Source organism: Monodelphis domestica, chromosome 1, assembly GCF_027887165.1.
Source record: "Monodelphis domestica isolate mMonDom1 chromosome 1, mMonDom1.pri, whole genome shotgun sequence".
NCBI classification, from domain to species: Eukaryota; Metazoa; Chordata; class Mammalia; order Didelphimorphia; family Didelphidae; genus Monodelphis; species Monodelphis domestica.
Genome location: NC_077227.1, coordinates 168355823 through 168644180, shown reverse-complemented (window position 1 = coordinate 168644180; position 288358 = coordinate 168355823). Strand labels below are relative to the sequence as shown.

The window sequence follows — 288358 nt, the reverse complement described above, 5'->3', positions numbered from 1 at the left end:
GAAAAAAGTCTCTGGTAGGCCACCCTGCCTGTCCAAGTAATATCTCTCAGGTGCTACTGAGAAAGGACTTTTTTGATTGATAAGCGTCTTATCCTTGTGCTCAAGATATTTTCATCCTTTAAGGGTAAACTTGAGTTTTGGAAGCAATTTGGAAGCTGGAGTATACTTGCTAATATTGGAATTTATTCAATATCATCAGGATGTAAATTTAACTTAAAATATGAATTTTTAATTCATTGTTGTAAGTAAATTCAGAGCTTTGTTAAGGCAATACAGCATAGTGGAAAGAGCACTGGACTTGAAGTCAGAAGACCTGCTTCAATGTTATTAACTGTATGACTGTAGGAAAGTAATTTATCTTCTTGAATCCTCAATTTTCTGATTCATAAAAAAGGAGATTATAATACATGGACTATTTGCTTTCAGAGATATCATAATGAAAGTACTCTGATAACCTTAAAGTATTATCTAAATATGAGCTATTAGGACTTCAGTTTGATCAGTGTCTCCATTTATTTTTTTAAAACTATTAAGTTTGAAAGTATATTTTTTAAAAGAGTGACTAAAATTTCAGTGTTCTTTGATCCAGAGATCTTGTGTGTTAGAATTTATTCCAAAGAAGTCAAAGACAGAAAGGTCTTACATATGATAATATATTCAGTGACACTTTTCATGATAGCAAGAAACTAGAGGGAAAAGTTGGTGCCCAAAGATTGGGCATTGACTAAATAAATTATAGCACATGGCTGTAATGGACTTACATTACTATGAGAAATGGCATTGTGAAAAATTCAAAGAAGTATTGGAAGATATAACCGTGAGCAATCAAGTAAGCAGAACCAAAAAAACAATGTATATGAGAGCAACAATGTAAATGGAAGGAACAATAAAAGAAAATTATACATAGTATTATGATAGCAAGGTTTAGGGTTAGAGAATAATTGAGAAAATGCATCACCCTCCTTTCCTTGCAGAGGTGGAGTACTAAAGATGTGGAATATTGAATATTCTCTCAGGTGAAAATAACGTTGACTTTATTCCTTCTCTTTCTTTTTAAATCTTTCTATAGGGAGTAGCTCACTAGGTAGAAGAATCAGAAAGGGAGATATTCAGAAACAAATGTGCTAGGGGCAGTTAGGTGGTACAGTAGATAAAGTGCCAGACCTGGAATCATGAGGTCCTGGGTTCAAATCTAGCCTTAGACTAGCTGTGTAATACTGGGCAAGTCAATTAACCCAAATTGCCTATCCCTTACCCTTCTATCTTAGAGTTTTACTAAAACAGAAAGAAAAGGGTTTTTTTTTTTAAAGAAAAAGAAATGCATTTGATATAAAAAAAAAAGAATTAAGTAGGAGAACTAAATGTAAAAAGCAATAGACAATAAACTCTTAAGGCAGAATTTTTTTTAATCAGGCAAAACTCCTGTGAGGGACAAATCCAATGGAGATCGGAAAATATTTTGTCACTTGTCCATTAGCCCTCCCCCATTCAATATAGTTTCTTTTCTTTAAATAAGCTAACTCATCACCAATCACCACAGGTGACAGAAGTTCTCCAGATCTCCTCATGTGTCTGACATGTTTTATTATGAGCTGGGGAAAGCTTATTTTTAGCATATTTCCTGTTTTAAGTGGAATCATCCCAAAATGTACATTCTTTGTGGTCAGATCACATAAGAATGAAACATTTGCTCACTCTAATTGATTGTTGCTTGTTTCTATGGCAACTGGGTGTGGAAAGGACCTGGAAATAAAAAGGGCCTTCCTTGCCTGTGCCATTAAAAGGGCCCCTAAGGAATTGAATAAAAGGAATTTTATATTTATTGACTTATTCAGCTATTTAGATCTGATAGAACATCGCTTGCAATAACTGCACCTGGGATCAATTTGGCTGGGGAGGCAGTAGGAGAAGAGCAGCAGAAGCATCCCCCAAAAAACCCCAATTACAGGCACAATCACAATGGAAGGACCAATAACTCATCCTCCAGAGAGTCCAGTCCATAGTCTTTTAGAAGTTGAGGAAAGAGCAGTTGGATGGCTCAGTGGATAGAGAGCCAGGCCTGGAAAAAGGAGGTACTGGATTCAAATTTCAATTCAAACACTTCCTAGCTGTGTGACCCTGGGCAAGTCACTTAACCCCAATTGCCTTGCAGCCCTTCTGCCTTGGGACCAATCAATATTGGTTCCAAAGCAAAATGTAAAGGTTTAAAAAAAAGTTGGGGGAAATGCAAGCCCCCAGGAACAGAGTGTCATAATGCTTTGATATTGGAGGTAATAGCTTGGGGGCAAAGCATGGGGACAATAGACAGAATTATGAGGTTCAAGGTTCCAGTTGTTGCCATTGGGGAACAAACGTGTTCATCTGGTGCTAGTTACTGCTCCACATCCAGACCATAAATTTGGTGGCTGAATGCTTTACTACCCACATATTTCAATGTGTAGAACTACTTTGAATTAAATTATTTGATATAGGAAAAGAGCTACTCTTGGTTCAAAATTCTGGTGGCTAACTTTGCATGGATTTTTGTAGTGGGATTTTAGAACTAGTCAGGACTTTAGACAATTTTGAGTTCCAAAATCCCTCTCTCTGGTATTCCCTCACTGAGATGCACTTTGATATAAGTTAAACATGTTTGATCATGCAAAACAATTTCCATATTAGTCCTGTTGTAGCAGAAGCCATATTAAAAAAAAAACCTGCAGAGAAAATACAGCGAAAAATGGTATGCTTTGATCTGCATTCATATATCATCAGTTCTTTCTCTGAAGGTAGACAGCATTTTTCATCATGACTCCTTTGGATCTTGGTCTTGGATCATTATGTTGCTGAAAATAGCTAAGTCATTCACAGTTGATCATCAGGTAATATTGCTTTTACTGTGTACAATGTTCAAGAATTTACATTCTAAAGAAGACAATATGCATATATATGTTATATAAAAACATCTAAGTGGCATAGCATAGTGGCCCTGGACAAGTCATTGAACTTGTTTGCCCAAGTTTTTCTCAACTATAAAATGGAGATAATAACAGAACATACCTCAAAGGGTTTTTGTGGGGATCAAATTAAATAATATTTGTAGTGCTTAATATAGTGCCCAGTGTGTAGTACTAGCTATATAAATGTTTATTCCCTCCCTTGACCCCCATATACAATTGTGTGCTTTAAATGTTGAACTAGCTGAAAATAACGTAAACATGACACTTTTTAAAATCTTAAGCTTTTAAAATTTTGATCTGCATTAACATTTTCTCCATCACTTTCTAGACTGAAAAAAAAAAATCAATAAATCAAGCCTTGATTTGTAGCACTCACTGATTCCTGAGGTATAAATGCTCACATTTAAAAAAATTTAACAGTTGTCTTTCTAACAAGCTCTCTTGAATGGACTCTAGCACATTCCTGGTAATGTTTAAAATAGATACATTGTGGGGACAGGTAGGTGGCTCAGTGAATTGAAAGTCAGGCCTAGAGATGGAAGGTCCTAGGTTCAAATCTGACCTCAGATACTTCTAACTGTGTCACCCTGGGCAAGTCACTTAATCTCCATTGTCTAACCCTTACATGTCTTTTGCCTTGGAGCTAATACACAGTGTTGATTCTAAGACTGAAGGTAAGGATTTCTTTTTTTTTTTTTTTAATTAGATGTGTAGCAACTTGACAATGGAGGCTCTAGGAGCTGTGGGAATAGAGAAAAAAACACTATGTCAAATACATAAGAATATGAGTCATTCCCCAATAGATACATGGTCAAAAGATATGAAGAGACAATTTTTGGATAAAGGAATCAGTTACATATAACTAAAAGAAAAAAATACTCTAAATCATTATTGATTAGAACAATGCAAATTAAAACTAAGATATCTAAGATATCTCACATCTATCAGATTAGCTAAAATGATGAAAGGGAAAAATAGAGAATGTTTGCGGGGATGTGAAAAAATGGGAGCATTAATAAGCCATTGGTAGAACTGTGAGCTGATACAATCATTTTGGAAAGCAATCTGGAATTATGTTCAAAGAGTCATAAAAATGCGTATGTGTTTTGGCCCAATAATATTACTATTAGGTTTATTCCCTAAAGTGATCAGGGAAAAATGAAAAGAGTCTATGTATTCCAGAATATTTTTAGCAACTCTCTTTGTAGTGGCAAAGAACTGAAAACTAAGGGAATGTCCACCAGTTGGGGAACGACTAAACAAGTTGTGACATTTAATTGTTATAGAATACTACTGCACCAAAAGAAATGATGAAGAAATTAATTTTGGAAAAATATAAAAAGACCTATATGAAATTATGAAGAGGGTAATGTACAGAACCCAGAGAACATTTTATATAGCAACAGAAATTTTATTTAAAGAGTGGATTGTATATGTCCATTACCAGAGAAACAACTGATAAATAAAAGTAAGACATAGTTTTATATATACATCCACCTTTTTGTCAAATGATGCCTTCTCTAATGGTGGGAGATGGTAGGGAGGGAGAGATTTGATTGGGTTTTTTAATGTAACAAATAAATTTCTTTTAGAAAGTGGGAAGGAGAAAAATATTTAACATAGAAGCTGCAACTTGAGATGAGTCTTCCAAGAAACTAAGAAGCAGAGGTTATGTAAAAAAAGACATTAATAAAAATGTTTTACTAAAATAAGTAATGCATAGATGTATCTTTTAATCCCCAAATGACTTTGATTAAGGACTGGAAGAAATAGAAAACATATTTTTACTTTTTTCAATTCATTAAATTCCACACATAAATAAGATGATATTAGAAAACTATCAGTGTGTCTGTCAATAAGCATTTATTATGCAGCTTACTATGTGATAGACACTGTAAAAGTCACTCAAAAATACATGTGGTTCTAGGATATCTTTTCTTTGGGAGTTCACTTATGGATGGTTTAAGTTCTTTTTTTTCTATCAAAGGGTTATTTAAAGATTCTATTTCCATTTCTACTAATCTGGGCAATTTACACTTTTATAAATATTCATTCATTTCATTTAGATTATTTTCTGGCATGTAGTTTGGCAAAATAGTTCCTAATAATTGCTTTTATTCCTTGTTCATTTTACTTTTTCCATTTTTTATACTAGAATTTGTTTTTCTTTTAAAAAAAATTAAATTAGCTAATGACATCCATTTTATTATTTTTTTTCTTTCAAAAAACCAACTTTTAGTTTCATTTATTCACTGTTCATTTTTTTTTTACTTTAAATGTTGTTAATCTTTCCTTTCATTTTTAGGATTTGTTTTGGCACTTAAGTGAGGATTTTTAATTTGTTGATTTTCTGGTTTTTAAATTGCATGCTCAATTCATTCATTGATCTGCTATTTTTCTCTTTTATGATGAAAAGGTTTAGAGGTTGAAAATTCCCCTGGTACTAATATAGCAATATCCCACAAATTTTGGTATATTGTCTCATTGTTGTCATTATCTTTAATGAGATTATTGATTGTTTCTGCAATGTATTCTTTGACCTACCCATTCTTTAGAATTCAGTTATTTAGTTTCTAAGTGATATTTAATCTTTGATTCAAGGACTCTTTTATTGAATATAATTTTATTATATTATAGTTGGTAAAATATATATTTAATGTTTCTGCTCTTTTGAATTTTGTTTGTAAGATTTTTATGCCCCAATACTTGGTCAATTTTTGTGAATGTATTTTGTAGAGCTTAAAAGTACCCCTTTCTATTGCATTCAATAGAGGCCTAGTATCTTTAACTTTTCTAAAATGCTATTTAAATCCTTATTTGCTTTCTCATTTAGTGTTTGGTCTAGTTTATCTGAATCTGGGAAGGGTGAATTGAGATTTCCCACTATTATAGTTTTAATCTTTTTTTTCTTCCTATACCTATTTAATATTTCCTTTAATAGTTTTGATGCTATGCCACTTGGAGCATACATATTTAATATTAATATTAATTTGCTGTCTATCATAAATGTAGTCTCCTTACTCATCTCTTTTTAGTATTTTTGTTTTTCCTTTATCTGAGATTATATTTGTTACCCTCTGTCTTTTTCACTTCAGCTAAAACATAACATATTCTACTCTAGTCCCTTATTTTAATTCTGTGTATATCTTTCCGTTTCAAGTGTGTTTCTTGTGAACAACATATTACTGGATTCTGATTTCTAATCCATTCTGCTATCTTCTTCAGTTTTGGGGATGAGTTCATACCATTCACATTTACAGTTGTGATTGCTAACTATGTATTTTCCCCCACTCTATTCTCTTATTCTTATATTTTCCCCCACCCCCACTATTTCTTGAATATTCTATTTTGTTTCTCATTAATGTCTTCCTTAATCTATTTTCCCTTCAATAACCTCCTTTTCCCTTAATTTCTTTTGCTTCCTATTTGTCTGCTGACAAAATGTGAATATGCATTTTCTTCTCTCCTTTAACCAAGTCAGTTGAAATTGAGGTTCAAGGGTCATCTAATCCTGATTCTTACTATCTTCTTTTTGTTTTTAAATATTCCTCTTTGTGAACATCATTTATGATATATATGTATGTACATATATATCATCTTCCAGTTTAAGAATTTTATTTTGTTTTGTCTCTCATGATTTTTCACTCATTTGCCTTTTTATGTTTTTCTTGACTTGTACTTGTTTATTTCAAATTATCACATCTTTTCTAGCTTTACTCCTTTCTCCATTCCTCTAGAGTTCTCATTTGGTTTTTAAAATAATTTTAGTTCCTTCTATAAACTCTTGCTTTAACCCCTTAGGGTTAGGTTTTTTTAAATTTACTCATTCATCTAGCTTACTTCTTGACTTTGGGCATTATGGTAGTTCTGGGCTCTGTACACTTTGTGGGGAGGGTGTCTGGCCTGAGGTTCTGTCCTTTTATGTCCTACTGCTTTCACAGATCTTTCTTGGAGTCTGCAAGTTTTAAATGGTTACAAGGAGATATGACCAGAGAAGAGATCTATTCACTGCCTTCCTGGGCAGGGTTCTGCAAGTTTCTGACCCAGTTTGGATCAAAAAGCAGTCTTGACTCAGCTGCTATTGTCTTGATAGGAATCTCTCCAAGTTCAAAGGGATGGAACTGCCAGGTCTTTTTTAGTCTAGGATACTTTGACCTACTCATGAGATCAGAGACATATAGCTACCTGGAACTTGTTCCATACTCCCAGGACATAGCTAGAGCCAACACTCACGACCACTCATTTTCAATCTGGATTCGTGACTTAGAACTGAGTGATGGGCAATAGACATGCAATATGGCACTTATTTGTATACCCAGTGCTTGCTCAAAGATCTCTTTCTGCCATAGCACTTTCTTCTTTTGTGCCTAGTCTCTGCCCTCTCTTAGTCTCTAGATGTTGGAATTCTCTCTGCCACTTACTGTGCCCTCTTGGCCAGATCTCTCCCCAGTGTCCATATACTTCTCTGTCTGCCTCCCTACACTACCCAGGATCAGAAAAATGATACACTGTAACTTCCTGGCTTTTCTGATCAGAATTCAGTCTGATGCATTCTCTAGATATTTGTGGATATGAGAGAAGAGTACGCTAAACTCTAATGTTTCCTCTTCTGTGCCAGGTACTGAGATACAAAGAGAAGGAAAAGAAAATATTTGCCCTCAACAAGCTCACAATCTAACAGAAGATGCAACAAAGAAAAACCATATACAAACAAGCTATTTATAAGATAAATAGAAAATAATTTACCAAGGGAAAACTAGAATTGAGAAGAGTTAGGAAGGGCTTCTATAGAGGGTGGGATTTTAGTTTAGAGTTGAAGAAAGTTGAAGGAAGTTGAAAGAAGTCTCCTGCCTTCATGAAGCAACCTGGAGTGGTAGATAAAAAGCTGGGCCTTGGAGCCAGAAAGGACCTTATTTCAGGTTCTGCTTCTGGGCCATCCTGAGTAGAGAAGTCGCTTACTTTTTCAATGTCCCCAAGACTGAGTTGTAGACAAGGTGCTGACCTGCATTGGTAGAAGTTCCTTACCTGGAAGTTCCATACCAATTAAATTATAGATTTTTTTTCCTTTTCTTCCCTGCCAAATATGTTTGTTGGTCCACTCATAAAGTTTTACTGATGTTGTTTATCAAAAGTTTTATGTTGCTCCTTTCCATACTTCCTTACATCACTTTGCACTTTTACTTTGCCTGTATCACCTCCAGACTTATATCCTGTTTATTTTTGTACAGATCTGATTTTCCCCATCGTACTATAATCTCTAAGACAGAGACTAAAACAAAGAAGAAAATCACACTTTATATGCCTTGTACTTAATAAAGAACCTAGTACACATTGTTGTTGTTCAATTTTTTTCAGTTATGTACAATTCTCTGTGACCCTATTTGGGGTTTTCTTGGCAAAAATACTGGAGTGGTTTAACATTTCCTTCTTCAGCTCATTTTCCAGATGAGGAAACTGAGGCAAACAGCAATGACTTGCCTAAGGTCACACAGTGTCTGAGGCCAGATTTGAACTCAGGGAGTCTGCCTGATTCCAGCTTGGCACTCTATCCACTGTGCTACCTTGCTGCCCTATTTAGCCCACAGGAAATGCTTAACAAATAATTATAAAATTAAGTTTGATTTCACAATGACATTGAGTTAATAAGATCTAGAACTCTGATCTCCTCACTTCCACATCCATGCTCTTTCTACCATAATATACTATTTCTTCACCTCTCTCCTATTCTTTTACACAGTTATTTCCCCCTTGCATTGGTAGGTAACTTCTGCTTGTCAGAGAAGAAATCTAAAAGATTTAAACCTAAACCTAAACTTAAACCTAAAAATATTTCAACCTAAAACCATCCATGTAAAATTCCAGGTCAGAAAGGGTGGTTTGACTGATTTCTAGAACCTCTGAAAAATCTCAGTGATAATGACAATGCTAATTGAAGATCCTACCTACAGTCAATGACAAAACAATTTGCCTTTCTTTCAATTTGTCTCAGGTTTGGTAGTAGAGACTCCTTGTAAAGTAGGCAACATCTCTCGCTGATCGCCTTTCCCCTTTGGCCACAATATACCCTATTCTCAATGTTCTTCTTGCTATCCTAATGGACAACCACAGGAAGGAGTACTCAACCAGGTTTTTGTTTCTGACATTTTTATTGACTAGAGACATATGATGCACTAACAATTCTAGCTCAAAATCCCCCTATCTGTTCCTCCCTATGCCCCTTTATTCTATTTCTTTCTCAAGTCACTTAACCCTCATCCTATTGACCTCACTTTCCTCATATGTCAAATGAGCTGGAGAAGGAAATGGCAAATTATTCCAGAGTCTTTGCCCAAAGAAACTCCAAATGGGATCACAAAGAGTCAGATATTACCTCTTTCTACTCCTGCTTTGGGAAGCCAGCCAGGAAGAATGACAAGAACAGTCAGAACATCTGGGTTTGAATCCTGACCATGCCACCTTACTAGATATTTCTTCTTGGTCAAATCACTTAACCTCTCTTTCCTCAACTATAAAGTGGAGGGCAAGAGTGAAAACACACTATTTGCCTCACTAGACTATTGAGAGGATCTAAAGAAATACTAAATTTAAAGCACTTTGAGACTATACAAAAGCACACACACACACACACACACACACACACGTGATGTATACATAGATGTGTGCATTATTACTTTCTTTTTCTAGTTTCTCATTTTTTCTCTTCCCCTCTTTTTCTCCCATGGGAGAAGAGAGAAATGGATAAAAATGAAATGTGTGGCACTGGCCACATCTATTTTTCCAGGGGGAACTTCAGGGCCATCCCCTTTAGTGTTAGTTTCACTCATGTCAGAAATTGTACCTTTGAACCAATTAGACTAGATAGCCCCCTAGTGGTTGGTTATTTCTTTTTCAAAGTGAATAGATCCCTAATGTTGAAGAGCATCACGTTATCTTCCATAAGGCTCTTTATGTCCTGACCTTCTAGTCCCCCTGCCCACCACCCTGCCCTGGGAAGGCTGATTTATCTTGAATTCTATCCCTCTCTGGTTTGCTTTCTACACTATCCAAGCTGATAGCTAGCTAATCTGGTGTACAAAATGTGTTCAAATCCTTTCAAAGTCTTCTTCAAAGTAATTTCCTACAAATGATGACTTTCTGGCCTTTATTTTCTAACCTAGATGGGATGACTAATTGTGTGAATTTGATAGGTCACAGGATATCTCAAAAACAGCTTTTTCCAGGAGCTGTGTTCAGCCATGGGGACCATGATATGCTCCTCAAGTAGTTCTCTCTGCTTTGTTTATGCTTGGGACTGACTTTACTTTTTTAGCCATAGAATCTGAGGAGCCAGCTCACTCTGAAATTGCTTTGTAAAGCAGCACTTTGCAGTTCTCCCAATTATGAAGCCCTTTATGTTATCAGAGGGCTCAGAGGCTGCTGCTCCTACCATATGGGTAGGAACTGGATTTCCCCTACCAGCAGGTATTAGACATTCTGAAGGTATTTGCCTTTTAAAAAAGTCAAACCAGTAATTTCATTGGTATAGGGTAAGTAGGTGGCATAGTGGATAGAGTACTGGGCCAGGAATCAGAAAGACTCCTCTTCTATAAACAATGAACTCTAATAATAATACCACTACTAGGTCTGTATCCCAGAGTTTGTTTGTTTTTTTTTTTAATGGGGAAGGATCTATTTGTACAAAAATATTTATAGCTGCTCTTTTTGTGTTGGCAAAGAATTGGAAATTGAGGGGATATTCATCAATTGGGGAATGGCTGAATAAATTGTGGCATATGGTGGTGATGAAATACTATTATTCTGTAAGGAATGATGAACAGGATGACTCCAGAAAGAACCGGAAAGACCAACATGAACTGATGCAAAGTGAGAAAAGCAGAACCAGGACAACATCATACAAAGTAACAGCAATATTGTGGAATGATCAGATCTTATAGACTTAGCTACTCTCAACAATATAATGATCCAGGATTCTGAGGGAGCAGGAGTGCAGATGAAAACACTTCTTCACTAGTTTATTTGGGTATATGTTTTGGTTTTATAATAGTCACAAAAATTAACAATATGGAAATATATTTTGCATGATAATACATGTATAACCCAGATTTAATTTCTTGCCAGTTCTGGGAAGGAGAGAAGGAAGGAAGAAGACAATTTGGATCATATAACTTTGGAAAACTTATGTAGAAATTTGTTATTGCATGTAATTGGTTAAAAAGAAAGAAAGAAAAGAAAATTTTAAAAAGAAAAAGAAGGCTCCTCTTCCTAAATTCAAATCTGACCTCAGATACTAGCTATGTGACTCTGGGCAAGTCATTTAACTCTGTTTGCCTCAGTTCCCTCATCTGTCAAATGATCTGGAAAAGGAAATGGCAAACCACTCCAGTATTTTTGCCAAGAAAACCTCAGATGGGGTCAGAGTCAGACATGACTGAAACAACTGAACAACAACAACTTCTTTTTATTGAATTTTATTTTTTTGAATTACGTGTAGAAACAATTTTTGACATTTTGAAATTCTGATCCTTTCCTTCCCTTCCTCCCTGAGGCAGTAGTCTGATATAGATTTTATCAGTGCTTTCATGCAGTACATATGTCCATATTTCCCACGTCATGACTGAAGACACATAACATATTTAATTTAAAAAAACTGATGAAGAAATAAAGTAAAGGATGAAGTGCTTTGATCTGGAATCAAATTCCAGCAGATCGTTCTTTGGATGTGGATAGTGAACAGCAACAATTTCAATGGTAAGGAGCTGGTGGGGAATTCCCTCAGGGGACATTTAAAGGTTAAGTTGTCCAAGTTGTGGTCTTACATAGCCCAAGATCACAAGCTAATAGATGTCAGAAATAATACTTGAACTCAGGTCTTCCTAACTCCAAAGCCAATTCTATTCATTAAGTCAGATTGCCTTCTCACACATATTTGCTATATCACAGATTTGCTAAAGATTACCAGGGATATCAAAAATTGCCAGAAAACACGATTAGTAAAATGACAATTGACTCTTTAATATTAGTGTTCAAAACACAATTTAGTTTTCACCACACCCATACTTCCATATCATTGTCCAGGGTACTACCCTCTTCCCAGTCACCTTGGTTTTCAGTCTAGTGTCCTAACAACTCTTCACTTTCATTCATCTGACATCTGCTATCAGTTGTCAAATCTTGTTTCTTCCTTCACCTCATCTACCCTGGATGCTCCCTTCTCCCTTTTACAAGTTCAAGACCCCATCACTTTTCCCCTAGGCTACAGCAATAGCCTTCCAAGTGCCCACCCTGCTTTCAGTCTCTCCCTACTCCAAACCATCCTCAACTCAGCTTCCCATCTGATTCTTCTAAATTGTAGAGCTGATCAGACAGACCATTTTCACTCAGGGAACACTAGTTGCCCCTTATTACCTCCAAGAAAAAATAAAAATTCCTCTGTGGACATTTAAAGCTCTCAGTCAAGAGATAGGCTCTTTCCTATCTCATCGGATCTCTTACTCTTTACTCTCCTCTACACACTGCATTATGCACTTGCCGTTCCTAGAACATGAGGCTCCATCGTCCACCTCTCTATCCATACTCCCTATCTCTAGTATGTACCTAGTCATTTGTATGGTGTCTGCCTGATTAGAACATAAGCTCCTTGAGGGTATCCAGAGTGTTTTTCCCTTCCTTTGTAGAGCCAGTGCTTGGCTTGGGCATGTTGTAATGCTTAATGAATGTTTGTTGACATATTAGGTGCCAAAGGACAAATCTAGTAGCTATGAACTCTCCTGGCTCTCTTTATTTAGTTTCTTGGATTTCTGTCTTCTCTCCTCAACTAGACTATCATAAACTCCTTGGGGCCAAGACCTGTGTCTGTTCCTCTGTGCAGCCTCCATAGCTCTAGCTCAGCATTTTCTTTACAACTCAGCAAGTGTTTGCTGAAAAGGAAAACACAAATGAAAGAATCATATAGAGCTGCCCTCTAGCAGGGCCAAGCCAGCTTTCCTTCATCTGTTTAATGGGATGATAGCAGCGGGGCTAACTGGTCGTCCCCACTTTGGCTTTTCAGGATTGTCGAATAGTCCCTGAATAAACAATAGAGAAATCAAATCAATCTGATGTCTTGGGGCTCTTTCCTAAGGGCTACTAAATGGTCTGAGTTTGGTCAGAAGACAGAAGTCCACCAGGTGGCACCATTGGACAACACCCATGTGTTTGATTGACTCGACATTCTTACTGAACAGACTTCCAGATAGTCACTGGTAAAGCACATTCTTAACAAATCCTATGGTTGTGGCCAACTTTAATAAAATGAGGGCATTTCCATGTCCTGGCCAAGGGCCTGAACTAACACACTGATTAGCCAACATGGCTAAAGCCAGTTCTGTTTGAATCCAAGTCCTGTAGACTATTCCTTTGTGAACGTCTATCCACTTGGTATGGATCTAGTTAATGAAGACACTCTTTTGAAATGGTATTTAGGTAGAATAACTGTTCCTTCTTTTTCTAAAAATAATGATTATTAAGTTCTTTTCTCCAAACTATGACTGTGAAGTCGACTGACTTTGGAATAATGAAGTCCCCTTACCCACTCGGTACTTTCCCAAGCTGGAAATCCTGGCTGGCACACTAGCAACAACTTCAAAGAGCCTTGGAGGGCAGCAGAGCTCAAAAACATAACATAATGGCGGTGGGAAAATACTTGGGAGAGAATTTTGCCATGATTTCCTTGGGGTTGTTAGCATCTTTACAAATAGCAAATAGGAAGCAGTGAAGTGGAAGTATTCTGGGTCGACTGCTGGCTTTCTACCTGTCTCACAAGATTGTTTTAAGCAAAGTGCTTTACAAATTTTAATGTGGGCTAGGGGGCACAGTGGATAGAATGTTTAGCTTATAGTCCTGAAGACCTACGTTTAAGTATTGCCTTAAACATTTATTAGCTGCATGAGACTGGGCAAATCACTAAATTTCTCCCAGACTCAATTTCCTCATTTGTAAAATTGGAATAATACCTATCTAAGAGGAACTAATGAAATAATGTAACAGATGTCCCAAAAAGCTTAGTGCAGTTTTAAGTTTTAAAAGCTTATAGGATATATAAATTATATAAATTACTGTATAAGGGCAGTTGGGTAGCTCAGTGGATTGAGAATCAAACCTAGGGAGGGGAGGTCCTGGGTTCAAATTTGGCCTCAGACACTTCCCAGCTGTGTGACCCTGGGCAAGTCACTTAACCTCCATTGCCTAGCCCTTACCACTCTTCTGCCTTGGAACCAATATACAGTGTTGATTCTAAGGCAAAGGTAAGGGTTTTAAATAAATTACTATATATAAATTACTTTGTAAATCTTAATTTGCTATAGGAATAATGACCATTGTTAAGTGAATATCATTATTATTATTAATTGTTGGAGGAAAAAGTAGAGCATGATGTTGAATGTTATTAATTACTGTTTCAAAGAATGCTTTCTGCCCTTTTGCTAACCTGCACCATCTAACATTGCCACATTAAGCAAGCTAAAACCTACTTTTTTAGACTTATCTCATTAGAGTTCTCTCTTCCATAAAGTCAATCAAAACCTGACCACACCCTCTCAACCTAGGGCAAGCCTGGAGTATGTTGGGCTTTGAGTCTTTGTTCCTTCTGATGATTTAAATATCCTTCTTCGGTTCACCCATGAAAGAAAGAATAACTCCTTTTGCCTCTAGGTACAGTTTGGGCCAAAGTATCACTTTTACACTGCTTTAGAATCTTCTCTTGTGCTTTTCAGGAGTATTTGCTTTATAGCAAAACAGAATATCATATAAACAAAGAAACCAATATATAGTGTTTAAAGGTATCATAACAACTATATATTTATCTATTTATTGGAACTATGGACTTAATGAAGTTTAAATAGAAGCCCTTTTGATGGAGTTCAGCTATTTTCTCCACTAAAGTCTTACTCAAATATTTCACTGTGCCATGTATGGCAGAGGCCCTACGTTCTCAAGGACAGCATAACTTAAGCATCAGAGACAGGTCCTTTTGAGATTAAAAAGCTTGAGTTAAGAGCAGTGACAAACTGTCTTTGGAGGAACAGTCTTGCTAAGTTCTAAGGACTCATTTCCAGAATGTCAACCCACTGTGGAGGATTATTGGGGTTTGGTTTGTTTGTTTAGTTTTGGGCCACTGCAACTCAGAAACTCAGCCTTGCCTTGTGTATTGGTGGAAGTAGTGCCAACCACAAGTACACACACAAACAGACACTCCTCTCTTTAGCTTTCTCTGTCTCTGTCTCTTTCTGTCTCTGTCTCTGTCTGTCTGTCTGTCTCTCTCTCTGTGCTGAAAGGACATGTAAGTGAAGCATGGACCAACAGCTAAGTACAATAGTGGATAGAGCTACAGGTCTGGAGTTGGGAGGACCTGGATTCAAATTTGACCTCAGGTATTTCCTAGCTCTGAGTCATTTAGCCCCCAAACTGATGGGAACCAATCTTAGTATCAATTCTAAGACAGAAGATAACAGTTTTAGTTGGGAAAGAAAGAAAGAAAGAAAGAAAGAAAGAAAGAAAGAAAGAAAGAAAGAAAGAAAGAAAGAAAGAAAGAAAGAAAGAAAAGAAAGAAAGAAAGAAAGAAAAAAGAAAGAAAGAAAGAAAGAAAGAAAGAAAGAAAGAAAGAAAGAAAGAAGAAAGAAAGAAAGAAAGAAAGAAGAAAGAAGGAAAGAAGGAAAGAAGGAAAGAAGGAAAGAAGGAAAGAAGAAAGAAAGAAAGAAGAAAGAAAGAAAGAAAGAAAGAAAGAAAGAAGAAAGAAAGAAAGAAAGAAAGAAAGAAAGAAAGAAAGAAAGAAAGAAAGAAAGAAAGAAAGAAAGAAAGAAGAAAGAAAGAAGAAGGAAAGAAGGAAGAAGGAAGGAAGGAAGGAAGGAAGAAGGAAAGGAAGGAAGGAAGGAAGGAAGGAAGGAAAGGAAGGAAGAAGGAAGAAGAAAGAGGAAGGAAGGAAGGAAGGAAGGAAGGAAGGAAGGAAGGAAGGAAGGAAGGAAGGAAGGAAGGAAAGAAACAAAGAAACAAAGAAACAAAGAAACAAAGAAAGAAACAAGCAAACAAACGAACAAATGAACAAAGGAAGGAAGGAAGGAAGGAAGGAAGGAAGGAAGGAAGGAAGGAAGGAAGGAAGGAAGGAAGGAAGAAGAAAGAAAGGAGGAAGGAAAGAAGGAAAAAAGGAAGGAAAAAAGGAAGGAAGGAAAGATAGTGTGGGTTTTAAATTAATAATCAAAAACTAAATATTATATTTTATAAAGTTTTATTAATAATAAGTAAGGTACAGGAACTGCCTGACTTCAGCCTTGTCACAGGTTCAAAAGAGGACAAGGGAGGAATTACAGCCTCTTAAATACAATCATGCACAACGTGGGGTCACAGGAAAATGGAATTTTGGGAAATTCTAAGGGACTTCTGGGGAATGAAGTCCAAAGGCTCAAAATCTCCATTTATCCAACAGACAGGCATGGGAGTCAGGGAGAACTGATGTGACCCCTGCCTCAAACATTGGGCAAGCCATTTAAGTTTTCCCACTCCCAGTTTACTAATAGAGATGCTAATAATACCAAATGAGATATTAGCTAAAAGGTGCTTGAAACCCTCAAAGTCTACGTTGATGTCAATGTATTATTATTAAACAATTGCACAATGAGCTTCATATTTTAACTCTGTGAAGAATATGTGCCAAGTCATAAAATAACCCAGATTAATAGAGAGATCTAGACAAGAGGGAAGAAGTAAAGAACTTTTCAATGATAAATCCCTTTTCCCAGAACAATTTGGAACCTGGCATTTGAAAGTCATTATTTAAACAAAAATAAGATCAAAGACTGAGTTTGCAGTTTTTATGAAAGTGAATATAGTATGAAGATGACTGAATACAGTCTTGGAGGACCTCTCATTTTCCCTATGGCATTTGCTAATATCAAGCCAAAGGTGGTCACATATGCAATTGGGAAAAAGACAAAAGTATGGACAACCTGCCTGGCCCTTGAGTCATAGCAGGATCACAAGTCAAGGTTTAGGGACCAGGGAACCTTCATGGGTCAGGAGCTGGAAATCAGGCAAGACCAAACAGATGGCAGTGGTGACCTCTAGGAGCCCTTTGACTTCTTAATTATGCTCCTCCTGACCAATCATCAGATCTCGGGGGCATGGTCAAGGCAGGAAACCCCCGTGGGTTAGAACAAGTGCCACAGCTGGTCCAGGGGACAGGAGGTGGAGACCAGGGCAGCAAATTAATCTGCACCTGGTCCCAGCAACTGCAGGGACAGAATATGGGTTAAGGGCCAGGCAGAGCCTGGACACATGGTTGGATTCACTCAAACAATGACGAGGGTGTTTGGAAAATAATTGCTAAGTAAATGGTGCTAACCAATTATTTTTTCAAATAACTGGCTGGATCCAACTCTTTCTCTCCTCCCATCAGTTTTCATGTGTGTATACAACCTCACTTAGGGCTAGATTCTCATGTAACTCAAGGGAAAATTTCTGGTCCAGAATTTATGCCTATAGGTACATTATATAGACCAGGCATATTATTTTAGAATTCTATTTGGGAGCCCCACTTTCCCCCAGGCAGCTTTGAAAATGGGGACCGCAGTCCTTACTTGCACTCCAGCAAAATCTCATTACTTTGAAATGCAAAGAACCAAAAGAGAAATTCCCCAGTCTCTCCCTTCCCCCTCACCACTGGACTTTGAATTCACCAAGTTCAGCTAATTCCTGTATTTTTATTAAAGAATAATAAGGCATCTAGCTGGTTGGGGAATAGAAGCAGCTTGGAAATACACACAGTTTTAAATTAACCAACACAGAATTAATTAGATTTTACTGTAATTCGGTATGATTTTAATTAACTTGAACTTTGCATTTCCACTCAAACTTGTTTGCCCTCCTCAAAAAAGGTGCCTGACTTTTAGACAACATTCAAGGGACTCCAGAATGTCTGAGCTTGGCCACAGCAACAGCAGCCAGCAACTGAGCCCTTCCTTAATGAAAATGTTTGGGAGAGAAGAGTTCTCCTTCTACATAATGATTACATTTCCCCGACACGAAGGGGCACTGTCTCTAAAATCAGAAGTCATTGTTGTTCAGTCATTTCAGTTGTGTCTGACTCTTCATTCATGGCCCCATTTGGGGTTTTCTTGGCAAAGGTATTGGAGTGGTTTGCCATTTCCTTCTCCAACTCATTTCACAGATGAGAAAACTGGGGCAAACAAGGTTAAGGGACTTGCCCAGGGTCACACAGCTAGTGTCTGAGGCCAGATTTGAACTGAATTTGAAGAGTAGTTCATACCTAACACTATCCACTGCACCACCTACCTGCCAGCTCTAGGTTCATGATTCTACAGCTATCTTTCTTGTAAGGAGGCAAGACCAGTGCTAAGTCTGATCTGGTGGTGTTCTATCTCCCCCAGAAAGAGTGGAGTTGTTGCCTTCCATCTCGTTCACCACTCTTGGTTGACATATCTCAGCTGTCTTCTCCCTCTGCTCCTTCTTCCATTGGTGAGTTCTTCCAAAACCTCCATTTTGAGGAAAAGTCCAAATCAACTCCCTTGAGGGCAAGGACTGGTTGTTTGTTTGTCTTTTAAAAACCTTATCTTCTGTTTTAGTATCAATTCTAAGAACTGAAGAGGGACAAGGGCTAGGCAATCAGGGTTAAGTGACTTGACCAGGGTCACACAGCTAGGAAGTCTAAGGCCAGATTTGAACCCAGTTCCTCCAGTCTCCAGGCCTGGCACTCAATCCACTGTGCTACCTAGTTGCTCCCTGTTTTTGTGTTTGTTTGTTTGCTTGCTGGTATTCATATCTAGCTAAGTGCCTGGCACTGCACAATTGATTAATAAATATGTATTGACTTGAGTTTTTTGACCTTGGTAAGAAGTCTTTCCTGATCCCCCCTTAATCCTAGTGCCTTTCCTTAAAGATGATCTCCAATTTGTCCTGTCGGTTACTAGCTACTTGAGAGGAGTGGATGCCTTTTTGCCTTTTTTCCCTTTTTTCTGGAATCCCAAGGACTTAGCCCAGGCCTGGAACGTAGTTGTTGCTTAATGAATGCTCAAGCAGCCCATACAGAAGGAAGGGCTAGGGTAGGGTATTTCTGGTAAATTACAGTGATGAAACCACCCCGAAGTATAGAATCTCAGAGTTGGAAGCAGCCTCAAAGACTTCCCAGTCTAAGCTACACCTGAAGTCAAACCTTCTCTAAAACATCCCTCAAAGGTAGTTGTTTCCACCCAAAGGAAATCTATTCTGCTTCTCAGCAGCTCCTCCCATTTGGGGATTTCTTTAGTTGTCAGAAAGTTTTTTCCTAAAACAAAGTGAAAATTGACTTTTTGACACATAGGATCATAGATTTAGCCTTGAAAAACTACTTAGAGGCCATTGAGTCAAATTCCCTCAATTTATGGATAATGAAACTGAGGCACAGAGAAGATACACAAGTCGACCAGTTAATAAATGTCTGTGGGTAGAAATTGTACCCTAGTGTTCCTGTCTATAAATCCAAGGCCTTAGCCACTCTATCCATTGCTTCCTCTACACTATTGCTCCCAGTTATATCTTCCAGTTCAGTTGTTTCACTTGTGTCCAACTCTGTGACCTCCGTGAAAATTTTCTATAGCAGAGATATGAGAATGATTTGTCATTTCCTTCCCCAGTTCATTTTATAGATGAGGAAACTGGGGCAAGCAGGATCAAATGACTTGTCCAGAGACACCCAACTAGTAAATGTCTGAGACTGGATTAGAACTCAGATCTTTCTGACTCCAGTCCTGGAGCTCTATCCACTGTGATTCACTAGTTTCTGTTCATAGGCAAGTGATCTTTTTTAGCAAGACAGTTTCAGACCCATGAAAGCAGTGATCCTGTTCCTCCTAAGTCTTCTTCCCTCCCAGCTAAACAACTACAGTTCCTTTAAGAGATCCTTTTTATGGGGGGCAGCTGGGTGGCTCAGTGGATTGAGAGCCACATCTAGTGACAGGAGGTCCTAGGTTCAAATCTGGCCTCAGACACTTCCCAGCTGTGTGACCCTGGGCAAGTCACTTAACCCCCATTGCCTAGCTCTTATCACTCTTCTGACTTGGAACCAAAACATAACTGATTCTAAGGTAAGGCTTTAAAACAGCAAAAAGAAAGAAAAGAAAAGATACCATCTCCATTCTTCATCAGGGTCTTCCTCCATCAGTGAAAACCACAGGTTTGGCCAAAGCAAGCAACAAAACAGAAATGCTTGATCCAGTTCAAGAAGAGCATTGATTTTTTTTCTTCTCTGTCAGCGGTGAATAAATGTACCTAGTAGGTCTTTCATGATCCCTTCCGCTCTGTTTAAGCCTGGCAGATTCTGGGCTTATTGGTTGTGTCTCTCTTCAGTTTCTGTCAAATCCTCAGTTCATACTGTTTAGTCTTTTCTCTTTTTCAGTCATTCTGAACTAACCTTTTCTAATACCTTCCACCCTCAGCATTTTCAATCAGGCCCTATAGCCTTCCCTGAGAATAGACTGAAACAACCCTCCCTCCCCGAAGTACTGCAAATATCAGACTTATTAGGTCCATTCAAAGATAGCTCTCTCCCTGCTTCCTCATTTTCAGATGCATTGAAGCAAGGATTTCCACTCAGGAAAAAATTACTCTGTAGCGTATTGCTGCTTCTACTCTCCAAATGAGTTCTATCCAAGTCAACTCACTATACAGTCTCTTCTGAAAGAAGAAAATAAAAAGCAACCTTGATGTGGCTTTAAAAGAAGAAAAGTGCCTCATTTACACGAGCCCAGAGACAGTGGGAAGCTTTATTCTACTGGAGCTTGCAAAATTAAAATAAAGAGGAGCCTGGTTTTCTTCTGCTCCCTAATAGCCAACTGCTTGTGTCCCAAAACTCTGCCTGCATCCATAGACCCACCCAAAACATCGAATCAACTTTATTTTAATTTGGAGAGTTAGTCTGAATTTACCTCTTCTCAAAGCTCAGCCAGACTCAGCTGTAAGAGTCCAAATTTCCAGGCTAACGTGAGAGTGTCCAAGTTCTATATCTGAGATGAGAAAGCAGAATTCAGCCAGCCAGTCAGTTAATAAACATTTATTAAGTGTGTGGGGATACAAAGACAGGTAAAAGATAGCCCTTGCTCTCAAGAATTTCAAATGTAATGGGAGAAACATGCAAACAACTATGTGTGACCCCAGTTCCTAAGCCCATTGGTTACTTAAACCTTACTCTCATCAGAACTGGTTCAGAGAGAGAATAACAGTCAGATTCTTTGGGGTATACAATTCTATCTTACCCTATACTTTTTTTAATATTTAAAAAAATTGTTTCCATGGTTACATGATTTATGTTGTCTCCCTCCTCTCTTCCCAGCCCCTTCCTGGAAAGTTGATAAGCAATTCCACTGGGTTACCCATGTATTATCACTCAACCTATTTCCATATTATTCATTTCTGTAATAATTTTTTTATATTTTACTTTTTTTTATCTTACCCTCTAGAGAAGTAGAAGGGAAATAAGAAAGGTGGTGGTGGGGAGGGGAGTAACTTAAGGAAGGGGGAATTTGGGAGGAGTGATTAGTATGGGACTCTCTTCATTGGTGAAGATCAGTGCCCTACTCCTGCATGTATAATTGTTAGGAAGTTTTTCCCAACACAAAGACTAAATTAACTTCTTTGTAACTTCTACTCATAGTTCCTAATTTTGACTCGAGGCTAAAAAGACCCTCTCTTCTATGTGATATCCCTTTAAATAGCTGGAGCTGATTAGCATACTCTCTTAAATCCCCCTAGGCTACATAGCTCATTTTCTTCAACTTGTACTCATATGGCAACATTTCAAGGATCTTCATCATCCTCTCTGACTTTCTCTGAATGCCCTCCAGTTTATCAATGTCCAGACTCCCATAAATCTTATTCCAGAGACCCATCAAAGAGCACAAATGGCCACAGTGATAAAAGAGAGACTAGGAAAAGGTGACTTCACTGAGATGGTTGTCCTGACACAAACTCATTACAAAAAAAAAAAAAGTCAGATGAACCTAAATGTCTCATCTACCATAGCAACAGAAGGCAATGTTATCTCTAATCAACATCCTCCTCAGCTCAGGAAATAAGTAATATCTTCCTTCTTTTCCTCTGAGGGAAAGTTTTGTTGTCAGTGGGGTTTGGGGTGGGGAAAAGAAGAATGGAAGATATAAGAGTTTTCAAATCCCAAAAGTATATTAATAAAATTAAAAAAATTTTTAATAATAACAATAACAACAAAAACAAATTGTTTTGGTGCTTGGAATCAGGAGACTTGGGTTCTGGTTCTCACATTGCTACTAATTAATTCTGTGATTTTGGACAAGTGACCACTTCTCTGACCCTCAGTGTCCTCATGTATGAAATAGATTAGATGATCTCTTCAAGCTCTAACATTCTATGCCTCTGAATTTATGACAGCAGGGGCAATTAGGTAGCACAATGGATAAAGCATCAGGCCTGGAGATGGGAGGACCTGAGGTTTAGATATTTTCTAGCTGTGTGGACAAGTCACTTAACCTTAATTGCCTAGCCCTTGCAGCTCCTTTGCCTTAGATTATTATTATTATCATCATCATTATTGATTCTGAGATACTTAATATCAATTCTAAGAGAAAAGGTAAAGGGTTCAGGAAAAAACAAGCAAACAAAAAAAGCAAAACTTAGAACCACATTGGTACCGTGGAGAGAGTCCTGGGCTTTTCATATGGAGAATCTCAAAACACTAGCTATATGACCCTGGGCAAGTCCTTTAATCTCTGCCTCAATTTCCTTATCTATGAATTGGGGAGAATTCACCTACTTCCTAGGGTTATTGTGAGGATCAAAAGAGATATCTGTAAAGTCCTTTGTGAACCTTAAAGCATTACCTAAATGCTAGATGTTCTTCTATGAGAATAGGAAAGATTGAATTGTTTTGGGGGGTAAACCTAAGGAACAAACACATTTTTATCCTCTGAACCAAGAATTATTACCCATTTCCCACCTTCCCTCTGCACGTTCCCTTCATCACACTATTCTGACCATTTAAATGATTTTTGCAATTTGCTTTGTAAACTTCATTTGGTTTCATTCTGAATCTCCAGGACCTAGCACAGTGCCTTGTGCTCAGACAGCACTTAATAAATACTTGTTACATTAGGTTGAATTGTCAAGTTAAACATCAATCATGATTCCCCAGGGCTGGACCCATGCAAAGAACGGCTGACTGTCAGATACCCATGAGCTTGTTATAAAGTAACACCAGGGTTAGCTCAGATTGTTCTCATGAAAATGTTTTAGAGATGAGAAACTAGGCATATAGGTCAATTGTTACTGTCATCCTGTTTAGTCTTTTTTTTTTTTTTGGTAATAATATCAACCATTTTCTCTCTGTCCTCTTAGATTCTTCACCTCTTTGCAAGTCCTTGAAAGCTGGTCCCTGAAAGACTCAAATTACATCGCCTCCAGAACAGATTCCTTCCCTGCGTATTTTTAAAAAACTCTTACCTCCTGTCTTAGAATGGGTACCAAGTGTTGGTTTCAAGGCAAAAGAGCACTAAGGGCTAGGCGATCAGGATTAAGTAATTTGCCAAGGGTCACACAGATAGGAAGTGTCTGAGGTCACATTTGAACCCAAAACTGCCCATCTATAGATCTGGCTCTCTAACCACTGAACAACCTAGCTTCCTCTTTCCATGTGTATTTGATGAAGTTCAACTTCTTTTTCTGACTTCATATTTCCTTAATTGTCATTTCTACATCCTCATCTAGTAAAGTAGGAATTATTGGATTACAGCATAAAGGATCCTAGATTTGGACCTGAAAGAAAACTTGGAGGCCATTAAGTCCACCCTCTCATTTATAGATGAGAAAACTAAAGTGCAGATTAATAGAAGGATCTAGCCAGTAAGTGTTTGCGATAGGATTTGAACCCAGGTCTTTCTCTCTAGGTCTAGTGCCCTATCCACTATACCAGGCCATGGAAGCATAAGAATTTAAATGTGGTGGTTTCATTATCATTGGTGAGGATGAGAATGGATCATTATAGAACTACCAGCAAATCTATTCCATTTTAGCTTTTTTTTTTGTCCTTTTAATATCCTCCATAAATGCCATTGGCATAATCTGGCTTAGCTGGGTCTCATACTAAGCTTTTTGCAGTCTCATTTCCCCGCTCTCCTGCTTTTTATTATTTTACAAGGTGATAGCATTTTTAATCTTCCTCATTCTCCCAAAGTCTTCAAAACTGAGATATTACTTAATCGAACTTAAGTGGTTACAGAGAAGATCAAAGCAGGCTTTGAACTGAATTGAATGCAATAAGCATCTGTTAAGTGTCTCCTGTATACAAGTACTATATTAGATTCTAGAGATGCAAAGCCTTAAAAAAAAAAAAAAGAGAATCTCTGCCTTCAAGGAGTTTATAACCTTCTGGAGGGAACATAATAATAGCCAACTCTTAGATCACATTTTTAGGTTTGTAAAATGCTTTACCTATATTTATTTACCTATATGATGCTCTTTAACAATCATATGAAGTTTGGAAATAACCAAATAAAAATTTAAAAAATTTAAAAAAAAAACTATTATCCTTATTTTACAGATGAGGAAACTGAGAAGTTAAGTGTCTTCCCAGGGCCACACAAATAGTATGTATTTGAGGCAGGATTTGAACCCAGATCTTCCTCAGTCAAAACCCAATACTTTGTCCACTATGCTACTGTCTAGGTATATGAGACAAACATATACAGATAAGCAGGATAATAATGATAATAGCCAACATTTATGTAGTGCTCACTATGGATCAGACACTGTGCTAAGTGTTTTACAATTATTATCTCATTTGATCTTCACAACCAACTCTGGAAGGTAAGTGCTATTGTGACCGTTATTTTAAAAAGGAGGAAACTGAGGCAAACAGACATTAAATGACTTGCCCATGACCACACAACCAATACACGCTTGAGGCAGGGTTTAAATTCAGATCTTCCTGACTCCAGATCTAGCATTTCGTGCACTATGGTATCACCTAGCTATCTCAGCATATTACACATATCTAGGGAAATATAATCCACATGTGTGCCTTAACTTCAGACAACTGGGAAAACACTGGTAAGATAGCCAACCTAGACTGAAGTCTTATGGGTTAAAAGTGATTTTTTTAGGAGGAAAGTCTTAGGACCAACCACACCTCTGTCAGACAGAGGCATAGGTGGCAAAAAGGGATTAAAAGAGATCAGACCACCAGCCAAAAGGCAAACATCATTAAAAAAAAGAAATAAAGTAAGCAAATGAAGGGGGGGGGGGAGGCAAACATCACTATGTGTAATATGGTGGGAAAAATAGTCCCACGTTGACTTCTGTAGCTTCCAATTATAGGTGCCATTAGTAGTCATCTTTGAAAACAGAAAACAAGGCAATGTCATGCTTATTTATTTAGAAACCTATCTGGCCCTATTTTGGAGAATGGTTCATGGGTTTCCTGGTTCTACGTCTGCTGTCCATCTCATTCCCAAGCAGGCTACTCCTTGAATTCATCTGTAAGTCACAGTGAAGTTCTAGGATGTACTAATAACTCGAAGATCAAGAAGATGAGAAAAGCCAACGTTTTCCCCAAGACCTTGGGGAAATTTGACAGAAAATAGATAAAGAACAATGATTTGGCATAAGCAACCCTAGCCTGCAACCTATAAAGCAGCCCTAATCAGTCCTAATCTCCATGAGCCCTTCTGGGCCAGAAATGATTGTAGGCTAGTCCTGAATCATTACAGTCCCTATAAAACAGAGAAGAAATGAATGAATGAATGAATGAATGAATGAATGAATGAATGAATGAATGAATGAATAGAAAAAATGTATTCAGTGCTTATTATGACAAAGCACTGAGGTGTGCACTTGGAATACAAATAGGAAAGCAGAGACAATCCTCACTTTTGAAGATCTCATATTCTAATGGCAGAAACAATTACATATAAGGGAGTTTAGCCGTGTGCAAAGGAAATTTACCTTCCCCCCTTTCTGGGATTGAAAATACCTAGCATGAGCCTGAACTTGACCCAGAGGCAAGGACTGTGTGAAGGAAATCATTAAGTGAGTTAGGTCATGAGGATAGAATGGCAGTCAGAAAAAGACAGCAATAGAATCAAGAGATCATTAGACAGGGGCCAGGGCCAATGGCTCCTGCACTAGGCAAAATAGAAAGTCACAATTGGATCCCAGGGTTTGATGTGTAAGAGTTAGTGGGGTGGAGAAAAAATGTTTGATAAACTGAGGCAAGAGCAAATTTCTCCCTCTTTTCTTCCATGTTTGTTACTGGATGGCCTTCCCTATGAGCATGGCTAGAGAACCCTACTGGTGTCCACAAAATAGCAAGCTAAATGGAACAAAAAGGAAAGCAACCTATAAATCTCTCTCCTTTGTTCGCATCTTTCCCCCCTACTACTTTTTGATTAATAAATTTATTAATTTACAGCCAATCTCATAATTTTCCCTCTTATAGCAGCAAATCTGATGGGAAGGTCCAACGGACTTCAGGGTATCACGGTAAAGCCAATGCAATGTCTTTTCTTTAATGCCATGTCATTTCCACTGATAAAATCATATCCATTTTTTATGTTGAACCAGTTGATAGTGTTAAGGACCCTGGTAACAAGAACTTTCTTTTCCATTTCTTTAGAAGCTGGAGTTTTTGAAAAGGTGGAGATTGTGGCATCTGAAGAAGTAAAGGACAGGATTTCTCTCCAAAGGGATTGTTTCAAGGGATGATAGCTTTGGGGGGAATCAACTGGAAGTAGGATCAATGAACTGGGTGGGCATGTCTTTCCTGGGGCTCTTGAGATTATCTTTTGAGACTATCAATTGGTGGCAATTGTTCATTGGTTTTAGTGGTGGTGAGGAAAGTGGACCCTTCAGTGATGGTTACAAGATCTAGGCTGGATTCAGCTGGCATTCTTTGGGACACTCAGTTGCCAGGGTTCTTGGGTTTAGGGTCCTACATAACTTTCTTCAAAGTCTGTGGGGAAATGGTAGATAAGGTGGTTTTGATGGTTTGATTAAAAAATAATAATGATAGCTAATCTATGTGGGTGTATCACTTACTATGTGCCAAGCTCTGTGATCAGTACTTTATAATTATTTACTTGCTCCTCAAAACAACCCTGGGAGGCAGGTGCTATTATTAAATCCATTTTATAGATGAGGAGACTGAGTACACAGAGGTTAAGTGACTTGCTTGAGGTCACACAGCTAGTTAATGTCTGAGGCCAGATTTGAACTCTAGTTTTCCTGATTCCAAGTCTGTCACTCTATCTATTGTACCACCTATTTGCCTCTTGGCACATGCTATTTTATGTCTCTCCCTCAGGTGACTTGCTACTTCCTCTAGCCTGGGCTGCCTGTCCCAGAAGACCCTGAGTGTTGTTTTGATTCTGTATCCTCATGGTTAGGTTTCAAGCAAATAATCTTCCAGAGGGGGAGGACTATAAATTCCACAAGGACAGAAATCAGTCTTCATCTCAAACCTATATTCCCCAGTGCCCAGCACTGTTCTCTGCCCAAGACCAGCACTTAATAAATAATGTCAGACTGCGGAATGAATGCTCCAGAGGTGACCAAGGAATTAATGAGTATATTTTTCCATCTTGAATTTCCTGCAATTATCCTGATAGGTAACTGTACAAATTTCCTTTCAGAAATATTGTATTTCCTGTGGAAACAGAGTGAGGGTAAATATATCTGTGATATTGCTTGTCAACTCACAAGGAAATGGGTTAGTAGGCTGATTTAATGCAACTCAGAAAGGAAGGACAAAAGCTTGTATAATGAATTGTTCCAATGATTGGGATGATAAATTATTACAGTTATTATTTACATATAGAGAAGTCCACTGGGGATCCTAGCTTCCTTCCATTTGAATTAATCTTTAGGGAGAAAGTAAGCGACTCTTTAAATTTAATCCAAGAGCCTTGGGAAGGCTACCTATAGAGTATAAAACCTTAGCATTATTTATGGCAAAAGGAAAATTTGAATGGACGATATATGCTGGTAATATTATATAAATGTCAGGCATCATCATTATTATGAAATATCTCTACTATCTTCAAGGCACTGTGCTAGTCTCTGTGTATAAAAAGACAAAAAACAAAGTTCAACAAGCTTCTGATTTCTCCTGGATAAAGTATCTTATTCAGCTAAAAAAAAAAAGACATTTTTTTACAAATCCTGATATTCACATAGCTAATATATATTGGAAAGTCTTGTATTTGGAGACAACAGACCTGGGTTCAAATCCTGACTCTGAAATTCTAAAAAAAAAAAATGCTGGACCAGTAAATAGAAGAATGCAGCCTGAAAGAAAGAAATAAGAACAGAAAAAAGTCAAAGGAGCATGGGAAGATTCCCATGAACTGATGCAGAGAGCAGAGGGAAACAAGTGAAATCTAGAACATAGTGACTTTAACAATGTATATTAAAATATCATAGAATGGAAGCTGATCTCAGATCTCGACTGGAATTTTTGGAGAATAGATACCTTTCTTAAGCAAAGAGGTGGGGAAAATCTGAGAAGAAGCTGGAAGTAGTGGGTTGGAGGCTGGCGATGCTCTGTGCTTGGATTGCCCCTAGGGCAGTGATGGTGAACCTTTTAGAAGACCAAGTGCCGAAACTGCAACCCTCACACTACATGTGAGCCCCTGTCTCTGCCTTAACCCACACAGGGAAGGGGGGGGGGGAGCAGTCCTATTGGGCTGCTGGGCAGAGGGGTAGGTGAAGTTAGAAATGTCCTCAGGCATTCAAAGAGAGGGGGAGGGGAGCAGCCTGACCTGGTGGCTTTCTGATAATGAACTCTGGTGAACTTGGTGCTGGGGCAAGGACAACAGCACATATGCCCACAAAGAGGGCTCTAAGTGCCATGTCTGTCATGTGTGCTCTAGGTTCATCACCATGGCCCTATGGCATGCATCTCCTCCATACCTCCCTGATCACATGATGCTTCAGGGACTTCACAGGGCCAGTTTCAGTCATCCTCCTGGAGGAAGCCTCCAGATGCAGTGGATGTCATCATTCTATCCCTTTCAGTCTGAGTGTCAGCCTTCCCATTTACTCTTCCACCATCCAATACACCTGATGAGAATGTTCTAGGCAGAAGGCACATGAATCCCTCTCCCCAATGATCAAAAAGAAATGATCAAGAGGGTACTGATTTTGCTACTCAAATGTGAAAAATTGGAAACAAAAGCCATATTTCATACAACTTACTCACAATTAACTGTCCATAACATTTTTCTACACAATCTGAAGATGATTTCAATACAGGTGACTTTAACACTGAAGAGCCTCAATATGTCCACATTTCATCAATAAGAGACTATAAAAGGTTTGTAGGGGAAAATGTGAAGAAACTTAGAAGGCTCAAAAGGGGCTTTTAGCTGCTAAATAAGAATGGGCCAGACAAGCAAAAAAAATTGCTTTGGAGGTGTATCAAAAGTCTTTTTTTTTCAACCAGGGAAAATCATAAGAGAGAAATCTATTGTTGATTTAAAAAAAAGTTTTTAAAGCTATAAGAATTCTTGAACCTGAGTTTTTTATTCTCTTATTTCAACATTTTACACAAAGGTTCAGTGTAAAAACTAATGTACATTTGAATGAATGTTATAGGTCACTACAATTGCAAGCCAAATGTCTTTACTTTGTGGTCTATATCTCAGTTTTAAAACAGGATTTTTAGTGCATCTTCTTTCTATGACTATTGAATGTTATACTGTACATACTCTTATATGTCACATATAGACATCTTAGCGATATTGCAGGTTCTATTACTGACCACCACAATAGAATCACATGCTTTTTTTTTTGTTTCCCAGTGCATTTAAATGCTATACTTACACTATACTCTAGTCTATTAAGTGTGCATTCATATTATATCTTTTAAAAATGTACATACCTTAATTAAAAATCCTTTATTGCTAAAAAAAACCTAACCATCACTTGAACCTTCAGCAAGTTGTAATCTTTTTGCTGGTGGAGAGTCTTGCTTTGATGTCAGTGGCTGCTGAAGGATGGGGATGACTGACAATTTCTTAAAAGAAGACCACAATGAAATTTGTTGTGCATCAGTTGAATCTTCCTTTCATCTGAATACGAGAAGCCATTGTAAGATTATTAATTGGCCTGATTTCAATATTTGTTGTGTCTCAGAAAAAAGGGAGGCTTAAGTGTAAAAGTCAGTGGAGGAGTCAGAACACACATAATATTCACTGATCAAATTTGCTATTTTATGGGGTGAAATTTATGGCACCTCAAAACAATTACAATAGTAACAGAAGATCCTTAATCATAGCTCACTACAAAAGATATAATAATACTATGAGAATTACCAAAATGTGGCACACAGACATGCTGTTGGGAAAATGGCGCTGATATATTTGCTCAATGCAAGTTTGTCACAAGCCTTCAATTTATTAAAAAAAATAAAAAGTGTCTGCAAAGAACATTAAAACAAAGTGCAATAAAATAAAGTATGCTTATATGTTAAAAAAAAAAAAGACCAGTGATTTCCAATTGCATGTGTAGAGATAAAGAACTTGTTTCTTGCCAAATGGCAATATTTTGGACCTCACCTGAGCTCTCTCTAGAGACTCTCCGATGACTGACTAGTCATTCAAAATGTGTAATGAATTGAACTGGCTTAGGTTCTTCTAGGTGCAATTAGTGTATGATCAGAAATAAAATGGTGTTCTTAGGAAAGATAATTGTAGGTTTTAAGAAATGTGTAAGGAGATCAAATTTGATAAATGTGTCTTGCAGGCAGAAATTGTTCTCTCCCCTCACCCAAACCCATTCCCTATGAAATCAATGGTATCTCTATATTGGGGCTTCTTATAGACCGAATAAATATGTGCAATCATGAAGTCCCTTCCTCTTATGTTTAGTTGTGCCTCGTGCTAAATTTTCAGAGGGATTTAATTTGTGGCTAAAATTTGTGTTGGTAAAAATTTATTTCTTCATTGATAAGGTTCTGTGAATATTTCAAAACTCTGTGCCTCCATTACAATTAAGACTTGATTTTATGCATTTGTTTATTTCTTCAGTGTTTATGGTTGCTTACTTGTAATGCTTCTGAAGGTAATTGGGTAAGCAAACTTTGCTATACTTGTTACTGCATTAATAAATTAATCACTTGTAAAAGAAACGAATACAAAAGAATTGTTGGACTAAGGTCTGAGTGTCATCTACACTGTTAGATGCAATTTAGCTTATGGTTTATTTTGTTTACTTGCTTTTCTTTGTTAACAAAGAAGGGATCAATTCTTGTGGGTCTTGAGAAACTTTAGACAAATTTAATCTTGAGAAACTTTAGATTGGTAAGTGACTATGATATACTGTACAGTGGAGAAATAGATATGAAGTCAGAGGATTTGTGTTCTAATCCTTCATTTATAATTTATAACCTGTGTGACTTTCAGTAAGTTGCTTAATTTCTCTGGGCCTCAGTTTTCTCATCTGAAAGAAACTTTTTATTTGATTGCTGAGATACAAGTAAGTATGCATACAGAATTCACAGAGGAAATTTTACTTTCTCTTTGGTAGCTTTTAAAAGAGAAAGATGGAAAACAACTGTAAACATATTTGTGGGGAGAGACAGCCTTGAGCTTGCCATAACTCACTATCCAGACTATCATGGCCCTAAAAGTATAGCCCTATTTATTCCATTTTTCTCTTCTCTTTCTTCTTTTCTGATCTTAAGTAAATGGATATTGGAGATGGTGTTGAAGAATGAATCAAACTTTCTTTGTCTATCAATCAGCAACTTTTAAGTTAATCAATCAAAAAACTTAAGTACCTCTACTTAGTACCTTACCAGTCACTAAGTATAAGAGTTTACAAGTCACTTGCCAGAGTGGGTGACAACTCCAAAGGCAATCCCCCTTGGGCAGTGCTAGGCAAATTGAAAGACTGTGATTGGTTCCCTTAAAGTGGGGGATGTAAAATGGAGATTTGAACCCTAGACTTCAATCCCCAGAAGTCCTTGGTATTTCCCAGAGTTCCCTATAATCTCACCTGAGTCTCCACCTGGGCAAGATCACAATGAGTATATAAAACTGGCTCTCTGCCTAACACAAGGGCTCTACTCGGCCATTGCAAGATGTAGTAAGTAAACTCTGAATGGGCTAATTAGCCGTAGGCACGTGGTTTTCTTATTAGTATTTCTTTATTTCTTAATTTCTAATAATCTTTAATAAACCTCAAATACATAATACTTTTATTACTAGAAACTAAAATTTAATTTTTACAGGGAGCAACAGGAAGTGACATCGAGAAAACTGCTTTAAAAAAGGCCAGCTCAAGGATGCAGTGGTGCTCTCTGCTTTGGTGAGCCAGCCTGGAGGAGGAGACTCTCCTGGAGGAGGATTCTTCTGGGCAGGAGCTTTCTGTGCTAGAGGCCTGCTGGGTGAGGGACTGGAACCAAAGGAAGAGGCTTGCTTTGGTGGAACCCTTGCTGAAGATACCACCTGGAGATGGGCACTTGAGGGAGCCCTTGCCAAATGGTGAGCTGAACTTCTTCAGACAGAACTTATAGGGTATCTAGCCAGGCAATACTTTCTACTTCCTTCCTACATTTCTCTCTTTAACTATATCTTTATTAAACTAAATTGTTAAGAGTAGCTAACAGACTTGTGACTTAAGAGTTAATTTTTTAAAAATCAGTGACCACAAGATTACTTTAGAATTCTCATATTTAGCATAAAACCTAAATTTAAATTCTTACAGTGGAATGGACTAGATCACAATCTTGGGAGGTTTAAAAAACTGGGAAGTATCATCAGAAGTATTAGACTCCACAGCAGAGTCTGCCAGGAGCCTCAGCAGCCAAATGAGTAGCCCATGTGAATTTTCCAAAGACTGAAACTCTATGGGCCAGGTCCTTGTAACATGAAAAATGAGGGTTTTTTTACAGATGGTCTTTAAGGCTTCCTCTACCTCTATATCTATTATTTATTTCTATGGCCTCCCTCCTCTTTTTAAAGAATGAAGCACAGGCCAAGTAAGGTGATCTGAAAAATTTTCTCAGTCAGGTAGAGATTTACTTATGTGCTAAGTGACTTTATAGATCTACTTCAGTGAAAACCAGATACCACTGATTTGGTTCCTTATACTATAAACATTGGGGAGAATAATGCAATTTGATTACTATTTTATAGAGTCTGATGAAAGAGTCAAGTAACACCAGGAAAGATGTGAAAGAGACATTAAAATGAAGAGTGATCAGACTTTTGGTAGGGCTACAGGTTCAACCTGCTTCCCAAACTGGATGGTATAATTAGATTCTGTGGATTATGGGAGACTGTGCTCTAGAACTAAAATTGATGCATAGCTTATGCCAGGAATTGATTCATTGTGAGATCAGGTGGGAATTACCATGATCATATCGACTACTGATTTATGTAAAGGCTTTTGGCAAATAGCCTTGAATGAAGAAGCCAAGCCAAAAAAAGCATTTGGAACACCAGATGGAGAAAATGAGTTTAATATACTGTATTAGTCCAAATCTAAGCTGTACTTTTCTTCTTTTAAATTGGGCTTATAGAGGGAGTAGAGCTGCAATGGTGGGAAAAAGGCAGGGACCCACTTGATCTTCCCCAAATTCCCTTCCAAGAAACTTTAATATAATGTCTCAAAACAAATTCTGAAGCAGCAGAAAGGACAGAATGAAACAATTTTCCTACCCAAGGTAACTTAGAAGGGTTGACAGGAAAGGTCTGTCCCATCAGTAGGGGAATGGAACACAAACCAGTGACCTTGGACTGATGCCACATTGGCAAGCCAGCACAAGCCTTGGGAGAAGCTGAATTAGCAGCAACAGTTCTCAGAGCTCTCAGCCAAGAGACAGTGAAGGAGTAAAATGGCTGGTAAGAAGGAGATTATAAGGGTCCCTTTGGTGGCTCTAGGTGCAGGACTCTTTTGTATTGCCCTTACATAAATCCAGGTCATAGTCCCAGGGCCAGGAGGAGCACTAGGATACCAATGGTTGCAGTGGCAAGAAATTAGAGGACGCTGGTCACAGTTCCAGGGTAGAAAAGAATACAAATGGCTACTCAAAGACAAGAGCACAAACCAGAAGAGCAGGAACCATACCTCTTCTTAGATCATATCACCTTGAAATAACTGAGAACTTAGAGATCCCCAGAATCTCTATGAAAGCAGTTGCACAAAAATCCTGAAGTTTGGGATAGTGCTCCTCTTCACCATAGGAACAGAGTCTAACTTTAATAGCTTTTTAAGTTAAAAGTAAAGAAAAATACAGAACAAATGATCAAACAACTGAAAAAAGAAATTCAACATAGAAAGTTATTTTGGTGCCAAGAGAAGATCAAAATACAATCTCAAAAGAAGACAACAAAGTCAATGCTGTTGCATACAAAGCAACTGTCTTTATGGTGGTAAAGAACTGGAAATGGAAGCAATGACCACCAGGTGGGGAATGGCTAAACAAGTTGTGTCATATGATCATTATAGATTGTTACTATGCCAAAAGAAATAATGAATAGGTTGATTTTTGAAAAATATGGAAAGACCTACATGGAATTACGAAAAGTGAAAAGTGCACAACCAGAAGAACATTATATACACAATAGAAATATTGTGTGAGGAATGACTCTTCTATATCCACCTCCAGAGAAAGAAATGATAAATTGAAATAAGTAAGGCATGGTTTTATACATACCTATATCTTTTTGCCAAACAATGCCCTCTCTAATAGGGGAAGAGAAGGGTGAGAGTAAGGTAACTGGGTATTATAATGTAACAAACAAATAAGTTTCAAGTAATCATTTATTTTTATTTTTCATATATAACATAATATGTAACAACTATAATAAAATAATATGATTTGTTATAAATGTGTAATAAATTATAATAAACATTTTTATCCAAGAGAAACAAATTCTCACATTAGTTATGTCCAAAAATCTATGTCTTTTTTTCCCCATCCCTACCACCCCCCTCTCCAAGAAGGCAGGTAATATGATTATAGGTCGTACATATAATATATAACACATAGTTCCATGTTCATCATGTCGTAAAGCAAGAAACATATTGTGTACACTGGAGAAAAATTCATGGAAGAAATAATGTCAAGAGTAGCATATTTCAATCTGCATTCAGATTTAGTCTGTTCTTTCAATGGCAGTGGATATTCTTTTTCATTGTGAATCTCTTGGAGTTGTCCTGGATCCTTGCTTTGCTGATACTAAAGTTCACTGGAGAAAAAAATTCTTTTAAAATTAGAATTGGGCAAATGGAAACTAATGACTCCATGAAACATCAAGAAACAATAAAATGAAGTCAAAAGAATGAAAAAATAGAAGAAAATGTTAAATATCTCATTGGAAAAATAATGGATCTGAAAAAAAAAGATCCAGGAGTGAAAATTTAAGAATCATTGGATTATCTGAAAGCTATGATAAAATTACCCTATCTAATTCTAGAACCAGAGGATAAAATAGAAATTGCAAGAATCCTCTGATCACTTCCAGAAAGAAATCTCAGAATGAAAACCCATAGGAAACATTATAGCCAAATTCCAAAGCCAGAAAGAAAAAAATTCAAATATCATGGAGCCATGGTGAGGATAATACAAGTTTTAGAAGCTTCTACATTAAAGAATCAAAGAGCCTGGAATATTATATTCCAGAGAACAAAAAAAGTAGGATCGGGGACAGCTGGGTGGCTCAGTGGATTGACAGCCAGGCCCAGAGACAATAGGTCCTGTGTTCAAATCTGACCTCATACACTTCCTAGCTGTGTTACCCTGGGCAAGTCACTTAACCCCCATTGCCTAGCCCTTACAACTCTTCTACCCTGGAACCAATACACAGTATTGCTTCTAAGACAGAAGGTAAGAGTTAAAAAAAAAAAAAAGAAGATGGTAGGATTGCAACCAAGAATCACCTACCCAGAAAAACTGAGTAAAGCAAGAAACATATTGTGTATGAAGGAAGAAGAAACATGAAGAAACATGGTGTATGAAGGAAATTATTGAGGGGACATTGATCACTAGACTACAATCACAACTAGTGCACCCTGCAGTCAGCCAGGAAAAACCAGCAATTGAGGTAGAGGACAATGAGGCAGATGTCCTGGCTCACTATGTATGACGTGTGAAAGTTAGTGGGCAAAGAGAAAGTTTTATAAACTGAGGCCAGATACGATTTCAGCCTCTCTGATTTTAGTGTTGCTGCTGGCTTGGGGGCCCACTTGGCTGCTGCAGAACAGCTAGTTAAATGGAGGGGCTAGATTATGGAAAATTTTTCCTTAAAAGTAATCTACCTCCACTGTCTCTCTTTCATCCTTTGCCTCTTCTCCTTTTTGGTTGGTAAAGATTACAAATCTATAGCCAGTCTCTTAATTTTAATCATAACAAGGACAAAAAAGTGAATATTCAATGGAACAGAGGACTTTCAAACATTCCTAATGAAAAGAGCAGAGCTCAATAGCAAATTTGACCCTCAAATATAAGACTGAAGAGAAACATAGAAAGATAAAGTTTTCTTCCACAAAAGTACTAAAATGGGAAGATGTTTTATATGATGGCACATGTAAAATCTATATCAGATTACTTATGTCTCTATGAGGAGAACAGAGGAGGGAGAGGGAGAAAATTTGGTACTCAAAAAGAATTTTTAAGAATATTAAAAATAATTTTTACATATAATTAGGAGAAAATAAAATATAAAATTATTTTAAAATAACTTTTGCAAAAAAAGTGGGCTTAAATAAAACTAAGAGGAGTCTATAATTGATTGCTAATATAATTGATGCTAATTTTTCAATGTTTATCTGTATGTATTTTTTCTTTCAAAGGTATTTCATTTGAAATAATTAAAAATGATTATACAAAAATATTCATAGCCATATTCTTTGTGGTAGTAAAAAAATGGAAAATGAGGGGGTGTCCCTTGATTGGGGAATGGCTGAATAAATTGTAGTATATGATGGTGATGGAATACTACTGTACTATAAGGAATGATGAACTGCTGGATTTCTATGTGAACTGGAAAGACCTCCATGAACTGATGCAGAGTGAAATGAGCAAAACCAGGAGAGCACTGTACAAAGAAACTGAAACACTTTGGAACGATCAAATGAAATCAACTTTGCTACTAGTAGCAATTCAGTGATCCAGGACAATCCCACAAGACTTATGAGAAAGAATGCTATTCACATCAAGAGAAAGAATTGTGGGAGTTAGAAACACCGAAGAAAAGCATATGATTTATCACTTGCTTATATGGGTATGGTATTGGGGGTTTTGGTTCTAAAAGATCACTATTACAAAAATGAATAATATGGAAATAGGTATCAAGTGATAATACATGTATAACTCAGTGGAATTGCTTGTCAGCTCCAGGAGTAGGGAGGGAAGAGGAGAGGGAGAGAACATGAATCATGTAATCTTTTTAAAATATTTAAAAATAAATGAATAAATTACAGAAATAAAGATGAGGAAATTAAGCCTCAAAAAAAGTATGTCATTTGAGGGATAAATAAAAGAGAAACACTAGGGGGGAAATTTCAGATCTAGTGAAAGAACAAGTGCTGAATATACTGGACTGACTCTAGGATAATTTTTTTTTTTTAATTAATGACCATCAATAGCTCTTCCAGGTTCTCAGAACCAGAGTATTCAGACAAGGATAGTGGTATCAATCAATCAATGAACATTTACTAAAGAGCTGCTGAGAAGTAGCATGTTGTAATAGAGAGACAATCTCAAAACCAGCAAGACCTACCTTTAACTCCTACCGCTGGCTCATACTGTGTAATCCTGGGCAAATCACTTAACCCTTCAGTACTTTAGGTAACTCCCAAAGAGTATAAATTACAGAGAAGGTGCTAACCACAAATAAGAGAGTTTCCTGAATCAATCAAATCACACTCTTTTCCTATGTCTTATTAAGCATCTACTATGTACTAGACACTGGTAGGCACTGGTGTCATAAATACAAAGAACAAAATAATTTCCATTACTGTTGAGACTGCAAATTCACCTTTAATTCATTCATTCATTCTGGAAGCATTTATTAAGTGTCCACTGTACAATGTATTAGGCACTTTGTCAGGTCAGGGTATACAGAGATAAAAACAGTCCCTGCCCTCAAGAACTTTATATACTTTCATGATGGGAGCATTATGATGGGGAAAACAATATATATGTAAATAAGAAAATATAAAATCTAAACAACATGGGGGGCAGCTGAGCTCAGTGGATTGAGAGTCAGGTCCAGAGAAGGGAGGTCCTAGGTTCAAATCTGGCCTCAGACACTTTCCAGCTGTGTGACCCTGGACAAGTCACTTGACCCCCATTGCTACTCTTCTGCCTTGAAACCAATACACAGTATTGATTCCAAGATGGAAGGTAAGGGTTTAAAAAAAAATCTAAACAACATGGTGGTGGTGCTGATGGTAGTGATGAGGACCATAACATTGAGACCAGGAAAGGTTTCTTATAGGTGGTAGTGCTTGAGCTACTCCCTGGGGATTTTAATAGATAAAAGTGAAGATGGAATGTCTTCTAAGCATAGGGGACTGACCATGCAAAGGAATGGACATTGGAGACAGTTTATCCTGTATAGGAAGCCAAGTCATCAAGTTTGACTGCAATGTAGAGTATGTGAATGGGAGTAATGTATAATAAACCTGTAAAAGTAGGTTGGAACCATATGGTGAAGGGCTTTTTCCAAAGGTTGGTTAATAAGTTATTAAACAGGCTAGCAGAGTTTGCTGTAGCCTACAAAAATTACATCACTGTATTTAGCCAGAGTTTTCTTGAACATATGGAACAGCTCACATTGGTGCTAAGTGTAATTCATAAAACAGGACTTGTGGCGAAACTTAGCGAATGCTCATTTGGACTTCTACAGGCTAAGTATTGAGGGTAATAAATGGGAAATGGACACATGATCTCCTTGCAAGGATGATAAAATAGATCTTATTTTATTTAGGGCAGTATAAGTTTATTTAAAGTTTTTAACTTTACTTAAAGTATTTACTTTTTTGGAAGTTAACAATAGCCAAGAAACAAGCCAGGCCATTTGGGAAACTAGTGCTCTCTTGTTCCTCATTTTAGGACTATAGCAGGTCTATTGTCTGTCTCAACACAGAAAGCAAAAACCAATAAAGTTATCTGAACTCTGGCATCAAGAAGCTTTTGAAATAACCTTTGCCTTTTGTTTCTACAAGTTCTGAAAGCCCCTGTCTTTTCAGACCTTCTAGAACAGCAATGAATGTATCTGATACTATACTAAGTGAAATTTGGTTACAAGGCTGTGAGAATATAAAACATCTTGTAAATACCTCAGTATAGAATTATTGCCAAGGAAAAGAAATGTGTCTTCTATCCAGAAGGAATGTCTGGCAATTGTTCTGGCTTTGGATAAGATCAGGGGATAGTTGCTGGCCAGGAATTTACCTTGTGGATTGATTAAGTCCCAATTTGGATAAAGATTATTCAAATCACCAACAGCATTTTGTAGACATGCTTCTGGAAGCTTCAAGTCTTTCAAATGAATGTTCAATTTGATCTTAAATAAGAGGTTCTCCTAGAGTAGACACTTTCTAAAGGAGAAAATAGAAACTTAAAGCACTTTAAGAAACATTAATTAAATATGAGCTGTGCTTTAAAATTCCCATAAAGAGAAGAGCTAAGTGAGGACAGAGAATAGGAAGAGATCACTATAACTATGTACCTATTCAAATTTTCATAAAAGGGATGGGGAAAGTATTGGTTTTAAAGTCAGAAGACCGTGTTTTTGCAAATTGAGTACTTACCAACTGTGGAATGGCTAAATAAATTGTACTATGTGACAGTAACAGCATATTCTAATGATTATAGGGGGCAGCTAAAAGGCTCAGTGGATTGAGAGCCAGGCCTAGAGATGGAAGGTCCTGGGTTCAAGTTTGCCCTCAGAAACTTCCTAGTTATGTGACCCTGGACAAGTCACTTAACCCATATTGTCTAGCCCTTACTGCTCTTCTGCCTTAGAACCAATATACAGAATTGATTCTAAGACAGAAGGTAAGGTTTTCTTTTCTTTTCTTAAATAATGATTATAGAGAATTTAGAAAAATATAGGAAGACTTATATGAACTGATGCAAAGTAACATAGGAACTAAGAAAACTCTGTGTGGGTATACATATATATGAAGACTGAGAATTTAGTTAATGTATAACAATGTAAATAAAAAGAACAATAAAATGAAATTCAGTGTTGTGTAATTAGAATGGCCAATCAGCCCCAGAGAAGAGACAAGGAAATATGCTTCCTTCTTAATATGTTTTACATATAATTTATATGTGTATATGTTGTCTCCTCCTCTAGAACATAACCTTCTTGAGAGCAGAGTCAATAAGTGCTTTTCTAATTCAATGTGCAGCCCATAAGGATGTTTGGTTTAGTGGCTAGATTTCTGTTCAAGTTTGACATGATCTAGTCCATACTCATTAAATTGTACTCAGTTGAATCAGAAGATCGAAGAGAGGGGGGCAGAGTCAAGATGGCAGCTTAGTAAGCAGCAAAAGTTCAGACCCCGTGGAAGACCCTTCCTTACCGATACAGACTGAATGCTCCTAGGGCACCGAAATCCAAGCTAAACAACAGGACAGAAGCGGGGAACCCTCCTTCTGGATTCAAATCAAAAGGTATGCCCCCCAAAAGCTGGAATCCGAGAATACTCAGGGCTAAGGGGAAGGCAGAGGGTAGGTCCCAGGACCCCTCCCCCACAACCCAGAGCGCTGAGCCCGCGGCATCAGCGGGAACCTCTGAGCGGGCAAAGGTGCTGGTTTGGAGGGTCTACCTTGTGAGCAGCGGGGCGCCAGGCTCGGAGCATCCAGCTTGGACAGCGGGGAGGAAGCCAGGGAGAGATGGGGCCATGGCTGGGTCCCTCCATTGGGCTCCAGCCTCACCTTTGCCTTGGGGCACAACCAGATCAATCCAGTTGAACCTAATTCAATCAGAACTCCTCAGAGTTTAGGGAGGCGGGCACTTGTGGACAGCGGAGAAGCAGCTGGAGAGAACTGGAGAGAGCCTGAGTGGCCCAGCCTTCCCGGAGTCTTCAGAGCCTCAGAACTTCATACCACATACAGCCCAACCCACTTGAACTCAATCCAATCAAAAGCCTCCAGAGGACAGGGAAGCTAACATTCCTCCCCTAGAGACTGTGCCAAGAGATCTGACAAAGCTTCAAGAGGGGAGACTGACAGCCCCAAAACCAAAACAAAATGAGAGGAGCAAGAGCACAGCCAAATACAGGGAGCAAAAAAGGTGTAAACTCGAGCAAACAACAGAAAAAGAAGAAAGAAATTACAATAGACAGCTTCTGCACAGGTAATGAGCAAAGAGCGAATGAAACAGAGGGGGAGGGATCAGCAAAGGAAAAATCAGAAATCCCAGTGAATTGGATACAGGCTTTGGAAGAACTCAAAATGCAATTCAAAACACAATTAAGAGAGGCTGAAGACAATTGGGAAAAGAACTTAAAAACTAAGATAAGTCATCTAGAAACAGAAAATAGTGTCTTGAAAGCCAAAATCAACCAGCTGGAAAATGAGGCAAAGGAGATGAAAGATGAGGCAAAGCAGATGAAAGATGAGGTGAAGAAGATGAAAGATGACCTCCAAAGAAAATCCGACCAAAAGGAAAAGGACAACCAAAAAACTAAGGATGAAATCCAGTCTTTAAGAACCAGAATACAACAACTAGAATCGAGTGACTTCACAAGGCAGCAGGACTCTATAAAACAAAACCAAAAGAATGAAAAAATTGAGGAAACTATGAAGCATCTCATTCACAAAACAGAGGATTTAGAAAATCGTTCAAGGAGAGACAATTTAAGAATTATTGGCCTACCAGAAGACCATGACAAAAGAAAAAGCCTGGACATTATATTACAGGAAATTATTAAAGAAAACTGCCCCAAAATCCTAGAACAAGAGGGAAAAGTGGAGATTGATAGAATCCACAGATCACCTCCTGTACTTAATCCCCAACTGACAACACCCAGGAATGTTATAGCCAAATTCAAGAACTATCAGACCAAAGAAAAGATATTACAAGCTGCCAAGAAGAAGTCATTCAGATACCAAGGAACCACAGTGAGGATAACTCAGGATCTGGCTGCATCCACACTGAAAAAAAGAAAGGCATGGAATACGATATTCCAGAAAGCAAGGGAACTAGGTCTACAACCAAGAATCAACTACCCAACAAAACTGACTATATTCTTTTTTTTTTTTTAACCCTTACCTTCCGTCTTGGAGTCAATACTGTGTATTGGCTCCAAGGCAGAAGAGTGGTAAGGGCTAGGCAATGGGGGTCAAGTGACTTGCCCAGGGTCACCCAGCTAGGAAGTGGCTGAGGCCAGATTTGAACCTAGGACCTCCTGTCTCTAGGGCTGGTTCTCAATCCACTGAGCTACCCAGCTGCCCCCAAAACTGACTATATTCTTACAGGGGAAAGTATGTTCATTCAACAAAATAGAAGAATTCCAAGAATTCGTAAAGAAAAGACCAGACCTGAACAGAAAATTTGATGTCCAAGCACAGAACTCAAGAGAATCATCAAAAGGTAATTAAAAAAGAGGGGGAAAAAGAAAAACAAAAAAAAAATTTTTAAGAGACTCAATAAGTTAAAATGATATGTATCCCTATAAGAAAAAAGGTCATTGGTAACTCTTAAAAACTGTTGTTATTACCTGGGCAGCAAAAAGAAGTATACTTAGAGGGAACAGCAACAAACTGTATAGGATGAAAGGACAAGACATAAATAGGTATATAGATATATGCATGCAAAAATATATACGCACAAGTATGCATATATATATATATATAACTAGAGCTTAAATATAGGTTAATATTAAAAGAAATGGGAAAAGAAACAAATGGGGGTAAATTTATATGTCATAAAGAAGCTCATGGTGGGAGGGGGGAGAACATCAATACACTGGAAGGGTAAAGAGGTCGGAGATAGGAAATACTCAACTTTTACATGATTTGAAAGTGACTCAAAGAGGGAAAAACAATCCAATCCATTGGGGGGCAGAGAATAGATTTGCACCCTATAGGGGAGTAGAAGGGTAACAAACGGTCTGGTGGTGAGGGAAGCAGTACAAGAGAGGGAGGGTGTGTGGGGGGTTAATTTTAGAATGACTATAGGGAAAATAAGGGGGGGATAAATAGGGAGGGGGTAGAAAGGGAAGTAAAATAAGGGTGGAAACAAGGGGGACTGTTCAAAAGCAAACATTGGTGTAGAAGGAAATAGTGAAAGAAGAAAAGGCAGGAAAAGGAGCAAAAATCAAAATGCTGGGAAGTACACAGCTAGTAATCATAACTCTGAATGTGAATGGAATGAACTCACCCATAAAACGCAAGCGAATAGCAGAGTGGATTAGAGTCCAAAACCCTAATGACTTGAACATGAAGGAAACTATAAGAAAATTAGATGAGCACAGAATGGTATACATGTCAGACCTTTGGGAAGGGAAAGATTTTAAAACCAAGCAAGACTTAGAAAGAGTCACAAAATGTAAAATAAGTAATTTTGACTACATCAAATTATAAAGTTTTTGTACAAACAAAACCAATGTAACTAAAATCAGAAGGGTAGAATTGGGAAACAATCTTCATAAAAACCTCTGACAAAGGTTTAATTACTCAAATTTACAAAGAGCTAAATCAATTGTACAAAAAAATCAAGCCATTCTCCAATTGATAAATGGGCAAGGGACATGAACAGGCAGTTAGCCAAAGAAATCAAAACTATTAATAAGCACATGAAAAAGTGTTCTACATCTCTTATAATCAGAGAGATGCAAATCAAAACAACTCTGAGGTATCACCTCACACCTAGCAGATTGGCTAACATAACAACTATGGAAAGTAAGGAATGCTGGAGGGGATGTGGCAAAGTGGGGACACTAATTCATTGCTGGTGGAGTTGTGAATTGATCCAACCATTCTGGAGGGCAATTTGGAACTATGCCTAAAGGGCGATAAAATACTGTCTGCCCTTTGATCCAGCCATAGCACTGCTGGGCTTGTACCCCAAAGAGATAAGGAAAAAGACTTGTACAAAAATATTCATAGCTGCGCTTTGTGGTGGCCAAAAATTGGAAAATGAGGGGATGCCCTTCAATTGGGGAATGGCTGAACAAATTGTGGCATATGTTGGTGATGGAATACTATTGTGCTAAAAGGAATAATAAAGTGGAGGAATTCCATAGAGACTGGAACAACCTCCAGGAAGTGAAAAAGGAGCAGAACCAGGAAAACATTGTACACAGAGACTGATACATTGTGGTACAATCAAAGGTAATGGACTTCTCCATTAGTGGCAATGCAATGTCCCTGAACAATCTGCAGGGATCTAAAAAATACTATCCACAAGCAGAGGATAAACTATGGGAGTAAAAACACCTATGAAAAGCAACTGCTTGAATACAGGGGGCGAGGGGATATGACTGAGGAGAGACTCTGAATGAACACTCTAATGCAAATACCAACAACATGGAAATGGGTTTGAATCAAGAACACATGTGATACCCAATGGAATTGCGCGTGGGCTATGGGAGAGGTGGTGGGAGGGGGGAGGGAAGAAAAGAAAATGATCTTTGTTTCCAATGAATAGTGTTTGGAAATGACCAAATAAAAATTAAAAAAATTAAAAAAAAAAAGAAGATTGAGGCTAATTTAAGAACATAGGAATAATAGTTGACATGATTAGGACTTGAACTCAGGTTTGATATAAGGACATTTGAGGAGAAAAATTGTAAAGTCGTTCCCTCACCCTTGAGTGGAAAAAAATCAATTTTACAATTATAAGGGGAGAGGTCTGGTTAGGTAGCAGTATTTCTGATAAATGTCTGGAAATTTTGATGGACCTAGAGCTTCATAAGCATCAATAATATGATATGGAATACTAGAAATTTAGTGCAAATTTAGGCTTCTTTAAGAGGGTCTGAACATTCAGGGCTAGAGAAGCGACAATTTCATAACTATGCCCTTATAGAGGGCAGTTAACTGGAGTATTGGATCCTTTCTTGCTGCCATCTTTTAAAAAGAGTACTTATTAGCTGAAGAACATTCAGAGAAGGGCCACTAGCACAGATAAAGTACTTTTAATTGATGTCATATGAGCACTGGTGGAAGGAACTGGAAATATTTAACCTGGAGGAAAAAAAATAGCAGACTTAATGGAGATAATTAAGCAGCTGTGGCTCAGAGAAGTCACTGTGACTTACTGGTTAAGAGTACAGTGTCTGAAATCAGGAAGACCTAAATTCAAAACCAGTCTCTCACTCTTCCTAACTGTGTGACCCTGAGCAAGTCATTTAATTTCTAATTGCCTGACAAAAGGATTCACTGGATAAGAAATTGGAACACCACTTAAGTATCCTTCCCAAGAAAACTCCATGGATAGCTGCTGTCCAGAGTCAGACATGACTGAGCAGCAAAAGGAGACCATTTAGCTTTCATAAGGAAGGACTAGGATTGTTCTGCTTGGTCCCAGAGGACAGAGATATAAGCAAAGGATAGACATTTGAAAGGAGCTTTGTGGCTTGATGTGATGAAAGAATAATTAAGCTATCCAAAAGTAGAAAGGATTGTCTCTGGAAAGTAGTGAGTCCCCCTTCATCTGCAGTTTCCTTTCTTTTCCTTTTCTTTCTTTTCCTTTCCTCCTTTTCCTTTCCTCTCCTCTCCTCTCCTCTCCTCTTCTTTTTAAATTCTTACCTTCTGTCTTAGTATCAATTCTAACATAGAAAAGCAACAAGGACTAGGCAATCAAGGTTAAGTGACTGGCCCTGGCACTCTATCCATTGTGCTATCTAACTGTTCCTATCTGCACTGTTCAAGTAGAGGTTGAGGAGCATTTGTCAGATATGGTGTGAGAGAAAATTATTATAGGGGATGGCTTCCAAGGAAGCTTCCAAATCTAAGAATCTGTGATATGTTCAGTTCTAGTACGGCACTTTTTCCATTCTATCACAACACACTTTGTCTCATTCATATTTAGCACTTGGTCAAATATTTATTTATTTTTTAAGAAAATAATTGCATTCTCACAGGAAAAAAACCACAATCTTGTACAAGAGTACTAGAGATAAAAAACAATGCCCTACGTTCAGTGACTAATCAATGGGGCCTAAGATAACCAAGATACTACTGCCACCTGCTGGGAGTTGTTGGCATTCCAGTCATCAAGTGGCAGAACATCATCATAAGATTCCTAGGGGCACATCTTTCCAATTCAACATTTTTCATTTATAGCAAACATTACACCTGCTTATGCATTTTATCCAATAATTCTTCCGTTTTACCCTTGAGCTGCTTCCTAACTATCTGTTCCCAATATCTACTTATTACTTGTCACTGGTGAAATGTTGACTTGAGGCTTATCTTTTGTTTGGAGATTTGAATTTATTAAGTTTCTTCATTCTACAACCAGTCTATCCATTTGCCACATTTGGAGAGAAGGAAGATTATTTCAGAACTTAAAGCACTGACATTTCTTCCCATAATTTCCTTTTTTATAAAAATAACATACGGCTTATTGTCAAATGAAAGTTAGGGGCAAATAATGAAATGGTATTACTCTGACAAGGTGAAACCTAGCAACGAGTTTACAGTTTATATCCTGGAAGGCTACATGACTTCCCTTAATTTCTCTGGGCCTTAGTTTCCTGTGAAATAGGGGAGATGAACTAGATTCCTTTTAACTTGAACACCCCATGTCTCTGCCATCCCCTTGGAGAAGATTCAATGGCTTGATAAAAAGTTAATTTAATATAATCAATGGTAATAAATCAGAACTTATTGCTGGATACCCAACTAAGCATTAAAAATGTGAATTTCCCTGAGGGAAAAAAGTGTACAATAAATAAATTAATAATAATTTGAAATAAATTGTTTGTTTGGCATTGGGTATTTGGAGTATTGTTTATTATTGTTTATTTCATTTGAGTCCAACTCTGTGTGACCCAATGTGGGATTTTCTTGGCAAGATACCGGAATGGTTTGCCATTTCCTTCTCAAGCTCATTTTACATATGAGAAAACTGAGGCAAAGAGGGTTAAGCGACTTGCCCAGGGTCACACAGCTAGTAAGTGTCTGAGGCACAGTGGATAGAGTGCCAGGCCTGGAGTCAGGAAGACTCACCTTGCTGAATTCATCTGGCCTCAGACACTTACTAGCTGTGTGACCCTGGGCAAGTCGCTTAACCCTCTTTGCCTCAGTTTCCTCATATGTAAAATGAGCTTGAGAAAGAAATGGCAAACCATTCTGGTATCTTGCTAAGAAAATCCCATTTAGGATCATGGACAGGACTGAAAAAATGACTAAAATTTACTAATTAAGAACTGAATGTGTCCAAGGTGTTGTTGTTTTTTTTTTAGAATCTAAACTCAAAACACTTTATTCTGAGCTATTTCTAGACTTGTTTGGCTTGGATCCAGAGTGCAAAACTGGAATAAAGTAAAACTTGTAAAGAGGCACACTTGGGCTCCATTTAAGGGACACAATTAGTGTTATCTAAAGGCGGAATGGGCTGCCTAAGAAGGTAGTGGTTTCCCCCTTACTAGAGCCCTTCAAATAGAGTTCTGGAGGGTATGACACAGAGGACAGATTTCTTTAGCTGTAGGGTTAGCAAGATGACCTCTAAGGTCCCTTCCAACTCTGAGATCCTGTGATCATCAGGGCTAATCACAAACTAATAGAACACAGAGAACCCTGCAAATGTAATAGGATTATACGTTTTACTGTCACTTTAAACTGCTGTGGAGTAGGAATGTTAGCTAGCACAGTGGATAGAGACTTTGACTCAAAAGGACCTGGGTTCAAATATGATCCAGACACTTTCTAGCTGTGTGACCCTGGGCAAGTCACTTAACCCCAATTGCCTAGCCCTTACTGCTCTCCTGTCTTAGAACTGATACTAAGACAGAAGGTAGGGGTTGTGTTTTTTTTTTCTTTAATGCAAAAGGTAAAGTGTATAGATTGTTTAATCCATAATAATTTACTATGGACATAGGGACAGTGAATAAATCTGTCATTTCATTGGTAGAGGGTACAGTTGAAAGAAGAAATTCCACCTACCAATGAAGCACTTTCTCTGTAATGTATTGCCTCAGAATAATGAGTTTCATTTTGAGGTTCAAGAACTCACTTCTTGGGGTTAGCAATGTTAGTCCATGGGATTTGAGCTAAAAATTCTGATGGCATATCCATTACAAGAAATCTTGAAATGATCATGGACCATCACAAATGGTCGGTAGAAACAAATTTTATATATAGCCTCTCATTGTAGGATTAAAAGACTGTTTGAAAATTTATCCTCTACTTATGTTATTATATTTCTGTTTGGTGGATTTTCAAATGAAATGGTCGGTAACACAGGCCTGTCACTCAGTAGAATTTCTAGGTTGATGTAGCTGTTAAACCAGTGGTAGGAAAGAAAAAAGTCACGTAGGAAGAGATTCTCATAGTTTCATTTATGAATGAACATTGTTAAAAATAAAGCAATACTTACGTGTACATATCCTTGAACTTAAAGCACATTTATCATTTAATACTGTCCTTGTCATTAGCTAGTAGATAGATATATATTTTATGATAGCTAGTTATTCACTCTTCATCAATTGGTTAAGCAGCTGAAAATAAAAAATAAATTGCCAACTCTCAGAAAGATTATATACAATTCTTCTCCCATTTTCTACTTGAATAAGCATTTTTACTTTATTCTTGCTTTAAATCAAAATGTAGAAATTAACTCCCTATATAACCAGATTTGACCCTGTTTTTCTGTTGAACCAATACTTGTGAACTTATTCAAATAAAAAAAAAATCCAATGTCAAAATTGAGTTTCTTGATTATTATGTTGTATTAAACATCTTCCAAGTTGTAAGTTATTTTAATAAAGATGGTATTTTATATTTTATTCAACAACATTTGTAAAATAAAGACATTTAATATGAAGTCTAATAGAAAATAGTAAGTATATAAAATTTAATATGAAGTCGTATTGGATACTTCTTTTAATTTCTACAGGATATCCCTCATAAAATATTTCTAATTATTCCTAATTATTATAATTCTATATTTTATTATAATTCTATATTGTGGTATATTATGATAATTATTAAGTTTATAGGTAGAATAAAATATATTTTATCATTGTATTTGAAACAAAGCACTATGAGGAGAACTAGTGCCTTGGACAGTTACTTAGAGTACTTAAAGGTTAATTAAAACTTGTCTTACATCTGATATTTTGTTAACCTGAATGCTTGTAAGGTAGTTGAGGGTCTTTTCCCTTTTGTTATGGAGATATAGACACAAACAAAAACCTGAAATTCCAAGTGGAAATCCTGATGGGGAGTAAAAGAGATACATTCTGGCATTCTTAAGGAAAACTTTGTTATGTATGTTGGAGGGGAGAGATGGATGAGACACAAGAAATATATTATTAGCCTAAGTGCTTGCCCAATATGAATCCTTTTCCTTTTGTTGTGGTGGTCTAGAAACAACATTATTTCAGTCCCCTGAGAAAATCTTGGGTGAGGGAGTGGCTTAAGTTTTGTTTGTTTGTTTTTTTAAACCCCAACCTTCCACCTTAAAATCAATACTGTGTAGGCAGAAGAGTGATAAGGGTTAGACAATGGGGGTTAAAGTGACTTGCCCAGGGTCACATAGCTAGGCAGTGTCTGAGATCCAATTTGAACCCAGGACCTCCTGTCCCTAGGCCTGGCTCTCAATCTTTGAGCCACCTAATTGGCCTCTTGGAAATGGCTGAAGTTTTGATGTTCTCATGGGAGTTCTGAGAGATAAGAGAAAGTCTCAAGTCTGAACCCAATCTGCATAAACTTAGACCTGCACTTCTAATATACAGGTTAAATACAACAAATGCCTATATTTATTTCCCTCTGCCATGCTAGTGTACTGCCTGACAGTTTTTGAGAAACCTGAGAACAGTTTAATAAACTGAGGAAGAATACAGTAAACAATTAGGAAAGTAGCATACAATCACAAAATTGTAAAAATAAGCAACTTGCTCTTGGGGTGGGGTTTAATGATGAAGCAGGTGACCCTCTTTCTCAGGGCAAAGTGGTAGACTCAAGATGTAGAATGAGATACATATTTTTGGACCTGGGCTAATGTGGAAATTTGTTTTGTTTGACTGTATTTGTTATAAGGATTTTGTTTTTATTTTTCCTCTTCCTGTGGGGAGGAAGGGAAAAAGAATAAAGGCTTGTTATGGAAACATTAATAAAAATGGGAAATGTTAGTGGAAAATATTAATAAAAAGACAAAAAGAAACTAACAGAGTATCCATTCATTCCAATTTTTAGTATTTTCAAATATAGCACACACTAAGAATTTTCTTTCTATAAACAATTTTTAAAATGCCACATACCTATTTGGTACATTTGGTATATTTCCATTGTAACAAATTTAGAAACAAGGTAGTAATTTGTACCTCCTTCTCAAGTCCACTTTTCAAACATAAGGCATTCATAAGTCTGTTTCCTGAACCCCCCCAAAAAAAAGGACAAGACTTTCTTTGGACATCTACATCATTAAGATAAGATGGCATGAAATCACAACAATTTTCTTATCAGAGAATTTTCTAGCCAATTTCAAGTTGCAAAATCACCTTATTGCTTTTTAATATCCTAAATGTTCTCATACTTAACTGTTTTGATCATACTGTATATCAGTCATTTACCTCTTGAAGTGTTGTGGAGCCTTGTGTCCATTAAAATAATTGCTGTCAAGCTAAAATTGGCTGTGTGCTGAGGATAATTCAGAGTCTGTGTTGTTTTTGCACGGATACATGTTAGTCTTTTTATATCTCTAAGCACAAAGCAGTAAGACACTTAAGAATGAAATGTACTATATGAATGGAAATGTTTTTCTCACCTCCCAGGATGCTTTTTCATTTCCATTCTGGACTCACTGAGCTTCACATCCTTGATTTCTCATTCTTACACCCCCCCCCAAATCTGTTGTAAATCTTGTCATTTCTCCTCCTCAACATCTTTTTTTTTTAACCAACCCCTCTTTCTATTCAGTCATCCCCTTAATTTGGATCCTTTAGCTCTCCCTGCACTATTGCAAAAGTCACCAAATTGGTCATCCTTCTTTAAGTCCCTACTACTCCAATCTCTCCTCCAGTAAGTTAAAGTGATTTTCCTTAAGTATCTGACCACACCACTCTCTTACTAATTAAACTCTATAGCTCCCTATTGCCTATAGAAGCACATAAAAACTTTCAAAGCCTTTTAATTATGTGACACTGAATAAGTTATTTAACTTCTGCTTCAGTTTCCTCAATTGTAAATGGGAATAATAATAGCACCTACTTTGCAGGGCTATTATAAGGATCAGGTGAGATATTTTTGAAGCACTTAGCACAGTGCTTCATAGAATAAGTGCTAAGTATAAGAATACTTGTTCTCTTCTTCCTTTCCCTTTCTTTACCCCAGGGAAAGAAAGAAAGAAAGAAAGAAAGAAAGAGAGAGAGAGAGAGAGAGAGAGAGAGAGAGAGAGAGAGAGAGAGAGAGAGAGAGAGAGAGAGAGAGAGAGAGAGAGAGAGAGAGAGGGAGGGAGGGAGGGAGGGAGGAAGGAAGGAAGGAAGGAAGGAAGGAAGGAAGGAAGGAAGGAAGGAAGGAAGGAAGGAAGGAAGGAAGGAAGGAAGGAAGGAGAAGGAAGGAAAAGAAAGAAAGACAGATAGAAAGAAAGAAAGAAAGAAAGAAAGAAAGAAAGAAAGAAAGAAAGAAAGAAAGAAAGAAAGAAAGAAAGGAAGGAAGGAAGGAAGGAAGGAAGGAAGGAAGGAAGGAAGGAAGGAAGGAAGGAAGGAAGGAAGGAAGGAAGGAAAGAAAGAAAGAAAGAAAGAAAGAAAGAAAGAAAGAAAGAAAGAAAGAAAGAAAGAAAGAAAGAAAGAAAGGAAGGAAGGAAGGAAGGAAGGAAGGAAGGAAGGAAGGAAGGAAGGAAGGAAGGAAGGAAGGAAGGAAGGAAGGAAGGAAGGAAGGAAGAAAGAAAGGAAGGAAGAAAGGAAGAAAGAAAGAAAGAAAGAAAGGAGGAAAGGAGGAAAGAAAGAAAGGAGGAAAGGAGGAAAGGAGGAAAGAAAGAAGGAAAGGAAGGAAGGAAGGAAGGAAGGAAGGAAGGAAGGAAGGAAGGAAGGAAGGAAGGAAGGAAGGAAGGAAAAGAAAGAAAGAAAGAAAGAAAGAAAGAAAGAAAGAAAGAAAGAAAGAAAGAAAGAAAGAAAGAAAGAAAGAAAGAAAGAAAGAAAAAAGAAAAGAAAGAAAGAAAAGAAAAGGAAGGAAGGAAGGAAGTATCTCAATGACTTTGGAGGTCCAGAGGACTTTCCACTTTTCTTACGATATCCTAGTAGTATCCCAAGATCAACTGAAAGCAGTATCTACATTGAGAACCAAGTATAGACTGGATTCAGATTTAAGGCTCTATCAAGAAAAAAAAAACAGAAAGTTCTATCATTGTTAAGGGAACTATATTGAATATTCTAACAAAAGCCATCCCTGAATCTATGAATTATCTCTTTTCTACACATGCTTTCTAAGTGTGAGCCCACTTTTCCCTGTACCTAGAGTCTTTTCAGATTCAGATTCAGAGACTTATTATCTGGGAAAGCTACTTAATCACCTTCTGCTTCAGTTTCCTCATCTGTGAAATAGAGAAAATAGCATTTACTTACCAGGGTTGTTGTGAGAATAAAATGAAATAATAGTTGTACTTTGTAAATCTTGAATGCTATTTATTATGATGAATGTTTTGTGTCAACTGATTTACTGTACCACCTTAGAAAATATACCTTTCTAAAAGTTAAAGATATATGAATAAGTTATATCACCTGATGATTATGATGAGGATCATAAAACATCCTCTTGAGCTACACAGAGCAAAGGAAATTTAGTCCTCCAACCTTTGAGTACCCCTAGCACCTGTAGTAGTCATTCCTGGAAACCTGACCTATTATTGTGAATACAATTTGAAACATTTGTTCCAGTGTGTAAGCTACAATTGCAAACAGAAATTCACTAGAAACACATTCACTAGAAAAGTTTTAATTGATTAAGAATCAAGTTCTAACATCCTGTTTATATTCTAGGGCAATGATGGTAAATCTTTTAGAGATAGAGTGCCAGGTCCCCCTCCCTCCAGACCAAATGCCATGCCCACCCCCTTACCCCACAAAGGGGAGAGATGATGTGCTCTTATTGGGCTGCTAGGCAGAGGGGTGGGTGAAGTGAGGAAAGTCATCATTGAGTGCAAAGGGGGAGAGGGGAGTGATCCAAGTGTTCCCCTCCCCTGCAGCTCTGCTACATGTGAGCCATCCACCTTACCTCCTTTGTGTTCCCATTGGGCTGCTGGGCAGAGGGGTAGGGATGTGAAAAAATGTCATCTGGTGTGATGGAGACAGGGAGGGGAACAGTTGCATCCCAGTCTCTCTGCCTTTCTAGTATTGAACTTGATGGATGGGGGTGAGGGGAGGGTAGAGAGCACTCTGCAGACCATCTTTGGCAACTGTGCCATAGTTTCACCATCACTGTTCTAGGGAATCATGAACCACTAAGCTAGTTGACTAAGGGATGATGGATCCATACTCTCATATCTGGTGTCATTGAAGTGCTTAATGACTTATGACCTGTGTAACTAGAATTCATTCCCCTCCCCACCCCCCAGTGCATCCTACCTCACTGTGTGACTAGATGTCACATGAATACTCCAAACAGCGGTCCCAGGTGAAGAGCCCTAGGAGCATGACTCAGAACTGAAGGTTACAAGTCTGGGTCTAGAGAGAGGATAAAGTATGGGACACACCCAGGGGCTCTATTCCCTTGGAGGTGGTGAGGAAAGACCATGACTGAGAGAGACAGCCATGTGAAGAAACATGTGATCAAAGTTAGGTTAGATTAGGCTTAAATCTATATATCTGCTTTCTCTATTTCAAGTGATTATTAATAAACTCTATGGAAAATAAGAACCTGGGGTTATTGATTTAAATCTAACAAACCAATCACCATTTATTGTCTACTATGTTCCAGGATCTTTGCTATGGGCTGGGGATATAAAAAGCAAGAAATAAAACTATCTCTGCCCTCAAAGAGTTTATATTCTACTGGGGGAAAAATACTATCCTCACAAATATATATATATATATATGATATAAACAAAATAAATACATGATGATGGGGGAATGGAAAACACTAATAATTGGGAGGTTTGGGAAAGGTCTTTTGAAGGAAGTGATGATTGAACTTAAAATAACTAAAGTAATTCATTTGTTACATTATAGTAAATAAAATCAATTCAATAGGAATAAGATATCTTCAAGACAGAGTAGACTTTCTTTTTTTAATTTTATTAATGAAGAACTTAATAGTTCATAGTAATGGACTAGTTAGTCTAAATAATCACCTATTTTTACTCATAGACTAACTTATGGATAAAGGCATTCCCTAAAAATCCTTGTAAAAGGAGGCCTGTTTTTTTCCCCCTTTTTACAGGTGAGGCAACTGAGTCTCAGTGAGGTTGAATGACTCAACCAAGGTTACACAGCTAGTAAGTGGAAGAACTGGGGTTTAAACCCATGTCTGCAAATTCTTAATCTAGAACTTTTCTTTCTATACAATGTAGAGAAATATGTATACCCAAGACGAATATATTCTTCAAAGAGATTTCCCTTGGAAATGCATTTGAAACACAATTAGATAACAATAGAAACACAAGATCTAAAAACATTTGATGTGGATTTTTTACCCTTCAGATCTAAACTAGTGCTCAGCAGCTCTGAATCACTGCAGAAACTGATGAGATAGCTGAGGGGGGAAATTATGAAAGTCAAAGTATTATTCATTTGGGGGACTGCTATATAAACATGAATTCAGTGTTGAGTCATGTCAAAGATTTTGTGCATAATTTAGAATCTAATCTAAATTTTCTTTATGTCTGGTCACATGGCTAATATTACTAATAACAAATTTGAAAATTTTTATTATTTTGTGCAATTGTTTTAAACAGAGCCAGGTCTATTTGAAGGCAAACATTTAACAGAAGCATTATTATTAAGTTAGCAGCAGTTTTGATGCTTTTGTAATGGCCTGGAAGATCATGGTCAGTGGGGGCACTCTCTTCACTAATAACAACAACAACATAATAATAATCTAACAATTACTTAGTGCTTTATACATTTCTAAGTGTCTTATATATGTGTAATAGCTAAAAAGGGCAGTTGCCAAATTGTAATAATTACAATTAAATTAAAATTAAATTATCAGTCTGTTAGTATATTTATTACAGCAAAGTAGATGGTAAAGAGAGGGAAATGTAGGAAAGAGGTAGGGAGCAGTTTAGCTAAATACTCTAATTGCTGATCTAATGAAATCCAGCTCACCCCTCTGACAGGGGTCCAATCTCCAGCTAGGAGAACAGGAGAGTCCCTTCAGCAAGAGTGTCCAGAGTAAGAGTCTCCTCAGCAAAAGTCTTCAGTCAGTGCCCAAGTTTGAATCCAAGTCCCTCCAGAATCCAAATGGGAATTCCAAAATCCTTTCAGCAAGAGCTACCAACACCAGAGTCTGAATCCCATAGAGCGAGTGTTAATCAAAATCCAAAATGACCCCCTAGTTCTCCCCCAAGTCACATCTCAGGAACCAATCATAGTTCCTTAATTTGTCTGGCACTGGCAGTGCTTATGGGATCAATTTCCTGTCTCCGTTGGTTTCAACTTCCTTTCTCTGAGGGTATGTCCATACTTGCAATCAATGCTAAAAGATCTACACATTTCTGACTGATTATATTAAAGGTTGCTGATTGATTAAATTAAAAGGGAGAAGAATTCCAAGTCCCTGATTGATTTAAACTAAAACAAAGGGAAGCAAAATCCCTTCCTCACATGTGTTATCTCATTTGAAACTCTTAATAACTCTGAATTAATTTGTTAAATGAATAGATTATATTCATTTCATTTATGTATTCCATTTGAACCTCATGACAACATTATCTCTTTTTTTTACGGATGAGGAAACTAAGGCTTGGAGAGATTAAATGGCATCCACTTTTGCATGGTGAGTGTCAGAAATGACTGAACACAGGTCTTCCTAACTCTAAGTCATTATTCTATCTGCTATACCATATTACTTAATCAACTTAGTAGTGATTCTTTGAGTGTGGTCATGACCAAAAACACTTATCACCCTGTGGCTAACCAGTTAACAGGTCTCTTCTACTCCAGCAAAACTGGTTCTTGAACAACATTTAAAGAGTCTATCATCTCACAACTCTTTTCCCTAGCTCAGTACCAGGATCTAGTGCTATAGCCATACCCCTGAGACACTATGGTGAAGGTCAAAGTCAACAGATTTGACAGTATTGGGTACCTGGTACATAGGGCTAAATTCATCTCAGGCAGAGTGAACATTGTGACCATCAGTGAATAGCCCTTCCATTGACTCCAAGTAAATGGTTTATATGTTCCAAAGTGATTTCACCCATTGTAAGTTCAAGGGCACTGTCAAGGCAGAGAATGGAAAGCTGATGGTATAGAACTTAAATTAATGTTTTATACTAAATATGAGAGTTATAAAGTAATATTGTGGTCACTAATTTTAAAATATAGTTTAAGTCAAAATGACTTTTAGCAGCTTTTATTTACAAAGAGGTAGAAAGTGAAAGTGTAAAATGTAGATAAAGAGATTCCTAACAAACCTACTAGCTCTTCTCCACCCCCCCCCCCCCCAGGGACTTCCCTAAATCCCTATCTCCATGTGGATTTCCCGGTAATCCTCAGCCAGAAGTCCCAGTGGTGTCTTCAGTCAGAGTTCTACCAACACAGCCCCCAAAGCCAAGGCAGGAATCTCAGCCACTCACCCAGCAAGGCTACACAGGATCCATGGGAAAATTATCTTCCAAAGCCAAAGCAGGAGTCTCAGCCAATCTCTTTAAATGCCAGGAAAGGAATGGTGCTCCAGATGTTGTTCTCTTTTTTTATGCTCCTTTTTCCACATCACTTCCTGTCACTTCTCCTCTTCACAGAAACCAATTGCAGTCTTTCAAATTGCCTAGCACTGCCCAAGGTGGGAGGCAGTGGCCTTTGGGGTGAACTTACTCTAGTAAGTGACTTGTGAACTCTCATACTTAATGGTAAGTAGGGGTACTTCAAATTCTTGATTTGATTAGCAAAAAATAGACCAGGGAAGAGTTAATTTTATCTTCACAATGGTCAATAGAAAACCATTACTATCTTCAGAGAACATGATCATACCAGCATTAAGTGGGTAAATACTAGAGCCAGTACATAATAGAATCACCCTGGAAAAGGCCAGCAATGGCCTCATTTCTCAAATATATAGGGAACTGAACCAAATTTATAAAACTGAGAGCCTCTCCCCAATTGATAAATAGTCAAATGATTGTGAACATTAAGTTTTTAGAAAATGAAATCAAAGTAATCAATAGACATATAAGAAAATGCTCTAAATCACTAATAATTAGAAAAAATGCAAATTAAAACAACTCTGAAGTATCACTTTATATCCATTTTATTGGTTAACATGGCACAAAAGGAAAATCATAAATACTAGAGGGGATGTGAGAAAATGGGGACACCAATTAACTAATGATAGAGTTATGAACTGGTCCAACCATTCTGAAGAACAATTTGGAACTACATATCAAATATATTTATCAATTAAACTATGCATACTCTTTGACCCAGCAATACCATCACTAGGTTTGCATCCTGAAGAGATCAAAGAAAAGGAAATGGACCTATTTGTACAAAAATACATGAAAGAGCTCTTTTTATGGTGGCAAAGAATCAGAAATTGAAGGGATGCCAATCAACTGGGAAATGACTGAATAAGTTGTAGTATATGATTGTGATAGTGTAGTATTGTGCTGTAAGAAATGATGAGCAGGAGAGATTCAGAAAAACCTGGGAAGACTTGAATGAACTGATGGAAAGAGAAGCAAATAGAACTGGAAGTATATTGTACACAATAACAGCAATATTGTAATGATGATGAACTGTGAAAGACTTTGGTGCTCTGATCAATACAGTGATCCAAGACATTTCCAAAGGACTCATGATAAAAAAAAAAAAAGCTTTACATAGCCAGAGAGAACTCATGAACCTTGAGTGTATATTGAAGCATAGTTTTTTCCCCCTTTCTTTATTTTTCTTGCCTTTTTTTGGCCACCTGGCCAATACACAAATATGTTTTGCATGACTTCATGTGTATGATGAGTATCATATTTTTTATCTTTTCAACTGGTGGGGGTGGGGGTTGAGGGAAAGAGAGAATTTGGAACTCAAAAGTTATTAAATGCTAAAATTAACTACATAGTATTTTTCTATGATATGGGAAGAAATTATACAAAAGATAGGTAAAAAGCCAAGAGAAGAGGGGGTACTTAGCAGTGATAAATAATGAAGAAGTTCAGAGGAGTGTATGTATGTGGGAAATAAAAGAGATTACTGGCCAGGGTCTCTTCCTTAATTGGAGGTTCTGGGAGGAACTCTCTACCTTCTAATCAGAGGGAGGGGCCCTAGGGTCAAAGGGTACTGATAAAATATGATTTCAAGGCTAAAGAAATCCTTACAGTAAATTAAAACAACATTGAAGTACCATCTCACACCTAGCAGACTGACCAATACAGTAACAAAGGAAAGTGATAAATATTGGAGGGGATGTGGCAAAATTGTGACACTAATACACCGTTAGTAGAGTTGTGAATTGGTTCAACTATTCTGGAGGGCAATTTGGAATAATGCCTAAAGGGCTTTAAAAGAATGCCTACCCTTTGATACAGCTATACCACTACTGGGTTTGTACTCCAAAGAGATAATAAAGAAAAAGACCTGTACAAGAATATTCATAGCTGTGCTCTTTGTGGTGGCAAAAAAAATTGGAAAATGAAAGGTTGTCCCTAGATTGAGGAATGGCTGAACAAATTGTGGTATCTGATGGTGATGGAATTCTATTGTGTTATGAGGAATGATGAACTGGAGGATTTCTATGTGAACTGGAAAAACCTCCAGAAATTGATTCAGAGTGAAAGGAGCAGAACCAGGAGAATACTGTACACAGACACCGATACATTGTGGTACAATTGAATGTAACAGACTTTTCTACTAGTAGCAATGCAATGACCCAGGTGTAACATTTAAAATTATTTTCTCTACTAAAAGTATTATATTTTTATGAGGTTTATTAAAGATTATTAGAATTAAGAAATAAAGAAAATACAAAATAATAAAAGCACATGCCTAGGCCCAGAGCCCATTCACAACCACTTTACATCTTGCCTGCTAGGTAGAGAGAAGCCTATGCTTGGAAGCTGAAGCAGGGCAAGCGAGTAGGCGGTACAGTTAGTTTAAATACCTATTTTGTTTAAATACCCATTTTGTTCTTGGCCCACATGAGTATCTCAGGTGGGATTTTGGGGAATTCTGGGAACTACCAAGGACTTCTGGGAATTGAAGTCCAGGGTTCAAATCTCCCTTTTTACACAGGACAATTCAGAAGAACTTATGAGAAAAAAACGCTATCCACATCCAGAGAAAGAATTGTGGAAGCAGAAATGCAGAAGAAAAACATATGATCAATCACATGGTTCAATGGGGATATGACTGGGTTTTGATGTTAAAAGATCACCCTACTGCAAATATGAATAATATGGAAATAGGTTTTGAACAATGATACATGTATAACCCAGAGTGTCAGCTCCAGTAGGGGGGAAAATATTCTAAATAAAATTTTAAAAAATTAAATTAAAAAAAAAAAACATTTCATCAGATGAATCTAAATTAGGCATTTAGGCCAGAACTAAACTACATAAATGTAATCGAGACCTGAAGCTTGCTTTCTGGAAGTTTCAAGGTGAAATAAAAAAAGATTTTTACTTGTATTAAAAAAAAATCCTGCAATACGGTAAGATTCCTGGACTGTGAAGGAGAAGTTCAGAGGAGTATAACCAGATGTCTGTCCTCCTATATGTTAATTGCAAATGGTCTACTCAATATAGTAGAAGCTTTCCTTGCTTTCTCCTGACATTGTGAGGATGCTAGTAACATATTTGGTCTTTCCATTAGTTATTTTTTGTTCTTACCATATGTCTTGTCTATCTTCTTTTTCAATTATACATTTCTTTGAGAATATCTTTTGCTCTAATTCTTCCTAGTTCATTTGTTGTATGTTGCAACTTCTTCCTCTTCCTTGTCCTACCTCTTCCTTGTCCCCCTGAACAATATTAATCCTCTATTTTAGGGGAAACAATGCTGTTCTATGCCTTTTAATCACATGATGCTGATAGAATATTGGTATTAAAAAGATGAACTTTTGTTTCTGAGAGAAGTTTGGGGTTTTAATGGAGGTTTACAACTTCTGAAAGCAATTTAGTCTACTTTCCTCTTGCTGTTTAATTCTGGGCCTGAGGCATCCCGGTTTTTTTTTTTTTGGTTGTTGTTGTTTGTTTGTTTTTGTCTTTTTATTTGTTTTTTTACTCTGTTTCAGATATACATGTTGGTGGACAAATTCTATGGATTGTGCACCAAACTAACATGCCATAATCTGTGCAATAGGCATTTTTCATGGACTTGGACGAAGTGAAATCAAATCCTTTTGATCAATTATGAAAATCTTCTAAGAGAGTTCAAATGTTTCCAGGCTTGATGAAACCCTCAACATGTCATTGTTGAGAGACCATTCATGAGGACTTCTATTTGAATTCTTCCCTTCATTTCCTCCTTAGGAGTAGCAAAGAGAAGAACATTGTATACAGTAACAACAATAATGTATGATGATCATATGTGACATAAATGACTTAACCATTATCAACAAGGCAAGGATCTAACACAACTCCAAGGGATTCATGTTAAAAAAGGAAACTTGTCATATAAGGAACAGATGAAATCTGAATGCAAATTGATACATAATATTGTTCACTTTATTTCCTTCTAGCATAAACAATGTGTGACTTTATTTCCTCCATGGATTTTCCTCTAGCATAATGTGTGTCTTATTTCACATGATGAAAATGGAAATATGTAATATGTGATAACATATGTACAACGTATATTATTTTCCTGCCTTCTTGGGGAGAAGAGAAGAGTGGGAAACAGAGCACATGGACTGCAAAATGTCAGAAAATGAATATTAAAAATTATATTGGCATGTTCTGGAAAATATTTAATTTTATTGTTTAAAAAGTGGTAAGGAAACTTGATAAATGCAGATAAATGATTATGTTATTATATATTACATATTACTATTATATTAAAGTACATTATTATTTGCAAAGTACTCAGGACAAGACAGAAAAGTAAGAGAGTTCTCAGTCTCAAGGAACTCACATTCGAATGTGGGAAGCAACATATGAAAAATTTTAGCTGCAGGTCAAATGGAAAAGTTCTTTAGAGTCTTTAGAGTGTAGTGGCAAAGCAGATGGGTAATGCTTCTTCTTCTTTAATGTAATTTCCACTGATAAACTCCTCTCATTTTCTGATGTTGAACCACTGATGGTGCCGAAGACGACTGGTGACAAGAACTTTCTTTTCTGGTTCATTAATGGATGTGGCTATAGCAACATGCAGGAGCAGTTTCCAGGCTAAATCTCCACATGGATTGGTTGCTTCCCATTATGATGGTTTTGAAGATTGGGCTAGAAGCAGGACCAGTAATCAGAAGCAATGGAAGGAGTACTATCACTCTGTGTCTATCTGCCTGTTGGTAGCAATTGGTCAGCAGTTGTTGCTGGTGGTGATGAAGAAGGTGGACACCTTCTCCACCTTCTTGCAAAGATTTCTCTGATTTCTCTCCTCAGCGATGGCTGTGGGGAAGACAGATAGACCAATATTTGTTGATGTTTCATTGGTTGCTTCTTTTCAACATTAATAAGTTCCAAAATGATTTTTAAGCCTTTGAAGTTGTCTCTGAAATCTTTTAAGAATTATCTTAGTTTTGCCAATGAAGATATTTGGGTAAGTCACTTTCTTTGTCTCTAAGTTTTCCCTTCTCCATCTACAAAATGAAGCTGATTGATCTCTCAGGATTAATACATAGGTCATAGAAATCATTCAATTCAAGTTATATGAAGTTAATTAAATTCAACAAACATTTATTAAATGCTTGAGACAGGCTAATTAAAATGGATTCCTTTCCTAAAGGCTTGAGGGGAAACATATAGACATAGACTGCCAGAATTACTGATGAATGTATGGATAAAGCCATTAATAATAAAATTTTACTAACTTGGGAATTTTGATTATCTGTCCCTTTAGTTTAAAAATAATAGAGCGTGCACTCCTTCTATGTGTATATTTACTTATTTATAATGGGACTATACAAATATAGGGCAGTGAGGTAGGGCAGTGGATAGAGGTCTAGATCTAGAATCAGGAAAACTTGAGTTCAAATCCAGCCTCAAAAATTAACTAGCTGTGTGACCCTGGGCAAGTCACTTAACCCTGTTTGCTTCAATTTCCTCATTTTAAAAATTAGCTGGAAAGAAAATGGCAAACATCAGTATCTTCACAAAAAAAAAACAACAACAACAAAAAACAAACCCAAGTAGGGCCATGACAAGTTGAACAAATATGAAAAAAATGACTGAACAACAGAATTGCACTATATATAGTATGTATTTTATATTGTCACACACATAAAGAAATTTTAAAAAGTAAGCTTAAAGATGAAATATATAGTGTTTTTAAAAATACTAAAAATTTTACTTACTATACTACTATTAGCTCTCACTAAAACATTATTAAGGTTTTTTTAGGGAGAACAAAGTGAATTAATATGCTCCATTATTTATGGAAATTTTGTTTAACATTTTGTGATAGAACCTTTAGTGGCCTGATTCTAAATTTCTAACTTTTTTCCAAGATTCTAGGATTTTAGTGTATTTTGATTCTTAGCTTTAATGACTTCACAGCTGAAAATGATACCTTACAAAGAACCAAATCAAAATGGAAGAAGTAAATTGTCCATACAATATCATGATACTCTTTTTTTCAGTCATTTATCCCTCTTATACAAAGGTTTTTGTTGGAATTCAACTAGTCAATATTCATCTCTCCAAGATATCAAAATTAGCTGTTCTTCAAAGCAATTTCCAAGGTGGGATTTTTTTAAATTTTTAAATATAACTTTTATTTTTAATAGAAATAGGTTCTTGTCTATAAAATGAGGCAGTTTGGGCTAGATTTTTCTCTCTAGCCCTTTTCATTCCTAAAGCTATGATCCTATGAAGTATGTTGCAAATGGTCTTTAAAGCTATACATTCTGCATTTATATCCCATGGGGGCCTGATAACTTCTGAGTCTATCTCTGAGAGTCTAGAAGACACAAGGTATCTGTCATCTTTGCATAGTCCTTTGTTCATCATCAAATCTACATTGCAGATAGTCTGTGAAGTCAGTGCCTATAGCAACAGTGATGGCTAACCTATGACACGTGTGCCAAAAATGGCATGCAGAGCACTCTCGGTGGGCATGCCTGTAGTTGCCCATCAGAGTTCATTACTAGAAAGCCAGAGAGACTGGGGCAGGGCTGTTCTCTCCACCCCTACACCCCCGCCTCTCCATGTGCCTGAAGACATTCCTCACTTCACCCACCCCTCTGTCCAGTAGCCCAATGGGTGAACTTCCTCCTTCTCCTGTTTGGGGTAAAGTGCTGAGGGGGAGGGGGTCACATGCTGTGTAAGGGTGCAGTGCAGATGGCAGCCTATTGAGTCTGTGGGGAAGGTGATTCCTGTGGTGGGGTTGGAGAGAAGCTAGGTTTGAGGGGAGCATAGTTCCCAGCATGGCACATAACTGGAGGGGAGCAGAGCTGAAGAGAAGCAGAGTGATAGAGCCACTCTCCTCTTCCTCTCCACATGTACCTCTCATCACCCACCCCTCTGCCCAGCAGTCCAATGGGAATGCTTTCTCCCTCCCCTGTCCAGGGTAAGGGGAGGGGAACGAGGTGAGGGCAGGGCCTGGCATTCCATCTCTAAAAGGTTTGCCATCACTGCTATAAAACATAAGATTCTTGAAAGCAGAAATTTGTTTTGTTTTGTTTTGTTTTGTTTTTATATATTTAGTACCCAAGACAGTGCCTAGAATACTATAGTTTCTGGGCTAATTTTCCCAACCCACATTTTTACCATCAGACCTTGTCCTAAGGAAAAAAAACAAACTACTGGACCAAACTCTGGGAGTTTGAGATATTGTATATCTGGTAATAACTCATAAGCTACTGTGTTCTCCATAATATCTACTCAAGGAGGGAACATCTTTGTTTGTTTGTATCATGTAACCTTTTGGGTCAAACTCAGAAACAGGAGTCACTAAATGTCAAATAAAGATCCCTACAGGCCACATATTAACATTATTTGTGATCTATCACATTATCTTTTACTTTTTAAATGGTATTTCTCAATTATTTCTAAACTATATTCTGATCCTTGAGTATTCTGGGCTGCACTGGATATTTGATATTATATCACTGACTGTGATATAATCAATTAAGAAACTGATCTCTCATCAATATCAATTACCCAACATACTTACATATGCATCTTTGCTGCTCTCATTCTTAATGTAAGAAATTCTTTTGCTGGACTACACAAATATATTTGTAACAACATACAGAGTGCAGCAAAACAAATTCCTGAATTGCCTAGATCTCTTATTAAGCATGAGAGTTTTTTCTACATATTCTAGTTAATTCAACTAAGACATCATAGGAATTTAAAGTTAAATATCTCTCTCTAAATAGAAAGATGCTAAGCTTTATTTTTGAAGTAAAGATAACATGGGAAAATTGTGGTAAAAAAATTCTTCAGAGAATATGTCAATGATCCATGGTTTCATCAACATTAGGAACTCCTATAAAATGGTAACTCGAGTCATACATCAAAGAAGGGTCAGAGGCTGGATTTGAAGCTGAATTACACTAGAACTTATACCAAACCTTGCATTCTAGGTACTATACCAAGTTAAATCTATTCAACAAATATACCGGTCAGCAAATATTATTATAGGGAAACAAACAAACATCTAATGGAGTGCCTGAGTTGTTGCTTTCTGATTAGAAGAAGAGATGAAGCCCAATACAACATAATTCTGCTATGGACTCACCTTCTGACTTGATGAATGACTTCATCTCTTTGTGGCCTAGATTCCTAATCTATAAAACAAAAGTAATATTTACTTATTTTACAAGGATGTTGTTAAGCTTAATTAATACTTTAAAAAACATAAACGGCTCTTGGAAAATAAGTACCATTGTTAATGGGAGTTAATATTGTTAGCAATAAAGTTTCTGTGAGTAGTCTATATTGCCTACTACCAGTAGAGACAACATCTAAATCTAATGAACCTGAATATCATATGACCTAACATAATACATTATGATCATATTCTTACATGATTCTTATATATCATATATATATATATATAAATCTTATAGATTTTTTAAAATCTGCAAGCACTTATCAAGGATTTACTGTTCTAGAGGACAGAACAATAAGGGTCCAGTTCTTAGAGCGTGTTTCCTAATATAAACTCACATAGAGACTTGGTGAGCCTGCTTCTAGAAGTTCAAACCAAGGAGCAATACTTTACATTTCCACTTAAGAATACATAAATATTCTGTTTCCTATCTATTTTTCAGTTCTGTTTCATTTTTTTTTTTAATTTGGGGAGGAGAGAATTAGAGACCGTGAAAGGAGTACCAAAACAAAACAAGACAAAGAAAGTCATTTATACTTTTTTAATGTATAGAAAAGAACAGAAAGTCAAAAGGAAATACTGACAAGGATAGTTCAATTTATTACAGACATAAAGAAAAGCAAGCTGTATCTAATCGAATAGATTTGCAGACTCATATACAATCCTCTTTTCTTGTCTGTTTGTATGTGGAAATGCTTCTTTTACTTGGTGATTAAGTTAGGAATTAAAAAAAAAAATGTCCTCCTCTTCCACAAAAGCAAATAGTAGGACTGAGGTTAAGTGACTGGTTCTGAAAACATTCAAATTTGAAACACTAACTTAAGGTGCTCTTCTTTTAATACAATCTGTAACCCCCCCTCCCCGCCTTTTTGCATTGGCAAGACTAGTGGTCTGAGAAATGAGGAAATAATTGAAAGATTCATTTCTCATCATCTTTATTTAGCCCTCACTCAATAGACATTGATAATTTCAGAGGAATCTTCTCCTAATGAATATTCCTTTAGTTAAGCATTTGTTTTCCCAGAATTCTTAGTTACTTCTTCTCAAACTACTGTATAATTATGTGGAACATTAATATCACCCATTACAGATGCCAAGTAACCTACCATCACTTTCATTAAGATGGTTGTCAAAACATCCTTCACAAATCAATTCCCATTTTACAGGTGAAGAAACTGAGACTTCAAGAGTCACACAGAAAGTCAGTAGTAGAATCAGAAATATAATTTAATATATACTCCCTAATTAAGTGAATCACCATCCTTTCTATTTTTGCTTCTAAAACCCTTTATCTTTGGTCTTAGAATAGATACTAAGTATTGGTTCCAAAGCAGAAGAGTGGCAAGTACTAGGCAATGGGGGTTAAGTGACTTGCTCAGGGTCACAAACTAGGAAATATATGAGGTCAAATTTGAACCCAAGACCTTTTTGTCTCCAGGTCTGGCTCTCAATCCACTGAGCCACCCAGCTGCTGCCACCCTTCTTGTAAACTTAATCAACACCTTTGGTTTCTTCATTTTACCTCTTTTTTAATTTGATTACTTCATAAGCCAAGATCTGACTATGCCTGAAATGGTCCACTAATGAGGAATCTTTTATATTAAAGAAATATTTGGCCTTATTTCTGAATATTAAAGAATGGAATGAAGGGAGAAGATGATTCTGAGGGGGAAAGCTTTGAATACAAGAATAAGGTGGAGATAAGGACTCTTTTTTTTTTTTCTATTAAAAGTCACTGACTCCTTAGAAGAAGAAAAAAGAGAATTTCAAACAAGTAAAAAAAAAAGCAAGTTAACCTAGATTTCCCCTTTATTGTAATAGAAACTTTCAAGTCTCCCACTTTCATAATTTAAACAATTAATATGAAACTTTAACTAAAATAAATACTTAAAAATATGGTTCCAAATTATGATCAATTAGTGGAGGAGGAGAAGAATAAATAGGAAAGATCATAGGAGCAAGAGACAAAAGTGGTAGAAAGAAAGGGGAATAAACAGAACGGGTATTAGAAGAAAACAGGAGGAAAATCAGGCTCAGATAAAGAGGGGGAAAGACAGTTAAAGGGAGAAAGGGAAGAGAGAAAATGGGGATAAGAGGGAGACAGGCAAAAAAAGGAAGGCTAAATAAATACATTTTAAAAAATCTACATGAAATAAAAAAGTTATTTTTAAAAGGAGTAGGGCTTAGAGGAAAAGAGATATAGGAGGAAAGGCAGAAAAGAAATTGAAGGAAAAGTTTATTGTATTGCTGTTATTGTAGAAAAAAGAAGACTTGGCTGGGAGAAAGATCTGGATTCTAGTCCTAATTTTAGTATTTACCCACTCTGAGACATTGAAAGTCTCTAGGACTAGGTTATCTTTAAAAATTACTTTCAGTAACCAGAATATATATTGCTCAATTGGCAGAGAAAATAAGAGATAAGCCTCAAACGGGCTTTGGGAAATGAACACAATGATGAACTGCTAGTAAAACTGCTAAGTATTCCACCTATTCCATTCACATTGTAATAAGTCTTTTAAAAAAAGTATCTAAATTGTCTGTACTTTGGCTTCCTGATTCCTCTGAATGTATACTCCAGGGAGGTAAAAGACAGAAATGAAGATCCAATATATGCCAAAATATTCATAATAGTATTCTATATCATAGTAAAGAACCAGAAAGAAAGTGGGTACTCATTAACTGAGGCATGACTAAAAAACAACTGTGTTATATGAATATAATAGAAGATAATATGAAAAATAATGATAAGGATTTTCAGAAAATATGTGAAGATTTCTATTAACAGATATAGATTGAGATAAGTAGAACCAAGAGAAGAATATATATAATTAAAACAACAAAGAGAACAGGATGATCATTAAAAAAAAAACCCAACCTGAAAAGATTTATAAGAAGTGAAACAAAGTGATATGAGCAGAACTATGAGATAGTTATACGTACTAACAGCAAAAATGTATGATGATAAATTATGAATAACAACTATTTTGAGTAATGCCAGGATACAAGACAATTCCAAGAGACTCAGAATGAAGAAGGCTATCCATCATCATAGAAGAAAATGAAAGAGTCTGGATGCAAATTGAAGCATACTATTATTAATCATTTTATCTCCTTAATGAGTTTTTTTCTTGAATGAGAGATGTCTTCTTTTACAACATGAAAAACATGGAAATATGTATTACATGATAGCACATGGATAACTTGTATCATATTACCTGCTATCTATGGGGGGAGGGAGTAAAGGAGAATACATAGATTACAAAATGCCAGAAAATTATTATTTAAAACTGTATCAACATGTAAAAATAACATAAAAAAATAAATACAAAGAAAAAATAACTAAAAGACAGACGTAACTAAAAAACCAATGAAGGTCTCAGGAATTAGATAATAAAACATATGTCCCCCCTTATGGAAAAGAAGACTACTAAAAGAATATTTTAGACATTATCATTAATTGTTATTGTATCAGATGGTTTCCCTAACATTTCTTTTTTAAAAATATTTCTTTATATTTTATTTTATCTAACTTGTATTTCTTAAGAATAAGGGAGTGTTCAAAGGTTAGTAGAAGAAAACAAGTATAATGTAGAGAAAAAAGGTAGCAATAATATATATGTTTAAGATATAGGCTGAACCTAACTTCTAACTATCCATTTGTATACTGGACCTATTTATTTGGAATTTCCATTGATATTTGAAAATTGAGATATAGAAATGAGAGGTCTTGAGTTCAAACCTAACCTCAGACACTTCATAGCTGTGTGACCTTAGGCAAGTCACTTACCTCCATTGCCTATCCCTTACCACTTTTCTGCCTTAGAACCAACACACAATATTGATTCTAAGAGATAAGGTATGGGTTTTAAAAAAAGAAAGAAAGGAAAGAAAATTGAGTAGGACAGTGTGATATGGTACAGTGGTTCTCAAAATGTAGTCCAGGCCTTCCCCCCTCCCCCAGGAACCTGAGACCCAAGGGATCCAATGAGGTCAAAATTAGTTTAATGATAATACTAAGATTTTAAATTTTTAATAAAGTGAATATTGATAGACATAACCTACACAAACAAAAGTTTTTAGAGGGAAGACTTCAATAATTTTTTAGTATAAAGGAGTTAAAGTGTAAAGTTTGAGAACTTCTGGAATAGTCTATAACATACTAGACCTAGAATTATAAAGATCTGGATTTTAATTCTGTCTTTGATATTTATTAGCTGTAGATCACCTAACTTTAATGAAGCTCAGGCAGTTCTTTAACACTACTTGCCTTTTAAATGTAAAATTTTGTTATTTTATTAAAAACTGTAAAGGATAATTTTAGTGTTTTGACTTGAAAATCTAAATTAATTTGGTTGCCAGGGAAAATCCCAAATAATAAAATACCCAAGTCAGCTGGAAATTATGGTGATTTTAATTAATATAGAGAGAAAGAATCAAGGAGAAGAGAGAGAGAGAGAGAGAGAGGAAAGAGTTAATTTAAACTGCTCCGGCTCAGGCTGAGCCAGGCAGTAAGTTAAAGGCCTTGGCCAAAGTGGCCTACCTGAGCCCAAGGGAAAGGGAGTCAGTCTTATCACTCACCAGGAGACCTCTCAAGGAAGCTGTCTGAGGGATATCCTCCAGGCTCAGTTCCTCCTCTGAACTGCCTGAACTGACCTTTCTAGCCTTCTTTTAAAGAAATTTCTCTTATGTCACCTCCCCTAAATTTTCACATCTACCTATCACAGTAGACGTTTTTCTCCAAGACTATCCACTCTTTAGTTCTCTACCTTCTCTGGTTAGATTATATCTTCTGAGGTACTTCACACTTCTTTGTTAAGCTTACCTTTTGTGAATTACTTGACCTTTTTGTGATTAATTTAACCTTTATAAGTACTTAACACCTTTTTGTATTAGATCTAAAAATAGACTTAGCTTAAAGTTCTAGCTTCACTATAAGGTATGAGTTAAGTACCTTCATTGGTCATTCAGGAATTTACACCTTTATCTTCCCCTAAAGTATGTATAATTAGGGTGGAGTAATTTTAAAATTCACAAAGCTCAATGTTTAACATTAATATAAACATCTAAACTCCTTTAGTAACTATTTATGTGAATTTCAATGAATAAGGCATAATTTTTAGTCTCTACTTTTAAGGTTTCATTGGGGTTTCTAAGATAAATCTTCCATTGTTGTCAATGACACCAATCAGTTCCCTAATTCCTCAGACTCATAAATTTGGACCTTTAAAAACACACAGACACCCACAGAAAAAAAAAAACAACAACCCAACCCTCTTTTTCCTCTTGCATCTTCCATATCCAATTCATCACCAAGAGTTAATAATTCCTCTGCCATGTCTCTTTCTGTTTCCTAGTTCAGGACCTCATTTTGTCTCTCCATTCTATTACCACGATAATCTTCTGGATGGTTTCCTGGCTTCCAATAGACTCTCCCTGTTCCAGGACAGAAAATAATGAAGCTGCCAAAAATAGTTTCTCTTTCTTTCTTTCTTTCTTTCTTTCTTTCTTTCTTTCTTTCTTTCTTTCTTTCTTTCTTTCTTTCTTTCTTTCTTTCTTTCTTTCTTTCTTTCTTTCTTTCTTTCTTTCTTTCTTTCTTTCTTTCTTTCTTTCTTTCTTTCTTTCTTTCTTTCTTTCTTTCTTTCTTTCTTTCTTTCTTTCTTTCTTTCTTTCTTTCTTTCTTTCTTTCTTTCTTTCTTTCTTTCTTCTTCTTCTTCTTTCTTTCTTTCTTTCTTTCTTTCTTTCTTTCTTTCTCTTCTTTCTTTCTTTCTTTCTTTCTTCCTTCCTTCCTTCCTTCCTTTCTTTCTTCCTTCCTTCCTTCTTCTCTTCTCTCTTTCTCTCTTTCTCTTCTTTCTCTCTTTCTTTCTCTCTCTTTCTTTCTCCTCTCTCTTTCTTCTTTCTTTCTTTCTTTCTTTCTTTCTTTCTTTCTTTCTTTCTTTCTTTCTTCTTTCTTTCTTTCTTTCTTTCTTTCTTTCTTTCTTTCTTTCTTTCTTTCTTTCTTTCTTTCTTTCTCTCTTTCTCTCTTTCTCTCTTTCTTTCTCTCTTTCTCTCTTTCTTCCTTTCTTTCTTCCTATATGACAATTCTTCTTAGACCAAAGATTTACTCTTGGTCTATTGGGTAAAATATAAATTCCTTAGCCCAAAATTCAAAGTTCTACATCGACTTAACTTGTCCTACTCTAAGATTTCCAACTTCATCTTCCATTATTCCCTCAAACTGCCATTCCTTCCCCACTACAAACAAATCAATTTCTTTACTCCCTACTCTTTTTCCATATTCTTGCTTGAAAACATGGACTGTCTTTTATCTTTCTCTGATCCTTAGAACATATGCTATGTAGGTTGTACATAGTAGATTATTTAAAAATGTTTATGATTGACTGATCTACTGCTAGACTTGAGTCAGAGGACTTAGATGAAATCCTCCTTCCCCTTTCTACTGTATAATCTTGAGCAGTTTATTTACTTGATCTGGAAGAGACCTTAACAACCTTAACAACAAATGAATACAATGAGGGAGTGTTCAAAATACACATGGTCCTCAAGATCTCCTCCAACTCTTTCTCTATGGTATTATTAAACTGGTTGACCAGTGGTTAGAGCACTGAGCCTGCAGTCAGGAACACCTGAGATTAAATCCAACCTCAGATACTTATTACCTGAGTGACTCAAGGCAAGTCACTTGTTATTGCTGTTTGCCCTTCATTTTTAAAGAGGACCAATGATATCACAGGGTGATGTCTTGATCTGGATTTAAGTGAGGCAGAGGTACACAAAATCATGTCTCACTCTCCTTCAGAGTCATTAAAGTCCAGTGGCAAGACAAAAGGCAGGACAACTGTGATGACCTGGGATGCAATGGCATCTTTGATGTCTGACCAAGCTCTGGGCACTCCAGTACTGTGCCTACTTCAGCTGCCTTCATAGCCATTGGAATGAATTGTTCTGATCTGCTCAATCCACTAGGAGAAGTCTTCTCATGCTTAGGCTAAACACTCCCTGAACTCATCAATGGGTTTGTTACCCTCAACTTGGTCTGGCCTATCTGCAGGAATGTTTACTAGGGTGTGACCACTGGGTATATTATAGCTTCTTGGAGCCATAGGTGAGAGTTGAGTGCCAGGAGGACACCAAAGGTGGGTGAACACCCCTGAAAGGGACATGCCAAGCCTCATACCTGAGGCACTAGTTCTCCTTGAACACCCACATATATACCCTAGTCACTTAACCATTATTTGCCTCAGTTTATTCAATTACAAAGTGGGAATAATAAAATCACCTACCCCATAGGGTTGTTGTGAAGATGGAATGAGATATTGATAAAAAAGCACTTAGCATAGTACCTGACACACAGTAGGTGCTATGTAAATGCTTATTTTCTTCCTCCCTTTTATAATTTAAGTTTTTTCAATTTTTGCTTCCTTTAGTTACCTACAGGAAAAAAAGTTACAAAAACTTCCAAGAAGAGAAGAAATTGAGAACACAAACAATTTACTACTTGGTCAATACAGACCTGGTTCACTCAAAACTAAATGTTAATCCTTTCTTCATTGTGACTACAAGCTGTTCTCAGTGATAACATAGTTTTCGCTGCTTTACCCTTACTTTACCACTGATGAGCTAAGTAAACTTAGTTGAATTACTTAACCTACTCCTCTTGAATGTGCAATTAAATCAGATTGGATTTTTTTCCCTAATTATTTCAGGGTCTACTCCAGCGAGTTTAGTATTTGGCTGGAAATACATGGTAAAATATTGGGTTTGGTAGTAGTGGTGATTTAGGAAAGTGGTAGGGCTGTATATTCCTTACTTGTTTTTCATCTGAAAGATGTTTGGCCCTAAGGGGCAGAACTAGGATCAATGGGTAGAAGTTTCAAAGCTGCAGATTTATGATTGGTATAAGAAAAAAACACCTTACAATTAAAGCAATATCAAAACTTCTGAAGGTGGTGATATCCCACAGAACTTTCACAGGGGGTTCTTTCAACAAAGGCTAGGGGGATTTTCATTCAGGTGAGGTTTGGACTAGATGGGCTGAGGTGTCTTTAAGCCAAAAATGACCTTGAAAGTCCTTAACTTTGGGATTCTGCAACCTTCTAAATATGTGCATGGGTTAATTATGTCAAGAACTCTTCCCTTACATCAAATTTTTAAAAAGAAGCTTTGTACAATCTTGGCTTTGTCATTTTATTTTCTGGGGATTCTTTTAGGGAAGAATCAATGATTATTACTATGCTCCTTTAACATTATATTTGTCCTTTTAACATAATACTCTCCTCATCTCTTTCATTAATTCCCATCACTAGGTCACTAGATGTCCCTGATTTGATCAATAGACAATTATACCTCAAAGCACAAAATAAAATAATGCAATTACACCCAAAGTAGAAATTACACAGTGGTATAAATAAAATCTACTCATTAATTTGTCTTCATAGTCTGTGATCCTATGACTTCCACATCTCTTTTTTCATTTCTGACCTCTTCCTTTGACTCATCCCATAATTCTAACACTTTCCTGGATATTTGGAATTTTCTTGGCACATCCTGGAGTGGATAAAGAAATTGAGGCAAATAAGATTAAGTGACTTGTTTAAGGTCACCCAGCTAGTAAGTGTCTGAGGGCAGATGAAGTCAGGAATATGAGTCTTCCTGACTCTAGGCCTAGCACTTTATTCATTGCACCACCTAGCAGCTCTAGATCTATAAATCATAATTTCTTTTGGTCAGTTTCCACATCTGTAAATTGAGGAGGGGAGAAGATATCTCATTTTTCTAAGTTCTATGACCTATTTGTAAGGTTCCTTTTGCTTTGTGCTTTTATCTTGTTTGAGATGAAAAGATGATTTAGACACAAGAAAAAAAGGATGAGGATAAAGGGAATACTTCTGGATTTCAATGTGTAAAGAATATATGGAATCCTCTAGGGTTTAAAGCACCTTGATGAATTGTTTGCTTTTTAAAAAATGAGACTAGAGCATGTTCATAAGTGATCTGGGAGAGGAAGTACACATTGGGAATATAAACATTCAACTTTTCTAGGTAGTAAAATTTCAGACCATTGGGACATGGTGAAGGAAGATGTCTTGAAACTTGAGTGAACTGAAAAGTATCATTGTGGGGACAACAGACTCAGGGTAAACTAGTTAAAAATTCCACTTGAAGTCTGGGCAGACAGAATTTTCTGTTAGGAGGCCAGAGATTCTGGACTCTTGCTTCCTAGATCATATCCAAAAAAAGATTAACACACCCAAGTAGATCATTATCTAAGTGATGGGAAACTTGCCTTTCCATTCCTTAATCTTTTAGGAGGGCAATAACATTTTGAGAACAAGGATAATCAGTTAAGCCTTTTTTTGTTTGAATAAAATACAATAGAAATTTAGGATGGGTTCTAATCATATACCTACCATTATTTTTCTACTATCTTTAGAAACTTTATTAATGTACGAGTACATTAAATCAGTTCACTTAAATTCTTTGTGCCTCGGTTTCCTCATCAATAAAATGAGAATATTAATATTATATATTAATACATACATATTATATAATAATAATAATAATAATCTCATAAGATTGTGTTGAAGATCAAATGAATTAACAGAATTAGAATACTTCACAAACCTTAAAATGCTAAAATACCACCACTATCACCTCCACCACCATTACTATTACTAAACGCTATGCAGTTGTATTGCCCATGCCAGGAAGTCACTACCTCCTCATACCACTTCTTAGTATCCCTAATTTCTTTCAAAGTTCAGCTCTGCCCTAACACCCTTTTCTGATCTACCCTCACCAAAACCATTATGTATTTATTTTGGGAAAAGTCACTTAACTAACATTTTGTACATGCTTATATGTGTACCTGTTGCTTCCCTGAGGTTGTTCCTCCTTGAGGTCAAGGACTGCATCATTTTGTTTTTATATCCTTTAGTAAGTAGGTAGCACAGAGTCTAGGACATAACAGGTGTTTAGTAAATATTCTTTATTTGATCCTACCTGCTTGAAAATTCAGCGACAGAGATGCTTATAGACCAGTCCGTCAACTTGATTATCAATTTTATAAAGGCAGGGACAAAATTCCCAATCTTAGGATTCTTTTTACCTACCACAAAACCATGTGCATTTCAAAAGTTTGGTATCATTGATTCTATTTGATGGGGGGGGGGGGAGGTTTCAGTCTTTAAATTTGTGATTGGGGAGAGAAAATGTATTCAAAAGGGCGGAAATTTAAAACATTACCTCAATTACTGGAGAATAGCATAATACAAATTAAATATTAAATTCAGAAGATCCGTGAGGTGTCTTTAATAAGAATCAGAGCTCTTGACAGTCGGAAGGGACCTAAGCTTCCCTCTAGTCTGGCCCACACACGAAAGCAATGTCCAACGTAACCTACCTCACAAGTAGTCATTTGGGAATGCTTCCTAGAATTGGTGACTTTTGAACCAGGTCTTTAGGATGATTAGAGGGGATTGGCAGAGGGAAGGTGGGAAAGCCATTCCACAATAGGGAAGAGCTACAGGAATTTGGTGTGAGGGGGAGGAGTGCTTAGCGGTCAAGAGAACTAGTGTTTAGGGCCAGGACTGGGTGGTGTGTGAAAAGGTGGGAGGGATATAGTGGGAGGAGATAAGTGTGTGCTGGGGAGCAGGGGAGAGAAGGGCTCCTGGCAAAGACCCAGGGACCCTTTGTAGAGGGGTAGGGGACACTCCAACTTCCCAGCCAGGATGAAAACGTCAACACGTGTCTAGACTGCCGGCCCCCAGTGCTGCAGTGGGGCACTGTGGGGTAGGGGCCGCTAGTCACAAGCCGGCTCACTCCGCCCCGCCCCACGAGCACCTCCTCCTTCGGAGGGGGCGGGGCCCCTCCTTGCCCTGCCCACCTTACCCCTACGGTGCTGGGCTCTTGCTCTGGATCCCGGCTGGCTTGTTGCAGGAGCAGGAGCAGGAGCAGGAACAGGAGCCGGAGTAAAGCAGGGGTAGGGGCAGGAGCAGGAGCCGGAGCAGGAGCAGGAGTAGGAGTCCAGCCGATCCGAAGCCTTGAGGCAGTCTGAGGCCAGAGCCCGGGAGGTGAGTGAAGTTGCTGCTGGGGCTACAGTAGCTGGCTGGTCTGGACTTGTGTTTTGGGTTCGAGGGAGAACTCGTGGCTGGGAGTGGAGCTGCTGCGCTCGTTGTGGGGAAGGGTTTCACTCCGCTGCCAGGTGAGCTTCTCCCTACCCCCTCCTACCCTCAGCCTGGAGCTCCTGGAACCCAGAGAGTCAAGAGGGGGCAGAGTAAGGTTGGCGCGGGTTCCTGGGACCGCGCCCTTACCTCCCCTTCTGACTCGGGCTCCTGTTTGGGGCTGAGGGTCCCACCTCAGCTTCCTGGGCGGGACATGACCGAACCGGGCTGGACTTGGGGCTAGAGGGTGACCCGTCTCCGACTCATTCTCCGTAAGGGCGCAACTGCTGCTGAGCGTGCCCTCTTCCCTTCCTGAGGAGGGTGGGGAAGGGTCTCCAGGTCCCTGAAAGTACACGCATGCGGTTGGGACCTCATTTCCTAGTTTCCAAACCTCCTGACAGGGAAGATGTCCTCAGTCCCTTTCCCTCAACCTTGATTCTTCCCATTCGTGATTGTTCTGGGTCAGGAGGTGTATTGAGGGAAGGAACTTCAATCCTGGTGGTGCCCCATCTTTCTCTTTCCCCTCTGGCCTTTCTGGTCCTGATTCATGAGTTAGTGTTCTGTCCAAGCCAGGATTTGAAAACAAGAATTTTAAATCCTCTGCTTCCCTACTGTCTGATGGGAGGACTCCTACCCCATTTTTGCGCTGTCCCTGACTTTACTAGGAAATTTTCCAGATTACATCGTGCACTGTGACTAGAGTTAGAGTTGAATTTAAAAAAATTTTAAGCAATCACATAAAAACTTTTACAACCAAATAAGTGTTCTCCTTCAAAGTAGTCCCCTTAGGAGGTATATGGCTTATTCCATCTACTCTGCCATTGTTCAAAACTTTTGGAGCTCCTCTTTTGAAACTGTCTTCAGAAGCAGTTTCTGAGCCACACAAGAAAATCAGTCATATTACTTTATTAGCCACACCTCATAAACTGTGGTTTTGGCTAATGTCATGACTTTCCCATAAAAATTGTCTCCTTGCAGAAAGGGCCTCTTGGTTAGTGGGACAAGGTTGAAAACTGTTGATGGCATCCTTCCCTTAGGTACCTTTTTCCCCCTACATCTGTGTAGCAAATATCCCTGTACTTTTCTGTAAGGACAGGTGGGAGAGATGGAATTAGAACGTTGTGCCCTCAATAGAAAAAATGTTATAATATATGTGATTATCCCATTTCTTAGAAAGCAGGGTAACGTGAAGTTGACATTCAATTGAAAGGTTTTCAGATTAAAGGGAAGGAATGAGACCATTTTAGATATCCGTCAGATCTTTGGGATTCCCTATGTGGATTCTAGGGTCTTATACTTATCCTCCAAAGTGAGAACTAATGAGATCCTTAAGGTTTTGGAGAATAATCTTGTGTCACCGACCTGCATGAATGTGCTTAACTTATTCTGGGTGGGCTAATGTTCTCTTTTGTACTGAATATAATACATTTTTTCTTTTTCCTTTTTAAAATAAATGATACCACTGGTTTATGCTTGTTATTGAAATAATACTTCACAAAGATCATGAATGTTAACTAGAGACCAAGGATAAAATTTGATGGCTCAAGCCTATATAACTGACTTATAGATATCTAGGAGGCCTATGGAAAAATTAGATATTTATAAGTCAATTTAACAAAAGTAGTGTCTTTACAAACATCATTTTTGGTGTCTTTGCTTCTAGCATCAGCTTATTTGGGTCTAGGTTAATTTTCTGTTTTCTTTTCCTGTTCAGTTGTTTACTATGGACTGATCTCTATCTAACTGGGGGGGGAAGATATTTTTTTAAACCTACACATAGAACTGTATTATTTGCATTTTTGTTTGCAATTGGGTGACATTTTATTCAAGAGAATGCCCTCTAGAAACAAATGCTCATGCTTCCTTCTAGTTAGTTTGCCAAATTTGTAACAGTGGCAGGATGAAATTAATTTTCTTTTAAAATTATGTTAGTTGTGGTATTCTTGGTTTCTTTTCCCCCTCCCTCTCACTGCCTTCCTTTACTACTCTTACCACCACCCCCCCCCCCACATAGTCTGCCTTATTGCTAGAAATGGGTCTTTGTGGGAGCTCATTTAATTGTTTTGGTTATATGGAAATTATAGTAGCATAATATGACCTTAGACCAAAATACTTAACCTTTAGGGAACAAGACAACCTGCAAAGTGTGGGCACCCCTCCCCATACAACAGAAGCAAATCATTTAGCCTATTGGTTAAAAACCCAAAATATAATTCTCCATTTGAAGTTTAAGAAAGGTTTACTTGAAAATACTCTATACCTAGGAATTAGAGGATGTTAGAGTGGGAAGATTTTTGAGAGATGACTTAGTTTGTAAAATGAGGATGATAATATTTCATCATTCACTTTGAAGTATTTATAGTGGTATCTGTATATGTACAAGTAGTTCAGGAGTTCTTAACTTTTTTATAACTAGTATTTATGGAGCACTTTAAGGTTTTTTGCAAAGCTGTTTACAAATATAATTTTATTTGATCTTCACAGTCCTGGGAATTAGATGCTATTATTATCCCTATTTTGCAAATTAGGGAATTGAGGCAGACATAGGTAAAATGACTCAGGCAGTTGGCATCTGAAGTTAGATTTTAAATCAAATCTTGATCCAATGTTCTAGTTATTTCACCCTCTAACTGCTTTTATTTAGTGTTTCAAGCCCCTTGGGAATTTTGGGAAACTGTGGATCTCTTTTCAGAATAATGTTTTTATTTTATATTTTTTTAAAACCTAACTTTCTTAGAACACCTAGAAAACAGAAGGGGAGGGTTAGGCAAATGGGGTTTAAGTGACTTGTTCAGGGTGACACAGCTAGGAAATATCTGAGGTCAGATTTGAATTTAGGTCCTCAGGCATCCAGGCCTAGCATTGTGCCACTGAGCTGCCCCTGAAAATAATGTTTTTAAATGCAGAAAATAAAATATGGGAGTATTACAGAGAAAACTATATTAAAATAGTTAACAAATTTAGGTGGCATAGGGCAGGTAGGTAGGACGGACTTTGGACCCAGAGTCAGGAAGGCCTGGGTTTAAATCCAGCCTCAGATACTTACTAGCTATATGACCCTAGGCAAGTCACTTACCCTGTTGCCTCAGTTTCCTCATCTGCAAAATGAACTAAATAAGGAAATGGCCAACCACTCCAGTATCTTTGCTAAGAAACCCCAAATGGGGTCATGAAGAGTCTGATATGACTGAAATAATTGAACAACAACAAATTCAAAAATCTCCCAAATTCACAGATTAAAAACAAGTGATCCTGTTCAATTTTGTAGATGTGGAACTTGAAGTACAAAGAAGGAAAGTGACTTTCTTAGGTCACAGAGGAAGGAAATGACTTGCCCAATATCACAGAAATAGTAGCACCAGATTTGAACCTCTTTTGACTCCAAATCCAGCATTCTCCTTACTATATCATCGTACCTATCCTAGTATGAGCATTACAACCTAAAGGTGACAATTATACCGTGGACTTTACAAAACATTTTGGCAAAAGGGCATTTGAAAATAATATGTAAGTTTGATTTCCACTAACGTCTTATTCTGATGCTTCATTGTGGTATGGAAATTTGAGGCTTCATTCTTGAAGGCTATGCCAACAGAGGAAGATCTCTGGCAAGTTATACCAACATGGAAAGACTTCAAGGACAAGCAAATGATGGACAGCATGTTTCTTGTCCTAGATCTAGCCTTGCTAAGGTCACATGCATCACCAGGATGGAGAAGGGTGGTGAATTTTTTGGCCACAGCAGCTTTTAAAAAACATTTGTTTGTAGCTCAGTGGATTGAGAGCCAGGCCTAGAGAGGGGAGGTCCTGGGTTCAAATCTCACCGCAGACACTTTTCAGTTGTGTGACCCTGGGCAAGTCACTTGACCCCCATTGCCTAGCCCTTACCACTCTTCTGCCTTGGAGCCAATATACAGTATTGATTCTAAGACAGAAGGTCAGGGTGTAAAAAAAAAAAGGCATAATGTGATGGGAGAGGCTAAAGAATATGTCAGAAGAGGGGACAGCTGGTTGGTTCAGTGGATAAGGAGCCAGGTCTAGAGATGGGAGGTCCTGGGTTCAAATCTGGCCTCAGACACTTCTTAGCTTCGTGGCCCTGGGCAAGTCACTTAACCCCCATTGCCTAGCCCTTACCACTCTTCTGCCTTGGAACCAATACACAGTATTGATTCCAAGAAGGAAGGTAAAGGTTTTAAAACAAAACAAACAAACAAAAAAAACCCATTTGTTTGGTCTATTGAGATTACTTCTGGTGAATACAAGAACCCCCACAGATGAAGGTAGAGTTCCCTGAAAGATTGAAATTAAGTTCTGAATCTGTGATAACTGACAGAACTGTATAAACATTGGTTTTATAGCACTAATGTGATTAGAATGAAGAGGTGAATGGGAAGGAAATAATCTAGATTTAGGACTGGAAGGGACCTCATGCCACCTTAGTTTAATCCCCTTATTTTCTTGATGAGGAAACAGAAGGGATGTGACTTGTCCAGGGTCACAGAGGTAATATGTAGCAAAGTTTGAATTCAGGCTGGAAATCCTGTATCCTTTTTTGTTTCCACAAGTAGACCAGTCAGACAGTTGACAAGAATTTAGTAAGTGTTTGCTACCTGGGGGCAGCTAGTTGATTTAGTGGATAGAGATCCAGGCCTAGAGATGGGAAGTCCTGGGTTCAACTGTGGCCTCAGATACTTCCTGGCTGTGTGAACCCTTGGCAAGCCTCTTAACCCTAACTGCCTAGCCCTTATGGCACTTCTGCCTTGGAATCAATATATAATATTAATTCTAAGATGGAAGGTAAGGGTTTGGGGGTTGGGGGGGGAAGACTTTGCTACGTGCCTTACATTGTACTAAACACTGAGGATACAAATTAAAAAAACATGGTCCCTGCCAGGTTCCTTCTCTTGAGGAAACTATCCTGTCAGATGATGTAGGATTTTTAGAAAATGACTCTTAGTTCTCGAAGGAATAGATCTACCTTCCCGTGGAAGAACAGAGTTAGATTTTTTAATTTTCAGTTTTACTTTTTCTCTCATTTTCCTTGTCTGGTCCTAATGCTAATGATCTGTAGAATGGCCCAAAAGTTGACAGCAGGTTAAGGATTGTAATATGAACTGATAGTTTATGTAGATTTTAAAAGTACTCACATAAATCATCTCATTTGATTCTCATTGGAGACCTGGGGAACTGGTAATAGAAAGATTATTCTCTCCATTTTACAGGTAAGGTAAGGTAAGAAAAAGAAAGGAAAAGAGTCACTAGCAAATTAGATTTTCAGAGAATTTATTTGAAGCATTCCGTAAAGTTCTATTGGCATCTGACAATGGTGTTATCCAGGCAATTGTCTATGTAATGAAACTCCTGGAAAGTAATAGTAAAAAACGAGAGGCTTGTTGCCAGTAGTAGCATCAGAGCCCAAAGTATGAATGGAAAATTGACTAAATCTACAGTTTGATTTAAGTAGTGCCTAAACTTTTCACTTCCCCTGTAATTCCCCCTCCACCTCATCCCTTCCCACCCTACCCCACCCCACCAGCCTCCCACTTCTCATTTCTGAAGTTTGAAATTCCTTTTGAGACAAAGCTTTGTTTTCAGCCTTGAGGTAGGAATATAATATAAATATCCCAGGAGAGATAACTCATTGTTTTAAGTTCTTTTGAGTTGTAATGGATTGATGTCATATCTACCCTCCATCCCCCGAAGAGATTTTGATAGTATTAATGGGAGAGAGAATGGCTGCTGGTAGGAGGGGAAAGGGCAAAGGAAGGAGCAGTTAGCCCACTGAGGACAAACTGTTGCTCCAATTCACCAAAAAAAAAATTATTAAGCATCTGTTCTGTGTAAGACAGTGTACAAAGGTAATAATAATTGGAGTTGATCAAATAACCTATGAGGTGCTGGACACTATGGATACAAAGACAAAAAGGAAACAGACCCTGCCCTCCAGGAGCTTTGATAGTTTTAAGCTTATCTAGCTTTAAACTGTGCTAAGACTTTTGGGACACTCCATCTACATATGTACGTGCATATACACACACACACAGTTGTTATACTCTACCCACAGACATCTATATACATGCATATATAATATACTAACACACAAACACATACACATCTACCTGTAGATACTTGCTGGCTATGTGATCCCAAGCAAGTCACTTAACTCTGTTTGCCTCAGTTTCCTCACCCAACTTAGTTGGGGAAGGAAATGGCAAATTACTTGGGTCTCTTCACCAAGAAAATCCCAAAGGGGTCATGAAGAGTCAAACATGACTGAAAACAACTGAACAACAACAAAAAATATAAAATATGAATACAAAATCACTTTAGGGGGAAAGCAATTGTAGTTGTAGAAGGTAGGTTTGAACCTAACTTTGAAGGAAACTGGGTCTATAATACTTTGGTAGTTTGCTAAGATTCACTTATAAATTACTTGACTATTAAATATTGCAAAAGCCTGTCTTTAGTGCACTGAAACTTAGAAGAATGTTTCATACTGGCTCACCATTACAAGGAAGCTAGATGTGGAGTACAGAATGTCACACGAAGGAAGTATCCAACAGACTTTGGAGCATAAGATTGAGTCTGTATTTTACTAGTCCTGGATGGTTATATACCACATTACCCAATATTCCCTGCTTAGAATGAAAATAAGTCTTCTCTGTCAGTCAACTAGCATTGTTTGAAATGGGGAGGTGATAGAGGTGAGGTGTCATCTTGAAACTGACGAAACACCAGAGTGTTCAGTGGCGAAGGGAGCCAGTAGTAGCATTGGAGCACATTCTTGAGAAAAGTTTTTTGTGTGTATAATTGGTGGTAGTAGTGGTGTGGTTACTCTTCCCCCTGGTTGGATAGAAAGAAAATAGAGATTCTTGAACTTTTTTGTATTATGGTCTCCTTTGATAATTTGACAAAAGAAAGCCTGTGGATCCCTTCTCAGTATACTGTTTTTTTAAGAGCATAAAATAATAGACAGCATTACAAAGAAAACTCAGTTGTATTGAAATAGTTATAAAAGTATTTTGGAAAATGAGTTCATGGGTCAAGAACTCCTCTAATAGATGAACCACTAAGAAAGCTGAATATAGTACTGCTCGGGGTCTGGGGATGGGTAAAATGTCCTCACCAAATTTCTTTGAGACATGGAGCTATGATTATAACTATTCCATGAAGGAAGTTCTCCAATTTATGTTTGTTATTCTGGTCACAGGCAACATAGGGTTCCTATTTATGTGGTATTTGTGGCAAATATCTTTCCTATACGGTAATTACCTCAATGGCAGCTAGGTGCTTCAGTGGATAAAGCACTAGGCTTGGATTCAGGAAGACCTGAGTTCAGATCTTCCTCAGAAACTTACTAGGCATGTCACTTAACCTTTGTAGACCTTAATCCACTGGAGAAGGAAGTGGCAAACCACTCTGGTATCTGTGCCAAGAAAACCTCATGGACAGTATTGGCATGCCATGGTCCATGGGGTCACAAAGAACTGAACATGACTGAACCACAGTTACCTCAAGCTTTTAAGAATGGCAGCTAATAAAGTTAGAATCCCATGTTCATTTTAGCTGTGTGAATTAATGGAAGATAAATTTGGAACTTCAAACTGGGTTTTAGGCAAGCATTTGCTACTTCACTGGAACATAAATTTAATATTTGACCCTAAGGAACTTTGATTTAGGAGATTTTCAGGGACTTAGGGACATGGTAGTCATGGAGTTACTAGTGTTTGGGATTAGAGCACAGTACATTTGCTATGAACTTGTACCATGTCTGCCAACACAGCTGGCAACCTTCCTGTTTACAGGGAGGAGTTTATTCTTTGTGGGCCAATAAGGGATTTCTGCTTGCTTTGTGAAGAATGAATAATGTAGTTAGTTTTCAACTAAAACTCCAAAGTGGGGTTTCTTAATCCAAAGTCTATGAACTTTTTTTTTTACCATTTTGATAACTTTTAAAATAATTGGTTTCCTATGTCATTCCATGTATTTCATTTTATGCATTTACTAAAAACATTTCAAAGCGTCCAAATGCTTAACTAAATTGCCTAAGAGGTCCATGGCACAAAAAAGGTTAAGGGTTCCTGTTCTATTTTTAAGTGTTTAATTAATTTTTTTAAAATTAAAATTATTTTTTATCAATATGTTCTTTTTTTACCTTTCATACATTTACAGAATAGTCCCACTTTGTGGGAGGTCTCTTAAAACAGGAAAAGTTAAGTAAAACTATTAATATAGTGATCTCATATAAAAATGCAGCATTTCTTATCTGTAGCACTATCCCTGACCTTTCTATTAAGAATAAAAACACAAAACTTAACAAAACCCTGTTTTTTTCCTTTCCCTCAACAGGGGAAAAAGAAAAAAAAATTTCTTGTAGCAACTATGCAGAGTCAAGCAAAATAAAAGTCTCAGTGATTGTATATAGATATAGATAGATAGATAGCTACACATATGGCTCTTTCTCTTTCCCTCTGCTGCACACATTCTGCATGAATAGCATGTTTCATGATGAGTTCTGAAATCCTGGATGATCATTATGTTGACAATAATTCTTAGAGCTTTCAAAATCACTTCTCTTTACAGTTATTGTATAAACGTTTCCTGGTTCTGCTTATTTCATTGTTCATCAGTTTATAAAAGTCTTTCCATTCTTTGTGAAGTCATCTATTTCCTTATCTCTAGAGTACCGTAGTATTCCATCATATCCATATACTTCAATTTGTTCAGCCATTCCTTAGTTATTGGACCTCTTCTTAGTTTATTGTCAGCTTCACTAGACTGCCATGAAAGGGGTTCATGAAACAAAAAAGGTAAAGAACCTTTGTTCTAAAGGAACTTTATTTGGCTCCATATTTTCTCCCCACCCTTTAAAACCTCAGGACCAAAAAAAAAAAAAAGCCATCTAGAATTGGTCTAGAAAGATGTTCCAGAATACTTTTTTCTTTCCTATTAGGTGACTAGGACTTTTTGGTTTTATTTCTGTTTCTCTTGGTACCCTTGTTCATGTATATTGTTTCTTCTGGATCAGGTCTTCAGTTTTCCATTGTAGATTTATTAGTTAATAGGAAGAAAAAAGCTTTCTTGCATTTCAAAATTATAAGGAAATGATAGTAGATAGTATCAACTATGAAGAAAGACTGCATGGGCCAGTGGATAGTGACCTTGGAGTTAGGAAGAGTCCTGGATTCAAATGCATCCTCTGACACATACTAGCTTGTGTGACTCTTGGCAAGTCACTTATCCTCTCATGCCCCAGGTATAAGTTAAAGATTTCCTGGTCTGACTTCATGGAGGGCATTTCCAGCTTTTGTGAAATCACAACTCTCACTCCCTATACAATTAATTGGTTAATTGTCCCCATCTTCTGTGTATACTTTCCTCCTTTGACTTCCCAGACTTCCTACTTGCCTTTTTACATCTCTGACTTCTAATTCTATGTGATCTTTTTCTTGCCTTACTTTGCCTTTTTTATTTCCCCTTAATATTTCCCAAGATTTTGTTCTTGTTCTCTTTTCTTTACATTACCTTCCTTGGCAATCTCATTCCTCAATATTTTTATGCAGATGATTTCCAAATTTTTATTTACAAAGTTTCTACCCAATATTTCATATTTCCCATGGAATATTTCCATCTAGATGGACTTAACATGTCCAAATTGAATTCTTTCCTCAAGAATCTGTGCCCCTTCTGACTTTCTGATTTGTCAATGACACTACTATCATGTTTAAAATCAATTGAATGTGAGTTCCTTTGTGATAGGGTCTTTGTCATTAAAAAAAATCTTTATAGCCTTCAGGATGCCTCTCATAAAATTGGCGCTTAATACATTTTGAATTGAAGTTTTGTTTTTCTGTCTTCCTAATCTACCCTCCTGGCCTCTCCCCCTGTAGGAAGATGGAAGGGACTCCAGTTCAACTCCCTCATTTTACAGATGAAGAAACTTGCCAACCAGGGACTTCATTAACTTGCCCAAGGGCAAACAAGTGGCACAATCTGGTTTTGTCTCATTCTTCCTAGGGCATATATTTATTAGGTGCCTCCTAAGTGTTAGGAGGAGATGGACATTTTATGTTACTCTTCCCCCAGATCCTCTATAATGTTCTGTTGTTGAACTTCTACAGTTTCTCTAGCATGCCTTCCCCTACCCTCCCTTGTTACTTATCCTCTAAAATGTTTATAAAACTGTCATTTAACCTTGAGTTTTTCTAACCTTTCTTCCTTTCCCATCCCTTTCCTTCTTTTCCCTTCCACTCCTGCTGCTGCCATCTTTATTCAAACCCAAATTGCCACCTAATACACCACTGTCTTTGCCCCTTGCTCTCTCCCTTTGACCTCCACTTTTTCTCTCCCACATATGACCTTCATAATGCAGTTAGGTGAATCTTCCTTATTTATAGATCTGATTGTCTCTTTCTTAAAGTCTCAAAAACTTTCATTAGCTACCTGTCATTTGTAAAATAAAGCTTAGACTCCTTTTTCTAGCATTGGAGGCTCTCTTACAAACTGGCAAAGCCCTATCTTACCTCAAACCACCACTCCCCTCCACATATACTAAGGCCTTTTCATTGTTCAATTGTGTCCTACTCTTCATGGTCCCATTTGAGATTTTCTTGGCAAATATACTGGAGTGGGTTGTCATTTCCTTTTTCAACTCATTTTACAGAAGGAGAAACTGAACAAAAGAGTTACAGGACTTGCCCAAGGTCACATGGCTAGTAGGTATCTGAGGCTGGATTTGAACTCAGGTCTTCCTTATGACAGGCCTGGCACTGTGCCACCTAGCTGCCCTATGATTTAGTTGAACTAGACTGTTTACTATGCCCTATACATGTTCCATATTGCCCTGCTTCTGATATTTTGCTCATACTGTTTCTTGTCCTGGAATACCCAAACCCCTTCCTCCTTTCCATCTCTGCCTGTTGAGATCTTACTCATCCTTTAATGCCAAGCTCAGGAGTTCTGTCCTTGAAGCATCTGATCTTGTGGTCAATAATGACTTTTACCTCCAGGTCATCTGTATTGCTTTCTCTTGGGCATTTATTTTATATTTTAGTTGTGTCTTTATCTTTTATCCAGGTCTCGTAATTTCCCACTAAACTGAATTCTGGGAGGGCAGGGACTATATCTTTTTCACTTGTTGGTTCTAGCCTTGTGCTACTGGTACATTCTGCTGTCAAGTTGAAGCGTATGTATTCCTATATGGGACATTCAGGCAAACTTCACTTGCTCAAGGAGCAATTAACTTGCCTTTACAAATAATGACAAGTCACGTTAATATAATGCTTTGTGGTTTCCCCAGCACTTTTCTCACGGTGGTCTTGTGGTGAAGCTTGTACAAATATTATTATCCCTATTTTATAGATGAGGAAACTGAGGCTTACAGAGGTTAAGCATGAAATAGGTCAGAGACCCAGGATTGTTACAGTTTGGCTGTGTTCGAGCCAAGACTCCCAAGCTGGGGCTTTGGACTCCAAGATTAGTGTTTCTTTCTACCTCATCATTTTCCCCCTTTTGTCCCTTGGCCAAACTGGCTTAGGTGGAGGTGCTGACAACCAGGGCCTGCTGAACTCAGGACTGACAACACAATCTGAGTTTAATAAACCAGTCTGAGGGTTAGGGGAAGGGAAGAAGTGGCCATGTCAGGGTATATCTGGGAGTTTTTTCTTCCTCCCAACCAGTAGAAAGCTTTTAAAAGCTGTTGAGCAGAGCAATGAAGTAATCCTACCTATATACATGGAATACTCATCTGATAGGAGCATCCAGGCTAGAATTGGGGAGGAAAAAAAATTGATGGTTAGGAGACTAGTTTAGGAAGCAATGTGATACTAGTAGATAGAATGCTTCACATTTGGAGTCAGGAAGATCTCAGTTTGCACCTTATAGTCACTTACTATCTCTGTGATCCTGGGCAAACCACATATTAAGTTATCCCTTGGTTACTTTGTCTATAAATGGAAAAGATTAGACTTTAAATGCTTATGAAATGCTTTTTTAAAAATGATCCTTCAGTTTGTCCTAGAAAGTGTAAAACACCTTCTACTTTATGGTATTTTCTAAGATCTTCCTTCATAATAGATTAATTGTCATGCATCTTGGAGCTTTGAACCTCCCATAGCATTTTGTTCTGTACCTTCTCTGGTATACTTTCATTCAAATGTATTCCATTCCAAAGGCATTTATTAAGCACCTGCTTGAAGTGCAAAGTAGGACTGGGGAATAGAAGAGTGAGTTAAAAAAAGGACAGAGGTTCAAATCCTAGCTCTTGCATTTATTATTTTCACGACTGTGAACTAGTCACTTACATCATTTTTCTTATCTGTACATTGAGGGATTATTTCTGAGGACCCTTCCAGCTCTAAGTTCATGATCCTATGAATTTTGTTTATTATAGTTACCTGTGTCCATTAAGTCTTACCCTGAGTATATTTATAAGTATTCTCCTTAAGGACAGGGATTGATTATCATCTAAAATTTGAATGTTCCCCAGTGCATAATATTCAATAGGCACTTCAAAAGTATTTAGTGAATGGATACCTGAATGACACAACATGAGTTTGAACCCAAGATCTGCTACTTGCTTGGGATCTCTTGATCGTAGGCAAGTCTCTGGTCTTTAAGCTTCCATATCTATAAAATGTAAATGGCCCCCAAATCATTAAAGGAAGAATCTCTGACCCCCAAATCTGTGTCCCACAAAGTAGTAAAGGAAGAATCAAATGAAAATGTTTTAAACAGAGAGAAACTGTTATACTCTTACCCAGATATCTAGGATTCCATCTTAATAATGTGGATTTCAAATCAGTTTCCTCAGGAGGAGATCTGTTGGTAGCCTAGTCTGGGGAAAAGGGGTGGAGAAAAACCATCCACAGTGAAGGAATGGGGGGGGGGGAATGTGTTACACTTAAACAAATATGGTCAATTCCTGGAGAAATGCATGTTAGTCATCTTTTATTTATTTTCCTTTTCAGGTGGCTAGGGAAAGCTTTTAAGATCAGCCATCTCCTGTTTTGAGTCTGTGCATAATGTATTTATTGTTCAGAGTTATCTGTATACACAAACTTGCAAATGGCTTCATAACTGAAGGAGTCTCCTTATTTTTCTGGATGTTATAATGTGCCATTGTTATCAGAGGAGTAACCAGAAGGCTTTTTTTTTTTGTTTTATATTCACTCACGTGCAGAGTTCAGGTGCACAGCACTCTTCTTCTCCTCCCCCCCCCCACCCCCCTTGGGGATGAACTGATCCACAGGATAAATTTTAACATTAGATTGCTTGCCTTGTATTAAATTGAGCTGTTTAGTATTACTAATTTCCTTATAAACACTTCATTCTCTTTAGGGGCAGATTGCTTGTTGATTGAGTGGGTTAGATACAGATTTTAGTTGTATAGAAATTTTTAAATTTTAAAAACTCAAAATTTTAGACCGTCAGTTGAATATCAATGCTAAGACAGAAGAGTGGCAAGAACTAGGCAATAGTGGTTAAGTGACATGTGGAGTGACACATACCTGGGAAGTGTTTGAGACAACATTTGAAAGGAGGTCCTCCCAGGCTTGGAGCTCTATGCAAGGAATTGAATGTGGGAAAGTCTTGTGGAAAATGTTAAAAATAGGGTTATAGGGCAGGATAGTACCTAATTTATCTGGTATCATTAAGACTCGAACTGTTCCATAATAAGAGAATTTTCCAGATAATGGAAATCTTACCTTTTAAAATGCCAATTAAAAAAAAATAAACAGTTTTTGAAGAAACTTTCAAAAATGAATAACCCAGATCTCTGCTTACTTAGAGTAGGTTCTTCCTTGTCATGTTAGATAAAGTACAAATTCCTCAGGCTAGCATTGATAAGAAGGCTCCCCCAGGCTAGCAGCATCTTACCTCTTCAGCTTTATTCAGCTTATTTCTCATACTCTGCTTTTGTTCATCTTGGCTCTCTTCCTTCTTTGTGACCCTAAGCAAGGGCAAGTCACTTCTCTCTCTGGGTCTCAGTTTTATTTTTGGCAATTAAAGGCAGTGTTAGATGTTTTCCAGCTCCAACATTCTGTGATCCATAGAACTCTCCTAGTTGTACCTTTGGGTCACATACACTTTCTCCTTTTCTCCATGAACCTCTTTTATCTTCAAAACCCAGTTTAGAAGCCTCTTCCTCCATGAAGACTTCTCCAAAACTGAAAGTCATCTTTCCTTTGTTTTCCTATAACATTTTATTTGTATTTTTCTTACTTTTTTCCCCCATTCTTCCTTATATCTTCCTACTCTTTGATATAACATGAATACTCTCAGTATCCAAGCCTATAATTGTCAGTAGCCTGGTGGATAGAATACTGGACTTACCTTCAGGAAGACCTGAGTTCAAGTGTAACCTCTTCCTTAATAAGCTAAGTAACTTAATTCAGATTTAATGGGAGTAATGATAGCATCTGCCTTCCAGAGTTGTGAGTTAATTTTTTTTGTAAAAATTTTTGCAAGCCTTAAAGCACTATATAAAAATTACTATATTGTTTTAAATTCTTCTCCCTTCTCCGATTCACTTTTAGCATGTAAGATTCTTGAGGGCAGGGCCCATATTGTTTTTTTTCTTTTTTCTGGATTCCCAGATTGTAGAACAATGAATGCATTGCACAGAGCAAGAACTTAATTTATTAACTCTTAAAATTTAATAAATAATAATACTTGGAGTACCTACCCCAAAATTGTCTGTTCTAGATGAAATTTTAGGATCATAGATTTGGAGCTAAGAAAGATGTCAGTGATTACCCCTCTAATCACTTGTCATTTTTTAAAAAAAATATATGAGGAAGTCGAGGTTTAAGGGATTTAAGTGACTTTCTCAAGGTCACATAGGTGGTGTCTGACATGGGATTTGAACCCAAACTCTCTGACTACAGAGCCAGTGTTTTTCTTTAGCTGCTTCTTCTGGGATGTGATAAATGTCATTAAAGTGCTTTGTAACCATAAAATACTCTATAAAGCCAATTATTATTATGACTAGACTTAGTTATTGTTCTGAACTCTGCTTGTGATGCCCTCAGGAGTTTTTGAGGTGTGTGTGGGTTTTTGGCCTCACCATTAAATTACTCTAAATGATTGTTTTAGTGAATAGATAAGATCTGTTTATAATTTGCAAGGTCATTTACATACAAATAAGTAAGGTGTAAAAATCATTAGAACTTATTAACCTCTTTTGGACTTGAACTTACCCCATTTCACTGTCGTTTGCACTATTAGACTAAGAAAAATGGTTGTTTAGCAAATGCTTTTCTTTGCAGATAGTGAAAACTTGTTTCCTTCATGGACTAATGATCACAAATTCCAAGATCCTGACCTCCTATTGAGTGAGATTTCATTGTGGTTTGGTTTTGTGGATTTGGCACTTTCAGCTTTGTACCACTCTGCCCAATAAAAGATGCTAAAATGCTAATTCACCAAAATACAATTGAATGGAGCCTTCAACCAGAATTTATCTGCCTTTTGCTTTTAAAGAGACAAATGAGAAAGCAAATTCACATCAGCAATTCATTAATTATTTTTAAAAAATGCATTCACTTTCTGGAATGGTCCTGCCATACCTGGCATTCTTGATGATTTTAGTACATTGTGAAACAGCTAGTTTTTTTAATTGAAAAATTTTATGAAACAGTTAGTTTTAAAGGAAAGAGTAAGTTGATTAATTTGCCCTACTTACTCTTTTAAGAAATTGCAGTAACATGGGTAGAAGGCTAAGCCTGGAGTTGGGAGAATCTGGGTTCAAACATTTCTTAGCTATGTGACCCTGGGTAAGTCATTTAATCCCAATTGCCTAACCTTTAATACTCTTCTGTCAGACAGAAAGTAAGAGTTTAAAATAGGGGTATTCTGAAAGTCTTAGTCCAGTTTGAAGGTAATCTTGACACTGTATTTCAGAAATGTTTTCATTGAGGGTTGGACCTTATTGATCAGCAGGCATTTAACATTTTATTTGGAAAGTGTCTCTTAAGTACAAATAAATGCACTATTCCAGTTTGTTTCTTCAGTGTCCATTATTGTCTGTCTTTCCTTGCCCTCCCCTGCTTATTTTGGCCTCTGCAGCTTCTATCATTGTTTCATTTCCTTCCTTCTGCTCTCTTTTCCCATGTTCTACTTGACCTTTATGGCCCATCTGAAGTTTTCATTCCTGTCAGAGGTGGTTGCTTTCAGTTGTCCGTACCATCACACCTTAAAGTTTATCTTATAAAATCCTACACTTCACCACTCAACATGACATTTGCATAGAATGCTGCTATGGGTATGGTATGAGTCCCTAGTTGTTTTTGTATGCAGTATTTCTAGTTTATAAGCTCCTCAAAAGCAAAGGCTGCATCTTATTGAATTTTTCATAAGCAATATTGCATATTAGGAAGAATGCCAGAAGTGAGTTCAAGTCTTGACTCAGATGCTTACCAGAAATGTAACCATGGGCAAATTATTTAAGTTAGTTGACAGACATTTATTAAGCACCTATTCTAAGTGCCAGGCACTGTGCCTAATAAGTGCTGGGGATACAAAGAAAGTGAAAGACTATCCCTGCTCTTACAGAGCTTTCCCCAAATGAGAATGATTTGAATGTTAAGTACCCTCAAGGTAGACACAAAACACAACAATAGAACTTAAAAAATAGAGGAAATGGTGTTTGATTTATTTGTATTAGGTCTCCCTCACAGGGCAAAGTGCTCTGTAGCTTTTAAAGTGCTGGATAGGGTGTTCCAAAATTCTTAGTTCACTAAGACTTTTTGACATATGCTGTATAAATGTGAATTTATTTTTAATATTGTGTCAGGTATACCACAGAAGTCTAATTATTCGAGTGCTATGAAATCACTTTGTAAATTTAGAAACACTATCCAAGTAAAAGTTTTTCTTATTCTTTTGAAAGCTGAATATTGAATTAATATAGCTGGTGGATAGAGTGTTGGACTTAGGAGCCAGGAAGATTGAGGTTCAAATTTCTCTCATGCACCTAAAATACTAGCTGTGTGACCATGGGGAAGTTATTTAACTTTTCCAAGCCCCAGTTTCTTCATATGTAAAATGAGGGAGCCATATTGTAAAGCACTAAATACATGGAAAGTGGTATGAGAATCATGGAATCTTAGAGCTGGAAGACATCTCAGTGGTCATCCAGCCCAACCCCTACTTAAACCTGAATCCTCTACACAGCCTCCCTGGGCAGTGGTTTGGCACTACTTGAGACTTCTAGTGACAAGAAACTCACTATAATACCAAGACAGCCCATCCCATATTGAAATAGGGCTAGTGGCTTAGGTGGTTCCTTCTTTAATTGAAATGAAATCTATCTCTCTACAACTTCCACCTAGTACCAGATCTGCTGTCTAGGGTCAGGGAGAATAAGTCAAATCTTTCAAATATTTAAGAAAACAGTTTTCATTCCTTTTCCTAATTGCTTCAAGTATTCTTTTCTTTAGTCTAAATATTCTTAATTCCTTTGAGGGGTTCTTAACATGGGGTTTATGAACTTTTTTTTTAACCTTAACCTTTCATCTTAGAATTAATACAGTGTGTTGATTCCAAGGTAGAAGAGTGGACAGGGCTAGGCAATGGGGGTTAAGTGACTTGCCAAAGGTCACATAGCTGGGAAGTGTCTGAGGTCAAATTTAAATCCTGAACCTTCTGTCTCTAGATCTTGCTCTTAATCCTCTGAGCTGCCGAGCTGCCCCCAAGTCCATGGACTTTTATAATTAATATTTTGATAACTATTTAAATATAATTGGTTCCCTTTAGAATCTTTTGTATTTTGTCTTTTTAAAACATTATTCTAAGGAGTTGCTTAGCTTCTCAGATTTCCAAAGGGGTCCATGACTTTAGCTTTAACTAGACTTTATAAGTCATGATTGGGAGTCTCCTAACCATCTTGGTTATTTAACCTCTGTTGACTATGACTGAATTATCGTGTCCCTTCTAAAATCCAGTGCCCAGAACTAGCCACAGTTCTGTTATTTCTAGGCTTTTGACCACTGGAGCTTCTGCTTTTGTCAGGCCCTTTTTGACACCCCTTCAACCCCCCAAGTCAGCTCTTGTTTGTAAGCAGTGCAATTTATTTTTCTTCACGGATTTCAGGACTTTTTTTGATGTGTTTTTTCTCCACCTTCTCATTCAGTATTTCTAATGACCCTTGAAATGAACATTGAAATTAACTTTGCATGCCAGGGTTATTGGGGCTGGTTTGGGAATACATCTTATTAGGTATTTGGTCACTGCTGAAGAATTCTCAGCAGGAACACCAACAGTGGCCTTAAGTTGTACTTTTAATTTTCTGGTGACAGAATGGCTGGCTTAAAAAACAAGTCACTAGAAAATACCCACCAGGCTCTGTTTATATCTCAGTTTAAAAGCTTCCCTCAGTTAAGCCATTAAAAATACCTGTTATAGAGGTTTCAGGGGACGCTTTGGCATTGAATGGAGATGCCACCTTCTAAATGACGATCTGTGGAATGAATGATCCTTAACCTGTTCCTTTAATTATTCCCTTTGCTTTATATTTTCATTTGGAGGCCTCTGCCAACAATTGTAGCTTTTCATTGACTTCAGACTGCTTTGTTCTCCAGAGGGAATTTTGTTGGAGAGAGGAAAAAGGAGGTTATAGGGCCTTGATGCTAATAGGAAGTAATTGGAATGAGCTTCAGGTGGTACTTATCTGGGTTCAAAGTTAAAGTGAAGCTTCTTGATATTTTGGGCAGTTCATCTCCAAACCAAATCAAGATGATGGTAGGTAATCAAAGGTAGGTTAGGATCTCTCAGCACTTAAACATAATTGATGATGGACAGGCAGCATAATTTCTGGACAAACCTAAAATTACCTTTGGGGAAGATAAAAATGCATAAAAGAAGGAGTGGATAGAATTTATTCTAGCAGGCTTTTAAAAGATTTCATAGAAGCTAGTATTTAAAAAAATTGAATCACTGGAATTCTATGAAATTAGGCATAGCAATGTAATATATTCTATAAAATTCAGTGTCATCAATATTCATTAAATATATGCTTCAAGCTAGTGATAAACAACCCTTGCTCTCAAGGAGTTCACATTCTATTTAGGGTAGGGGTAGGATCAAGAATGGAAAGAGGAATGGATTGGTAGTCAGGACCTGGAATTAAATTCTGCTTCTGCTACCTACTACCTGAGAGTCCTTGGGCATCCTGGTATAGTGAAAAGAGCATTGTCTCTGAATTTAGAGGATCTGTATTAAAATCCCATCTTTGATGTGGACTGTACAATCTTGAACAAATCCTATAGCTTCCCTCAGCTTTTCTTATCTGTAAAATGAGGGGTTAGATTAGATGGCCTCTATAGTCTTTTCCAGCTGTGTTATTGCTGTTGTTTCATCTTTTCAAATATGTCGACTTTTCATGACTCCATTTGGCAAAGATTTTGGAGTGGTTTGCTATTTTCCTTTCCAGTTCATTTTACAGATGAGGAAATGGAGGCAGAGTTAAGTGACCTGCTCATGGTCACACAATTGGTAAGTGTCTGAGGCTGGATTTGAACTCAGGAATATGGTCTTCCTGATTTCAAGCCCAGTGCTTTATCCATTGTAACATTTAGCTGTTATGTCCTAGATCATACCCAAAATTAGATTAATGCATCAAAGTAGATCATCATCAAAGTGTTGGCTAACTTTACCTTTTAGTTCCTTACTCTGGGGTCTATCATATATCAACCATTATTTTCCTGTTTTGTCCTTAAAGGTAGATGAGAACAATTTGTTCCGGTTGACATGAAGGCAGCAGAAGTAGGTTCTGTAGAGTGCTTAGAACTTGATTAGACATCAGGAAGTCAAGGTCATCCACTTCATCCTGAGCCATCACCAGTAGTCTTGACTTTTGTCTTGCAGTTGGATTTCAGTGCATTGGAAGAGAGAGTGAGACAGATGACTTAGTGCAGCTCTGCTTTACTTAAGTCCAATTTATGCACAAGTCAAAAGACATCCCTAGTGGTGATGTCATTTTGGTCCTCTTCCAGTACAAAGGACAACAATCCACCAAACAACTTGAGTCTTTGGTTGAATATCCACTTCTAGGATGAGAGTTTCTAAAGAAGAGAGAGGTGGGGGAGAGAAAAAGGAAGTCTAAGTCCTTGATCTGTTAGTCCAGTTAGCTGTAGAAGCAGGTCAACCTCTTGAAGAGTCCTCTGGGATTTAGGCCAATTTGGGATTGAATCACATGTACTTTGCCCTGCAGTTTACACAGGCTTTGGGGATGTAGGGTAAGGTTCTCTGATGTCCCCCCCCCCCAGGTTACTAATGACTTTTTCTCCCAATCTCAACTTCATCATCCTTATTTAACATTTTTTTGGGTTCCTCTAATATATTTTCTGGGCATTGTTTTATGTGATATATATTTTGAACTCATAAATTGAGTGCTGAAAGAGACCTCAGAAGTCATTTAGTTCAACCCTCTCACATCACAGTTAAGGAAACTGAGGCTCCAGAGTCTGAGGCCTGTTGGATTTGGTGGAACAGGGATTTTAGCCCTGTATGTGTGTCATAGCTCCCCACTAGACAGTAGTAGAACTCTGAGAACACAAGCAGTTCCTTCTTTGAGCTTTCTATCTTTGCTAGTTTCTAGCAATGGTGTTGAAATATTTGTAGAACTGAAGGTTGTTCGGAATCTTGGGGTCTAATAATAGATCAGTCACCCAACATTTTACTGTGCAGAAATCAATGGTTTTTTTTATGCCATACAGGTCAAGTTTTGTAAGTGTCTATTGATATAATTTTTTAATCATATATTCTGCCATTTTGATTGTCATAGAGATGATTTGACTACATCAAGAGGCTGTATTCTAACTCTCACTTGGATCTCAGGGAAGCACCATTTTATAATGACTGTTATTTCATGCTGAAATGACATTCACTGGATTGTTGGGCTTTTCTCTTATGGGGTATAATTGATAGATTGTCACCAGGTGCCAAGATTTGGCATGAAGACTCTGACTAGAGGAACCGTAGTCAGATAGTCTTTCCGTCTGGCACAGTGACAAATCTCTGTTATGGCAAGAGAGTCACAGGTATAGCAGGCATTCAAGGATCACACTGGTGCCCAGAGACCAAAAGAAACTAATAAATGTAGCCTGGAGAATGCATACTGTAGTGCTTCTAAGGGGACATCTTAGAAGCTCTGGACAAAGGGCTGTACCTGTCTTCATGGGCATTGAATTACGCTTCTATTATTACAGTGTTTACTTTTACAAAGGAACCTGGTGAACCTTGTTCTATAATGTGTCTGCCAAGGAAAAAATCAAAACCTCCTGATTAAAAATACTAGCTAGCCTTTACTTTTCTACCATAACATCTTTTTATGTAGGCCCTGTTAAAGGTGAAATAGGAGTTGGTATAGTGGCAAGAGCATGGGATTTAGTCAGAGTATCCAGGGCTCATTGCCCTCATCTATAAAATGAGGGAATTGTATTAGATGTGAGGTGTCAAGCCCTTAATCTACGAGTTATGGGTAGCCCACACCAATCCTGAGTTTGTCCTGAACCAAATTAAAATGTAGTTCTTTTCTCATGTTAATGTGTTCATATATTTGTTTGCAAAAAGAAATACGTGCTTTTTGAAGTCAGTATGTAACCTACAAAGATCTTTGTGTATCATTTAGTGATTCCAGTTTCTATTTGATCTTGACTTTACTTGATGACCTTTAAAGTCCTTTAAGAATTCAGAGGGGTTTGAGTCTTCCTCCTTGGAGGTCTTCTTCTGGATGCCCATTTATTCTATGTGTTTCAGTGGGAAATCCATTTTGTATGAATTAGAAAGATGACCATTGAGGCTCCTTCCAACTCCCAACTTATAAGATTCTGTTCTGATCCTTCTAGCCCTAAATCTATGATCCCACAGTCTCAGCTGGGAAAGAAAGCAAAATCCCATGTGCTAGCTTTCCAAACCTTCCTTCAAGGCTCCATTCCCTGCTACCTTTTTCACTAAGTTAATTATGGGCTTCATCCAGACCCTCATTTACAACTCCCACTCCACAGGTAATTCCTATGTCATTGTCTAGGTCTTTTTTTTTTCCCTCAATATATTCATTGTGATAATCCATCAGACTAGAAGAGCTTCAAATTTAAGGGCGACACAAGATTTTTGTGTTTTAAAGACCAATAAGGTTGGAGAAGTTCATTATTAGAAGGTTGACCAATCCAGGGTATCTGTACATGTGCACACGTGATATAATGAGAAAAGACTACTTTTGAGGTTGTGGCCTGAGCTCTACTTCTGTTCTGAAGAACTTTAACCCAGTCCAGAAACCATACCCTGAAGGACTTAGTCCAAGATCCTATCAGTAATGCTACTACTACTGGAAAAGGTGTGTCAAACTCCTCTATGGCTGCACTCATCCCTATAACTTCCCACACCAAAATACCCCTCTCTGGCCAGCACTATGCTCTATTTATCTCCTCCTTTAGTGGACTCACTCTTTTTGCTAGCCTCAGGCACTGTCTTCACTTTTATGTCCTTAGTTGTTAGCCAACAGTTAACATATGTGAATACTTAATGCCTTTGCATTCATTCCTTCAAGTCACTAAGTACTCAAGTCCTCAGTTTCCTCATCTGTAAAATAAGTGAATTGAACTAGAATGTTTTTTTCCACATTTTTACAAAATCCTCTGCATCTACTTGGAATTATACTTTTACGTGTGTACATATATTCCTTCTCTATCCCCAACAGACTGTAAATTCTTAAAAGTACCAAAATTACCCTTTTTCTCTTTTGTATTCACAGCACCCAGCACTTAACATGTTTATTTCATTGAATTGGAGTAGAACAGAGCTTTTCTGGGTGGCAGGTTACAGAACTGATTAGATCTTTGGGAGCCCAAGGGAAGAGATGTCTAGCACTCCCACTCAAGTAAGCTTGGATGATAGAAGGAGTGGCTTAGAGAAAGCTTTCATTCCTGTGGTGGGGGAGGTTATAGAAAGGAAAAACATTCCAGGGCTCAGAATGAGGCCATTTCAAGAAAAATAGCCCTGGTACAGAAATGAAAGGGTGGGTAGTTGGTTATTGATTAGGAGGAATCTAAAGAGAAAAAGTAAGTCTTAGTTGATGGATAAACACTAACTAAAGCCCAAATTTTCTTGCTAATAGAATGAGCTCTGGCTCATTTAAGGATCTGAAACTAAAACAAATGAAAAGTGAGATATGGGGAAAGGGAAAGACAGATATACTTAGGTGATCTTTAAAAAGACTGGCCCTGATAAATAGAAATCATAATCTTTTGGGAGTGATAGGATTGACATTTATGTAGCCCTTTAATGTTTCCAAAGTGATTTCTGTATGCAGCCTTATAAGGCATTTTGTACAAGCAATATCCGTATTTTATAAATAAGGAAAGTGACACATATGATTGTCATAGGATCATACATTGAGAACTGGAAGGGACTGTTAAAGGTCTCTGACTACTACCTTTCCCCCCTTGTTTTATTCTTGTTATTTTAATATTTTATCATTGCTTTTTAGCTTTTATACTACTGTCGCTTATCCTGTTGTTCTCCCTCATCCTCAGCCCTTTCTTATAACAAAGAGAAAGCATTACTCATAATCTATAACCTCTCTGATGAGAGAAGGCAAGGGTAATACATAAAAGGAATAATAAATGTTGGACCAAAGGGAACCTCAGAGCTAATCTAGTTCAGCCCCCTCATTTTATAGCAGAGGAAACTGAAGCCTAGAAAAAAAGTAACTTGCCCACCAGTCATAGAGTTAGGTAATAAAGAATTGTGTCATGTTTCAAACACAGCTCCCCAGGCTCCAAATCTAACATTCTTTCTCTTACACTACTCTGTCTTTAAAAGAAAAGTTTAGTCACTTGCCCAGAATCACACAATTGGGAAGTGGCAAAACTAGTATTAAAATTCTATATTTAAATATATGTGGGTTTTCTGACTTCAAGATTGATGCTCTTTCTGCTATATTCCAGGACTTCCTCCTTAACCAGCCTGGAAAAGTACTTTCCAATGAAGAGTTAGCTTGTGGACATTATGTCTATTTCTCTTTAGATTGTTGGGTGTAAAAAATGTGTTTTAAAATAATTAAATGACTTTCCTACTTCAGAGACACATAAAAGAAAATGGTTTTCTTTATAGCATATCACTTCACAATAGGATAAGCACAAATTTCTGCAGGAGAAGGCTTTCCATTTTCTGTCAGCAGCTATGCTTAATTTCAACTCCATGGAACATCATTCCTCACCCAAGATAAGCTGAAAATCACTGAAATCTCAGCACCGTGCTGATTGACTCAGTTTTTGATACTCAGCACCTTCTCAACTTCTTTGATTGCCTCTCAACTCTGATTGTAGCCATAAACTCATTCCATAACCTTCCCTTGATAGAGGACTCAGATCTGATGACATCTTTTCTACTGTTTGGAATAGCATGGCCCCAACTGCTTCCCTCTTGTCCTCTTTTCAGCTTCCTTTTTATGTTGTCTTCTCCATCAGATTGTAAGCTTCTTGAGAGCAGTGACTGTTTTTTCCTTTTCCCTTTCCTTTCCATCTTAGCAAAGGACCTAGTACATTGTAGTCCCTTAATAAATCTCAAATGAATTAAATTGAGCAGGAAAATACCTAATTCAGAAACTCTTAATCTGGGTCCTGTGAACTTGTTTAAAAAAAAATTGTGGGTGGCAGCTAGGTGGCTCAGTGGGTTGAGAGCCAGGCCTAGAAATGGGAGGTCTTGGGTTCAAATTTGACCACAGACACTTCTTAGCTGTGTGACCCTGGGGCAAGCCATTTACCTTTTTTTTTTTTAACATTGCCTAGCCCTTATCATGCTTCTGCTTTGGAACCAATTCACAGTATTGATTCCAAGATGAAAGGTAAGGAAGGGTTTAAAAAGTTTTTTTTTTTTTACAACTGCATTTCAGTACAATTAATTTCTTTGTCATCTTAGGAATATTTAAAAACATTCTGAGAAAGGGATCCACAGGCCTCACTAGACTATCAAAGATATCTAAGACACACACAAAAAGCTAAGCACCCCATACCAACTCTATGGAGATGGAAAAAGAAACTTTGAGTGTGGAGGTTAGTTTGACTTGATAAAAACAAAAGAATGTGGGCATCTGTTCAAACACATTTTGTAGGGCTGCTTGGTAAAGCTTTCCAATTTATCCATTCAAAAAATGAGAAATTGTTAGGAATTATTATTCCCTATTATCTTAATATACTTTAGATTATAAATATTATTTCCCTTGTTGTATTCTAACTTTAATAAATCTAGGATACAGTGCCCAGCACTTTGGAAATATATGCTAGATACCTGTTTCACTTAAACAATGACATCATTGAGTTGGGATAAGATCATTTCCTTTGGAGCAAAATGAAAAGCTTTCAGTATTTACAATGGGAATGGGAGGAAAAAGTTGTAAAACATCCTAAAATGCCCAGTGTGACGTAGGTTGGATAGATCCCATGTTTGGATACAAGTCAGTTCTAAGCAAACCACTCCTTGTCTGTGCTATGGAAAGGAACTGAATGGTTTTTCCTGTAGTTTCATCTGGAAAGTATGAAAGTCTTTCTCCCACTGTGTGTTGCATTGCCTTAAGAAGAAGAAGAAGTTAATTCTAACTGGAGAGAATACTGGAATGCATGGGAAGAGCACCAGATTAAAAGGCTGGACAGACCTGGGTTCTAGGCCAGGCTCTGCTACAGTGACATCTTAGCCAAATCATTTAATGACTCCAGGGTTCAGTTTTTTTCCATAGGCAGTTGATGATTGGATTAGATGTGCAGTTATCAAACATTTTTGGTCTTAAAATACCTTTCAATTCTTGAATTATTGAGGATGTCCCAAATAACTTTTGTTTATGTGGGTTATATCTAGTAATGTTAACTGTATTGGGCATTAAAACATATTAATATTAAAAAAATAGTTTTGACTTTGAGGACCACCTGAAGAGAAAGGTTCCAGGTACTCCTCGTAGTCCCCAGACCTTACTTGGAGAGCTGCTAGATTATAGGAGCTCTAAGGGTCTTCCTGTGCTAAAATTTCAGGCTTTTAAGTGACTTGACTCATCATCAAAGAGCATAAATGGAAAATCTGAGGCTGAAATTCAGGATTAATAGTCCTTTTCATTGCATAAGTTTAAGCATAATTATTTTGTCTTTATATAGGTTTAATTATAAAAGAATTTAAATAAAATCTGATTAAAATGAAATTTAAAATTCTAGTTTAATATATAGACATGTTTGTGGTATACATGTGGATATTACACACACACATATGTAGAGAACAGTATAGTAAGTCCTTTTTATTCTTATTGCATGTATACTTGGGAGTCATGGTGACGGGGGGACTGGCTATTTGTTTTTATTCTGTATATGATCCAATTTGGAGTTTTCTTGGCAAAAATACTAGAGTAGTTTGCCATTTTCTTCTCCAGCTCATTTTACAAATGAGGACACTAAAAAAATGGGGTTCACACAGCTAGTAAGTCTTAGGTTGGATTTGAACTCAGGTTTTCCTAACACCAACCTCAATGTTCTATCCCTAGGCCACCCAGTTACCTGAGGTGACTGTCTCCTTAGGCACAAAGCACTGAGCTATGCTTAAAGAGGAGGGATGAAAAAGCATTTATAAAATTCAGTCTTGTGCATGGGACAAGCTTTATCCACATTGATGGTTTTCTGTTTTATAGTCCTTACCTCAGAAGGGCACCTACCAGTCCTTGATTTCTGGGAACAGCATGGTTGGTTGGACAGAATACTGGACTTGGAATCAGGAAGCCCTAAATTGGCATCTCACCTCTCACACCTATTAGTTGTATGGCTATAGGCAAGTCACATAATCTTCTGAGTCTGTTTCCTTGTTTGCAAAATGGCAATAATAATACCTGTACTACCTACCTGACAGGGTTGTGTTAAGGCTCAAATGATTTACATCAGGTCCTTTCCAGACTTTAAAAGTGTCATATAAATAAGTCATTATTATCTACTGAGGCTTTACCTTAGCTACTGAAAGGCATACTAGAGAAATTGTCCATTATTTCCAATTAACTCAATGCTTTTACTATTACTTCCAGAAGTCAAATCAGCAAGCATGTAAGTACCTACAGTGTGCCAGGTAGTGTACTAAATGATGGGGATATAAAAACAAAAAAACAAAAACAAAACCCAGAAAAATAGCCCCTGTTTTTGTGAATTTCACAGTATAAGAAGACAACTTGTCAACAGTTATCTCTATTAAAATCCCAATCCCACTCAACACACACACACACACACACGTACAAAGTGGATTAAGGAGTCCTAGAAACAACTTTTTGCAGAAGGTGAGGCTTTAACTATGACTTGAAGGAAGCCAGGGAAGCTAGGAGGGAGAGACTTCTTTCCAGGCACTGGGGACAGCCAGTGAAAATGCCTGAGTCAAGCAATGGAGTGTCATGTTCAAGGAACAATAAGAAGGCCAGTGTCACTGGATTCCAGCAGACATGGAAGAGGCAAGGTGGAAGAAGACTGGAAAGTTAGGAAGGGGCCAGGTTACACAGGGATTTTAAAGCCAAACAGAGGATTTTGTGATAACAGTTTTAAGTCTAGAAATGTCTAAAGGGAATTTGGAGGGATCATATCATCTGTAAAGAATCTGCACAAATTGTAACCTAGGGACCATGAACAACTTCTTGTCAACCTCCTCTTCCCAAAGTTACACTGTCAAAACCACCTGTGAGGGCCACCCATATAATATGTTGGAACCTGAGTCTTACCAGGATTATGCACACAATTAAGCTTATTGATTTTAATGATGGGGGAGGTGGAATGTCCAGAGAAGAGACACTTGTTTTTTAGAAAAATTTGCCTCAGGCAGAATTTAGCTTTTAGGATAAAAGATCTCCACCTGGGTATTATAGGGTAGTAACTGGAAAAAATGGTTTTATTGTTTGTCCTGAAAACTACCTGCCAACTTAATCCAACAATTGACTGATTATCCTCTAAGGTTAAACTCTTCTGAAATATACTTGTGTTTGTTACTTCATTGACTCACCTTGAGAATAGCTCCCATTTATATGGTTCTTTAAGATTTAAAGGTGCTTTCTTTATAAATCATCCCCATGAAATGAGTTGAGCAAAATTCTTGAACCCAATTTACATGTAGGGAAACTGAGTCTCTGGGAGCTTAAGTGACTTACTTATGATTTCTTAAGTCTTTCACTTTCTTCCTTTCTTGGGTAGAGCAGAAAACCAGATTGTCCTGAACTTCTGTGCACTGTCTCAACTCCTTTCTCCTTTTCACTGCCTATATGTAGGTCTTTGTACCACTGTTCATAGACTAATTTAGGCTACTCTCTTATGGAGTGTCTTCTCTACTTTCCTAGGCCACTAGTGAATGCTCCAAATGAGTGAGGATTCAGCCAAATGATACCTAATTCCCTTCCAGTTTTAACATGGTGATTCTTTATTTTTTAAAACTATAGGACATTTACTTACTTTTTCCCGATCATTCTTTTGCTGATGGTTCTCTCGCTTATTAATTATCTCCTTGTCTCCTTTTCCCACTGGCAAATGAGTGAGTCAGAGCCTCCTACTGGGCCTGTACTCTTGCCTCTCTGCATAGCAAGCAGATCCTGGTATTTCCATTACTGTCCCTGAATAGTTTGTCCACCCAAACATGACAGGGTCTGCTGGTCTTCCCAGTGCTGTTCATGCATTAATTCTCCTCTCAGTGATTTACTTTACTACAGAGTTGTTCATTCCTTCATTGTTACCCATCTATATATAAAATGGCAATATGGGTATTTCTCTTTACCAACCCTTCAGGGTTACAGAAGCATAGAATCATAGAATTTGAGAATTGGGGAAAGACCCTCAGCGTTGCCTACTCTATCTCATACCCAAAAAGAATCTCCAGTATAACAAGTGGCCTCTTGTAGGGAAAGTGATTTATAAATCTCAAATTACTAAAAATATCATTTACTTACTCAGTTAATTTCAAGCATTTAATAAGCGACACTAGCTGTCAGGCACTGTACAAGATGCTGTGGATACAGAAACAAAAATGAAGAAAAGTTTCTGTTCTCATGAAATTTATATTCTATTGAAAGGGAAGGGGGCGGGCATGATATATACACTCATAAAGAAAAACAAAATACATGCAAAGTGATTTTGCCTGGGGAGAGTTTGAAGAAAATACTAACAAGTGGGAGGGGGGATGAGGAAAATCCTTATAAGTCATCCCATATAACACAGAATGTATATTAGATAGAGAATATAGTAGCTTGAATTTACATAATGCATAAAATGAGAATGGTCTGTATATAGATTTTATGTATATATAAAATCAATATGTGTATACATATATATAGTAAAAGATAAACTAAATAGAATTTCATTTATTTAATTAATTAATTTAGAATATTTTCCCTTGATTACAGGCTTCATATTCTTTCTCCTCCTCCCTTCCCCGTCCCAGAGATGAAGAGCAATTCCACTGGGGTTTACATGTATCACTATTAGATAAACTAAATCTTAAAGGAGCTTAGTGATTCTGAGAGTTGAAGGTAGGGGGAATTATATTCCAGATCTGGTGGAGAGTAGGGCAGCTTCCAGGCAGTGATGGAGGGGATGAATGGGTTGTTGGGGAACAGTAAGTAGAGCAAACACACACTTGATTGAAGCATGGGCTTTGTTTGGGCAGTGTACCGCAGTGTCCTGAAGCTTAGGTCTTTCCTTTAGGCACCCCCATGGTATCATTTGGAATTTCTCATTATCTGAGCAGGATTTTCAGGACTTCCAGCTACCCAGATAGAGAGATTTAAAAAGCAAATAAGTAAACTATATAGTAGATGGACACTTTCCTGGCCTTTTCTGGAGCTGGAGGTGATGGTTGAGATGCCAATCAGCAGCCAGTCAGCAAATCACCAGCCTTCATTTGAAGACTGTTTTTTTATTCCACAGCTGCCTGCCAGGAGAGCTTGGTGAGTGGAGAATTATCTCTAAATGGTTATTAAGCCAGCATTGGTTTGTGGTAATTCTTGCCAGGCCCTCCTTTATTGGTGGCAGCCCTAGAAGTTGCCTTGGCTAGAAGAGCCTGCCCTTGGCTCTGCACTTGCTTAATCTAAGGTGAAACACCACTCCAAGGTTTCCTTAATGTCTTTGGGGCAGGGCTGTGTAAGTAGTATGGTTAATGCAAGCACTTCTCCTAAAAATGAGTTTAAAACCAGCCCCACCTCTCTTCACAGTGAAGACACTTTCAAGGACATTCAATTATATTCATTACCTGAGTAGTAAAGTAACTTTTTCACTTTAGCTACCTGAGGGCTCATTTTGAAACAGGTTCATGACATACAACACAGATTAAAAATGAGCTGCCCCATACAAACTGGCAGGGGGAAAAAAGAATGAAAAAAAACCTGCTCTCTTGTGGGAAAAGTGGATGCCATGGTAAACCCTGGTGGTTTGGAAGTGTGAGTCTCTCCTGAAAATAGTTACAGAAACATGGAGACTTTGAAAAGCAACATCTGGTGAGATGAAGGCAAGCTGGCAGATGGTCAATCTAAATAAGATGAAGGTAATGTAGTGAAGGAAGAAATATACTGAGAAAAGGACAATTTTCATCCCCTCATCTGAGGAGCCATGCTTCTTTCACCTTTTCTGGAGAAATTTGTAAGCTCCTGGACCTGTTCTTTGCTTTTGCAGTTTCTCCAGGGGCCTGCTGGGACAAGGTCAGGGTCATTTTTCTCAAGGGACATAGCAATTTCCTCTTTCAAGACCAGAACTCCTTATTGTTCCCAGCCTTTGAAATCTTCTAGTGGAACTCTTATAAAGGAACTTGTTGGAATCCACTGGAAATAAAGCATGGTGCATAGCCAAGCAAGTGTACTTATAGATGCCTTTACATTGTCTTTGCATAGGTTTTCTGTTCTTGGAATGTTCTCCTTCCTATGCCTACCTCTTGGGATCTGCTAGCTCTCTTCAAGGCTTAGTTCAGTTGCCACCTCCTACTTAAGGTCTTTGATTCATCCCCTCTCCTGTTTGTTAATGTCCTTCTCATTATTTTGTATATATTTTATATTACTTATCTGTGTACATATGGTTTCCCCTAGAAGGAGGTAAGTCCTTGAAGGCTGGAACTTCATCTTTTTGTCAACCTGGACCAGCACCCTTCACATAAGACTTAAAACTCCCAGAATCTATGCCCTCAGCTCCTGGGAATGTTTATCCTCTCATCTTTGGAGTGAAGGTCCAAAGGCCCAACCCAGTTCATTGGTGATTGAATGAGTGCAAAATAGCCCAGTTAGACTGCTATATCTATTAGCCAAGCCCCGGATATCAGTTCATGCTTCAAGCCCAACCAGTCCAACCTTGTATGTAGAACATCTTACCATGTGCTTGCTATTTGTTTTTCCACTCCCTGGCTTACTCTGGGCACTTATCAAATCAATTGTACCATTGCTTCATGACCATGTTAACTAATTGTCTTATGTACCAATTTACCATCCCTGTGACTCTCCAAACCAAGACATTCCCCAGCATAGTAAGCTCCTTGAGAGTAGGATTGCCTCACTTTTTGAATTTCTATCCCCAGCGCTTATCACAATGTTGCATTTGGTAAGTACTAAATAGAGACTTTTTCATTCATTCAAGGCTTAGCATATTGCCTTGTTCATAGTAAGTGCCTAAGAAATGTTTTTTGACATGAATTGAAAGCAGAAGTGAGTGCAGAAAGCGCACGAACACTTGCATTCACGCTCTGTGATCTGACTTGACCACTCATCTACTTCCAAGAGCAAATTTAAAGTGTTGATTTTAGGCCCTTAGGAATGGCCCCCTCTCACTGTGTTTTCTTAAGGCCCTTAAGGTACCAATACTCTCATTCTTGCTAAGGTTTCTTAAATAAACTTCAGGGAACTGGAAGCAGGAATATTTTCCAGGAAAGTAGCATTTCACTGCCTCTCCCTTCCTCTTGATGAGTCTGGAAAATCCTAACTTGTTTACCCTTCAGGCCCCAACACAAATCACATTCCCCACTTCTCACCCCACTAAGGGGTAAAAAAATCAGAGAAACTTCTTAATGGACTTATGGGCATTGTAAGTTAAAAAAATTTTTTTTAAAGTATGTGAACATGGATGGCTCAAAGCAAAGGGTGCAGTTTTAATAAATCAAATTAACCCTATAATAAATAATCTGTGGCCAAGTTACTGTGGAAAACCACCATAATGATCTTTTAAAGGTGCTTATTGAAAATGCCAAAGCTCTTTTTATCAGGACCATTGTGAAAAGTTTTACAAAGAGGAAGACTTTTTGAAGCAAAATCTTGGGGAGCAGTTAGCTCCTTTCAGTTGCTTTGTAGTGGAGACCCTCATGAAACTGGGGGTAGGGGGTGGTAGTATACTTAGGCTAATTAGGGAGGGAAGGGGTTAGAAATACAAAGACAAAAGAAAAACATGTCCCTTCCAGTAGATTATATCCTATCAGGGGAAACTGTGTATACCTATCTAGTAAGGAAATGAAAAATAAATATCAAGTGGAAACAACAAGGTGATATTAGAAGTGGGAGGTCAGGAAGAATCAAAAAAATATCTCACAAAAGAGATAGTTTTTTAAACTTAGCTTTAAAGATGAGGTAAAGATGAGGAAAGAGTTCATCAAGTACGAATCAAAGTCTATGCAAAAGTAGGATAGAATTTGTTCTATGTAAGTAATAGCAAAATAAGCCAGTATGGCTGGAATGCAGACCTGGTGTCAGAAGGTCTGGGTTAAGGTTCAGATATGACTATTTGTTTGATATCTGAATATTATTCCCATTTTAGATGTAGGAAAATTGTATGATATTTTGCTATTTCTTTTGTGGCCTTTTAAGCTCCTTTCTTTTGAAAGGAGATCAAAGGTTGGGGCTCTAGTGAGTACAGTGGGTAGGATGAGGTGAGAGAGGTGGCTAAAGACCTGAAAAAACCCAGAGAAGAAAGTTAGCCAAGATGAACCCACTTTGTTCATTTCCCCATGACTTTCCTTCATTTTCCCCTGATGAAATGAATTCTTGCCTCACTGTACTAAAAAAGACAGTTGAGACATTAGGAGGAGTACTCTGTGAAACCTTTCTTCAAGGATAGATACTAGAGAAAATCCATTATGAAAGTTTCTCCCCTCCAGTCAATGTTGAGGAAGTTTTTTTTTGTTGTTGTTGAAAAGAACATTTACTATTCATATGGGCTACCTCTGGAAATAATGATTTTTAAGCACTGTCAGTCTTCAAGCTAAAGCTGGATAACCCATTCCCTGGTGGTATCTGAGAGCAGATTTGTTTTGAGATGTGGGTTACATGAGATGACTTCTAAGAGCTCTTCTAACAATAAAATTTTGTTATTATTAGAACTTATTTTTATAGTGATTACAGTTTTCCAGGGAATTAATAACAATATTTCTTTTAAGATATAGAAGAAAGATGGAAGATACAGAGGCATCAAGGTCTTGTCTAGAGTGGGAACATAGAGAACTGGTCACTAGTCATTTTATCTCTATGAACCTCAGTTTCCTCATATGTAGAAAGACCATAATAATACCTCTTCTGCCTTCCTGCCAGGGATGTTATGAGGAAGGTGCTTTTAAAGATCCAAGTAAATTTGGGCTATTATTGTTATTACCACTGGCTGAATCACTTGGTGGAGTGGCCTTAGGCAAACAGCACAACCTACCTAGACCTTAGTTTCCTCATTTACAAAGTATGTTTAATGATGCATGTTAAAGGCACCAGATGATGATGATCAAGGTCAGATGAAAGGTACTATGTAAATCCAACTTATCATTAATTTGTTTGCTCAATTATTTACCAGAGTTATATTCTGAATTGGTGATGGGATGGGAACAGAATCTGAAATCCTTCCCTTCTTAAGTCAGAATCTTCCCTAATTAATTATAGCCTTATTTAGAGGTCATTTTGAGGTTGCTTGTCCCTGGTCATATTTTACTTTAGTTTCTAGTTATTTGATGGGGACAGAGTACTTAGTGGAGTAGTTAACTTAATGTGAATAATAAGTGTTGCCACTTGAGCCTTCTTCTGGAATGCAGGGTAAAATAGTTTTCTTTGTAAAAGAAAGGTTTTCCTGAGATTGCCTTAGGACTTTGAAAGCCAAATTTTAACTTTGTAAAAATGCGGCCTATGACCCAAGAGCTCATCTGAAAATAAGAATAATTATAACTTGATATAAATTGTCAAGGTGTGAGAAGATAGATTTTTAGACTTATAGTGGTGGGAAGAAAAAGACATTGGATAGGATTTTAAGTGCCAGAACATGGCAGAAAAATATTTATTGTTTCAACTTTCAGCTTCAAAGGAGGTGGGGATGAGGGTAGTAAGTAACCTGGCAAAAAATTCCAAGATCTACCTCAAGTCCCATTGAGAATAGAATCATTAGAAAGGAAAGCCTAATTCAAATATTCATTTTGTATAAACAACTAATGGTGATGCATGCTCTTGAACCTGCTTCTTCTGGAGGACAGAAGATAGGATCCTTTTAGAGCTGGAAAGGATCTTTGAAGTCTTTAGTTCCAACTCCTTTGTTTTGCAGATGAAGAAATTGAGAGTGAGTCACTTTGTGTAGGGCATATAGCTAGCTATTAAGTATCTGAGGCAGGATTCAAATCCAGATATTTCCAATTCTGAATTCAATATTCTGTCCACCACATCACATTGCCACTCTGTCATAGAGTTTTGGTTTTTCTTGCATTTTGATACCATCAAGGAAATCTGTGTACCCACAAATTTATAAGCTGGGATAATTATAGAAATATCTTTGATAGATGCCTAACTTTGTAAGGAGTTCAACAAAAGATTTCATCAAATTTAATTTAATCTTATTTCCCCACTGAGGACTTGCTATTTCACTCTCTGGAATTAACAGAATGCATTAAATAAGAATTTCCCCCCAAAAATGTTGGGTTACTTTAGATTTACAGTGTGTAACTCTCAGGGATATTCTTCTCAGTGAAATAGATGAACTTTGTCAGGACACATTCTTTAATTCCACAGCTAAGAGGAGCAGTGCTCTTGAAGTAATTCTTTTATCTTTTGCCATATTTCAATTTCAGCACTGGAAGGACTAGAATCTACATCAATTGGCACACAGGCATTTTTTAAAAACTGCAAGGCAAAAGAAAATAGATGTAGTATGACAAAAATGTTTATTTCAAAGTAGGACAATAGCATCCGCTTATAATTATATTTATAGTGCTCTGTATTAATAGAAAAATTGTAGTAAATTATAATATAATTTTTGAAAAAAAAATATTGTCAATTAACCTGCTTAGTGCTTTTAGTGTTGAACAAAAATAAAATAAAAATAAAAAAGAGAAACAACCAGTACCCCAATTCATTTAAAACAAATTAATGACACATTTTGTTTCAACACAAAGCATTTAATAAATACTTTTACTAAATAAATTCACAAAATAAAGGTAGTCTCTCAGTTGTTAACAAAAAGAAGGTAAATGTTCTTTACCTCAATTGAATGATGCTCATAGAGGCTATTTATTGTGTTTCACTGGAGCTTGTCTCTAATTGACTTTATTCAGATTTTAGTCAATTTATCAGATTTCTATTTTGGCTTTCCTTTCTTCACTTTACATTCCTTCATGTTGTGAGGTAGTTTGGTGTGGTAGAGAGAACTGCCTTTAGATTCAGGGAGTCCTGCCTGGGTTCAGGTTAGGACTGGCCATGTGATCCTAGGCAAGTCACTCTGTCTTCTAGTCAACTCTTTTAAGACTATAAGTTGTTCCTCCCCCTTTCACTTTCCCTCCATGAATTTGTCTCAGATGTAGGAATTTTTAGTTGAAGCTCTGACTATTAAGGCCTTCCTTACAAGATGACTGAGTTCTGGTCTGGCCTCCTACCCAAATATCTACACTGGAAACAAACTTATCTCAGGATAATATAACAGGAAATTAGGGAATTCTTAGTCTTAATCCTCTTCCATTAAGAGATAGGACAAGGATATGAAGTGATTCAGTCATGCCACATAGCTGTCAGCTAACCTGACTTGCAGCTTGTGATGCCTCACTGAAAATATTGTGTAGTCTTGATTCAGGGCACATGCCTTATATACATGCACTGAGTTTGATCTAACAGCTGTAGAGTAAGCAAGCAGTTAATAAGAGAATTTTGCCATAGTCAGTTCTCAGTCATGTGAGTAAAATTAGAATAATGATGCCTTGTTACCCAGTAAAGTTAATAAAGTTACTAGGTAGTGTTTTTTAAACTCAATGTTCTGCTTTAAATACAACTGACTATAGATATTTGTTAAAAATACCCGTGGAGGGCTAATTATGAGTCCTCAGTAGGACTTGGAATAGAATCTGGCAAAATTGCTTTGAGGATAGTTTTTTATAAATGCCATTATGAAACTGGCACACTCGCACAGCCTTCTGGGCTGTTCCATGTTAATCTAGATGTATTAAAATAATGAAACTCTCCATACTTCTTAGGTAAAGAGAATAATACATAAAATAAGATTTGTGTCCCAAGACACTGTTCCTACAAACTAGACAGACTGAAAAGATAGTGGTAGGCACTCTTATTTTCCCTTGTATATTTCTTCCTCTCACAGAATGATTCAACCTGCTTATGCATGAGTGTGATACCTTTAGATAATGATGTGGTATAATATAGTGTATAAGTGGAAGTGATTGTTAATGGGTACAAGATTCTTTTCTACCTGTTCCAGAAAGGATCAAATATTTGTTGACTGAAATTACAATAGATCCAAAGGGAATTCAAGTGTTCAGAGAGTTAGTATAGTAAGAGAGAGTATATTTATAGAAAGAGATTCAGTTAATTAGACCCTGGGGAATAGAAGTGACATAATTCAAAGGACCTATATATACAATGATATTTTCATCATCATTGTCAGTGATGACAAACCTTTTAAAGAGGGAGTGCTTCCCGAGTGCTCCCCACCCACCTAGTGTCTTGCCCTACCCCAAGAGACCTCATGCTATTCCCCATCCCCTCACTTAGTGTAGGGTACATCCTGCCCCATCTTACCCCACACAGGGGAGAGAAAGAGTTCCCACTGGGCTGCTGGGTGGGTGATATAAAAACACATCAGTCAGGCATGGTGGAGAGGGGGAAGGGAGCAGCTCCCACCTGAGTTCTCTGCTTTTCTAGTAACAAACTAGGGTGGGTGGTGGGTGGGTTAGGGGAGTAGAATGGTGGCCTGTGTGCCTACAGAGAGCTTTGTGTGCTATCTTTGACACCCATGCCATAGGTTCACTATAACTGATCTATACAAACCTCATTTGTTTATTTGATAGTGTAAGATTAAAACTAAATATCCAAATATTCCAAGTATTATTTTTATAAGATTTATTAATTATAACTTGAAGTCAAGGGAAATAAAGAGAGAAAGAACGTTTTTCCAGCTGTGTTAGCAGGAAAAAAAAAGACTGCATGGTTACAGAAGCTTTTAACAACCAAACATAAGGACTTACGTGAGGATGCAGAGGAAAGGAATTCTGGGGTACAAAATTCCAACTACACAATAGGGACTTGAAAGATTAAGAGAGATTAAATGAGTTGCTAAAGGTCAAATAGGCAGATCTGGGACTTGAACATGGGTCTTCCTACTTCAAGTCTACTACTTTTTCCATTACACCAGCTGCTTCTCTATCCATATTCCCTTGTGATTCCCTAGTTCTCTCTCCCCTTCCTCCATCCTCACCCAAACCACACACCTATTTCAATTTTCAAGCATTTGTTTCTACTTTTTTTTTTATGGGGAAGCTATCTGCAGGTCATAAATTATCACCTCTTAGATCATATTTGACACTTCTCTCTATTTGTACTGCTTTCTGAGCATGGGTTACAGTAGCTGTGAAGTTAAGCTAGTCATGCATGGAGCCCTGAAAGATATTTTTCACTCTGCCCCTGGTGACTTTTTAGTGAAGGACTTTTTTTCCCTTCCTCTGGTTTCTGACAAGAGAGATTCATCAAGTGAAGGAAACCAGAATTTCTTTCTAGTCTGGCTGCCCCACAAGCTCTAGTTGCCTTCTTAGGTAGAGTACTACTACCAGTGGCCCAGATGCCATCTGCATTGGCCACATCTATTAAATGTATGACTGCTTGGGTGGCTTTTATAAGGGTGTTAGAAATCGGGAAAATATTTCTTCCTGTGTCTCTTTAAGCCATCATCAGGAATGCTTCACACTGTGAATGGAATTAGAAAAAGCTCATGGGTACAGCATAGTAGTGAGAGACAGTATATATTTTGGCAGATGCAGAACTTGCCTTTAGCTCCTTTCTGTTGTGACCAGTGGCTAGTAATTTCTCCATCCCCTGAGGTATCTGTCACCCTAGGACTTGGAGGTACAGGTGATTTGCTGATCTCATCAGTAGCAGGAGTTTATCTACCTGGGACTTCCCTCCATACTATTAAAATCTCGTTGGACAGGACAAAAAAAAATAGTAACTTATGGACTTAGAAAGTGTTCTTTTGGGTAGCCTTTGTCACTCTTAGTCACCTCCTTGATAATTTCTTCTCTTTAGATTTTCATGACAATATTCTCCTTCAGTTGCTTATCTGATCACTCTTCTTTCTTGCCTTAGCTGGATCTTTATCTACATTTTGTAGATTAATGAGTGTGCCCTTAGGTTCTGTTCTTGGCTTCCACTCTCTATACAGCTTTACTTGGTGATCTTATCAGTTCTCTTGCTCTCAATAATCATTTTCTTTTTTTTTCTTTCTTTTTTTTTTTAATTTTATAGTATTTTATTTGATCATTTCCATGCATTTTTCATTAAAGACAAAGATCATTTTCTTTTCCTCCCTCCCACCCCCCGTGGCCGACGTGTGATTCCACTGGTATCATATGTGTTCTTGACTTGAACCCATTGCCATGTTGTTAGTATTTGCATCAGAGTGTTCGCTCCGAGTCTTTCCTCTGTCATGTCCCCTCAGCCATTGTAGTCAGGCAGTTGCTTTTCCTCGGTGTTTCTATTCCCTCAGTTTGTCCTCTGCTTTTGGATAGTGTTTTTTTCTCCTTGATCCCTGCAGATTGTGCAGGAACATTACAATCATTTTCTCTATGCAGAGGATTCTCATTTTTTACTTGTCTAGCCCTAAACTCTCTCTTGACCTTCAACCTTGCATCTCCAACTGCCTTTTAGACATCTCAAACTGGTTGTCTTGTAGACATCTTAAACCTCAATTTGTCCAGAACTGAACTTTTTATCCTTCCCTTGACACTTTCCCTCCTCTTATTTTTCCTGTTGAGTGAAGAAGGTTGTGTTTTCTACTTTCCTCCTTAGTCCCCAAGGATAAAATCTAGGTGTCATCCTAAACTCTTCCCTCACCTTCCATAGCCAATCTCTAGTTACATTCTGTTGTTTTCTCCTTTGGAGTATCTCTTTTATATAACTTCTTCACTTCTCTGACTTTTCTATCACCCTGATATAGGCCCTATTACCTCCCACCTTGACTATAGAAATAGCTTCCTGTTTGGTCTGCCTGCCTCAAGTGTCTTCCCACTCCAGGCCATTGTCCACTCAGCTGTCAAACTGATCTTCCTAAAATGTAGATCTGCCCATGTACTCCCCTCTTCCCCATTCAGTGAACTCCAGTGGCTCCCTATCACCTCCAGGATCAGATATAAAGTTTTCGGTTTGGCATTCAAAGTCCATCATAACCTGCCCCCTTTCTACCTTTTCAGTCTTTTTGCACTTTACTCCTCTCCATGTACTTTTTGATCCAGAGACAATGGCATTATTGATGTTCCTTTCAACACTTCCTATTTCTCCACTCCCAACATTTTCATTGGATGTTCCCATGCCTAGAATATGCTTTCTCCTTATTTCTATACCCCACTTTCTCTGACTTCTTTCAGGACTCACCTCAGGTCTCACTTTCTATGAGAAGTCTTTCCTAGTCTTTAATCTTTTTTTTTTTTTAATAATTACTTCTGTCTTAGTATCAATTCTGAGTCACAAAAGTATCAAGGGCTAGAAATCAAGCTTAAGTGACTTGCCCAGGATCACATAACTATGAAGTGTCTGAGAGGTCACATTTGAACCCAGGTCCTCCCAAGTCCCAACCTGGTGTTCTATCTACTGTACTATCTAGCTGTTCCTCAAGTCCTTAATCTTCATGACCTCTCTAAGAGTGTGCCCAATTTATCCTATCTATATCTTGTTTTTTTGTATTTGTTTGTATATTGTCTGCTATATTAGACTGTGAGCTCCTTGAGAGGAAGGTCTAGTATTTTTGTTTATTTTATTTTTTGCCTTTCTTGGTATTCTCAGCAGTTAGCACAGTGCCTGATATACATAGCAGATACTTAATAAATGCTAGTTGATTGACCATCTCATTTTTATGTTTACAGTAACCCTGGTTGGTATGTATTTATTATCATTTAATAGAAGAAAAACTGGGATTTAGAGAGATCAATGATCCATCCTAAGATAATTAGCATGTGGTTGAGTCAGGATTTGAATTTAGTTCTCTCCTGAATTCAAGTCTGGGGCTTTATCCCTATTGCAGGCTAATCCTTGGTTGGGTTGGCCTATTATATAGCACAGTTCTTTTCTTTGACCTGTCTTCTCCCTTCTCACATGAGATGGTGTCCTTGGGGTATTATATACACACAGAAAAAGCAAGATGAAACAGTTGGTGAGGGTACAGTAGTGTCCTCTTATATACTAGTTCCCAAAATTTCAGTTTCCCCTGCTTGTAAGCAGTGGTTTTATTCTGGCCACATTTGGGGCTAGGAGGCAACTCCATATAGCTTGTTTACTATGGGAGTTTTGAATCTGTGAGGCATGACCTTTTGCCTGGGCTTGTCCAGGACATGCCTAATGAGAACACATTGGGCCAAAACTGCCTTGATGGAAAACAGGAATGACTTAGAAATTTGCATCCTTACTTTTCAGACTATTAAGAGTAGATAGGGACTTCAGAGATTCTTTTTTTTTTTTAGTTGGAATCTCCTGACTTAGAGCAAACATGATCTTTTTCTTTTTTTTTCCTCGCCCCCCAACCCCCATCCAAACAAATTGTCTTGGAAGGAGTGGTGGGAAAGTTTTGAAGTTTCTCACTTTACTATTCCTTGGGCTGTTTTTCTCTCAAGGTGCCAAGATAAGTGCTTTTCATTTCTCTAGGCAGTTTATTGAATATCACTCTCCTTGCTATGCATATCTGTTCACATAATACATGGAAGTCAGTTGTTATTGCTGTGGATAAAGCAACCTGGGAGTATGAGGGAAGTCTATGGAACTTAACCTTATAGAAGACTGGTTTTATTTTCTTTTAACCAGTTAACTATTAGGAAGGGATTTCCTTTCATTGTCTTTCTCTGGTTTCTTCCTTTTCCTCTTTTTAGTTTTTTTTCCTTTTTTACTATTTGAGGATTTTTCATGATCAAGAGTTTTGTCACCTGACCTGATAGGAATGACTATCTCCTATCTTACCCTCATTTAAAAGAGATTAAGTAAGATAAATTTAATCAAACACCCGATTAGAAGGAAGGAACCTACACATATTTCAGAACTGTCACTGACTATTACAATTTAGCCCAGCAAACATGTTAAATGCACACTGACTGTAAGAAATGGGGTTAGGTGTTGGAAATTTCAAGAAAAAAAATGATAGAGCCCCTTCCCTCAAAGTGTTTATATTCTTTAGAGGGGGAAGTGGTTTACAACACATATGTATAAATTTAAGGTAATTTATAGAAAGAGAATGAAGCCTAATAACAGAAAGAAGGGGATAGAGTATGGAAGGAGTCAATATCTGAACTGATATTTGCATCAGTATAAGGATTCCATGGGGGCAGCTAGATGCCACAGTGGATAGAATGCTATGACTGGAGTCACTAGCCATGTGGCCATGCAAAGTCACTTAATTCTATGTGCATCAATTAACTCATCTGGTATCTTTGCCAAAAAAAAAAAAAACCCAAAATGGAGTCACAAAGAGTTGGACACAACTGAAAAAAGATTCTGTGAGGCCTGGGGAGGGAGTGTCTTTAAGAAATGGAGGGAATGGCCTGAAGTCTAGAGATATTTGTCTGTCTAAATACCAGGGAGCTAGTATGTTTTATACTCTATAACTATTACATAGTTATTTGCATATTGTATATCCTTTTTGATTGTGAGTTCCTTGAGGGCAAGAACTATCCTTTGCCACTTTTTGAATCTCTAGCACTTAGCCCAGTCCCTGGCACATAGTAGGAACCTAATAAATTTATATAATATATTTATATTATATTTGTATAATAAATTTAATAATTCACTGATTGTTGGAGGTAGATGGAGGCCGTAGTGAGTTCTCTTAGGGCAGTGTTGGCGAATCTATTGCATGTGTGCTGGAGGGGGTTGCTCCCTTCCCCCTCTCTGTGCTTGAGGATATTTCTCACATCACCTGCCCCTCTGCCCAGCAGCCCAAGCCCAGCACTTCCTCCTTCCCCTGTCCTAAGGTAAGGTGTGGGGCCCATGTGCTACATGAGGGTTGCAATTTGGGCACTCAGTCTCTAAAAGGTTCACCATCACTGTCTTAGGGTTTTTGGACTCACACTCAGGACCAGCTACTCAGCCCCATCCTTAGATAGAAGATGGTTTGAGTCATATGCAGAAGGTCCTTCCATTTACTCAGTTTGAATACCTTGGGAATTCTCCTGTACTGTTGGATCTCTGACGGATGTAAATTTGCCTTGATGTAGGCATAGGACTAGAAAGGACTCTTAAAAGGTGGGAAAAGTGCAGGAAATAAAAGAATGCAAAAGTATAAGTTCTTACTGTGTGCTAGATATTGTAGCAAGTGCTGGCAGAAGAAATACAAAAAATGAAACAGTCTCTATTCTTGGGATCTTATATCCTAATAAGGAGAGACAATATATTAGAGGGTGGTGACAATGGAAGGGAGTTTTGGTCTGAGGCATCTGAAAAAGGGTGAGTATATATGAAAGATAGTCACTTGACAAACCTTTTCCAGAAACAATGGTAGTATTACCTTAATTTCTGTGCCTAGAGCAAAAGGTGGAAATTGGGCAAGGGCTTATAGGACAGGGAAAATTCGAAAATGGTGGACGGCTGGATACAAACAAGTGAAGCATGGTCTAGGATCAAAGTAAGCAAATTTCTGCTTTACTCAGTCATCAAACAGGATGACTCAGTACTAGGATGTGAGTTTAACTTCCTTAGGAATTGGTAGCACAGATTCAAGAGGTCTGGTATAGAGAACAGTGGTCCAGATAAGGAAAAGGACAACTATGGCAGGACAAATGGCAAGAAGGAAGATAAAATAATTTGGGCTTCTTTGAAATTACCATGAGGACCCTATAAGAGAACTTAGAAATAGTCTTGTTTCAATAATTTCACCTCTATTTGCCATTCTTTTTATGTGGTGATTTGTTAGCTTCACAACCACACTGAAATTCCCTGTAATTATACAAATTCAATATAGGATCAGTGTCAGGAGGTTAATGTTTCACCTGGCAGGAAATGAGGGTAGATTCTGTATTCAGTATCTATGGAAAGTAATTATAGAACTGTTACAGTGTTAAGTGGACAATTACAATAGAAAAAGGGATGGGGAGTAAGAACCCAATTTCAATAATAGGTACCAGTAAAGAAAAACAAATTGGAAATGCTGTAGTGCTATACCTTCTTATGTTTAGACTAGAGGAAATGATTGTATCAGAAGAGCAGAAAAAGGGATTGTGGGGTGGGAAAAAGTGGAAATAGTGTTAGATATTTCAATATTACCATTAAGAATTAAGGAGTTATGATCTAAAGCTGTGTTGGCAAACCTATGGCACGTGTGCAGGGGTCTGGGGTATGCTCCCTTCCCCCTTTCCATGCACTCCTGAGGACATTTCTCATATCCTCTGCCCCTCTGCTCAGCAGCCCAATGGGAATGCTACATCCCTCCAGTCTAGGGTAAGGCAGTGGTGCTCACATACAGTGTGAGGGTTGTATTTTGGGCACTTGGTCTCTAAAAAGTTTGCCCTCACTGATCTAGAGTAGATCCAAAGAAGTATCTGAGCATCAATCAGCTTCCTTATCTGGACAGAAAGAAGTATGGTAAGGTATAAAAGTGGAGGATGTGAGGCTTGTTACCTGAGTGGCCTTGGGTAAATGACTTAACTTTCCTGAGTCTCACTTTCTTCATTTGTAAACTAGGTAGGTTGGTCCTTAGTCTGTCTTAATAGGCCTGTCGGCTCAAAATCTCAAATATATTTATGAATATATGTATGTGTATATATGTATGTATGTATGTATGTATGTATGTATATTATTCCCAGGCAACTTTCTCATAGCCCACTGAAAGAGGGAATATCATCACAGGTTGTGGCAATTAGAAATCAAGGGGCTGTGGTGAAGAAGGGTAAAAGAACACACTTTTTCTTTGCTTTTCATTACATATTTCTACCTTTTTTTTTTAAAAGGACACTTCCCAGTTAGCCTTTCATATCATTTGAGCCAAAGTTGGTGTTTTATTTAAATTCAGTTCCTTTCTCTTTAGCTGCTCTTAGCAAGCTTTTAGAAGTCTAGGATTGCTGTAGTTGAAAATATAGTCAGAAAGATGTTTTGGAGGAGAAAGAAAGAGAGAGGGAGAGAGGGGAGGAATCTATCTATCTATCTATCTATCTATCTATCTATCTATCTATCTATCTATCTATCTATCTATCTATCTATCTATCTATCTATCCATCTATCTATCCATCTATCTATCTATCCATCTATCTATCTCTAACCTTTTTTTTTTTTTTGTTTGGGGAAGACCAGCCAAAGCTTTAATGATTGAAGACTAGAAGCTGATTGTCTTCCTAAGATTATATTTTGCTTTTAGTTCATGTCAAGTTGTATAGTAACCATCTGTGCCATGTAGTGCCAGCCTCTCCACAAAAGCTTAGGAAATTTAGTCCCAATGAAAATGTCTGTCTTGCTTTTCTTTATATGTAGAGTAAGTTCTATCCGACACATAAGGTGGTGATAATACAATAATGTTTTTGCTTCCCTGGGAATTTTGGGGTGGGGAGATAGCATGTTGTTTGTTGCATCTAATATGTTTTGGCAACTTTGAGTATTATAATTGATTAAGGTGGTGAGGTAGAAGAAAAGAAAGAAGTGTGGGAGAATCTGGCTCTGTCTTGTGGCTGATGTAGCAAATTTGTTATTCCCCACATAAAAATGGGGACCAGTTCTCATGGCCTTCAGTTAGGGTCTGTGAAACATTACAATCAAAATATTCCCAAGAGCTGGAGGGTAATTAATTGCATTTCTATTCTTTTCCTTCTTGCTATTAATTTTGGTACTGGACTAAATTTACAAATTCATTTTTATTGGTCCTAAGGCTGTCTTTAATGTTTGTTTGGGCACAACAAAACAGGTAAGATGTACTCAAGCTGTACTTTTATTCACTATTTCTTTTATGGGGGTATCAGATGGATCAGCAGGCAAGAATAAGATCTTTTCCTCTTTCCCTATTAAAGCTACCTAGGAAGGGAGTGCAGCAAGGGATCTGGGAGATCTCTAAAGATACTATGAATATTTATTTAAGATACCATATTTCCCTTTAGAAAATGCCAAAGATACTTTTGAGTTAACTAGTTTCTTTTTAAAATGTAAATACTCAGACTTTGCTACTAGTAGCAATACAATGATCCAAGACAATTCTGAGGACTTATGAAAAAGAATGCTATCCACCACAGAGAAAGAATTGTTGGAGTGGAAATGCAGATGGAAATATATGATTTATCACTTGTTTATTTTTGCATATATTTTGGTTCTATAAGATTATTTGCTTACAAAAATGAATAATATGGAAATATGTTTTGCATGACAATACATGTATAACCCAGTTTGAATTGCTTGTCAGCATCAGGAGAGGGGAGGAAAGAAGGGAGGGAGACAATATGGATCATATGACTTTGGAAAATGTTTGTGGAAATTTGTTAATAAAATAAAAATGTAACAAAGTAAAAAAAGTACATATTAAAAAATGTAAATATTCCTTGGGCAGGTTAAGTCTTTTGGCCATTAACACCTTCTGGGAATCATTAGCTATTAAGATTATAGTACTTGGGAATGAAATTGGATTGGGTCTCAAATCTCAAGCTATCTCAAGTCTGTTCAACACTTAGTATAGAGACCATAATTATTGTGGTGGATCAGGTTGGGTAAGGGACAATCTAGTGATATAGGAGCATCTACATAGCTGTGCTGATTTTGACACAAAGTATAATTGTAGCAGAATGGCAAGTAATTAGAAACATCTGAGCACATTTTATTAAAATCAGATTCAATAGGATTATAATTAAACTTCATCCTCCTTCCCTTATGTCATCCATAATTATGTAGATGGTACCAACACTCTAGGTTCCTAAACTTCAGGCTGATTTTTAACTCCCCCTTTCTCCTCCTGCTTCATCCCAGAATTCCTGAGTTAACTCCTAAGCTTAACTCAGCTTCACCTTTTGAAACTGTAAATTTTGCATCACTTTTTGTCTTTGGAGAAAAGAAGCTCCTTGAGGGAATCCCCATGATTAGCACAAAAGGAAAAGCTGAATAAGTGTTTCTTCACTTGAATTTAACCTGCAGCTGGCTGAGAATTCCTTAGTACTCATTGTTTTATTATTGGTACTTGGAACTTTCTGAAGCAGCAGCTGTGTAGCAGAAAGCAAAGATAAATATTGTAGATTACAACAACCACTTAAAGTACCAGGTAATCTGATCTGATATAGATTGATAAAACATGCCTACCTAATCAGTGGATGAGATTAGTGGGAAATGGGTTAGGGAATGGTTATTAAAAAAAAAAAAGCTTCATTGATGTTTTTTATAAAAAAAAACAAAACACAAAACACTTTACTGCCAATTTAGAACTTTGTTTTGTACAAAGAAATAGTTAATTAAGAAAAATAAAACATCATATTATGTGCCTCTGAGTGGCTCATAGTATGCACTTAATAAATAAAAAAAGTACCTGAGGGGTAACGAGGTGGTTCAGTGAATAAAGATCCAGGGCCGGAGACCAGAGGTCTTGGGTTCATGGCCTCAGACACTTTCTACCTGTGATTCTAAGATGGAAGGCAAAGGTTTAAAATAAAAAAGAATTGATACTAAGTAATGGTTCCAAAGCACAAGAGCATTAAGGGCAAGGCAATAAGGGTTAAGTGACTTGCTTAGAGTCACACAACTAGAAAGTATCAGAGGTCAGATTTGAACCTAGAACCTTCTGTCTCTAGGCCTGGTTCTCAATCCACTGAGCCACCCAACTGCCCCTCTTGGTATCATTTTTGAGACAGAAGTTAAGGATTTTAAAAAAAAAATGCTAGCTGACTTTATATATTTCATTTTATGCCAGTCTTTCTACTTTTTATGCCACCTTTCTACTAAGTGGAGAGTACATTTTTCAGTCCTTTAGAATCAAGATGAGTCTTTTCAATGATCCAAGTTTGAATATCTTTTAGTGTTGTTTTCCATTAAATTATTATGGACATTGTGTATATTCTTTTGGTGATGTTTATTGGGTTCTGCCTCAAGTCATATAATTTTGAATTCTTTTCTATAGGGAAAAGAATTTCTCATCTAGAGAAACAAAGAAATAATTTTAGAGTTCTTTTTTATACAGATGATTTATGATAGAGTGGAAACAAATACTTAATTTTTACATCTACAAAATAAGGGTTATAAAATGAAGTCCACCAGCAAGATGGATGGTCAAAGACATAGTGAGGGAGCTTTTGGCTATAGTTAGATTAGAGAGCTATGGAAGTATAAGAGTCCTATGTTTCTGTGAAATTTCTAAATTTCTCCAAATTCCTCAGATATACCACTTGATACATTTTTTGGGTAAATAGACATTTGCTTTTTTCCAGAGTTTTGTTTTGCTTTTTTTTTTGTCACCCTAAAGATGCTATGTAGTTATTTTTTTGGCTTCAAAGAAGTGGGAAGGGAAATTCAGAGTGTCCATCACTTGGGAAATGGTTAAACAGATTCTTATATGTATGAAATGGAATGGTTTTGTGCCATAAGATGACAAAAGGACAATTTCAAAAAATCAACAATGTAAACATATTCATTTTTGAAAGACTTTGACTCTGATCAATGGACTCTGATCAATGAAATAATCATCTATGATTTGAGAGGACCAGTGTTGAAAAATGCTATCTACCTCCTGACAGAGAGGTCATGGTTTAAATATGCAGAATTAGACACAGTTTTTGCACATGGTCAATATGAGAATTCTTTTGCTTGTCTATTTGTTACAAAGGTTTCCCCCCTTTTCCCCCCTCCCAGTTGGGGATGATAGGGATGAGAGGGGAAAATGACTGATCATTGAAAGAAATTTAATCAAGAAAAAGGAACAATAATAGCTTGGGGAATCTAGAAACACTTAGGTGATCTAAAAGATAGGGCTAAGGAAAGAGGCATGGAAGCTGGAGATGGCATATCTTATACAGGGAACAGTAAGTAGGCCAGTTTGTCTGAAGTGGAGTTTGTGAAGGATGAATAATATGTAATCAGTTTGGAAAGATAGACTGGAGCCAGATTATATAGGACTTTAAATACCAGAGGAGTTTATATTTTACCCTAAAGACAAAATAAAGAACTACTGAATATTTTCAAGTAGGAGAATGACACCATTAGAAGTGTTTGAGGTAAGGAGGATCTGAATTAGTGTGATTCTTAATGGAGAGAATTCTTGGGTAAGAGAGATGCTTTGGAGGAGGAATTGATCAAATTGGCCTGTTGTTTTGATAATGGCCATTGCAGGGTGGTGGTGGTGGGTATATCAGAAGGGAGAAGAGCTATGGATGATTCCTACCTTTCCTTCACTGATAGAAAGAATGGGGTACCCTCAAAACCAGGAGTAAGTATATCCCCTACAATGGTAAGTCATGATGCTGATAACTAAAATTTATATGATGCTTAACAGTTTGCAAAAAGTGTCACATAAATTATCTTATTTGGACATTTTGACAACCCTGTAGGGCAGGTGATATTAATACCTTTCCCAGTTAAGAGAGGAAATTTTAGGATCAGAAGTTGCAGCTCATTATAAAACTAGTTTCAGTTTTAATCTGAACCCAGATCTTCATGAGGCCAAGACCATGTATTATATGCAGTCTTCTATGTATTATATGCAGTCTTCATTCATTTAAGAAGTATTTAATGAATACCTGATAAATATAGGTAAGTGTGTTTGAAGTACATTTTATGTTATTTAAAGGAAAAATGTGACTCTTTTAATTTTTGAAAAGGTACAAAAAAAGTTAAAATAAACTTTTCCCTTTAAGTTGGCCTGGGAATCCCATTTACCAATTATAATCTATCCACCGAATCCTAGTTCAATTGGCTCATATATGAAAGTGAGTTATATACCTTCCCTCCCCTCCCCCCCAAACCCCTTTTGTTTCATATTATAATCAATCTTGTGTATTGGTTCCAAGATAAAAGAGCAATTAGGGTTAGGCAATGGGAGTTAGGTGATTTGCCCAGGTAGGAAGTAGCTGAGTTCATATCTCCCATAACACAACCTTCTGTAAGTTGAGGATCATCAGAACTGGTGGACCTTTGGACCTTTCCCCCTCTACTACTTTACAATTCTTTGGGCTGGTTCTGTATGATGGATTCCAAGACTGGTAGGTGGAGTAGTGGATAGAGTACTGGGTCTAGAGTCAGGAAGATCTGAATTCAAATCTAGTCTCAAATATTGACTAGATATGAAATTCTGGACAAGTCACTTAACCACCACCAGCCTCAGTTTCCTTGAATGTAAAATGAGGATTATAAGAGCAACTACCCCACAGGGTTGTTTTGAGATTCAAATGAGATATTTATAAATTTTTTTTAGCATAGTACTTGTCACATAGTAAACACTATTTAAATACTTACTCCCTTTCCTATCTCTGAAGTCTAACACTGGTTCTTTTTTGTTTAAATCTCTGGTTCATTTCAGTTCCACATGGATTTATTAAGCAAATTAAACAAGATACAATATCTGCCTTCAAATGGCTCACAGTCTATGAGAGGGAAAAGACACACAACATATGTCACAATAGATTGTATAGAATAGGAGATACCCAAAGGATTTAAGGAGAGATCTTTTCTAGCTTGGTATCATCAGGGAAGACCTTTGCTGAAAGTTAAAGAAAGACATTTTCCAAAATGGAACTTTTAAATTTAACTTTTGAAATCATGCTTTTGCAAAAATTCTTTTTTGTTGTTGTTATATAGCCTAGGGAATGAGAGCCTGGGCATTATTGAAATTCCAAGCTAGGGTGTGTCAAAAGCCAAAGACTCAATTCTGTTCCTTTTCAGAAAGTCTTTTCTTCTCCTGGTCCCATTTTGTCATTTTAGCCAGTCTCAGGCCTTGCAAATGGGAAATGTAGGACATAATAGGGATTTTTTGCTTTTTGTACCCCAAAAATATGGCTCAGAGGAAGATATTTTCTTTTTTCAGAATATGGCATAGTTACAAGACCAAAATAGTGATAGACTTCTATTAACAAGTATTTGTTGAGGACATGTGTAATTAGCATTGTGGTAGAAAGGTTGCAGAATTTCTAGGCTTATTCCCTGCCCTCAAACTGGGTAGAGACAATGACCCAAAACTAAGCACTAATCCTCTGGTCAGGTAGGTGGCATTATGGACTGAGTGTTGGGCTTGGAGTCAAGACACCCTGAATTTAAATTCTGCTTTATCTATGATTTCTAGGCACACTAAGCCCCAGATTCTTCATCTCTACTATTAAGAGTACCTGCTTCCCAGGGTATTGTGAGAATTGATTTACTAAAGAATAGTTAAGCAACAAATTTGTGTGGTACTGAGTCGGGTGCAACAGAGATTCTGGCCTAGGGAGGGGAAGAGCAGTGTGTTCAGTCCAGGTGTTCTTGGCAAAGATACTGGAGTGGTTTTCCATTTCCTCCTCCAGCTCATTTTATAGATGAAGAAATTGAGGCAAACAGGATTAAGTGACCTGCCCAGGCTCACATAGCTAGTATAAGTGTGAGGCTGGATTTGAACTTAGAAAAATGAGACTTTCTGACTCCAGATCTGGTATTCTATTCAGCATAGACTGGAAGAATTGGGTAGGGCTTCTTGGAGGAGGAGGAGGTGGTAAGATCTGAATGGGACCTTGAATGGAAAGATAGGATTTAGACTTGTAGAGGAGAGGGAGAAAAAGCATTCCAGAAGACTTTTCCTTTGGTGAAAACAAAGGTTTAAGATAAAGCCAGGCTGGGAGCAGTGCCTGGATATCTGAGCTTCTCCAGTGGTTTAGAAGCCAACAAAAGCACCTTGCAAAAGTTTCCTCCCTTGAGGCTGCCTTGTATGGTAGTGCTGATGCCAGATACGAATTACATTGTGATCAAGTAAAAGTGTGTGTGCCTCCTTCTTCCAGTTCTAATATTATGTACCTCTCTTTCAGCATTGAAGGTGATTAAAAATCAGAGAACGGGGCACTGCTTTTGCAAGGGAACACTCAGAATTGATTGCAGTGTGTCAAGGGGGCAGATTTAGACAAATTAAAAGGATTGAAAGTCCATGGTTATTTTGCTGTTTTTGTTTAAATTGGTCATCATTCCTTTCTCTTGGCATTATTGTCCTGGAGGAGAGCCATATCAGTTGATCAAATAAATGAGAAAATAATATATAGAAAGTGTTTTGCAATCTTTAAGAATTATATAAATGTTATCTATTATTATTACAGAAATTTTCTTTATACTGGTTATTAAAAATTTCTCCACCCCTGCCTGTTTGTTCAACTGTTTATGAAGTCCCTACTCTGTGTGCAAGCTACCATATTAGGCTGCTTTTGCATTCTTAGAGAGCTCTCAGGGTTAACTAGCTTAATGAGTTATTTTGAAAGAGTATATTAGTGGTTAATGCTGTTTTAATTAAATACTTTTTTTAATTCACTGCCTTATAAATATTTCAGTAAAATTTTACTACCTACATTTGTTTTTTCTGACCACGAATGTACCTATAAAATTTTTCTGTCTTTTATCTTTACCACAGAGATAAAGACTCTCAAACTCCCTATCATCCTTCATTTTCCCCTTTCCTATCTATGACATAACTGTAGATACAGCAACTCTCAGGCATACATTTTCTTTTTCCCACACTCTCTGACACATTCCTCACTATCACTTAATTCTACATATTCCAGTATCTAATAAATAGTCTCACAGTCACAATAGTTTCCTTCCACCCATTTCTCTTTCCCTCAAATATGTTCTTTTGAATTCTCAATATGGTCAAGGCCAGGTGGCATTCAGAATCAGAGTGGACTCTAGGTAAAACTTTGAAGATAATCTGTTACACATGATGTCTGTGACTTTTGGCACATTATTTAGTCTTTCTGTTTCTTTTACAATTTTTCTCATCTGTCAGGTAAAAAGTTTCCTTCTAGCTCTAAACTAGTGCCTTGAACATAGTCAGCAATTAATAAATGTTTGAATGATAGCAGAACCAAAATGCTAGCAGTTCCTGTGATTTCCTAGCTTCTTAGGATGAGTCACTAGTACCAACTGTTTTCACTGCCTTTTAAAATTTATTAGGCTTCTTATAACCCTATAGAATCTTTTAGTTTCCTCCCCTTTAGACCTTGCCTCTACAACTGTATATTTGTGTTGTATACTTCCCATTCTCATCAAATGAGAGTCATTATTTATATTAAGGTATGAGTGATTATTGGCTTAAAGTAGTATACCTTTCAAGGTTATTTGCATTTTAATCTAGATTAAAGCTTTTTCTTAAAAGAAAATTATTTTATTCTAGCTTACATGTCCAAACAGTTTTAAATATTCATTTTCTAACATTTTGCTATCAACATTTCCCCTTCCCTCCTACCACTCCCCACTCATCAAGATGGCAGTTAATGTAAGTTGTACATGTGTTATTGTAATAATGAAAATAAATGTATTATGTAATAATTAAAATGCTACATGTAATATTTGGAAATTGATTTTGTTAAATAATATTAGTAAAAATGTGGTCATTGTTTATACAATTAACTCTTAAATCACTAGGATGATAGTAGCTTTTAATAACTTAATTTAATATAAATATAGTATAAGAAAGAAATAAGGAAGAAAGGAAGTAGAACATTTATTTCCTAGCCTACCACTATTAAAGTTTGATCTATAGAATTTCAGCTCTCTCCCTGACGAGGTTCTGATTTCCACATGGAAGTCTGGTAGTCTCTTCAGAGCAAAAGTTTTACCAGTCCACAAGGGTGTCTTCCACTTGAGCCACCAATGCTGAATGGAGTAGAAAAATCAATCCCAGAAAATTCATGCCAATGCTCCTTGCTCTCCTCTATGGTCTCATCTTTTATAGCTCTTTTCTCCACCTTCCTTCCTGTCTCTATGAGCTGGTCTATCATGTCTCAGGAACCCATCAAAATGTCTCTGCCCTGGACCTGTAAACCCTTAGTTCTGGGTCATGTTCCTAGGGTTCTTAACCTGTGACCTCTGTTTGGAACATTCTAGCCATGAGATGAGTCAAATGAGAAAAAAGTTCACAACCCTGAGATTCTGTTTGGCGATGAGCATGTTGAAATCTCCCCAATTAAGGGTTTCAGGAGATTAACACGCCTAGTCTTCCCAATGAATCATTTCAGATAACTAGCTTAGATCTTCTGGCTAGAGGTGCATACAATATTACACTGTCTAAGAAGAAATTACAATAATTTGGGGATAAGAGGAAAATAAAAGAGCAAAACCAGTGATTGGCAAGAACATTGACAAAAAGCCATTAGGGGGCAATCCCCTTTGGCTTTGGAGTTTACATTCAGAGTAAATGTGTTCAACCCCTTCAGTTTGATTCACTACATCCCAAAGTTCATTCTGGATCTTTTGATACAGTGTGTGGTTTCTGCAGGCTTCTTTATGATGCCTTCTTCAAAAAGTTCACTTTCTTGTTTTGGGGAGTTAGTGAGCTTTTTTTCCTGAAATTTCTTTAAAAAAAAGTTTAAAAAATCTTCGATTCTATGAAAATTATACATTATCATACCATGCCCATTTCCACCTTCATTATGTTGTGAAAGAAGACACATCACTTAAACTACAGACAAATTCAAGGAGGAAATAAAGTGAAGAAGGGTATGCTTCAATCTGTATTCAGTTTCTGTCAGTTCTTTCTATGGCAGTGAATATAGATTAAAGCTTTAAGTAAAAGTGATGGGAGTGCTAATGTGAAATATATACATTCAGAAATCAGGTAGAAGATTTTGATGTACCTTGATTGTTCCAAGGTTCTCTGCCTCCAGTTTAGGTCTGCCTTCCTGTGAGTGTACCATAGAGGAAGACAGATCTTCAGGGGTCTTTCTGCCACTTCTAACAGGATAGTAACAGGGTAAAGGGACACAAATTAAGCTCTCTTTAGGAGAGGGTGCAAAAGAGTGAGTTATGTCTCTGGTCTCAGAAGAGGGAATGTAGGAAATAAGCAGAAATCTAAAGGGTTTTTAATATTTATAAGAAAATAAATGAACTAAGTATAATTTGTTTGGCTCGCTTAAAAGTTTTCATCATGGTTATTAATATTTTAAAGCATGTTTTATTTAGATGATGAGAGATAGTATGGCAGAGTAGATGAAGAATTGTCTTTGAACCAGGAGGATTTGGTTTCAGCCCCTATCCCTGAGAAATATATGATGCTGAGCAAGCTAACTTATAAGTGCTTGAGGCAAATTTGCTAAGTCTATAGTAAGTTGCAGAGATGATAACATTCTGCATCACTGGAAGAGAGATTCCTTACTTGGAAGTTCCCTGTACCAACTAATCACAGGTCTAGCCCCTATCCTTTATTTATAATGTGACAGATTCATTCAAGGAATTCTGTTACAAGTAAAGAGACAAGCTGCTGAATTTTAAGGAATGGAGCAATTTTTGTTTATGCCAAACTTTTTTCTCATGAAAAACAGACAAAATCTTGAATAGAAGGTAGCAATACCATTGTAAAACAAAGGAGGTTCTTATGCTTTCTGAATTTCTTGTCTTCCACTATATCACATTTTCTTCTGTTTTTTTTTTTCAATCTTCTGGTTTTATTTTATTGTTTCTTGATGTCTCATGGAGTCAGTTTTTATTTGCCCAATTCTAATTTTTATGAAGTTATTTTCTTTAGTGAATTTTTTTACAACTTTCTCCATTTGTCCAATTATACTTCTTGGGAAATTCATCTCCTGAGTGTACTTTTTGTCTTTTTTCACCATTTGGCCTATTCTGATTTTTGAGGTGTTTTTTCCTTTTTTTTTTATACCTCCTTACCAAGCTGTTAATTTTTTTCCATGATTTTCTTTAATTATCCTCATTTCTTTTCCCAGTTTTACCTCTACCTATCTTATTTGATTTTTAAAATTCTTTTGAGCTCTTTCAAGCTCTATGAATTGAAACCAATTCATATTTTTCTTTGAGACTTTGCATGTATCTGTCTTATTTACTTTGTCCTCTTCTGAGTTTGTTTTGATCTTCCCTATCTCCATACGAACTTTTTATGGTCAGTTTCTTTTAATGTTAGGTCACTTTTTCCCAGCATATTTCTTGACTTTTAACTTTATGTTAAAATTGAGCTCTGTTTCTGGAGTGGAGGAAGTCACTGTCTTAAGCTATAGATTTTTTGTGCTGCTATTTTCAGAGCTAAGTCTGCAGAGTTTTCAGTTCTTTTATGTGGTTGGTCTAAGGAAAGGTGTGGTAACTATTTTCCTGGTCTATGCTTTGGACTCCGTGTGACCATAAGCACTCATTTCCACCCTGGTCAGTGGTCCCCCCTCCTGCTCATGCTCTTTCTTATCCTGGGACTTTGACACAGAATTGTGTATGGGCAATGCAATAGAATCTTGGTCCCAGGTTAGCAAAGGGTCTTCTGACCATTTTCCCGAGCCCATTTGGCCTGTGTGCAGAGAGTTCCAGAAGCCAACTTTACAGCATTTCAGTCACTGCCAAAGCCTGCTGCTGACCTGATGGGTGAGACCTGCACTGGATTGTACTCTACTCTTACCCCATTTAAACACACTTTTCTTATCAACTTTCTAAGTTGGCTTGGGAAGGAAAATTGTTTTATCTCTTCTTTTTGTTGGTTTTGCCTCTCCATAATTCTTTTTGAGGCACTATTTTCATATTATTTGTAAGCTCAAGTAAATCTATCTTTATTCTGCCATCTTGACTCTTTGTCCTCCATCATGTCAAACAGATTATCCCTCTACTTAGGAGGATAGAAACATATCTATTCTCTTCTAGAGCTGTGTTGGTGAACCTGTGGTTGCATGCTAGAGGGTTATTTACCCCTCCCCCTCTCCACTGTGCCTTTTTCACTTCATTTGCCCCTTTGCCCAGCAGTCCAGTGAGAGCACTTCCTCCCCTGTCTGGGGTAAGGGGGTAGCTCACTTGTATTGTGAGGGTGCAGTTTGGGCACTTGATATCTGAAAGGTTTGCCATCACTGCTGTAGAGGAAGAAGTGCAGGGAAAAAGTCCATAAGGGAAGGAATTTAATTTTTCTCCTATGATAATCCATTGTAGAGGCTAGAATTTCATTGTGTTCTTACATATACATGCTAGTACTTTAATAATTTTAGCCTTAAAAATAGAATTATTGTGATCTGTTAGTGCAATGATCTGACAGATTCTACCTGCTGCGTAAATTTTTGAAATTATTTTGGAGACTAAAAATGATATAGGATCATCTTGTTTTCCAATAAAATCTGATTATTTCCTTTTGAGAGAAAAATAATAAATATTCAGCTCATTAACTTTCCAAATTTAGGAAAGAAGGCATAAAATTAGATTTGATAAGCAGTAGTAGCATAAATAGTATAGTTTCATATTATGATTTTTTAAGGACAAAAGTGAGAGGATAGAGACAAACACATAAAATGAAAGTGAAACAGAGTGGGGGGGCACATAAATGGAAGATGGGTACATATAGTGAGTTTCTTATGTTAACATATTTGTTGGAAGGAAATGACCCATGACTCATTCTATAACTGTATTTAAAATTTTTTCATTGGGTTTCCAACACCCCCACCTCCATGTTGTAGACTAGCCTTTTCTGCTTTTAATTTCAACCTCCAAAATTTAACTAAATAATTCTGAAGCTATTTCTATACTAAACAAATGACAGATTCTAGGAAATTTCTTAGGAAACTTTGAAACTTCAGTTAATTTAGTTAGCTTTGCCTGCCAGTTCCTTGAATGTTCAGAAGTTTCATTTAACCCAATTTGATGGACAGAATACTAAACCAGAGAAAACTTGTTCAAATACTGACTATAATATTTATTTTATTTTTGAAATGACCTCTTCATTTGATTTTTCCAAAATGATTTCACTTATTTATTTTAATGGATTTAGCATTTATTTCTATTGTGACTTTGGACAAGTGGATTAACCTTTCTGAACTTTAGTTTTATCATTTATAATAGGAACTAATTGGACAAAACCAGGAGTTTTTAACCTTTTGTCTAATACCCATTCTCAGATAATGCTTTTAAATTCCTAGACTATCTAGGACTACAAAAGAAGCAAATGATATTGAAATACATATATAACAATGTTTTAAAAGAATTACTGGATCCTAGGTTAAGACCTGAATGAGATGCTTTCTAAAGTTCCTTCTAATCCTAAATCCTATTAATGGCATTTTCAAGTGCTGTTTCATTTCATTCTTTCATTTATTTAATTTTTCTTGGTCTTTCAGGGTGGGAGGAGGACAACTTTACAAATGAAATTAAAGTTCTGTGTATACCTGTGAGTGTGAAGACCTTTTATAGGTGTCAATAATGCAACAACTTACCATCTCCACTCTCCTTAAAAAAGAGAAAGAAAGGGAAGATTTCTTTAAGTTTAATCAGGTTTCCCTTGCCATTTCAAGTCTCTTGACTTTATAACGGATTGCCATATCATCCAACTTCAGGAGGGGAAATTATTTTCTGGCTTGCAACTCATTTTTCCATACTTGTTGCCAGGCTCAGTGAAAGTTAAACAGAGACCTAAACCTGATTGGGTTTGATCTCTCCTGTTGAGGGTTCTGTACATCCTAGTTTTAGGTACGAGAGTTCTGGACTTGAATTTACTTAAAAGTTATGGTCCTGTTTTAAGTACTTACTCAGTATATGATCATTAACAAGTAACTTAAGCTTGTTTCCCATTTGTAAAATGGGGATAATGATACTTGGTACTACCAATCTCACAAACTGGTTGGGAGAGAAATGCTTTTATAAATCTTGAAAGGTCTATGTCCCTGTTATTGTTATTGGTATTCTCTTAAAATAACTTTTTGGGCATAGTTGGGTGGCTTAGTGGATTGAGAGAAAGGCCCAGAGATGGAGGGTTCTAGGTTCAAATATGACTTCAGACACTCCCTAACTGCGTGACCCTGCACTACAGAATATTGATTCTAAGATAGAAGGTAAAGGTTTAAAAAAATAAATTGAAAAACTCTTAATGGAGTTTGCCCCCTTTACCCATTTTACATTGGTCTTATACCTATTTCCATAGCATTTCTTTTCTGAAAGGGTTTAAATCAGTGAGGTTGTTTTAAACCCACATGATGCTTCTTGGACTTTGGGATGGCAGGTGAGTATCCTTATAATTCTTCAAAGTGCTCTTGAGGAATTAGACTAGTTCAGAAATGAAGAGGGTGCCAGGAAAATGTGAATAATCTGTATACTCAGTTGTTAGTATGTAACACCCTCCAGAAAGGGTATGTTTCTGTCTGGCGCATGTTAACGGTTCTTCCAACAGAGTTGTTTTTGTCCGCATTCATTAGCACATTTGCTGATCTCGCTAAGTAAAGCAATTACTGTATTTTAACCATCTTTTCCAATAGGAAACACAGTGTTTATTGGCCAGATGTCGATGTGACACTCTGGCAAATTATCAGCTTTTACTGCATAATTAGGTAAGGCACCATTTGGGCGCTATCTCTGAGCGAAGGTGTAGACATGGAACGTGATGTGTTAAGGTTTTAACTTGGGTTACTCTCTGAAATTAGAGAATAGCTTTCAACAGATTTTATTAATGAATATGCTGTTTATAGTTATATCATGAAGAATAGTCTGAATTGGGATTAAGCAAGACTTAGTAAAAATCATACTTTCCTGGGTGCTACATGGTGGCTGGAGGTTCTCACTGGCTCTTCCTAAGGAACAGGTAGTAGTATATTGTTCCTTTTTTCAAAAAGCATTAGTAAATCGCTGCTGTTATCTCTGTTGTAAAATTCAGAAAGTTCCTCTCACAGGCTCTCTCTATTAATTTAACATTATTCCCAATGGCAAATTCTATATTCTATCTGAAATAGCTGTTCCCTGAAGTGGTTATTCCATCTCCTACTTGTTTGCATTTGCATAGGTATCCTTCATTCCTGGAATGCATGGCTTGTTCACATTCATCTCTTAGGAACCTGAGCTTTCTTCAAGATCCTGTTTAGGCATCCCTTCCTATGCCAGTGTCTTCCTCCTTTCCCTTGCCACCTCCCCACCCCCACTGTTAGTAGTTTCTTCTTTTTCAGATTGTCTTATTATCAGCTTTTTTTGTGTGTACCACATCTTTCAGAATATGAATTCCTTACAGGCAAGACTATTTCATTTTTGTTTTTGCAATAGACCCTTAAAAATTGTTCAGGAGGGGCAGCTAGGTGGACACTTCCTAGTTGTGGAACCCTGGAAAATCACTTAACCCCCATTGCCTAGCCCTTACCACTCTTCAGCCTTAGAACCAATACAGGACAGATTTTAAAATGGAAGGTAAGGGTTATTTAAAAAACAAAGGTTCATTGTAGCATTACCAGCTCTTACAAAGCCGGAAAACCACTAAATTTGGTCTTAGTGATAGGCTAAATTTTTTGTTGCTTAAGATCTGCATAAATAAGATGACACATTTTTATGGTCATATGAGCTCCTGAAGTCAAGCTTCTCTGTACCAGTGGTATTAGTGTTCTTATGACTGAAGTCAAGAACCTTTTGAAGTATTGAAGGTGATTTTGCTACCTTCCTAAGAACTATGACTCTTGGATAACATTGACTAGAGTTGGTCTTTCATTCAAGATACTGGGCAATAAATGAAATTCAAGAATAAAATTTCTTATAGACTGTTATGACTGTAATAAATATAAATACACAAACAACTCTTATAGCAGTTTTAGTATGATAATTACATAAGGGCCCTACAGAGTTATATCAGAAATACCCAGAGAATGGACAGATCACTGACCACTAACTGGTTGATCACAAAATATTTCAGAGAAAATAGGTGACAGCTATGGAAGGGAAGGACTTAAAAAACCAGGAAAGCAGCCCTAGGTTTCTCTTCTGTAAAATGAGGACAATAGCAACACCCACCTCACAGGGATGTTGTGAAGAGCAAATGAGATAATATATGTAAAACACATTGCAAATAAACCTTTATACTCTGCATAAATATTATCTATAGCAAGGTAAGGGATATAGTTTGAGGATTATACATTATTTCTTTTGGGTTATTTCTCTCTTCTCACCCTACCACCTACATTTTGAGAGACAATTTAAGAAAAAAAAAATCCCCCTCTAGAAATAGCTTAGTGAAAGTCAGAATAATGTACAGTGTTATATAGAGTAGAGAAAATGCAAGACTAGATAAAGAAATAAGTAGTTTACTTTGACTAGGACATAAATCCTATGAAGGGTTGTGATATGATTAATGACTAGAAGTTTGAAGCAAGTTGTTGAGGACCTTGTTTTCCAGACTAAGTAAGTAATTTGTATTTTATTTAGAAAGTAATGGGGAAGCACTGAAAAATTTTCAACAGACTATTCTGATATGATGTTTAGTATTGCAGTGGTCCAAAAGATACAGTGAAGTAGGAAAGAGATTAGAGACAAGAAGAGTGGGTAGGAGGCTCTTATAATAGTCTTACAGTAGAATATTGATGGTTTCAACCAGAGTGTTGAGGAAAAAGAAGTTAGAGGTAGATGGTGATGGTTGAGATTTCTTTTTCTTTAGTTGTTTCAGTCATATCTGACTTTTTGTGACCCCATTTGAAGTTTTCTTGGCGTAGATACTGAAAAGATTTGCTATTTCCTTGTCCAGTTCATTTTACAAATGAGGAAACTGAGGCAAATAGTTAAGTGATTTGCCCAGGACCACAAAGCTAGTAAGGGGTCTGAGGACAGATTTGAACTCAGGAAAATGAGTCTTCCTGATTCCCAACCCACTTACCTTATTGCTTGATGTTGATGGTCTGAACCAGGAAGTTAGCAGAAAGTAGAAGTTAGAGGATAGATGATGTTTGACATTTCATAGAAAGAATCAAATTGATTGATAAGATCTGGCAACTGATTAGATGTTAAGGAGGAGAATTCAAAAATAACTGAATTATGAACCTGGGGAAAAGGTCAGAAGTGCCATCTGTAGAAACCAAGAAGTTAGCAGAAAAGACATGGAGGGAAGGAAAAGAGATGAGTTTGGTTTTGGATGTGGGAAATTTAAAGTATCATTGGAATATTTAGTGGAGGTATCAAGTTGTCAAATGGCAAAACGGCTTTTGCAGATGCTCTTGGTGGTTGCCAGAGGGAGACAAAAGGAGATTAGTGAGGAGTGGGTAGAGTGGTTTTGACTCCTTTGGTTGTGGTCATATTCAAGAGAGTGATTCTTACTAATGATGATTCACACTCTGGAAAGATAGATGCAGTGATCCATAGCATCATCATTCATTCAAAAGGGAATATTAATGAAGGCTCAGAAATTTTCCATGGGAGTGGTTAGGGAACTTTTGTGTTTCTTTTTCAGTCCTGGAAAATGTCTTTGATATAAAATGCATTTTATTTTTAATGGGTGAAGTCTTGTCTCATTTAAAGACTAACTTTTTCCCCTATCCCCCCTCTTTTTTTTTTTAATAGCTCAAACACAAACATCATGGAACTATATTTTGGAGAATATAAGCATGTACAGCAGGAGTATGGAGTACATCTTAGGCTTGAAAGTGAAGAGACCAAAAAATCAAGACTTTCTCAAAATGCCAAGACAGGATCATATGGTGTCAGTATTAGGGTACAAGGAATCGATGGCCACCCATACATTGTACTGAATAATACAGAGAGATGTTTGGCAGGTATTCCTTTTGCAGAGAATGGGCCATCATTTACATCTCCAGGAATCAATGACCTAGGTCTACATTCCAACATGGATCCCAGGCTGGAAGAGAAAGCCAGTGAAGAAATACAGTTCCCAGAAAACCCATATGTACAGCCCAGTGCTTTTAGAAGTCTAAAGCCAGCTAGTCTATATGAAGGTAAAAATGGACTTCTTGAGCACAAAGATAGTTCACTAAAATCTTCTAGTATGTTGAACTTTCAGAGACACCCTGAACTTTTGCAGCCTTATAATCCTGAAAAGAATGAACTGAATTTAGAGACTCACAAATCTCCCGAGTGCAACTGGACCAAAATGCTTACAGATGAAACTAAAAATGATAAGCGTTCTCGAACTTGCTTTTCTAAACCTGCTTCTTCTCAGCCAGCTAGCATGCCTTCAGGAGATATGTCAAAATGCAATGTGACAGCCATTCGTTTGTGCAGCTCAATTGTGATAGATGATCCCAAGAAACAGGCATCAGTGTGTCTAAATGTTCAAAGCTGTGCCAATGAAGGACTGACAACTGGATCTTCTACTCCCAGTGAAAAACCCCTTACTACCATCCACCCTGATACTCATCAGGAAAGCAAAAAAATCCGGCCAGATGTTCTCCCCTTTCGCCGACAAGATTCTGCTGGACCAGTATTGGATGGTTATAGGTCACGAAGGTCTTCATCATCCTCAGTAACCCCCACTTCAGCCAACTCTTTGTACAAATTTTTACTGGATGACCAAGATTATGCCATCCATGCTGACAATGTGAATCGTCATGAAAATAGAAGATATATCCCTTTTATGCCAGGGACAGGCAGGGATATTGACACAGGATCCATTCCAGGTGTAGATCAATTAATTGAAAAATTTGATCAGAAAGTTGGCTCCCAGAGGAGGGGGAGATCTGGGAAAAGGAACAGAATTCATCCAGATGATCGCAAGAGGTCTAGAAGTGTAGATAGTGCCTTTCCCTTTGGTCTCCAGGGAGATTCTGAATACTTAGATGAGTTTAGTCGAAACTTGGGCAAATCAAGTGAACATCTCTTAAGACCATCTCAAGTTTGGCAGCAGAAGCCCCTATCTCGAGAACGCCGTCTGCTTTCTGGTGGGAAACATACCATGGTAGGACAGACCTCTGGGAAACTGCAGGAACAAGGTCAGGATTCTCTCGATGGACAGCCTAGGCTTTCTCAGTTAAATAATGCAAACAAAGTTCATGAAAATAAAGTTAGCAAAGACAGTGGAATGATGGGCCCGACTATACTCTCAGCACAGAATAAAAAGGAGGAGATGAAAACAGCAACTGCAACAGTGGTGTTACAGAATCAGGCTGCATCCATTTTGCCTGATGCAGGGACAAAGAAAATTTCCATCAAGACACTCTCTTCTGCTACAAATACTCAGGTAATTCCATGTGATAAATGTTTTTTTAAAAAGTGGTTTCAAGGACAGTGCAGGACAGGGACTGAGTCAGAGGACTTTGATTCACTTCTTACACTATCTGTTTGACTTCTGACAAGTCACTGAAACTTTGGGCTTTTGTTTCCTCATTGTAAAATCTGGGGGTTAGACTAGATGGCTTCCTACATCTCTTCTAACTCTACTCTTTTGTTCTTATGATTCTTTATGGGAAAGAGGAGTCAGTAAAGCATATGTGAAAGTAAACACATTTTGACTTTATTTGAAAAAAAAAAAACCCAAAACATTAAGGGCAGTTAGGTAGCTAAGTGAGTAGAGAACCAGCCCTGGAAACAAGAGATCCTGAGTTTAAAATTGGCCCCAGATACTTGCTAGCTGTATGCCTTTGGACAAGTCACTTAATCCCAGTTCCCTATCCTTTGGTGCTCTTCTGCCTTGGTACTGATACACAATTCTAAGACATAAGGTATGGGTTTTAAATTAAAAAAAAAATAACCTATGTTTGAGAGCTTTAAGATTTCACATAGTCAGGACCAACAGTACTCAATATAAATATGAATGATTAAAGTATGTAATCGTTAATAGATTAGGGATAAATAAAATCTAAATTTTGTTTCAAAATCATGTAATTTTGTTGATGTTCATGGACACAACTTGTGACCCTCCTTTGAGGTGGTATTTCCCTTGGCTGAAAACTTCATTATCCTGCAGCTTAACATGATGATGAATTTCTCTGAATTTAACTAGTCTCACAGATGACAAACAATACAGATCATAACCAGACCTGAACCCAAAGCTTTAATGGCTTGATCAGGACTGCCAGAGTTCATCCTCTTCTCTCATAATCTTTGAGAACCCAGGGTTACCTCCATGTTCTTGGGAAACTAATGGAGGATAGACAAATAGTATCTCTAGAAAAAAATAAAATATACCTTATTAATTCCCCTTATAATACAGTAGTCCAAATCATAATAGGTATCTTATGTCAGTCATTAAATACACATCAGTGATGTTTTAGGATTTTATGTATGGGGTATATATGGGCTGACCAATTGGAGTGGTTTAATGAGCATGTGTGTATATCTACACATACATATACATATAGACACAAATATGTGTAATGGCTATCTTTTCTCTTTCCCATTTTTGTGGCAATGTAGAGTAATCAAAATTTTTCTTTTTAGAAGTACACACAGATATTTAATTCTTAATGGGGAGAGTTTAGGGCAGAAGTGGTGTGTGCGGGTATACTTTTCTCTTTCCACCACTTGTATTTGACTTCTCATCTCCCCAGTTTCCACAGAACTCAGCCAAATCTTATCCAGGAGATGCATGTGTACCACTCAGGTTGTTCAGATTGTAGAAATCTGTTTAATATGGTAAGAAAATAAGTATTTATTTAAGCAAGAAGAAGGGGTTATAAACTAACAATTATGCTCGAAGATGTGCATGTAAGTGCTTAGTTCTTGAAAAAGTTTTCAAAAGTTTCTTTGAAACTTCAGGAAGGGAAGCCATCAATTATGTTACTTTTGTGGCTTCTTTGACCAGAGAGTTCCCCAGTGCTCAGAGTATTCATTGACATTTAGGTTTTTTTTTTTTAAAAGATCCCCAAAGTCCATTTTTATCCCAGAACATAGTTATACTGCTATTTCTGTTTTGTGCCAATAATGTTTATGTTTCCTTGGCAAAAACAAACAAACAAACAAAACCTCCCCCAAACCAAAAAGCCCCCAAAGTAACCCACTATCACCTACCCAAATCCAAGTTCTCAAATTTCATCGTGAATTTACCTTTTGTTCAGGCACTCACCTCTTAGATTGCTCTCATATTTAAGACTAATAAAGTAAATGCTATGGCTCAGGATTGTATACTGGAAAGTTCTAGAAGCTGGCATTTTTCAGAACGAAGTATAGATCTTTAATCTAATAATCAATACCATGAGGTCTGACTTTTGATCAGAGGGATAAATCCTAAAGGAGAGAAAGTAAAAATTTTCCTCTGTAACTTTTCTAAGATTTTGGAAGATTTTAATTAGCACATAATAACAATAACAATACTGATAGCATTTATATAGCACTTTGACATTTGGAAAGCACTTTACAAAGTTCTCATTTCATTTTTACAACAACATTGTGAAGAAAGTGCCAGTGATATCCTAATTTCTGAGACAAAGGGTAATTTTAAATTACTTGCCCAGGATTGTTAGCTAATACGTGTCTGAGACTGACTTTGAATTCTAGTCTTTCTGACTCTCATTCCTCATACTCTCTACATTATGTCATCTGGTTACCTCCATGAAATGCAAGAACTTATATGTGATTCCAAAAAACTGTGGAGCAATTGGAAAATACTTGTTAAGGGAATTTAGAGAGGCAGAGGGAAAATATGTACTTCTGAAGTTGCTTTTGAGAAACTTGGAGTTATAGCATATTAAGAGCAGAAAGGAACAAGGGACATTAGAGGTCATCTAATCCAAACCTTTCATTTTACAGATGAGGAAAGTTCATTAATGTAGTAAATGTAAAGGGCAGATATTTTTTTCTACTCAGAGGGCATCTTTGGTTTCTATAGGTTAAAGATAGAGCTAAGGGTACTGTTTTAAGGGTAAACTTGAAACTTTCAGATACTGTGAGACAATGACAGGTAGACAAATTAAAAGTCTTGAAAAGTTGCTAATTATTTGTTCTACCTTGTTCCCCTCTTACTTTTGGTGTTATGCTTGCTTTTTCCTCTTTCTAGGATTAGAGTTTGATCTCATTTGGAGTTTCAGAAGTCACTTTGATTTGTACTTTTATCAGTATCAATGGGTTTATGTTTAGTCTTTAAGGAATTTGATGATCTCTATATGTAATTTCCCTCTCACATGTCTTCCCCCACATTCATCCACAAAGAGAAACAGTTAAGCCAAACTGACAATGTCATCACATTTCTTAGGATCATTTGAGTTGAAAGGAACCTTAGATGCCAGGAAGCCCAATCTATCACTTTATAGATGAAGAAACAGCCTGAGAAAGATTAAATGACTTGCCTGAGGTCACAAAGCTAGTATCAGAAATAGAAGTTGAACTCTTTTGCTGACAATGACATAGTTGTCTAGAAAATACCCTAGAATATGACATTTCATGAAGCAGTTTGTACCTGTAGGTCCATACTACCTAGGGGAGGATTTTATCACCAGAGGACCATTTTGTAGAGAAAACAGTATTGGATTTGGAATCAGGAGACCTGTGTTTGAGTCTCAGATCAACCATTTATTCTGACTGACTTAGGAAAGTTACTTAACTTCTCAGATTTGGTTTTGTCATATGTAAAATATGGATAGTACTAACCATTTCCACTAGATTGTAGTGAGGAAATGTTTTAGTCAGCTGTAAAGCAATATATAAATAAAGGTTATTGTTTTAAATAAAATATTAATAAAACTAGTATTAGCACTAATTATAATGAAATTTCAATTCATTAAAAAATACAATGAAACTGTATAGAAAATTTCACTTGACACCGATGGTGATAAACATATGGTATTTTCCTTCATGGAGCTTACAATCTGGCAATGAAGTCTAATTGGGGACACCTAGGGGGCTCGGTGGATTGAAAGTCAACACCTGGAAATGGGAAAAGGAATATTAGAGTAGTTCATCTATCAAGACTAACTAAGTATGGTTTTTCCTACTCATAAGCTCTTGTATTACACCTAACAGTGGATTATCTTACCATACATGGATAATAATGGGACAGAATTTTTCAAAATAATTGGACTTTTTTTTTTTAAACTCTTACCTTCCATCTTAGAATCAATCTTGTATATTGGTTCCAAGGCAGAAGAGCAATAAGGATTAGGCAATAAGAGTTAAGTGACTCACCCAGGGTCACATAGCTAGGAAATGTCTTGATTTTATTTTTTAATTAATTAATTAAAAATATTTTTCAATGTTTATATGATTCATGCTCTTTCCCTCCCTTCCTCCCTCTTCCCTCTCAGAGCCAATGAGCAATTCCACTGGGTTATACATATACCATTGTTAGGCAATGGCTTGAGGTCAAATTTGAACCCAGGACCTTTGATCTCTAGTCCTGCCTCTCAATTCACTGAGCCATCTATCTGCCTCCTCCATTGACTGACTTAAGCAGTGCAAGATTTGGTGAAAACATTTGTTTTCATTCAAGTTGTTTTGTATTTTGAGACATTTTCATATTGTTGTCCTCATTTAGACTTTTCTTTGCCAAACTCTTTTTGGGGATCAGAATCTAATACTCCATTAAGATTTTGGAAATTGAGTGTTTTAGTGAGTCTTAGAATCTGAAGAGGAATATGGAGCAAGGTAGCCAGAGTTTTGGTAGGCAACCGGGAGTATGTGAGTGGGGATAGTAATGGTCACAATTAGGATCCTACATGAAATGTTTTTAAAAATTGCAAATATGTTTTGAAGCACCCATCAAGTATGCATCTTCTTCCTGCAGACTTACCTGTGATCATATAATGATCAATGTTCTGTTTTAGGCCACACCTGACCTATTGAAAGGCCAGCAAGAGCTTGCTCAACAAACAAATGAGGAGACAGCCAAGCAGATCCTTTACAATTACCTCAAAGAAGGGTTGGTGACTTCATTTATTTGAATGCCATGAGCCATGTAATTTTTGATGTGTATTGTTTATTTGCTGTCAGAATGCTTTGGGATATTTGTGCCCTTCAGCCATGTAGATGCCATATGGTGACTGTTTTATAAAAGGAATATAATTAAAAGGCTGAAATTTTTATAACGGTATTTAAAATTTCAAGAGAAGACATTTTTTCTTCCTAAAATGAAATTTTTTCAGTAAAAAAAAGCATAAGACTATTATTTCAAATGCAAATGTTTTATTTGAAAACTTGTCAACTAGTCTGTATAAAATCAAAATTAGTGACATAATTTTCTGAATGTTTTTTGACTCAAAAAATTAATATTGGGTGACAGGTTTCAGGCCCTCATTAAACAGCAACTTCAGGTGTATAATTCTAGGCCAGACATTTGTTAATTCTTTCCTTCTCTCATTCTTTATCAAGTTTGGTAAAGTTATTCTTGATAACAGGATCTAGAGTTTAAAGGGTCCTTAGAGAGCATCTAGTGCAATTCTGTCATTCTACAAATTTGAAAAAAGTTTGTTTTTATTTCTCCATCTCTTAGCCTAGCACAATGCCTGGTATCTAGTAGGTGCCTAATAAATGCTTATTGATTGATTGAAGGCTCGAGGCTATAAGCAACTTGGCCTAAAGAATGGTCCTCTAAATTGTCATTCACAAAATTAAGATTCAAATCCAGGTTCTTCCTCTTCTACTGTTGCCTCTTAGTGCCATATAATTGTTCTCCAAAACACTGAATCAATCAAGAGAAAACTTGTGTGAATGGACTTTCCTGTTGGGGAGAATGTATGAACTATTTGAACTAAAGACCAAAATACCAAGTTTTCATTAAAGATTATTCTCCAACTGTGAGTGCAGCTCCTGCTTAATTAAAAATGGGGACCCTGAGAGTGATTTCCCAAACTAAGCTGTAGCAGACATAACAAATTAAAAACAAACACCATGACAATTCTGACTCCCAAAAAGCCATACCTGTATCAATAAACTTATCAGAATCTATAGCTTCTTGTAGTACTTTACAAAAGACTGATTTATAGCTACACTACACGGGATTTTCTTACATTTTCTTTTAAGTGTAGTTCTAATGCTTTTAGAGCAAAACTCAGTGAATAAGAATGCTGGATTTGGAGTCAGGAAGGACATGGGTTCAGATCCCCTTTGTCATTTATAGACTTTACAACCTAAGGCAAGCCACATAGTCCCTATCTGTCTTAGGTAACTTCCTATCGCATCTACTGTGCCACTGAAAAGTTGAGATCAGTTTCATTGGGTATGGAGCCCTGGGAATTCTCACCAGTACTTCCCTTATCTCCTCAGTCATGGATTTAACTCCATCTGAAATGAATCAGAAGTATCTCACAAGGTTTATTTATGCTCTTTTTTTTTTTCCTGTAGGAGCACCGATAATGATGATGCTACTAAGAGAAAAGTGAACCTGGTCTTTGAGAAGATTCAGACTTTAAAGTCTCGAGCAGCTGGAAGTGCACAAGGAAACAATCGAGTAAATTGGGATTTTACATTAAATATAGAATATTAGTTGGAGAGATGAAAAAGCATACTTATATCTAGGCTATCGTTTTATTTATTGGTGTAAGAAAAATAAGGTGCTGTAGAGATTATTTAGCCAGTCCTTCAGCCTATCTATCAATTTCCTCTCACTCCAGACCTAATAAATTGTTGCTTGGCTTTTCCTTGAACATTTGAAGGAACAAAGAAATCACAACCTTGTTAATAAGTCCATTCAATTACTGAATAGTTCTCTTAGAAGAATCTTCTTTATATTGAAATGAAAGCTAAATTACTATAATTTTTACCCATTGGTTTAAATCTATATAGCCATAAGAATTTAATCCCTCTTCCATCTAAGAGCCTGTGTGAGGAAAGTTCTCTCCCCACCCCTCACCTCTGTTCTGGGTAACACAGCCAACAGGCATCTGCGTGAGTTTATGTGATTCTGTGTGAGTTTGTGTCACTTGACCCACACTCCATGACATAGGTGACTCAAACTCATGCAGACTCACGTAGATTCTCATAGACACCTGCCAGCTATGTTACCCAGAAGTGGGGGAAGAACTTTCCTCACACAAGCCCTTCATGTATTTTAAGATTATTATTCTTAGTCCTCTCATCTACAGGCTAAAGAACCTCTTTTCCTTCAACAGTTTCTCATTTGTCATGAATTTGAAGCCCTTCACCTCTGAATTTACCCTGGATGCACCCAAATTTGTTAATAGACCTCAGGATTTGTTAATATTTCTCTTTTAATATATGTTGTCCCAAGCTGGTTATTCTTGTAGCCTGACTACATAATACTGGCTGCCATCTCACACTATTGATTATTGATCATCATTAGACCCTATCATCTCTGCAAGCTGTTGTCTTATATCTCTCCTCCTTTTTTAGTTAAGTTCCTTGAAAAAGCTATTTATATTTATTGCCTCCTCCATCTCTTCTCTCAAGATCTTGTCTCTTCTGACCTCACTGTACAACTGGAACTGCTCTTTGCATATATACCAAATGACCTCATAAATGTCAAATCTAATGAATGGCCTTTTATTAATCCTCATCCTTCTTGACTTCTTTAGCATCTGACACTGATCACTGTCTCTATATGGATACTCTTTCTTCTGAGTTTTCATGACCCTGTTCTCTCTTTCTGTGACCATTTTTTCTCAGTGATCAATCATATTATTCTAGACTTTCTTTCTCCCCAGACTTGGTGACCTCATCATCTTAAATGATTTAGGTAATCATCTCTTCACTAATTTCTATATCCTGTCCTAGGCAATTTCCAGTCCTGTCTCTCTAACTACTTATTGTATATTTTAAACTGGATATCTTATAGGCATTTTCAACTCAATATATTCAAAATAGAACTCATTATCTTTCCCTGTTTGTCCTCTCCAAAGTATATCCTCTTCCAAACTTCTTATTATCTTTGAAGGCACCACCATCTGCCCATCTCCCTAAATAAAAACCTTGGTATCTTCCTAGACTACTCACTTTCCCATACTCCACGTATCCAAACAGTAACCAAATCTTACTGTTTCTATGTATACAACCATCTCCTATCAGTCATCTCTCCACTCACCAAGCCACTACCCCAGTTTAGGCTCTTAGAAACTTTTACTTGCAATAATAGCCTCCTTATTATGCCTCCCTGATGCTAATCTCTCCTCCTTCCTTCTTATCCATTCTCTAAATTGCCAAGTTCATTTTTTTCTAAACTACAAATCTGACTACATGATATTTTATGCAGTAAACTCTAGTGGTTTTTGATTATTCCATAGATAGATAGATCTATTTATCTATATCTCTTCAACCACGTTACTAATAAACTTACTCTTTGGGAGCTCTTAAATTTTCCTAAATAGTGAGTGATGGTTTAAGATACAAGCCAACAATGATAACATTACAAAGCTTACTGAATACAGAAGAAACTCATGAATGAACTCATAAGCAATTGTCCCTCATTATAACATGGTTCACTTATTAGGGCTTCACTGTATCATGATTAAAAAAAATCTATATCTATATCTAATTCTGTATCTCAGAGTTATTACTTATCACAGCACACTATTGGCTGATGGAATGAAAGGTGACCAACCACAGTACTGTTTTCTGTATCCTGGGAGCTGATTGGCTCAGTAACTGTAGCTTAGTCTGGAAAAAGTTTATAGGAGAGGGAGAGGGGTTTATAAAACCTTAATATATATATATATATATATATATATATATATATATATATATAAGTAATAAAATAAATATAGTGCCTCTACTTCACGGATTTTCATCTCTTGTGAAGATCTTTGGAACACAACTCCCATGATAGGTGAGGGATCACTGTCATTTAGCCTTAGGAACTCTTAGAGATCCTCAAGTTCATGCCAGGTTTTTAGGGTCAAGAGATTCTATGAGTAAAAAATTGGTTAAGAAATGGAAATTGATTGAATTAAACTGTCATGATGTTTCAAGAAAGGGAGTGGAAACTTGGAGAAACAGGTCATATTCTATATTTGAGTCAGTCTGAAATGGTAGAAGGAGCTTTGGTTTCAGAATTAGAACATTTAGGTTCAAATCTCACTGCCCCATGCTTATCGACTCCAGGTGAATTTAAGTAAATCATCCTCTCTCAGCTTCCTCATGAAATGAGAGTTGGGTCAGGTAGCCTCTGAAAACCCTTCTATCTTCATAGCTCTGAGCCCATATACTCCAAGAAATTACTCAGAATATTTCATTTTGCTGTAGTTTGAAGTTTGCAAGTTATTTTGATATAAGAGAATTTAATTTGTGTTCTTTGTCCCTATGGAAGTGGGTCAAAAGAGAAAAGAAAATTTTAGAGATTGGAGCTGAGGTTGAGTTCTTCCATCTCTGCTAAATGAACATAAAACCTTGAGAGGAGCAGGTGAGGAGACCCAGCCCCAGACAGCCCTTAGGCAGGACTTCCTACCTTTTTTTCTCTACCACTTAATATTTTTGTGGAGCTTCCGTGTGTTTCCCTTAGGAAAGTAGTCCAGCCATTCAACCCCTACTGCCCCCAACCTCTCCAGCCAGAATTTTTATGATCTAGATTCTTTCTTTCCTGACTCAGAGTCCCCCTACAAATATTTGAGAGAAATTTTTTACTCCCTCATTTATTCAAGGTGGGTTTGGGCATTTCTTTTGGTGTTTCCCAAACAAAGTTTACTTTAAAAATCTAAAGATCTTTAGCAGCATTGCACTTCAGTATCACCTTCCTGCTTAGAGCTCATGTATACATTTCCAGGTCTTAGTTTCCCCCCTAGAATTAGCACAAACAGGAACATATCTAAAACCCAACTACATTTAGATTACTCAGGCTGCTGCCAGACTGTTAGTCTCAATAATCATGTGATTTGGGGAGGGCAGGAAGGGGGCCAACTTTTGTTTGTTTGTTTACACTGGCATGAGATACCAAAGCTGAAAAAAGCTGTAGGGCATGTGTCCTCAGGTCACTGAATAATTATGGAGATAATGCTGGGAGAGGGTCAGGGGGGTAGTCAGTTTTGGCTATCATTGCTGGGAAGGAAAAGAAATTGACTAGGGAGAGAGGGTGAATGGGCATTTGTCCTGAGAGGTGGGAGTAGCTGTTTTAGCAATCCTCGTGAACTTGGCACCTTCCCTGCGCTGCTTTTGTAGTTACAATCCCTCATAGGGAGAGTAGGGATAAATGAAGTTGCCCTTAAAATTACACAGCTTCTGGAGAGGCTAGGCTTTCTCTTTTTTCTTTTCTTTTGCAAATTATTGTTATGGTGCTTAATTGATGTTACAGAAGGGTGCAGAATATTTAGAAGTCATCTCTTGGGTGGGGTGTGTCTGAATTTGAACAGGTCAGGTCAGAAGAAAAGAGAGAACTGGCAGGTAGGTGAACAATATAATCTATTCTGAGGGTTCTTTTCTCACCCTGTCAAACAACTCCAAACCAAATGAAACTAACCTTGCCCTCCCATGCCAATTTGTTCAGGTTGAGGAAGACTAAACAAAACACTCATTTCTTTTCAGTAGAAAGATACTGTGATGAAGGAGTTTGACTGGAAAAGACAGCGAATGAAATTTTACTGTTTCCAGGACCAGAACACCTTATGCCAGGATTATTGCTATGATGTCCTAAATGACTTTTTCTACCTTAATCTCTTTACTTTATAATCCAATCTGCCAGGTCCTAGGATATGGATCTAGAGCTAAAAGAGGATTCAGAGACCATTCCTTTTATAGATGAGGAAACTGAAGGAATATGATTTATTTACTTAAGGTCACATAAGTAGTAAGTGTCAGAGGCAGAATTTGAACCTAGATCCTCTGACTTCAGATTTGGTGCTCTTCTCTGGAGTACCACTCTGCCTCATTCTAAAATATTATTTTCATCAAATCATCCACCCCACCAAAACATTTCTCCCAGGAGCAGCTAGGTGACTCAGTGGATTAAAAGCCAGACCTAAATATAGAAGGTCCTGGGTTCAAATTTGGCTTCATATACTTCCTATAATATGACCCTGAGCAAGTCACTTAACCCCCATTGCCTAGCCCTTACCCTCTTTCTGTCTTGGAACCAATACCAAGTATTGATATTGATTCTAAGATGGAAGGTAAAGGGGAGGAGACAGAGAGAGAGACAGAGACAGAGAGAGAAGGAGAGAGGAGAGGAGAGTGAGGGGGGAAGGAAGGAAAGAAAGAAAGAAAAGAAAGGCTGCAAGAGGCCAAACCTTGAGTTGATATTGGTTTTGACCTTAGGATGTTTGGTGGGAGACATGATGGTTCTCCATATCAGCCTCAAAAGTTTAGGAAGGTGGTTGCCAACATGGAACCTAGAAGTCCTCAGACTTGTAGTGATCCCCAGTTTATATAGTTTGGAGTTGAAAGCCTCAGGTTTGACCCTGTTCCTGTGAGAATCCACCCCGAGGGGAATCTCAGGTTTAACAATCCACTTCAGATGGGGACTAAGTAAACCCAAACTGAAGCTAGTGACTCTTTGCTGCTGTAGGCAGGGAGTCGGTCTCAAAAGCTGACGGTCCTCAGTTAGATTCTCAGAAGGAGGGTGTGATGATATACTGGGAAAGGCTTCTGGAGACTATAAGAGCCACACCTGAGGCTTTTACCTCCAAAGTAAATAAACTGGGGATCACTTAATCTTTCTAGGCCACAAGTTTGGGGACTTCTAGATTCCACATTGATGGTGTGCATCCAGGTAGCTCGGTACATAGAAAGCCAAACCTGGAGTTGGGTTCAAATATAGCTTCAGATGCTTTCTAACTGTGTGACTGGAAAAGTCACTTAACCCCCATTCTTACTACTCTTCTGACTTAGAAACAATACATAGTATTGATTCTCAGACAGAAGATAAAATTTCTTTAAAAAAAAAAAACTCCTCTCTTTGTCTATAGAGTTAAATCCAAATGGTTTTCAACTTTAGTCAAGACCATTCGTTATCTGTAATTTGTAGTCTAATCCTCCTTATCTATTCATCCTTCTTCAGCAACATTCCTGGTCTCCTGTCTGGTTAGTCTCATCTCAGAGGTGACCCAAATCTTTTAGATTTTCTCCTTCATTCCTCCTCCAGCCAGGAGATAAGACTGGCCTTTGTGTCTTTACTTAGGCTTTTTTATATTGCTCCCTTCCCAATACATAGAAACCCATCCCCATCTCCTTTCTACTTATTAAAGTCTAGCCTATACTTCAAAACTCAACTCCATCGTCATCGTCAGATGAAACTTTTCTTATTCTGCCTTAATCTACATGATTTCTTCCTTTTCTGTACTCTTGTAGCATTTGCCCTTGGCTCTGATGTGTTTTTCTTTTCTCTCCAATGAGGTTGTGAGTTTCCTGAAAGCAAATTTCCTGAATGCTTTAGATTTCTTTGAATCTACAGAAATGCAGGGTGCTATGCACATAGTAGATACCCTTAGATTGTTTAAATTGAAATCAGGAGTTATAGTGAAGAGCCAGGCTTGAGGGGGAGGAAGGAGGAGAGATAGGGGGAATTCTGTGCTGAAGAAAGCACTACTAGTTTATCTCTTGCACAGTATGCACAGAGAAGGAGAAAATATCTAGGGACTCTGTGATACCATGAATAAAGAGTTGTGATCTATCATGGGACAAACCTGGGTCCAAGTTCCACTGGTAGCAGATATTGCCTCTGGGACACTTGCAAGGTCACTTAATGTCTTATTTCCTGAGGCAACTCTGTAGGACTACAAATTGATCAGAGCTGAGATCAGAGGAAGTTCCTTATAGCAGGTAAATCACAGACCTGATTCCCAGACCTAGAAACACACAGTTAAAGTCTTGTCTGGAGCCCATGTTCCTGAATCCTAGAGACTGAAGGGAATTAGAGATAACCTCCCAATTGAAAGAAGGAAGGAACTGTTTCTTACTTATAATGTCTTTGTATTCTCAGAACCTTGCACACTATTAAATGCTTAATAAATATATGACTAAAAAAGAATTGGTGCCCATTTAGAGTTTGGTGCCCATTCCCAGCCTTCAGACATACTTGGAACCTGGGATTACTCTTGGATGGGGGAGGGAACTGAGCCCACCTTTCAAAATAATATACCTTTAGACATACTTGGAACCTGGGATTACTCTTGGATGGGGGAGGGAACTGAGCCCACCTTTCAAAATAACATACATTCAGAAAAGAGCAATGTTTCCCTGTTTGTGACTTATTAGTGAGAGAAGCATAAACTTTCTTCCTTAGTTTGGATTATTAAAACAAGTGGTTCAAATTTTCCTGAGATTATTAAGAACCCTGTTTTGATATCAATTTTCACATTCCCAGACCCTACCCTATGAAGTAGCTCATTCCAAGTGAAACACAGAAAACCCATTGGCATACCATTCAGAAAACTTGAGAAAACAGTGGACTAACTTTGGCTTGCAATTACTACCGTGTCCTTTGCTTCCATGGTTCTTCCTAGTCCACCTACCCCAACACACACACACACACACACACACACACACACACACACACACACACACACACACACACACCCCTACCTCTTCCCACCTCCAATTCATATGAGTAGCTTGCTAACCATTTTGAGGTGATACCCAATTACTTTGAGTGATACCACGATACTATTTTTAAGAGATAAAAAAATGGAGAGAACCCTTGTAATTCAGAATTGGACTGGCTGATGAAATTTTCTATGGGTCTTATGTTGAGTCTTGTTTTTCTACTGTTTAGGTGATCTAGCTTCATAGAGGGAAAAGAATCCTCTGAGAAGAAAGAACACTTTCCAAGATGAACTTGTGCTGTGCTCTTCCAGAGCAGTGGTTTAATTTCTTTATGTTGGGGGTGGGTCACAAGACTTGAGAAGGGGCAAGAGCAGGGACTAGGATAGAAGATGAAAAAGTACCCTGGATGTGAAATTGACATCTCTATGTAATTGTAGGTTTCTGATTCATCCGCTGAAGTCAGAGAGCTTCTGGAACAGAGAAACAAGCTGAACAGGGAGGTTTCAGAACTTCAGAAACAGCTCAACCTAGAAATTAAGGTTTGACCTTTTTTTGAATGTTTATCTTGAAGATGTGTGTAATGTATACTGAAGGGTGTATTACTTAACCTTTTAATTTGGAAGCAGATTGGACTTGGAGTTAGGAAGACCCAGTTTTGAATCTTCCCTGAGAAACTTACTAGCTCTGTGAACATGAGCAAATTTCATGTTTTTGAAGTTTCCTTAGCTGTAAAATGAGATGGAATGGTAGAGAATAGACCTAAGAGGTCAGAGCAGTTTAGTGGTTGAAGGCTCTCCTTCTCTGAGTTGTAAGTCATGCCCTTTGGCATACTAGCTGTGTGATCATTGGCAAATCACTTAATCTCTTATAGTTTCTCCCATATTATTATCCAGGACTGTCAGTTGAGAACAAGTTACACAGATAAAGTTACAGGTTCCCTCAACCTCCCCAACATGGTTAATTTCAAATTAATCTTTCAACCTATTTCAAGGGGCAACTAGGCAGCTCAGTGGATTAAAGCCAGGCCCAGAGAAGAGAGGTCCTGGGTTCAAATTTGACCCCAGACACTTTCTAGTTGTGTGACCCTGGGCAAGTCATTTAACCTCCATTGCCTAGCCCTTACCACTCTTTTGCCTTAGAACCAATAAATAGTATTGATTCTAAGATGGAAGATAAGACTTTTTATAGAAACAACAACATATTTCAAATATGTTGTTTGACTTAAAATTATAGTTACTGCATAGTTTTTTTTTTTCACAGCCAATTCAAAGGAGTTTTTAGATTGTTGACATTTCAGGGTTTATAAAGTTATATTTTTTCCTTTCATTGTCTTGGATAAAGAATAATACTTTAAGCCCTTTGAGATGCCAAGATGAAGGAAGGGTTGAATTGGTAAAAAAAAAAGTATATTAACTTGTATCTGACCACAATTTATGAGATATTGACTTTTATTTGTGAAGAAATGGTATTTACAACTTGATATGGAAGTATGGAAGTAAAAATTAAAGATCCAAGACTGGAATTATACATAAAAGACAAAATAAGCTAATAGTATAGGAGACATTTTACTTTAGTTAAGAAGGACAAAAAATTGTGAATCTAATTGTGCAGTGGGTAGAGTCAGGAAGACCTCAGTTCAAATCTCATTTCTGTCATATTCTGATTATGAGACCTTTGGTGAGTCTTGTAATAAATATATCAGTGTCCCAATTAATGGTAAGATTGTAAGTTAGAGAACACATGCCAGTCTGCATTCATAGAATGGGTTTCCTTTCTTTGGTGTTTTCCAGATCAATTAAATCCCAGGGCCATTCTAAAAATATATAAGTGAAAAATTGAATAACAAGAGAGTGAAGGTTAATGGGAAATTCAATTTTTTTTAATTTTTTTATCCCAAACTCAATTGTAGTAAGAATGATTCACCCATTTTGCTTTGCTTTTCAACTATTTAGTAGTAGTATTTATGGCTTTGAAACTAGGAAGATCTGGATTCAAGTCTAGCCTTAGATACACTATGTGATCCTGAGTAGGTCATTTAACTTTTTAGTGCTCTTGGTAATTCTCGTAAGATTATAAATTGTGAATGAGATATCACTCAGTATCAGTAGTAATTTCCTCACTTATGAAGTTTCCTACACCAATGAAATCACAGTTCCAGTTCTAATTGCCTATTTATTCTTTTGTATTCCTTTTTTAGTTATAGACATGCTTCAGTTATTGTAGTAAATGAAATTATATAATTGGGAAGGAACTATGTAGAGAAAAGTGGCTAATGTGTTGGTTCTTGAAGCAAGGTTTTAGTTAGATGACACAGATGTGCAAAGAATTACATGCCAGCTTATACTTCAAAAATTAATTTTCGTTTTATATTAGAATCAGCAAAACATCAAAGAAGAGCGAGACCGAATGAGATCCAACCTTGAGGAGCTTCAAAGCCAACATGAAGAGAAGGAGAAGGAGACCTTGACCCTTCAGAAACGCCTGGATGATAGTGAAATGGAACTCCGGAAAAATCTAGAGGAGTAAGCTCTCTAACTTGCCACCTCACTTGAGTTTTTCTGGAGATATATGGGCAAAACTGTATTTTTCATTTAGCTTTATTATCTGTATGTGTTTCTAAGCCTTTTTTTTTTAACTTTTCTTATGCAATGATGAGTCTAGACATGGGAGGCTGGAAAGCTGAGAGGAAGTTATATTTGCTTTAATTGTTCTCACACCTTGAAGCAGACCTTATCCATCTGGTTTTGGTTCAGATCATATCCATTTAATATCCAATTGTATAATACCCTTATCCCTGAGAAATATTCAAAGACTGACATTACAGAATCTATGAAAACTAAAAGATGTTAGCTTTTGCATTTTTGGAAAAAAAAAGTATGCTGTTTTGGACACTGTACAAAGTAGCATATGTTTAATTCTAAATCTCTAAAAGGAAGATCTTTCCTAAGATGGGTGTATCACTAATTAGTTTTTACTCTTTATAGTGAAGACTAAAAAAAGTGCTATATTATTTATCAATTCAACCATGATTTTACTATTGTGACAATATATTAATATCTTGCATTTTTAGAATGTATTCAAATGAAAAGTTTCAGAGAATGAAGTGGTACAAATTGAGGAGTTATTGAGAATCCTAAGGATTAGAATCATTATCATTTATATTAATTTTTTCATTATCAATGAAATATATGACCTGGCCTTTTGGTTAACATTACTCAATATGTGTACCAAGAGGCAGTGGAATATAGTAAGAAGGGCCAGAAGATCTTGGGGTTTATGTTAGCTCTTCTGTCTTTTATCTATGTGACTATAGGAAATGTTGAATAACCTCTCATCCTCTATTTCCTTATCAGTCAGGAGGTTGTGTTAGAGAATTTTCAAAATTCCTTCCTGCTCAATATACTTTGATCATATAAATTTTAGTAGATATAGTTTTTACCTTCACAAAGAGTTAGTTACAAAAGAAGGCTTACTTGAGAAAAAGATGAAAAGGAGGCCTTCTATAAATGTTGAAGATATTAAAAATGAGGAAAAGGGAGAAAGAGAATTGTAGAATGCAGTCAGATATCCAGGAGGGAAGATCCTATCAGAAAAATGGGCATTAAAGGTCATTAATTCTCTTCTACTACTTTCTCATTCCCATTCTTGAATTTAAAAGTCAGAATTAAGGTGAAGTTGTCATTTCTTCTTTGGTTAAAAAAAATTTTAAGAGCTATCCTTTGCTTGACTATTTCTTTCTTGATAGAGTAGACTGCTATTATCCAGAAATCAATCGATAAGGGTTGTTGACTTTACAAGAAATATGAAGTGTTCTTACTTAGTGAAGCAAGGGAGAACATAGAGTTGCTTTGTTTCATTAAAAGTGTTTTATGTTGTATGAACAAGGCTCTGGCAGTAAACAAAAGCATTTTGGTGAAACTCTCACAATGTTTTTATTTCCCTGATAAGATTGTTTCAGGTGAAGATGGAACGGGAGCAGCACCAGACAGAAATCAGAGATCTCCAAGACCAGCTCTCAGAAATGCATGATGAATTGGATAATGCAAAACACTCAGATGATGGGGAGAAGGGAGCCCTAATTGAGGTGAGGAATACAGTTACCTCAAGGACTCTGCTTCAAAGGTATCTTTTTTTGTGGGTAGGGAAGGAAAGATCTTCAGGTGGCAGGACTGTGCCTTGCCTGGCATTCCATATTCTAAATGAGAATAGATTCTCAGTGAGAAGAAATTCATGACTCTGAATCTAGGTCAGTACCTGAGTTCAGTTAGTACTTTAACTTCCTAGGCTGATTTATTCCTTCCTACTTCTCCCTAATTATTTAACATTTACATTTAGCAGTTAATTGGTAAATGTGTTGAGCATTTATTATCTGCCACCACTATTAGGTATTATGGGTGATGGAAGATGGAGTTAGGGATAAGACCAGGTATAAGAAAACTTGCTGGCCCAGTAGATAAAGAGCCAGGACTGGAGATGGGATATCCTGGGTTCAAATGTGACCTCAGTTACTTACTAGCTATATGACTCTGGGCAAGTAACTTGGCCCCAGTTGCCAAGCCCTTACCATTCTTCTGCCTTGAAACCATACTTAGTATCTATTCTAAAACAGAAGTTAAAAAAAAAAAGGTAAGGAAAGGTTGCTGAAAGTCAGATCTAAGCAACTTGAAGTCCAAGAGAATTGTGTTGGTCAGAAATGTCAGATTTAGTATCATGCAATCCAAAGAATGAGGATTGAATCAGATGAAAATGTAAAACAAAATAAATAAAATACAACATAGATAATGTTAATTTGTGATTTTCTAAATCAGTATACAGCCTGCAGGGATCTTTTTCTGTTTTAGTTTGACACCACTGGCCTAGAGGTTTAAGAATTTAATGCTAGTGTGCCTCTGAGTTGGGACATGAACCCAAAGTTTCTTGACTTTGAGGCCACTTTCCATTCATTGCACTATGCCTGGCTTATGAAGTGCATTAAATTAATACAATGCTTTAAGGATCAGAAATTTTGTTGGTATGAATGCTGTTTCCATTAACACAGATTGTGTCCCTTCTAAAATTTATGTAGTCCTTGAGAATTCTGTGGCTGGAAAATTCAACCCTGTGCAGAAAATCTGGTGATTATTCTACTTAAATAGTTTGATTAGCCTTTGGATCATATAAGGTTTTGTTACCAGCACTTTTCTTGGATTTTATTCTTACTGTGTAAATCTGAGCCTCATGACTATAGAAATAATTTGTTTCTTATTAGATACTATATCTGCAGTTAGGAAAGTCTATAAGAGGTATCAAACCAGATTTGTTTAGGAATGCTGATGTGAGAGAGGTAGGGAGAGACAGGCTGATTTTTCTATAGGAATTAAGTCTTAAACAACTAAATAGAAGCCATTATGATAACATTCTACTCATTTGGAGGCTAGATTTCCAATAATCTCATCTGTTTGCAATGGAACTGAGAACAAGAAAATAAGCCAAAGATGGCCTCTGAACCCTACTTAGGACAGTATCTAGTAATCATATCCTGGATTTGGTTGGAGGTCCTCAGATTGTCACTGGTGTTTTATTCTTAGATCACTGCAGATTAGAAAGTGGACCAGCAAATTTACAAGATATAGTTTAGAGTCTGATGGTAAAGCAAGAAGCAGAAAAGTAGAATTATAGGAAAATACAATGATTGTTTGATGATAACAACCTTGAGTTATAATTTAAGATCTAGATAGGTATAAAGTATTTTGGAAATATTTTCATGCCAAAAGGTTATATAGTATGAAAACTACAAAATTGTTTTGTATATATATATATACATATATATATACACACAGTTGATATCTATAATCATATATATGTTTGTGAATATACACCAGGTGCCTCTACTTCTTGTCCTTTCACTTCTAAACTCCCTGGGAACCTAGCTTCTGACTTCATCACTCACCTGAAACTGTACTCTCCAATATCAATTGCCAAATATAATGACCTTTTTTTCATTCCTTTCCTTCCTGATCTCTTGTTGTTGTTGTTGTTGTTGTTTTACTAACCCTTAATTCTAAGGCAGAAAAGCAGTCAGGGCTAGGCAATGGGAATTAAGACTTGCTCAGGCTCACACAGCCAGGAAGTATCTGAGTTCACACATGAGCACTGACAAATTTTGATAATTTCAGATGATCTAGATTGCATTTGCAACTTTAAGAGGCCAATCCTTGTTATAGTTGTTTAGAACTTCCATGCTTATGTATAACCCAGTGGAAGTGCTTGTTATCTCTGTGAGGGGAGGAGGAAGAGGAGAAGGAGAGAACATGAATCATATGAACATGGAAAAAATACTTAAAAATAAATAAATTTAATTTAAAAATAAAGAAATAAAGAACTTCCATGCTTAGCTTTAAATTCATAGTTTTTTAAAAAATGGACTTTCCAATAGATTCATTTTTTTATCAACTCTTCCAACTTCTTAATCATCTGTGGACAAGAGACAAAAACATAGTAAAATCTGAGCTGTGCAGGACTTTGGAATGATACACCAATATAGATGTGATAGTTAGTCTTTATGTGTAGGGAACTTTTTTTTTTTAATCCTTACCCTTTTGTCTTAGAATCAATCCTGTGTATTCCAAGGCAGAAGAGCAGTAAGGGCTAGGCAATAGGGGTTAAGTGACTTACATGGGCGTCATGCAGCTAAGAAGTGTCTGAGGTCAAATTTGAACCCAGGACCTCTCATCTCTGGGTCCGGTTCTCATTCCACTGAGCCACCTACCTACTCCCAACTTTTTAAATTTTTAAATTGAATTTCATGCAAGTCTTTCTAAAATGTTATTATACAGTTCCTTGATCTCTTATTTAGAATATAATTAATTAATAACCTTCTGGATGACTCAAGGTCATCAATTTGCACATTACTTATAGAATCTTATGATAATGGGTGTGAGACAGAGGTTCAAAGAAAGGCTCATTTCAGTTGCATCTCTGAAACTTGATTTAAAAAAAAAAACTCTTGATATTAGCTTGCTTTCTGGGTTATTTACCCATTTTCCCTAAAGATGGACTTAGGCAAATACTTCCTGGGAAATATCAAATAGCTTACATTTCTGGAAGGTTAATAAGACTGAAATAGATTTTTTTCTTAAGTAGGTTTTTCCCCCCATTATCCAGAAATCATTTTTTATTGCTTTTGTCATTATCTTTTGACTTTTTAGCACCATTGAAAACATCGTGTTTAATTTATGTTTTGTCAGTGGGTTGTTATACTTTTAATTTTTTTTCCCCTTATCACCTCTGACATTTGGCCTAGAAGAAAGAAATATTGCATCTGAGCTTGGTGTTGGTTTTATCCATTTGGATGTAATTTTTCTACCTGTGATTTAGGCTCATCTTGATTTTTTCTCTTATTTTTGGATGCCCAGGAAATATTTCTTCACCCACAAGAAAAAAGACTCTCTCCAGAGAGGTCTTGTGATCTTTAAAGAGGAGGAGGCCCTAGAAGTTTTATGTATATTCCATTCATTTTGTGCCTTGGTGTAATTGGCAATAAAGACATGTTTCTGGAGCTGATGTTTTGAAAATTCATTGTGCTTCACTTTCCCTATTTTGGTAAACTTCAGTAATGAGTACTGATGCTGTAATCTGATTGGACTTCTGTCACACAGACCCCTTTAAACAATAATACCTGCTTTAGATAATAATATTTTGATATAGAACAGACTTCGAGTTGGCAGGCTTAACAAAAGCCAAGGCAGAACAAACCACAGACACATCCTGGGAAAGATAAATTGGGGGAAAGGGATTGATATTTTGGCAAAACAAAACAATTGAGAAACATGTGATTTTAAGAAATGGGTCAGAATCTGAAGACTCAAGTAGGAGGCACTAGAAATCCCTTATCTCCAGAGAATCCAGAAGAAGGTCTGGTAATCAGTAGGAACCAAGCAAGTAACAGTAATTTAGAAGGAAGGTTTAGAGATAATCAATGCAGTCACCAAGTAGGGACCAGCATTAACTCATTTGACAAACTGCAGGAGCATCTGGAAAGAGAGATTGTTTTATAAGATTTCTTGAAAGAGCTAGTGTCATGGTTACCTGGAAAAATGAATTAGAATTTTTTTATGAACTTATCAACACCTTCCAATTAGCTGACTTTAATGTATTCTCAAAGGTACAATGTAGTGCCATAGTTACAGTGTACTCTATTTGTATCATAGGATTTTAGAGGTGATATTGGGACCTTAGAAATCATTTAGTACAATACTCTTTTACAAATGAAAATATTAAAGCCAAAGAATTAAATGACTTGTCCACAGTCATACAGATAGCAAATCACACTTAAGAATCCTTACAAACCTCATAACTTTGCCCTCTCAGCTTTGTGGGAAAATGTCCCAGAGAGTATGAGGAATATTTTAGAGTAAAGTACATCTGATATGATAAGAGCATGTTCTTCATTTCATTAGTGCTATAAATTATTTCAAATTAGTGTAAATTTTCCAGATGAGTGACTTTTTTCCTTCTTAAAATTTATTATTATTTAGAAAGACTACATAACCTTTTTGAGAAGCCTAGCACAATTCTCTGAAATATCCACTAACCTGTCATCTTGCATTTTATTTTGAATTAACTTCCTAAGCAATGGTGGTCGCCAATATTATAATTTTCAATTTGAAAACTTTGAAAAGTTTCCACTTTTGCTCTCTTCCTACCCTTTTCTTTGCTTTTTTAAAAATTTTTTAGGAACTATTACAAACAAAGCGGGATCTACAAGATATTTTAATAGCCAAAGAGGAGCAAGAAGACCTGCTAAGAAAGAGGGAACGAGAACTCACTGCCTTGAAGGGAGCATTAAAAGAAGAAGTGTCTAGCCACGATCAGGAGATGGATAAACTCAAGGAGCAATATGATGCAGAACTCCAGGCTCTTCGAGAGAGTGTAGAAGAAGCCACCAAGGTCAGTAAACTGAATATCGTTCTCCCATGTTATTGCAATAGATCTTAAAATAGGGTACTTGTCATTTTAGTATTTAAACATACAAAAAAACTCAAACCCCAACAGTTTGCTTTGTCTTCATCTGTCAGTATGAAAAAAGTTTTTATATTTTAGGCATTGAAATCAAGCATGCTTATGAGCAGAGGATAAAGGTAGTCTTTCTAGTTATCTACTTAAAAAGTCATGAGGGCTCTAGAGACATGTCCTGAGCCTGGGGTCAAACATGGTCACAGACCCTTCCTAGATCTATGACCTTAGAGAAGTCACGTACCCCCATTTTCTATCCCTTGCTGCTCTTCTGCCTTGGAACCAATATACAATATTAGATGTAAGGTAAGGTGGATGTAAGATTTAAGCCAAGATGAAAGGTAAGGTTTTTTCAGAAGTCATGGGGGTTTGGGAATAAAAGACATATACTCATAATGATCCTTAAAAGCTCTTTAAATGATTACAAATGATTATTTTTATTACTTTATATGTATAAAATTATATAATAATTATTTTTACTAAAACTTTCACTTTTTGAAAATTTCCTTAGCATTCTTCCTTGGGTAGGAGTAAAGCATTTTATTCTTCATGTTATTAGGTGATTAGAAGGTTAGGCAGGGTAAGTCATTTCACTGACAGAGTCTGAATCTAGCAATCTCTGGCCCCTGCCGTATAGCATCTCTATCTTGATTTAGTGCCTTTATTTGATAAACCTCATATTCTTTTTGTCATCCACTTCCAGGGCAATTAGTTGCCTTGATTAATCTACATTGTACCATTTTCAGATCAACATAAAAAAAAATTAAATCTTGGCTTCTCAAAACAGATTCTGACATGTTGGAGTTCTTTCATGGTGTCTGTTGAAAGAAGAGAGAAGTGAAAAGATAGGTGTTTTGAACATTCATATAATAGTTGAATAGAGTGTGATGAGTTTGAAGAAAACCTATTTCTTTGTTTAAATCAGCCTGGTTATACTGATATGCTCTGCAGTTTATCAGCTTAAACACAGAAAGAAATGAACATCATAGAATTTTGGAGTCAGAAAGGATTTTAAAAATCTGCCAGTCCATCTCTCTCACTTTATAGGCAAAGAAAGTGAGTTCCAGAAGGGTAATCAGTTGCAGCTTACCATGTTATTGTTGCTGCTGAGTTCATTTTCAGTTGTGTCTGACTCTTCATGACCCCTTTTGGGATTTTCTTGGCAAAGATACCAGAGTAGTTTACCATTTCTTTATCTAGCTCATTTTACAGATGAAGAAACCAAGGCAAACAGGATTAAGTGACTTGCCCTGGGCCACATGGCTAGTAAGTGTCTGAGGCTGGATTTAAACTCAGGAAGATAAGCTTTCCTGAATTCAGGTCTGGTATTCCTATTTACTGTGCCACCTAGCTCTCCTGTATTTTTTATTTATGCCTTTTCCCCATATTATAGTGAGCAATTTTTTCCTTGTAGAGTGAATAAAATAATGTATTGTACTTACTCAATTTTGTATTTATTATTTCCAACATTTGAATTAAAATATTTTAATTAACAGGGTATCTACTGGGATGGTCCTAGGTTAAGTAGTTAACGGCGGGGCTATGGCTAGAAACCCAGGCCATTGTTTTCTGTGCCACATCATTGTCCTCTCTATGATATCACACTTTCTTCCCAATTCATGGTGCAGTGAAAAGGGTTCTAGATCACTGTGTAAGTATAAGCTTTACTTTGTTGGACCCCAGTTTCTTCACTGCAAAAGAAATGGGTTTGACTAGATGACTTTGATGACCTCTTCCAGGCTCACATTTCTAAAGTGCTTTACATTCTAACAAAGGGCTATCACATATACTTCTTTAAAGTCTTCTTTCAGTGCCTCCTCTTGGTAGAGAGATGCTGGGTTTCTGAAGGGTCTGCCAGGGAAGCAAAAACTCTGCTTTGACCAATCTGGAAAAACTTGGAATGTGGACTGGTGATAGATTATGGGTAGGCAGTCTGAGGACCAGATACTGAATCTCATTGTAAAAGGCTTATCATCAAAAGGGTAGCCACCAAGTGACCTTGGCCATTCATTAAATGGCTAAAGTGTGAAGGGGTTATGATATGTGTGGTGCTTTAAGACATATATGTAGCCCACCTATGACAGTTCACTCTTTATGGTAGAGATAAATTGAATTTGCATGATCTTTTTTCAGCAGTAGTCAAAGCACCAAAGGAACCACTCATGATCCAAGGAAAACTCACTTCCCTTAGGGCATGAGCATTATTTATAATAGTAGACCTTTCTGGCAGATTGCTGCGGCTCCCAAAATTCATGAACTCTCCCAAAACCATACTCAAGAAATCCAAAATCACACCAAGAGAAGTCTTTGGTTTCTACTTCCTCTCAGAGGATAGTTGCTGGAGAGCATACTGTGAAGTCAAAGACTTTGGGCATATTAACTCCACAAACTCTACTCTACTGTTGGTCTGTGCTACCAACATCTCCATAGCCTTCTGGTATTATTACTTCCTTTCATTTATTGGAACACCCTATTGTTAGACAGTGATATCTTGGAGAACGTGCAGATTCTGAGATCACTGAAAAAAAGAAATGTCCAAGGAGAAGGTGAAGGAGACAGAGCTGATAGGAGGTCTTGACAGATTTTTATCTTTGTAAAGGGAGGATGCTGATGCTTCTTTCCTCTCAGTGGTCAACTTTTTACACACTTGCTTACTTCTTGCCACAGGAAAGACCCCCAGCTTTTCAGTGTCCTCCAATATAGTGAGCCTCAAAGTATTTTTTTCTCATGGTATAGTATTTTTCTTTTTTTTCTAAGGACTCAAGGCACATGGAGAGTCAGGAGATTCAGGCATGTGCATGTATTTAGAAGTTTTAAGTTCTTTTGACTCTGAAACTGGGTATGCATTAAACTTCATATTTCCACAGAAACTCTGATCTGCACTTGTACTTCATGACAGAGCTATTTGCAAACCTTGTCTTTCTTTTATTGCCCACAAAGTAAAAAAAACAACACACTATGGTGATCATTCAAAATACAGGCATTTTCAATGATGCACACTCATGGATTTCTAAAGACAGCTGCCTCCCAACTAAAAGTCCAAATGTTCACTGCTGTTATGATTTTAAAGATTCATAATTTCCTTTAATCATAAGTGCATTTGCCAAATTGATCAGATTTTGAGCCAAAATGTGCCACAAATCTTGGAAAATATTATCAGAAAATAAAGAATAAGTATATGTTGTTAAAAAAACAGTTTTAAGTTCTGTATAATTTCTGAGAGACTTACAGGTATTTGAGTCACAATAAGTGAATCCTTTGATATTTACTATTAGGATGAAAACTTCTCAGGCTGTATTAGTAATAATAAAAACTTATTTGTAGCAAAATTAGTAAAGTACAATTTATATATGTTAGTTCAATGGATAGAACACCTGAATCTGGAATCAGAAAGTTCTGAGTTCAAATCTAGCTTCAGACATTAGCTGTGTCATCCTGAGAAAGTCACTTACCTTGACTTGCTTCAATTTCCCTAGCTATAAAATGCAGATGATTATACTAGGTGCTATTATTTTTGTCAGAACATGCACTTCTCTGAGTTGTGAGAATCAAATAAAATTGTATTTATGAAGTGCTTAGCACAGTCCCTGGCACCTAGTAGGTACTTAATGTTTGTTTTCCTCATTCTTTTTTCTACAAGGTGCTTTTCTAACACACACACACACACGTGCCACAGGATAGAGCAACTATAATTATTCCCATTTTACAGATAAGGAAACCAAGGATTAGTGAAGATAAGTGATTTGTCAATAGCTAAATAGATAAATTGAGTATAGGTGTTCTGACTCCATTATACTTCTTTTTGCTAAAATGATACTATTTCAAGAAAACTAATAATGGTTTATAGCTATATAACACTAACCAGAGTCAAGATAAATGTCTTAAGAGAAAGCAGCATAGCCTAATGCTCTCTACCATATCCCTCCATAAGGACCTATAAAATACACCACATTGAATTTGGACTGGGAAATACATGAAAGTCATAGTAAGTCATTTTTTCTAGCTCAAGACAGCTTAGAGAGACAGAGATATCTTTGTACACTGGGGATGGGATCCAGCCAAGAATAGTGAACTGGAGAGTATTTCATTGCCCAGGAACTGAAAGATGGGCAAAACAAGGTACAAAAATAAGGGACAGGGCAGAAAGATCTCAGGAGATACCTGAACTAGCTCAGGGTACAGGAAAAGGTGCCATCTGGCAGCTCTTTTGTCTACTGCCCAGTTCCAAGTAACAGATCTAGCATGGAGAAATGCAGTTGTGAGCATTATATAGGCTGTAGCTATATACTGATCAAGGAACAAGTTGCAGAAGCAAATCATCTGAGTTCTGATCCCAGGAGTAGAGTGGGAACTCTGATCTTGCCTCCTTTTCAACATGATAGCCTGCAATAGAATACAATAGAATAACCAGGGCAAGCATCCCAGACCAAAGGGAGCCTGTAGTTCAATGTAGTTCAATGACTGAAATTGAACCTTCTAAAATTAGCCTTCTAGAAGGCTAATAGTGGCTAAGTCCAGTAGCAATTGACTGAAATTCCCAACAAGAGATAAGATGTCAGATCCAAGCTTGAGTCAGCAACGTGCTGAACTCATTGGGAGGTTAGTAAGCAGAACTTGTCTCCAGATCATATTGCTTTGAGAGAACCAGAATCTTTTTCAGGTTCCCAGCCTGAGCTGTGAAGAGCAGCAGAGGAATATAAAAGAATTTGGAATCTCAGGTCAGACATCTCCCCCTAAGAAGAACCCAGAGCCCATTACTGCTGTAAACTCTGAAATCAAGAATAAGGCTAGAACTTTGATCCAGTCATAGCACTGCTGGGTTTGTACCCCAGAGATAATAAGGAAAAATACATGTACAAGAATATTCATAACCGCCCAGTTTGTGGTGGCAAAAAATTGGAAAATGAGGGGATGCTCTTCGAATGAGGAATGGCTAAATAGATTGTGGTACCTGTTGGTGATGGAATACTATTGTGCTCAAAGGAATAATGAACTGGAGAATTCCATGCAAACTGGAACAACCTCTAGGAATTGATGCAGAGTGAGAGGAGCATAACCAAGAAAACAATGTAGACAGAGACTGATACACTGTGGTACAATTGAATGTAATAGACTTCTCTACTAGCAGCAATGCAATGATCCAGAAGTATTTGGAGGGATCTATGAGAAAGAACACTATCCACATTCAGAGGAAAAACTGTGAGAAGAGAAACACAGAAGAAAAACAAGTATTTGATCACATGGGTTGGTGGGGCTATGACTGAGAAAGTGAACTCTGAAAGATCACCCTAGTGCAAATACTAATAATAAGGAAATGGGTCTTGATCGATGGCACATGTTAAACCAGTGGAGTTGTATGTCATATAAATGGGAGGGGGATGGGGAGAGGGGAGGGAAGGAACATGAGTCTTGTAACCATGGAAAATTATTCTAAATCATCTAATTAAATAAAATTAAAAAAAAAGAATAAGGCTAGAAGAATGGGCAAACAACAACAAAAAAGAATCTTGTCCTAAAGAGTTATTACAGTAACAGGAAAACTCAATGACAAACTCAAAAGAAAATAGTAAAACATATTTAAAGCCTCAAAGCCCAAAAAAGAATTTCTAGAAGAATCAAGAATTTAGAAAAGAAGCTAGAAACCAATTGAGAATGAAAGGAAAAAATGGGGAAAGAAGTGAGAGCTAAGGAAGAAGAATGTGTAAAGAAGATTAACAACTTAGAAAACAAGATACAAAACTTTACCAAAGAAATAACTCCTTGAAAATTAGAATTGTACAAAATGAAAACTATAAAACATAATTATAAGACTGGGGAAAAAAAGAAGAAAATATGAAGGACCTCTTGGAAAAACAAGTAGCATGGAAAATATCAAGGAGAGTTATATAAGAATCATTTAGGGGGCAACAAGGTGGCTCAGTAGATAGAAAACTAAACTTGGAGAGTTCAGAGAACCTGGGTTCAAATTTGACCTCAAATACTTCCTAGCTGTGTGACCCTGGCTAAGTCACTTAACCCCAGTTGCCTAACCCTTACCACTCTTCTGCCTTAGAATTGCTACTTAATATTGATTCTAAGACAGAAATAAGGGTTTTATATTGTGTAAATATGTGTGTATGAATCATTAAACTACATGAAATCTATGAACAAAATACAGATAAACACATAATTTCAAGAAACCGTAAAAAGGTCTGTATCCAGAATCAGAGGACAAAGCAGAAATGGAAAAAAACTCCATGCTACTTCCTGAGAGAAACTCCAGAAACAAAATCTCCTTGGAATATATAGCCCTAATTCAGAGCTTCCAGGGTGAGAAAAAAATAATACAAGTAGCAGCCCCAAAGGGGAAAAAAATTTAACATTATCCAATGTTGTATAATATCTATCTTTTCTAATAGGTCTAGAAATTACTGTGTCCATACTGGCTCAGATCACAGAATACCATCCTTGAATACAGATCACAAAACAATATCATTTTACTTTTGTATGATTCCCCAAATGTACTCCATGGAATTTTGTATCCTGAGACCTTTTGTAGGAATCTTTGAGGTCAAAATTGTTTTAACAATAATACTAAGATATTTAAATTTTGTACAGGGTAAATATTGATCGATATGACTCACATAAAAGCTCTTTGGTAGGTCCTCAAGAATTTTTAAGAAAGTAAAGTGGCTCTGAGACCAAAGAGTTTTAGAACCTTTGGGTACTGACTTACAGTTTTCAGAGTGTTTTCGATTACATTTTTTCCTTTGATCATCACCCACAACGTTGAGGTAGGTAAGACAAATGTTTTATTCTCATTTTAAAGATGAAGAATAGGTTACATGGTTTTTAAATGGCAGGAGCAGATCTTCTAATTCCCACTTTTGTACTCTTTTTGACACACTATTCCTGTCTGTCCCCTAAGATCTTATGATCCTTTCACAGCCACCTTCATCTCCATGTGAGCCTGTTATCCAGCACATGCCCTGTTAACATTAAACTTTTAGATTCAAAGGCTGTAGGTAATAAATGTAAATGAAAGAAGGAAATGCAGTATTAGATATATTGTCTTGTCTGTTTTTCCCTGATGGATCAATACTGCTTTCCCATCATATATGGATAAAAAGGTCAATAACAATTAAAACCAGCTATTGCACTAAGATGAAATTAGACAGAACATCAGAACTACGTCCCCCAAAGCAATGAAAATTAATTCAGTTTCACTTTTCTCCATCAAATTAAATCAAATATAAAAAAGGCTAAGACAGGCAAATCAAGGAATGGCTATTTATAATTGTCCCCAAATTATAACAACCCAGTTATATAGCTGATTCCCAGGCTTTTTATTATTGTTCCAAACAAAGTGAGTTTTCATTTCATGTCGTTTGCAATTACCATTCCATAATTGAAAAACAGTAAATTACCATGAAGCTTTTTGGGAAGAAGGGCTTACTGCATCCGAGTTGTCACTATAATTATGGTAGAATGATCAATCCACAGAATCACACAGTGCTCCTTGTACGTAAGTGGGCCCTGAAAAAATATTTGTCAAATTGGATCATGGGATCATAGCTTTAGAGTTGGAAGAGAACTTCAAGGTCATCTGGTCAAACTCACTTATTTTACAGTGAAGAAACTGAGGCAAAAAGCCTTGCCAATGGTTACATAGTGAATAAGGAATAGAGCTTAGCCCTTCAAATCTAGCACTCATTTGCTGAATATAGAATTAGGAAAAGACAGTGTGATATAATGGAGAGCAAACTGGACTGTGTTCTAATCCTGCCTTTGATATTTACTTCTTAACCTAGAAATCACCATCTTAACTGTAATTTTTGGATTCAAACTTTATGAATAAAGAATATAAGATTGAGCCAATAAAACACATCATATAAAATCTCTAACTTTTCTACATTTCCCCTGTTGAACTAATATAACTTAGGAAACATAAATGAAGGTAATAAACATAATTGACATAATGAAAGACTATTCGTTATTATTTTTTACTTAGTTTGCAGTGTTCTTATGGTATAGTTAAACTTGAATCTGTCGTTCATTTGTTTCAGTCACAGTCAACTCTTTGTGACCCCATTTGCGGTTTTCTTGGCAAAGATCCTAGAGTGGTCTGCCATTTCCTTCTCCAGCTCATTTTACAGATGAAGAAACTGAGGCAAAAAGGATTACTTGCCTAGGATTACACAATTAAGAAATGTCTTGGACCAGATTTGAACTTGAAAAGATGAATCTTCCTGACTACAAACCTGGAACTCTATCCACCATGCCACCTATTTTTATATTTATAATTCTGTTTTGGTGCATGAGTTGTTCCATCTTACACATAGTTTCTAGAATTAACTTCTTGGACCTGCTTTGCTTTGTCATTCCACTGTTTAGAAGTACTTGGTGGCCACCTATTCTAGGATTAGACACAAAATCTCCAATCTTGAATTTAAAGTCCTCCACAATCTACTTGTAGTCTCTTTTTTCTAGCTTGTTTCATATTATTCCTTTGATCCATTTGTAGTTTAAGACTAAGCCTAGATGTCAAAATCCCCATTTAATAGTTGGTTTAGTCAGTTATTTTTACAGTCATATCCAACTCTGTACCTCTATTTGGACTTCTCTTGGCAGAAATCCTGGAGTGGTTTGCCATTTCCTTCTCCTGCTCATTTTACAGATGAGGAAACTGAGGCTAAGTGACTTGCCCAGGGTCACATAGCTAGTAAGTTTCTGAGGCCAGATGTGAACCCTGAAAGATGAGGCTTTCTGACTCCATGTTTGATATTTTGTCCACTACAACACCTAGTTGTCACTTTAAACAGTTGGACATGGTTCAAATCCTGGTTCTGTTACTTCTTCTGTGAACTTGGGTGAATCAGTTATATCCTCTGAACCTCAGTTTCCTCCTAGAGGTCTTCTGGAGTTTTAGAGGTCTTTTGGTAAAATGAAGAAGTTTGGATCAGAAGATCTGTAAGATTCCTCCCTGTAGATCTAAAATCAGTGATCCTCTAATTATCTAAAAGGCAAAGACAATGATTTATTTTGTGTTTTTACTCTCTTATCTTTAAAAAAAAACAAAAACTATTCCGTATTGATCATTTTGGCATCATACTTATTTCATGTTCCCCCAATGAATTCTCACTTGTGACAAAGAAAAATCAATTCAGCAAAAATTTCTAAATATCGTTAATGACTGAATCTAACTGGGTATATACTGTTGAAGTACTAGTTCTGCCTCTTCCTTGGTTTTTTGTTTTTTGTTTTTTTTGACTCTGGGGCAGTTTGGAGATCATTACCATTATACCTTGATTTACTTGGATATTTTAAGTTTTTTTTTTTTCCCCTATGCTTTTACATAGCATCTTATCTGGTTAATTTGAAGCTTGCTTTGTGTTCCACTTTCTGCCTAAAGGGGTCAACAAACAGAGCCAAGTTTTTCCACAAAGCAGAAATCTCCTTAATGATCTTGGCAAATCATTAGAAGAAACCCATCAGGCATAGATTATAGGATCATAGAGAGTGTGACACTGAGGGAGGATGATTTGGGTGGTGATGTTGAAATGCATTTTATTTACACATGTTAAGGATTCAGTTGCTTTCACTATTAAAACTGTAGAGATTTTAGACTCTTAAATATCTTATTGCCCTTCCTTGCCCTGGTTTTTGCTCTTTAAACATTTTCACATCTGGAAAGGCTTCAGGTTTCTTCTCTCTCAAGAGACTGATATAGCCTGCAGCTGACAACTGGCCTGGACCACAAGGGATAGTTAAAGGAGTGAATGGTGTTATAAGAATAGTTGAGAGAGCTCAAATCATCCAATTTTGGAGTAGAAGTCCTATATTGGAACTTTGCATAGTTTTTTTAGACATGAAAGAAGGAGGTTGTATACAATACACTCCTATTTGAGTAGATTGAGCACTGGAGTCAGAAATCAGGAAAAAATTTGAGTTCAAATCCAGCATTAGACATATCCTAGCTGTGTAACCCTGGACAAATCACTCCTTCTTCTTCTTCTGTTTTTAAACTTTTGCTTTCTGTCTTAGAGTCTATACTATGTATGGGTTCCAAAGCAGAAGAGCATTAGAGCTAGGCAGTGAGGGTCAAGTGACTTGGGCAGGGTCACACAGCTAGGAAGTGTCTGAAACAAAATTTGATCCTAGGACTTCTCATCTCCAAGCTTTCCTCTCCATCCATTGAACCACCTGGTGCCCCCAGAGATAATAATTATAAAGTGCTTTGCACAGAACCCAGTACATAGAGAGTAAATGTGATAGACAACTTTGCTATTATTATTATTTTCATTATTATTATTATTACCATCATCATCCATAGAAAGGGGTTAAAAATAGCACTTGCCTCCCAGGGTGGCTGTGAGGAGGAAATAAAATAATAATTTAAAGCACTTAGCACAGAGCCTCACACATGTTATTGTTGTTGAGTCATTTTAGTCTTGTCCAACTCTTGGTGACCCCATTTGGAGTTTTCTTGGTAGAAATACTGGCGTGGTTTGCCCTTTTCTTCTCCAGCTTACTTTACAGATGAAGAAACTGAGGCAAGGAGGCTTAAGTATCTTGCCTAGAGCCACACTGCTAATAAGTATCTGAGGCTTGATTTGAACTCAGGTTTAAAGTTTTTGATGATAAATGCTTGATATTATTTATAATGTTACCACCACAGAAGCTTCATGGTCCAGTAGAAAGAGCATTGACTTTTGAGTTAGAAGACTGAGATTTAAATCCTCCTTGCTTCCTGTGTGACTGGATTTTTTTTATTTTTTATTTTTGCTTTTTTAGGTCTTAAGCTTCTTTATCCCTAAAATAATAAGGTTGTTCTAGGTGCCCTCTGTTCCTTGATATGCCCAGGAACTCTGTCCTCCTCTCTAGAAATCTAGGTTATATGTGCCTTCACTACATGTCATGTAAATGTTTGTGAATAAGAACAGGATTTTTTTTTTTGGTTTTTAACCCTTACCTTCCATCTTGGAATCAATACTGTGTATTGGCTCCAAGGCAGAAGAGTGGTAAGGGCTACGCAATGGGGGTCAAGTGACTTGCCCAGGGTCACACAGCTGGGAAGTGTCTGAGGCCAGATTTGAACCTAGGACCTTCCATCTCTGGGCCTGACTCTCAATCCACTGAGCCACCCAGCTGCCCCCAGAACAGGTGGTTTTGATGTAATTCTGGAGTCCTGTGCAAGATTTTTTCCCTTGTCTATTTACTACCTAAACTTTCTTGATAGCCACCCTTAACACAAACTGTGAATGTTCGGCAGTTTTAAAAAAGTTGTTTTTATGCTATTGTTCTGGGAATCTTTAGACTTTGTACCTAGCGGCTATCTTCAGGGACATTGAAAAACTAGCCAGCCTGTTTCAACTTGTAACTTAGGCCTCCAAGTATACAACATTTTACAGGGAAAGTTCATGGTAAAGTCATTAGAAGAAACCCACCAGGCATAGATTTTGAGGTCAGAGAAAATATAACACAGAAGGAGTGTGATTTTACTTACATATGTTAAAAATTTAGCTGCCCTCAGTGTTAATCTTTGGAGGATTTTTGCAACTAAAGGACATGACTGACTTTCCTATTGCTTAGTTCTTTTTAACAAAACTAGTCAATTTTCCTGCATAATCCTAATGTATGCCAGTTATCCAGTCTTCCTCCTGCATAGGCAAAAAAAATTCTCTGTGGGCAATTGAAATGAACAGTTGCCACCACAGGACACAGCGACATGATTGGAAGGGAGAGATCCTCTAATTTTCGACTCACAATCAGAAAAGCCAGCAGCCTTTTTAATGAAGGCTGTTTTATGAAGTATTAACTGCCGGAAATCCTTAGCTGAGCCTTGGGAATTTCTTTGTAGTGTTCTGTACTTTTAATGCTTTTTTCTTTCCTTTTTTTTTTTGGAATGAGATGAAATGCTTTTTAACTTAACCCCCAGGGTCATTACTGCTTTGGTGTTGATTTTTTTTTCCTTTCAAAAAGAGTGCTCAATTTTCCTAACAGCTCCAATTGCATCATTAAGAGTTTAATTGTATTTAAAAGTTGTATAAAAAGTCAAGTGGTTCAAGTTGGGCTTTTGTTTAGATGTCTCAGGGGATGGTCAAGGACAACAGATCCCTCTTTCTGTACAACCAGGGTTTATTAAAATTCTCATCATGCACAGTTCATGTACAGTGACAGGTTGGGCAGTAAACATGGCTTCTTCTTTCCAGGAGATCACCAGCTACTACTGTGTGGTTGGAATTTCAGTGTGTAGGTAGAGGTTGTCTATTTTCTTCTTATCTCTACTACTTAGTTAGACAAGTCATTTCAACTGATCTTTTCAACCCGAAAATTCAAATTCACTTCTTTTGTGCAAAGCAGATGAAGCATTTATGGAGTGTGTTCTATGTGCCAGGCTCTCTACCAAGAACTTTATAAATATTGACCCTCACAACAACCCTGTGATGTAGATGCTTATTATTGCCACATTTTACAGTTGAGGAAACAGAGGCAAACAGAAGTTAAGTGATTTGTCCTAGTAAGTGTCTGAGGCCAGGTTTGAACTTGGGTTTTCCTGACTCTCTAGCCAAAATGTCAGATTGTTAGGTCCTAAATATAGACATACATGAATGGGACCATCTGCCCTCAAGGGGTTTATGTTCCACTGGAGGCTCTTGAAGAATCTTGCTTTGTGTAAGGTTGTATGAAACACATTTGGTGTCTACTTGGTATTTGTGTAAAAATGGAGATTTTGAACTCTAGACTTCATTCTCCAGAAGTCCTTGGTATTTCCCACAATTCCCTATGAGTCTCCACATTGGCGAAGTCACAATTGGTATTTAACTGGCAGTAACGCCTCCCATGCTCTTTTCTCTCTTCCTTTTGCAATGATGTAGCAAGTATAGTGGTAAGCTAAGCGCAGGGATTTTAAATGGGCTAATCAGCCATGGGCATGTGGTTTTTATTTTGTATCTTCTTTATTCCTTGACTTTTAATGATCCTTAATAAACCTCATAAAATATAATATTTTTATTATTAGAGACATAATTTAATTTTTACATTTGTGGAAACCTTGGGATTCCAAAAAGAATCTTGGGGATAGAAAATGAAGGACAAGTCTGCTTCTTGTGATCTCTGTCACCTCTGAGCATCTGTGTTTTTGTATCTATTTTAAAATTACTCTTCTAGAATTTAGTGCTAGTGCTATTATTTACTTACATATTAGTCTATGTTGATTGCACAAAGTGGTGATGATATGGAAAGAGCAATTCTTAGAAGATACTAAAATTTTAAAAAAAGCAGCAGTCATTTTGAGAGTTTGCAGTCTTGTCTCTTCATGGGGTTGGTTTGCTTCCTTGCAGATGCTTACAAATCTCTAAAAAAGATCGGTCCTCCCATTTCTTCAATATGGAAACTGAAATTTTGATAGGATGTTTGATGTGACCAAGGTCAAACCAAAAATTAAAAAACCCAATTCTTATTGGCATCTTCCACATTGATAGTTGTGTGATGGTGGAGCCTCAGTTTCCTCATCAGTAAGATGGAAACCATCATGCATACATTGCTTGTTTCCGAGGACTATTACGAGAAAAGAAAGCACTTTGTAAACCTGAAGTACCATATAAATTTGTTATTGTTAATGATAATTATTAATTGATGATAATCATGACTTTGACCCTAGAGATTAAGCAGTGGCCATTCAGTCAGTTAGTTTTCTGCAACAGTGAAACTGGGTGTATGTGGAATTTTACAGTTTTCTTGGCTGACTTGGTAGCATCAGCAAGGGCAGAAATGAGAATTTTCCACTGAGATCATTAGCCATGTCTTCCTGGCATGGGTCCTAGGTTAAGCCCCAAGTAGACCACCCAACATTTCTGTTTGACTTGGTGTTAGGAGGGCTATTGGTAAGGAATGTTGTTCAGGAGTGGTGGAAGCACAACCACCCAGTAACACCTGTACACTTGTTCTATTTGAAATAAGCAGGTAAAAAGGGATTGTGGAGCAGGTTCAGTGGCTAAAATGCTGGGCCTGGAGTCAGGAACATCTGAGTTCAAATTGGGCCTCAGATACTTACTGGCTATGTGATCCTGGGCAAGTCACTTAACCTTTTTTGCCTCAGTTTCCTGTCTATAAAATCAGCTAGTGAAGGAAAAGGAAAACCCCAAATGGGATCATAGAGAGTTGGACGTGACTGAAATGACAGAACAACAAAAATAATGGACAGTAGGGGTAAAAACCTTATGTGCATATAATATTTTATACTTTTTAAAGTAATTTCACATGCAATATTTCATCTTCACAGCAACCCTCTGAGATAGTTAGGAGAGCTATTACTCCATTTTGCAGATGAAAAAACTGAGACTCAAAAGGATTAGTTTGCCTAAACAAGTTAATGGCAGGGCCAGAAATAGATCACAAGATTTCTTACTCCTAATCAGTTGTTCTTTCTAATGGAGATAAATGTTTATAAAGGAAAAAAAAAAGATTCTTTGTTTTTTAAAAGGGATTGTTCCTTTCCCATCTCCCCAGTGAATTTTTTTTTTAATGTTTCGGTTAAAAAAGAATTTTAACTAATATAAAACTTTTGGGGAAATACCTATTATTTTAAAAGAGGTTCACCCATATATGTGTTTGGTAGTGTAATATAATGGAAGATCATTGAACCCTGAGAGTTTGTTGGCTTATCTAGACTTGGCTCTGTCACTTAACTGGCTTGGTGACTTTGAGCTAATTGTTTCCTTTTCTAGGTCTTGGATTACTCCTCTAAAATGAGAGGCTTAAACTAGGTGATCTTGAAGATCTCTTCCAACCTTAACATTCTTTATCAGCTAGCCAGTTGTTCTGTGTTTATTTGTGTTTTTGTATATTCCTAAGGAAGGTTTTTTGAAGACTGAACATTTTGAATGGTTCTTAAAATGAATAATTCTTAAAACCATTCAAAATGTTCAAAGAATTATTTCATGAATTAACTTAATGGAAGACATGGATTGGGCATGACCAAGAAGTATCAGGGGTTTATAGGGGAGCTAGTAAGTATCAGAGGGTCTCTGAGACAGAGAGGGGAGTTTTAACTTGATCCAACAAGAGTAGGGATCCAGATATCAAATTGTTTTACATACTGGAGTAATACTGTTGTTAAATGTTTTTATTTTCAGTTTATAGAATAAAGATTAGTGTAAAGGAGCCTGATGGAAAAAAAATTACATTAATGAAAATAAAAAAGGATATTTAAACAATACAGTAATTTTGGCAATGGACATAGAAATGATAAGACTGAGTAGAAGGATTCTATGTAAAAATAATTGTGTTTAGTTTGCTGAATGAATGGCACAGAGAATGGGGCACAGACAGGGTGGTGTTTTACTTTATCATGTGGAAGTTGGATAGCATGGAAAATAATGTGGGAAACAGGAAAAGTTTAGAATTTTAAAATCACAGAATATGTTATTAGAGCTGACCTTTAATGCCTTTTAGTCTGTTATCTGAACTCAGTTGTGAGTTCAGGTGGTGTCAAGACTTTCCATTTGAGGTCACTTGCAGAACACTAAGGATTATAGTTAGATGGAGGGAAAAAGTTAGGAGTGGAAGAGAAAATTCTAAGGCTTGCTGGCTACAGATGGTAATAGAAACCATCTGAGCAGATGAGCTCCCTAAGGGAGTGGGTGTGGTTTACTGAATTTTGAACTACAAAGTTAAGTCACATTTTCCTGGTATTAACCACATGTTAGGATCCTGAAAATGTGGGTAGGGGCATGTGGAGATCCAGATGCAAAGCAAAATTTCTACTCTAGGAATCAGAAGGAAACTGAACTGTTCTAACAAGTATGAGGTCAGTTTCCTGAAGAAATAAAAAGAAAGAAAGAAAGAAAATGAAGGGCAAGGTGGTCCTTGGTGTAATTAGTATATCCATTTATCTAACAGCTGTTCCAGCTGTTCCAAAGTGATATTGGTTCTCCCATAACAACTTCATGGGTTAAAGGTGGTGAGAGGTTGAACTATTTCTGAACTACTTCTACAGGAAATTCCAAAGACATGGATGGGTCTTATCTTCCAGGAAATTATTTTCTAAGTTAAGGAAATAACTGAACATAATTTTTTCCCTTTTTAATTCTTTCTCTTTTGTTTCCTAATCCTTTTTGGGGGTGGAGGGGTTGGCCATAAAAGAGGTAAAATGCCTTTACTTTTAGTTAAGATGGGAACTTACATATCATGAGTTCAAAAAGATGGCTTGCAGTTAGAAGTGAGTTCTGGGGGGCAGCTGGGTAGCTCAGTTGATTGAGTCAGGCCCAGAGATGGGAGGTCCTGGGTTCAAATGTGGCCTCAGGCACTTCCCAGTTGTATGACCCTGGGCAAGTCACTTAATCCCCATTGCCTAGCCCTTACCACTCTTCTGCCTTGGAGCCAATACACAGTATTGATTCCAAGATGGAAGGTAAGGGTTTATTTAAAAAAAAAAGTGGGTTCTGAAGTCACTCTTAGATGAAGTGGGAAGTTAGTTTAGTTGTTCTTTTCTTATTCTGAACTTTTAGGCCAAGGCCTTCTTCATGTTTACTCCATATCAGGGAAAACACTGACTAGATGACCTCACAGTAGAGATGCCTGTAAGCTAAATTGGAAAATAGTATTGTGGTCATTGCTTCTGAACTGGAACTTAAGGAAAATGGCAAATAATCATAGAATTAGATCATTGTCTATATCAAATAATCTTTTTTTACTCTCTAAAGATGGACCTGGAATGAAGTTTTAACAAATGCAAACCAGAAATGGATTAACCTTCCAAAAGGTGAACAGCAAAAGCTCTACAGATACATAGCTATTAGTTATACAGATGCCTTTGCTTTTGGTGGACAACGAAGCATTTGAAATGAGGTGCTCAGTTGATTCTGTGAAGGTTCATTCCTTCTCTGACCCTCAGAGCTCCCCAGCTACATAAAAGAAGTTCCCTACCCTGGCCCCACCGGCTCAACCTGTTGTGAACTAGTTTTTGCCAGCAGTCCTGACTTCGTCATATGTCTAGGCTCTCCCTAACTGCCCGATTCTCACCATGTAGCTTTATTTTGTAACTTTCAATGAATGTTGTATACCATAGCAGTCTGGGTTGGCATTATAGTCCCCTGCCAAGACTGTCAGCTCTTTGTGGTTTGTGTGCCAATAGTGCTCAGAGTGTTGGGTTGAGCATCATTTCATGTCCTAGATGAGATCCCATCACTAATGTTTAGTAGCTCTGTGATACTGGGCTAGTCACTTGATCTTTCTGTTTTTCAGTTTCTTCTTCAGTAAAATGAGGAGAACAATAACTGTAGTGCCTTTGATAACTCCGGTTGTTTTAAGGCTTGAATGAAATCATTTATTTAAAGTGGTTTGAAAATGTTAGTGTTGTATAAACATCGTTTAAACTTTGTATCTTCTGTGGTATGCAGAACAGTGCCATCTTGTATTGTGTGGAGGTATAATGGATTGGTCTTTCCCCCAACCTGGTTCAAGAGCCCAGTGTGGTGTACAGTGACTGGGACCCAGTGATGAATTTTGGGAAGATGTGGAAGTTTGTGTCTCAGAAGAGAACTGGGGTTAATAATTTACTATCTTTTTGAATCTACTGTTTATGACCTTGCCTAAACTGTGGTGGAAATAAGTAGGAGCCTGTGTTGGCATTGAACTAGAAGGATAATATGACATTCAAATAACTCTGTGTTGAGAGGTTAATCCTTTCCCTGAGCTTGCCATTGACATTCATACACATCCTGTGCACGGTTTGTTCACTGTGTTCATTTAACAAAGAAGTCACAGACACAAGTTCAAAGAGATAGACTTGATGGAGAATCTCCACTTTTCCTAGGATAATGAATTCATTGCTTGAAAGGATCTTGTCTATACAAATATACAGACATATGCTTTTCCATCACATTAAAAAAAAATTAAAATCCTTACCTTCTGTCTTAAAATCAACACTGTGTATTGGTTCCAGGACAGAAGAATGGTAAAGGCTAGTCATTGAGTATATAAATACAGCTAGAAAGTGTCTGAGGCTACATTTGAACCCAGGTCTCCAAGCCTGACTCTCAATTCACTGAGCCAACTAGCTGCCCCCCACGTTGTTTCTTAAGTTGCTTATTTATCTAAAATAATTGTCCATTTTTAGGGTCTTTGACCTATTCATGAACAATTTTTTTTGCAAGTTTTTAGACCTGACTTTATTTGTATGAAAAGCATTTTGTAATTGTGATCACATAGTTCTTGAGTTTGTCTTGGCAGGTGGACTCCTAGGTATTTTGTATTATCAGCAGTTATTTAAAATAGGATTTCTCTTTGTTTCTTGCTGTTATACCATTTTTAGGGTCTTTGGTGAAACCAATCTAGGTTGCCCAGGATTTAGTTATGTCAGAAATTCTTGAGCCATGGGCCCCTTGGACATTTTGGTGATGTCTATTCAATTTTTCCTCAGAATAATGTTTTTTAAATGAATAAAATAAAATGTGTTGAGTTACAAAGGAATTATATCTAAGTAAAGCTGTCATTTTCCCCTTCAAAAGTTCCCAAACCCTTTGCAATCCAAATTTAGACCCCATAGGATCAGTGTACTCTTGGATAAAGGACCTCTATATTAGGTCAGCCTCAGCTAAAATGACTTCTTTTGAGCTGGAATGGGTTTCTCTCTGTGTTAAATTTTTACCTTTATGAAATAACACCAATTTCAGGGTAATTTTTGCATGCTCCAAATTATAAACAGAAAGGAATTGATAGATAGAGAGAAAGACAGATAGCTTTGGAAGAATACAATGAAAGGAATAAAGCTGGCGTTGTCACAAAGGTATTGTGATATGAATTTGGAATCAGAGACTTTGGTTGTGAATCTTGATTCTGCCCTCAGCAAATCACTTGACCTCATTGGGTCTGTTTCCTCTTATATAAAATAAAGGTGTGGGACATAAAGTGATTTCCAAGGTCTCATCCAATGTTAAATCTATGGTCCTAAATAAATTTCTTTGACAAGAAAGATGAATCAGGGTCAGATTTGACTGAATTCTGCTGATTGTTCTCTCTGAACTTTTTCATGTCCAGCATCCCTTTTGTACTAGTCAAAATATCAACAAATCTTAGCCTTGAAAAGAATTTTAGGCATCGTTTAGTCTAACTCACTCAAATAAGGAAACTGGGGGCTAAAAGGGCCCAAGTGACCCGCCCTAAAGTTCTGTGATCTGTCAAGTTACAGGGATGGGTGTAGAAGGTAAGTAGAACATGAAATCAAGTTAAAGGGACAGGAAGCACTTTGGTGGATAGATTGTTGGTCCTAAAACCTAGAACTTCCTCAAACATCATCTTAGAGAGCTGGCTGTTATACAGAGAGGGTAAATGACTTATCTGTGGTCACACTCATAGTATGAGTAAAAGACAGGACTAGAATGCAGGTTTTCCTGATTCCATTTCTAACCATCTGCTATATCATCAAGCTGCAATTGCCACTTTTATTTTTATGATTATAAATTAAAGGTAGAAACAAAAGGGAATAAAATAAAACATAAAGGGATCAGGAGATTCATCGAGAACACACTAAAAGCTAGCAAGGAGAGGAGATTAAGAGCTCTAGATGGCACAGTGGATAGAGCACCAGACTTGGAGTTGGGAGAACCTGAGTTCAAATCCAGTCTCAGACACTTAGTAGCTGTATAACCCCGGCCAAACCACAGAACTGTGTTTGCCTAGCTCTTGCCCGTCTGTGTTAGAGCTGTTACTAAGACAGAAAGGAGAGTTAAAAAAAAATAGCTCAGGGGCAGCAGTGGTTTGAGAGTCTGGCCTAGAGACAGGAGGTGCTGGGTTCAAATATGGCCTCAGACACTTCCTAGCTGTGTGACTTTGTGTAAGTCACTTAATTGCCTTTTAAGTCACCCCCATTGCCTAGCCCTTAACACTCTTCTGCCTTGGAACCAATACACAGTATTGATTCCAAGAGGGAAGGTACAGGTTTAAAAAAAATTACTGGTCTGGGCATGCATTTGTATTTATACGTACAACATATACACATGCACATGCATATATATGCAAACATTCATAAGTGAGTATATATGTATGTGTGTTTATAATTAGTGCCTTTTATTAATTGAGATGACCGCTATGGGATTTTACAAACTGTCCAAATGAGTACTTGCATGCAAATAACAGCAGGAGTATAGTCATCCATCAGACCCTGAATTCATGTGACCAGTGGAATCAAAGAACAATTTCTTTTCAAAACAATTGCTTCTAAAATGGCCTGGAAAGTGTGTGCATGAACAGGAACAAGACAAATCAACATCTGGCCTCAGAAGGGTGAATTTTCTCACATGACATTTCTAATTCAACATTGAACAAGGAGAACTTGCAAGTCCAGTTTGCTTGCAGAGAAGGAAAAAGGGGCCGGGTCTACCCATAAATTTTATTTGTAAAGTTGTAGATGCCTTTGCCTAGATTAGTAAGGAGTTTAAAAAGAAAGAAAATGAAGAATTTAATAAAATTAACATGAGAGGACCCTGTAAAATTTTTAATCACAGAAAAGGGAACATAGATTTTTTGGTTTGGTTTTCAAGTATTCCTCAGGCTATTGCAATTCATGTAGGCTTCTTCTGCTTGCAAAAAAGATTAAACCAAAAAGATAAGGACTACATTCACAGTTAAGTTTTCTTAATTAACAAGCATTTATTTTATCTTATTCTCTATCTCTCCATCTCAGTGGGGGAAAAAAGAGAAAGGGGGGAATCCCTTATAACAAAACTGGGTTGTCAGGCAAAAGAAATTCCCACATGGTCATGTCCCAAAATATAGTTCTTTTTCTTCATCTTGAGTCCATCACTTCTCTGTCATGAGGTAAATAGCATGCTTCATCATTAGTCATGTCCTACTTATTTTCTGCAAGAGTTATGAATTCTTCTTTCCAAATGCTCCTATTTTATCTGTTGGGTAAGGATCATAGCCTAGGATTTTCATGAACTTTTTTCCCTCCCTTAGAGGTTTTAAAAAATAATTCCCCTAGTAAGACTGTAAGCTTTCTAAGACCAGGGGTTGTTTTATTTTTGTATGCCAAGGGTTTAGTACAATGTGTTCTACATAGTAGATGCATAAGAAACATCTGTCAAATTGAATTATTATTTGCACCATAGCATTTCTTTCTTTTCAGATATGCAGGAGTTTACTAGTTATTAAAAGACATCTATGCAAATCTCAGAATTATGGACACAAAATTAATGATGATGTATAAACTTTCCTTTGATGGCCAGTCTTTCCTGAAACAGAAAATGGATAAAAAGAGAGGACAACCCTTATAAAAAGAATTTTTCTTCAAGTTTTCAGTAGAAATACATGCATCTGTGATTTCAATCTTTTTTCTGTAGTGTCTGACTCTTTCTGATCCCATTTGGGTTTTCTTGCCAAAGACACCAGAGTAGTTTGCTATTTCCCTTCCTAACTCATTTTGCCAGTGAGGGCACTGAGGAAAACACAGTTAAGTAACTTGTCCAGGGTCATACTCAAGTTTTCCTGACTCCAGCGTGCGCGCGCACACACACACGCACACGCGTGCACACACACACACACACACACACACACACTCTAATTTCGTGCCACCTAGCTGTCCAAGATCTGTGTCCAAAATATATCAAGATTAAAAACAAGGCAAATAGGATGGTGCCAACAGGCTTAGATTTGTTCAAAACACAAACCCCTAGCTAATTTCTTTCAATTTTCTGGATAATCAAAAGGATTCCATTATGTTGTGATTATACCTGAAGGTAACAGATGGGTATCAGTTTCTTTCAAATATAACAGCTGAACTAGTTGGTAACCAAGGTCTTTTTCCAGATCCATTATTTTTCCATTTCTGTTATAGATATATAGTATTTACATGTTAGAGGTAAATAATAATATGAACCCATCTATATAAAATAGGATAACACTCAGCCTCTCTGGGTAAGTATTGTGAACATTATCCTCACTTTATTGATGACATGGCCTGTGGTCAGAGCTAATAAGTGACCTGGCTAGATTTTGAACACAAATCTCTTGCCTGAAAGTTCTTTCTGCTCCCATTGATGCCTTTTAAAAAAACCCTTACCTTCCATCTTAGAATCAATACAGCATATTGCTTCCAAGTCCCAAAGGGCAGTAAGGGCTAAGTAATGGGGGTTTAAGTGACTTGCCCAAGGTCACACAGTTAGGTAGGAGGTGTTGAAAGCCAAATTTGAATCCAGGACCTCTCATCTCTATGGCTGACTCTCAATCCATTGAGTCATGTAACTATCCCTTACTCCCACCCCATTGATGCCTTTTTAGTTGAATGGTTGAGAGGTCCTTTCCTTTCTTTCAAGCAGCAAATTATTTAGCAGAAATGTATTTTTCTAGCCATTCAGATGGTAATTTAATTAGAGGAAGCCATCTGTTAGATGTCCTGGTGGTCTGGGTTCGCTAACAAACAATGCTCCAGATCTCCTTCTGGGGGATCTCAAAGGGCATAGCAAGATCAGTCAGGCATAGCCAGCTTCCTCTAGGATGAACTACCAGGAGTCACAGAGTTCATAGCTGCATCATGGGACAGGACTTTTCAGCTGGGGAGCAGCATGGGTCAGGAACTAGGCACCAGGCAGAACCAGACTGATTGGCTATGGTGACCTTTTTGCCTTCTCTACTTCCTTCTAGTTTACAGACTAGGCTGAGATAGATGCCTGTAGACTGAAACTACACCTTCTTTTCAGGCCAGTGAAGGTGTTCATAAGGAGTTCATAAGATTGACATTTTTTAATGTAGAGAAATAAAATTTAAGCCTTGCTTAAAAAAAAAAAAACATTGGAAATTCACATTTTTCCAGTAGGCATCATAAAAAAAAATTAGAATCTGAAGACCTCACAGTTTGTGGCCCATCTTATTCTATTATAAATCAAAATTTCCCATCATGTTTTCATTACAATTGCATAATTTTTTTTTAAGTTGAGAAGGTAGAGGGGACCCATGGCTAATAAGTATTCTCTTGATCCATACCTTAGTGGCATAGCATTCATTTAAGCCATGGAAGAGTAGTTTGTTTTTTTTTTCTGTTGTGGATACCCATTGCAGAAGAAAGAAACATTTAAAAAAAGATAAGCTGGTGGCTAAGTAAAAAACAACTTTCTCTTATAAAAATACATGTTTAGCTCATTTGCTCAAAAATTTCAAATCAAAGAACTTTAAATATTTTTGAGTCAATATGATAAACTTATACTTGAATTTGGTGTGAAGATTAGTCAAGAAGAAGGTTAAGGAGAAGAAAGTGGCAGCTAGTAGGCATTAGAATTGGAATTAGGATGACACGAGTTCAAATCTAGACAACATTGCTTAGCTGTGTGACCTTGAGCAAGTCACTTAACTTCTGTTTGCCTCATTTTCCTCAACTATAAAATGGAGGCAATAAGAGTACTTTCATCTTTTTATTCTTGTGAGAATTAAATGAGGATATTTGTAAACTGCTTTGCAAACTTTACAGGACTGATGAACTGTAAGCTATTGGCTATTATTATAGAAATAGATGTAGAAGGTTAAAAAAAAACAAAATGGGGAAAAGAGAAAAACAGACTGGGTTGGGGAGTGGAGGTTAGTTGGTTCTGAGGTATTCATTTAAAGGAAGGGAAAGTGGTGTAAAGGAACAAAGAGAGGGATAAAAGGTAAGCTAAAAACGAGGAAGAGAGACAATGGGAGAAAAAAACAATCAGTAGATTTCCAACTACTGAGGTCATGGAAATGGAGAAGTAGAGGATGATTTAATAAGAGAGAGCTCTAGCAATTAGGGGTGTCCAGAATGGAGTCCTACAGGAGATAATACCTGAGTTGAGTCATAAAGTAAGTTAATCATTTTTTAAAAAAAAGCTAATCAGAGGGGGCAGCTGGGTAGCTCAGTGGATTGAGAGCCAGGCCTAGTGATAGGAGGTCCTAGGTTCAAATGTGATCTCAGATACTTCCCAGCTGTGTGACCCTGGGCAAGTCACTTGGCCCCCATTGCATAGCCCTTACCACTCTCATGCCTTGGAGCCAATACACAGTATTGACTCCAAGATGGAAGGTATGGGTTAAAAAAAAAAAAGCTATTTATTCTAAAAGGACACTGAGGTGAAGAAGGAAGACATTCTAAACATAGAGCCACACAAAAAGAAAAGCATGGAGGTAGGAGATAGATAGACTCAGGAGTTTAGGGGAATACCAAGTTACTTGATTTATCTGGAACACAAAGTAGATGGATGGGAATAATAAAAAAGAGTTATTTGGTCCCAGATTATAATGTTAAATGTCAAACTAAAGAATTTGTATTTTATTCTAGAGGCAATAGAAAATTCTTTTTTTTTAAACTATAAAATCATTTTCTCTTCACATATAGAATATGACTTTCTCATTTTTAAAAAGATATTTTATTTTCCCAATTATATGTAATAACTTTCAGAATGTTTTCTGAAATTATAAGATCCAAATTGATTATCTTCCTCCCTCTTCTGGAGGTAGTAAGCAATTTGATCTGTGTTTGTTAATATATATTACGTATTTAAATCATGCAAAACCACTTCCATTTTGGTCATTATTTTAAGAGAATAATCAAATAAAACCAAAACCCAAAAATTAAAGCATAAATAAATGATTGTGAAAAATATACTGTTAACTGGTCTTTCTCTGGAGGTGGATAGCATTCTTTGTTGAAAATCTTTCAGAATTGTCCTGGATCATTGCATTGCTGAGAGTAGCTAAGTCTTTCACAGTTGGCCATTATACATTATTGCTGTTACTGTGTACAATATTCTCCTTGTTCTGCTTATTTCACTTTGCATCCATGAATGTAAGTCTCTCTTTTTTCCTGAAATCATTGTTTCTTATGATACAATAGTATTCCATCACAAACCACAATTTGTTCAGCCATTCTCCAATTTCCAATCCCCTAGAATAGAAAATTCTAGATAAAAACACATCTGTGTCTTAAATGGAGAATTAGAAACAGTAGATATTTTTTTAACATTATTTTTTTATTTGGTCAGTTTCAAACATTATTCCTTGCTTACAAAAATCATTTTCTATTCCTCCTTCCCCTCTTCCCATCCCTTCTATAGCTGACTGGGTATTACATGTGTCCTTGGTCAGAACCCATTTCCATGTTGGTGTTTGCACTAGGATATTCATTTAGAGTCTACATCCCCAACCATATCCCCTTGACCCATGTAATCAAGCAATTGTTTTTCTTCTGTGTTTCTACTCACACAGTTCTTCCTCTGAATGTGGACAGTGTTCTTTCTTTCTCGTAGATCCCTCCAAGTTGTTCAGGATCACTGCATTGCCACTGATGGAGAAGTCCATTACATTTGATTGTACCACAGTGTAACAGTCTCTGTGTATATTGTTCTCCTGGTTCTTCTCCTCTCACTCTGCATCAGTTCTTGGAGGTTGTTCCAGTTCACATGGAATTCCTCCACTTTATTATTCCTTTGAGCACAATAGTATTCCATCACCAACATATACCACAATTTGTTCAGCCATTCCCCATTTGAAGAGCATCCCCTCATTTTCCAATTTTTTGCCACCACAAAGAACGCAGCTATGAATATTTTTGTACATGTCTTTTTCCTTATTTTCTCTTTGGGGTACAAACCCAACAGTGCTATGACTGGATCAAAGGGCAGACAGTCTTTTATCGCCCTTTGGGCATAGTTCCAAATTGCCCTCCAGAATGGTTGGATCAATTCACAACTCCACCAGCAATGAATTAATGTCCCGACTTTGTCACATCCCCTCCAACATTCATTACTTTCCTTTGTTGTCATGTTAGCCAATCTGCCAGGTGTGAGGTGACTCCTCAGAGTTGTTCTGATTTGCATCTCTCTGATTATAAGAGATTTACAACACTTCTTCATGTGCTTATTAATGGTTTTGATTTCTTTGGCTGAAAATTGCCTATTTTTGTCCCTTGCCCATTTATCAATTGGAGAATGGCTTGATTTTTTGTACAATTGATTTAGCTCTTTGTAAATTTGAGTAATTAGACCTTTGTCAGAGGTTTTTGTTATGAAGATTGCTTCCCAGTTTGTTATTTCCCTTCTAATTTTGGTTACATTGGTTTTGTTTGTATAAAAATTTTTATGATGTAATCAAAATTATTTATTTTACATTTTGTGACTCTTTCTAAGTCTTGCTTGGTTTTTAAAATCTTTCCTTTCCCAAAGGTCTGACATGTATACTATTCTGTGTTCACATAATTTGCTCATAGTTTCCTTCTTTATGTTCAAGCCATTCACCCATTCTGAGTTTATCTTGGTGTAGGGTGTGAGGTGTTGATCCAAACTTAATCTCTCCCACACTGTCTTCCCATTTTCCCAGCAGTTTTTATCAAATAGTGGATTTTTTTTCCCCAAAAAACTGGGATCTTTGGGCTTATCATAGACTGTCTTGCTGAGGTCACTTACCCCAAGTCTATTTCACTGATTCTCCTTTCTGTCTCTTAGCCAGTGCCAAATTGTTTTGCTGTCCACTGCTTTATAGTATAGTTTGAGATCTGGCCACCTTCCTTTGCATTTTTTTTCCATTATTTCTCTGGATATCCTTAGAAACAGTAGATATTCTGAGAGGACCTAATGAGGGCAAAAGGAATATGGCAACCATCATAGAAGTTAGATTGACTCGGGGAGATGTAAGATAGCACATAGAAGTGTTTGAGACTAGAGAAATGCTAGCTAGCCAATAGTATTAGTAGTCCACATATGATTGAGGATAGTCCAGTAGTTCTGGTTCAAGCCTGGGAAGAAATGAGATACTTGTAGAACATCAGACAGTTAACAAATTAAAGGCTATTACAACAAGGGAAAGTTATTATTCAGCAAGAATTCAGCATTGAATCCATTAAGCATAGCTTCCCTTCCCTCACTGTTGCCCACAATGGCCCATTGGTCAGAAACCCGAAGGAGGAGTGTTGACTCTTTCAGTCCAGGCTTGTTTATTTGTATGCTATTAGGAATTTTTGTTGATGCCCTTAGTACTCCTGAGCCAGTTTAATCTAGAGGATGATTTCAATCACTCTTTGAGGAAAAATTAGCCTAACTTTGCCTGTGACCCTTCCATTCTTTTTTCTCTATTCCTTACATTTTGGGGGGGGGGCTGTCCCCCACACCTGGAATTCTCTCCTTCCTCATTTCTGTTTCTTGGCTTTCTTCAGTTCTAAATTAAAATGCTACTTTCTGCAAGAAATCCTTCCCCTTTATTCTTAATGCTAGTGTGTTCCCTCTGAGATTATTTCTATTTTATCCTATCTATACATACATAAACACTGTACGTTGTTTGTACATAATTGCTTTTTCCTCCAAGGAGTTCCTTGAGGGCAAGGATGGTGTTTTCCCCTTTCTTTGTACCCCTAGTATTTGGTATAATTCCTGGCACATAACAGGTGATTCCTAAATGCTGGTTGATTTGACTGTGAGGGTAGATAGAGCATGAGGATATTGTTCCTATTGCAGGATGGTTATGTAGTAGAGGGGAGGCAGAAAATAGACTTTGAGTCTCTACCATTTGGGAATCCTGGAGCTGAGAGACGTGGAGAAGTCAGGCAGGGGAAAGGGGGAGAGATTGGAACCATGGATGGAAAAAGTTGGCACATGCCTTTCTGATATGCTAGATCTGACATGTCAGCAGAATATGGCAGCCTAGGAGAGGCCAGGATGAGAGATCAGTTAGATCAAGGAAATATGAAAGGAGAAAGGATATTCATAGCCAGAAATTGTTAGTATGGACAGTGTGCTAGGATCGTATTTTCTCATTTATAGTTAATAAATATTCAGACAGTCCGGAGACAATAACAGTAACAACAACTAACAAGTAGCATTTTTCAAAGTGAGTTTTCAAAGTGTTAGATATACATTGTCTCATTTAATTTTCACAAGTCTTGTAAAGTAGGTATTAGGGAAGAGGAAAAAGGGAACAAAGATTTATTAAAGGCATATTTCAAACACCATGCTAAATACTTTAAACATATTATCTCATTTGATCCTCACAGCAACCCTGTGAGATAGTTGCTATTATTATTTCCATTTTACAGTTTTGGAAACTGAGATAGATTGAGGTAAAATGACTTGCTCAGGGTCACATAGCTAGTAAGTGTGAGGCCACATTTGAACTCAGGAATCTGAATCCAGGTTGCATGTTCTATATCCATGTTGCCATTCATAGCAAAATTATTAGTGATCTTCTCATTGTCAAATCTAATGGTCTTTTCTCTATCCTTTTCCAAATTTCTTCTCTCCAGCTTTTGTCATAGTTGAAAACTTTTCCTTTTATTTGTTTGTTTGTTTTGTTTGTTCATTCATCCATTTATTTATTTATTTTAGGGCACCTCACCTTTAGTCTTAGTATCAATTCTAATACAGAAGAGCAACAAGGGCTAGGCAATGAGGGTTAAGTGGCTTGCCCTGGGTCATAAAACTAAGAAGTGTCAGAAGCCAAATTTGAACCCAGGTCCTCCCAGTTCCAGGCCTGATACTCACCCACTGTGGTACCCAGTTGTTTCAGAAAACCTTTTCCTCTTGTATATTTACTCTCTCCTCTCTGGGTTTTCAAGACATCGAAGTTTTCCTACTTATATATCTTTTTTTTTTAAGTTTTCTTTGCTAGATTATAATCCCATATGTTTTATTTTATGTATTTTTTCAATTATTCTAAGAGGTCCTTAAGTTTCACCAGACTGCCAGATATGTCTATGGAACAAAAACTGTTAAGAATTCCTGATCCAAAGTCAGGATATAGTTAGGAAAGAACATTGTCTCTCATGTCAGAAATCCTTTGCAAAAATCCCACTTCTAATGCTTACTCTCAGAGTGACCTTGACTCATCTGAAAAATGAGAGGTTTGGATCAGGTCTGAGGTCACTTTCAGCTCTAGATTTATGATCCTGGGGTCCCTAGATAATCCCTTGGGTTTTTCCAAATCGTACTATTCATTTGATGGCTTTAACTGATTATGCTGTCACCTGGTATATTTTTACATGGAACGATATTTGCATCCCACAGTTGAATATAAAGACTAACAAAACAAAAGCCTTCAAAATGAATAATAAATTAGCCAGTCAAGTATGATAGTTGGTCTCCCCTTTTGTTTCTTAGGGCAGCAAGGTTGGAGAGCAGGAGGGTCCAGGTGCTTAAACTGTTGAGGAGGGAGGTTGTTGCCAATAAAGGAAAAGCCAAGGATACTGAAGATAGATTTAATGCTCATTCCCCATTCTTCCTTTGGGGTAGGAGGAGATGGGATGTTTTGCATAATCAAACAGAATGTCTGTCCGAAGAGAAATTTTTTGGGTGTGTCAATGGAGAACATCTGCATGCAAAGCTTAACAAGAAACATTGCCCAGTTTTACTGCTGTTTTTAACACCCTTTGGGGTGGGGGGAGTCTCTTATTATATCTTGGCCTGGTAACTCTTGCTTGTTATTTAAAACTGGAAATGACAGTTGTGCAAATCTAGATAGTTTTTCTCTCAGGAAAGTATTCAAATAGAGAGTTAATTGTATAGAACTTTGGGGGTCATATTTTCAGGTATTACTAAGATTGGATAGGTCCCTTCCACAGAATTCTTTTGAGTAAGCTACTAAAAGACTCAGTTGGTAAATTGAAAATTAGGCACCACATCAGAAAGGCTTAAATGATGAAGTAAAATTAGGGACAAGTTTTGAAGCTGCCAAGCATGTGAGAAGGGGAGGAGAAAGCTTTTGATGGCCTTTCCACACTTTCTGACAAGTGTCTGACATAATTCACCAACTTTGAAATTATTTTTAGGCTATGGAAATGAATCATGGCAGGAAGAACATTTGTAATAAAATATTTCAGTACTTGGCAATTTCCTTTTCCACATTCCAGCTATTTATTTTGTATTGAATAGGGTTGGTGACTAGTTTGATTTGCTTTTAAAATCCTTATCAGGGTGGGGGGGAAAAGTCAGTAGTTTGCTATAGGCAATTTTTGCTTCTAGTTGAGCCCAAAATTGTGTGTGTGTGTGTGTGTGTGTGTGTGTGTGTGTGTGTGTGTGTGTGGGGTGGAGAGGATGGAGAATGGGGAGGATAAATACTTGTTCTTGTTACTTTTTATCCAGTTTCCATAAGAATCCTTTAGGAGAACATCCTTGCTATGAATTTTCCAATTTGATGCCCTTTATCTTTTCTACTGCTCCCCTCCCCCCAATTATCTTACTCTTTCCTTCTCTACCCCCTCCCCCCCAAATTCTATCTCAGTTTTTCAAATAAGAGTAGATGAGAATCGGAACTGGTAGAAACAAAAATCTTAGTCCCTAGTGCGTGGGATCTTGGGCCTGGTGGCCACTTTTCATCTTTGTCATATAGACAATTTGATGTTTTAAAAAAATCACCTATGTTCTCCATTATATTGTTTTCTCTCTTCCTTCTGACAGAGCTACCTCTCTCTTTTTTTGGAATTCTTACTTTTTGTTTTAGAATTGATTATTTTCAAGGCAGAAGAGTGGTAAAGAGCTGGGCAATTGATGTTTAGTTACTTGCCCAGGGTCACATAGCAAGGAAATCTGTCTGAGGTCACATTTGAATTCAGCTCTTCTGGATTCCAGGTCTGGCATTCTATCTACTGAGCCACTTAGCTGCTCTGACAGAGCTATTTCTTTTTTTAAAAATATTTTATTTGATCATTTCCAAGCATTATTCATTAAAGACATAGATAATTTTCTTTTCCTCCCCCCCACCCTCCATAGCCGATGCGTAAATCCACTGGGCATTACATGTTTTCTTGATTTGAACCCATTGCTATGTTGATAATATTTGCATTAGAGTGTTCATTTAGAGTCTCTCCTCTGTCATGTCCCCTCAACCACTGTATTCAGGCAGTTGCTTTTCCTCGGTGTTTCTACTCCCACAGTTTATCCTCTGCTTATGAATGGTGTTTTTTTCTCCTAGATCCCTGCAAATTGTTCAGGGACATTACACCGCCACTAATGGAGAAGTCCATTACATTCGATTATACCACAGTGTCTCTGTGTACAATGTTCTCCTGGTTCTGCTCCTCTCGCTCTGTATCACTTCCTGGAGGTTGTTCCAGTTTCCATGGAACTCCTCCACTTTGTTATTCCTTTTCCATCACCAATATATACCACAATTTGCTCAGCCATTCCCCAATTGATGGGCATCCCTTCGTTTTCCAGTTTTTGGCCACTACAAAGAGCGCAGCTATGAATATTTTTGTACAAGTCTTTTTGTCCATTATCTCTTTGGGGGTATAGACCCAGCAGTGCTATGTTGCCCTTTGGGCATAGTTCCAAATTGCCCTCCAGAATGGTTGGATCAGTTCACAACTCCACCAGCAGTGAATTAATGTCCCTACTTTGCCACATCCCCTCCAGCATTCATTACTTTCCTTTGCTGTTATGTTAGCCAATCTGCTAGGTGTGAGGTGATACCTCAGAGTTGTTTTTATTTGCATCTCTCTGATTATAAGAGATTTACAAATTTCTTTTGCATTATTTCCCACTTTTCCTCCCAGAAGGCTTCCATCTTTTTGGTCATTTCTGATTCAAATTCTTCATGGGTTTGTGGAGAGTTTCCATTTCCTTTGGAAGGTTTCTGAGCATTTTCTTGTGTATCGTCTTCTATCTCCTCTGTATTTTGTATTTTGGCTCCATAGAATGTGTCCAAAGTCGCCCCTTTCTTCTTACTTTTCTTGGGATTTTGGGGCTTCTGTGCTTCTGTGGAGTTTGCCATCTCTGAATGGGGAGGATTAGCTTTTCTTATCTCTGTCTGGTGTTCAGAGGTTTTAGTCCTGGGCAGATTGTCCATTCTATGAGCTTTCCCTGGGTTGAACTGAGTATGCCTTAAGGCAGTGTCTTTCACTGGAACTGGAATGGAAGGATCCGGCCAGGGGGTTACACTCGCCCCCGGCTCTCTCTGTTTCCCTGCTGTTTGGGTGCCCCCTTGACTGGGTCGGGTTGCTTTCTGGAAGTTGCCTTCAGAATAGCTGGCCGTGAGGCTGTCTTGTCGGCCCTGAGGGTTACTGTTGTTTCAGAGGACCCTGCTCTCTGAGGGGGAAGGGGCCGCGGCTTCCCGGAGCCTTGGACTCTGTGCTCCTACCCCTTAGGTCCGAGTGATCTCGGGTTCTGGCTTTTGAGGGGGGCCATACCTTTTGATCCAGGTCCAGGTCCAGGAGGAGGATTCCTAGGGTCTATGCTGTTGATCGTTTTGAATTTCGGCGCCCTAGGAGCATATAGTTCGAGATCGGTAGGGAAGGGTTTCCGGAGATCTGAACTTTAGCTTTCTCTAAGCTGCCATCTTGACCGGAAGTCGACAGAGCTATTTCTTAAAAACTTTTGTATATAAAATCAGACTTTTTAAAATTGGTAAGTTTTGTAAGTAATCTCATTTTCTTTAAAAGTCTTGATTATTGAAAGCTTGCTGAGAAACAATTCAAGTCACTAATTAGTACTTACTGGATAGGTCCAGCACTGTGCTAACCTTTGGGGCATCAAAGAGAAATAGAATATATTATCTTACATTAATACACTATATTAATGATTATCTTAATTATTACATTAACATAATATATTAATTATGTAACATCGATATCTTATATATCTATTAATTCTTTGTAGTTCACATTTTCTCATTTGTTCACAAAAACAAGAAAAGTCAGTACTATTTAATAAACATTAAGTATCATATCCTTTAAAAAAGGGGATGAGTAAGTAATAGAGCCAGCACTAGAAACTGGATCTTTGCCGCTGTTCATATAGCTGGTTAGAGTCCAAGTAGTTAACCACCCTAGAGCTTTCCATCAGGATGTAAGCCTGGAAGGCAGGTGCTATTTTCAGTTTTGTTTTTGAATTCCTATAGTAGACTCAGGTAGTAGGTACTTAATATAAATGCTTAGCTTGGATTCCAAATCCAAGGCTCTTTTCATTACACATAAAAGGCTGATTGACTAATCTTTTAATCTTATTAGTATAACTTTGATAGATTTGGTTTGTAGTTAACTAAAAAGAGAATAATATTCTTACCCTGTGACCACTCCTGAATTCTAGCTCTTGTGGCAGGAAGACTTGCTCTCCTCTGTGAACACGTTAGCATTTGTTACACGTGGTTGATAGTGGACTGGGAATTCCTTTTCCCAGGATCCCCCAGCAGCAATGGGGGCATCTAGGAGGCTCAGTGGATAGAGTTCTGGGCCTGGAGTCAGGAAGACCTGAATTCAAATCTCGCTCCAGCTATTCACTAGCTATGTGACCATGAGCAAGTCATTTAACCCTGTTTGCCTCAGTTTATTCATCTTTAAAATGAGCTGGAAAAGGAAATGGCAGTCTAATATCTTTGCTAAGAAAACCCCAAATGGAGTCACAAGAGTTGGACATTACTGAAACAACTGAGCAACAACAGTCACCAGAGTAAGCAATTTCTTTTGTTAAATCATTTTTTGACCTGCACTGCCCTTCAAAATTTTCACAAAAATTGCTGCCTCTTGAAAAAAATCATAGGAACATAAGATTTAGAGTGACAAGGGATTTTAGGCTTCATCTAATCCAGTGGTTCTTAAAGGGAGATCCATGAATGTCAAGAACTGTTTTAATAATATTAAGATATTTTCATTTTTAATATGGTAATAAATATGGATAGATATAACTCATATAAACAGTAGCTTTTGGGGGCTCCTCAATAATTTTTAAGAGTGTAAAGGGGCTCTGACCCTTTAAAAATCTGAGAAACATGAATGTAATCCCACTCCCTCATTTTACATGTAATGAAACTGAGCCCTAAAAAAGGGAAGTAATTTGCTTAAATTTACATGGCCAATAATTATCAGAGCTAGGATTGGAATTCAGTTCCTTTGATTCTAAACCCAGGTCTCTTTCCATTAAGTATTATGCTTCCTCTTAAGTCGTTTTCTGAATAAGAGAAATGTAAGTTATTTTTTGGATTGCCCCTTCTCTCTTTCCTGGGTGATTCTGGTTGGGTAATTCATTTGCAACACACCTTTGGGTTTAACTCTCCAATTAAATGTGACAAGTGTTGTCTCCTGTTCCCTAGGGTTCCAAACTCACCCATCTGATAAGGTGTTACTTTATTGGACTTACTTTAAGGTTTACTTTACTGATAAGCTGGTACTAGTGTATGGTTGTTTGCCTTTCATCTGTGAACTTTGGAGGAAGAAAAGCCTTAAATAATATTAAATAATTCATTGATTCATTCAGGAAACATTTATTGAGTTCATATTAGTCAGAATCACTTCATTGGAAAGTTCTAAACTGCTGGAGTTTGGTGATTCCTTTCCATAATTCCTGCTGGAAAGGCTGTTATATCACTTTGAGACTTAGAGTTCTAAGCTGACTTAGTGTTTTAACACCAATCCTTGGAAACAGGTGGCACTAGATTGCCTAAGGAGGGACAAACTGGTCCAGTTTGGAGAGGAACAAGTCAAAATTCCCTTGAAGAACCACTTTTAGATTGATCTGTGAGTGACTGCTGCACCTCTAGCCTGGGCAAAATAGAAAGACCCAGTCTCCAAAGGAAGAATGAAAGAACAAAAGTCTACAGATTCATGAATAACCACATACTAATTCTATTGGTAGAACCTGCCCTGACTGCCTATTTATCAAGTCTGTTATCTGCAGATGGACCTTTTATTCCCAGAGGGCTAGAATTCCTTGTTTTTCTTTCTAGTGGATAAAAGGTGTGTGTTAGATGATCATACATTTAAGACAATATAAAACTCTCACTTTTCTATGACTCACTAGAACATCTGGGATGACTGTAAACTTCAAACTTTAACTCCAGCTAGTGGTTTTGTACTAAATGTCCTTCTGGCTCTGAAAATAGTTTTTACAGTAATTTTTAGGTGCCTGGTATCTAGAAAGATTATAAATCCTTTGATAACAATATCGAACCTCCTTCTCAGAGAGCTTATAATTGAGTAAAGTCCTAAAGGTAAAGAGCAAGTAGGGATCATTAATCTACAGTTCAGGTTACTACTTAGTAACGGATGAATTTGTTGCCTTAGATTTAAAGTGCTATAGTTGTCCTAAGTATGTTTTCATGACAGTTTCTGAATATTAAACCTACCAGAAATATAAAGAAAAACATATGTATGTAAATATCACATGCAAAGATACCACACCTGTGTATATGTACATGTAGAGAAGTTTTTTTCTAAGATATAGCCAAGTGATAAAGATGTTCAGTAATCTAGATGTTCTAAGAAATCTAGCTTTTCTAGGTGTACATAAGTAGATTTATTATCATTTTTTAAAACCCCTGGAGTGTAACTTAATGGACTTTGTTTTCTATTTGGAATGATTAATGATAGGGTACTTAATATTGATGTGCTTAAAAATTTAGTTTTCATTTCCTGCCCAAGATCCTACCATAATGCATTATGGCCTGCAAATTTAAAGTCTTACAATATAATCTTGCCAGTCAGTCAATAGGCACTTTATTAAGTACCTGCTGCATGTTAAACATTTTGCTAAACCCTGGAGGCATAAAGAAAGTCAAAAGATAGTGCTTGATCTCAAAGAACTCACAGTCTAATGAGGAGGAGAACATGTAAATAACAACGTTCAAACCAGATAGATATAGGATAAACAGAGAGAAGGCACTGGAATTAAGGCACTGTTAAAGTAAATAGGGTATGCATGAGGAGTCAAGAAGACCCAGTTTAAAATATTGCCTGAGCTACTAATTAGTAATGTCATCTTAGACCCTTGACCACTTTGAGCCTCAATTTTCTCATTTGAGGATCTAATGATGTTGTATATGAAAAATGATCTTCCAGCTCTAAAGTCCCACATAAATATGACCTATGAAGCATTAGAATAGGATGTCATTGGCAGAATAATACTATAATAATTTTTTTTTAAACCCTTACCTTCTCTCTTAGAATCCATACTACATATTGGTTCTAAGACTGAAGAGTAGTAAGGGACCAGGTTTCTTCCTATCTCCATGTCTGGCTCTCTATCTACTGGGCCACCTAGCTGCCTTTATCATTTTTTTATTTTTGAGTTTAGACATGATCCTTAAGTAGCTCTTGATACTTTCTCTTTTATAACAGCATTATTTTCTTTTAAAATAAAAATATATTCTTAATCAAATGACCCCTCAAAAAGAATGGTTCTATGAAAATCAGTACATGGAGTTATTGGACATTAATCTAAATCTTACAATGTACAAATAGAATAGAGAAAGAGGAGTATGTGGAAAAGTAATAAATTCAATGTTGTTTTAAAGATTGCTTTGTTTCTGTTTCCTTATGAAGTTCCTTATTCTGTACATTTTAAAGTAATGTTTCATGAGTCTTTCTTCCCTCTTTGACAGTTCCTCTCTTCCCTACCATTTAAAAAAATTCTACCATCCTCGTAAGTAATAATCACAATAAAGCAAAATAAATCACATGTTTGCTTAGCAAAATTCCTAGGAAATGCTCAATAAATGCTTTATTTATCTATGTCCAAAAATATATGTCTTATTTTACAACTTGACTCTACCTTGTCTGTTATAAGTTTGATGGCATGCTTCCTTAATGATCTGCTGTCACTTCAATTGGTTATTATACTTTCCAGAGTTCTCAAGTCTTTCAGGGTTATTTTTTTGTGGTCATGTTGCTACTGTATAGTCTCCTGGTTCTTTTTATATTTCTCTGTGTCAGTTCATACAAGTCTTTCTAGGTTTCTTTAAAATGATCTCTTTCATTTTGCATGATTATTTCTAGTTTTCAGCTTCTCAATACATATTAGAAAGTATTAAAATTTCTATCACAGAGGATATTACCAGTTTTATCATCCATTATATCTTTCTGCCAATCTTAGAACCTCAAGTCAGTCATGGTGGAACAAGCCATCCATCTGGTGTTCCATTCAATAGGATAAGTTCAATATCCAGGGATGATCTATTCACCCTTCTAAGCATCCCTTTTTCATCTTTATTATTCTTATATCTTAATATAGATAACTTCTATTATTTCCTCTTTTATCTTATCTATTATACTTTCTTCCCTTAATCTATATGTCCTTCAAAGATTCTCCTTTAGTCTTTCTCCCTCACCCTTCAATCTCCATATAAGTTAAGATAATTTTTACCATTTTATATGTGTGTATTATTCTCTCTTTTACCCAGATCCATTGAGAATAAAGTACTAGCATTACTGGCCCACCATCCCCTTTTTTCTTTCATTGCAACATTTTTTTCTTTCATGCTTCTTTAATATGAGATAATTATTCCATTTTATCCTTCCCAATACAATTTTATTTTTTGACTCATTCCATTCTATTCAACTTGACTTCAAAGCCTCTATCACTATATGCTCCTTCAAACTACCCAATTAATGTTAATTCTTAAGGATTTGAATATACCATTTGCCCAAATGATAAGAAAACATTTTGATCTTATAAAATCCTTTATAGTTGATCTTTCATGTTACCTTATGTCTCTTCACATTCTTGTAGTTCAAATTTTCCATTCATTTCTGGTCTTCAAGAATATTTGGAAGTCTTTTATTTCATTAAGTGACCATTTTTTTCTTGCATGATGATACCCAGCTTTGCTGGGTAGCTTATTCTTGGTTGTAAACTCAGCTCTTTTGTTCTTTGGATTATTTGTTTTTTAGTGTAGAAGCTGCTAAATTTTGTATTATCCTAATTGTAACTCCACAGCATTAAATTATTTCTTTCTAGTTGCTTGTAGTATTTTCTCCTTAACTTGTGAGTTACAAGACTTAGCTATAATGATTCTGTCCATCTTCAGAGAAAGAAATGATACATAAGTAAGACAGAGTTTTATATGTTCATGCATTTTTGCCAAATGATGCCTTCTTTAATGTAGGGAGGCAGCAAATTAATTAGTTTTTTAAAAAATCCAGAGATGAACCCATGTTTGTTTCACTTTGTCCTAAGTGAATGTGGGGCCCAAAATGACTTCTTTCCTCCTGAATTCTCACAACAATTTAATAGATTTCATTTGTGGAATTGATTTCAAACTGTGTTGTGTGATAGTCACTTGCATACACAATTTACTTTTCCTATTGGATTAGAAACTTTTCCAGAGACAAGATCAGGATTATTCATGTTAGCATAAGTCCCAAATATTTGTTGAATGGAGATAGCTTAAAAAGCTTGCTATTGCCAGAGCCTACATTTGCAGTGCAAATAGTTAGTATCGTGTATGTGCAATGGGTGATTAATATACATTGATCTTGCTATTAATATCCTTACCTTAAATCAAATAAACCGCCTTTGGCCATAGCCTGTTTGTATTACCCAGAGAGAAGCTGAATGTAGCCCTTTCCCATTATGACTTTGCAATCTTTCATTCTGTTTACAGATGTTGCTTCATATGCTAGCACATTTGCCATTGGACTCTGAAATTATTGGTAGAAGTGCTACAGGTAGAACTTCAAACTTTTATGTTGATGAGAAGTAATCTTGGAAATTGGAAAGATACCTTCCAATCTTTGTTACTTTGTTACTTATTGTCTTCCTTCTTTGTTATGCAAATTCCATGTTGCTCTTCCCATTAGTAGCCATATACATAGACTTCTTGTCAAATTAAAAATTAAGGTTAGGGCCAGAAATGGCTCTCATAAAACTTGAGAATACAAGGGAAAAGATAGCAACAAATGTCACTCCCCTGCATTGTGGATTTCCCCTGGTCTCTGGTATTTGTCTCAATAAATACAAAACAAAGAGCCACTCTGTTTGGTTTTGCTATCTATCTAAAACTAAACATTTGGGGGAGGTGTCTGCTTCCTTTAACAAGAAATGTTAAACCAATTGACTGTTGAGAAAGGTGGGGTATTTGAGTTTTGGGGGGAGTAACACTAGCATTTTTTTTCTCTTGTACTAAACCTACCATTAAAGGCATTTAACAGCCTTAGTTTATGCCACATGAAGAAAGGGAACAAATATTTTTATATGAAGGCTTTTCTTTGGAAGCACAAAATGGGAGGAAAGATGAGAATAATTACCCAGGAGTCTGGGAACACCTTTTTAGCAAGCAAAGAGAAAAGTAGCCAGAGATTTAAAAAAGGTGACAGCCAGAAATGAAAATGGGATGACATCTGATTAGTTCAGAAAAAGGGAGATGGCCCAGATGAATAGAAAACAAGAAAGGGGACAGGAAATTATATAGGAGATATTTGCAAGGTTGCCAGATAAAGTTTTTATACATTGTAACAGCAAATTTGTTAAAAATTATAATTTATTGTCATTATTCCCTACCAGGCAATGGCCAAATAATCTGTTATTCAATCCCCTGCCTAGTTAACTCAGAAAAATCTTATTACCAGAAAGTTGGCTACTAAGTGATGTTTTTGCTTCTAGCCATAAGTATTTATTCCATTTAGTTAAAAGCATAGAGAAGCTACTATCTGTATCTTTGGAAGGAATATCCATTCTAATGAAATCATGAGTGCATAGTTGAAGTTATTCATCAAGGCTTCATACATGACAAATATGGCAGAGATACTTCCTAACTGTGTGGCCCTGAGCAAGTCACTTTACCCCAATTGCCTAGTCCTTATTGCTATGCTGCTTTGGAACAGATACTTAGCATCTAAGCTAAGACAGAAAGTAAGGTTTAAAAAAATACTTTACACATAGGAGAAACAAGGAGAAAGGGGGGAAATGCCCTTCCTTCCTGCCTTTCAACTTCCCTCTCTCCTTAATTCCTTTCTTCCTCCTTTCTTTTAGAGTCAGATGATTTAGATTCACATTCTTCCTCTGTCACTTAATACTGATATAACTTTGGGAAAGTCGCTTAGCCTCCCTGGGCCTCAATTTCCCCACTTTATAAAACAAAGGGATTGGATTATATCTCCCTTCCACTTCTAGCTCTATTATCCTTTGATTTTTTTTACATTGCTGTCACTTCCAAATGATCCTTCCCAGTTGACCCTCTATTAGAACACTCTTAACAAAAACAAGAACCAACACATCAGCCATGAGTGACTATGCTCATTGTGTATCTGAAGTGAGTTCTTCACCATTATTTCTCTAAAGTTAAAATCAATTACTGCATTGATTAACCAGTCATTTTCTTTTTTCTTTTGAACTTTTGAGAGGCAGAGTGAGCAGTAGAAAGAGTCCTGTCCTGGAGCCCAGGAAGACCTGTATTCAGATTCCACCTCTGATACATAGTGACTGAGTGACCACACATAGTGGCAGTGTTTAGGCAAATAAGATCCTTGAGCTGCAAGAGAAGGTGCCAGTGTGCATTGGTAGTGGGAATTTCTTCACTTTGGATTTCTAATTACTAAAGAAATCACAAGTTCAGTCCCCATCTCTGTTGTGAACTTAACAGTCATCAGTGTACACAAGCTTCAAGGTGCAAAAAATAGGAAAGACAAACTGTAAACTTCTGTTAGTGCCCAACTCTTCTTCCAAGAAACTCAACTAATATATATTTGCTAGTTAGTTGATAACTAAACTCGGCAGAGGAAATAGGTAACAGGATGAGAGCTGTGATTTGACTCATTTTCTGAATCAGTTAACACATTAATCTAGCATTTCTGTTTAATAAAAGTGCCAGCAAAGTAGGAAAGAGGTAATTGACCTTTTCTCTTATGATCAGTTAGGTAGGGGCAGGAAGGGGAGCAACCTCGGATGCCCTTGGCTTCCTTTCCTACCACTCCCTCTGGAAAGAGTGAAAGCACAAGTAGAATCACGCCTATATAAACTACCTCTGTCAAGACACATTTCTGCACATCTCCCAAGTCAGGCAGGAATTGCAATACCTGGAACTTTAGAGTATTTTGCAGGTTCTACAACCAAACTGTGTTCCATGGAGCAGAAAAAGGATGTTATTTTTAGCTATTTAGAGGAATGCTGAAAATGGATGGTTCTTCCTATAGATCCTTGCATTAGACTGGCGATTTCCCCTGTGACAGATCTGTGGATTTTGGCCAGAACAAGAGGCAGCTCTGAGTATTCTAGCCCAACAGGAAACCCTCCCATGTGAGGGCCTCTTTGTTTTCTCCTGGGTGCATCCACCTTCTCTTGTCCTTGGCAGGCGGCACTGTTTGTTTTGTGGTGCAAAGAACAGAACTAGTTAGGTTGGGGGTGGAGTGTGTGTGTGTGGGGGCAGTTAGTGATGTAGGTATTTCCTAATAAAATTTTTTCTTGGTTGCCTCTAAATTCATGAATAGTGTTTCAAGAAATATTTTTCTACCTTCATTAAAAATAGAATGAATGTATAGATTTGACAAACTTTGGCTTAAGAAACCAAAGTAAACTGGAAAGGTTAATAAGTGATCTGGTCTCCTGTATTTTTTACATGAAAGTATGGCTTGTGGGATTGCCAGAAAGTCATGGAGGAAGGTAGGTCTTCCAGTATCCAGTATCATGAAATAGGGCAGTTATTTTTGAACAAAAGTATTGTTTGGGCTCCAACTTGAGGCTTATTTGTGACAAGACCTCCAAGTAGCAGCTGTAGCTTCTAATCAGAGGACAGTCTATAGTGTCTGTAATGCAGAAAGGACTGCTTGTCTTTTGGGATCCTACCTGCAGTGACATCAAGGTCATGGCCAAAGCACAAAGGACACCTAATAACCTCAAATCAGTGAATCTTTAAGTAACTTAAATAAATCTTTGAGTAACTCCTCATCAGTAATTCTTTTTAAGTTCACCATAAGCTGAGTGCTATACTAGGGACTGAGGCAAATACAAGCAATACATAACAAAACTATTGCCCTTGAAGAGTTTATAATCTTATTTCTGGAGTCTAGGGAGGAGAACCTAGATAAACATACAGAAACTACTAGAAAATAGACCATTAATTATACACTAAAGTATACCAGTGGGTGTTATAGTCTATATAAACTCTAGGCATTCAGAAGAAATAGGAAAAAGTGGCCTGAAGAAACATGGAATGTAACACTTGGACTTCAGAGACTTCAGAGGTCATTTGGTTCAACTCACATCCAAACCAGAATCCTTTCTAAACATATTTAACAAGTAGTCATCAAGAATTTGCTTTGAGACTTTCAGAGAGGTATAACTTACTAACTTCTAGGGCAACCCATTCCATTTTAGAATAGCTCTAATTATATTGACTATTTTCTTATATTGACCCTAAATCTGTCTTTCTGCAACTTCCACCCAGTGTTCCTATTTCTTCCCCTTTAACTAAACATAATAGTCTATCCCCCTTTCTAAATGATAGTCCTTAATGTAGTGGAAGACATCTGTCATACCTTCCTCCTAAGTCTCCTTTTATTCAGGCTTAACATTCCCAGTTCATGTAACTTATCCTTGTATGGAATGATCTTTTAAAAATTATTATTTTAGATTTTTATTTTTTCCAGGTTACATGTCAATACAATCTCTTAATAACCATTTTCTTATATTTTGCAAACCATGTTCTCTCTCTCTCCCTCAGATTCCTCTTTCTCCCCAAGAAAGGAGGTAATGTGATATAAGATGTATACATATTATCATATAATACATATTTCCATGTTTGTCACATTGCAAAAGAAGATATGTATCACTTACCCTAGAGAAAAGTTCATGGAGGGGATAAAAATAAAGAATGGTATTCTTTCATTTCATTATTCATATATTATATATATATATATATGTATAATTTCAATTTGCATTTGGACTCCATTTGTTCCTTCTATGATGGTGAATATCTTTTTTGTCATGAGTCTCTTGGAGTTTTCCTGGATCCTTGCCTTTCTGATAATAGTTAAATTATTCAGAGCCGATCATCATACATTATTGTAGATACTGTTTATGGCATGATCTTGAGGATCTCTCACCACCCTGCTGGTATCCTCCTTAAAAATGTCCTTCCTAAAATGTGATGTGCAGAACTGAACAAATCTACTTCCATTGTGGTTTGACCAGAGTAGAAGATTGCAGGACTTTCATTTCCTGAGTCCTAGATACTATGCCTCTCAACACAGCTCAAAAATCACATAAGATTCTTGGCTGATGTATCTTTTGGTTGTTGACTCATAGTGAGATTGCAGTATGCTAAAATTCCCAGATCTTTTACAAATTATCTAATCACATGTTTACTGACTCCCTTAAATGTTCATTTGATTTTGAATTCCTATCAATTTTCATATTACTGAGTTCAGGTCATTGTTTTAACCTTTCAAGATAAATATGGGTCCATTTTTTGTCTGTAAAGTTTGTTGGCCCTGTCTCCCAGTTTTGTTTCATCTGCAGAATTGCCCGCAATGCCATATATGCCTTCATTCAAGTTGCTGATAAAAATAGTAAATGGCATAGAGGAAAAGACAGGTTAGCAGAAGACCGCTTATTGGATCTAAATAGCCAACTATTTTAGGCTCTGTCTTACTGTACTCTCATGTAATGTATATTTCTCTATCTTATCTATAAGAACTGCATTATATAATTTGATAAATCTTTTGATCAAATCTAGGTCAACTGTATCTAGACAAGAGCATTCTTCCAATCAGATAACTCAGTCAAATTACCATGTCAAATAAAAGAAAATTAAGGTTGGACTGGCATGATCTGTTCTGGAAGGAGATGGGCTAGAAGAGATCAATTAATAAATTCCTCAGTGGTGGAGATTTTTTATTTTTTCTTTGTATCTCCATTGTTTAGAGCAATGCCTTGCACATAGCAAGTACTTAATAAATGCTTGTAAATGGATGAACTGATAGAAACATACAAAAAATCTGTACAAAATAAATGCAAGATAATTTGGGAAATGTATGAAGTCATGAGTAGCTGGGAACTTCAGGAAAGACCTGCAGAATAGGAGTTAGATGTAGATTTGAAAAGACATTGTATTTTTCTGAGAGAAAATATAATATGATTTGATATACATAGCTATAGGTAGGTGCCTAAAAAAGTTAAAAATTCAGTGAGTGACATGAAGAACACTGTCATACTTCACTAAATTATCTCTCCTATTTTTTTATCTTAGAGGTGAAATTAGGTGTATCTCCCCTGTGGGGCAAAGGTAAGAGAGAGTATTAAGTAACTGAAATCCTGGTCAAGGAGTGAATTTAGGCTTCTGTTCATAAAGGCAATAGTAAAAATCATTCATTAGGATCATCGTAGTCTTCCTTTTGGGGAGGTTAAATCATCTCTTATAATAAGTAAAATATTGAAAACCACAGATATTATAGTATAAGGTTAAGGTTCCTCTAGAAATGCAAGAAGTCATCATTATCTGTCTAGCTTCTGAGGGAAGAAAGGAATGGATATATGTCCGAAACTTGTGGGAAATTTCAGTAGAGTTTCTCTTTTGTTAAATATCAGCTTATGGGCATGGCATCTCTTAAACTTTTAGTGTTTAGTCTAAAGATATCTTGACAAACTGGTATTGTTTGAGTCTAGAACTGTCTTTGCAGATGAATTGTAAATGTGATTGTGTGCCAAATGGAGCCTGATTATAACAGGAAAACAGATGTGACCCTTCCAACCCCCACAATATATTAAGCATTTGGTAGAGGCAGCTGGATGGTGCAGTGGAGAAAAGGATGAACTTAGAGATGTGACTGTAGACATTTATTAGCCATGTGACTTTGGAAAAGTCACTTAACCTTTGTCTCCCTCAGTTTTCTCATGAAAAGTGGGATAATAGTAGCATTTACTGCCAGTGTTGATGTGAGGATAAAAATGAGATAATATTTATAAAGTGATTTGCAAATCTTAAAGTGCCGTATAAATGCTTTGTTGTTGTTCATTTGTTTAAATTATGTCTGACTCTTTGTGATCCCATGTGAGTTTTTCTTGGGCAATGATATTGGAATGTTTTGTTATTTCTTTTGCTAGCTTATTTGACAGATGAGGAAACTAAGGCAAACAGGGTTAAAGGCCCAGAGTCGCACAGCTAATAAATGACTGGGGTGATATTTGAACTCAGGAAAATGAACCTTTCTGACTTCAAGCCTGGTAATCATTTGGGCCACCCAGCTGTCCATATGTAAATGCTAACTGCTATCATTATTATTATTGTTATTGTTGTTATTATTATTATAATAGCCAGACTCAATGGATGGGAGCTAAGGGAAATTCTTCTCCATAATACTGTTCTTAGTGAATGACATATTTTGAGGTCCTCTTGTTGTCCTTCCATTGACCATAGCTTCTGACTTCACTAGTGATTCATTTTAATTCATACCCATATTTAGACACTCAAGTGGAGACCAGCTGATCCAGGGTGATGGACTATCATTATCTTTTTGACAGAGGGCAAAAAAAAATCACTACACTTCCTTCAAAATTTTGTCTTTTGTCTTCTGCCTGGGAGGACCTCTGATTTATGCTTCTAAACTGTTAGAGGAACATTTGTTCCTTCCTGTATGCTGGTCACTGTGTATATAGTGATTATCTATTTTTGTCACTCTGAATACTACTATCTTTTTTTTTCTGATCCTGCTATGAAGAATACTCCAGAGAGATTTATAGATATTACTTAAGAAGCCAATCATATCATGAGAAAAAAGATGGTTGTCTGACAGAGTCCTGGACTTGGAATAAGAGAACTTGGATTCAAAGTCCTGCTCCTGCCAGTACTACTGTAATCTTGGACTAACTATATAACCTTATAACCTCTCTGAGTCTCAGCTTCCTCAACTGTAAAAAAGGTTAGGAAGATATGATCTCTAAGGTTCCTCTTGACTCTCAATCTTTATAATATTTTAAATAGGTCTCCCACAATCTTGTTATATCATTCCTTATTCTTTCTGTCATGTTTGACTGCTCCAGGAAAGAACTGACATATTAAAAAAAAAAATTCTTACCTTCTGTCTTAGAATCAACACTGTGTATTGGTTTCAAGGCAGAAAAATGACATGGGCTAGGTAATGAGGGTTAAATGACTTGCCCAGGGTCATACAGTTATAAAGAATCTGAGGCCAGGTTTGAACCCAAGACCTCCTGTCTCTAGACCTGCTTTCATTGCTCTCCAACATATCTTTTTAAGCAGGAAATGAGTAAAGACTATTCTAATTTGTCACTGCTTCTCAATTTTGGGGTTGTAAAGATCAAATATATAATTCTTGGGCATTTCTTGGTATTGACAGCAGTGTAATCTGTTTCTATATTAGAATATCAGCCCATTTTGTTTCTCTTCACTGTCAATCTTAACATAAGTCCTTGTTATCCTCTCCTATGTTGAATACAACATACTTTGTGATGACCTTTTCTTAATAGCATTGAAAAGTGGTAACATTTATGTTTTGGAGAGTGGTTACGTAAGGAAATTTTTAAGAACTCATAGTCACTTAAGAATTAGAAAAGTTACTTAGTGTGATGATGACACATGCTTTTAATTTCAGCTGCTGGGAGACTGAGGGAGCTTCAGAGTTCTGAGCTGCAATGGGCTAATAGGCTTAGTCCATACTAAGTATAGTATCAAGTAATCATTATGGTGATGGGAGCAATGGGAATGGGATTACAAGCACCTTCATCAAAAACTCCTCAGAAAAAATTAAAAAAGCAGTAGCAGTGCTTCAGAAGGGTGACACTTCTGCTTTAAAAGATTTTCAGATGACTGAGAACTTTGGTTTTTTCTTTTTTTGTTTTTACCAATTATGTATAACAAGTTTTCCCAAGTTATATGATCCAAAATATTGATTCCTTCCTCCTTCCATTCCCATTTATGGAACTGGCAAGCAATTGACTGAGAATTTTGAAGGATACTCTCAATACTCAATACTCTAAAGGTGACCCTTGCAAATTAACTTCCAAGCCCAGCCACTCTTTGGAATGATTACTTGAACTCTAATAGTTGTAGTAAATACTCCTGGAGAGTCTGATTGTATGGTTTACTTAAAAATCTTGCTCAACTTGTTGGACATGTTGGCTGTTCTCTATGTGTATGTGTGGTACTGTTTATAAAGTGAGGCTTTCATTTGTGAGTATGACAGACCTTATTGTTACCTCTTCAGTAGGGGCTTTAGAGGTCATTTAATCAATTAGAGACTCATAGAGTTATAGAAAGCTGGAAAGTGATCTCAGGAACCATTTCTAAAATGAAATCTTTGTAAATCATTTTGCAAACATAAAGGCTCTATATAAATGCTAACTTATTATGACTATGATTGAATATAGCCACCTCATTTTACAGATGAGGAAACCAAGACCTAGAGAGGTGATATAAAATGTTTTAGGTCACAGAGGCATTAACAGATCCAAGATTTGAAAGCACATCTTCACCATACTACTTAGCTCTCATGATTAGTAAAGTGGAAGAGCCAGGATTTTAATCCAGATACTCTGGCAAAAGATCCAATGCTCTTTCTATTCAACTCTACACTCTTCCTCAGCTTCTGGCATTTCTAAGCATCAGGAAGCTGGAGCAATTGTATTTTCTAGGTGGAGTCCTGTTTCCTACCTAACTCCTTGGAGGATTTCAAGGGGTGTTGATTCTGGACTTTAGACAAACAATGCTTTCATGTCCTGTTCACAAACTATGGTTTAGCCTCTAGACTTCATGATAAGAGAAATGGCATCTTCAAGTCAAATGAAACAGTTGTCCCTCTGAAATTTGAGAGGACACAATAAAACTGGATGAAGTTTCAGCAAGAAATTTTGGATATCTTTTTTAAAATGTATTTTTAATCAGATACAGAGTTGAAAGGTAGATTAGTAACCAAGGGAGTTATTGTAAGGATTTTGTGAGGTTTTGTGAATGATTTTACCCTAGAGCCTTAGACCTTGCTAAACCTCATTAACATCCTTAGAGATTCTAGTTCCTCCTTGGAAATAGTCCAGGGGTCCTTGTCCTTTACCCTCAGGCTTGATCACTCAACCCCAACTCAGGGCAAGAAATCTTTTAGATGTTCTTGGTCTCTGAACCTGCTTTGTTTCAATAAGAGACCTGAATTTCCAATTACTGATTTTCACATCTACCCCTATTGCCACACACTTTTTCCCCCCCTTTTGCTACCTTCTATATATTATTCCCTTCTAAATCCTCAGCTTCTTTCTCTTCCTTAATCATTGGCCTTGTTCCCTTCTGTTGCCTATCATATGAAAGGAGTAGCTGAGTAGCATAGTTGATAATATTCTTCTTGGAGTCAGGAACATGAGTTTAAATCCTTTAAATTCGGGTTATCTACTAGCTGCCCACTGATCTGGGCAGGCCATTTTTTGAAAATATACTAGGCAACTCTTTTGAGACTATTGATTAAAGATGAATTGTAGGTTTGAGAAGAGATTTTTCATATGAAGAATTTTCCATGCTGATGAAATCACATTTTTAAACCTCTTTTCTCCCTGGATAAAAATCTTCCCACCTCTGACAAGGGAGAAGAGCATATGGAAATTCAGAAATAATATACAAGGACAAAGATGTAAATCAAAATGTGTATATAAAAGAGAACTTATCCAGACTTTTGTTGGTTAGTACCCAAACTTAAAATTATTCTCTCTGGGTATAAGGTCCGAAGCTTAACTGAATGTATGATTTTTCTTCTAAGTCTTCTTTGTGATCTTTAGAGAGAATTCCATTTCAGATCATACTAACGTATTTCGTATTCATCCACCAGAGTATGCTAGGTCAAAGACACTGGTCAATCTTGTAAGCCAAATTGTACTCTCAGATGAGTACAAAAAACTTTCTGATAGAATAGCAAGTTTGTGAATGCTCTGTCCATGTTATTGTACTCTGCCTTGCTGGCCCCCCTTATCTGATTGACTGGTTCCTAAATAGTACTTAGGGCCAACCATGTCTTCATTCCACTCTGACCTCCAGCCTCAAGTCTCTGGACTTTCTGAACTTCACATTGTGCAGGGGCAGCCAGAGCCCAATGAGTACATGCTTCTGCCTTCCCTTTGCCCCCATGTAATTACAGCAATCTCTCCAGTTGCCACAGTTGGAAGAGCTTTTGGGAAATTGCCAGAGATCATGGCATCAGTAAGTCATGTCATGGGTCAGAATCTTCTGGGAAAATGAGCCTTTTCCACACATTAGTGTGTTAACTCTAAAATAAGGATTCCAACATACTTCATAAGGATCAGTGGGCAGAAAATTAATGGTACTTCCTATTTATCACCGAGGTCCTACAGAAACAATAGATGATTGGGAAGATATGATCAGGAGAAAAAATTCTGGTTGTGTGCAGCACAGGGAAATTGTTCTGAAACTGATGAAAATTCATGTAGTAAATCAAGTATTTATAAGGATAGGGAATTTGAAGTGGATAAAGAAGGCACAGAGTAGAGGGAAGAGAGCGTGATAGGAATAGAATTTTATATCATGCTTTGAATTATTATGTTCCTCTATAGATGCCATATTGTTAAGAGAGATTTGGTGCCAAGGTTTTATGTGACCAGTAAGCTTTGGGACTCTGGGCAATCACTTGACTTTTTAAAAAAGCCTCAGGGTTCTCATCTGTATAACAGAAGATAATAACACACTTGTACTTTTCTACCTCACAAGACTGTTGAGGGAGAAAGAGCTAGGTTAGCTGTGCATGCTATTGTTATTGCTATTAAACTGTAGGTTTGGCTGCCATCATTTGAAAATGAAATTCATGCATAATATTTTGGGTACAATTTAGAATCCTTTAACTTGTCTCATCCATATTGAATGATTCACAAAATCTCTTCCTCAGCTACCCACACTCATTGCTGCTCATGAAAATATATAAACATCTCTTGACCTTCATAATTCTTATGAAATGGCTGTGTGGCATTTTTGTTTTAGAGGGTGATGTTGCCAATTTATTATATCTAGTTCTTTGCCATTTATATCTTTCTGTGCCATATTTTCTGTCTTATACTTTTGGGGGAAGGATCCAGACCAGCTAATTTGCATTCACTTTCTGGCTCTACTTCTGAGTCTTTCAACACATAACTTATTGGTAGTATTAATCCCTAACCCTAGCTTTGGGTGTTGTCGTTTTCTCATTTGAATGTAAGCTCTTTGATGGCAGGAAATTACTTTTTTTTTTGCTTGTATTGAATTTCTAGAGCTTAGTAAAGTGCCTGTCACACAGTAGGTGCCCAGTAAATACTTGTTACCTTGCCATATTTACCATAACGAAAAAGAAGCTGACAATACTATATGCTAAGACATTTCTGGGAGCTAATCATTGGATTAGTTTTCTAATAATAATTTCTAATCTTTGGAGAGGGATTAAGAGAACATGTGGCATTCCAGAACCTTTGTGGAGACCTTTATCAGTCACTGATAAAGGGTTTACAAATAGGAGCCACATTGGTGTTCTGGAGCTCAAAGGTACAGAATTCTAGGAATTTCTCCTAGTCTATGAAGCCATAATTGGAATACTTTGCTAATCTTTGGGATTTAGTGCTTTTCCTTGTTCCTTGACAGATATGGGGAGAAAAATCTACCCGCCCATGTATTATGTTAGTTATTAGAAGTTTAGATTTTTCAATTGAATTTGTATCTTAGCTGCTCAACTCCAGGTTTATTTAAAGTGATGATGCAGGTATAATTGTTCAAAGAAATTATGACCTGTTTTATTCTGCCATGGTCACTAGAGACCTGGGGTGCCTGCTATTTAATCTTAAGGCCCAAAGTTCTCTTTCTATTTAAGCAAAACCATGATCCAGATACAATTTATGGAAGAAGTATCATTTTTTTAAACCCGTACCTTCTGTCTTAGGATCAATACTGAGTATCAGTTCCAAGGCAGAAGAGCAATAAGGGCTAAGGCAATTGGGATTAAGTGACTTGCCCAGAGTCACATAGCTAGGAATTGTCTTGAGATCATATTTGACTCCAGGACCTCCTCTCTCTAGGCTTGGCTTTCTATCTACTGAGCCACCTAGCTGCCCCTGGAATAGGTATCATTATTAAACCCATTTCCTGTTCTTTTGCTTTGACTTTGGTTTCCCTTTGTGATGATGAACTATCAGTCACATTGGGGATGTTTTAACCCTTGATCATAGTTCTTACAGTTTTCACTGTTTTTTGTTTTCACAAAATTGTTAGTACAAACTGTATTCTTTGTCCTTAAAATTCTAAGAAATTAAATATTAAATATAAATTCTTATTTTTGCTCACTTCATTGTATCAGTTCCTGTAAGTCTCTCCTTGCCTTTTGAAATCATCTGTGTCCTCTTTTTTTTGTAGCAGAGTTATTTAGTAAATCCCACTTCTAGGTGTATTTGTGATGTTGGGATGGGGGAGTGGGTGAAAGAGAGTTCATTGGTCAGCTCTTTGTGCTGAATTCCTTAAGAGAGAGGAAATTGAACAGACAAAATAGTGAACCTATTATTCTATCAAACTCAAGGCTGTATAAACATAAATACCCATGGTCATGAATAGGAAGTAACCCAAAACGTGTTGACTGAATCACTAGGTTCATACTCCAAGTTCCATTGGACCTCCTCCTTGCCTCCCTCTTTGGAGTGTACTGGAGTGGGCATCTAGATGAAAAAGTGGAGACAAATCATTACATTTCCCTCCCCTGCATGCTTGAACTGTTTTCATTTACTCAGCAAGAAGGCGGAAAAAAAGGAAACACAAAACAGTCCCTGGCAGAGTACTTATTAATTAGGAGAACTGGATGCTACCCTGCATTCATTCCAGGGAGCAATGAACAGGAGGGCATCCCCCCTAAGGGTCCAGTGTAGTCACAGGTTTCCAGTCAGCAGAAGCCCGTGTCAGGGATATTTATCCAATGCTCATGCAAGGAGAAGTGAATCAACTCTTTTTGGAATTTGCAAAATGCTTCAACTTGTCTATTTGTGTGGCTATTTTGTTGAGTTGGTATTTGTCCTGAACACAAACCTCCAGTCACTGACTCAAGGGACTAGTGTGAGTGTTTCTAAATTAGTGCCTTGGCTAAAGGAAAATGTGCTGACTTTCAGTGAATTTGGTGTGTCTTGAAAAAATACTCCTCTGCATTTCTTTGAGATACTATTGCATGTGCTTTCAAAAATTGTTCTAGAAAATAGGACAGAGATAGAGAAAAAGCAAACTGTTTTCAAAATAGTATACCAGTTTAATTGCTGCAGTATTGTTTGCCTCTTTGGGAAGACTTTTCTTAGAATAATAATCAAAATTTCAAGCTGAACAAAGAACCTTAGGCTAGAAGGATGAATCAGAAGGGGTCTACAGACTTTATAGTCAGAATACCCACATTTGAATCTCAACTATCATATTCTATCATTATGACTTTGGGCAAATGACTTAACCTCCTAATCTGAGTTTCCTTATCTGTAAAATGAGGGGTTTGAACTAGATGGCTTTAAAAGTCCCGTCTTGCTCTAAAACTTTGATCTTATGATCATCTAGTCCAATACTTTCAATATTTAGGTGAGCTGATAACTTGTAGTAGATGCATGATAAATTGTGCAGTAAATGAATGATTGACTTCTGCTCTCAGGTCTTATCTTTCTAAGTGCTTTTTGTGGGGGACAGGGAATTTATTTTTTTTTTGGCATTTTTCCACCTTAGATTTGAGATTCTTACTAATGGTTTTCTGATTGATTGATTTCCTCCTTCATTCCCCTATCCCTTCACTTACGGTAATCTATTGGATAAGGGGTCTTAAATTTTAACATTATTTCTGAAGGCTGGGGAGAAGGGAAAGGAGATGGAGGTTAGATCTTTGCCTTGGAGGTGTTTAAGAATAAATTAAAATTACACCTGTAAAACAGGAATTACACCTGTAAAACCAGGAATGTGGGACCAATTGGGTCAATACCAATTAATTTTAAATCTCTAGGCTATTTATATGCAAAGCAAAGCAGGGAGCTAGGAGGAACAATAGATGGAGGGCTGGGCTTGGGGTCAGAGAGACTCATCTTTCTGAGTCTCAAATCTGGACTTTGACACTTACTAGCTGTGTGATCCTGGACAAGGCACTTAACCCTATTTGACTCAGTTTCCTCATTATAAAATGAGCTGGAGAAGGAAATGGCAAACCATTCGAGTATCTTTGCCAAGAAAACTTCAAATGAGGTCAAGAAGAGTTGGATTTAATTGGAAAATGACTGAATAACAACTTGCAAGGCACTGTGTGAGATGCTGAGCCTAGAAAAAGAACATTTTAGCCAGTCCCTGCCTTCAAGGAATTCACATTCTAATGGGAGAATACAATAAGGTCAGAAAAGGTCCAACCCCTGATTCAAATAAATTTGTGAAGTAGGTGAGGAAAACACATGATCACATGGCAAATAGCTTCAGCAGAATTACAGTCAACACGGTTTCCTACATGCTTAAAAGAAAAAAAAATGTCTTTTCCAATTAAAAAACTTTAAAAAAATACAAAAAGACTAAGTGTCAAACAGAGTAAAAGCTTTGGGTTGCAACATGTTTGAGGGGATAAGTAGGTTAGAAGAGATTTAAACCATGGAGGTAGAAAGAATTGATATGTTTAACTATTCTACTATATGGTTATAATTATCAGAATGTGGAGTCCTGTTTTTAAAAGCAAAAATTATTCACTCAAATCTTGGTTTAGAAAGAATCTTCCTTTATGACTAGTAGATAACATCAAGAAAATCACTCAAACTGTGATTTATTTAGTATAGGCAACTACAGGATTAGAATTCTCTCTCTTCAATGCAAGTCAATATTTTTTCTGGCATCGAGTCTTAGATAGTTGACTTGAGTACTGAATGGTCAGGTGTCCTGCCAAGAGTTCTACAACTAGTGTATATCAGAGACTGAATTTGGATCCAGGGCTCCCAACTTTGAGTCAACTCTATGCATTATGTTACTGCCTTGGATAACTTAACCTAGTTATTAAAGTGGAAATGCTATGGTTTTTTAAAAAAGACAAAACTCAGAACTTCACTACCAGAGGAAACTTTCTTAATTTGGGGTTGGGGGGTGGGAAGGGGGAAAAGGATTAAGGAAACAGAGTATTTATTCCAGTGCCTATGCTAAACATTTTATAAATAATGATTCATTTCATCCTCGCAATAACCCTGGGAGGTAGATGCTATTATTACCTTCATTTTACAGGTGAGGAAACTGAGACAGAAAAGAATTTAAATGACTTGCCTAGAGAAATGAATCCTTTTATTAGTCTGGTAAAGCCCAAAGGTCCCTTCTCAGAATAATGTTTTTAAATGAACAAATAAAATGCATAAGATTCAAAAGGAAATAAATTATATCGAAAAACAAATTCACAGAACCCAAGTTAGAAACTCTTGCTTGAAGGCCCAGTACATCAGATGGCCCTGGGCTTTGGGGAGTAATCCACTCCCATTTTCTCCTCAGTTTACAAATCCATACTTTCAAAACACTTCCCAAACCTATTCATTAGCACCTCTGGGGCATGGATGATAGGACTGCCACAGAAGCAGCTGTATAAACAGAATGTGTTTAGCCAACTCTCCCACATGTTGTTTTGTGCTGGTAAGCAATTCTTTTTCTCCACATATAGATGGGAATGAAGAAGAATGCGATGGGAAAGGCCCAGATGGCATGAGGGCTTGCCCTTACAGGATCTTAAAGATGAAGGAGTGCTTTGTGCTTATAACTTAATTCTTAATATGCACCACAAGACCAATTTAAACTACCTTTGGCTGCTTAGTGTTGCTTTCCAAGTGTCCCCCATGAGGCACATTTTGCAAAGCACCTATTGGGGTTCTAAGGAGTCAGCATTTCTGAAAGCACTTTCTAGCTTCAGACTCTGGGATGTGCATGCTGTTCTTGCCTGGAAAGATCTGATGAATGCAAAAGGTTCAGCCTAACTTCCTATGGAGAGATCCTAGGTCTTTTTGAGCAAAATGAGCTTTTTCTAATCACACCAAAGGCAGGGAGAAGTGCCCCAAAAATGGCTGTCTAAGGAACCTAAAAAATTATGGGAGAATTGGCATTTTAATACCATGATTATTATTTTCTCCTAGTCCTTAGACAGCAACTCTTATTTCTTATTTACTTCAACAAATGTAAATACAACAAAAATCTCTGACTTGTAATTGACTGCCAAATTTATACAGGTGTGTGGAAAGTTTAAAGTGTTATAGAAGTGCAAGCTATTATTACTATACTGTGAGGGTCTCTGGTTCTTCATCTGTAAAATGAAAGGGTTGGATAGAACCAAGTTTTGTCATTAAAATTCTAAAAGCATAGGAAGAAGAGAAGAGGTGAAGAGAAAGTAATAATTTATGAATGGTGCCAGTGTGGTTCTGTGAAAAACCTGCTGGATTTGGAGTCAGGAAACTCCTGGGTTCATATTCTGCCTCTGATATCACCTGTGGATCATGGAAAAGTCAATGAACTTTCCTGGACCTCAGTTTCTTCATCTGTAAAATGGCAGGATTGGACTAGATCACCTTGGTTTCTATCTCTAAATCTATAATCCTATAATTTTGAAGTAGAGCGTGCTGACCTTAGTGGTCCCTTAAAAATGCCTATTTGCACAGACCTTTTCCTTCGGCATATACCACCTAGCTTTATATTTTTAAAAGGAAAGCTCATAAAACTGATTCCATGTTACTTGTGAGTTAAGAACCAAGACCATCTCTTGAATCATAAAAAAAAAGACAGAATGTTGCCATTTACTTATATTTCCCCACCCTATTTCCCACAACCTCCCTGTTTTTTCCCTACCCCCTTTTTCCTGGCATCATGCATCTTACTTTCTGGAGCAAAGTAAAGCCATCAGGTAAGGGCCTTTCCATCTTATCTTGTATTCATCTCTGAATATCTCATAAGTCATATTTCTCCATCCTTAATAACAGAGATAACAATGGATTTGTAAACTGAGGAGAAGATGGGAGTGGATTACACCATGTGTGTTAATATAATATAACATAATTTTTCTAGGCTACACAGTCCCTACAATCTCAGATCAGCTTGTGAAAGCACCAGCATTGAACATCACTCCACAACTTTCCCCTTTTTTGCAGGAAAGCTCTCATCTCTGATGTGTCGGTGATGTTTCCCTAGTTTTTCATTCTTCCCAGAGAATTCAGAGTAGTAGTTAGAAAACCTGAGTCCAAATTCTTCCTCAGCCACTCTAAGTTTAGTGACTCTGAGCAAGTCACATAACCTGCTAATAGTACTTGCTTTCCAGGTTTGTCTTAATGTTAAAATATAATAATACTTATAAATCTCTGTATATAAAGCTAGATGTTTTTAATAATAGTAGAACAAGGTGATAGATATTCTCTTCCAATTCTACATTTTGGGATATTTAAGCATTGTAATTGATTGATGAAGTAGAAGGAGAAAATTCGGAGGAAAGGGACTAGGTGGGAAGAGTCTGATTTATTCACTGGCTGATTTTCTGAATTTATCAGTTAGTTTTATGGCCTTGACAGAGGTCTCGTTAATTTTTAAAAATCAAGACACTTACTCCTTCACAAAGATGACCCATTGTAATCATTTGGAAAAGGAGTTCAGGAGATGTAACATTAGCAAATGGCAAAACCACAGTGCTATTAAGTTTTGGGGTAACCTGAATTTTTTTTACTCATTTCAACTCTTCATAGTTAATCACTTGCATGCTCTCTATATAGATGTGTTAAATGGTAATGACTTGGCCTCAGTATTTCATATATTGGAATGTCCTACATCTATTAAGTAGTTCAGCTATCAATTCCTTGGGACTTGAAAAGACCATTGGATTACTGACCCCTCTATATTTAAAATGAACACATTGGCTCTATGACACAGGAGTATATAAACAGAGAGGAGCATCTTGTAGTCCATTACAGTGTTTATATCACCCTGGATAACTGACAAAAATTGTCTATAAGGCTAAACAGTTTATTTTTTTTAAATATTTGAGCCTTGTTCAATTATTACTAAAAGATGAATAAGATTTTTACATTTTATTTTAATTTCTTCCTATGAGGTAACAAAGATACTTTCTAAGTACTACAAACCAATATGCATACCTATGCTTCATTCTGGTTTCATAACCCTTATTTTAACCTTCCATTTCCATTTGTTTGAGAATGAAAGTTCATAAATTCAAAGTTAATCACAGAGAACAGACTCATTTTTGCAAACTGATGCCAGAATACATCATTATTGTTTGCAAAAGTCTGTGGCTGCTAAAATTTCACAGAAAAGGCAAGAGAAAATAAAAAAAAAACCTCAACAATCTTTAGATGATTGAAAATAGGCAAGGTGGTTCAGTGGATAGAATGGCAAGCCTAGAATCAGTATGTCCTGAGTTCAAATCTGGCCTCAGACACTTTCTTAGCTATGTGACCTGCATGGGTCACTTAACTCAATTGCCTAGTCATTACTACTCTTCTACTTTGGCATACAATTCTAAGGCAGGAGGTAAAAGGTTTTTTTTTTTTTTAAATAATAATAATAGTAGATGAATGTTATCAAAGTTTGATAAAAAGTCATGAAATTTGAGTTTTAGATATCCAGTTCCCTATTTTGAAGCTTTTTCAAATGTTAATGGTAGGAGGATAGAAGAAGGGGGCAGAATGGAAGCCCAACAGTGTTCATAAAAATCATGTTGTTTTGTTTCTTGACTATTTTATTTTTCCCTTCCAAATTTTTTTGTTTCTATTAAGAGAATCACCATTTCTTCTGAAGACATCCAGGTTTGAAACTTGTGTCAGCTTTTACTCTTTTATATTCCATAGACCTATCCAATCATATGTAAACTCCCCTTGGATCCCCTTTTCTCCATTCATATAGCTACCACTTTTGATCAGCTCTCACTTGGAATTGATCTTCCTACCTCCCGGTTCTTCTCTTCCAATCCATTTTTCAATTAGCTGCCATTATGATTTTCCAAGGACATAGTTCTGATCTTTCCTAATCAAAATTTTGTGCTTCCCTCTGGTAAAATTACTTTGATTGGCATTTAGTTCCCTATGTAGTCTGACTCATATACCTTTTTAGATTATGATATTCCTCTTCTTTGCATCCTCCTTAATTTCCAGCAAAAATAAACTATTGATTTTTCTAACTTGCATCACTCATCTGCCCCCATGTCTTTTGTACAAACTACTCCCTCCATGTCTAGAATGTATTCCTTACTCATGTCTTCATGTCTGTCATTCTTTTTTGTCTTTCAAAACTTAATTTATGACTTCTCTTATTTCCCTTAGTCCTCCTTGTCTCAAATTATTTTATATGCTTAATCTGTGTGCATTAATAGGCTATTACATATTGTCAGGAAAATGTTATTCAGGAGAAGCAGGGATCCTGTGAGAAAAATATATGACCAGGAAAAATATTTAGTCATTTAGCAAAAAAGGATGGGAAACCTGAGAAGCTTATCCTCCCTTACAGAGTCCAAATACTCCATAAGCATTTAGGAAGTATCAAGAGATATATAAAGAAAGACTCCAAGCACATTAGATCACCACTACCATCCCCAACCCAGCCATGCCAGACTTATTAGAGAACATGTATAAAAATCACATAGGATAAAATGATAATCTTTGCCAATTGCAGAAGAATCCTTATTGATGAGATCACTGATCTTTTGGCTATATACCAATTAAGTCCTGACCTCCCAGCAGAATGTAAACTTCTTGGGGTCAGATGTTATCTACTTTAGTCTTTGTCTAACAGAGAGTATCTGGCACATAATACAGGATTGAGAAACGTTGCATGAAGTTGCTTTGAACCCTGTGCAACTTTTCAGGTATAATGAATTAACATTTGAATTGGGTGTTTTAAGGGTATTATAACTTGGTATTTTAGATGGCAAATTTCTAGAGAACACAACCTTCTGCTTTATTATTGTTGAAAGTTTTAAAATTTTCCAAAGAGTTTCTACAAGCAAAGAATACAATTCTCCTGGGAATAAGTCCTTATTCCAATTGCCTTCTCCTGTCTATTTACAAATAAATACTTCTACCAGAGGTCAGATGAACAAAAGAGGCTTTGGAATGATAAGATCCAGGCTCAATTTCTGGGTCCAATATCTTGCTCACATACTTATTGACTATTTGGTCATGAATAGGGTATAAGTTTCCTCAACTATCAAATGGGGTTGATAACACTCAGATCTACATTCTGAAGGGACCTCAGAAGTCATTTAGTTCAAACCCCTCCTTTCATGGGTGAAGAAATTTTAACTGATTGAAATTCACACAAATCCTAAGTACCAAAGGTAGAATTTGAACCTTGGTCTTTGACTACAAAGCTAGTACTCCTTCTACTTTTTACTCTGACTACTTATCTCAAAGACTTATGAGAAGACTAAATAAACCTTTTTTTTTTTTAAATAGCTATGTTCCTGGTTTATGATTTTCTTACTACGCGTCTGTAGAAATGTTTCTTGACCACTTTTGAAGTTTTGATTTATAATATAGTTGTAAAGAAGGTGATCAGTGTAAACTATGTGTACAGATAGAATAAGGAAAACAAGTGAATTTGAGGAAATGTCTCATGAAAAAGAGTTAGATCTTAAGGTCTTGCTCTGTATACTGAGTTAAGGTAACTTAATCACTTGAAACTATTTTTATATAAGATTGGCATTTAGCTAGCCTATCAGAAAATCAGTTTCTGTATTATATATAACAACAATTATTTTATCTGAAAGGGAAATTTAACATGTTCAGCAACATCATAAATGCAAATGGCTTTTACTGGCAAAGACAGGTTTCATTTCTCATGGAATGAGTTCTATAATTTAAGCAAACTATACATGCAATTTTGCAATTGATCTGAGAACTGCTTGAAATAATTTAGAGATAGAAAACTACTAGCTCCTAAGTAGCATTCATTTTAGAAAGATAAAGCTTCCTAGCCAGAGAAATAGACTTGCTAAACAAATGTACGACATAGTACACTACTTCCACTACTGCACTCTGTGATCTAGTGAAACTGGTCTCTGTTCTTGTACTCTCTCTTCACCTCCAAAGAGTTCTCTCTTCCTTCAAGACACAAATCAAGTACCACTTTCTATATAAAACCTTTCATGATCTTCCCTTCCCTACCCTTAAACACTGTATCCTCCTTCCCAAATTACTTTGTTTTTAATGGCTATGTCTTTATTTTCATTTATTCTAGTTATAATTATGTATGAACTTATTGTCTCCATTATTAGAGTAGAAGTTCTTTCATTCTTCATCTTTTTATTCCCAGGGTCTCCTACATATTAGGGTTTCAAATATTGCAATCAATAATTGCTCATTGGTTGATTGAACAAAAGGAAGTGATGAGGGGGGAACACTCCCTGTTTCTCTTTTTACCTCTTGCCAGCTGAATGATCATGTTCATTCAAGAGCATCTTAGCTCCCCACCATCCAGAAGAGTTCTAACATCCCCCTTCTACATGCTTTTTTGTAGAATGTTGCAGTCTTAGCCCATCGGAGTAGCGCCTCACAACCTACACAGGTGGAAGCAGAAAATCAGGTGAAAATCCTAACTGAAGAAAATGAGAAACTACAGAAAAAAATCAAAGAACTAGAAGTGAGCATGACAAAACTTCAGACAGTGGTTGATGAGATGAAATTAGATGATGTCAAAATGAAGGAAAAAATAAAGAAATATGAGGTAAGAATTACTGGGTCAAACATAGATTTAGTGACATGTGTTCTTGTTGCCTTTTCCCTACGTATAGGGGAGGGAAATGTTTTGAGGCAAGAATAGATTTAAATCATAATTTGACAGGAAAAATCAATGTTCAAGTCTTTTGTGCAACAAGAATCACTGTTAGTCCCATGTGGAGTTGGGTAAACATGAGAGGAGCTAATAAAGAAGTGTGGAAACAGTGCTATGCATGTGTCTGTCTGTCTGTTTCTGTGTGTGTATACAGCACTGACAGATGCATATTCCCAGTAAAACTTTACTTATGAAAAGGTCAGCCTCAGATTCTTGGATAAGAGCCAAGAACCCAGAAGTAAAAGAACTCCAAGCAACTGTAATAACTATCACCAAGCCCATGTACTTTAAAGCTCATGTGTTTCAGGCCACTGAAATAAACTTTTAGGCTTTCTTCTTACTCTATTTAAAAGACATAATTCATACTCATCTTAGTTATTTCATTTGCCAACACTTACAGGGTTGATTTTTATAGGGGATATGCTGGGAGGCGGTCTGGAAGGGGAGGGGAAGTGACCATTAATAGTAGTTACCAAAAGGGAAAAAGAGAGAAAAGCTAAATAAAGCAGGAACTTAATTACATGTATTGCATTTAATTGCTTGTATTGTAAAAGTACTTAAAAATAGATGTTCTCATTTACAACCCTGAGTAGTCAAATAAAACTTATATGTTCTGTTTCCCAATGTTATTGCCTTAAATGAAATTTTACTTTATATCCATCTAGGGTGATAGCTATACACAAAGGAGTACTGCTATTTGTTGGGGGCCATCTTGCATCTAGTAACAGCCTTTTGCTAAGTGCTGCTATGGATAGACAGCAGGGTCTAGAGTCAGGAAGACTCATCTTCCTGAATTCAAATCTGTTCTCACATACTTATTAGCTATGAGACCCTGGGCAAGTCACTTCACTGTTTGCCTCAGTTTCCTCATCTGTAAAATGAGCTGGAGAAGGAAATTTTAAACCACTCTGGTATCTTTGCCAAGAAAATCCCAAATGAGTTCATGAAGAATCTGACATGACTAGACTACAACTCTCTCTGTATATGATGACACTCTTTGTTGTATCTACATTTTTTCCTATTCTTGGAGCTTATTTTATCCCACATTGGCAGCTGTATTGGCACAGTTTCTCTTGGTCTCAGTGTATTGTCCCCTCTTTTTTTTTTAAATTATTATAGGGAGAAAAGCAGCAATTAGAAGAGGCCCTTTTAAGTGCCAGAGAACAAGAAAAGGAAATACTCTCAGCAAAAAGGACTCTGGAGAATCAGCTAGAGGACATTAAGGTAAAAAAATTAAGGGGTACTCCTTTTAATCTCTTTTCAATGAAGCCCCAAATCAATTAGACCCAAATAATGTACAGACATTTTTTCATCTTTTCTTCTCTCACTGGTAGGATTCCTGCCATCTTTCAGTTATGATGTATGACAACTTTTAATCATTTCTCTGGCTGTCTCATGAAGTGTCATTTAGACATCAGATCCTTAGAAACTTGACAGTTTTCAGTAGGTGAAATGGGAATTTTATAGAAAGGTCTACATAATCATTTCCCCAAATCTGTCATAGTAGTCTTTTAAAAACAAATCCATTTTCCTCTTCTGAGAAATTGTACTAGACTACAAGCTTACAAAATCAGTTATCATAAGGATTTTAATTAAAACTAGGCAGCTGCTGCCATCCAACATCTCTAGATTCTTGGAAGATTGGGATGTTCTGTTGGTAGATGGTTTTTTTTTTAAAAGGTATGACTTTATACAATGACATCTGTATAATCTATCTTGTGTTTTATGGTAGCCTTCCCAACCCATGCCCATGATTTTTAAAGAAAGAACACTTGAAACTGCCCTCAGGCAGGTAATGTTTCTCAGCACCAAAAATTAGATATTTTGGAGAGTTATAGAGAAGGACAGAATCATTCCATTTGTGAAAAATAGAACTTCAGGCACATGAGAGTGCTAAGTGGTGAAAAACGTTCAGAGACCAATTTAAAAATGACTGTTTGAAGCTGGAAAATACTATGCACTCAGTGATTACTTCTCACACTCTAAACAAACTCACAGGGTCTGGAAATCAGTGGTTTTATTTGCTCTTATTGGAACTGATACTTAGTCCCAATTGGGTTTAAAAAAAGGGGATGTGTGAGAACAATGCATTTCATTCTAAAGGCAGAAGGGGACTAAGCAGAGAGCTGAGAAATCACATTATCAGGCCTGTACTCTAGGAAGGTTATTTTCGCATCCATATGGAGGATGACTTTGAGAAGGGAGAGCTGGGAGTCAGAAAAAGCCCATTGGGATATTAATGTAATAATCTTAGGTGATTGGTAATAAGGGCCTGAACTCAGGTAGTGACTCTGAATAGAGAGAGATAGATATGTAAAATGTTGTTAAGATAGAATCAATAAGGCTTGGTAATTGATTGGATATTGGGAATTAGGGTGATGAAAAAGTCCATCGATCTTAGGGTTTTAAAATTTGGATATTGGGAGGAAGATAATACCCTAAATAGAAATAAGGGAGCTTAGAGAAGGAAAAATTTTAGGGGAAGATGATGAATTAAATTTTGAACCTGTTAATTTTTGCAGAATAGAAAGGATAGCCAGATAGGAATGACTAGCAAGCAGTTAGTAATATGGAGTTGAGGAAAGGGAGGGAGGGAAAGGGAGATGGCATGTATATGGATTTGAGTCATTCTTATAGAACAAAGATTCTTAACCTACAGTCTGTGGCTCCACCCCCAAAAGGTCTATGTACAAATGTTCCCATTCATTAATTTGGTTGGAAAAAAATTACAAATTTATTTTCACTGATGTCTAACTGAAATTTGACATTTCTTTCAATTATTTAAAAAAGTTCTTAGAAGATGTCCATAGGTTTCCAAAGGGATCCATGACCCCCCCCCCCACCCTCACCCTGCTGCCACAGGGGGAAAAAAAAAGAAAGCTAAAACTTCTTGGTGTAGAGGAACCTTTGGGAGAAGATGAAATCACCAAAGAAGAGAATATAGAGAAAGAAAAGAAGAGAGCTTAGGACTGAGCTTTGGAGGCACTCATGCTTAGGAAACTGGAAATAGATGATGATGCATCAGAGGGGACGGGAAAGATACAATCAGAGGGATAGAACTAGGAGAGAGTAGTATTACAGAAGCCAAGGTGGGAGAGAGACTTTGGGGGAGGGGGGAGCTATTGACAATGACCAAACCTGCAGAATGGTTAAAGAAGATAAATATTGACAAAGGCCATTGAATCTAGAATTAAGAGCTCTTTGGTAATCTTGAAAGAGAGTAGTCAAAAGGTTAGAGGAATCAGAGGAATCAGATGGAAAGGTCTGAGAAGTGACTGGACAATATTCATTCTAGATCTGTGGTTCTCAACCTTTCTAATACCGTGACCATTGTTATGATTCGGAATGTAAATACCTGATATGCATTATGTATTCTTATTGCTACAAATTGAGAGGTTGAGAACCGCTGTTCTAGATGGTTAGTAGTGGAAAAGGGGAGAGCTAAAGGACAAATAGCTCAAGAAAAAGAAGTTTAATGGAAGGTTTTCAAGGATATGGGATATTTCAAGATGGTAGATAGAAAGAGGCTCAGAATAAAAGGGAAATAGGGAAAATTGTAAGATCCTCTTGTAAAAGATGAGAGAAGACATGAGGAAATTAGCTTTAACAAGAAGAAAATTCATCCCATCCTTTGAAACCAGAACAAAGAATAGGACAGGTGGAAGGGGCAAAAAGGTTTTGAAATGTTGAATAGATGACACTAGCCACTTGTGTCGATTATGGGGCAGATGGTCTTACTTTTGTTAGCAAAACTGGGGACAATGTCATTGGTTATGTAGAGCTTGGTTCTGAAATTGCATTTGGCCTCCGTGACTTTTCTTCAGTTCATGTTTAATAATTTAAATTTGCCATGAACACTGATCTGCTGGTGAGGTTTAATTAATACTCTCATGATCTGATTGTTTTATTGTGTGCAGTAGTTTTTTCTAACAAAGTGATGTGGCATTTTAAGGGTCATTGGATTATGTTTGTTGTAGAATGGCTATAAGAATTCAATTTCTATATTTGAAATTTTTATTATCTTTTTAAAAACTCATCTTCATTTCTGAACACGTACCTCCTACTCCTCCCCTACTTAGGGAATCTTCTTTTCAATAACAATAGGAAAAATAAAACCTGGCACTTCAGCAAAACATATCACCTGACTCTAAAAGTGTGTTTAGTCTTCTAAATCCAGAGTCCTTCACAAAGAAGATGTGTTTTCTCATTTTTGCTACCAGGCCAGGTTTGGTCATTATAATTGCAAAGCACTGAATTTTTTCCTCCAGTAGTTAAATTTCAACTACCATTTGTTGAATGCCTACCACGTTCAAAGCATTGTGCTAAGTGCTGGTATTCCAAAGATGAAATAAGTTATAGCTGCTACCCATATGGAGCTTAAATCTAATTGGGGACATTAGACATATATACAAATAACTAGAGACTCATAATATAATCTGAAACATTGGTGGATGAGAAAAGATAGCTTTCCTTGAACAGAAAAGGAAAGAAAGGGAGAATTGGGTATTGCAGATGGATTTTAGTTTGTAAGCAATTTGGAAACAGAAGAGGAGAAAACACTCAATCCTGGCCCAGCTTTTACACATCTGAGAACATCTGTGTCTTTGTCCTGTCATATCAGGAGGTTTCACACATACTGAAGGATTTCACCAGCTGTAAATCTATAGTCAACAGCTAATTCTCTTACGGAACAAATAGTGGCCAAAAGCCTGGAGATTTTAATGTGCTTTTTTCCTCTGGAATTTCTATTTGTGCTTTGGAAATTATTTTTGACATGCCTTTTTTGGGGGGTAAGGGGGTCTGTTTTCCCAGCTGTGCAAAAGGCTGCTCTGTCAGACTAGTAGTATGGGGTAATGGGAAGAGCCTTGGTCTTGGAGTTAGTTCATTCAGGCTCTGGCTCAGCTACTTTCTATAAGTGACATCTTAAGCAAATCCTCAGCCAAACTGGGCTAATAATACTTGCCTTGGCTAACTCAACAAGGGTTTTGGAATAATGATACTAACTCTCATTCCCTTAGCTATTTTCAAAACATGTTCCTTGTGGCATTTTTGTGGAAGAAATGTTTCATGTATGTGAAAGATTCTTGTGAATTGTTCAGTACTATACAATTTGAAAATATTAATATAGAATATCCCTAAAGTCTTTGTGCAATGAAAACAACGGTATCAATGTTTGCAATTCACTTTCAGCTGGAAATTTTAGCCACTCATTGTCTTACCTACATTGTTTGTACTCAGAAATAATTCCACAATAATCATGCTGTCTAGACAGACTGTGTTTATTAGACTCAGATTCCATTTGTTTTCCATCTAAAAATTGGCACAAATGTAGACTGGTCTTAGTAATTTTCTTGTGTTTTGAAGATTACTGCTTAAAAGAGTGTTTAGCTCTCTATAAGAACAAGGAGAGAATCATTGGCTTTTTAAAAAGACTTCTCTAAGATTTTTAAATTTCAAAATTTCAAAGTCTTGGGTGTTTAATATTCTGTCACATCTTATCTCATATCTAAAAGATTCTGCATTTTATCTCTGTGGGTTCCTCCTCTCTCCTGAAACAGATATAAATCTCTCCATTCCTTTAGCACGCTCTCTGGCAAATAGTTGATGCTTAACAATCATTTGCTTATTTGATTGATTATTGGTGATATTTCTGAGTTACTGAACTAGGGGGGAACTTCTCCCCCCAACCCCCAATTTATCTTTTGTGCTGGTGAACTTAAGTAGGTGAATCTGATGGATCTCTACTCAGAACCTTTGGAGCTGGGTGTGGGTTTCTCTGAACCTTTCACTTTGTGAAACCAGAGTTGCTTCAATACAGATTTTTGGATGGGCCAACTAGATGGCTCAGTGGATTGAGAGCCTGGCCTAGAGATGGGAAATCCTGGGTTCAAATATGGCCTCAGACACTTCCTAGTTATCTGTACAAATCACTTAATGCCAATTGTCTAGCTCTTAAGACTTTTCTGTCTTGGAACCAACATACAATGATTCTAAGATGAAAGTATGTGCGTGTGCATGCATGTGTGTCCACGCACGTGCATGCACATGTATGGGTGTGTGATTGTGTGTGTGTGTGTGTGTGTGTGTGTATACACACACACATATATATTTATATTTATATGTAGCTTTGGAGAAGAATTTTAGTGGAGGCTATTGATCTTTAGAGTCTGATGAATTTAATACTTTGTATGCTGTCTTCTTAACAATATGAGTTTTTATATCTGCTTTCTCATTGTTGTACCTGTTTTAAAGTGATAGAAACTCAACGAACTCATTCTAGCCCTAAGTAGATTGAGAAAATTTGAGGGATAATATTTGCCTTTAGGACTGCTTACTTTACTTTTTTATTTTTTAAACTCTTACTTTCCATCTTAGAATCAGTACTGTATATTGTATATATATATATATATCTAAAACAGAAGAATGGTAAGGGCTAGGCAATTGAGATTATAATTGTGACTTGCCCAGACTGTTTGGAAGTATCTGAGCCCAGATTTGAACCCATGGCCTCCCATTTCCGTGTCTGGCTCTTTATCCACTGAACCAATTAGATGCCCCCTCCCATTTTTATTTTAATATGGTTCAATCTACCATTGGGAATGCTGTTGGCTACATGTTAGACACTTCTGGCATAGAGGATAAAGAGCCAGACTTAGAGTCAGGAAAACCCAAGTTTATATCTACCATTGACACTTATGTGCTGTATGATGCTGACAAGTCTTAACTTTCTCAGCCTCATTTTCTTTATCTGCAAAATAGGGATAATGATAGCATCAATCTTATAGGGTTGTTGTGAAGTTCAAATGACAGTGATAGTAGTCTGGCCCTACTCTCCTTATTATCATTATTATCTCTTATCTGCTGATTTTATTGCCTGAAAAGTATTTTTTGTTTTTTAATAAAAATGTTATTAACATCTTCTTTTTCTCAGCTACATTTCTCAGTGTTATCTTTCCTTCCTTTCCCCAGACAGATATTTCCTCGAGCAAGAGTTCTTAAAAAAACTTTTTTTTTGGTTCCTTAGTCCTTTGACCTTTCTCTCATAATAATGTTTTTAAATGTATAAAATAGGATTTTAAAGGAAACCAATTATATGGAAATACATAAAAACAAAATTAGGGACCTCAAGGTTAAGAGCTCCTGGAAAAAAAAATGGAGGGAGTTACAGTACAACAAAACCAACCAACAAATTGAAAAAGTCTTATTTGGTATTTAAAGGTAATCGTTTTCTATCTCTTGGTCTCTTGTTTTTAAAGACTTAATTCCTAGCAAATAATGATACAAGTATCTTTCTTTACCATCCCTTCATTTCTGTGGCCTTTCTCTGCCACCATGAATATATTTTCAAATTCACAGGAAAAAACTGATTTTGAAAATTAATTTCTCTTCTCTCCCCATTTGGCCACTGATTTGGAAAACAAAAGGAGTAGTAAAAGTAATAGAGAAGGTCTTTAAAAACCAACAACAAGAAAAAATTCTTAGATTAGTATATATGTTGTATATAGGGGATCCCAAAAGTCTTAGTAAAGTTTTCTAATTAAAAGCTTAAAACTACATTAAGATTTTCAGGAATATAGATATAATGATGTGTGTGGGTACCACAAATGTATAAAATTACATGTATTTTTTATAAAAATACATAAATATATACCAATGTTATATAAGTGAGTGAGAGAGAGTGTGTGTGTGTGTGTGTGTGTAAAATATCCTTTCTTTGTCCTAATAAGAAAATATAAAATAGCATCCAAAGTCCTAGAGAGATGCATCATTGGAGAGGAAAAGATGTGGCTAGAACCACCTAGAACCACTTTTACTATATGTCCAGGTAAGAGTGAGTGCCATCCTACTCTCAGTTATGGAATGATCTGGGATAAACCTGAAAGACTTATCATAGGGAATGTTATTCACTTTTGTAGAAAGAATTGTTGCAGTTGGGTGGATGTGGATCAAAGCATACTATCTTTCAAATCAGTGTAGTTATGATTGGGGGGGGGGATGGGGTTTGCTTTTGTATAAAAGTGCTCTTGCAGCAACAACTAATATGGAAGTGTGTTTTCATGATAATACCTGTATGGCCAAGATCAAATTGCGTACTATCTCTGAGGTGCTGGAGAGGAAGAGACAGTTTGGGTCTTATAATTTTGTATAATGTATGTTGAAAATTATTATTACATGTAATTGGGATAATAAAATATCTTTATTTAAAAAATTAAAAAGAGTGAGTATCATCTCCAGTCAAGCTTAGCTAAGTTACAAGAAGTTCCTCACTAGATTGGGCTCAGGATAATGACTTTTTTGAGTTCCCTGAGCCCATCCACTTTAAAAGAGAGGTTGGGACTTGAAAGGAATACCCACTCTGCTGAAATTATAGGTTCTTGAAATATTGAAATGAGAATGAGCCTTACCTTTACCTACTTCTTTTTTCATTGTTTCAGTGCCTTTCAGTATTTATGGAAAATCCCCTGTACCATACTATTTTCATGGCTGGTGCTGAGAAGTTAACAATGTTGCATTTTATTCCTCTAACCATCTCTACTCCATCCCTTATCCCATATATAGAAAAATCTCAGCCAGGCCACACAGGAGCAGCAACATCTTTCTGAGAAGTTACAAGATGAAACAGACCAGAAGGAACAATTAAGAAGGCTGAAGAATGAAATGGAAAATGAACGATGGCAACTGGACAAGACCATTGAGAAACTGCACAAGGAGGTAAGGAGGCCTTGCAAGGTAGGAAGGAAGCACTAAGGAGATGAGTGGTTCCTATATAGTAAAAACCTTTGAAGTCAAGTCAAGTTAATAGACCTATATTAAGTACCTGTTGTGCTTGAGGCACTGTACTAAGCTCTAGGATAATACAAAGAATGACAAAAACTTTCCTCAAGGAGCTTACATTTGAATAGGGGAGAGAACATTGCAAATAGTTATATAAAACAAGATAGATACAGGATAACTTGGAGAGTTAAGCTCAAAAAAATCATTAGCTTCAAATATGAGATTTAACTCATGGGAAGTAGGTACATGGTCACTTTTGTCTGCTACACTTTCCCTATGCCTTCTCATCCCTTCATGTTCCTCAGTTTCCTGGTCCAAAACATTCAGATTTGGGGTTAAGTGAACTCCATGTCTTTTTTTTAAATATCTGAGACTAGTATTTTTTTTTTTTTTGAGATAACAGCTCCTGCTGGTTTTAATGGTCTTGTCACATGGGTTCTGCATACATGCATAAGACTTTAGCCCTGAATAGGTCATTTTTTAATGAGATGAAGGGTACTCATCATCAGAGCTGTACAAAATGAACCAAGCAGATGTCCTTCAGAAGATTACATCAAAAGAAAATTTTTTTCTTCAAAGAGGGTGACCTTCAACCTATAGTGTTAACCTCTGCCCCCAGGCTCTTTGTAAAGTCTTTAGGGAGAAAAAATTGTCCACTATGGAAGGGTAAGGTATATTCAGCAGTATATCAGGTCAGAGGATTTGGGGCTAAAAGGGACCACCAAGAGGATATAGTCAATATTCTAATTTAATTGATGAGAAAACCAGCCCAAAGAGGGCACTGACTTTTCCAAGGACACAAAGCTGGTATGGGACAAAGCTGGGTCTCAAACTTCAAGTCTTTTGATGCCAAGTCTTTGGTTTGTTTTTTCCCCACTGTATTATTTAGACTCCTCAGGATGACATTCCTTAGGTAGATCAGGAGTAAAAAGCTAGATTTCTAGCTCTATGAAATAGGCTTTATCTGTGTCCTCTGATTGAGACTCAGACTGCCTCTGGGACTGACTATCATCTCTGACAAACAAGCTTTTCCCTAATCTTACGTGGAACCCAGCCACCTTGCCTTACCAGCCATTTCTAAACCATGCCATCTCCCCTTTCCCACAACCCCACAAACCCTCCCCTCCTTCGAACTCCAGCTGTTTTTTATACCTTATCTTCCTCTGTTAGAATGTAAGCTCCTTGAGGGCAGGTTTTTCATGCTTCTTTATTTTGATATCCCTAGTATGTAACAACATCCCTGTATGTAATGCTTAATAAATTTATCTTTTCATTTATTCATGTGTATATTTTCCTCTAGATGGCTGATATTGTGGAAGTTTCACGGACGTCAACTCTGGAACTCCAGAACCAGCTGGATGAGTACAAGGAGAAAAATCGCAGAGAGCTTGCCGAAATGCAGAGACAGTTAAAGGAAAAAACCATGGAGGCAGAAAAGTCTCGACTGACAGTCATAAAAATGCAAGATGAGGTAATGGCTGATTAGTTCCCATGGTAAACCTCTGAATCAGAAATATGCTTTCCGTGTCTCAAAATGATGGATCTTTTTGTCATTGATGTACTACTTTAGAGTAGGCTCTGAAGATTGTTCTTGAGGCTAAGACCTCAGTCTCATACTCTGATGCTTATATAAAACACACATTTTTAGTATTCAAAGGCAAAATATTTTGTTGTGATTGAAGCTGAAAAATTATGGATAATTCTGTTTTATCCAATAAACATTTTTTTAGTCCTTACTTTCTGTCTTAGAATCAATACTAAGGATCAGTTCCAAAGCAGAAGAATGATGAGGTCTAGGCAATTGGGGATAAGTGATTTGTCCAGGATCACAGACCTCCAGTCTCCAGCTTTCTATCCATTGAGGCTCCTAGCTTCCCTCCAATAAGCATTTATTAAGCACCAATTTAAATATACTAGGAATAGTAGTATAAAGACAAAAACAAAACAGTCCCTAGAACTGAATATGGGACTTGGAATCAGGAAAATCTAGGTTTTAATCCCACCTCATGTTATGTGCAAGTTACTTAACTTCTTTCTGCCTCAGTTTCCTCATCCACCAATTAAAGTGAATTATACCTGTAGCATTTGCATTATAGAATTTTAAGGGTAGTTAGATCAGGTTGTGGATAGAGTGCTGGGCCTTTAGTTAGAAAGATTTGAATTCAAATGCAGCCTCAGATACTATTCTAGCTGTGCAAACTTGGGCAAGTTACTGTACATAATAATGATATAATATTTAGCATAGGGTCTGACATATGGAAGGTGCTCTGTTGGCCATCATCATCTCATTATTAATTATTATCATCACTAATTATTTAAATTGTATACATTAATGTGTATACACTGTTTCACCAGTCCCAAGAAGATATTTTAATGTCAGTTGTTAATACAAGTATGGTTCAGAGCCTCAAATATACAACCTTTTTTTCATCTGGCAAAATGTACAATTCAAAGTTCCACTTAAGAGTCTAGTTCTGGGTCAACTCCTGGCTTGTGTTGCAGCTAGCATTGATTTTCTGCCTTTCAGTTCTTTAAAACACAAAATTTTATTTGAAAAAAAGGGGAAGCAAGTCACTGAAATCACTAAAGCAGTCTAGTATTAAATACTGAAATGCAAACAGAAATCAGGAATACTAATTACACTCTACATTCACATATACATACAAATCCCCAACCACTCACTTTTCTGGGAAAACAACATTAAGCACAATAGGATACACCTGAACTAAACTAATTTACTTCCTGTGGCCACATGGCCTGGCCTAGTGTCATCAGAGATGCTACAGAAACAAGATTCTAAAAGCTCTTGAATGTCTTTAATGGAAGAGTTAGGCTACAGGAGCTCCCTTCTTGTTCTAGAAGACTTTTTAAAGGAGAATCGGAGGGTGAGAGAACCTTTAGAGGTCATCCGTAGTTCAGTAGTTATAAACCTCTTTGGAATATTTTTTGAGGAATTCCCTTTTTCACATCAAAAATTTTCTGGGACTCCCACATCATGGCAATTGCACTTTTTTGTATCAATTCATTGAGGGGGAAAAAAAACCATAAAGAAAAGCCACTCTGAAAAAAACTGGTCATATTTCATTCTGAAGGCCAGAAAGCATTCCCTCCCTCCCTTGCTTCTATTAGGCACAAATGAAGCATTGATAATATAAAACACTAGTACAAAACCCCTTATGCACCCTTTTGTTGGAGCCAAATAAAACCCAAATGACAATACTTTGTGAGCATATGGTTTATAGAACCCTTGCAATAACTTCATGGCCCCCAAGAGTCTGGGGCCCACAGTTTGAGAGCCATTGATCTGGGTCAATGCCTTCATTTTACAGATCAAGGACTTGAGACCAAGCAAGGTGAAGTGACTTGTTCAAAGTCACATAGCTAGTGAGTGGAAGACTCCTACCATGCTAGGATGATTCTATAGGACCTTTCCTTAAGCACCCCCCAAGTACTCTTTAGATTCTCAAGAGTACAGCCTTTCTCTCTCTCTCTCTCTCTCTCTCTCTCTCTCTCTCTCTCTCTCTCTCTCTCTCTCTCTCTCTCTCTCCCTCCCCCTCCCTCTCTCTCTCCTGCCCCCTCTATGTTTCTCTTTTTCCCCCCACCTCTCTCTGTCTCCATCTCCCTCTGTCTCCCCTCTTCCTCCTCTTAAAAACTTTACTTAAAAAAATAAATTTGGCACTTAATGATTAAAAGCAAAAAAAAGGTTGGCCCCATGAGTAAATGCTAAAGAGGTTGGAAAAAATGCAGGCCTTTAAAAAATGAAGCTTTGAAGAGCTCATTAGATCTTAAAGGAGCTTGATAACAGGATTCCCAATCACTCAGACTCACATAAGTGTGTGATGGGGTTTGAAGTTGCTACGGTGAGACTCATATGCAGGTGTTAAAATTTTCTCCAGTATTTTTGAAAACTCTTTTTATTTCTAAGGTGGTATAGCACTGTGGATAGAGTGTTGCAGTTCGAGTCAGAAATACTTGCCTTTAAATCCACTCTCTGACCTCTGACACCTACCAGCTGTGTGACCACAGGCAAGGCTTTCAATCTCTCTGAGCCTCAGGCAGCTTTTTAAGACCAAATTACAACTAGGCTATAATTTGTGTTGGTAGGATAATTCTTAACACCAATGAAATCAGGCCCTTGGCATGTTTTGTTTTCATTTCCACAGAAAAAGGGGAGAGGGGGAGAACAGATATTCTCAGTTTTTCCACCTAGGCATTCATAATCTGCTCATTTTTTTAATTAATTAATTTTTGGGAGCCAACAGTTCTCAAGCATTCCTCTTTCCTCTCTCTCACTCTTCTCATCCCCTAAAAAAAAGGGATAGAAATAAAGAACCTGTTTATTACAAGTATAGTCAAGCAAAAGAAATTGCCACATGGGTGACATCCAAAAATGTGTTTCTTATTCTGAATATTAGTCCATCATCTCTCTTTCACAAAGTGGCTACATTCTTTTTTTTTTTAATCCTTTCCTTCTGTCTTAGAATCAATACTGTATAATGGTTCCAAGGCAGAAGAATGATAAAGTATAAGCAATAGGGGTTAAGTGACTTGTTCTGGGTCACAGTTAGGAAGTATCTGAGGCCAGATTTGAATCCAGGACATCTCACCTCTAGGTCTGGTTCTCTATCTGTTCTTCTTTATCTGGAGTTGATCATTGTTAATCAGCATTCTTAGCTTTTTAGAATTGTTTGTTTTTACAATATTGAGGGTAAAATGTAAATTATTCTTCTAGTTTTAGGGAGAAAACAACCATATAATTGGGCATCTTCTGTCAGTACTATGAATTCAACATCCCAAGCCCCTTGAATGTGCTTCAAATTGATTGTTGTCGGTTCCAAAAAGGAAATAGTAATGTTTACTAAAGCAGTGAGAACCAACAGAAGGGAGCTTTGCTAGCTATTCTAAATGCAGAAACATTGCAAGAACCTGCTGTCAATTCAATAGTAGGTGCTGGGAACACCCTAACCTGGAATATCACCTTCAATCCCAAGTGCCAAGCTGCAGTAGTGGAGCTATTTGAAATTAAATGGATAAGTAAATAAGGACTTCACACACACACACACACACACACACACACACACACACACACACACACACACACACACTCTAGATCTTAGAAAAACTTTGACATATTCTTTTTGTTAATTGTCTTTTTTTCTTCCACAAAGGCCTGGAAATTATATTTTATTTCTTCTGTTGAGAATCTGTGAAGTCTCTGAGGAAGGAGGAGTATCTGTGGCTCTGCTTAGAGAAGAAATTATCTTAGGATGAATACCCTGGTCCCAAAATTATTTTATACAGCTTTTTTTCCCCTTGATACGTATAGCTTGGCAAAAGGAAATGGCCAGTTATGGTGAAAATAGACCAATTTGTATCCTCAAAATGAACAGTAGAGACATTAAAATTAACATTCCCTCATTTTATTTCAATCATAGATGTTGTATTGAAAAATTTTTAAGTTTTTCTTTTCCATTGGTCAGTTCCCACATTAAGTAACTATCAAGTGAAAGGTTCTGCTAGAGTCTATAAATAAATAACATAAGGACATGTCTGACAAAAAAGGAAAAACTCTGTTACAGATATGGATTTTTTCCCAAGTTATAGTATTTTTTGACTAATAATTCTTACAGGAAACTTATTTTTTCAAGAAACAAAAAACTATTTCCCCTCCCTCACATCTCTTCCTTATGTGGAGAAAACAAGACACAAATAGTAAACTTCTTGGAACCATCATATGTAGCATATAAGACCATACAATAATATTTTCTTATTATCTTTAACATAAATTCTGCATACCTTTAATCTTTTTTTGTTGTTGTTGTTTTTCAAATTCTCATCATATTTGAAAATGTGCCATTTGAGAATGAATTTAGGCCAAGGCTGCTAGGGTCAGGCTGTGAGACAGAGGCAAAGAGGTATGTTTTGGGGAGGGGGAAGTGTCTCCAGGGGAGTACTCTACTTTGTTTCTGGACCCAGTTAATTTCTTTTCACTGGGAAGTGGTCCCTGCTTAGTAGACATTTGGATTCCTCTTCTAAACTGCTGGTTCAGTGCCATCTTGTGGGCAAAAAAAAATATTGTAAATTACTGACTGGCATTAGAAGACAGTACTTGGCATTTTCTTGAAGGAAGTTGGAGTGCCTGGCTAGCCATTAACTTCTAGATAGCTTGGTTTTTTTTTAAATGAAATTTGCATTTTATGCCTTCTTGCTCTGTGTTGTTTTAGATAATATTTTCATAGGTTATTATTTCTTAGCATCTTGTAGAAAGATAATAAGTTTACAGATTCTGAACTAGAAGGGATTTCAGATTAGCTAGTTCAGCCACTTCATTGTAGACAAGGAAGCTGAGATCTATAGTGTATAAGTAATTTGCCCACATTAAACATCCAGATTTGAATCCAGATACTCTGACTCCAGAACAAATTTTCTTTCCACTTGACCATCCTGGGATTTTAAACTGAAAGAAACCTTAGAAGTCATCTTGCCCCGTTTATTTTATAAATGAAGAAAATTAACCTAGAGAGGTTAAGGAATGATCGGCCCATTTCACTTTGAAGTATTTAATACAAAAAGAGGCTAGTAAATCTGTGTGTTGTGAGGAGGGAGTTGGAGTTCTGGAAGGAAGGGACTACAGAATTGAAGATGACCCAGCTTGATCTGTCCTCCAAAGATGATCTTACTGAAATATGACCCTGATATAAATTATCTTTGGCATCCTCCAATTTCCATTTCTTAGACTCATCTTTTATTCTTTATCTCCAGGGGCCTAATGCTATCCCTTGGCTATCTGAGAACCTTATTGCCTTCCCATCTTCTAGGCATGTCTCTCCTCTGCCCCATTCCAAAAATAAATAATAGCTTCTTCCTCACATTAAGACATTAATTTGATCCAGGTTCCCATTCTGTTAATATTGATACTGGTTTTATAGATCACCCCTCTAGAGAAATTTGAAGATTGAAAGCCTTAACCCAGAGTCAGAAGTCAGCCAATAAATATTTTTTAAGCAACTATTATATTCCAGGCACTGTGTTTCAGCACTGAGAGTATAAAGAAAGGCAGAAAGTGCTATAGCCACTCTCAGGGAGCTCATATTGTATTGAGGGAGACAACATGTAAATCACATACAAAATATTTTGTATAGGTAAAGGTAGTTTGAAAGGGAAAGCAGCTGGGAGAATTGTGAAAAGCCTTCAGAAGAATGGCTACATAATGATGGTGTTTTGGACATTGGTTAGGCCACAGGGAGATGCCTATGAGGCAAGGGGGACTTAGTGGTGTCATGAAAATCATCTCACATCATAATCTTTCCTAGCAGTGTGACCAATTCATAAAGTACTCACATTACCTACTTCCCAGATTTGTTGTCAGGAATGTGTTTTGTAACCTTAAAGTTGTGTAGTATAGACATGTATTATTTTTTGGACAGTCCCTATAATTTCATCCCTTTGGGGGGATTCCCCTCCACCAGTACCACAGCAGATCTATACTTTCTCTGCAGTTTACGATATGAATTGCTGAGGCATTGATATGTTAGGCGAGTTGTCCATGGTTACATAGCCATCATGTTAAGAATTAGAATGTGAACCCAGGTCTCCTTAATGCCCAAACTGGTTCTATCTATTACGCCATGTTGTCAACATCATCATCATCATCATCAATAATAATAATGTAATAAAGAGCGATAGTAGTGGTGGTAGTGATAGTAGTAGCAGTGGAAGTGGTGATATTGTAGTAGTTGTGACAGTAGTGGTAATAGTAGTAATAGAAAAGAGTAAGGGTTGGGGATGTGATAGTAATAGTAGTAGTAGTTATTATAATACTAGTAGAAGTTGTAGTCATAGTGAATTTAGCTATATATTTTTGTTCTCCCTTGCTCCCATCATCCTACCACATCCTAGGACTAAGGAACACTTAGGCACATTTATGGGTAGAGGTTAAATCTACCCATCATGAAGATGAAGTTAAATCCTTTGCTCTTCACACCTCAGTTTTCTCCCAAGTTCATTGAGCAGCAAGGGAATCTATTCTCTCTTTTTTCTACTTAACATACAGTTGAGGACATGGGCCAAAGTGGAAGGAGGTAATGTCAGGGGGAGAATGATACAGACTGATCAAAAAGACCATGTCTCATATACCCTTTGGGCTTTAAACATTTCTTGTGAAAGCTAATGCACAGCTTATTTGGTTAGCTTCCCTCACCCATTTTGGAATGTGTTGGGGGATCTCTCAATAAAAAGATTGATTTGTGTTGATGGTTGACTTCAAGGGTGATGTTCAATTCAAGAAACATACTTGGCTAAAGTCAAATTTAAACAAAACAAACAAACAAAAAGAAACATACTTGGCATCCGCTATATAGTAAGCACTGTGCTAGCAAGATGCTGGAGTCGATACAGAGGTTTAAAAAACATAATGTCTCTGCCTGCATGAAGCTTACATTATGGCAATTGTATTTCAATATAACTGGTTTCCTTTGTAATCCTACATATTTTACTCTATGCATTTAAAATCTTTTCTGAAAAGAGGTCCAGAGGCTTCATGAGACTAACAGAGAGGTTCACTCCCCTTTTTCTCCTCCACCCCAAAAGGTTAAGAGCCCTTAGCCCAGGGGGACACAAATAACCGTGATACAACAGGGAGCAATGTAATAGAGTGGGGAAAGTATTGGATTTGGATATAGAGGCTATGTGTTAAATCTGGCTCTGTTATTCTCTTAACTGTCTTGGGGAAGTCACTTAAATCTGAGTGTCTTTCCTCTCACAGAGTAGAGGTAGCGTAAAGGAATAAGATTATAAGGGGATAAGAGAAAGTGAAGATTGTCTCCAAAAAAGCTATTGAGAACAGACTCAAAACTGAGTCCTTCCCCAAAGCTGGGGTTGGCTCCTGAGGTAAAAACCCCAAAACCTAAATGCTAGAACCTTTGGATTACCTTGGCCAAGTTGTGCTAGATCACTTTCATGATGTTATCCAGTAGCAGGAACCTCCAACTCTCTCCAGACAAGTAAAGGATAGCAAACCAGAGCTGCTGCTTCTCTTCAGCTTAGAGGCAAGAAGCAACTGCAATAATAGTTTTTCTCACAAGCCCCTCCTCAGCAACTCCCCACATTCCAGAATCTTTTTCAGGGACCGTGGCTAAACTTTTTCTCAGTCTCTTTGGAGACAATTTGCATTTTCTCTTATTCCCTTATAACCCTATTCCTACAGTTTGACGACTTGATGTCTAAAGTATCTTCCATCCTTCAATCCTATGCCAACAATCAAAGACATACAATCAAACTGCTGCATGAACTTCAAAGTATTGGTGGGATTTATCTCTCCTTTATGACAGGATAAGATAATTATTTCATCAAAAGAGATTCAACTATCAGGAGTTCCATCTACCTACTCATTTTTAATTTGTTTCCCTTTTTATTATAAGCTCAAACATCAGCAAACATAAACATTGCAGCATAGAAAACTAGAATTTGTACACTAAACTGTAACTTCCATTTTTTACAGTTTTTGAAAAGTGAATATTAGATTTAGCCTGAGGGTAACAAAACTGCCCCTCCTTATCTATATTTCCCTTTGCTTTCTTTTGTGTATTTAAAAAATGTTGGGGGGGGTGTTGTATTTTTTCTTCCATATACTGAGTTTGGCAAAGCTCTTTACTAATATTATTTCATTTGATCTTCACAGCAACCTTGGAGGGTAAGGTGCTGTTATTATCTCTGTTTTAGAACTGAGGAAACTTGAGTCAAAAATAAGTTAAGAGACTTTCCCAGAGTCACATAGCTAGTAATTCTCTGAGAATGCAGATTTGAACTCGTATTTTCCTGACTCCAAGTCTAGTGCTCGATCCATTATGCCACCTGATGCCTCTGTTCATAAATGTCCACAGAAGACCCTTAGGCACTGGACCTAACAAAGTAACATTGGTAGCCTGAGGAACAAGTGGCTCAGGATAAGTTTGAACAGTATTTCTGTCTTTATGATCAGAGCTGAGTTTTTCCATCAGCTTTCCATGAATCTTATTGTTTGCCAAGATTTTTATCTTATCTATAAGTTAGAGGATACTGACCATCTCTTTCTCCCTGCAGATGCGCCTGATGGAGGAGGAATTACAAGACTACCAAAGAGCTCAAGATGAAGCACTCACAAAAAGACAACTTCTAGAGCAAACCTTGAAAGACGTTGAGTATGAATTAGAGACCAAGAGTCATCTTAAGGAGGATCGCAGCAGACAAGTTAAACAAATGGAGGTATTTTTAATAACAACTAACATTTATGTAATACTATGTTCTAGGCACTGTACTAAGCTCTTTACAAGTATTTTTTAAATTTGTTCCTCTCAACAAACCTATGAACTAGGTGCTATTATTATCCCCATTTTACAGATGATGAAATTAAAGCAAACAGAGGTTAAGTGACTTGCCCAGGGTCATTAAGCTAGTAAGTATCTGAGGTACTTCTTGAATTCCAAACCCATCATTCTCTTTATTGTTTTACCTAGGTATCTTCATGGTCAAAGGATTAGAGGCTACACACACATGTGCATGCAGGCATGTTCTGTAGAAGATAGACCTTTGAAACTTTTTTTTAACCCTTACCTTCTGTTGTAATATCAATTCTAAGACAGTGTGATAGAAGGTTTGCACATAAGAATAAGTGCCAGGCTGAATCTTTCTCCTCCTCAGGGGAAGGGCCCCAGGAGGCTAGAATCTTGAAGAGCCAGAAGATTCCTTCTGAAGAGCAGTTGGTCTCTCAGTTTTGAGAAGCTGAAGAGAGAGGGCTGGTTAAGATTTTCTCCTGAGGGTTACCCACCTTTTTCCTGCTAGTGACTAGCTTCCCCCCAACATTTCCCGATTGAAAAAGACTACTGAAGAGAAACCTGAGAAAAGACATTGAGCTCTCTGTCAGACTTTACCTCAGCTCCTGTTGCCCTGGGTCTGAATGGTGGCCAAGGGGCCAAACCCAGGGTCAGTCAACCTGACTATCTCTCAGGGGATTCAGGCTGCCAAAGCCTGAGTTCCCCCCAAACTAGAGGAGGGAGGGAAAGGGCTTAGTCAAAGATGAGACCCTCTTTTCCCATTTTCCTTTCCTATTCTTTTCCCTGCCAGCCATTCCTTTGTATTACCCTAATTGAATTAATTGACATTAAGTGGTTATCCTTTCCCAATTTGAATCAAGTGTGAATGGAACAGCCTAAAGAGGGTGGGAAACATTTTGGATCTAGTAGTGGAGGAGGAGGAGGAGGACAAGAGGGACAAGAGCCAATCTGGCCAGAACAACTTTCCCAGGGTCACACAGTTAGGAAGTATCTGAGGCCAGATTTGAACCCAAGTCCTTTTGACTTTAGACTCTATTCACTGTATTGTTACCTAGCTGATCCTAATCCTGGAAGTTTTGAAAGATTTTCATTTTAAGCTTTTAGGCTATAAAATCATTCATTTTCATTACTCTTGATTGGCTAGAATTTAGTAGTATAATTTCTTTATATGATTAAGAAACTGGTGAGAGGGTAAGGATTGATAGACTGACAGTTCCAGAAGAGACTTATATGGCGAACATTTTAAAGACTGAGTGTCCAAACTGCACCCTCACGCCACATGTGAGCCACCCCTTTACCCCAGACAGGGGGAAGAGGAAGCATTCCCATTGGGCTGCTGGGCAGAAGGGTGGGTGAAATGAGGAATTTCCTTACGCACACATGGAGAGGGGGAAGGGAGCAGCTCCCTCCAGCAGGCATACCATAGGTTTGTCAATACAGCTCTAGTACAACTTCATTTTAGAAATGACAAAGCTGAAACCCAGAGAGTATGAACAACATGCCTTAAGTCTCATAGAAATTTCCTTAGAGACATCAGTCTTAGAAGTCAGTTCTAGAAGTCCTCTATGTCACCATATACTTTATTTCTGGTTCCTATTTCTGACTAACCTTTGCTCATGTGTAATCCAGTTTTTCAGATGTTTACAGCATAATAAATGTGATGTAATTTAATTCTCCAACTACTCAGTGAGCACTGTGATACACTTAACACTGTACTAAACTTTGCAGAACAGGACTTTGTAAAATAAACATCTAATTCAGACCCTTCCCTCAAGGAGTTTACCATATTTTGAGGAAGAGAAGAAATAATCACATGAAACACTTAGGCAATAGAAAATAAAGCCTTAAATTAATTTGCTAAGTAGGTATAAGTCCCTTAGATAACTTGAAATACTTAATAAATAACCAGAAAAGGATAAATCAAATTAGAAAATGTAAATAAGAATAATGTACTGACAGTTGTATAGGTGTTATCTTAGAATTATCACACCTAAACTTAAAATAACACAATTCTTAGAACAATGCCATCCACAAAATAGCATTATCCAATATGATGAGACATTGGATTAAAATAAAACTCGGACCACATTTACTGTTAGGATGTCAAGATATTTTTAAAAGGCAGATAGATGTTGCTGAAGAACAGGATGAAAAAGAATGAATATGTAGGCAATCTAATTCTTTTTAAAAAATAAATAAAACCCTTATTTTCTGACCTAGTAATGATTTGAAGACAGAAGGGCAAGGGCCAGAGAAACAGAGTTAAGTGACTTGCCAAGAATCATACAGCTATGGAGTGGCTAAGGTCAAATTTGAACCTAGGTCCTCCTAATTCCAGGCCTGGCTCTCTATCTCCTGTGCCACTAAGATGCCCAAGCAATATAATTCTTGAATCTATTTATATTTACTCCCCTCTCCCCTCTATAGCTATGAAATCACTGACATCACAACTAGTGAATACTAATTATGATATTACTTATTTCTTTAAAAACATCTCTCCTGTAATAGCACCTACCTCATAGGGTCATTATTAGGATCAAATGAAATAACATGTAAAGTGCTTCGTATACCTAAATGAATTCTGGTTGTTTTAAAATAATAATATAAGAATGTATTGTGTTTTAAGAAATGACAAAAGGAATGGTTTCAGAGAAACCTCAGAAGATTTCCATGAACTGATATAGACTAAAGTTTGGAGAAATCCAATCAATGTAATGACTAACCAGGGAAGACTGGTTAATTAAATGAAGAATGAGATTTTAATGTTTGGGCATGGCCAATGTGGAAATTTGTTTGGCTTAACTGTATATTTTTAATGCAAGGATTTTAATTTTCTTCTTTAGGGAGAGGAGAAAGTAGAGGGAGGGAAGAAATGCTTGATAATTGAAAGATAAAAACAAAAAACAAGTCTCTCCTAAGGGAAAAGATGGGCAGGCTAAATTTAATTAATTAATTTTTTTAATTCTCTTTTAAGATTGTTGCAAATTGCTAATAAGGCCCCAGAATTCTTGTTTTCTAGGAATGTGAGAACTAAGTGCAAGATGAAGCAATGTTAACTCAGATCATTGAAAACTGGATGACTTCTGCCCCACATATCCATCTCATAAGCAAGCCAGTTCATAGTATAGGCATTGGCCTACACCAGGGAATCAACCCAACTATACTTGTCATAACATGGGCAATGGAAACACTGGAAAGGACTTTATCTAGCTCAGGTCATCCTAGGAAAATTTAAATGGTATTTTCTCTTTTGAATAGGGATGCTTTTACCAATATATTTCAATATGATTGTTTGTTGGATAGATCACAAGATGGATGAATGGAAGTAGTAGTAGAATTAAGGTGATTTTTTTTAACTTGAGCAAAATTTCAGGGAGGATCTCTTTTATTCATTTTAAATTGCAAATACAGCAGTCTTAAGGTCCCCCTAACCAGTGAGGGGAGTACCTGGGCAATCAATTGCCCTTACAGAGAGAATTGACTTATGAGAAAAGTAGCGAGCTGCCTTTTTCAGACTCTTAGCTATTCTTCTATTTTCCCTTGCATGTCTTCCATAAGGAGCAGAACCATACAGAAATTACTTTTTAGCCAGCTCGGTGATACTGATTATCACCAAAGAACTTCTTCATCAATTAGAGGGTGAATAATATGGTTAAGTGAAGTGGGCTATGTTTATATAATAGGCCTGTGGTGGTGAACCTATGTTACACATGCCAGAGGGAACACTCAGAGCCTTCTCTGTGGGCATGTGTAAGAATTGAAATAATATTTCTACCCAGATAAAAATTTTATAAAGTTTATTGGAAAGGGTAGACAATCATTCCTATAAGTAACCTGACCGTGTGGTCCCTAGCCTGCCAGTCTCTTCCTGATTCTCTTCACCTGCCTGCTCTGTTTTCTGACCTCTTCCTTCTTCGTTCTCTTCTCGGTTCTCCCCAGTTCTCTCCCTCTCAAGCCCAAAGACTTGACTTTTATTGCCACACAGCATGTTGACTGACAAAACCTGGTGCAACTGTGATATGTCAGGAATGTTTGATGGACAGATCAAGCTACTGAGGAGGAGGGAGGGGAGGATCTTCCTTGACACACATGCATTTGTCACCCGAGCACAGAGTTTGCCAGAATTCATTACTAGAAAACCAGAGGGATGCAGGGCTGGACTGTTCCTCCCCACCCTTTACATGCTCATCTGAGGACATCACCTGCCCCTGTGAAAGGTTCACCATCACTAATATAGACTGTGTTTTATGAAGATCTCTTAACTACATTGTTAATATTCTCTGTGCAATTCATAGAACCTTTGGGTAATTAGATGATTCTTACCCTAAGCTAATTAAATGGGTACTGGCTTGATCTTTGAGGTGCTTTAACCTCTAGGTCTCCATGCTTAGCAACATTGTTCCCAGATGTGTGGTAACTACACTTGTGACAAAAGATTGTCTTGGTAGATGTTTTTTGCAGTTTTGTAATCCCAGCAATGGCATTTCTTGGCCTTTTGCCACTCGCATGCATTTTACCTTCTGTGCATAAAGAAGAATCTCTAATTTTTCCATCCAGTTTGATCATCCTGGGGATAATACTTTGGTATTTTGATAGATCATGATCTCATTGATATGAACTGAACCTCTATTGGTCAGTCAGTCTGTCAGTAAGCTTACTATGTACGAGGCACTGTGCTAAGAACTGAGTTTAGTTCATCTATGCTATCACATCATGTGTAATCTGTGTTCATGTTTTTCAGCAGATACTACATAGAGAAATCCACTTAATGCTGTGGTAGGCTTTTCTTTTTCTTTTTTTCTTTTTTAAAGTTATCACAGGGGGTTTTAGTGTTCTATTGGGGATGCCCATTTGAAATTCTTCATATTCAATATGTTACTGGCCTACCTCCTTTTCCACTATTGGTGTTCCTCTATTCTCTTTTTTTACCCATACTACTTTATGTGAAAGTCATTGCCAATAATGTGCTTTTGCCTGTTTATACTCACTATGTGCCTTTCTGTTGTTAGTTGGGTTATTTGTAATATTCTTCTGAGATTTTGGTGTTTCCAGAGACAGTATTTATCCATAAATATTTCAGAACCCAAATCCAGGACTGCCAATTACTTTTCTAGCATCTGTGGCTCCAACTTAATCCAAACATTTAAAATAACTATGGACTGGTGGCTAGAGAATAGAAGTAAATGCAAAACCTGCAATTCCAGGTATAGAAATTTGCATTTTTTTCTCCTGTCCTTTTCCTTCCCATTTGCAGAGTTTCTTTGAAGTATATTTTCCATAACAAAAAACAAATTGTAACTAAAACCCAATTCAGAAAACTTGGTATCATAACTTTTTGAATACAAATTTGGCAAAATCAATTAACTTCAAAACATGATCCAATATTGTCTTGAGTTTGTTAGAAGGATAGGATTATTTAGTTGTCAAAGGTACTTACTTACCTTGCCTTCTCTGAGGCTCCTAAGAGCAATGTAAGAATTAGTAGGGTGGTACATTTTACACAAAATGAAATATTCAGAGCTTCTTCCTCCCTTTGGGCAGTACTTGCTGAATTCAGGATGAGTGCTTTAGGCCATGCATGGGCCCTTCCATTTCAAATTGGTGGTTCATTGGGACCAGAAAACTTCTATCACAGCCTACCCAGCTCCAGGCTTCTGTCCTCTCCCCTCATCCTGACACTTGGATACTGTCCCCTCAACAATAGCTGCCTCTTTTTCAGCTAATAAAAAACCAAACTAAATGGATCTATGTATGTATGGTTTTTTTATAGGACAAAATTTCTCAGCTAGAGATGGAACTGGATGAAGAAAGGAACAACTCTGATTTGTTGTCTGACAGGATCACCCGGAGCAGGGAACAGGTACTGTAGTTGCTGAAATGGTCAAGTTAACACAAATTAACTCTCCCTCCCCCTTGGGAAAAAAAATTTAAATGTCTCAATATGAACAGTCAGACAGAGCAGGAATCCTTAATCTTTTTTGTATTGTGGTTCCCTTTAGGAGACTGGTGAAATTTATGCATTTCTTAGAATAATGTTTTTTAATGTTTTTAAATGCATAAAATAAAATGCACAGAATTACCAAAAAAATAAACCCCCACACACAAAAAACCCAACTAATTTTGTTATGAGAATATTAAACAAACAAAAGAGAAAATAAATCTTTTTAGGTTAAGTATTGAATTAAGAATTCTTGTTAAGAATTATGGTTAAATGATTAAGCAGTTTTCAGATGAAGAAATCAAAGCTATCAGTTATCATATGAAAAAATATTCTAAATCCCTCCTGATTAGAAAAATGCAAATTAAAACAACTCTGAGATACTACCTCATACTTATCAGATTGTCCAATATAATAAAGGAAAATGTAAATGTTGGAAGGCATGTGGCAAAAAAAAAAATCATTCTGGTGGGCAATTTGGAACTATTCCCAAAGGACTATAAAATAATGCATACCCTTTGATCCAGTAATACTACTACTAGGTCTGTATCCCAAACTGCTAAAAAAAAGGGGGGTCAGGGGGAGGGTTCTTGTACACAAATATTTGTAACTTCTCTTTTTGTGATGGCAAAGAATTAAAAATGGGAGGGATGTCTTTCAATTGGGGAATGGCTAGACAAATGGTGGTATGTGATGGTGATAGAACACTATTGTACTATAATGAGTAATGAACAGTATGATTTCAGAAAGAGCTGGAAAGAACTATGTGAACTGATACAGAGTGGAATAAGCAGAACCAGAAAAACATGGTACACAGTAACAGCAAAATTGTGGAATAATCAACTGTAGACTTAGTTACTCTGAGCAATACAATGATCTAGGAAAATTCTGAAGGACTTAGGACAAAGAATGTTCTCCACCTCCACAGAAAGAATTATTGGAGTCAGAATGCAGATGAAAGCATATGATTTTTCAATTGTTTATTTAGGTTTATGTTTTAGGGATTTGGTTTTATAAGTTACTTTAAAAAATGGATTAAAATTGAATTTTTAAAAAAAGAATTAAAGTTAAGAATCCTTTGACTAAAGGAAAGCTTATATTTTTAGACTTAGGTCAATATCCCTCAATTCTTTAAGCTTAGAGATGTTGAATATGTGGGCAATTATTTCCTGCCCAGCATAATAAAATTGGGAAATATAAAAAATACAATAGAACATAGGTAATGTTAGCATGTGTTTGTTTTTTATTGTGAATACACAGTCCCCAGGTTTAGTGGCCTTATTTCTATTTGAGTTTAACACCAATGATCTTTCACTAAGAGAGACCATAAGAATTACCTTATAGCAGCATAAAGTACAAATTTCTAAAGAATGTAGATAAATGGTTAAGTCACAGAAAAATCCCTTAGGCTATAAAGTCCGTGAGGCTAGGGACAATGTCTTATCTAAATTTTGTGTCTCTTCTATTTTGTTGTTTAGTAATTTTCAGTCATGTCTGACTCTTTATGACCCTTTTTAAGAGTTTTTTCTTGGGAAAGCTACTGGGATGGATTTCCATTTCCCTCTCCAGTTCTTTTTCCAGATGAGGAAACTGTGGCAGAATTAAATGATTTGCCCAGAGTCATACAACTAATAAGTTTCTGAAGCTGTTTCTGAACTCAGCTCTTCCTGATTCTAGCCTTGGTACAATACCCACTGCACCACCTATCTACACATACAGATAAGCAAAATACAGTGCTTCACATATTTCTCTTATTTCATTTAAAAAAAAAATAGAAACCCTTACCTTCTGTCAGTTCCAAGGCAGAAGAGTGGTAATGGGTAGGCCAGTGATGGCAAACCTTTTAGAGACTGAATGCCCAAACTTAAACCCTGGTGCCACTTGTCAGTCCTACCTTACTCCAGATGGAGGAAGGAAGAAGTGTTCCCATTGGGCTGCTAGGCAGAGGGGCGGGGCATGTGAGGAATGTCCTTGTGCACAAGTGGGGAGGGAGAAGAGAGCATTCCCCTCCAGCACAAGTGTAACAGGTTCACCAACACAGGGCTAGGCAATTAGAACTAAGTGATTTGCCCAGGGTCACACAGCTAGGAAGTATCATAGGCCAGATTTGAGTCCAGGACCCGTGCTGTCTCTATTCCTGGCATTCTATCCACTGAGCCCCCAATCTGCCCCCTGCTTCTCTTATTTTAATGAATCACCATTACAGTTCTCAACTCCCCTGTTTCTTGTTAAGCAATCTTCATGAATTTCTGTTGCTAAAAAAAAACAGTAATGGAGAAGTAGCTAATCTCTTGTTAATGACACTTTCTGATATTAACAATGTTCGTCCTCAGTCAGTAGATATAGACATATCTCTTATTGACCTTTCTTATTGGCCCTTCCAGTGTACTAGGACTGAATAGGATTTATGCTTTTTTGGCACTGACTTCATAAACCCAGGATTACCTTCCCAGCAAGATGAAGCATCAAAGTAGGGCTTTAGAAAAGAATTTTGCTCATAGTAAATGCTTAACAAAGGAATACTGAATAAAATTGGAAAAATATATTTGGTTATATACTAGGAAGAGGACCGGATATTCTGTTTTGTATTGTTACTGAGAATAATTAATTCTTCAAGTGTGTGAAGTGATACAATTTACCAGCAACTTGCTAGGTAAACATAAAGTCATTCATTCTGACTTTGAATTGACATGGGCAGAAAAAGAACTGATGTATATTATATTGTAAAATTATATGACGAGGTCATTATGGTCCTTGAACTGGTGTTGCCAAGGACTGGGCAATGCAGACTGGTAGGAATTTGTTCATGTGCCTGAGCTTTGTTATTTTCAATTCAGCAACTGTTTTTATTAAGTGTCAATTATGTGCATCAGGACCTAGAGATACAAGAGTAAAAACATAACAATTGTAACATGTTCTACAATCCTTAGTATACATTCCTTAGATGAACAGAAACAATGTGAAACATTGAGAGATTTTCAGTTGAGCAGTGGATAAGAAGACAAGTTTTGGGATCAGAAAGACCTAAATTCAAATTTAACCTTAGACACTTAGTAGGTGTCTGACTGAGCAAGTCTCTTAACTTTCTTCAGCCTCAGTTTCCTCATGAATAAGGGTCTTATGTGAGATTCAAATAAGATAACATATGGATAGTCCCTTTGTAAACCTTAAAGTGAGTGCTATATAAATGCTAGCTATAATTTTTATTTATGCTGGCATCCTGTGGCTGGCATCTAATTAGCTTTAGAGTTTCTCGAAGTAACAGGAATTCTTAGTTTGGGGTCTATAAATTTGTGTATGTGTTTAATAACTTGACTAAATATGTTGTTAAGATATCTTAAGTATCTTTTAAAATACCTATTTTAAAATATCTTTAAAAAATATATATATCATATATAAATCTTTTGATAAGTTTACTTCAACATATTTTGTTTCCTTTGTAATCCTATACACTTTAAACAAAAATCTGAGAGTGGCACAAAAGCTTCACCAGGATACCAAGGTTAAGAACTCCTGCTCTAGAGGGCAGCTAGGTATCTCAGTAAATTGAGAACCAGGCCTAGAGACATGAGGTACTAAGTTCAAATTTGGATTCAGATACTTCCTAGGTGTGTCACTTAAACCCCATTACTTAGCCCCTTACCACTCTTCTGCCTTGAAACTAATTTGATTCTAAAATGCAAGGTAAGGGTTAAAAATTAAAAAAATAAAAAAAAAGAACCCCTGTTAAAAAAAAATAGAATATTTTTGGATAACAATCATGGTAGCCTCTGGAGATTGGTAAAACAACTTGGGTTTTTTTTTAATACTTTACTGTCACAAAGTTCTTGAGAGCTGAGACTGTTTTTGCCTTTCTTGATAATCCCAGTACTTAGCACGATGCCTGTCACATTGAAGTAATTACTAATTACTTGTTGCCTCTCTAATATTATTTTATTTAATCCTTCAACCATCTCTGTGGATTATGCATTGTACAAGAATTTTTGTACCTACTATAGAGATAAAGAAATAGAACCTCTTAGTTGGGGGCAGCTAGGTGGCTCAGTGGATTGAGAGCCAGATGTAGAGATGGGAGTTCCTAGGTTAAAATCTAGCCTTAGATACTTAGCTGTGTGATCTTGGGCAAGTCACTTAGCCCCCATTACCTCACCCTTACCATTCTTCTGCCTTGGAACTTCTGAGAGTTTAAGCCTCCAGCTTCGACAAGGAATCCCTTGACACAGTCAGAATTTGAACACAGACCTTCTGGCTCCAGATCCAATTCCCTTTCTACTCTACCATGCCATCTCTTGATATCCCTGGGACTTAGTACAGTGCCTGGCACATAATATGCACTTATTAAATTTCTATTGATTGGTTGAACAAAGGCACCTTTCTGTGGAGGTAGTTCCTGACTTCTAAAAGCATTCCCTGTATAAATGAACAGATATTATGAAATCTTTTAGGGACACTAAATCAGAGCTTGATACAGTTGCCTTTATAGCTCTTTCTCATAGCCTGAAATTACTGAGACTGATCACAAAGAAATAGGGGCTTTTATCATTTGCTTTTGCTCTTCAGTGTAAAGGAGACTTCTCTGTGGCCTTATCCATGCCAAATCAACCATGTCCATCCTTGCATTTCAGACTCATGCCAGCAGGATGCCTCTTGTGAGCTGCACTAATTTAATGAAGTGGTTAAATAAAAACCCCAAACTACCCAGTTGTAAAAATCCAAATATAACAGACCAAACTAAAATTTTACTGTGACCGAGAAGTCTCTTAAGTTCTTGCAACAATGCGAAGAACACTTTTGGTTTTGAGTTCCTTCTAGAATAGATAATAATAATTTGCATTATTGGGCATTTTGAGATTTACAAAGTACTCCCATAATAACCATGGTAAGTAGTCCATTTTATAAATGATGAAACTAAGGCTCAGAAATGTATGTGTCATGTGAGGGCCACAGTTAATCCTATATCAGTTGGCATGCTTTGGCTTATTGGGTAGCTTAACATCAAGTGAAAGCCTTTTAAGTGTTGGGACTAGAATTTATTTAAGCTTATGGAAAAAGGAGAGTTAAACATTGAAATAATACACAGAAGAGAGCAGAAGAAAGTTCAGAAGGGACCAAGCAGGAGAGTTTTGTTACCATCATATTAAATTATATTTACATATATATATATATTTTAAACAAACAACAATAGATAGAGGAGACAGGAAAAATACTGGGACAAATGTAGATTAACTAAAATGTAGACTGCCCAAAAAAAGATTCACGAGAATTTTTTAAAAATTTTATTTAAAAACAAATGGTATAACAGGTCACAGTTTCATATGATGCCCTCTTTTGTTTTTTATTGAAATATTCATGTTTATTTTTGTTGGTTAAGATCATAATAAGAAAGATAAATTTTAGAAAGAAAATAAGACCTAGATTCCGATTTAAAAACAAAAAACAAATGAGAAGCTGAGAGCAGACTGTTGCAAGACATCAGCTTTTCCCTCCTCCTGTGAATGTGGAATATCTGTGTTCAGTTTGGCTTGAGCCAGGTGACCAGAAATCCTAATTAGTAGATAAGTTTTCCAGACATCTTGGACACTTAGATTTAGATTTTCCTTTCAGATCTGACTAGCTGGCATGAAGGTATGGATTGAAATTTTGCCCAGATGAGTTCATTTTCCAGAACTTTTTTTTACCTTTCCAGAGTCCTCTAACTGGAGAGAGTTTGTTTTCTCAGCTAAGGATATTTTTCCCCTAAGAGGGTTTCTGATATACCTATTAGGGCCAAAGAATGAATTTCTTCAAATGTTGAAAAGCAGGGATTTGACTTATTAATTAGACTTTTTAAAAATAACTATCACTTATATGCTTTAAGATCTATAAAGCACTCTACTAATATCTTCTCATTTATTCTTATAATGACCCTGAGGGGTAGGTACTATGAGAATCCCCATTATAGATGAGAAAACTGAGGTGGACAAAAGTTAAATGACTTGTCCAGGTTAGTAAGTAGTTTCACACAGTAAGTGTTTAAATCTGAATTTGAACTTGTCTACCTGACTCCTGATACAGCTTTAAATCCATTGTGCCACCCAATTCCCTCTAAATGAAATGATGGTAAACCCACAGAACTGTGAAACAAAGAATTTTAACCTTCACTCTTCCCTTCATCCTTCTACATGTGTGTCCCTCCTTACCTGAATGAAAGAAAAAAAAATACTTTTTTCTTTAATACTAGCTTTTATTGTTCCTGAATTTGACTTTTGAAAGCTATCCTACAGACCCTAACAGAATACAGATTCTGGAATCAGAAGACCTGGGTTCAAATGTGGCCTCTTATTTCCTAGCTGTGGGACTGGGCAAGTCACTTAACCTCCATTGCGTAACCCTTAAAACTATTCTATCTTGGAACTGATACTTAGTATGGATTCTAAGATAGAAGGTAAGATTTGTTTTTTTAAATCCTTCACAGGTCCACTCTTCATTAAATAGAAAGATTTTGGGCCTGATAGTATTTGCTTCCATATAGAGTTTATAGTTTACTTTTGGTAAAAGTTGCAAACTTTGAAAGGAAAATGCATTTCAGTGCACTTCCAAATATGCTCAATATGCGAGTTCCCTGGATCATCATGCAGTTTACCTTTATCTGTCTGCAGTGCCAGTGAGTGTAGGCAGTTAATAAAACAGCTATGGTTGAGAAGAGAAATTTTCTGTTTGCAACAGAGACTAGAAAGCCCCAGCCCAATGGAAAGATATTCATCCAGCCCTAATCACTTGGCAGGCAGAATGAAAAATACCAATCTCAAACCGTCGGGTGGCTTCCGAGTTCTTTCCAGGAGCCTACCGAGGCTGCCCAGTTGCCATGGCAATCATAGAGTCAATACAGGCGGATAAAGTTGCTGGAGCTGCCACAGTCACTTTCCAGAAAGTGATCCCGGGGGTCTGGCACACACCTGCTCCTCCGTCAGCACCAGGTGGCCAAGGCCAGTAAATGAGAATGTAGAAATGAAGTCTCCCCCCCTCCCCCCCCCGCAATGAATGAAGGATCAAAGTTTTTATTAACTTTATCCCAGCCTCAAATCTGCCTCTTGTTGAGTCAGCTGCTTGAAAAACCTGGTGTGTGCAGTCAGTTAATGTTCATTTTTTTTTCTCTTCATGAGTAGGTATCATACACAATATTGGTAAGAAGTGTAAATTTTCTAAACTCATTGTAGCCCAATGGTAAACACAGGTGATGGGGCTAAATATTGTTATTAGTGATCATAAATATTTCTGGTTTTTCATTAGCCAAATATGCAGCTGCTTCTAATCCTAAAAGCTGGCAAAGGCCACTGGTGCCTCTGAAATGAAACCTGGATGAATCTGATACTGTTATTTCTCATCATAATGCATGGTGTTTAGCATACTTTAAATCCAGCTGTGATAACTGTTGCCTTAAGCTGCAGTTGTTTTATTCTTTTTAATTTAACTAGGTTGTTTTTAGCTCAAAATTTTCATTGCTTTAAAGGGGGGAGGAGTGAGGTAAATAGCACAAAGGACTAAGCATTAGGGTAGAAGCAATCTGAGCAGTTCCAGTCAGATTCTCTTGTTGAGACAATGGGAAAACAGTGGGCCAAAAGATGAGGCAGACACAGAATCAGTTTAGTACCAGAACAGCCCAGGAGAGTCACAGGCAGCATTTTGGAGCAAGTCCAGATCATTCGACCCATCTCAAGTTATTGGTTGGTCAGTTCTGGGAACGCCCAAGTTATTCAGGATGTATAGCCCTCTGCTATGTACCATCTGTCAGAATTTACCATCACAGGATAAGGTTCATTTCCTGGTGTTGTCCAGGACAGGCACCCCAGAATATCATAGGAGAGAAGATTCTGTGCTAGGCAAGACCAATTGAGATGTCTTTCTGTTTTGCTAGTTATTGCTTCATTACAAAGGATGTTCTGATACCTCCCAGTTTTGGTACCATGGTAGTTTTTTGCATCTCCAGTCCTGAGACCCTAGCTCTGAGGTATTTTCTTCTTTGAATAATCCATTTAGAGTACTCATTGCCCACTAATTTATGATAGTCTTCATGGACAATAAGACTAGAAGTGATCTAATAATTCCTTTCTCAGGCATACAGTAGCCTTGTCTGTTTAAACAGTTTTTTGTTGGCTAGCCCCCTTCTGACTTTAATATTTAGTTCCATTCTTAGTCTAGATTCAGTGATTAGAATAGTTCCCTCATCACAATTATATTGCCCTATTGACCTTTTGCTATACCTAATGGCTCAGATGCCAGTCATTGGCTTTGTCTACTCCTGAACCACATAACACCACTGTGGAAAGACAAGGAACTTGCAAATCTGTGAATTTATCACTGAAATCATACCTTCTAATTTCAAGAGGATCTTTGTAATCACTCAGCAGTCCTTTTATTCTTCTCTTGCTGTTTTATGGAATCCTAGACCTGAAATATCTAGTTTTACAGACTTGATCTTAGACAAAAGGCCAAGAGGAAAATTCTCATTCCATTTTTTAAAAACCCTTTCCTTCTGTCTTAGAATCTTACTAAGTATCCATTCCAAAGCAGAAGAGATGGTTAAGTGACTTACCCAGGGTCACACAGCTAGGAAATGTCTAAGGACAGATTTGAATCTAGGACCTCTCATCATTAGACCTGGCTCTCCATCACTTGTGCCACCTAACTACCCCTCTTTTCTTTTTACAAATAAGGAAATAATGTTGTCCAGAGAGATTAAGGCAATTTTCTCTAGATTATACTGATTATGGGCTTAGGCTAGAACCCATGTCTCTTGGCTCTCAGACCAATGCTTTATCTATTGTACTGTACTGAGTTTTCTCTAGCTCTTCTCCCACAGTAGCTGGCGCAGAAGTTCCCAAGACTCCAGTCCTACCCTTGCTCCCTCTTAAACAAAATAAGCAAACATTTGTTCATTGACTGAATGCCTCACCTCTTTTGTTTTGTTTTAAACTAGAATCAGTTATCACAATTGCCCAGCTACCCTTGTATACTACCTCAGTATCTGAATACATTTCATTCCTTCTCATTCCTTTTCTTCTAATGCAGTTCCCATTTCATTGGTCCACCCCGTTGAGGTTCTCAACTGTGATCCAAGGCTAAAAGTTCTTTATGACATCTTAATCAGTAAATAACAGTGATATATTATAAGTATATTAAATTATCCTATGGAGTCACAACATATTTTAAGAGGGGGTTCAAGAAACAAAAAACAATGGAAACTACTACTCTGATGCTAACCCTTCTATGTGTGCCCTATATCTTGTCCCTTTCCTCCATCGTTAAAATGGAGATAACATTCACTACTTAATTCATAGGGTTATAAACCCTAAAGAAAGTGCAATATCAATATGTAATGTTATATACTACTACTCATTCTTTCTTTAATCCATCCACTATCATTTGCCTTACCTCCCTAGAGAAATAGAGCCCTTTTGAAAAGGCCAATGGTTACCTCTCTGTGTAACTCTCTGTAACTCTGTGTAACCGAAAGGTTTCTATTCTAACTTTACCTTCCTTTCCTTCATTCCACTACTGACTACTTTCTCCTTCTTCCAGTACTTGAACCTTTTTGACTCAATAGTTTCCTGACTCTCCTACTTTATTAAAGGACCTTTCTTTTTCTCCCGCTTTGAGAGTTTCACTGTCTCTCCTTCCCTAGCTGTAAGTGCCTATCAAGGCTGAGTTCTTGACCTCCTGTTCTTCTCTTTTACAATGTTTTTCTTTTGGAGAGCTTTTTTTTCCATTATTATAGTTTCAATTGTTACATTTATGCAAATATCTGTCAAATCCCCAGTTCTTACTTCTTACCCAAGTCCTAGTCTTACATCTAAAGCTGTCTTTTGGAGCTTTCTACTGATAAGGCCCTGCCCTCTCCTCAGCTCCACATATTGATAGTGAACTATCTGAAAAAGAATCTGGGGATTTTAGTGAACTGCAAGCTTAAGGTGATTCAACAACCAAAAAGCTATCGACATAACATATGACCATAACAATGGAATTGATCATCCTGTTATACTCTGCTCTGATTAGACCATATATAGAACTATCATGTCCAGTTCTGAGGCCTCTTTTTATAAGGACACAGACATACTCTAGCGTGTCTAGAGAAGGACAGCCTTAGTAGTGGTATGGGGTAGTGTAGACCAGGTCATACAAGCACCAGTTGGCTGAATCAGGAATATTTCCTTGCCTGAAGAAGAAATGACTTGGGGGAAAAAATAAGAATGCTCTCAGTAATTATTTGGAGGACTTTCATGTAGACAAGGAAATGGACTTTCTGCTTGCCTCCACAGAGCAGAACTTGGAGTAAAGGCATATTTAGGTTTGGCACAAAGGGGGAAAAACAAAACAAAACTAACATTAGAGCTCTCTAAGAGTTGAATTGGCCATCTAAGAAGGTAATGAGGGCACTGATGCTGGAGAGGGAGGAGAGAGTGGCCTTCAAGTAGAAGATGGTTGGTCATTTATAATGGAGATTGTTGTTTAGATATAGTTTAAAATAGGTGATCTCTGACATTCTGTGTAAACTCATTTTCTTTTCAACCTCTTTTCTCACCCCTTCCCCCAAATTTCCCTATTTCTGTCAGTGGCATCATCATAATCTCCATCTTTGATTTTGGAAGCCTTAGGCTTACTACCTGAATGACCTCGTACAATTTACTTTTCATTTCCGAGTCTCCATTTCCTCAGTTGTAAAATGAAGACACCTATGATCCTTTTTAGCTCTAAATAGTCTGATCTTTCCAACCTATCCTCCACAAAGGAAAAGTTTAATCTCCCTAATGTAATGAGGAAGGTCAGGGATTTGGAAATAAGAGAGCTGGGTTCCAGTTCTGCTTCTACCACTTCTCCATGCTGGAGAGGGTACTGAACTTCGAGTCAGGAAAACCAGATTCAGACCCCACCTCAAATATTTACTAGGTGTATAACCTGGGGTAAGTCACTAAGACTTCTTTGTGTCTGTCTATGAAGGGAGTTGGACTCAGGAGTCTCTTAATTCCCTTCCAGCTTGAAATCTGTGCTTCTTTGATCTTATGAACTATAATCATATCACTCCTCTGCTCAGTTATTTTATGAACTCTCCAATTCCAAATAAAGTTTAAACTCCTAAATTGGCATTCAGTATCTTTTTAGGCCTCAGCCTGCTCCATATTTCCTGTTTGTACTCTGTTTTTCAGCACCATTCCTCAGACATATATGTTTTCATACCCTTTTTTTTTCTTTGCTAGCCCTCTACTTCTGGGATCTCCACTCCCATCCCCATTCCTAATTTTTCCTTTTGAAATTCTTCATTCCTCAAAGGCTTCTTCATATCATCTTTCCTTTTGTGGTGAAGGCTTCTCTGAAATCATTCCACCCTGAAATGGTCCTTCCCTCCCCTTAACTCTTACAGCATTTTGTTCACATTTGGAGTATAGTTGTTTGGGTCTACTTTTTATCTTCCTACTAGAAAAGGCTGTTGGAATTGGGGACTGTGTTATAGTAATCTTTTTATTCCCCACAGGACTCTCTGAGCATATTAGATATTCAATAAGTATATGAAAATTAACTTAGTGAAAAGTTTGACTCCCTCTAAAAGAAGCCCCCTGGCTTCCAATTTTAAGACCAGAATAGAACAATTATGACCAAGAGGGCCATCCTCTGGGTGCTAACCTTTTCTGCCCAGCAGTTCTGATGACCTTCATCTTCTGGAATGCTGTCTCCCATCCAGAAGCTGCATCTGGAGCAGAGCCCTGCCGTGTGTTTGCATTCATTACTGGTGGAGTTTGTATTTATATAAGATGGATAGGAATCATTTGAGTGACCTTGTTTCTACATGTGATTAACGGGATGGATTTTTAGGCAATCAGAGAGAGAAAAGTGACCTCAGGCAGAGTTTTATGTGCTCTGTTTGCTGAACCTTTGCATTGTTAGCATTTTTTCACTGTTAAATAGGATTCTCTTACAGTGACTGGAATATTTCATTTTGACTTACTTCTTACGTTTGCAGTTTTACTGAGCTCATTTGCACTGTTTTTAGTTAGTAGCTGGAGAGAAAGCCCCCTGTGCTAACTGGTTCCTGATTTAGAAGACTATTAGTCAGAGGTAGGAGAGATAGTATGTTTTTGTTGTTTACTCATGTCTCAGGTACTCTCTGGCTTCTCTGCCAGACTATTCTCTGTGCTTTAAATGTCACCAACTAAATAGTCACCAACTAAATGGGAAACAATATGGCTCAAGGGAAAAATCTCTGGATTTAAAGTCAAGAGTTTGCCTCTTACAAACTGTGTGACCATTTATTCCTTTGGGCCTCAGTTCCTCATCTGCAATATGGGGGAGTTAGACTCAATGACTTCAGAAGAGGTCCCTTCCAGTTCTAAGCCTGTGACCGTGCTATGATGATGGAGCATCCAGACAACACAGTGGACATAGCACCTGGTCAGGAGTTAGGAAGACCTGAGTTCAAATATAACCTCAAAGAGAGCAATAGCAGACTCCAATAAACCATTTTTACTTGGACAGGTCTCAGTGGAGGCTTTTGTTCAGGGTCCAACTGACCCCTTGTTCTAGTTGCTGAGAATCCAGAAATTTGGCTTTTTCTCCCCCTTTGTTTTGTTTGCTGATTTCTGAGGCCATCTCTGTATTTCTTGTGCTTTTTCTTGTGGTTGAGACCTAGGAGAAAGCTTTATTTATCCTCCTAGAGTTCTTATCTGATGTAACCTCAGACCAGGTCTGCATCCTTACTGGAAAAAAAGGTCCAAGACTCATTTGGCTGTTAAAATGTCAGTTAGTGAACAGAATTTTGAGTTAAAGGCTGTAGGAACAAGCCCACTGACCTTTAGAGTATGGGTTTTAGTTAGGAAAACAAAAAGAAATTATTGAGATCAACATAATAAGTACTGGCTATTTCTTTCTATTATAGATTGAACAAATGAGGAGTGAATTGCTCCAAGAGAGAGCTGTAAGGCAAGATTTGGAATGTGACAAGATTTCCCTGGAGAGACAGGTACGGGTTCCAGCCAGATCATACAAAGGGATCTCTCTTCCTCATTGACTGATGCATTGCTGGTATCTATAAAGGTCATAAGCCTCCTTGAAATTTAGACTTGAAGCTCCACTGCTCTCTCTACTTATTGGCCTATGATATATTGAGATTCGTTCAATGTAATTACGTGTACAAGTATGAATTGCAAAGAATGATTGGTAGCATCACTGTCATTTTTTAACTTACTGAGTAAATTATTGTCCACTTAGATGCTTCACTATTAGTTTGACTGAGGTAAGGATTTGTTTTCTGTTAGTCTGAAAACCAAAGGGTAGCACATGTGTTGCTTTAACATTCAGATGGCATATTTGTAAATCTTAAGTCTTAGATAGGAAGCATGTCTGGGATTCCACTCTTAAAAGCAAATCCCTTATCCTCTTGCCTTACAGAACCCTTTGTTCAATTCTCACATTCTTGATCACCAAATGCCTCATTTGTCATATCTAAAAATATTTACTACACATCTAATTGTACCTAATATTCTGCTGAAAGAGAGCTTTGTACCTATGCTCTCATGATATGATCATGTCACTCCTCCATTCAGGAATCTTCATTGGCTCCCTGTTTCTTTCTAAATGAAATTTAGGTGCCTTAACCTGACTTCTAAGACTCTCAGCAGCCTACCTTATCTCTCATTAATTTTTTTCATGAATGTTATGCTCTAGACAAATTGGATTACATGTAATATTTCTGTTTCTAGAACAAGGATCTAAAGAGCCGGATGGTTCACCTAGAAGGTTCATATAGATCTAGTAAAGAAGGACTAGTGGTGCAGATGGAAGCCAGGATCTCAGAGCTAGAAGACCGGCTGGAGAATGAAGAGAGGTAAACGTGGTGGGGCTACTACCACACAGCAGCTTGTAGCAAACCCCATGCTTGAAATAATAGTAACATCTCACATTTGTATAATGCTTTAAGGTTTATATACATTCTCTCTTGAGTCTCACAACATCCTTGTGAGGTTAGAGGTATTATTAACCCCATTTTATTGCTAAGGAGACTTGAGGCTCACAGAAGTTGTCATCCAGCTTAGAACTAGAAGTGATCTTAGAGATCAGTGAGTCTAACCTAATCTTATTTGCTATGTTTGACTTCCTTGACTCTGTTCTGAACTGAGCCAGTTGGCTTACAGTGGCTGATCCATCCATTTTGCCTCATCTTAGGGCCAGACAATCTAGTGTGTTGAGTTAGCCAGTTTTTTGGAGTGATGTTGGCTCTCATTTTTCCTTCCCCAATTTTCCAGGGACAGAGCTAATCTTCAGCTGACCAATAGAAGACTGGAAAGGAAAGTAAAGGAGTTGGTGATGCAGGTAGATGATGAGCATCTCTCTCTAACTGACCAAAAAGACCAGGTAAGAGGAAGTTGATGCCTTTAGGATCTGATACTTCACTATGACCCTGATGTTCAGGATGAGAAATATTAGGTACAGAAAACCAGGTAGATTCTTAGGGCCCATTTTCCAGGCACATTTCATAGGAAAATAAAAACCTTTTGTTTTTCACCATTTTTCCCTCTAAGCAATGATATATATATATATATATATATATATATATATATATATATATATATATATATATATATATATATATATATATATATATATGAACTTCTCTCTAATGGTCTCCTTAAATCTTTAGTAAATAAGATATATTTGAAGTAATAGGGAGACAAATAAGGTTGACTATGAGTTGGTTCCTCTCAATAAATCCTCATTATTGAACTAGAATTGGAAGGAACCTCAGAGGCCATCCAGTCCAATCCTTTCATTTTACAGATGAGGAAACTGAGACCTAGGAAAGTTAAATGATACACAGGTAATAGAGGAAGAATTTGAATACTGGTCCTCTAATGCAAGTCAGTGTATTTTCTACTATATCAGACTTATGACAGAGAGGAAGCTGGCCTGTCCTGGAAATAGTTCTGAAGTCCTGAGAGGAAGGAGGGGGAGAAAAAGTGGACTGATGACATGACACATTATTCCTGGAGGCATTGTATCTCCTAGAAACCTGGACCAAAGCTCAGGCCACCTTCACAGAATTGCTGACTGGGCACTTTGTTTCCTTAAATGACAGCTGGAATGATGGAGCTCGCTCAGCATGATTGTACTATCCTCCCCCTCAAGGCTAATTAGGTAGAGGGAAGGCAGCTGGCCTGATACAGCTGAGACCAGTTCTCTCCATTTAACAGCAGGATCTAGAATATCTACCTAAACCTGGCTACAACTGACAGAGGGTGAGATGTGAAGGGAAAAGCAACCCAAATCAACCTTTCAACATGCCTTTAGTAAAGATCTTGACAGTCTAGTGGAGAAAATTGGGGGCTTGGTTTTTAAAAAGCCAACTTACTGTTACAAGGCTTTTACCCTCCCCCAAACTCAAAAGAACAGAAAAGGAAAAGGAGCTATATAAACAAAAATATTTGTAGAAGCTCTTTTTGTAGTGACACATACCTGGAAACTGAGAGGATGCTCATCAGTTGGGGAGTGGCTGACCAAAGTATGGTACATGAATGTAATGCCATTGTACTAGCAAAATGGCCAAAGGGATGGTTTCAGAGAATCCTGGAAAGATTTGTATGAACTGATACAAAGTGAAGTAAATAGAACCAGGAGAACAATTTAAAGTATAACAAGAACATTGTAGAGACAAATTAACTTTGAGACTCTTAAGAACTCTTCTCTGTTCAGTACAATGACCATCTACAATCACAAAGGATCCATGATAAAAAACATTCTGCTCCCTTTCTGATAGAAAGATAATGATAATGCATCTTGAAACACTTTTTGGACATAGTCTATATGGAAATTTTTCTTTTATTAACATATTTGTTAAGAATCCTACCCCCCCCCCCTTCCCCCCGCATTGGGAGGAAGATAGGAATGAGAGAAAATCAATTTTTGTTAATTTTTTAAAAATTAAAGTTTTAAAAAGACAAACCTGATTATCCTGGGTTGTCATTAACCCTTGAGAGTTTTGTCTCTTCCTTTCTCCTGATAATGGATACAGACTTTTCAAGCATTATTGAATCTTTACTTTTGTGAGAGGATATGGGAGAGTGGGGCTAGGGCCAGAAGTCTCTTTCCCCACCCAGTTTAGGTGAAGGGGTGCCACTTGGACTTATTGGTGTTCTCATTTACTCTCTTCCTTTCCCTCTCCAGCTGAGCTTACGTTTAAAAGCAATGAAGCGCCAGGTTGAAGAAGCAGAAGAAGAGATTGATAGGCTAGAAAGTTCAAAAAAGAAGCTTCAGAGAGAGTTGGAAGAACAGATGGATGTGAATGAGCAGCTCCAAGGGCAACTCAATAACATGAAGAAGAACTTAAGGTAGGAGCATTCATTGACTTGACCCATCATCTTTACAGCAATGTCACACATTGCCCTGTTTGATCCTCACAAATGCCCTCTGAGGTGCACAGAGTATTGTATTTGAATTATAGATGGAGGATGCTGTACCCAAAATTAACTCAGAGACTTGTTCAAGGTCACTCAATTAGGTAGTGGAAGAGCCAGGACTAGGATTCCTGTTTCTTAAGGCTCATCTAATGTTCCATCACACTCTGCTGCTTCTGCATAATCATGAGAAATTACATTTAGATAGTATTTTAAGGTTACAGAGTGCTTTACTTATGTTTTCTCATTTGATCCTCACAATAGTACAGTGAGGTAGGGCTATAAAACCCGGTTTTTGGAACAGAAACTGAGGTTGAGAGAGTTTAAGTGACTTGCCCACGGTTACATACCTAGTAAGTATGTGATGCAGTATTTGAATTTAGGTCTTAATCCAAGCCCACTACTCTTTCCATCTAGCCTCTGTAAGAACATGATGAAATTTATATAGAGATATCGCTTCCACATTGCAGCTTTCCTTATCACAGTTTTGATATATTGCAGATTGACATAAGAAATTAAATGGGAATTTGGGGGCAATTTTGCAGAAACTGAAGAGGACAAGAAAAGATTATGAGATGATACAGAAAAAGTTTAGACACTCAGAAATGTATAAAATACATGTATAGTATTGTATTATATCAATATATTTTATCTTTTAACACCATATATATAAACACTATTTTTTTAAAGTTAAAAAAAGTGAAAAGTTAAACTGTGCAAAAAGAACATGAAAACCAGCAGATGACACATAAAGGCTAGAAATGCAGAGATTTTTTAAAAATGTAGTAAACTAAAACATGTACACCCCATCAATTATAAAGGGAAAATTCATACTTCTGCTCAAGTATGAAAGAAGGGCCAAAAAATTTTCCATGTATTTTCCAGATTGTGGTGGCATTACACCTGTAACCCTACACAATGTGGAAGGGATACTTGTATTTATTTTTTATTCAGATTTATAATCATGACTTGGTTATCAAATCTAGAGCTGGATGGTTCTGGTAACCCAAGGCCAGTTCTACTATTTATAAAATAGTTTTACATTTTATAGATGAGGAAACTGAGGCTCTGAGGGGTTGTGATTTCTCTTGTCTTAGTGGGATTCAAAACTATACTTTTCTGCTTCAAGTCTTATGTTCTTTTTTATCATACTATGTTATTTCTACTTAGGATGCAAGGTTGGGGAAAAACAGGGTCATGGGAATTACTTTCTAAGGTCCAAACTTGTTGACTACCTCATGCTCTCTGGATAGGTGATAGTGACATAAATTTGTGTCAGTAATCTTTTCTTAGCTTGGGTACAGTCGTATAACAGGTGTTGAGGTGTTGTGCCCAGAAACTTATGATGGCATTTGTGACCTTAAGGGAATTTTTATAAGCAGCAGTTTTCTTGGAATAACGACCATCATATGAACTCCTAATAGACCCATTGGTGAGAAGTATGCTATGCTTTTCGGGTTCTACCTGGTCTTTTAAGGGAGGAAGGCAGAAGATCAGTTCCACAGGACTCAATAGAGATGCTAGAAATCTCATATGCTGGTGATGGTACTATTAGAATCTGGGTCTCTCAACCTAACCCTGGGGCCCCATTTAATAAACCAGATACCTCTCATCAGTTATTGTGTTGGAATCTGAGATTGAGAACCAATTAGCTGAATATTTACAGAATCATAGATCTAGAAAAGAGGCCACTTAGTCCAAAATACTTATTTTGTAATTAAGGAAATTGAGGCTCCAAGGGTTAACTTTACAAGATCACACAAGTAATAAGCATCATAGGCTTATCAGAACCCAGGACATCTGACACACGAGATAGTTCTTTTCCCACTACATACAGTGTTGGCGAAGATGTGGCATGTGTGTAGAGCCAGCACTCAGTGAGCTGCTCTGTTGTTCCCCCTCTTCCCAGTGCCCAAGGACATTTTTTGCATGTTCCACCACTCTGAATAGCCACCCAAAAAAAAGCACTTTCTCTCACAGCTCTCTCTGGTAATTCAGGGGCTCACAGACAGCTTGGATTTTGGGCATTCAAACTTGGGAAAGGTTCCCCAACACTGCACTATACCATTCTATACAGACTGTCTAAATATATATATATATTTAGCTAGGAGGTAGTACAGTGAATATAAGCCTGAACTTAGATGTGGAAGATTTTGAGTTCAGTCTCTTACTATCCATGTGACCCTGGGTAAGTAATTTAACCTCTCTCTGCCTCCGTTTCTTCATCTGTAAAATGGGTTTCATAATATTATGCACCTATCTCCCAGAGTGGTTATCTAGATCAGATGAGAAAATAATACATTTAAAATGTTTTGCAGACTTTAAAATGTTATAGAAATGTTAGTACTATTGTAATTATTATTTTGCCTTGCTCCCTACTGCACTATTAACCATGTTGCTTTTGTTTTCAGACACAAGAAGATGCCAAGTAAAGTGCTGGATGATCTTGATGATGATGATGATGATGACGACTTCAGTACTGATGGGGGTAGTCTATATGAAGCACCCATGGGATACCCGTTCTCAAAGGAGAATGACCCCACTAAATCTGCTTCTGCTTCCCATGGTGTTTGAACAGTAAATCCTCCTAGACCAGCCACCAAAGTGCAGCTGAACATAGCCAGATGCATAAAAGGGTCCATCTGGAGTGGGGATCTTTCCCCTTTATTTCACAATATGTGCCATTTCCTTAAGTATTACAATCCTCACTTTGGGTAGCCAAGCTGCAGAGCAGCTCTTGAATCCAAGGCAGGTATAGCCTGTGTTATAAAACCTTTAGAAACCCGATAGATAGGGCTTACCACTGGCTTCTTACCCTTTGAGCACTAGTTAGTCAAAAATCAAGATGGTTTAAAAACAACAGCATCAAGTGAAGCCAAGGTCAAGCATAATCATTTTCTGTCTATGACCAACACCATTTGATTGTGTTCGCCATCTAATCTGTTGATCCCAAATGACAGGATGTAGGGCATAGTTTCTATTTAAATAATGACATATCTTCTAGAATCTGATGATCCCAAATGCCAGGGTATAGGTATACATTATATTTAATAACTCTAAGTTGGGGAAATCTGATGTATAGGTTGTAAATATGTTAAAGTAGACCTCAGTAACTTCTCTTGTTCCATTTTGGAAAGCCATGAAAGTTTTGTAGGTCAGTTTCATATGTAAAGTATGCAAATCTAATTGAGTATTATGTCTTTAAAGAAGAAGCTACCAGATTTTAAGTATTAAGATTGATTAAATACCATTTTGAATATCATTTAAAAAGAGAGTGACTGGATCTTGAAGGAATTCAAATAATGATCATCATGTTCTTTGGAAAAGTCACTTTTTATAGAGGAGAGATAGTTAGAGGTCAGTGGTAGTTGTTTTTTCCCCTCTACCTGCAAACAAAATTATTTTATCTTTTATCTCTGGATTGACTTTTCCATTCCTTCATGTAAAAATGCACATTTTACATTTAGTGACAAGCTGGGATAGATATATCAACACCACCACTTTCAAACTTTTTGGGGTGGGGTGGGGGGACTTGGCTTCCAATTTTAGCTTTCTGACAGTCAGCAGTAGGTAAGAGCTGCTGGATACAGTACAAGCAAGGGTAGGCAACCTTGCCACTGATGAAAGCCCCCTCTATGCAAGCCTTCAGTTCTTGTTCTTCCGGGCTTCTGAATGGAATGATGCCAAGAGCTGGTGAAATGGTGAGAGGTCATGAATGAAACAAGAATTCAGGGTCTTAAAGACCCTGGAAAAAGGAAAGAGCTAGGAGGTTCATGGGAGTAAGGAGAGATGAGAAAGGATCAGCAAGTGTAACTGGGTATGGGGTGAGAAAAGTAGGGGAAACAGAAATCAGGGAGGAAAAGGGGGGCAGGGAAGAGTCAAGTCTTGAAGTTGGAAGAATGAGTAGGTATAACATGGACTGAGCAGGATCTAAGGCCTTGGTACGTTCTTCAAGGTACCCCATTGGAGAAAGGGAGTAGCTAGAAATAATAGTGCCTTGAAAAAAAGCAGGGGCTACTGAAGAACTCTTAATTTCTGAGAACTGTGCCTTTAGGTAGCATAGGGACAAGAAGGAACTTGGTCCTTCTCCCTTGACATCACTAAAGTCCTGAAAGTGGTGGTTAGAAAAAATCATGTGAAAAAGTGGTTAGATTGTTTGGTGGTAAAAGAAATAAAGGTGTGGCTGGTTGTTACCAATACCTTTCTTGAAAGTTGTCACAGATTATAGAGTATATTTAGTGCTTCCAATAGTCACTTCTCTTATGTCCAGAATGGGACTTTTTCTTGTAGTGTGCTGGTCATGACTGGTATATGGCATATATCTCCTGGCCCAATATAACAAAAAGGCTGTCAGGGAACCCCAAGGTAGACAAGGTAGTCCTCAGCCTAGGAAGAAAACATTAAGAGCCATAGGTGTGATTGAGGAGGTAGAGTTAATGGGACTTGGTCACTGCATGTTTTTTCCCAGGTTACCATGTGCCATATTGAAGGGTGGGAGTAGAATTTAGGTCATAGACAAGAGAGTTCATAGTACTTATCTTTAAGAGGAACAGAAAATCCCAATAGACTCGTCCTTTCTCCCTCCTTCCCCATGATCCCCCTGATCCTAAAGTTCTGGGGGACTCCAGGACTCCCAAGAAGAATGTTGCTTCCTGGAAGTCTGTAAGAAGTCTTGTTTTCTCCCATCTGTCTTAAGAATTCCAGTCAAAGGATGGGAGCCAGTGTTCACAGCCACACCCTGGCAGTTTTGGAGGCTCATTCCAACTTTCTTTCCCTTTTGTTGTGCTATGTAGAGACAGGACTAGAATTGCTTCTCGGGGGATTGGGGATCTTAGGAGCCCAGCTTCTCTGTGAGCCCTTGTAATCATGTGACAATTTGGACATACAAGTGCTATGACCATATTCTATGTACCAGTTGTCCGGATATAGTGTTCACCTTTTCCAATAGGGGTTTGCTGTGAGAGTACCAGAGTTCCTTAGCATGACCTTCACTACCCTGCTATTTTCATCTTTAATATTGCCATCCTGCCTGACTAGAACCGTCTCATCCCACTGGTAGCTAAATGACTGATGACTCAGATCTATTAACTCAGCAACTCTTTATGGGAAAGAAGTGTCTCAAGTCCAGCCAAGCAGGACTATTAAGAAAAGGGGGTAAGGGAGACAGCTCTGTCCATTGAAAATAAATGAAGTGACCAACCCTAGTTGTAAGATAAGAAGGCTTCGAAAGTATTTCATGATAACATTTCTTAAAATTCCTATTCTGTTAATAAGTTTAATTTCCAAATTATTTGCATTTGAATATAGTTGGTGATTAGCTCACATCCATGTACCAGTTTTGCCAGTAGTTAGGGGCTATCACATGGGCAAGTCACTAAATCACCTAGAGGAAGAATTAGGTGATCTATAAGGTCTACTCCAACTCCAGAATTCCATGATTCTTTTGTTCTCTTATAGATATAGATATACAAATGATTACTTTACCCACTTATCTCTTTAATGACTAACCAAAAGAACCTTCTCACTAATGTTTTAGTAGCTCTCTGAAAAACACATTCTTAATTTTTTTTAAAAAAGGAGACAATTGGACCAATGCACAATGCTGTGACGACAATCATCAGAAAATTGTTTTTGTGTGAGTGTGATTTATGATTATTTGCATTTGAGAACATCTTTTTACAATGCTAATAGATATGTGTTCAGCTCAGTTTTCTGCTTGGCCATAGTTTAGTTGCTGTTCTTTATCACCAGAAAGATATATTTTCATTGCAGCTACCTCTATGTATATGAAACTGTAAACACCAAGATCATTTTTCAATAAACAATGTCCATCAACTTCCATTATTTCTGGTTCTCCATTATTGCTCCAATTTTTCCCATGTCCTCAAAAGACTAGTCAAGCAGTGTAGTGAGCCAGCTAGAAGGCTGGGTATGAAATGACATTAGCAGACAGAGCTTAAGGAATAGCAGAGAATAGTCCAGGCAAGTACCCAGAGAGTGAGTATGCCTGGGACAAAGCAGGGGCCAAGAAGATGTGAAAATCAGATTATGGAGAATAACTGAGAGTAGCAGTCCTTGTTAATAGTTACTAATAGCTTTTTTAGGGGGCAACTAGGTAGCACAGAGGATAGAGCACCAGGTCTAGAGTTGTAAGGATGTGGGTTCAAATCTGGCCTCACACACTTCCTAGCTGTATGACCTTCAGCAAGTCATGTAACCTTGATTACTAGCCCTTTCTACTCTTACTAAGATGAAAAGTGGCCTCTAGCTCATGTAAAAAATTGTTGTGAAGAACAAATAAGATGATGAAATGATATATGTAAGGCATTTTATAAATCTTAAGGTGGCACAGAGGATAGAGCACCAGACCTGGAGTCAGGAGGTCCTGGGTTCAAATCTAGATTTCCCGAGCCCTTACCCTTTTGTCTTAGAGTTATCACTAAGAAAAAAAGGGTTTTAAAAAAAACTTTATGCTAGTGTCATACAGTGGAAAGAGGCTGGAGTCAAAGGACTTGAGTTCAAATCCTACCACTGATGCTGTGTCTTTTTGGCCTTTGAGAAATCACTTGAGCACTTCAATCTTCACTGTAATTCTTCAATGTAAAGTGGGGCAGCGGGGTTCCTAAATGGCCTCTGAGGTCCCTTCCAGCTCTAGGCTTATGTTAGCAGTGATGATGATGCTTTTCCAAGAAACCTAACCCATCCAACAAAGGAAGAAAGGGGAATGTGTCAAAATTAGGTAAAATGTTCTCATATAAACTTTTTTAAATTAGGTAAACAAAGGATCCATAACCTTATTCCATGTCTACAATACAAAACAGCAGATGTTTCCTGTTTCTATACTTACTGAATTCATCTGAAATCTCCTCAAAACTTCTGTCTCCCCATTCTTGGGTTTTTAAAACTTATCTGATGTGGCCATATTAGGGCTTCCTAAATAACCAATTCCCCTTCTCCAATTTCCTGGGCAGTCAGGATGGTGCCTTAGAGACAGCAACAGCTCAGACCTTCATAAACCCTTCTTCACCAATCAAAAACACCCAACTTAAAAGGTACATCCCCCAAAAGCCTGAATTCTAGAACATGCAGATTTAAAGGGAAGGAAGAAAGAAGGTCCAGGACCCCTCCCCCACCCACAGTGCTAATCCTCCAGCGGTGGCTGGAATCTCTGGGTGGGAAAGGGTACAAGTCTGGAGGGAGTACCTTGCCAGCAAAGCTGTGCCAAGCTCAGGGTGTAGAACACAGGCAGTGTAGAGGCAGCTGGAGAAGAAGTGCAGAGCAGTCAGCCTAGTGGCAACCAAGATGCTCCATCTTGCCCCCCACTCCCCTTTTTGGAGGTTTTGGTCTCAGCTTTGTGGAACTCCTCTGCCCTGGCTCAATCTCATCAATAGGGCAAATAAGAAGCCTTCAGAAGGAAGGGAAGCTCAAGCTCCAACACCCCTCCCCCACAGACTGATCTGAGAGCCTCACTGACTGAATTCCCAGGGCATAGGCTGCAACAAACTACAGGCAACAACCTTGACAACAGGGTGAGAACCCCATCTCCTTTTCAGCTCCTGCTGTTAGCTGGGGAAGATCTGACTAACCTGATCAATTAGCAGAACAGAGAAGAAGCCCCTTCAGGACAGAACAGCCCAAACCCACAGATCCCGCACATAATGAGAGGAGCAAGATTACAGGTAACTACAGGGGGAAAAGAAGAGGGAAATATGAGTAAACAACAGAAAAAGAAAAAAGAAATTACAATCAATAGCTTCTATCCAGGCAATGAACAAAGAGCAAATGGAACAGAGGAAGATCAAGGAACACCAAACAAAAACAAACTCCAGCAAATTGGACACAGGCTTTGGAAGAACTCAAAATACAATTCAAAAAACAATTAAGAGAGGCTGAAGACAACTAGGAAAAGAACTTAAAAAGCAAAACAAATAATCTGGAAACAGAAAATAGTGTCTTAAAAGCCAAAATTATTCAGCTTAAAAATGAGGCAAAGGAGATGAAAGATCAGAAGGAGAAGGATGACCAAAAATCCAATCTCCTGGGCATATAAGCATGTAATCCTCCAGACTCAATTGTTAAGGGTCATTCCAGGCACAGAAGCTTAAGAATCTCAAAGAAACATATTTAGCATTCCTTTTTATAGTCCAGTGTTTTTCAGAGATGCCATTTAAAAAGACATTAGCAACCATGATTGTTCTGCACAAAATTTATCAAGTAAAAGGAAAAATTCATATGAAAAATTTCAGTTCCTAAACTGGGATTGGTTAAGGTGAGTCCTACACTAAAGTTTCTCTACTGGACAATCTTCAGTAAATATTCAGCCAGAGGTCCCTGCTAGGAAACCATAGCAAAGACATTCCATTCTGTTCACTTTATTATTATAGCTAAGGCAGGTAATCATACTGATACATTTGAAAAAGATATAATCTTTAACTTGAAAATTCAGTTATTTATCAGAATTCAGCAATTCAGTTCAACTCATTTCAAAAGGAAATATATATTGCAAACCTTTAATTACTATATAAACATGCACTGGTATAAAGTATTAGTTGTGCAACTCTGATACCTATGTGGTCACCCTGTTATAGCTTTGACTAATTGAATTCATGTTGTAGCTTTGTCTAATAGAAGTTCTTCCTGTAGCCAGATTATGTAGTTGACCAACTCTTCAGTTTAGCCCATTCTTTCCCAGTCAATCTAAGAAAAGTGTGTTTATGAACATACAGAGCATAGGGTATAATCCTAGATCTTGCAATTTAGTGGCATATATGGTGGCCACCCAGTTGGCAAAAGTGGGATAGAAGATTTCTAAAGCAAGTTTTGGAGATTGTACTCCTATGCACTTTGAGTCTTCACTGGAACTTATGATTTGATTTATCAAAGTAATTACCTATATGCCACTTGGAGCAGAACTAACCCCCAAAATGTGTTTGTTTGTAAAAGAAATATTTGAAAAGTCCCTTGAACCAGAAGACCTGAATTCAAATCCTAGACTCTGATGCTTATTATTTGCTGTGCAATCCTATGCAAATAACTTAGCCACCCTAGCACCCTAGTCTCATTTTCTTCCTCTATGATGAGACAATAATACTTCTAATGTTTTCCCTCAGAGAGCTGTAATGATAAAAGTAATAATGAGCATAAATATGTAGCACTTAATGTTTTATTAAGCAACTGCTATATACCGGGTATACAAAGAAGTGTAAAAACTGACTGGTTTCAATGAGTTCCCAGTCAAATAGAGAAGACAATACAAAAATAGCTATGTACAAGCAAGATAAATTGGAGTTGATCAAGAAAGGGAAGGCACTAGCATTGAGTGATTAGAATGGCTGAACAAATTGTAGTATCTGTTGGTGATGGAATACTATTGTGCCAAAGGAATAATGGACTGGAGGAATTCCATGTGAACTGGAAAGACTTCCAGGAATTGATGCAGAGTGAAAGTAGCAGAACCAGGAGAACCATATACACAGAGACTGATACACTGTGGTACAATTGAACATAATGCAATGATCCAGGACAATTCTGGGGGACTTATGAGAAAGAATGCTATCCATACCCAGAGAAAGGTTCTGTGGGAGCAGAATCACAGAAGAAAAACAACTGCTTGATCACATGGGTTGATGGGGATATGACTGGTGATGTAGACTCTGAATGAAAACCCTAGTGCAATTATCAATAATATGGAAATAGGTCTTGATCAATGATATAAGTAAAACCCAGTGGAATTGTGAATTGACTATGGGGCGGGGGTTAGGAGGGAAGGGAAAGAACATGAATCATGTAACAATGGAAAAATATTCTAAAATAATTAAATAAAAATTTTCAATTAAAAAAAGTGATTAGGGGTTCCAAGATAACCCCAAAAGACTCATGATTTTTTTTTTAAATTACTAGCCACAGCCAAAGAAGGAACTGTTGGAATCTGATGGTGGATCAAAGCACACCATCCTTCATGCTATTTCCTTCATGAATTTTCTGTTGTATATGTGACATGTGTCTTCAGTCATGACATGGAGAATATGGGAATAAACATGGAATGAAAGAACAGGTATCAGTTGCCTTGGGAAGCAAGAGAATCCGAATTGAAAAATGTCAGTAAATCATTGTCAAAAATTGTTTCTATGTGTGATTGGAAAAAAATTTAATTAAAAAATTGATGGGTGGGTAATTGGGTGGTTTAATAGATAGAGAGCCACATCTGGAGATGGGAGGTCCTGGTTCAAATTCAGTCTTAGATACTTCCAACTGTGTGATCCTGGGCAAATCAACCCCAATTGCCTTGCCCTTACCACTCTTTTGCCTTGGGACTGATACTTGGCATTGATTCTAAGATAGAAAATAAAGAGTTAAAAGAGATTGGGAAAGCTGCTTGTATAAGGTGGGATTTTAGTTGAGACTTGAAGGAAAGCCAAGAGGTAGAAGTGAAGAGGGAAAACATTACTCATACCAGTGTGGAACTTGGTAACCAAGAAATTGAGATGCACAGTGCTTGAATGAAGGCTTCTGTCAGGCAAGAGGAAACGTTTACTTGTTTTAAGGAGATTTACTCCAAGTTAAGACTAGAATCACAGGCATACATTCTAATATCCAAATATGGCATCTATTTTTTGTAGTTCCTCACTTTCATTGTTCGTTACAATCACTCTACTAAAGTAATATGCCATAATTTATTTAGCCATTCACCACTCAGAATGGCAGAAAATTACAATCTTGGAAGAAATCTCAACAGCCTTTTGTGTAACCCCAAAGCATCCCTTCTGCCATATATAAGTGGTCATTCAACCTTTGTTTGAAGATTACCAAAGAGGGAAAACTCATCTTCTCAGGCAGCCCATTCTATTTTGGGATAACTAATTTTCTGGAAGTTTTCCTGACATCAAATTGTTGAAGAAAAATTATACTAATCATTTTAACCCAAGCCTACTAAAACAATTTTGTTGAATTTACCATTAATCTATATCCAAACCAAATTTTGCTTGAGGAAGTACAAAATAGTATAACATGTTATGTCTTTTCCCCAAGAAGATTTCAGGTAACAGGAATCTTGAACAAGCAAAATGTATTAAATAAAGCTGGATTCACAGAATTGTTGGGTAACCAAACCTGCCATCCCATTCCCTCTGGATTGTTTCCCTTACTCTTGAGTTCAGAGAAAGGGACCACCTCCTTTCCTTGTTCTTGAGTTGTTTTAATTGCATGCAATTTTTCATGACCCCATTTGGGGTTTTCTTGACAAAGATATTGGATTGGTCCCTCTCCAGCTTATTTTACAAATGAAGAACTGAGGCAAAGGGGTTAAGTGACTTGCCCAGGGATATGCAGGTAGTAACTGAGGTCAGATTTGAACTTGGGAAGATGAATCTTTCTGACTTCAAGCCTGACACTCTTTGTTGTGCAATTCTACTGTGCCATCTCATTACCCATTTCCACTGAGATCTTAATCCTTTCTCTGGGGAAAATTGTGGATTCAAATGCCAATCATTTTAGGTGGGCTGGTAAAGGGAAAACAGGACTTCAATGGGTCAGTAACCAAAATAGTGCTGGGAAGTAGGAAAAGCAATGATGTAAACAAGACTAGAAAATTATTCTTTGATAAATATTGGTACCAACCTCAATCCACTTCCTTAAAAAAAGTCTTTTTGTCCTCAACCTATTACCCACCTTTCCCAGGCAGCTGGAAAAGACTTGAGGAAAATACTGTTTCTTGATATACTAATATACGTTATATATGACACATAATATACTAAAATAATATACTAATTATGCCAACGTATGGTACATATTATATACAATAATTATATGTGTGGTTTTACTAAAAAGGAGGTTTTTAATATACTTCCACAAAACTTAAACTTGCATTTTTTGTAACTCCTATTCATTGCTCACTATAAATGAACATTTGCAAGGGGTCAGAGTAAACTAATAATTTAGTAACTTCTGTTGTGCAATTCCAAATTGATTTTTAGAATATCTGGACAGATTCATAGTTCTACCAACTGTGTATAAGTATGTCTCTCTTTTCAAAGTCCCTTAAACACTGATTTCATTCCAAAATAGAAACCTTAAGAAAATAATAAAATCTTGCTTGCTTTGGTGTCTCCTGTTTTTTTCTTCTTCTATGTACATCATTGGATTTTGTTACTTCATATAACATTGTCTAATTCCATACACATATTATTGTAATTCTGCATTTTTCACCCTATCTTTTCACCTTGTTTTTCTATATTTCCTTACATTCTTCAAATTTATTTTACATATCACATTGTAATCTGCTAGTCCACGGTTGGCATACATATCATACTGAGGCATATGACAGACTGATTCCGGTTTTTTAATTTTAATTTGTGTTATTCGGTGTTATAAGGTGGGTTCAGTGTATTAGCAGAAGTGGTGTATGGCAGTGATGCAGCTGTCCTGTCTTGAACCTTTTCACGGGTCAGTGTTATCCTCTTGCCTGCTAACCAAGATTTTAAGCCCTTTGTCGGTGGGCACCTTGCTCTTCATGTCTGTGTTATGCCTGCTTTTACCTGGTGCCCGGGGCCAGCACTCTTCTCACTAGGTGAATGTACTATGGTGTTCTTTGTTAGAAACTGATAGAACTGAGAGCCAACACTTTTTCTTCTGTGGCTCTCCTCTTTCACTGATACTTTTAACCAAGGGCAATCGAGATTTCTCAGCCTTTAGCACTTTTAAAAAGAACATCCCTAGTGCCTAGCACAATACCTGGTACATAGTAGGTGCTTAATAAATATTTATGGTCTGCCTTTTCCAGGAAAATGATGAAGAAAACCTGGGTATCTAAGGCTAAATTGCCTGGCTTCCTTGAAAAGATTGGGCTAAATCATTGGCCTTTTGTGTACTTACATCTTTCCCAGTAGTTAAGACCACATTGATCTTTTATCAAGCTCCAGAAGTTCCCAATCTATGGTTGTCCCAGAATAATGGGACTATATAAAGATTGGCTTCATTTAGACAAGAGTGACTAAGCCTAATCCCCAGAGAGGAAGACTGGTGCCAACTTTACTGATGCAGCTGGTCTAGTAGGTAAACAGTGGCACCCAGTGCCCAAAGGTACCTCACTACAGCTTGAAGAAGGAAGGGAAAGAATTAGTTCCTTCACCATAAAGGGGCCTGCTAGCCCACTTCCTTCTGGTTTGTGGAACCAGTTCTTTGACCAGACACCAGGATTTACCACTGAAGCCCGGAGCAAAAGCACCTGGCTCTAGGAAGCAGCAACTGCTGAGCTACACTGATTTTTCTGCAATTAGACCATAGAAGGAGGGATCCACACTTAGCCCCTCTCCTTTGGAGCAAACTATCTGGCTCTGAATGTTCAGGTTGGTTTTGTGGTAGCTTCTTTTGCTGCTATAGTTTAAGAAAAAAATGAAAAATTTCCCTAGGTTTCAAGTTTATTGAAATGATTCATTATTCCTTTTCAAGGAAGTGGTGTGTAGTGGAAAGAGCCTTACTAGGAAGCAGGCCTGGGTTCTAGAGCTGATTCTGTTATTCAAACATGCAAAGTACTCATCCTCTCTGCCTCAGTTTCCTTGTTTATAAAATAGAGTTGAAAACATTTTATTAGGCTTATTAGGAGATCAGAGGATAAATGAATAGAGAGGAGTAGACTTGAAATCAAAACACTTGGGTTCAATTCCCACCTTGACACTCTTATGTTTCTCAGTGCCCCAAGCAACTCTTTTATAACCTTCTAGATAGCCTAGAAGTGTCATGGCATGCATGCCAGAGGGGGCTGCTCCCCACCTCATCTCCATGAGTGCCTGAGGACATTTCTCACATCACCCATCCCTCTGCCCAGTCACCCAATGGGAGCACTCCCTCCCTCCCCTGTCTGGGGTAAGGTGGGGGGGGGCAGCTCACACAGAGCATGAAGGTTCAGTTTGGGCACTTGGTCTCTAAGAGGTTCATTATCAGTGCCCTAGAAGCTGCAGGTCTGCCTGATAAACATTGGTAGAAGGAATTTCCATACTGAGAGTTCCCTACATTGATGAGTCAGAATAAAAAAAATTAAGTATAATATAGTATTATTATATAACATACATAAATACATAAAATGACAAAGTTGGGGATCTAGAAGTCTTTAAAGTTCTATAAGAATTTATAGTTTTCAATGGGGATATGATTGGGGATGATCTCTAAATGATCATCCTAGTGCAAACACTAATAATATGGAAATAGATCTTGATCAATGACACATGTAAAACCCAGTAGGATTGCGCGTTGGCTACAGGAGAGGGTGGGAGGAGAGGAGGGAAAGAACATGAAACTTGTAACCATGGAAAAATAGTCTAAATTAAATAAAATTTTCAAAAAATAATTTATAGTTTTTAAATTTAAATTTAAATTTTAGTTTTAGTTCCAAATTCTCTCCCACTCACCCCCATTGAGAAGGGAAAAAAAAGAAAAAAATATTACACATATGTATAGACATGCCAAACAAATGTCCACATTAGCTATATGACTATATAAGTTTAAGTTATATTACTTCGTTGAACGCAGCTAGCTATGAGCTGTATCACCCTGACCTCAGAGCCACAAGGGGACCAGCTGAGGATGGTCAAGCTGGTCCAAACCTGTGGGAAACTAGTTCTATGGTTTCTTTGGACATTCTAGTATTGTGTCTGAAGATCACTGTTCTGGCCAGATGTCACGACTTCCCCAAATTCCCCAGTCATATCTATGCAAAACACCTTACTGTCTCAACTCCCTGGGACCTGCAGTTGCACTGTTCCAAGAATTGTACCTCACTCTCTCAGCTTTGATATTCTATAAGAACTCCACGCTCAGCTCCCTCCTCTGGCAGGCCAATATTTTAGAACTCTGGTATCCCAAACTGCAATTCCCTTTCCTTGATTAAATACTCTTATTTTTTTTAAACCAGTACTATGTATTGGTTCCAAGGCAGAAGGGCAATAAGAGCTAGGCAATAGGGGTTAAGTGACTTGTTCAGTCACACAGATAGGAGATATCTGAATCCAGATTTGAACCCAGCACCTCCCTGTCTCTGAGCCTGGCTCTCAATCCACTGAGCCATTCAGCTGCCCTTTGTAGTCTTTTATTTTAGGTTAATAACTCAATGATCCAATAGCCAGTCCATCAATGACCGTAGGATTGCCTCCAACAATCAAAGGTATTTGTTCCTGGGCAGAAGAGGTCAAAATTGCTCAATGGAAGTTTTCGTGAGATTTATAGAGATACTATTCTATTGCTTAACAGACTTTGGTGGGAAACCCGACATGGTGGTTGAAGCATGTAATCCTTGTTGTAATGAGAGGCTGAGGCTAGTGGATAGCTTGGGTTTGAGAGCTCTAAAATATAGTATGGCTAAACCGATCCTTTGGGTGCTTGAGGTCCAACACCAATATGGTGATACCCCAGGAGCAGGGAACTGCCTAAAGAGGATAAATGGGCCCAAATCTGAAATGGAGTGGATTTAAATTTCCATACTGCTCAAAAGTGGGATTGGGCCAGTATATGACTTCTAGACTGGGCAAGACAGGGAGAGCCAATCTCAAAACAGTAATAATAATAATAATAATAATAATAATAATAATAATAATAATAAACAACTTCAGTGGGTTCCTAATACTTTTATTAGGCTAGTGTTGATTGTGAATTAGGATAAGGACCGCTGTATGAATTACATATTTTTAAAGCTTGAAAGCCAGGAAGTAGGGCCTGATAGTGCCTGAAGGCATTAATAAATGTTTATTGGACTGAATTGGAAGTCCTAGACATAGAATTATAAATTTTGAACTGGATGGGGGTCTCAGAAATCACTAAATCTAACTTCCACACACTATAAGTTCAGAAACTGAGGTCCAGGGAGTTTAGCCCAAATTAATGCAGTCACATTAGAGATGGGATTTAAACTCAGGTCCCAAATTCCTTGAGAGTAGATTGTTTTAGTCATATCTATATCCCTAGATAAAATGCCTGGCACACAGGATGCACATGACAGGTGTTTGTTCTCACTTGCCTAAATTCCAAAAATTGGAAATGAATATTAAATTGGAAGTGCCATGTGTCAACGTTTTTAATACTGTGAAGATTGGATTTAGCTATCTCCTGATTGTAACAAATAAGGTACTTATCTCTTCCTTTATAGTGAAGCTAAAATTGTGAGCTACAATCTATTTTTAGATTTTAACTACAAAAAGGTATTAAGTAACTACAAAAGGTGAATTTAACAAAAGAGGTGTTAAGTAACCCAAAAAGATATAATCTAACCAGAGAAGAACTAAAGAGTGGACAGTCCTGGAGAAAATCTAACCAGAGAAGATGAGAACTAAAGAGTGGACAGTCCTGGAGAAAATCTAACCAAAGAAGATGAGAATTAAAGAATGGGAATCCTGGAGAAAAGCTTCTGTTGTGATTGGTAGATGTGAAAATTTAGGGGAAGTGACACAAGGGAAAAAGATCTTTAAAAAGAGGACCAAAAGGTAGAAGATCATTCATTCGGGCACTGACTCAGAGAAGCAACTGGAAGACAGACCCTTGAGGATCGACTGGAAGGCAGACACCCAGACTTCTTTTCGACTGTGGCCGTTGGCGAGTGAAAAGCTGACTTAGTGACCCCACCTTTCTGGAGGCGTGAAGCCTCCAGGTAAGGCCCATCTTCTTGAGACTCTCTTCCCCTGGCTGGGGCTTAGAGATTCTAACTGGTATCAGAAGAAGCCAAAGTTCTCCCTCTCTCCCTCTCCCTCTCCCTCTCCCTCTCCCTCTCCCTCTCTCCCTCTCCCTCTCCCTCTCCCTCTCTCCCTCTCCCTCTCCCTCTCCCTCTCCCTCTCTCCCTCTCCCTCTCTCTCTCTCTCTCTCTCTCTCTCTCTCTCTCTCTCTCTCTCTCTCTCTCTCTCTCTGTCTCTCTCTCTCTCTGTCTCTCTCTCTCTGTCTCTCTGTCTCTCTCTCTCTGTCTCTCTGTCTCTCTCTCTCTCTGTCTCTCTCTGTCTCTCTCTCTGTCTCTCTCTCTCTGTCTCTCTCTCTCTCTCTCTCTCTGTCTCTCTCTCTCTCTCTCTCTCTCTCTCTCTCTCTCTCCTTAATATCTTCCTTCTATTGTAAATAAACTACCATAAATTCCATTGACTTTAGTAATTCATTTTGGGATTTAGAAATTAAATCCCTGGCAACCACCTAATTAATATATTCAGAGTCCAACCATAAATAATTTTAACAACACAATGAAAGCCCAACCTCTGCCACAACAAATCCTTTCTGTTTTCTACAGAAAACCAAACCTGGCCTTCACAACCTCAATATGCCCATTTTTTGATGATCAACTTCCCTAAAGCTGATATACCAGCTCTTATTTTTTCTACTTCACCCACTCTTGCTGTCCTATATAGTAACCTAGGCAGAGAAAATGCCACCACCCATACCCCTTTCATCAATATGAGTTTCTAGTTTTATTTTTCCAATAGAAATGCTTTATTATGAGTTTAAGAAAGCTTCCCCACTCCCAAACCTCCCCATCATCATCAGTCTTCTTTATAGTGTATAATTTAGTTGAGACAAAATAATTGAATTTATTTACTTACACAATCAACCTTTCAACTATTTATATCTTGGCAATTTTTTTGTGTGTGTTTTGGCATTGTGTATACAAGATTTTGACACCTATTCTTTAATTCATCATTGTGAAACTGCACATCACATTGGAGATGAAGCACACTTTGCATGAACAGTCAATTTTTGACAAGTCAATTTATGATTATAGCCCAGAGTTTTGAAATGGGATTTAAATCAGGTTAGTTCTCAGGCCACTGAAACATATTTATTTCCTCTCTTGGATAAATTTGATATTATGTGACTTGTGGCATGGTTCAGGTCATGTTGCTGAATTCTATCTATATTTGAGAATTTCTGTAATTCCAGAACAACTCTGTGTCTCATTATAGCAATATATTTATCAGAGTTTTCATTTTGTCAATGGGGATAGAAGATTTCTAGACTCACTGGAAGTTTTTTTTAAACCATGCCTTTTTTGGGGTGTGTGTGGATATTTTGCAGTCTGATGAAGATGCCCAGATATTACAAGCTCAGCCAGATTTCTTCTAACAAGTTCAGGTGAGATCTGGTGGTTTTGAAATAGCCTTGAATGAAAAAGTGAGTTTTATCTGTAAAAATAATCCCTTTTTTAATCTTTAGTACTCCAGTCTTTGTATTGTCTTGCCTGTAACAAGTTTTTCTTTCCTTTCATAAACAACAGCTATTTTTTTAAACTGTCCTTTTGGCTATTCTAACTTCAAGAACCTTATTCCACATTCTTGGAAGAATAAAAAACAATTCCTCCATCTGTTAGGTCTGACCCACTCTTAGCACTCCACAATACTTGCTTCAGCTACCTTGATTTTTTTCCCTTTAAAACATATCTTTAGACTTCTGGTCAAGATGGCGGCGTAGAAGCAGCGAAAGTTCAGACCTTGGAAACCCTTCCTTACCGATCGCAAACAGAGTGCTCCTAGGACACCGAAATTCAAGCTGAACAACAGGATAGACCTGGGGAACCCTCCTCTTGGACCTGGATCAAAAGGTACCGCACCCCAAAAGCCAGAACCCTAGATCATTCGGATCTAAGGGGTAGGCAGAAGGAAGGTCCCAGGACCCTTCCTCCCCCAACCCAGAGTACTGAGCCTACAGCAGCAGCAGGAACCTCAGGGCTCTGAGGACTCACCTTGAAAGCAACCTGAGCCAGTCTCCTGGGTGCCCAACACAGACGACAGGGAAATATAGAGAGAAGAGGGAAGCCTGTAGCCCCCTGGCTGGGACCTTCCATCTGAGTCTGAAGGGAGGTCCCAGCTTTAGGGCACCAGCTGAACCCAATCCCATCAGGAGCCCTCAGAGCTACTGAAAGGACAGAAAACTCAGGGCTGGCAAAGGGCTTGCTCCGAAGAGCTTACCTTTAAAGTAACCCCGGGCCAGTCTCCGGGCATTCAACACAGACTGTGGAGGAGGAGGTTGTTTTTTTTTCTTCCTTTTTTTGGCTCCAGGATCATTCGACCCACACCACCTGAACCTAATCCCATCAGGAGCCCTCAGAGCTTCTGAAAGAACAAAAACCTCAGGGCCAGTGAAGGGTTTACCTTGAAAACAACCCAGGCCAGTCTCTAGGCATTCAACACAGATTGTGAAGGAGGAGGTTTTTTGCTTCAGGGCTCATTCAGCCCAAACCAGGTGAACCTAATCCCATCAGGAGCCCTCAGAGCCCAGGCAAGCCATGACCCCTCCCCCCTTAGAGAGCAGGGTCTTCTGAAAAAACAGAAACCTAGAGGCGAAGTCAACATGGCAGCCTAGAAGGAGCATAGACCTGGCAGCCTGGCCAGAGCTTTGGAGATCCTCCATATTTGCTCCAGCCATCCAGGAAGTTTAAAACTCAGAGTAAACCCAGCCCAAATAAGCTGAACTCAATCCCATCAAAAGTCTCCAGAACGCAGGGAAGCCCAGGCTCCCCATCCATCCTCATTAACTGCTGGACTTTAAGCGAATCAAAAGCCTCCAGAGAACAGGAAAGCTCAAACCTCCAACAACCCTCCCCCAGAGATTACACCAAGAGATCTTCTGTTAAAGCACCAAGAGGGGAGACCGATAGAAGTCCCCCCGCAAAAAAAAATGAGAGGAACAAGAGCACAGACAAGTACGGGGAGTAAAGAAGGGGTGAATCTGAACAAACAACAGAAACAGAAGAAAGAAACTACAATAGACAGCTACTACTCAGCAAATGGAACAGAGGGGGAGAGATCAGCAAACAATAAACCAGAAATCCCAGTGAATTGGATACAGGCTGTGGAAGAACTCAAAACACAACTAAGAGAGGCTGAAGACAATTGGGAAAAGAACTTAAAAATTAAGATAAGTCACCTGGAAACAGAGGCACTTGAACTAAAACAAGAAAATAGTGTCTTGAAAGCCAAAATCAACCAGCTGGAAAATGAGGCAAAGGAGATGAAAGATGAGGCAAAGGAGATGAAAGATGAGGTAAAGAGGATGAAAGACGATCTTCGAAGAAAATCAGACCAGAAGGAAAAAGACAACCAAAAAGCCAGAGATGAAATCCAATCTTTAAGGACCAGAGTAAAACAACTAGAATCAAGTGACCTCACAAGGCAGCAGGACACTATAAAACAAAACAAAAAGAATGAAAAAATTGAGGAAAATGTGAAGCATCTCATTCACAAAACGGACGATTTAGAAAATCGTTCAAGAAGAGACAATTTAAGAATAATTGGACTACCAGAAGACCACGACAAAAGAAAAAGCCTGGACATAATACTAGAGGAAATTATCCAGGAAAACTGTCCCGAGATCCTAGAACAAGAGGGGAAAGTGGAGATTGAAAGAATCCACAGATCACCCCCTGTATTTAATCCCCAACTGACAACACCAAGAAATGTTATAGCCAAATTCAAAAAGAATCAGATGAAAGAAAAGATATTACAAGCTGCCAAGAAGAAGCCATTCAGATACCCTGGAAACACGGTGAGGATAACACAGGATCTGTCTGCATCCACACTGAAGGACCGAAAGGCATGGAATACGATATCTGGAAAGCAAGGGAACTAGGTCTACAGTCAAGAATAAAATACCCATCAAAACTGACTATATTCTTACAGGGAAAGTATGGTCATTTAACACAACAGAAGAGTTCCAAGCATTCATAAATAAAAGACCAGACCTGAACAGAAAATTTGAAGTCCAACCACAGAACTCAAGAGAATCATCAAAAGGTAATTAAAAAAGAGGGGGAAAAACAACAACAACAACAAAAAATTTTTTAAGAGACTCAATAAGTTAAAATGATATGTATCCCTATAAGAAAAGAGGTTATTGGCAACTCTTAAAAACTGTTGCTATCACCTGAGCAGCTAGAAGAACTACACTCAGAGGGAACAGTGACAAACTGTATAGGATGAAAGGACAAGACATAAATAGGTATATAGATATATGCATGCATAAATACATATACGTGTATATATATATACATGACTAAAGCTAAAAAAGAAAAGAGGTTATGACTAAAAGAAATGGGAAAAGAAACAAATGGGGGTAGATTTATATGTCACAAAAAAGCTCATGGTGGGAGGGGGGAGAACATCGATACACTGGAAGGGTAAAGAGGTTGGAGATAGGAAATACTCAACTCTTACATACTTTGAAACAGACCCAAAGCGGGAAGAACAATCCAATCCATTGGGGAAGAGAATAGATCTGCACCCTATAGGGGAGTAGAAGGGTAAAAAAAAACAGACTGGTGGGGAGGGAATCAGTACAAAGGAGGGAGAGGGTGGGGGGGAAATTTTAAAAAGACTACAGGGGAAAATAAGAGAGGGAATAAGAAGGGAGGGGGGTAGAAAGGGAAGTACAAGGGGGACTGATTTAAAGTAAATCACTGGACTAAAAGGTAGAGCTGAAGAAGAAAGGTCAGAAATAGGGAAGGATATCAAAATGCCAGGGAGTCCACAAGTGACAGTCATAACTTTGAACGTGAATGGGATGAACTCACCCATAAAACGTAGATGAATAGCAGAATGGATTAGAATCCAAAACCCTACCATATGTTGTCTTCAAGAAACACACATGAGGCGGGTAGACACCCACAAGGTCAGAATTAAAGGATGGAGTAAGACCTTCTGGGCCTCAACTAACAGAAAGAAGACAGGAGTGGCAATCATGATATCTGATAAAGCCAAAGCAAAAATAGACCTGATCAAAAGGGATAGGGAAGGTAATTATATTTTGTTAAAAGGGACTTTAGATAATGAGGAAATATCACTAATCAACATGTATGCACCAAATAATATAGCCCCCACATTTCTAATGGAGAAACTAGGAGAATTGAAGGAAGAAACAGACAGTAAAACCATATTAGTGGGAGACTTGAACCAACCATTATTAAATTTAGATAAATCAAATCAAAAAATAAATAAGAAAGAGGTAAAAGAGGTGAATGAAATCTTAGAAAAATTAGAATTAATAGACATATGGAGAAAAATAAATAGGGACAAAAAGGAATACACCTTCTTCTCAGCACCACATGGCACATTCACAAAAATTGACCATACATTAGGTCACAGAAACATGGCACACAAATGCAGAAAAGCAGAAATAATAAATGCAGCCTTTTCAGACCACAAGGCAATAAAAATAATGATCAGTAATGGTACATGGAAAACCAAATAAAAAACTAATTGGAAATTAAACAATATGATACTCCAAAATCGTTTAGAGAAGAAATCATAGAAACAATTAATAATTTCATCGAGGAAAATGACAATGGCAAGACATCCTTTCAAACCTTTTGGGATGCAGCCAAAGCGGTAATCAGAGGTAAATTCATATCCCTGAGTGCATATATTAACAAACTATGGAGAGCAGAGATCAATCAATTGGAAATGCAAATAAAAAAACTCGAAAGCGACCAAATTAAAAACCCCCAGCAGAAAACCAAACTAGAAATCCTAAAAATTAAGGGAGAAATTAATAAAATCGAAAGTGATAGAACTATTGATTTAATAAATAAGACAAGAAGCTGGTATTTTGAAAAAACAAACAAAATAGACAAAGTACTGGTCAATCTAATTAAAAAAAAGGAAGGAAGAAAAACAAATTAACAGCATCAAAGATGAAAAGGGGGACAGCACCTCTGATGAAGAGGAAATTAAGGCAATCATTAAAAATTACTTTGCCCAATTATATGGCAATAAATACACCAATTTAGGTGACATGGATGAATATATACAAAAATACAAACTGCCTAGACTAACAGAAGAAGAAATAGAATTCTTAAATAATCCCATATCAGAAAATGAAATCCAACAAGCCATCAAAGAACTTCCTAAGAAAAAATCCCCAGGGCCTGATGGATTCACAAGTGAATTCTATCAAACATTCAGAGAACAGTTAATCCCAATACTATACAAACTATTTGACATAATAAGCAAAGAGGGAGTTCTACCAAACTCCTTTTATGACACAAACATGGTACTGATTCCAAAACCAGGCAGGTCAAAAACAGAGAAAGAAAACTATAGACCAATCTCCCTAATGAATATAGATGCAAAAATCTTAAATAGGATACTAGCAAAAAGACTCCAGCAAGTGATCAGAAGGATCATCCACCATGATCAAGTAGGATTTATACCAGGGATGCAGGGCTGGTTCAATATTAGGAAAACCATCCACATAATTGACCATATCAACAAGCAAACCAACAAGAGCCACATGATTATCTCAATAGATGCAGAAAAAGCCTTTGATAAAATACAACACCCATTCCTATTAAAAACACTAGAAAGCATAGGAATAGAAGGGTTGTTCCTAAAAATAATAAACAGTATATATCTAAAGCCATCAGCTAATATCATCTGCAATGGGGATAAACTAGATGCATTCCCAATAAGATCAGGAGTGAAACAAGGATGCCCATTATCACCTCTACTATTTGACATTGTACTAGAAACCCTAGCAGTAGCAATTAGAGAAGAAAAAGAAATTGAAGGCATCAAAATAGGCAAGGAGGAGACCAAGTTATCACTCTTTGCAGATGACATGATGATCTACTTAAAGAATCCTAGAGATTCAACCAAAAAGCTAATTGAAATAATCAACAAATTTAGCAAAGTTGCAGGGTACAAAATAAACCCACATAAGTCATCAGCATTTCTATATATCTCCAACACAGCTCAGCAGCAAAAACTAGAAAGAGAAATCCCATTCAAAATCACCTTAGACAAAATAAAATATCTAGGAATCTACCTCCCAAGACAAACACAGGAACTATATGAACACAACTACAAAACACTCGCCACACAACTAAAACTAGACTTGAGCAATTGGAAAAACATTAACTGCTCATGGATAGGACGAGCCAATATAATAAAAATGACCATCCTACCCAAACTTATTTATCTATTTAGCGCCATACCCATGAAACTCCCAAAAAATTTCTTTACTGATTTAGAAAAAACCATAACAAAGTTCATTTGTAATAACAAAAGATCAAGGATATCCAGGGAAATAATGAAAAAAAAAACACAAATGAGGGGGGCCTTGCAGTCCCAGACCTCAAACTATATTATAAAGCAGCAGTCATCAAAACAATTTGGTACTGGCTAAGAGACAGAAAGGAGGATCAGTGGAATAGACTGGGGGCAAGCGACCTCAGCAAGACAGTATATGATAAACCCAAAGATCCCAGCTTTTGGGACAAAAATCCACTATTCAATAAAAACTATTGGGAAAATTGGAAGACAGTGTGGGAGAGATTAGGAATTGATCAATACCTCACACCCTACACCAAGATAAATTCAAAATGGGTGAATGACTTAAACATAAAGAAGGAAACCATAAATAAATTGGGTAAACACAGAATAGTATACATGTCAGACCTTTGGGAGGGGAAAGACTTTAAAACCAAGCAAGACATAGAAAGAATCACAAAATGTAAAATAAATAATTTTGACTATATCAAAGTAAAAAGCTTTTGTACAAACAAAACCAATGTAACTAAAATCAGAAGGAAAACAACAAATTGGGAAAAAATCTTCA

General features: G+C 37.3%; 1 protein-coding gene across 2 annotated transcripts; it reads left to right on the top strand.

Annotated features, from left to right (window-relative positions):
- The first annotated feature begins 76064 nt into the window (after positions 1 to 76064).
- Positions 76065 to 269635, top strand: CGNL1 (cingulin like 1). Of its 2 annotated transcripts, none has more exons than XM_001377830.4 (19): positions 76065 to 76279; positions 138198 to 139830; positions 144347 to 144441; positions 145863 to 145968; positions 153380 to 153481; positions 155316 to 155464; positions 156891 to 157026; positions 161658 to 161870; positions 222042 to 222248; positions 223476 to 223580; positions 230916 to 231068; positions 232432 to 232602; positions 241212 to 241373; positions 247212 to 247301; positions 260284 to 260367; positions 261107 to 261231; positions 261650 to 261758; positions 263565 to 263728; positions 266206 to 269635. In XM_001377830.4, exons 2-19 carry the CDS (start codon positions 138214 to 138216, stop codon positions 266366 to 266368), a joined length of 3951 nt encoding a protein of 1316 aa, XP_001377867.2. In that variant the 5' UTR covers positions 76065 to 76279; positions 138198 to 138213; the 3' UTR covers positions 266369 to 269635. The 2 variants fall into 2 exon arrangements, with proteins under 2 accessions (XP_001377867.2, XP_056665487.1); XM_056809509.1 differs by lacking the exon at positions 76065 to 76279 and adding an exon at positions 76364 to 76410.
- Positions 269636 to 288358: the final 18723 nt, after the last annotated feature.

What these genes read in the sequence shown, in the direction of transcription:
- CGNL1 (XM_001377830.4), top strand. Translation starts at nt 138,214, where the DNA reads ATGGAACTATATTTTGGAGAATATAAGCATGTACAGCAGGAGTATGGA. An exon ending in GTGTAGAAGAAGCCACCAAG is followed by an intron (nt 161,871 to 222,041) that starts GTCAGTAAACTG and finishes GCTTTTTTGTAG; the next exon opens with AATGTTGCAGTCTTAGCCCA. An exon ending in TCACCCGGAGCAGGGAACAG is followed by an intron (nt 247,302 to 260,283) that starts GTACTGTAGTTG and finishes TTTCTATTATAG; the next exon opens with ATTGAACAAATGAGGAGTGA.